The sequence below is a fragment of the Pseudorca crassidens genome, chromosome X (assembly GCF_039906515.1).
Source record: "Pseudorca crassidens isolate mPseCra1 chromosome X, mPseCra1.hap1, whole genome shotgun sequence".
In the NCBI taxonomy this organism is placed as follows: Eukaryota; Metazoa; Chordata; class Mammalia; order Artiodactyla; family Delphinidae; genus Pseudorca; species Pseudorca crassidens.
In genome coordinates, this window is record NC_090317.1 from 4020823 (window position 1) to 4309180 (window position 288358).

Here is a 288358-nt window from a genome sequence, read left to right on the forward strand (position 1 = left end):
CCCACGCACCGCGATGAAGAGTGGCCCCCACTTGCCGCAACTAGAGAAAGCCCTTGCACAGAAACGAAGACCCAACACAGCCAAAATAAATAAATAAATAAATTTTAAAAAATTTTCATAGTTTTATTTTACATTTCTATCATGCTCAATTTTTCCCACTTTCTTTCACCATTCTCCTTTTCTTTACCGTGAATTATCTGTATGTTCTCATTTTTTGGCTGCAATCTTCCTTTTTTTCTCCTTGATGAACATATGCCCTTTGTACGTATTTCCACTCTCGCTTGCCTTTTATTGTTGCATATCTTCTTGTTGTCCCTTTGTGATTCTATTTCTTTTAAACATAGAAAACCTCATCCATCCAGGGATCAGAAAGATATTTCATACATTGTTTTCTTAGGTTTTTTTTTTATGGCTTTATAGTTTCAGGAAAAAAATAAATTTCCCAGGCCTTTGCTGTGGAGGTTTCTTCTCCCTGTAATGTCCACCAGCCCCCCTTTTCCAACCGGTGACACTCATTTGGAGCTGAGATCCAGTAGAGGCCTGCACCTGGACTCCCCTTCTAGCTAGAAAGGGTCTTGTCATCGTTGTTACCTCCACTCAACAAACTACTACATGCTTCCATTAGAGCATCTCCACGTCTTCCACTTTTTTTTTCAATATACATCTAATGCTTGTCCACCCTGTTTCCTGGGCTCTGGAGAGAGTGGGAAATCAGCCTTGAGCCCACTCTATGATACTTGCAGTTCAGAAGCAGGGGCAGAAGGCAAATAGTTATTTATTCAATATGTTTAAGTCCATTGATTCACTTATTTATTCAATAAAATAATATCTAAGTACACATGGATCTAATTAGTGCTGTTAGGAGCATTTATGAGAGGGGAGAGGATTATAGTTAAAATAATATAGTAACATTAGAACAAGAAACAAGAGGCATACATATGGAAAACGATACATGGCAAAGGTGCATCATTAAGAGCAAATTCTATGATTGCTTGCTTGGAAAGCTAAAGATGATTAACTAAGAAATCTTTTTAGCAAGGCGGATGGTTACAAGACAGTTTTACCCAAAACACCCAACTTTTTTATTAATCAGCAATAACCAGCTAGAAAATATAATGGAAACAGATCCCACTCACAGTTGCAACTTCCGCTTTGAGGAGGAGCTATTTAAACTGAGACCTAAAGGGAGAGGTGGAGTGAGCCACGTAAGGGGGTATTAGCTGATAAGCATTTCTGGCAAGTGCTTGATGTTCAAGGGCCATAAGGGAGGCTGGTGTGGTTGGGGCCTGGTGAGCAAGGGTGGGGCAGAGACAGGAGAGGAGTTCAAAGAGAGGGCAGGGACCCTAGAGGAATTTGCAAGCGGCTCACAATCTCTCTAAGTACAATGGAATGCATTGGAGGGTTTGAAGTAAGCAAGTGATGTGATCAGCTTTACATTATATAAAGACCACTCTGGAAGTGGTGTAGGGAATGGACTGTAAGAAGCAAGAATGGAAGTAAGGAGACCAGTGAGGAAGTCTTAGCAGTGAGGCACGGGAGAGACGGTGGTGGGCAGTTCGCAGGTGAGGAGGAGCAGATGGATTTTGGCAGTCGAGCCAACAAGACGTGGCTATTGAGTGGATATAGAGAGTTTAGAAAACGAAAGTAGTTAAGGCTGATCCCAAGAGCATTAGTACCAGGCTTGCGGGGCTTAAACAATAGGCATCTATTTTCTCATGGTTCCGGAGGTTGGGAAGTCCAAGATCAAGGTGCTGTGGCAAATCTGGTTCTTGCTGAGAGCCCTCTTCCTTACTTGCAGATGGTAACCTTTTCCCTGTGTCCTCACATGGCCTTTCCTCTGTGTGAGCGCAGTGAGAGAGGAATCTCTGGTGTCCTTTCCTCTCCCTCTAAGGATACCAGGCTTATTGGATTAGTCCCCCACCCTTACAACCTCATTTAACCTTAATTACTTCCCTAAAGACCTCCTCTCCAAAAAGAGTCCCATTGCGGGTTGGGGCTTCAACATATGGATTTGGAGGGGGGGGTACATAATTCAGTCCACAACAGTGGTTTAAATAAGAAATGTATTGTCTCCCAGTTCTGGGAGCTGGAGTCCAAGATCAAGGTGTGGGCAGGGTTGGTTCCTTCTAAGGGCCATGAGGGAGAACGTGTTCCAGGCCTCTCTCCCAGCTTCTAATTGCTTACCGGCCATCTTGAGTGTTCCTGGGCTTGTAGAAACATCACCCTGATCTCTGCCTTCATCTTCACATGTTCTCTCTCTGTATGTCTGTGCTCTAATTTCCTCTTTGTATAAGGACACAGTCATAGTTGATGAGGGCCTGCCTACCCCAGTACGACCTCAGCTTAACTAATTACATCTGCAATGACCTTATTTCCAAATAAGGTCACATTCTGAGGTCCTGGCGGTCAGAGCTTCAACATATGAATATTTGGAGGACACAGCTCAGCCCATAACATCAGATTGCTGCCTTATAGAACTGGGGGAACGAGGGGTTCCAGCTACTGAAAGAGGGAAGACTATGGGGCAGTTGCATATATGAGTCTGGTTCGGTGAAGAAATGTGGTGTGGTGTGGTGTGTGTGTGTGTGTGTGTGTGTGTGTGTGTGGTGTGTGTGTGATTTAAAGTTATGGGACTGGATGTGATCACGTAGTGTGTGAAAGGAGGTAGGGAAAAATCCAAGACCCAAGTTTAGGAGTCGGGAGGAAGAACCAGCAAAGGAGAGTGAGAAGGAAGAGCCAGTGAGGTAGTAGGTGGGGTAAACAGAAGTGAGGTGTCCTAGAATCTTAGAGAAGGGAGTGTTTAACAGGAAATGTTGTCCAGTGAATCAACACTGCTGAGAGCCAGAGTAACACTAGGGCAGAGAAATGAAGGGTGAACTTGGCAACATGGAGTTCATAGGTGACCATGGTAAGAGAAATTTCAGTGGAGTGGGGGCAGCTGAGGCTGAATTCAAGTGTGTTGATGACTACACTGGGAAGAGAGAGGAATTGAAGACAGTACCTGCAGACAAGTGCCTGTAAAGGAAGGAAAAAAATGTGGCACCTTCTGGGGAAGGAGGTGGGAGTCGAGAGATGATTTTTTTTTTTTTTAAGACAGGAACGATGACAGCACGTTTGCATGGTGAGGGGACTAGTTGAGTAGAGAGAGGGAATCCAGTGATGCTGGACAGAGTGGCAAGTGGGAGGGGATGGGATCTAGAGTACAGAGAAGGCATCAGCCTTAGAAAAGAGAAGGGAGATGTCCACTGTTTTAGCTCGAGGAGAGGAGGAAATGTTGGTTATAGAGGAAGGCAGGTTAATATGCTTGGTGATGGTATGGTGAGAGAATTTCCATTCCATATGTTCTCATTTCTAAATTGAATATGGACAAGGCAAGCAGGAGGGAAGTGGAAAGACATGGGGACTTGGAGGAGAGAGCAAATCACCATTCTGAGAATGGACTGGAAAAACACAAAACACAGAAGTCCTTCTGCACAGTGAGGTGTGCCCGGGTGAGGCTGGAGACCATAAATCTATAGGGCTGTACAACCCGCCAGCTTGTGTGATTCTCTCTAGCAGCACAGAGATGCTTAAGTGCAGGCGCACAGAGTACAAATAGTTGGGTTCATCCAAGGTTGGGGATTTGCCAGTCAATTGGGAAAGAGGGAAAGAGGGGACAGGGAGTGCTGATATGATGGATCATGGCTCCGAGGGCGTTTGGAGAGTACAGAAGCGAGATATACCAGGGAGCTGACCAAGGGCTGGACTGAAATCTTGAGAGTAGCATTCTGTCCAGCGTAGAGCCTGGCCCAATGTAGGTGCTCAGGAAATATTAATTGAATTGGTCACAAGGGAGCCCACTGGGGAGCGGCAATACTGCGACCATACGCCAGGGGGCAAGAGACGACAAGAAATGAGTCTGACCAAGCCCCGCCTAAAGTTTGGGGGCTGGGTGGCCAGAGGTCCAGGGGCCCTCCTGCCTGCTCTATGCCTCCCAAGGCCCTGGAGGTAAATGATGCTGCCTACCCAAGCTGGAGTCTACTGTAGGCACCACCAGGTGGCTGGTGGTGGAGTGTGTGGGGCAGGAACTGAAGAAACCATGAGCCCTAAGACAGAGATAAAGGAACCTCCTTCGTGCGTTCCTGTCCTGCGCTCCTGGTTCATGTCTGGGCTCTGGGAAATGCAATCACATACTAGGTGTTCTTGGGCACCCTAAGGTACAGAAAACTGGTACCAAGAAGCCCAACCTATGTGTTGGCCCTGTGGAGCCATCCCACCTTCCCTCTGAGACTAGTACCATGGGATATAGCCTCACATGCTGCCCCTGACCTAGAGGGACCCTAGAAGGACCCTAGAGCTACGTACCCAGAACCTGGAAAGGTGTTTTGCTGAAGCGGGGGCCTGGGAAGTTTCTGGAGGAGAGGAGAAGCCCATTGCTCAATACATCTTCCCTGATGCCTCCTGTGTGCCCAGCTCATGTTGGGAACACAAGACAACGTCAACTATCCAGTCATCTGTTCATCCATTCACTCCCTCATTCATTCACACTTTCCCTGCCCCCTACTGTGCGTTAGTGGCACCAATGTCTGACTCCTGGCGTGGGTAACTGAGAGGATGGATGTGCCTGTCCCTGAGAGGGGAGCTGTTTTCCGGAGATGCTGAAGAGCCGGTTTTTGGCTGCATTGACATTGAGGTGCCCAGGAGACATCCACAGGGAGACGTCCCATATGCAGTTGGATCGAAGGGTTCAGTGGCCAGCGGGGAAAACAGGGTGGGGTACTGGGGTTTGGGAGCCATGGTCATTTCCCAAGTGGGGGCTAGGAGCTGGGGAGGGGGAAGTGCAGTAGTCGAGGTGGAGGTGGGCCTCAAGGGTGGCTGCCAGGGAGCTGCTGTCCTTTCCGGGTGCCCTGCTGTCCATAGACGCCCCTCTATGCACGAAGTCTGGCTTTTCTGGTGGACCACGTGCTCCAAGGTTCTGGGTGTAAATCTCCCCGTGAGCCCAGCTCTTTCCCGGAGACGTGCACCCTGTTATCAGCTGAAATCACACCCCAGTTCAGCTGAACTTCCAGCCCCTCTCCCACCTGCCCTCCCCCCAGGCTGGCAGGCTAACCTCTAAATAGATTGCACAAACACTTGCATGCGCAGTACTTAATACTACAATTTGTCTGTCCTGTCTGTTGACCTTTGCCTCCATGCCTTTGACATGTTTTGATTCTCCAGGGGTGTGGGTTTTGTTTCATCAACAAGGTGACTGTGTGGTTAATTACCCTTTGACCTTTGGGGTCAGGGCCTCCATCTGGGCAGGAAACATCCACGGCTCCGGGAGTTTCTTGGCATTTAGTTGTCACTGCCACCCCACCCTGCACTCCTCTCCGCGCCCCCCCCCCCCCCATCTCCCTGCAGTATTCCTGCCTCGCCTGGGCCACAAAGGGACGTGCCAACTCAGGGCAATGCTTCGCGCTTCACGACTTCCTCCCGGCTCTCTCATCCACCAAGCCCTCCGCTGAGTCCCATTGGAAAATGGTGATTCAGGGGCCAAGACTGTGGCCCCACGGCAGGTTCTGCCCGCCCTCATCTCTGAGTCCCTGCCTGAGGACGAAGCCTGAGGAAGGGCGGCAAGCTGGCAGGCTAATGTTCAGGAGCTTAAGAAAACTTACACCTGAGCTCAGTAGAAGGTGGGCTGCCTTTTGGCCCCAGGGACGGCCTGCTGGGAGTTTGCCCGAGAAGGCTCGTGGGCCTCACCAGCGTGGCTTGTCACTCGAAGATCCTGCCTCAAGCAGCTGCTTTTCTTTGTGAAACGTTCTCCAGGTAACTGAAAGGACCTTGGCTGAAGATACTCACTGGAACACGTGTAGAGAGAAGGCTCGGTCCGCCAGGTATTGTGCTCTGGGGGCCCCAGCTTCTCTGCCCGCTGAGCAGGGACAGGAGGACAGGGGAGCAGAGAGAGCCTTCCGGCCAGGCTCTGCCTCACGGGCAAAGCTCGGAAATGCAGAGACGGGAGGGGAGCGCGTTCCAGGTGTAGAGAAGAGAGACGAATCCATGAGGGCAGGAAAGCCCTGGCTTGTGTCCAACCCAGCGGTTCCACGAGGCCAGGGGCAGTGTGTGACGGGCAGAGGGTCGTGCAGTTGTGGAGGAAGGGTGAGGCCGGGCCACGCCAGGCTGAGAACTCGGGCTTTATTTGATAAGCAATGGAGAGCCATTCAACACTGTCTTGCTTAGTCGTGAAAACAAAACAGGCCAATGATTTCCCATGCCCTATGGAACATTTAATTGGGTCCTAGCTACAAACTGGAGTCTTTGTTATGTTTGTCGGGGCCCGTTTTGAGAGATGGGGATGGAATTTGCGGCCCCAGGCCCACCTCAGCCCCTTCTCTTCTGCCTGACCTTTCTCCCTCAATCTTTCCTTCCCAGGGATTTTGGCCGAAGTGGACAACACTCACAGCCCAGAACGTTCAGAGGCCGCCTTCACTTTCATTGCCTTCAAAGTACTTGGAACACTCGAGACACTATGGAGGGCCTTGGCCGGTGCTGTGCTGTGTCCTGCCGATGCAGGCAAGGAAGAGCATGGCTCAGGGCTGGCGTTTCAATGACTCTTCCTTCTTTATTACCAAAGTCGTTTGGGAATAGGAACATTTATAAATATTTGATGACATAGAAACCACATGAATATTCAGCCGTTAAAGTCTGTGCTTGGAATATTACTCAGTGAGGACCTTGTGCTGCCCACCTGGGGGAGAGCTGATGGGGGCGGGGGTCATGGCAGCTGTGTCTGGAAGGTCTGCCACGTGTGGCAGCAGGGGCAGCTCTGTCGTGTTCCTCCAACTTCCTCCGCCCTATCAACCCCCAGAGAAATGCAACCCCCATAATTTTGCAGACAGGGGATGCCAATTCGGCTTCGTGCTAGAGGGGTAAAGAAATCCTCAGCAAGCCACCTTGAGGTCCTGTGGGGTAACGGTAAGGCAATGATGCTCTGGGTCAGGGTCCACCTTGCTGACCTCCTTGCGAGGGGCTGCCCACTTTGCAACTTGGGGCTGCTGGTGCCAGTGTCGAGGGAAGGCAGGCTAAGTTCTGGGATCCTGGACTGTGTCTGGGCCCACTTCTGCTGTAGGAGCCCCGTGCCCACAAGATCGTGATGCTCTGGGCACTCTGTCTCTCCGCCCTCCCTCCCCCAAGGACGAAGCTGGTGTGGGCCAGGCAGCTGGGGTGAGGGCAAGGCTGTCCAGCAGACGCATGCAGCAAGGCCAGGAAACTCTGGGGATAGCAGCCCTCGTGTCCCAGGCCACGTGCCCAGCCATCGAGTGCTATGTGGGTCACGGTGCTCAGGGCCTGCGGCTGAACGCTGCTGCCTCTCTGAGGCCACCGAGGAAGGGGACCCGGGTGGCCGAGGCTGGGGTGCTAGGAGTGGGCGTCCCCTTCCTGGGGATCTGCTTGCTCTAGGGCTGCTGGAAGGGTCTGGTCTCATTCATCTGCAGAGTCTGAGAGTAAAGGCGAGGTGGCTGTGTGAGCTGTGCACCGTGTGCGTGTGGCCCGTGGGACCAGGAGGGAGCGTGATGGACAGAAAACGTTTGTCCTGAGTAGCTCCGGGTGTAGCGTCCACTTGTGGTTTGGGCTGCAGAGTCCCCAGAACCTCCTGGAGCAGTTTAGCACAGACCATGGGGACAGCCACAGCTATTCCGGATGGAACTGTGGCCTTGGAAGCTTGTCCCATGACCAGTCTTCTTGACACAAGTCATGCCCAGACTTCTCTCCTGCCCTGGGCAAGGCTGGGACAGAACCCACCCCTCACTCAGTTCATGATCTGGAGTGCGTGCAAGTGTCACCAGTTTCTCATTTCTTTGTTGCTAAAGCCACCCCTGACCCTCTTGAGGACACTGGCATCTCTTGGCCTGGTCAGCCCTGCTTCTCCCAGAGCCTGAGGGCTGACAACTTTCTTCCGGGCTACAATCATCAGGAGACACTCTAGGGCTGTGCCTGGGAAGATACGCGAAAAGAAAGTACAGACTGATCCCAGTTAAAGGCACTGGTCTGCCCAGGCAGCCAAGTCTAAGGTCTCGGCCAGGAGTACCAAGAATGCCTCGGAGCAGGGGCTGGGCCCGGAACTGACTGAGAGAACACACTCACCACGCTTTGACTTCAGTCGTATCCAAACTCACGATGGGACTTGCCAGCACATGAGCACTGGTTCTGGGCTTTTAGCCCCTGTGCCCTCAACTTTCCCCATTCTGAGATGGGGCAGCCTCGTAGTTACTCCTGTGGGGATCCTTGGAAAACCGCAGAACTGGGCAGCTGGCCCCTCTGACCCTCTGGCAACCTGGCTTGGGGGCTGAGCCGGGAGTTAAGCTGGTGATTGAGGGAGAGCCTTGTCTGAAATCCAGAGGGTGGTGAAGCCTGGAATTCAAACAGTAACCCCAACTGAATGCATCCCGCCTAGTCAGCTTTTATAGTGCCTCTCCTGAAGGCTCTACAAAGCCATTGATCATCATCTCCTCCAGGAGCTACGTAGGAAAGGCACTGTCTCCACCTCTCTCCTTTTTTTCTGATGGAGAAACAAAGGCCAGAGAGCTTCAGCGACTTGTCCACGGTAGAAAGTGGCATCAGCTGTGTGTCTCGGGACTGCACTACTCTAGGGCCTGCCTGACCGCCTCTCCTTTCCATGTAAAGGGAAAAAACAGAGCAGGACCAAATCCTTCTGTTAGAAACACCAGATCTGGCTAGGGAGACTACTGACGCTGCAGAGTCAGCCTGTGAGCTGCCCCCGAGCTGTCCCCAAGGTTGGAATGCTACCAGCTGAGTAGCTGCAAGGAGCCTGCCTGCCCGAATGCCCCGCCCCACCACCCCACGGTCTAGAGGTAGTTCTTGACCCCGAGCCTGGGCCACTCTGCATGCCAGCAAAGCAGTGCCTCTTGCTGCCTTGTGATCTCTCATCACTCTCTTTAACAAGCGTGGCGTGGCCATGTACATATGTGGTCCTTCCTGTAGTGTCGGGCAGGAGGGGGTATGGTGGTCCCATGGCCTCCCGAGACAAGGAGGCGACAGAGTCCCTGCCAACATCCCAGAACACCAGCCACTTCCACCTCTACCCATCCAAAGTCAAAGAGGGTACCAAGAATGACCCTAACCTTTGCTTCCATCTCTGTGGGGCAGCCCAAGAGAACTGGTTCTTGGAAATGCTCTGCACGTGCTGACACAATGGGAGATGTACCTGAACGTACCAAGGAGGCACTCTGACAAGTGACTGGGCCTGCAGCTGCTTCTTCCCAATGGCTGCGAAGCTTAGGCTGCCACAACAAAATACTACAGCCGGGGGGTGGGGGTGGCTTCAGCAGCAGATTTTTATTTCTCACAGTTCTAGAGGCTGTCAAGGTGACCAAGATCAAGGTGATAGCAAGGTAGGTTTTATTCTGAGACCTCTTCTATTGGCTCGTAGGTAGCCACCATCTTGCTGTGAGCTGATGTGACTGCCTCTTTGTGCATACAAGGTGAGAGAGGGAGCAAGCTCTCTGTGTCTCTTCTTCTAAGAGCACTAATTCCACTATAAGGGCACCACCCCCACGACCTCATCTAAAGCTAATCACCTCCCAAAGGCCCCACCTCCAAATACCGTCCTATTGGCGGTAGAGCTTTAACATGTGAATTGAGGGGGACCCATTCAGTCCACAGCACCCTGGTAGAGATCAGGCTACCTGGGGGGTGTCAAGCTTCTCCTGTGGGTATGTGGCCTCACTGTCCCCTTTATTGTAACTTGCCACTGGGGACTGGGGCTTCCTTTGCCTTCTTCCTGCAATGGTTCATTACTTTAAGACTTGACATTCAAGGCACATGATGACTTCAGGCTAGGTTATCCAAGCCCCCCCCCCCCACCCCTGCTTCCCCGCCTCTGTGCAGACAGCTGGGAAGATGCTCTCCTTGGTGCTTGACGGAGAGCAAATCACTCTTCCTCCAGGAAGTACTCCTGCCAGAAAGAAGAGAAGGAACCTGCACGCAAAGCAAATGGGCACTGTGCCCTCGAGCAACCAGGCTCACCTCTCACGGGCTGTATTAGGCATTGGCACAGTCAACACAGAGTGGGTAGCCCCAGGCCAACTGTGTTGGGCCTCAGCTACCCAGAAGACTTGGGCACACAGCCACTCAGGAAGGCAGGTACCATTTCTAGGTTCCAAAAGTCAGTTATAAGTTCACAGAGAGTTGTAGTAAAACACAATTTTTATTAAGCAGCAAAGCCGTGAGTACTTTAGCATAAAACTTTTGACCTGGTTTCAGCTTTTTCCACAGTTGGATTGCTGTTCTCCATGCATTTCCCCAGCTTGACTGTGGAGGAAGTGCCGACCTTGATCGTCAAGGCCAAGGCCTCGGAATTTTCACAGCCTGATACGGAACAGCTCCAACTAGATTGCAAACCATGCTGGAAAATACTTCTTGTCATCAAAAGGCTCTTCTACCCTGAGCAGACTCCGCAGCCTGCCTGCCCATGGTAGAATCGGTGTCTGCGAGGCTGGGCAGCACACGCTAGGGATCACAGGCTGCCTCTGTAGCATGATTTCAAAGAACAGGTTGTGCTCAAGTAACAATTACAAAAAGAACTTGTCAGAAAAGAAAATAAAGGATCCACCCCACCCCCTACCCCTTACTCCAGGGGACTCTGTGCGCCTTGGAGGTCCCCTTGTCATGCAGGCCTCAGCATCTTGTCTCCCCTTCTTCTCTCGAGGCTAGAGAGGAAAGTACATGTGGCGCTGCTACTCGTACGAGTTGGACGGCGCTGCAGACATGAAGTAGCAGATCTGGCCTGGCCCGTGTTCCGTGTCGTCTTGGATAATCTGTAGACCTGAAGAGGCCTGGACTTCTGTCTCAGGGGTTGGTACCTGCCGGGAAAAAGGGGGACAAAGTGGAGTCCTTTGCTAGAGTGCCTGGGCCCATTTTGCAGCGGTGGGAGAATCCCTTTAGTCCGAGTCAGCAAGCCAGTGAGAAGCAGGTCTTTGGAACACAAGCCTGCAAGGTGCCGGCAGAAGTTGGAGCTAAGGAAATGGGATCACCCCTGTTTCTCTCTCCCAATGGCATCTTGCCTTAAAGACCAGCAGAAGCAGTCCTGGGCTCTCCCAAACTTGTCTGAATGCCTAAGGCTACTGGGCCCCGTGTCTGGCCCTCCCGGTCCAGTTCCCTACCAGCCATGGCCAGCCGAGGCCTTAGAAGGTCTCTCCCTGCCCCTACCTTTGGCCCTCACCATTCTGCTCAGGCTAGGTGACTTCCACACTGAGCCTGACTGGCAGCTACCAGGCTCACTTGAGCAATGAGACAGGGAGAGGTAACAACCCACTCTGGGCTGTGGACAGGGCAGGCGGGACAGACACACAGATGGTGTTCCAAGGAGTGGGCTGTGCGAATCTTTTCTGCTGGAGAAAGAGGGACCCCTTGGGCTGGGTTTTGAAGGTGATATAAGATTTCAACAAGTGGAATTCAAGAGGGTGGAGGAGAAGGTAGAGGAGACAGAAAGAGCAGGGCTGCGCTAGGGGCAGAAAGCCAAAGGTGTCTGGGGACCCGGGGAGAGGGAGGGTCCAGAGCTTGGAGAAGACGAACCCGAGCAGGGTGTGGGGAGCCCCTGAAGTCTCGTGGACAGGGGGCCTCCAACACAGTCCTACCTTTGGCTGGTCCACTGCATTCTCCCATCTGTGCAACCTTGCGGGGTCCTCCCTTCCCCACTTCCCTGGGACATCTGCTCAGCCTGCTCTGCCTCTCAGGGCCCGTCCAGAGGGTAAGGGCCTTGAGAGCAGGCATGAGGAAGGCTCTCACCAGAGCCTGGCTTGCTAACTGAACCACAGGACCCACTGACCATCTGATGTCTTCGTGTGGGCAGTCCCTCTAATGGACCAACTTTCTGGAGGGCTGGTGGCCCAGCTGGTCAAGAGGTCTATGTGAAGTTAATCATAGCCATTTAAAATATCCAATCCCCTTCATTCTGCCTTAGTTTACTGTTTTTTTTCCTTGTTGTTAGGTTTTTTTAAGAGGTTAAGTTCTATTAAGATCTCTAAAGCCAGAATCCCGACAAACACCCTTTGTAAATGCTGTTAGTCAGATGGAGAGTCTGTGGTCCCCAAGGGGCCTGCTGGGAGTGTCCCCGGGAAGTAAAACCTGCTATGTGACTGCCATCTGGACCAGCTCCCGCCACTGCCCTAGCAACACAGCCAAGACAGATGGTCCCCAAGGTGGGGTCTGCCCTGCCAAATACGGGGCGCCCCATGGATGGATACCTTGCACATCCACTCAGGATTTTGTAGCACAACGAAAGATCCGGAAGTTCAGAAAGGGGTCTGGGCTGGGGCATTGAGCTCAGCCTATGGCAGGACTCATTTTGCCCAGGAAACATATTTGTGAGAGGTTTCCAAATCAGATTGCCTTTAATATCGCCGAGGACAGCTCACTTTTCCATGGAAGCCTAGAGAATCTTTTTGCTCAGCCGTGACTGCCACCCCATGTGGGTACCCACCCTCAGATTTCTTTGAGCTTTGAAGTGTGGATTTCACACACGGAACATATGGGGAAGGGTCCAGCCTCGGTGCAGAACTTCCTGACCTGGGCCGGGGGGCAGAGGAGAAGGGGGTGTATACCTGAACCCAAGTAACTTGGTCCTGCAGGGAGGCCTGCTCACTGGAAGGCCAAGTTTCAACTTGGAAGTAAAGGTGATGCTGTGGGTCTTCTGGCTGTTGACAAAGTTGGTTGGAATCCTCTGGGATCTGCAGCATGACTAAGTTTGAGTCAGAACTTATCTGACACTGAGGGATGACGGTAGAAGAAATCATCTCAGAGCTTGGGTTATGTGCCAGGAGCAATGGACTCAGGCAGGGCCCCTGCTGGTCCTCAAGAAGAAAACTGTAAGAGAAGAAACATGTTACAGTGACACGGGTCTAGGAACGATGGCCCAGGAGACACTGTCTTGCTCATCACTAGGTGCTCAAGGAACATGCTTCGAGTGGCTGAATCAGGATTCATTTGCTTGGACTCTCACTTTGGCCCGAATAAGTCTCAATTTGCCAAAGTAAAGCGAATGTAAATATTAAGAAAAATCAGTCATTTATATCAAGTGGTTTTATTTCTATTACTTGGACAGTCCTGGTTCTTCCACGATGGTAACTTCTGTGGCCTTGTGTCGCTTCACCTACCCCGAATTCAGGAACGTGCCCTTCGTCACTGAAGGAGCTCATGGCCGAGAGGAGCTTGCAAGGCCTGTTTTCCTTCTCTAAGTCTGGGGCTCCCTCTATCACCCTAAACCTGGAGGTCGTGTGATAAACAGAGATTTTTGAGCATCATCCAAAACTCTGAATCTGTACTGTTAACAACCTCTTCAGGTTGATTCGGATGATCAGGCCAGTGGGAAACATGGCACTAACGCACCCCACGTGTCAGGGACACTGATCCTAAAGGAACGCAGAAGAAAATCCAGAGGGCTCTGGAAGACCTGCTCAGAGAACTGGCATTCATTCAAAACTAGTTATTGGGTGCCAAGAATGTGCTACACAACCCTTCACTGTTGAGCAGAACCTTCTTTCTCTGGCATTTGGAGCCAAAAATTTTATCCCTGAGCAGAAAATGTGTTCGTGTGCTCAGACTGCCTCCCAGGACTTGGTCCTTCTGTGTTCTTGGCTCTTTAGGCATCCAATGGCAATCTAGCAACTCTTTCACACTTGCTTCCCCCATAGAGATCGTCAGTGCCCTGGAGACCCCTTCACCTGGTCTACTGTGACCACCGGATCCCAGGGAAGTGGAAGAAGGAAGCTAGGAGCCAGGAGTCATTCACCTGGGGACACTCAAGACTTTACTATAGACACCCTGTGCTGTGAGGCTGGGCTTGGGTGCGTGAAGTCAAGTGATTTCAAGAGTGGCATGCTCATTCCCTAGCTTGGAGACGTCCTGATCTAGTCCTTTTATTTTCATGGAGATGCCTCTGTTCCATCAAGGCGTGCTCGGCTATGCGCCACGCCTGTGGAGGCGGGGTTCAGTGGCCGCAGAGCAGGATGAGGGGGAGCACACTGCTTGGGATGAGGGGACTTTGGGTGCCCGTGGGCAAGTCGCCCATGGTTTCAGGTATGGTGTCCAGCCACGAGGGGAGAGCAGTGACCTCAGCCCTTATTACCACTCCATGCACTTCTTACCTATGACTCCTGCCTTCCTGGCCCCCAGGGTTTTCACCATGATAGCTGCTGGAGGGCTGTTGCTCAGCTTCTAATTGGACAGGAACCGTGATGTGCTGCATCGACGTAAACATATGGGTGTTATCGAGGGGCAAGGAGACGTTAGGTTGGCTTGGCACGAGTATTTGCAGCACACGGTTTTCCACAGTAACATTATGCTGCTGTGACTGCTCCTGCAGCCCCGCCTGCTGTGGGAGGTATTGCACCAGCTCCTGAGCGGGCTGCTGTGTCAAAAGAAAAGAGATAACAGAGCCTCTCAGAAATGGAACACAAACACTCCATTCTCCCAAGGGTGGAAGACAACAGCAATGCCGCCTCTCGGGTGACTGTCTGCTTGTTTGGGCACGAGCTGCAGTCGTGCTCCCGGCTGTGAGAATCTGCGGTGCAGCACATATGTACACGCACATGTGCGTGTGTGTCCAGGTCTGGCTGGCCAGGATATATTTTTATCTCAGGCAAACGAATTGCAGCCAACTGGGTAGCCACTGGCCCCTCAAGGAGAAACAGCTGAGCCCACATTTTCATGAAAATGAAATCCCCTTTCAGCTACACAGATGAAACAGGCTTTCCATACCTGGGAAGAGGCGTCACAGGGCTGCTGAAGCTCCTCAGGGAATCGGAAGGAGTAGGATGAACAGGAACCACAGAAATGCCTGGCCCCCTTGCAGTCTGGGAGGGACCTATGCATCGGCCCAATGCATTGTTTCTTGGGCACTGGCTCCAAAGGCTGGGGCTCAGGACTGCGAATGTGGCGTGAGGTAGATGGCTGAATCTGTAAGGACACAGTACCACAAAGGTCTTATTCAGAGGCCACAGCTTTCCTTAGGGCACAAGACATGCTGGTCATGGAGCAAGACTGCCTACAGGCCAGCCCACAGGAAGCCTTGGCTGTACATGAGCCACATCTGCCACTGCCAGGGCCTGGCTGGGCCCATCCCAGCTCTTGCAGCCAAGAGAAAAGGAGCAAAGCCGTAAGTCCCTGCTGAAGATCATTCCAGATGTCCCATGCTGCCCTGGAGGCAGCAGCTGTTGCTATTAGCAGGCCCTATTGACTAACTCCTTGAAGACTGTCAAGGTCCCTTTCTCCTCTCCCTTCCGCCACTTACATAGAACTGGCCTCTGACCTGCAACTTGGAATCCTGCATTGACTGGAGCTGCTCCTTCAACATTTCCAGCGCGTGGTTCTGGTTCCAGATCTCACCCCGCAGCATCTGCGTCCTCTCCTCCAGCTGCTCCCGGAACCTCTTCATCAGCTCCTCCTCCCGTCTGTTGACGTACCATATGACGGACGGCGGTGGGTGTAGTGACTGTGTGAAGGAATCACTTATGGTTCATACACAGGGCCATTGGGTTCTCCAAATTCTACCATATTGTTTTATTTCCAAGTTTTGAAAGACTGAGAATGAGAAAAGTGACACTCCAACCCTGATTTCATTCACTACTAGAAAGTTTAAAGAAATGGTTAGGGAATCCAGAAATTCTATATCAGAAGTGGATTACGGGGATCATTTAGTCTAATTTTCCCCCTAAACATAAAGCTGTGGAATTGGCCCAGAGACATGAAGTAACCTTCCCAAAGTCCTTAGTGAAAGAGTCAGAGTGAAGCAGGTCAGCTCACAAATGAGACACGGGGAAACACTTATCGATGCCTCTGCTAGCAATGCAGGAAGAAGAAGGATGCTCAACTGGCACTTCCTTTATTCCAGGCACTCGTCTAAGCACTGTACAGAATTCACAGATCCGATTTTCACAGTCCCCGATCAAGTAGGTACTGTCCATACACAACCATAGTACTTGGTGGAATACTTTCTGCTTGGCCCTAGAAATCTAATTTTAACTTGAGTACCAGCCTCAGATCTGGAAATAAACAAATGTAAAGCTTGATAAAATTAGAGAATGTGTTGGGGGACAAACTAATGCTTCGGATTGGCTGGAAAGGAGGGATGAGGCAAATCACACGTGGAAGGGAAGCCAGGAAAAGAGCATTGTGCAAACCATACACATTTAGGTGGCCGGGGAACTTGAATTTTATTCATCAGCCACCTTGCACTGCTGCCAGGAGGAGTGTTCTAAAACACAAATCTGATTGGGGAAGTAACATGCTCACATCAGTGTTGTACAACATGCCTTCTGGCAGCTGTGTGGAAGATGAACTGACAGGAGGAAGTAAGTTTAGAGTCAGAGAGAAGCTAGTTAGGAGGCTGTAGAGGTAATTCAAGGTAGAGATAACAGGGGCCTAAAACAGATCAGAAACAGGAAACAGAAAGGAAGGGTCAGGGGAGTGTCCAAGATGGCAGAGTAGGAAGACACTGAGCTCAACTGTTGATCAGAAGACTTGAAGACCAGCAGAAAAGATCTTCTACAGCTACATATATAAAGAAGTAACCATAAAGAGATGGGTGGCAGGGATGGAGTCACAGGATAGTCAAGACCCATACCCCAAGGGTGGGTGACCCACAGACAGGAGGATAATTACAACTGCAGAGGTTCTCCCCAAGGAGTGAGAGGTCTGAGCCCCACATCAGACTCCCCAGGCTGGGGGTCCTGCCCTGGGAAGATGAGCTCCCAGAAGATTTTGCTTTGAAGGACAGTGGGGCTTACTTTCAGGAGAGCCAGGGGGCATAGGAAATAGGGATTCCACTCTTAAAGGATGCACACAAACTCTCACACACTCTGATACCCAGGGCAGAAGCAGTAATTGGATAGGAGCCTGGGTCAGACCCACTTGCTGATCTTGGAGAATCTCCCAGAGAGGCAGCAGGCAAATGTAGGTCACTCTTGGGACACAGAAACTGGTGGCAGCCATGGGGTTCTGGCACAAGGACACTGGTGCTGGCAAGAGCCATTTTGGAGGCCTCCCTCTAGCTTATTAGCCCCAGGACCCAGCCTAGCCCTGGCCCAACAGTCTATAGGTGCCACTTCTGGGACGCCTCAGGCCAAACCAATAGCCAGATAGGGACTCAGACCCCAACCACCAGCAGGCTTGCTGCCTTAGGACCACCTGAGCTCCCAGCTACCCCAAGACCTGACCCCATCCACCAGAGGGCTCAGAACATGGACCTGTCCACCAGGAGCTGGCACTGGCCTCAAGACCCCCTGGGCCCCAGCCCTGCCCACTGGCAGGCAGACACCAGCTCCAGGACCACCGTAGCCCCATAGATTTCCCTGTCAGGACCTAGTCTAAAGACATCACCAAAAAACTACCAGAACTTATAAATGAATTCGGTAAAGTTGAGGGTACGAAATTAATATACAGAAATCTGTTGCATTTGTATACATTAACAACAAACTATCAGAAAGAGAAATTAATGAAATAATCCCATTTACAACTGCATCAAAAAGAATAAAATACCTAGGAATAAACCTAAGGAGGTTAAAGACCTATATGCTGAAAACTATAGGATACTGGTGAAAAAAACTGAAGATGCCATGAATAGATGGAAAGCTATACTGTACCCATGGATAGGAAGAATTAATGTTGTTAAAATGACCATATTACCCAAGGCAATGTACAGATTCAATGTAATCTCTATCAAAATACCAATGGCATTTTCACAGAACTAGAATAATTCTAAAATTTGTATGAAAACACGAAAGATGCTGAAGAGCCAAGATAATCTTGAGAAATAAGAACAAAGCTGGAGGTATCATGCTCCCTGACTTCAGACTACACTACAAAGCTACTGTAATCAAAACAGAATAGTACTGGCACAAAAACAGACATATAGATCAATGGAACAGAATACAGAGCTCTGAAATGGACCCACACTCATATGGGCAATTAATCTACAACAAAGTTGGCAGGAATATACAACAGAGAGAAAACATTCTCTTCAATAAATGGTGTTGGGAAAACTGTACAGCAACATGCCAAAGAATATCACAACTTGTATAAAAATAAATTCAAAATGGATTAAAGAGTTAAATGTAAGGCCTGAAACCATAAAACTTCTAGAAGAAAACATAGGCAGTATGCTCTTTGACATCAGTCTTTAGTAATTTTTTTTTTTGGATATGTCTCCCCAGGCAAGGGAAACAAAAGGAAAAGTAAACCAATGGGACTACATCCAACTAAAAAGCCTTTGCAATGCAAAGGAAACTATCAACAAAATGAAAAGGCCACCAACCAAACGGGAGAAAAATATTTGCAAAAGATATATCTGGTAAGGGGTTAATATCCAAAATATACGAAGAACTGATACAATTCAACATCAAAAAATCTACAAACAATAAATGCTGGAGAAGGTGTGGAGAAAAGGGAACCCTCCTGCACTGTTGGTGGGAATGTAAATTGATACAGTCCCTATGGAAGTTCCTTAAAAAACTGAAAATAGAACTAGCATATGACCCAGCAATCCCACTACTGGGCATAATCCCTGAGAAAACCATAATTCAAAAAGAGACATGTACCACAATGTTCATTGCAGCTCTATTTACAAGAGCCAGGACATGGAAGCAACCTAAGTGTCCATCAACAGATGAATGGATAAAGAAGATGTGGCACGTATATACAATGGAATATTACTTAGCCATAAAGAGAAACGAAATTGAGTTATTTGTAGTGAGGTGGATGGACCTAGAGTCTGTCATACAGAGTGAAGTAAGTCAGAAAGAGAAAGACAAATACCGTATGCTAACACATATATATGGAATCTTAAAAAAAAATGGTTCTGAAGAACCTAGGGGCAGGACAGGAATAAAGACGCAGATGTAGAGAATGGAATTGAGGACACGGGGAGGAGGAAGGGTAATCTGGGACGAAGTGAGAGAGTGGCATGTACATATATACACTACCAAATGTTAAACAGATAGCTAGTGGGAAGCAGCCGCATAGCACAGGGAGATTGGCTTGGTGCTTTGTGACCACCTAGAGGGGTGCGATAGGGATGGTGGGAGGGAGACATAAGAGGGAGGAGATATGGGGATATATGTATATGTATAGCTGATTCACTTTGTTATACAGCAGAAACTGACACACCATTATACAGCAATTATACTCCAATAAAGATGTTAAAAAAAAACCAGCAAACAAACAACCCCCAAATGGGCAGAGGATATGAATAGATATTTTTCCAAAGAAAACATACAGATCGCCAACAGGCACATGAAAATATGCTCAGCATCACTAATTTTCAGGGAAATGCAAATCAAAACCACAATGAGCTACCACCTCACACCTGTGAGAATGGCTATCATCAAAAAGACAACAAATAGTCAAAGTGTTGGTGAGGGTGTGGAGAGAAGGGAACCCTCCTGCACTGTTGGTGGGAATGTATACTGGTGCAGCCACTACAGAAAACAGTATGGAGATTCCTCAAAAAATTAAAAATGAAACTACCATAAGATCCAGAAATTCCATTCCTGGGTATTTATCCGAAAGAAAGAAACACAGTAATTAGAAAAGATATAGGTACCTCTATGTTCATTGCAGCATTATTTCCAATAGCCAAGATATGGAAGCAACCTAAGTGCCCATTGATAGATAAATGAATAAAGATGCAGCATATATACAACTGGAATATTACTCAGCCTTAAAAAAGAATGAAATTTTGCCATTTGCAGCAACATGGATGGGCCTACAGTGTATAAAGCTAAGTTAAATAAGTCAGGACAGAGAGACACCAATACATTGATTTCACTAAATGTGGAATCTAAAAAACAAAACAAATGAACAAATAAAGACAAAACTGAAACAGAGTCATAGATACAGAAAACAAACAGTTGGTTGCCAGAGGGGAGGGGAGTGGGGGATTAGAGGAGAAGGTGAGGAGACTAAGAAGTACAAACTTCCACCTGCAAAATACATGAGTCACGGGTATGAAAAGTACAGTGTGGGGAACACAGTCAATAATTATATATTTCTATGGTGACAGATGGTAACTAGACTTATCGTGGTGATCATTTTGAAATGTAGAGAAATATCAAATCACTGTGTTGTGTACCAGGAACTAACATAGTGTTGTAGGTCTATTACACTTCAAAAACAAACAAAGAAACAAACTCGTAGAAAAAGAAAACAGATCTGTGGTTATCACAGGTGGGTAAGGGGGTGGGTGGGGAAACTGGATGAAGGCAGTCAAAAGATACAAACTCCAAGTCAAAGATAAATAAGTTCTAAGATGGAATGTACAACATGATGAATATAATGAACACTGCTGTCTGTTATATATGAAAACTGTTAGGAGAGTAAATCCTAAGGCCTCTTATTACAAGGAAAAAGTTTTTTTCTATTTCCTTAATTGTGTATCTATGTGAGATGATGGATGTTCACTACATTTATTGTGGTAATTATTTCATGATGTATGTAAGTCAACTCATGCTGCACACAAACTTTTACAGTGCTGAATGCCAACTGCATCTCAATAAAACTGGAAGTAAAAAAAAAGAAAATTTAAAAGTCCAAATGCAGGGACACATTTTAGAGAAATTAAGGAAGCGGATAGGACTTCTCAACTGACTGGCTGAGGGAGACAGCAAAGAGGTGAGATTCTTGGAAAAGAGCTGTCAGAGCTGTAAGTAGGACCTAGAAACAACTGTTGCTTGCCTTGATCTGTGCTAGACACTGTGTGTATAACAAGACGAGAGAGTCACAGTGCCAATCCACAATCCCCATATTAATGATGAGAAAAAGGTACACCCACATGGCAATCACTAAAGACAAAAAGAAGATATACTGTGGTCCTTCAACCTATTTATGGTTAGTGGAAACATATAGCTGAGTTATTAAAGAGAGAGAGAAAAAAAAACATTCAAGTTGTTTTTTTCTCATTTGGAGTAAAAAATTATATGTTATTTTTAATCCATTGAAAATTGCCCAATTGTCCTTCTTTCACAATATAGTGCATATCTTCCTCTAAGAAAGCAGGCATTCATTAGACAAAAGAAAATCTCTTAACTCAGGACTGGAAGAGACAAACGTTACAGGTCATCACATCTACCCTCACTTCTCCAGGTAGGAATCTTTTCTCTGCTGTCCCTGGCAGACTAGCTACCAAGCCTTGGCTCAAACCTTTCCATTGAAGGGGAGGCGGTTCACCACCTGGGGGGGGAACCTAACCCATCTAGAAGGACTTCCTTGAAGGGAGCAAGAAAGTTGCCCACCCTGAGCTGCTCGCTCTTTGCCATAGTTTGATCCATTGGAGACATATCTTCCACTTAAGGAGCAGGACGGCCCTGCAGCTATTTGGATGAAGCTGTCCTGTCCGTCCCAGTCTCCCTTCTCCAGTGCTTTCCACTAAAGACAATGTGACATTTTCCAGCCCCTCTCCACCCTGCTCTCAATCTTCTGGGTACACTCCAGTCTGTCAACCCATGGCACCCAGAAACAAGCCTATTACACTATCACGTGCAGAGCCAGGCTACACACACGCATTGCTGGTTATTTTGACTATTTTAAAGTAAAGTTATATTTAAAGTTTAAATATAAATTAATTCGAAGGAGAAGAGAAACCTATCAACAGTGAAAGGGGAACCACAACTTTTTAGCATGATAGAGACATAAAGACAAATGTATTTCTACAGAAATTTTCTTTTAAATAGTTCAAAGAATTTTCATAGCAGTCTAAAAATCCCTTCAAGGCAAGCAGACCATTTCAAGTTGGAGAAACTGAGGCTCAGGGATGTGCCAAGGTCACAGTACTGGGGCCAAACTCAAACAACTATTTTCCAGCCCTCATTTCTTCTCATTAGAAAAGGATGCCTTTGGCATTAGGAATGAAGAGCCTCGTCTAAGGCTTGGTAATTAATGCATACAATTCCACATAACAGACCATAAACTCATTATCTTGGCTGCCAATCCTGATTATAATAATCCTGTCTAATATAAAAGATGATCACCCAAATTTGTGATTATGTACACAAATTTGGGGGTAGAAGAGCAACAGAATAGTTAATCCAACTGTTTTGATTTGGCCTTGAACCATACATTGGTGCTGACAGTTGGAGGTTGGATATATCTAACATTCTGAAAGGGATGCTTCTAACCTAATAACAATTCCATTGTGGAAACCTAGCTCGTGGTGGGGAAGTGTTGGTATGGGTAGGCAGTGCTGGTATGGGTAGGCAGGAAAGTCATCCTCCCATGGGATAGTTAGCATCCCCTCACGGGTGACGAGCACAGCTCTTAAAAATAGTGCCCTTTCTTAGTATTTAAGCTTCCTATTTGGCTCGAACTTTCTCTCAAGCACAAAGTGTCTCTGCATATTTCACATTAAGAGGAGAACAGGATTTGGTCTTAGAGAACCTCCAATCTCCCTGTTGGCTACAGCCCATTGGATTCTCAGCTGCATCAGAAAATCCAGTACAACAGAAACGGTGATACAGTTTAAAAAAACAAAGAGCATGCTTTTTGCAAAGTGAAATTGAGCACAAGAGTGGAAATTCGGGGCTTTGCAGGTTAGTGGTACAGACGAATATGTGGAGCAAGGCTCCCAGAGATACCTGATTTCCGACGTCAGCAGTGACACTGGGGAACGAGATGGTCTCCCGGTCCTCCTGGGGTACCTGGTCCACCTTGTCCACCTCTTTCTCCTCATCCACCTGCTCCATCTCACCCATGTGGTCCATCTGCTCCACATGTTCCACCTCAGTTTTGACTTCAAAGCTCGGCAAAGATAATGGTGCTGAGGAAGAAAAGACAGTGGAATTCATGATGAAAAAAGCAAAAGTACTAACACTATCAAACAGATTACACAAATTTCTCTGTTTATTTCCTGTTATAAATTATAAAAACAGGAAAGTCCAGTTTTATTCCATATTAATGATTAGGTGTGCCAGGTACCAGGAGTAATACAGAACACTACTTAAAAATCTGTTCACATTTGAGGGACTTTTCTGGTGGCGCAGTGGTTAAGAATCCGCCTGCCAATGCAGGGGACATGGGTTCGAGCCCTGGTCCAGGAAGATCCCACATGCCATGGAGCAACTAAGCCTGTGTGCCGCAACGACTGAGCCAGCGCTCTAGAGCCCGCGAGCCACAACTACTGGGCCTGTGTGCCACAACTAATGAGCCCACGTGCTGCAACTACTGAAGTCTGTGCACGTAGAGCCTGTGCTCCATCCACACAAGAGAAGCCACTGCAATGAGAAGCCCGTGCACAACAAAGAGCGGCCCCTGCTCGCCACAACTAGAGAAAGCCCACGTGCAGCAACGAAGACCCAGCACAGCCAAAATTAAATTAATTAATTAATTAATTTTTAAAAAATTGTTTAAAAAATCTGTTCGTATTTGAAAATTAAGTAAAAGAAGGGAATGTCTCACTTTACCTCCATCCATCCAAGCATAAGCAGGCACCCAACCCATTCGTGTTAAGTGTCTTTTCTTTATAAAAGTTCTTTTGGCTCTGCCTCTGGAATTTGGTACCTTCCAACTGATAAAACCAGATCAAACCTAGTCATAAATCACTTCTATAAAACTAGGTTCCCCAGAATGTGGGATCTTGGGAGTGCCTGAAGGCGCTCTTGGAGGTGTTGTGACATGACTTTCCTTCGGCAGCCACAAAAAGCAAAGTGGAGAACATTATTTGAATAATGCAAAATTATAGAGTCATTTCAGAAAAGAGTTTGGCAGTTCTCTTCACACGCACTTCCCATATGACCCAGTAGTCCCACTCCCAGGAATTTACCCAAATGAATTAAAAATATATAGGCACACAAAAATCCTCTATGCAAATGTTTACAGTAGCTTTATTTATAATCACCAAAAACTTGGAAACAACCCAGATGTCCTTCTTCAGATGAATGAGTTAAAAAAAAAAACCACACACACAGAAAACACTGTAGTGCATTCATAAGATTAAGTACTACTCAGCAAGAAAAAAGGAATGAACCATTGACTCACACATGTATGAATCTGAAATTTATTTTTTTTAACAAAGCCAGACCAAAAAAGGCTAGACATTGTATGATTCCATTTACATGACATTCTGATAAAAGGAAAGCAGAGATAGAATGCAGATCAATAGTTGCCAGAGGATGGGGGACAGAGTTTGAGTTCAAAGAGGCGGAACAAAGGAATTTGGGGGGGTGACATAACTGTTCTGTTTGGTACTGTGGTGATGGATGTATGACTCTTTGCCTTTGTCAAGAACTGCACACCCCAAAGAGTGGATTTTACTGTGCGTAAAGTAAATTGCTCTTATACATTTTTGAAATCACAATAATGGGTTCATGGACTTTGTCCCCGTTTTGTTTTGAAAGGATTTTTTAAACAAAGCTTTGAGATTGACAGCAATAATGGAAGAACTGTTAACTAGAATATTTCAAAAATAGAAGCATTACTTCTATATGTGGACATTCCACAATACAAGTATGATAAGGTCAGCTAATTGGAGGACATGATTTGCATTATGTATCCACCACTGCTTTAAGTTTCGTATTTTTTATACAATTATATTTATGAAATGTCTTTAATATTGAAACTCCTGTAGTAAGTATCATTGTTTTTGAGAGACTATCACTTCGCCCTTTACTAAGAATTCTTTTTATAGTACAGTTTTTAAAAAACAAGAGGTTTCCTTGGACTGCAACTACTATACCATAGCAGAAGAGGCTGCACAAGTATGAGAAGATAAGATGCTACTCCTCCTAGGACTGAGATCTAGCACCAATCTATAGATTAAAATTAAACGGGAGATTTACAATGTTTTGTTAGTTTCAGGTGTAAAGCAAAGTGACTCAGTTACTTATATATATATATATATATATATATAATTTATATGTATATAATATATATATACATATGTATATGTATATATACAGATTCTTTTCCATTATAGGTTATTGCAAGATACTGAGTATAGTTCTCTATGCTATATAGTAGGTCCTTGTTATCTATCTATTTTATATATAGTGGTGTCTTATCAGTTAATCCCATACTCCTAATTTCTCTCTCCCCCCAGTCCCCTTTGGTAATCATAAGTTTGTTTTCTATGTCTGTGAGTCTATTTCTGTTTTGTAAATAAGTTAATTTGTATCATTTTTTTAGATTCCACATATTATATTTCAATAAAAACTTTAAAAAATTAAGTGGGAGAGAATAATACCATTCCGAAGCACTTGAACCATTGATAAGATATTCATTTTCACTGCTCTCAAATCATCATCTCAAAAAATTTACAGAAGATGAAGAAAGTTAGAAATCACTCTTGCAATTTCACACCATTATAAATAGAACATTATCTTCATTTGAAAAACTGTAACTACTCTGTAGGCCACTATTTTTCTTCTGAGAGTCCCCATCCAAATGTCCAAATGTACCCACCTGGTGGTTCAGGTATGGTTTCCAAGGTGGATGTGCTGGAGTCATAATATGTAAAAGACTTTCTTTTAATGACACGAGCAGATTCTTGTGATCCATACTGGTCAACCATTACAACATTAACTCGACCCTAGGAATTTCCAAAAGGGATGGAGAAGATGACATTTCAATTTGGTGACAAAGATATATAAAACAACAAGAAACTGGCAGAACACAAACTTTGATGCGTTTCACTTCATTTCTAAGATTGTTTCAATAAATTGAATACCTAACACAAAACCATCATGAAACACGTACTTGAAAAAAATTGCTGGAAGATAACAACAAAAAAAGATTATGGGTGCCACATGCTATCCAACGTCAAAACTCAGAAGAGAAATACAGTATAGATGTGCTAAAAGCACAAGCATAAGAAAACTGTGTGCCAACCAAAGGCCGTGGCTATATATATATATATATGCACTGCAGAGGTGCTGGTAGCATGCCGGTTCAGAGAAGTGGGAAGGCTGTAGGAGAACTACCCCCACTGATGGGGCCATTTTTCTAGAGGTCCTGCATGTACAGGCTAGGCTTAGAGAAAGGAGAGGATGATTGGGGGGCTGTTTAACCACTTCATGTTTTTTACACAAATTAAAGTTGAAAGTATTAGTAGCAAAAGTACCTTTAATATATAGTAGCAGAGAGATGGAAGTGGCCCTGGGGAGCTTCTAGTGCAACTTCCCCATTTGATAGTGTCAAAGAGGAGAAGGTCATACAGCAAGTTAGGAGCAGAGTGAGTGATATAATCCAGTGACTTCAAATTCAGCACCACTCTCCCTAACCCTAGTACCTCACTTTAAGCCATTTTTTACTTTAAACCATATACATTATATTCCCATTTAGTGATGCACTTCCATTTCCGTAACAACTGGATCCTTTCTGAATAGGCTGGGGCTCACTGCTCATATGAAATTTAAGTAACTGGTTTATCAGTGAAATCTTGTACATCTCTGCCAAAAAATTGTTTGTTTGTGTGTTTGTTTGTTTGGGACTGGATTAAGACATAGACTCATGCTCATTTTTCCTTAAGGAAGCTGTTTGTTGGAGCACTTTCATCCAGATCAAATCCCAGCATTTGAACTTCAGGAAATTGTGCAACTTCACTGTTCAAGTACATTGTGTTTTGTACTCTTCAAGATAAGCAATATGTTTCTGGGGATGTGGCAATCTTTTCATTATTTAGAAAGATATTCTGCTGGGGTGGTATTCATTGAGATAGGATATGACCTCTCTTTCTGTGTCTTCTTGCTTCTGCTCTTTATCATAGCCATATGTCAATTTAATCACTAGCTCCTTGCTTCCTGGATGATTTTCAATAGAAATGTATATACTTGGGTGTTAAGATGTCCATTTTTGTGCATTCATAATTTTTAGCCCATCAATATAAATGCAGTGAGCTTAAATGATCTCAACTGATGGAATCATGTGCAGTAATAGAAAATGGCTTGGGAAAAAACAACGCAAAGAAACTATTTTGAAAGCTAAAAGATTCCAGTTTAAAATACAATTTAGGACGAAGGCCTGAAGATAGTCTTTCAAGAGAGGCAGCTAGAAGCTAAAAAGAAAGATGAAATGAACATGCATACATGGGGGCAGGAAGGCAATCGATAAGCTTTTACAAGTTCAAGAGGAGTTTTGGATTCACTTTTACTCCATAACAGTTTCCATGAACAATACACTAAAGGATTTTAAAGAGAAGCATGGCCTTTGAGGCTAGACACAGAGCAGGCTTCCAAGGCAGCCTCCAATACCTGATGCTCTTGTGACCTAGAAGGGAGTGTACATTGTGGGGGTGGCACTCCAGAAGTATGTCCCCCAATTTTCACATTTTCCCCTTGATTAGCTTAATGTCAAAATTTTTAAGAGATGCTTGCATTTTACTTTTTGGAAAAAAAAAGTGCCATAGGGCTTCCAGTCAAGATGACAGATTGAATAGCCATGGGGAAAACCCTAGGTAACATAGAATAGAATTTTACAAATGCACTCCTTTAAAAAAAAAGGACAGAAATAAATTAAAAGTCATAGGAATGATCAAAAGCACGATGAATAAGCTCTAGAGAGTAGAGGTCTACTGGACAACATTGTACCTATAGTCAACAATAATGTATACTTAAAATTTGTTAAGAGGGTATATCTCATGTTATGACTCTTACGGCAATAAAATAAAGTTTCTTTAAAAATAGGGTAAAAAAAATTCTCTCTGGAGAATTCCCTGGTGGTCCAGTGGTTAGGACCCGATGCTTTCACTGCCAAGGGCCTGGGATCGATTCCTGGTCGGGGAACTAGGATCCCACAGGCCACACAGTGTGGCAAAATAAATAAATACATAAAATAAAACTAAGCCAAAGCAAGATAAAAATAAATTTTAAAAATTCTCTCTGGATCCCACCACTTCTCCACCTACTGCTCTGTTTATGTGATTCCCTTGAGAGCAAAACTTCTCAAAGGGAAGTCCTCAACATCTCCAATTCCACTATCTTCTCTTAAACCTACTCAATCAGATGTTATCTCCCTGCCCCCATCTATACTCCATCAAAACTTTTCTCCGAGTCAGCAATGGCTTCCAGGTCCTAAATCTAATGGTCACTTCTGAGTCATCAACCTACCTAATCTATCAGCAGTGTTTGGCACTGTCATCATTCCCTCCTCCTGGAAATACTTTCTTCACTTGGCTTACCTCTTACCTCACTGGTCTCTCCCTCTCAAGTCTCAAGGCTGAGTCCTTCTCTTCTCTCTGATCTCTTAACGTTGGGGGTGCTCCAAGCTTAGTCCTTCGTCCTTATCTATATCTTTACTTCCTCCCTTGGTCACTTCATCCAAGTTTTTAGCTTTAAGACCCATCCATGTTGATGATTCCCATATCCTTATCTCCAGGCCAGCTCTGCATTTCCAATTAACTATGTAGTAGGCTTCTCAAACATTTTCAAAACTGAGACCCTGTATTACACCTCCCAACAAACACTCCTAAGCCTGCAAATTCTTCCCACTGTTTTCAAAGTTAATGCAATACCATCCTCCCAGTTGCTCAGGTCAAGCACCTTAAAGTCATCCCTAACTTCTCTCTCTCTCACACACATTTCATCCGATGTCAGCAAATCCAAGGGCTCTATCTTCAAAATATATCTACAAAGAGACCACTTCTCACAATTTCCACTGTTACTACCCTGGTGCAAGCCATCATCATCATCTCTCACTTGGACTGCTGAGACAACCTCCTAACTAGGCTCCCAGTTTCCACTCTTGCCTCTGCTCCCCACAGCCTATTCTCAACATAGTGACTCTTTTTAATAAACCAAACATATCACATCATTCTGCTCATAACTCTCCAATGGCTCCCGATTTCATTTAGAGTAAAATCCAAAATCCATACAATGGCTTCCAAGGCCCTACTTGACCCAACTGCCATGACATCTCTGACTTCATCCGTACCTACTCTCACTTTTGCTCACTCTGCTCCAGCTATTCCTCTAAATACCAGGCACGCTTCCACCTCAAGGCCTTGCACTGGTTTTCCCTCTTCTTGAATTTTCCCCCAGATATCTTCATGGCTAGCTTTCTCACCTCCTTCAATCTTTGCTCATACTTAACACTGCACTCCCCCATCTGTTGCATTTCCAATCCTTTGCTTCCTACTCTACTTTCTTCAATAGCTCTTCTCACCTTCTAATATATGATTTGTTTATTTACTATACTTATCTTGTTTATCTAAGTCTATCTCCTCCTGTTGGAATGTAAGCTCCTCTAGAACAGGAATTTTTCAGTTTTGTTAACTGATGTATCTACTCCCCTCACCTAAAACAGTGTATGTTACAAAGTAGGTGTTGAATAAATATTTGGTCAATGAATTAATAAATGAATCTAAAATGGCCTTTAAAACTAGGTATGTTTAAAATGCTCAAAAATATAAAGAAAAGGAAGTCATGAAACAAAGAATAGGACAATATGAGAAAACAAAGAGCTTTGATTTGAAGGCAGATGCTTCACTGTGTAGGAAGAGCATAGATATTGGGACCAGACAGGCCTTGGTTTTAATCTGGGCTCTGCCACTTATTATGTAACTTTGGGCAAGTTTTTCAATAGCAAGAATCCAAGATTCACCATCTGTAAAACTGGAATAATAACGCCTTGTAGAGTTACTGTGGGGGTCAAGCACCTAGTCCAATGCTTGACACGTAAGTCCTCAATAAAACTTAATCCTAAGTACCATGTCACGCCCCCCACTCCGGACACCCCTAGATTGAGTTAGGGCTGACCTTCTTAGACCACTTTCTGGATACAATAAGTATCTGTTGAATGAACACATGATTAAGTGCTCAGCACACAGTAGGTGTAAAATCAATGGCAGATGCTTTCATGATTGCTCCCTAACTCAGGTTTGTCCTGTCCTCCTCATTAACACATAATCAGCTTGGGCAGAGTGCTTCTGAGTCTGATATATACTATGGCTCTCCTGCCCCACCCAGCCCCTGGTACATGCTCAAAGCCAGCTCCTTCTAAAGAACAGTCTACCAGCTCCAGGCACAATGGATTTGAGTGAAAAAGCAACCTGATAATGTACAAGCTCCAATTTTGCCACAATGCCTGCGTAGTGCAACACCGTCCAGGAACAACAGATCTCTAGGGATGGATGACAGAATGTCAGAAGCTGGCAACACAAGTCACCTAAACTCATCATTTAAAATAAAGTATTTGGGACAGAGTCAATTAGGAAGAATTTGCTTTGGATTGGCATTGATGCTACTACTTAAAGCCACTGCTGTTCAAATGGTGAGGTGGTGGTTTTGTGGAAAGAACTTTGTTCTCAATACATCGCCTTGTTCTCAACTCCTTGCCAGTTAACAGCTGTTCTCAACAGAACATGCCTTTTTTGAATACAGCATTGTCCATAGTAACAGCTGACAGATCAAAATATGATGATCCCTGGCAGGGGCCAGTGTATGCTTTGTGTGGTTTTCCTCATGTTTCTTTTGCTTAGGTTTAGTTGAGATCCTTGAATCTCTGGATTTATAGCTTTTATCAAACATGGACAATTCTCTGGCCATTATTATTTCAAATATTTCTGTACTTCCCTCTACACTTCGGAGACTCCATTTACACATATATTTGGCCACTTGAAGAGTTTCTAACAGCTAATTGATGCTCTTTTCTTTTTTCTTGTTCTTTTAAAACTTTTTTCTCTTTGTGTTTAATTTTGGAGAATTTCTATTGCTTTGTCTTTAAATCCTCCAATCTACTAAATCTGCAATGTTTAATCTGCCATCAGTCCCATCTGGTGTTGTTTTCATTGCTCAAATTTCAACTTGAGATTTTTCCCCATCTTCCACGTCCCTACTTAAAATTCTGAACATACGTAACACATATGTTAATATTCCTGTCCACTAATTCTAAAACCTGTGTTTGATCTGCGTGAGTTCCTATCGATTGGGCTTTCTCTTCAAGAAGAGTTACATATTACTATTGCTTTTTTTGAATGCCTGGTAATCTTTGACTGAATGCCAAATATTGTTAATTTTACCTTCTGGGGGTATTGGATAATTTTGCATCCTATAAACATTCTTCATCTTTGTTCTGGAATGTAGTTAAATTACTTGATTTGATCCCTTTGGTCTTGCCTTAATGATGTGATAGATAGTCAGAACCAGAGCAATAGTTAGCCTAGGGCTAATTTTTCCCTATAACTAAGGCAAGACCTTTCGTTTCCCATCTCTTAAGAGTCCCTGTCCTTTATTGCCTGATGTCCATTATCTTGAAAACTGTTATTTCATATATTTTTGTCTTTTATTTTTGGCTGTTTTGGGCAGGAAAGTCAATCTAGTCCTGTCACTCCATCTTGATTGGAAACAGAAGTCCTTCAATTCCATAGTATATTGTACAGTTACTGAAATGATTAAATTTGGGACTGTACATAGGTAGAATTTAGTGATAAGTGAAAGCCAAAGGGAATGGAGTATTAGGCAAGCTATCATTATAACTAAGTAAAAAACAGATGTGATGGTAGACTGATACTGAATGGAAATTAGCAAAATTAAATAGCAACTATGCCATTGTGATAAGATTATGAATTTTTTTTTAAAAAACTTACCTTTCAATGTTAAAATTACTTAGGTTTTATAAATTTTATAAAGTGAGAATTTTTTTAATCCAACTTTCCTCAGAACATTAAGTTGAAGGAATGGATTCTTCACACATAGCACACTACAGATCCTGGGTAAATATTTGTTGACTGACTGATGAAGTCCGGCTGTCAGCTGTGTAGATGTCAGATTGATGGCCAGAGCTATATGGATGCCTTGGCCTTTTTTCCTAGCATAGCTGAAAATTAGTTTGTGTGTAAACAGAGCACTGCTCTATTTAAATTAACCTTCTTCTACCTCATTTCCTCACTGTTTCCTACTGTCTTGAACAGAATGCTAGGTTAAGCAGAGGTACATCTCCAGAAGGGAGAAAGTTTTATCTACACAGAAGTAGCTTGTTGAATGAGCAAGAGTTGGAAAATACAATAGAAAAATCAGCACTTCATATTGAAAATATGTGTTCACAGCATCTCCATGTTACAGAAGAACTTAAATACCTGCATAGTCCACGGAACATGAAAATCCTTTCAAGCAAAATCACATGGAAGCCTGAAAACCAAAGTGAGAGTCTACACATCCAACCTGTTGATACTGTTCTTGAAATCCCTTTACCAGACATTTAAAGAGTGCTATAAAAATAATAGAGTGCTTTAACATACAGTATTCATTTGTGCATCTAATATTTATTATGAGCACCTACTATGTGTGGCCAGCCCTGTTCAAGGTATTTGGCGATATGCTGATGAACAAGAGTACCCTTGCTCTCACAGAAGTTTCATTCTATTGCATGAATACAGACAATATATTAACAAACGAGGTTCCTTTGAGCATTATCATATATCTTTATGAGGTAGCCTGGCAGAGATTATTACCACTCCCATTTTACAGATAATGAAACTGAGGCTCCCCATGGTAAAATAACATTCCCCCAGTCACATAATTGGTAAATGGCTGAATCAGGAATTGAACCCTTATCTTCTGATGTCTAGGTCGTCTTTTCTCTCTGTAGTACTGTCACCACCGCAGCGAACCAGCCTAGCAGATATGTTACATGCACCCATGGAGTGACAGGTAAGGTGAGACTATCCATTGGGAAGGTTTCCTAGGATGCTTTTTCTGTTCTTCTATATCTGTTTTTCTTGCAGTTTGATCTTATCTCCCAGACTAGAATTTAGATCATTGAGGGCAGAACCAGGTGTCATATTTCTATTAATGTGTATCCCTATAGGATTCTCTAGATGAACGTCTGGTGAATGGATAATTGGATGATACACTGAAAGGCTTAAGAAAAAGATGGAGGCAGGACTTCCCTGGTGGTGCAGTGGTTAAGAATACGCCTGCCAATGCAGGGGATACGGGTTTGAGCCCTGGTCCAGGAAGATCCCACGTCGCGGAGCAACTAGGCCCATGCGCCACAATTACTGAGCCTGCGCTCTAGAGCCCGCGAGCCACAACTACTGAGCCCACGTGCCACAACTACTGAAGCTCGCGTGCCTAGAGCCCGTGCTCCACAACAGGAGAAGCCACTGCAGTGAGAAGCCCGAGCACAACCACAAAGAGTAGCCTTGGCTCGCCACAACTAGAGAAAGCCCGTGCACAGCAACGAAGACCCAACACAGCCAAAAATAAATAAATAGATAAGTTTATAAAAAAGAAAAGGAAAGGATGGAGGACAATCCAGATTAATTAGGAATTGGGTTCTGCCCATAATGGGCAGATGACTCTGCCATCTCATGATTCTACTCATATAGCCTACAGTAGCAGGCAGGTCACTAACCTCTCATTTCGAAATGCACTCACAAGTCAAAAAGACCTTGAACAATGTCTGACATAGAGCACAGCTTAATTCTTTTTAAAGCTACTACAGGGATCATTCTAAGCATGGCCATTACTGGCTCCCAATAAGAAATGGCTACAAAAAGGCAACTGTGTAACACTGCTCAAGTGCTATGCCCATATGGGATATTTCTTGAAATTAAAACCTATGTAGGACAAGGGAAGCTGAATTTGCCACCCCAAATTATGCCTCCTTGGCATAAGGATTATTTTGAGCTGGTTATGTTTAAGAAACAGCAGACAGAGGAGAAGCTCTGAAAACCAACAGAAGTTACTCTACTGTAAGAGATACTTCCATTTGTAAGTGTGTCTTCCTCTTTGCACCGGGAAGAAAGGGATGAGTTGAAATTTCTAGGAGCTCTTATCAATGCAGAAAGCCAGGACTCAAATCTGCATAACAAGCTTCCCCACAACTGACTCCCCGCCCCCAACATCTTCTTTTATTTTTAGCTGAAAATGGCCTTTAAGCTGGTAGCTTGAGCCATTTTGGAGAGTTATGCAGTATTCTGGGGTCTCTCCCACGTATACAAGGAGATGTACATGTTATTAAACATCTGTTTGTTTTTCTCCTGTTAATCCTGTCTTTTTATTACAGGGGCATCTCAGCCAAGAACCTAGAAGTGTAGAGGGAAATTTGTTTTCTTCCCCCACCTTGGCAACACACATTAACAAAAGAATCAACATTATGGGAATAAGGGTCCAAGCGTTTACTCTATGTACTCAGTGCACGTACTTCTGAGGCAGGAGCATCAGGTTCAGCATGCAGAAGTTCCATTCCAGAGCTGCTTCTTTGGCCTTGAACACTTCTATAAATAAGTGAAAAGACAGATGGTAAACACATCTCACTTGCCATTTAAATCTAAATTCTCTATAATACAATAAAAATGAGGGTCTGTTAAAGAGAAAAACCATAGGCCCCAAATGGCATCGCTTGCGCTAAAGTCCATGATACCAAACCCAGATTTAATACCTACCTAACTTTAGTTTCAACCTTTACCACAAATGTAATCTTAATTACAGTCTGGAATTTCCTGGTCAGCACCAATTAAGTAATCTGTCACATGGGTCCTCTCTATCCCCCAAGGGAAGAAGAGGCAACCTGCAGGATTAAACCCTTGACATTACTCTTCTCCCCCAAAAGATGTCCTGGCCTAAAAATAATCCTTTCTTTTCTTTTGCTAATAACTCCCTGGCCCCACCCCTCTTCCTATAAAAACCTTCCATTCTGTACAACCCCTTGGAGCACTCTTCCCGTTGCTAGATGGGACGCTGCCCAATTCATGAATCGCCTAATAAAGCCAATTCGATTTTCAAATTTACTCAGTTAAATTTTGGTTTTTAACAGTTCAAATAAGAAAAAAAAATCTATTTTTCTTAATACATAACATCATCAATCTTTGACGTGTCACTTTTCCTACAGAGAAAGTTGTTCTGCACCGTATCTATAATAAAGTAAATCATCTGGACCCTCATTAGAATGAAGTTTTCTTTTTTGAAGTTTTGAACTTTATTTCTTTATTTTTTATACAGCAGGTTCTTCTTAGTTATCTATTTTATACATATTAGTGTATATATGTCAATCCCAATCTCCCAATTCATCCCACCACCAACCCCCCAGCCACCTTCCCCCCTTGGTGTCCATACGTTTGTTCTCTACATCTGTGTCTCTATTTCTGCCTTGCAAACCAGTTCATCTGTACCGTTTTTCTACATTCCACATATATGTGTTAATATACAATATTTTTCTCTTTCTGACTTACTTCACTCTGTATGACAGACTCTAGCTCCATCCACCTCACTGCAAATAACTCAATTTCGTTCCTTTTCATGGCTGAGTAATATTCCATTGTATACATGTACCACATCTTCTTTATCCATTCATCCTATGATGGACACTTAGGTTGCTTCCATGTCCTGGCTATTGTAAATAGAGCTGCAATGAACATTTTGGTACATGACTCTTTTTGAATTATGGTTTTGTCAGGGTATATGCCCAGTAGTGGGATTGCTGGGTCGTATGGTAGTTATCTTTGACTTTTCCCTCTTTCTCAACTCTCTTCTGATTTGTATGAAAGTTTGTTATTACTTTCTGTCTGCCTTTTCTACCTGGTGTATTTCTTGAAGGTGGTGTGCTTCCTTTGAACCTCTTGTATCCCCAGCACCTACCACAGTGAAGAGCATTTACTAGGTGTTTTCATGAATATCTGCTGAGTGCATAAAGGAATAAACAAACTGACCAGTTAGTTCATTAAAATATTTGCACATTCCTCATCCCAGGCCTGCGCAGCTTGACACAATTATTTTCAAGGACCAGCTGAGGCTTCCATCTGTTCCTTAAGAGCAATTAAATGACTCCATATTGACTTCTAAATACTAAATATCTTTATGCCTGAGATAAACAGCATGTGAATGAATGTCTAATATGGTATCCACTAACTACATGTGGCTAAATTAAAATCAAAATTAAATAAAATTTAAAATTTAGTTTTTCAGTCACAGCAGACATATTTTAAGTGCTCCATAGCTACATGTGGCCAGTGGCTACTGTATTAAACAGAACAGATTAAAGAGCATTTCTGTCATCAAAAAATGTTCTATTGAACAGTGTTATATCAAAGGATGCAGTGGGTGTTACTGGACAAGACGCTAACTTTGACAAGAAAACATTATGAAGCAATTAGGTTTTGCTTTAAATCCACTGGCTTGAATACTGAAAATATAAAATAAAGAAAAGCAAAGTTTTCCAAATTCTTCCATGAATTTACATTTCATACTCCTCTATATGTCAATATAGACGGCAAATATTTGACTTAAAATCAGAATGTACAAATAACCAATAAACACATACATTGTTAATGAAAAGTATTGAGGAGTCTTTCATACCTAACCAGTCTATGCATGTATAAAATAGAGGGTTTGCAGTCACATCCATTGCTGGTCTTTGGTTAGGAATGGATACAAACAGAACTTTCCTTTTACAAATTGCATCAGTTAATTTTCAAAAAGAAAGAAAACGATCAAAGAACACTTTCCTAGCTATATTTACATGAAAAGAACAGTTTCTAATTTTACGAAGAAAAGTACCTCTGTCTCATTATGTAAAATCTCAAAATGTTACTCTTAAATTGGGCCCTTAATGTTTTTTACTCTTTTTGAATCTTTCCCCAAGGTTTGATATTCATTGGTTAAGTAGTCAACGCTGCTGAATTACTTTAATGGAAGGTTGTTCTTGGCTCAGAAAAGCATCTACTTCTACTTGCTATATAAATGAAACTGTAAATATGAAAAAGACGCCCCAATGAATACTGTCCTTTCATACGTCAATGAGGCACAAACTAAGGTGTGTTTTGAACAGTTGTGGCACAGAGTCAGGAAACTGATGACAGTAAAAATATAATCCTAAATGTCTCTGCTTGTTTAATTTACAGCCGAGATGATCTAATCTGAAGCGATGGAAGAAAGGAAAACCAGATTTCCATTTCTTGGTTACAGGCTGTGACCAAAGTTTAAGGAGCTAATTTTTAAGATAATTCTAACCAAAGCTACTCCATAGGCTCACAGAGGAAACCCACTACCACCCCATGTCTGAAATGTGACATCTTGAGTCATGTTGTAGGTATCCTTTTTTCCTTCAGGCCCAACTGCATCTCAGCCATCTCTGGCAACTGCATTAGTACTAGCATCTCCGGAGCCTACCTGTCCCCAAGAGTCACTATGCACTTAAGTGGTTCCTTAGGGATCATGCCTGAAATGGCCTCCTGTTTTCCCCAGCCCCCACCATTGTGCCTAGTATGTCAGAGTTGCCATGGAAGATGGAGAGAATTTGGGGGTCACACACACTTGGGCTCAAACTTCAGCTCTGACACTTCCTAGCTGTGAGACCTAGAGCAAGCCTCAACTTCCCTGAGCCCCAGTTTCCCAGTGCTTAAAGTGAGACTCATAATACACACCTTGTAGGTGTCTTGTAAAGATAAAATAGTGTTTGGAAAAAAGTGCTTGGTAATCTGTACCGTCCAACATGAGCCTCTCAAACGCCCTCATTAGCCATTCTCCCTTTGATCGCTCCATTCCTCTAAGTTTCTTCTCCACTTAAATATATGATTTAAGACGTATAAGACTGTAATTTGCTTCAAAATGTTTCTTTTACGATTTTAATTCTCTTCTCGAGAAAATGTGTTCCTCAGAGATGAATTCTGCATGTGCTATCATTTATTCCTTCAGAGCCAAGAAGCAGACTCTCCAGTGCTCATGTAAGCAGACTGGGATCAAGAGTTGATATTGCTATCCACCACCTAGACCAGTACTCTCCTTTGGGCAGGGATGGAGGGATGAAGAGGGGTGTTTTATGGCTACAGGGCTCTGCATACAATTCATTCTTGTCAATAACCCCTGAATGAATGTACAAACTGATCCCCCCTATTGAAAAATAACTACTCTGCTTTTTAAATATTTCTTCTCTTTCAATATAGCTTCTTTCAGTAAAGAAATCATTGGAAAATGTCATCTTAATAGACTTAGATGATCTGAAGACTGAACTAGTTTATTTCAGGAACCTTATCCAAAGGCAGATAGGCAAAGGAGATGATTTTGATCAGTTCAGAAAATCAGTAACTTGAAGTGAGTGCTCATCCATCACCTTCAGTTATCGTAAGGTAACTGTTAACTAACCCTGCTCCTTACCCACCACCAATCTCACCTCTGACTGGCAGGGGAGATACCATCATTTACTGAGTTCCTATCATGTGGTAGGTATCTTACACATATTATCTTTTTGGATCCTAAAGTAAGTCAGTGGTATGTGTTTTGTTTTAATTCCCACTTTACAGATGAGGAAAATAAAGCTCCATAAGGTGAATAATGTATAAGGTCTGTAAAAAATTAATAAACAGAAAGGTCATTTAGGTAGAGTTGGGAGACAAGAAGGGGGCGCACTCACACCCTGTGACAACAACAGAGCACAACAGGAAGAAGAAAGACTCCTTTTATTTCCTGGCAAGGACTCAACCAAAGAAAAGCCATGGACTCTTTGTTTACTGTAGCCCCCCCCAACTCCCTTTTCCCCTCTATAAAAGGGTTCTCCTTCCCTTGCCGTGCAGGGGTTTCTAAGTGGCTAGCCATAGTTGCAGACTCCAAATTGCAGTTCTCTGCTGATCCCAAACAAATGCATCTTTGCTGGAGAAACATCTGGCTGTCTAGTTGTCTCAGGTCAACACTTTGCTTGCCCTTGCAGGGACCAGAGAATACTCACAACGGCTCCAGGACTGGTGAGCAAGCCGGTGTGGTACCTACACTGAGCCCATCGTTGTTCACTGTTTTTCTCACCAACCCTGGAGTTTGAAGGTATGTCTTTCTCCTGGATCTGGGTTCACACCCTCTTTGCGTCTGAAGCTCTCCAGGCTTTATTCGGTATCGATATTAAGGTTTCATTTTTCTGGTAAAGGCCTTGTTCTGTATACGGGTATTCATTTGGCACTTAGGTCTGATCTTGAGATCAGATCGCTTCAACCAGAGCTGGCTGAAAATGCTTTTGGCCCAATTCCATCAGGAAGGGGCTGCTTCAAATAAAACTGTGCCAGTTCAGCCTTCAGCCTACTCCTTTGAAAGGGCTGTCTTCTGGAGACTGGCTTTTAAAAGAACCTTCAGCGTGGCTCCTGCAAAACCAAGCTATTTCCTTAAGATTGGCTGGGATTCGCTTGCAAGCTGTATGCATTGAGCCATTTGTGCTGTAAGCTGTTTAAGCTGTTTGAAAACTGTTCTTTACAGGAAAAACCTCTAGGAAATGGGTCCCAGTTATCTAAGTATTTTGTGGGCACCCCCCGCCGACAGGGACTCTGGCCCGTTTTATGTTGAAAAACATTTGGTCCTTCCTCATGCACATTTCTAACTAAATGCACTGACCTGACCAAAGGCAATTTAGAATATCCATGGCCATGACGGGGAACTTTTGAAATCCCCACACTTAATTTCCTTAAAACTGAATTGGACTATAGTAGCTCAAAACTTTTCCAGGACTGAGTGGAATGCTGACTTCGATTGGTATTTTGAGGCTTCCCAATATTATTAGGAGTCTAAAATTGCCTCTCTGCAAAATAAGATTTTAAGATTAACTGAGGCAAACAAAGGATTATGGACAGATCAAATGGCTCCCTAAACCTCAGACTCTTCTTCCTTGGCTTCTTTGTCTTAGGTTCTGCCTTGGCACCATCTTGTCTCTCTCCCTCACTTCCTCATAGCCTCACTTCCAGCACCATCTTCCTCCTTCCCTTCTACGCCACCTATGCCTCCTCTACACCTTCAAATCTCCCATACGAATTCTCCCACCAAACTTTCCCTTTTCTCTGAAACTCTCTCCACTCTCTTCTCCTCTGAACTTGTCAGGACCTGTCCCTTTGAAGTTAAGCCTTCTGAGGATACAAAGGCTTAAACCATTTATTTCTCATATTCCTTGGACTAAAGCGGAACTGCAAGCCATAGTCAAAGGCTTTCCCAAAGTAACCAAAGATCCTCACAGATTTTCTGAAGAATTTAATATAGTCATTCAAACTTATCAACGTGGTTTCTCTGCTTACATGAGCTAGTTCATATGTTTGTCTGTGAAGGCCAGGCCCAGCACTAGATGAAAACCACTAATGGGGAAAATCCTGAAAGGTCTCTAGAATTACAATGGGGAGACCAACCCACTGACTTATTATATGATCAGGCTCAGGCAATCACTAGGCAACTTTGTGAGCAATTCCCAGGGCTTTGCTAAAGCCTGTTTATTGGAACAAAATTCAGGCTTGAACACAAAAATACAACAAACCTGTTCATGAATATTATAACTGACTTCAGATTATTAAAAACAAATTCTGGTCTTCCTTCAGATGTCGATTCCACCTGGGTAGCTTTTAATTCTATGTTTATCAATGGACTGAACTGAGACATTTTCCTTCTAGTAAGAAGGACCAGGATGGAATGCAAAACTATGTCCACTCCAGATTTAATTAATCTGGCAAACCAGCTCTCTCACACTCTAGATAAGTCACCTAAAAGGAAGGCCACCAAAATTCTTAATCTTCAACTCAAGTAAATAAAGGCCGCTAAATGAAACCAAAACCCTCCCAGTTTCTGCTATTACTGCAAAGGGCCAGGACATTGGAAAACAGATTGTTACAAATTTAAGCATTTTAGGCACCTTTAGCCCTCTAACCAGCCTTTTCAATGCTCTCCTAACCCCCAGTGATGGGCTCTGAGGAACTACAGGGGCTCTTCCTAATCCCATTAAGAGGGAGGCCTTTGGGACTGCCCTGGTGGCGCAGTGGTTGAGAGTTTGCCTGCCGATGCAGGGGACACGGGTTTGTGCCCCAGTCCGGGAGGATCCCACGTGCCGCGGAGCGGCTGGGCCCGTGAGCCATGGCCGCTGAGCCTGCGCATCCAGAGCCTGTGCTCTGCAACGGGAGAGGCCACAACAGTGAGAGGCCCACGTACTGCACAAAAAAAAAAAAAAAAAAGGGAGGCCTTTCAATCATCTTTGAGAACTATTTCTCCAGATGTGGAGTGAATCTCTTCCAGTCCTAATTGACACTGGAGCCACACTGTCAGTGCTCAACTCCACTGCTGTAAAACAGCCCCTGCTTCAGAGTACTAAAACAATTCAAATAGGGGCATCTCTAATGAACCTCAAGAGGTTCCTGTCTCTGAATTTATTCCCTTTTGTTTAGGCCCTTTGAGAGATGTATACTCTTTTCTCCTGAGTTCCTCTGCTCCTGTCCATTTACTAGGCTGAGACTTCTTAGGGAAGTATCATGCTAGAATTTCTGTCTCACAAAAGGGGGAAATAATTCTAGAAATTGACAGCAGTCATCAAAGTAAGTCACCAGATGAATTACGTGACCCTTTGGCATCTTTTATTTTTCATCTCTGATGATAATAAAATAGATTCTGGAAACACTGATCATTTATCCCACTTTCTTTATGGGTAAAATCTCCACCTGATGTTAGCAAAATGCACAGCACACCTCCCATCAAAATTAATTAATTAATTCTCAGAATTAACCAATATCCTATAAGTAAAGAATTCCACGAAGGCATAGAGACCATAATAGAAGCTTACAAGGCTCAAGGCCTCATTATTATCCCTTGTTCTAGCCCCTGGAACACTCCCATTTTACCAGTGAGAAAACTTAAGGGCTGAGGGTGGAGGTTTGTCCAGGATCTCCCAGCAATAAACTACACTGTTATCCCTTGACACCCTGTTGTTCCTAAGCCTCATACATTACTAACATACATTCCTACCAGAAGTAAATTCTTTACTATAATCGATTTATGCAGTGCATTCTTTAGTGTTCCAGTTGATGAAGCTAGCCGATACCTTTTTGCCTTCACTGGGAAAGAGAAACAATTCACCCGGACAGTAACACCTCAGGGTTTCACTGAGAGTCCTTATGTCTCACAGATCCTGAAGGCTGACCTGGATGATATGAATTTCCTTAGAGGATCTACTTCATTGCACTACGTGGATGATTTGCTTCTTTATTCTCCTTCTCAAGCCTCCTCACAGGAAGACGCCATCCACTTGTAAAGCTTTTAGCCTTAAAGGTACATAAGGTGCCAGAGAAAAATTACAGTTTGCCCAGTTTGATATTTAGGCCATCTCATATCAGAACAAGGGTCACACCTAGATCCAGCTAGACTTCATGGTGTCCTAAGCTTCCTCAAACCCCAAACTAAGCACCAACTGTGAGGTTTTCACAGGCTGGTCGGTTATTGCCGAAATTGAATTCCAGATTTCTCTCTTACGGTCAAACCTCTGGATGTTTTACTAAACAGTAACAACCCCGACACAATTTTATGGCATGAACTGGATGGCACAGCCTTCAAAGCCTTAGAGTCTGATGAATCCACCTGCCCTTGGGCATCCCAATTACCAGACCCCCTTTTTTCCTTGTTTTACATGAAAAGGAAGGGAATGCCCTTGGGGAACTCACCCCCAAAACATGGGATGACCATTAACCCACAGCAAGTGGACCCTGAGTCACAGGGATACACCCCTTGCCTTAGAGCCATCACAGTCACTGCAATACTTTTACCTGTCAGTTTAGCTATTATTAAGATTCCGGGGCTTTTTCTGAACTTGACTCTCTGGAAGCTAAGAGAAATCAGCTTGCTGATATTTCTGCAAGGACTGCTGCCGTTCAAGGGACCAACAGCAGCCAAACCTCTGTCATGGTTCAAAGGGATATTTTCCCAAATGATAATTTAGAAAAACTGGCTAGAGAAGCCCCAAAATTGGCCTCAGAAAAGGAAAGACAAGATTGGAAATTCAACAGTTGTTGGTTTGATAAAAAGAGAAAGCTCTGGGTTTGGACCAAATAATGACCCAGTCCTACTGGAGACTCTAAAATTCCCACTTCTCACCACTGTACATGGATTAAATAACTGGTCTAATAACAAAATGATAAGTCTTCATGCACCAATATTGGTGGAGAAACATCAATAAGGTCACAAAAAGTGCCTACACCTCACTTATCCCACTTGTTCTAAGTCCAACCCAGGGAAGTCTGTTCGTACTGCTCCTGGACATTTTAAACTGCCTAACGGACCATTCGAGGTCTGGCAAATGGATTTCACACAACTTTCTCCATCTGATGGATATAAACATGTTTTAGGCATGGTCTGTATGTTTTCACACTGGACTAAAGCCTTCCCTTGAAGATAGGCTACTCCTATCTCGGTGGTGTATGTTCTTTTGGAAAAGATTATCCTTACCTGGAAAACTCCTCTTGAACTTCATAGTGATTGGAGAACCCATTTTACTGGCCAGGTGCTTTGACAAGTCTGTGCTGTTTGGCTGGTTTTACAACACTTTCACTGTGCTTACCACCTTCCATCTTTTGGTTTAGTCCAATGCACTAATAGCATTATTAAGACTCAATTGGCAAAATATGCAGAGGCTCTCTAAATACCTTGGCCACAAGCACTGCTGCTGGTCTTTCTAAATCTCACATCCATCCCTTTTGGAAATATAAACTCTCACCCTTTGAGATAGTCACAGGACACCCAATGCACTTGGCTCTTGCTTCTTCTAACTCACAATGGATAAAAGGAGAGAGATTCCAAAATTGCAAAGGCCTAGTTGTTTCCATTAAAAATATCCATGTTTTGTTCAAGCAATCGTTTTACCATGCACCTTTGGGAAATGAAGATCTTAAGCGTTATACTTTGCAATGTGGAGATTTTATCTATTAGAAAAGACAACTCCAGAAGAACTTTCTTCAGCCTTGCTGGAAAGGCCTCTATGAAGTACTGCTAACCAACCCTTGTGCCACCAGACTGAAAGGAACAGACTCTTGGATTCACGTGACACACCTAAAGAAAACATCAAACCCTGACTGAACGTGCACATCATCTGGTGACCTGAAAGTAAAGATTTACCAGAACTGAAGTATACAACATCTGATGTCACAGCTTTCCCAAGATATCCAGACCAGGCCTGTTGGAAATTTGTTGCCAAACCTTTGATGATGGCATAAGGCTTTGGATGATCTTCAATATCTATGATCTTGATAACATATGGACTTCAGATAAAAAGCGTCTGAGAGTTCTCCCTCTCACCCATCTTTATTACTCAAATGTTAATAGGTTTAACATTACTAATAAATTAATGTGTCCACTCTGTGCACTTTCCCTCTGACGTGAGACACTACACCCAGGAAAGGTCCTTCCTGACGTTGAGGGACAAAAAGTAGCTGAAACTAAAAAAAATGACTCTTGATCAGCAATGCTTTCAGAGAATGTAAAAACTTAATAAACAGAAGTCTCAGTTAAATAGAACTGGGAGACCAGAAAGGAGACCTGTCATGCCCTGTGACAATAACAGAGCCTAACAGGAAGAGAAAGGCTCCTGGCACGGACTCAGCCAATGAGAAGCCATGGACTATGTTTACTATGGCCTCCCAACTTCCTTTTCCTCTCTAGAAATGTGCTCCCCTTTCCTTGATATGCAGGGACTTGCATGTGGCTAGTCATGGTTGCAGACCCTGAATTGCAATTCAGTGCTGATCCCAAATAAACACATCTTTGCTGGAGAAGCATCTGGCAGTCTATTTGTTTTAGATCAACACAAGGATATAGTCATTGAATATACTCAATAATGTAGTCATTGCATATAATTGAGAATAACATTCATATGAAAAAATACAAATTATTTGAATATATAAGGGCCCAGCCTGTGAGCCAAAACTGGCAGCAGCTTGGTTTTGTACGAGGTAAGAATGATGTTTACTTTTTTAAAAGGTTGTAAAACAAACAAAGAATATGCTATAGAGACTTTATGTAGTCTATAAAGCCTAAAATATTTACTATCTGGTCCCTTTCAGAAAAATGTTTTCAATCTTTGAAATACAATCTGGAAGAGTATTTCTTAAGACATGCTTTTTGATGAATCAATAAATTTGGGTAAATTTTTTACATTGGTCATTCTATGGATTATTTTTGGATAAATTAATTTTTGGCAATTTGGCCACTGGACAAATTGACCATTTAGCAGAAAGCTTTTTAAGAACGTGTTTTTGACGAATTCACCTGGAGCTGGTCATGACTTCTCCCAAATGAAAGACACTGAATAAACATATCACAATTTCAAAAAACACAAGTAGGTAAAAGATTTCTTTCCCCCCCAATGACTATGGAAGCCAGTGAAAAACTCAAGAGTCCCATCAAAGAAGCCCCGTCTATTCTCACTTGGGAAAGATCTTGAAGGATCTGAAATTGTTAAAGATTATAGTTTCCTGCTAACAAACAGACAACAAATCTACCCTCCCTTTAAAAAAAAAAACATTTTAGCATTTGAATATATAAACACTTTCTGAGTGGCTGCTTCCGGAAATATTTTTAGATTAAATGATCATTTTCAGTCTCAAAAAGTTTTTCTTTCTTTCTTTTTTTGATGGGAGGGGCAAAATATGATATTTTATTCAGATATTCTGAATAGAAGGAGTGTATTATCTGAATCTACCAGACTCTTCTTCAGTAGAGAAATTCATACTGTTCACTATCAGATATTAAAGGCTCTGGCAGCTTTTAGGTTCAAGCTCTGGCAAAAAGAATATGCATTTTCTGACCCATTACTCCAGGGTCAAAAAGGGTAGAGCAGGAGAATGTTTGGGGTGTGTGTGTGTGTGTGTGTGTGTGTGTGTGTGTGTGTGTGTGTGTGTGTGTGTGTGTGTTGGGGGATAGGCAGAAAATGAAATAAGATGGCTTGGGAAATACTCGGCTCTTCTCTCAGACTCCCTACTATGAGCACCACATCCCTCACTGCTCCCTGACCAAAAAGTGCAGAGAGGATTGGTGCCCATTAGAGGATGACATCAGGTCTGCAAGCCAAATGTACTTTACCAATAGCACCTTCTATTCTTCCTGCTCAAGCCATGGACATAGATTCCTGAGGCTTTAAAAATCGTACTGTTTGTGTGTGCTGATACATATCTGATCCGAAGCTAATATATCTAAGCTGATATATAACTGAACTTATATAGAATAGTCCAGATGGTTTTACATATTAGATTATGAAGATTTAAAACAAAATGCTGAGTTTAAACTATTTAAAATATGGAGCCGCTTTTAAAATTATCTGGTAGGTAATTACTTTTATCACACAGCTAAGAAAACTCAATCCCTGTCTCAGTTATATGTTAATAGACTTGCTTTAAAACACTACTCATACACAACTAAAAAGGAACAAAACTCAAATGCTCCAACCCTCATATATTTCGATGTTTTACAAAGGATGGAGTCCAAATGGGAAAGTTTCCACCCGAGGCTTACTCCATCCATTTCATAGAAAACATCCCTCTCTAAAGGGCCAGTTTGAACTTCTTTAATGTGCTTTTTTGGTTACGCCAGTTTTCCACAAACACATCAAAAGAGGAAAAACATCTAATGGCACTCAGTGGTATTTCCTCACCAGAATGGAAAAACAAGAAATGCATAACATTCATAACACTTTGAAAGTAATACAAATCATCAACACGGTAAGAATCCTAGTCTCATGTCCCCTGTACCTCAAAGGGCAAGTAATCTATGATGGGAAGTGTTCTGATGCCAAAGAATCAAGAGAAAACAGACAAACACCAATCAAACAAAAACCCTATTGCTATGAAAATAATGGTAGGCCATCAATTACCAAAATATTTTTTTGCAAGATTGTATCATCTTGAAAAGAATATTGCTGTTATTGGCCTCTTCTGAACAGTGTAGAAATATTAAGCAAATAAGAAGGCACCTTTGGAATCTGATTAGTGTTCTGTGGTCTGCTCCTCTTTCAAATGTAGAGAAGGTGACATAGTGTTGGTTGGTGAGTCACTGGAGCATGCCTGGAACCCAGCCTGGATGCCAGCTGCTAACACTAAAGACATTCATAGGCAGAATGAATGTCAAGGCTACACAGTTCTCCATCATATATTTGTGGAAAATTCATTCCAGGAGAAATTCATAAATCAGACTAGAGACTATACTAAGCACTGTGTGGTAAGATATAAAGAGAGTTTGCTCTGTTCCCACTAACTAATAAGCCTTTTAGGCCAAGCCTTTCAGTAGAGGACAGAGCGTTCTATACGGATGCATCTCCTACTCCAAGAGACCAAAGTATTTGAAAGACTAGAACTGACAGCTCAGATGTGTTTTTATAGCTCATCTGCTACCATATTTACTTGCAGATGTCATTATTTTCATATTATCAAATATTTGATGATCAAAAATTTTGATCTACTATCAAATATTTCTTCCAGCGTGAAATGTTCTAAAAACTTTTTTAGAAATTGAAGTTCATCGGGGCTTCCCTGGTGGCGCAGTGGTTAAGAATCCGCCTGGCAGTGCAGAGGACGTGGGTTCGAGCCCTGATCCGGGAAGATCCCACATGCCGTGGAGCAATTAAGCCTGTGTGCCACAACTACCGAGCCTGCGCTCTAGAGCCCGCGAGCCACAACGACTGAGCCCACGTGCCACAACTACTGAGCCCACGTGCCACAACTACTGAGGCTCACACACCTAGAGCCTGTGCTCTGCAACAAGAGAAGCCACCGCAGTGAGAAGCCCACGCACCACACCGAAGAGTAGCCCCCGCTCGCCGCAACTAGAGAAAGCCCACGTGCAGCAACGAAGACCCAACACAGTCAAAAATAAATTAATTAATTAAAAAAAATTGAAGTTCATCACTGTTCAGTCAAGATGACTCCCTTGACACAGCACTTCAAAGGAAGGAAACGCACATAACATTTCTACATCTCAAAACAGAGCAGGACCAACTTCTTTTTAATACAGCCAGTGGCTCCAGAGGGCCGGGCCTGGGGACATATGTTCATGGTAAGGTTTTGCCAAACAGCCTTGTTTTATTTGGCATCCCAATCTTCCTACTTTAAAATCCACTCTCTCAGTCATTTCTCAAAGGTGACCTTCCGTGTGTTTCTTCTGTCACTTTTATAGGACTAGTACTGAGCCGGTTGTGGAAATAAAGCAACAGAAATCAGTCAAGTCCCGACACACGTTAAAGAAAAAAAACTTTTTATGTGTCTTTGCTGCTTATTAAAGCACTGGTGGCCTAAGTGTTGGTTGTGTAGATATGAGATACGACTTTAAATTGGGCCTTCTTTTCCTTTTTCATCCTGCAAATTAGACCCCTTAGCTTCTAGTGGCCAGGTGGACACACAGCCTACCACACGCTTGTCTCCTAGAAATCAGAAAGTGAGTTAACTGGAGAAGATGACCTATTCTCTGAACTGAGGGAGACACAAGCTGAATGTAATTTGGATACTTCCCTCTTGGAGCTTTTGATTCTCTAGAAGAAGAGCTAAGCCAGTCCCTGTGATTGCAAGGCAAAGTGGAGAGTGTCAGTAGGAAAGTAGAAAGTAGAGAGGGGAGAGCTCTTCCAACCTGGGTGGCAGGAAGGACTTCTGAGAGGAGGAATGAACTGGTTCCTGAATGGTGAGGAGGGTGTGAGCATACAAAACACAGAGGGAAAAGACATTTTAGTCCATGCAGAAAACAAGAACGGAGGTATAGTGAAAGGGGTTCGATGGCATTTCCATGGAACGGTGACTTTATTATCGTTTCTGGTTTACTTGTCCATCTCCACACCTGGCAGTAAGTTTTGAGGGCAGGCACAGTGCTGGACACTGAGAATGCAGCCTTGTGGAGTTTATAGTTTCATGGGGAATCCAGACAATGAACGAATAGTCCAAAGATAACTATACATTTACAAATTGCAAGAAGCATGACGAAGTAAAAGGGCAGGGTGCCATGGGAAGAGAACTCAAGATGGACCTAGGAGAGCATCATGCCAACCACGTGACAGCAGAGTTGAAGAGTGTTTCAGGTTGAGGACCTAAGCATGTGCACAGGCACTGCATTGGAAAAGAGCTTGGAGAATTCAGAGGACAAGAGGCCAGTGCATCTGGAGCACGATAGATAAGAGGGAGTGTGGCACAAAATGAGATCTGAGGACTAGACAGGCATGAGAGCAGCATATCTTACAGATCATACAAAAGGACTGTGGATTTTCTTCTAAGAGCGAGGGGAAACCATTGAAAGTTTCTGAGTAGAAGAGGGACAAGATCGTATTTCAACAAATGGTTTTGGAACAATCGGACATCCATATGCTAAAAAATATGAACTTCAACCTAAAACTCACACTTTATAAAAATATGAATGCAAAATGGATCATAGACCCAAATATAAAACTACAAAACTTTTAGAAAAAAAAGGAGAAAATCTATGTGACCTTCGCTTTGGCAGTTAATTCTTAGACATGGCACCATGACATGGCAGAATCCATCCCCTTCAAAATTAAAAACTTTGGTTGTGCAAAAGAACACAGTTAATAGAATGAAAAAAGAAGCTACAGACCAGAGAAAGTACTCGCACATTAAATATCTGACAAAAGACTTGTATCCAGAATACGCAAAGAATTCTCAAAACTCAATAATAAGAAAACAAACAACATAATTTTGAAAATAGGCAAGACATTTGAACATTCAAATGATGAAAAGATACTCAACATCTTTAGTCATTAGTGGAATGCGAGTTAGTGTTTTTGTTTCTTTGTTTGTCTGTTTGGCCACTCCGTGTGGCATACAATATCTTAATTCCCCGACCAGGGATCAAACCCGTGCCCCCTGCAGTGGAAGCGTGGAGTCTTAACCACTGGACTGCCAGGGAAGTCCTGGAATGCAAGTTAAAAGCATAATTCAATACCCTGAAAAAGTGAAATAAAAACGTACATCTACACCAAAAACTCGTCCACGAATGTTTACAGCAGCTTTATTAATAAATGCCAAAACCCATCAACAACTCTCATGTCCCTCAACAGGTGAATGACTAAACTGTGAGACATCCATACAACAAAATGCCACTCAACAATACACAGTTATTGATGCAACAACTCAGACGAATCTCAAAGGAATTATGCTAAGGGAAAGAAGCCAATCTTGAAAGATTATATACTGTATGACTCTATATGATATTCTCAAAAAGACAAAACTATAGGGCTGCAGAATAAATTAGTGGTTGACAGGGGTTAAGGGTGAGGTGAGATAGGACTGACTATAAAGGGACAGCACGAGGAACTTTTGGAGGTGTGATGGAACTGGTCCTTATCTTGACTACGTTCATGGTTACACAAATCGATGCATGTGTTAGAAAACATAGAACTGTACACCAAGAGAAAACAGATCAATTTTACTGTACAATTGAACAAATGTGTTTAATAACTTAAAAATGAAAATATGTGTCCACAAACATACTTGTAAAAGAATGTTCATTACAGCTTTATTCACGGTAACCACAAACTAGACATAAATGTTCATTGAAAGAAAAATGCCTAACAAATTGTAGTCTATCCATAGAATAGAATATTCCTCAGCAACAAAAGGGAATGAACTACTGATACATGTGACATGATGCATCTCAGGGACATTATGCCGAGTTTAAAAGGGCAGACTCAACAGACTATATATTATATGGTTCCATTTTTATGACGTTCTAGTAAAGGAAAATTTAATCTATGGTTAAAAACATCAGAACAGGAGTTGCCTCTAAGTGCGGGGATAACAGGGAAGGGGTACAAAACAGCTATCTAGTGTGTTGAAAATACCGTATGTCTTGATAGGAATGTGGGTCCCATGGGTTCATGCATTTGTCAAATATACTTAAGATCTGTGCCTTTCATTATGTGTAAATTTCACCTTAAAAAATGTAAGTAATATGAACTTAATTGAGGAGGTTTGCTTTTCACAATGACATGACATGGCAACCCTACAATTACTCTCTGTGCATTCCTGATTTGAGCAAATAAGTAAATATATGGAGGATAATGAGCCCAGGCCTCTCTGACTAGTGGAGAAGAGTGTTGCAAAAGTGGAAACGGGAAGACTGGAATGAGCCTTGTAGTGTTGGCTCAGGATTGGAGGTATCGGTATGAAGTCATGGCGTGTTATTATTTGATACAGACACATACACAAAGGTATACATACATACAGATGGGTAGATGTGGAAATAAATATAGATATGGATCTTTATGCCTATGTATACAGTATGTGTATTGTGTGTGTATTTGTTTCCCAGTTCAAAAAGCACCTATAAGCAGTAGCAAATCAGTAACAATGAGTACAAGTAGCACCGAGAGTTTCTAAATAGCTGCCCTTAAGGAAGCCAGGATTCCCCTTCGACTAAGTCTTAGAGAACAAGCTGATTTCATGGCTGAGGTGGAGATAGTACAAAACGAACCTGGAACATCACATAGTGCCAGAAAGGAAGGAATGCTCCAAGAATGGTGTGGAGTATCAAAATGACACAAGAGCCAGACTGAAGGGGCTGTCACTGGTCGATGCTAGGACAATCAGAGCATTGAAATAAATAATAATAGCAAAAGATTAAAATCCACTGAATAGACAAATGAATAAATAATGAATGAATGAATCAGGCAGAGGGGAGGAGAGAGAGAAAGAAGAGAAGGGAGAAAGGTGAGGGGAGGAGAGGAGACGGGAGAGACAGGAAAGGGAGGGCAGAAGTGGGACAGAGGGGGAAGAGAAGGAGAGAATAATGATAAAGCAAATGGGACAAAATGTAAACAGTTGTGAGTAAAGGAGGATGCATATGGTAGTTCCTGTCAGATTCAAATAAAAAGTTAAAAAAAATATTTAATGGAGCTAAAGCAAAAGAATATCCTGGGATTTAAAAAAAGGTAACGCATTAGGAGTTTGAGTAATATATACACACTACTGTATAGAAAATATATAACCAACAAGGACCTACTGTATAGCAGAGGGAACTCTACTCAGTATACTGTAATAACCTATAATGAAAAAGAAGCTGAAAAAGAATATATACCTATATATGCATAACTGAATCACTTTGCTGTACACCTGAAACTAACACAACCTTGTAAATCAACTATACTTCAATTTAAAAAAAAGGTAAAGCAAAAAGTATTAAGTTGAAAGAGAGCAGGATCCTATCTCACTTCTTCAGGTACCTAATACACAGCCTGACATCTTCATTACAGGATGACAAATGCATACCATCAGGAAAACATATATTACATTGTTAATTGTATGAGTAGAACAAGCAGCTGCCAGCCTATTTCTCCAGAACTACTTTTCCTAAATAGGCTAATACTCAGATAATTCAACCCAGGTTTCTCTAAACTTTGGTATTTATTAGACTTCTTTTCATTAGGGTCTAAACCCTCACTGATTTCAGGGTTGCTTCCATGAGTTTGGAGCACAAAACTTACTTTGAGCTTTTCAAAAAATACTAAGATTGAGGGACTTACCTGGTGGCACAGTGGTTAATAATCCGCCTGCCGATGCAGGGGACACGGGTTCGCGCCCTGGTCTGGGAAGATCCCACATGCCGCAGAGCGGCTGGGCCCGTGTGCCACAACTACTGAGCCTGCGCTCTAGAGCCCATGAGCCACAACTACTGAGCCTGCGTGCCTAGAGCCTGTGCTCTGCAACAAGAGAAGCCACCGCAATGAGAAGCCCGCGCACCGCAACGAAGAGTAGTCCCCGCTCGCCGCAACTACAGAAAGCCCACGCGCAGCAACGAAGACCCAACGCAGCCAAAAATAAATAAATAAATGAATAAATAAGTAAAAATATTAACATTGAAACTGCTCTTATCAATCATAAATCTAATAAGACTGTCTAATGATTTTATGCTTTTAGATGATCAAAATAATTTGTTATGTAGTTGAAGATGGGATACCAGTTGGCTAGAGGTCAGAGAAACACGATGAAATCTAAAACCCAGAATCCTGAGACTGCACCCCTTCTTCTGTCTTTTGTTTTATGTCTGCCCTTCTTAAGGACCAGACCCTGAACATAACAATAGGACAAGTTAAATAGCTTAGGGGCTATTTCCTTTGACACCAGGCTGCTGGAAAGCCCCAACTCCTTTCCTTATCTGTTAGCCTGCCTCCCAGGTGGGTGTGAGGGCCCAGAATCATCTGACTGCATGCGGCCTCCAAGCTGAGAATTCCATCACCTTTAGACTGGGTCACACCTCCTCCACCCAGAGAGGAGGCATAGACACTTTTCATGGAACAATTTGGGTGTTAATAAATACAGAACCGTCTCATAAGGATGGAGGTTTAAAGATGCTGGCTTGAAACAGAAAAGGAGAACAACCTTAAATTAACAGAAAAGTAGTAAGAGTATTGAAGAAATCACCAAACATAGACTTCAAATCATGTCCGTAAGCCGGGTTTACAGGTAGCCCTTTGCACTTAATAATGTCTTTATAGCTCAGTAAGGATTAAGTAGTTTTTTTGGTTTTTTGTTTGTTTGCTTTTTTTTTTGGCCACACGGCTTATGGGATCTTAGTTCTCCGCCCAGGGATTGAACCCGGGCCCTTGGCAGTGAAAACATGGAGTCCTAACCACTGGACCACCAGGGAATTCCCAGGATTGAGTACAGTTTTAAATTTTAACTATTCAAACAAGAACTGTAACTATTCTATAATTTGGAAGTACTTCCTAACTGATAATAACTTGACGTTGTATAGTATTTTACAAAGCATATGGTTTTCATTTACTTATCAAAACAGATAGATCTCATTAGACTTAATGAGGCTTCTCTAAGATCACACAGCCTGTAATTGGCCAAGCTAAGAAAAAAACAAAAACAAATATTGTAGCTTTAAAAATTTTTGGTTAATGGTGGATGACTAACAAGGCTGTCTCCGGGCTGCTCCACCAGTGCAGGGGCGAGCTGGTGTGCTCCCAGTTCCTCCCGGAAAGCAGCTCTCACCGGCTTGGCTGGAGTCCTCTCCAAGTTCTGTGGGTTCTAATCCTCCAATCCTCTCTGCCCCCCTCTCCTACTAGTCGTCCACTGCTGAGCCTGCTCCAGCCACACTGGCTTCTCAAACATACCCAATGTGCTCCTGCCTCAGGGACTTTGCATCTGCTCTTCCTTCTGTCTGGAATATTTCCTCCCAAATCCACAAGGCTTGCTCCTCCACTCCTTTCAGGTGTTAACTAAAAAGTCACCTTCTTGTCGAGGCCTTAGCTGGCCACCCTATCTATTATGTTGACCATTGGAAATTGCCAATGTCATACCATCTCTTAAACAAAAAAAAAGTCAATTGCATATGGCAAAACCTAATACAATTTAATTTCCCCTACAACCTTCCCTATCTCTCTTCAATGTTTAATATTTTCCTTCGGTCCTCCTCACCATCTAACCTATTTTGGTCTATTGATTGATTTTCTTTCTCCTCCACTAGAATATAAGCTTCCCAGGAAGATAAGGATTTTTGTTCACTGCTGTATCCTCAGAGCCTAGAACAGAAACTCCCACATAGTAGGTGCTAAATATTTGCTGTATGAATAAGTTTCATTGGGCTGGAGTGATGAGACTGGGCAAGCTAAATATCTAGTGCTAGAGAAACCAAACCAAATGGCGTGTGATACAATGAGATACAGGGCCCTCCCCCTGGTCGAGATGACGCAGACATACGGGATGAAGTCAGTACAGAATAGTACCAAGGATCCGTACAACAAAACCTTACTAATGAGGACCACTGTGCATCTTTGCAAAATTCTCCTCACACTTTTGTACAGATAACTCTTCTCTGAAACAAGCTGAAAGGGGAATTAGCCAGGAACATTCTTTGCAGTGCAGTTGCGGATAGGTGGAGACTACCCCCGGGGGACCAACTCTGTAGCAGTTTCTAAAGACTGCAAACAAAGGTAAGAGCTACTAGAACTGTCGGAAATACCTGCCATTTGATTTTCCAGTATTGTCTGCTCTACCTTTGGGTGAAAAGATACTATCTTTGTAAAAAGTGTTAGGGCTAATCAGTGTGATCGCCTTTCCTACTAATTCTTCTCTCTCCCTACATTTAAGATGAAATTAAAGAAAAAAAAGTTTTCTCACAGTAACATCCCCAATCAAGTACTTCCCAAAGACTTCTTGAGTTTTCTCCTTGGAATCCCATACCAGCCACAGCTCCTGAAACTGATGTCCTAAGAGAAACGAGCCCAGGATAATCTGGGTCCCAATTCCAGCTCTACTGCTTAACCAACTGCATGACTTTGGGAAAATCATACATCCTCTGCGACTGCACTTTCTCATCTTTACAATGGGTCTAAAATCTATGTTGTTGATTTGTGGAGAGTAAGTCAATAAACATGAAATCGCATCATGAAGAATAAAGTACAGGATGCATTTCTATTAAGATGATGCTATGACAGAACTCTGGGTCTCACTTACACATACAAACTAAGAGTAGCTCGCTGCTTCCTCTAACTCTAGCAGTAGGAAGATGGGAAAGGACTCCATAGTATTCAATTCTGTGCCTGCCCGTCACCAACTCTGAAGTGTTCCTTACTTCTTTCTATGTTCAAGCAAGACCTGCTACTCCAGTGCATCTGCAGCTCTAATGGAAAATCCAGCTGCTGAGTCCCTCTCCTGAAATGAAAGGTTCTTTAGCCTCAAATCTGAAACATGCAAGGACAGGACATCCTACATGGAAACAGACCCTTTCTTTTAAACATTTTAACTTCCCCTCTTTGTGTTTCTTTCATAGGCACAGACAAAGCTTTCAAGCCTCTTAGCAGGATGCTTCTTCCCTTTCAAAGAACATTGAGAATTACCAAGGAAATTTCCAGAAGCATCTGGGGAGCTCTAGGTCCCTATGACCTTTGTGCCTGATTACTTTTTTAACCATCCCTCAGACTGTAAAATGGGAGCCAGGTTATCAATGACTGCTCAGGGTGCCTACAAACTAATGTCCAACATGCCACAATCTCTTCTTCTTGTTATCTGAAAATATCCTGAAGACAAAGAGTAAGTCTATGAAAAAAAATAATGCAATACTGGTTTGCACTGAGCTAGAACAATACTGCACTATGTTTGCGAGGTCTCATGGCATGGAATGGATTACCATTTTGATAGGATCAATCAATCAGTCCCTGAGCAGATGTTCATTTCTGCCTGCTCAATGTCAAGGTCTGTGCTAGACAGGGATGAGGCTGACGGGCCCTCCTTTATAGACCTCAGACAGCGGCCATGGTGTTGAGGAGAGCAGAGGGATATAAGAGGGAAGAGAAGGGAGCTGGAATTAAACAGAATTTTCTTCATCAAATCCATCAGTTGTTTCCTAAGTGTCATTTTTCCATGTTACTGTCTACATGATAAACAATCCATTGCCTAATACTTGAAGAAACTAGGACTATTTTATGAAAGTACTAAAATATATAAAACTGTAGTGCATTCACCCAATAATGATAATTTCTTACTATATTAGAAAGGATATGATTTTAAGCCTTAAGAAAACACTTTTCTTGTACTGTGTGAAGACCAAGTGGCACAGATGTAGTAACTGGCTCTTTTCTGCATCAGAATATTTTTCATCCAATTAAGTTCTACTTAAAAATAAAATGTAGGTCTCCTCTGTCTCTGAACTCTCACTCTCTGAAGATTTGCCATAATTACCTGCTAATTTACACAAAATTCACTACACAAACCTACTAAACAAATCTGTTTTAGGTTGCATGCAAGAATATGTTTAAGTCGTGTACTCCTGGGTGAAAAGGATATGGTAGGCTGCTATTGTACCTCAGGTATTCTCACAGAATAGTGCCTAGAGTTCACGCTGCTTAAACACGTTATGTTTTATAGATGTCTCTCTCTCACCTTATTCAGTAAAAGGTCTTCTAATAAAGTAGAGGAACTAATAAGGGAAATGGGTAAGCCTAAGAGGCCCAAAGAAGCGCACACACTACAAGAACCATTGGGAATGATAAAGCACATTAAGAGAGTTGAATGGCTATTAGTCTTAAGCTTGGTGGTGCACATGTCCCTAACTCCTATGAACCACAAATACAATGGTGAATATTTACAAGAAATTGCGATTCTGCATAAAACATCTCGCTGGGGCAAGTGAGTGTGATGGTGGCACGAGCAGACATGTGACACTCAACACACAATTAACAAACTCGGTCTCGTGTTAGCAAGAGCTGTAGAGCACCCAGCAAAGGGAATGCAAACAGACTGCCACCTCAAGCTCTGTTTTGCATCCCATGGCTCTGTGTGTAGCTTCAGACAACGGTTCTTAGCCAAACACCTCTGAGCTCTCCTGCCAGGAAGGGAAGATTCTCCCCTGTTCCTCAGATCCAAACACAGATGAACCTCAGACATTTCCTGTTTAACTCATTTCTTCACCAGCTCTTTCTTCCTTACCTCATCCCCCCACCAAAGAGTAACAGACAGCACAGCCTCCAGCTTCCTCCTCCCACCAGACCTCACACAAACACGCCTTCAATCAGAAGAAGCCTCTCAAAACATCATCTAGTTTATTTTATTTTGCTAAGTATTACTGGCATCTAGTGCTCATCTTTAATGTACTGTTTTGTTATTTATTTACATATCCATGTACACTGTAATATAGAAGGAAAATGTAATCCATTCTCAATATTCTACACTGAGCAGTGTCTACTATTATGGCTTACTACATACAAAATACCTACTAATGAGTTTATCAAATATGCAATGACTAGATAGTACTACAAGTAATTTCTATTCTGTAGAAATTCTTGGTAGATTATTAAATAGTTGTATTAAGGGGTTTTAGTGATACCTAGCAAGTTGGCATTTTCCTGTGGGTTAGGAATGCATTTTTGTTTTTCCCACTCAAAATAATGGAATTACTCACTTTGTTCTGTGAAAATTTGTTAACAAACAAATGTTAAAGAATAGATTAGATTCACAAAAAAGAGGGACACCTGCATAATAGCAGTTACCACAATGCTTATTTGTTCTTCTACCATTTAAAGTGTTTCAAGAAAAGGAAGCAATCAAGTCTGTTTGTAAACGTATTGTCTTAATTTGAAAGTAATTAAATGTCTGCATCAATTAAGGTTGCTCTATTTATTGCTTTATTTCTTTTATAGAAAGCCAATCACTTGAATTTATATTCAGTTAGAAAAATATGAATTATACTAGCTGGGAAAGGAAATTCAAACTAGTAGATTGCTCATCTGGATTCAGTTGTTTGTTTTTTTAATTTTCATTTTGGTGGAAAAATATTCATAGTGATTTGTCTTGTTTCAGTTTTGTTTGATGAAACTGTGCCGCAGGTCTCCATTACTCATGGCAACATTAGCCTCTCACCTGTGGTCCACAGGTAGATGTTCCTCTTCCGAATCTGGGGCCAGCAGAACATCTTCACCAGACTCCTGTACAGTGAAAAGGTCCTGCAGAAAAAGTGGCATTTTAGATAATTGAAATGTACTTATAGAGTAAAAATAGCTGACATATTTGTGTAGGATGTAGTAAATTTGAAAATCCAACTCATCTGTATACCAGTGTGAGAAAGGCACTTGATTTTACAGATGTGAAAACTGAGGATTCTAGAGATAGAATGATTTGGTCAAGCACGTACAGCTAGTACATGCAGGATCAAAGTAGGTCCATTTCAAAGTTGAACTCTTGAGTTCACTTCCCTTCCACTGTTACACAGCCACCCTGTGAACAAAACCTTCCTCCAAAAAGCCCTCTTTTCTCACAAGATTTGTTCTCTAAAATGACCACTAGTATAGAACAAATATCCCAGAAACTCAGAGAAAAACTGGCATAGATCACAAATAGAGATCCCTGTGCTAAGAGGGGGCCTAGGGTGAGGGTGGTGTGTCAAATGAGATTTTTCTTTCTCAGAGGAGGAAGATTTGGGGGGTGACCCTCTAGATGGGATATCTGCCTTCTCATGGCAGATATGAGAGCTCAAATCCCAGAGAGCTGCCGGAGAGGGATACTGAGTGGGGCCATCAGACCCAGCAACTTCCTTCAGTTGCTTTTCTCTCGACCAATTTTCTCACTGTCTTAAATTTGGAAAAATGATGACATAGATCACTATTCTACAATTGAATGTAAAGGGGTCCTTCACAGCTTCTGAAATGTGGTCAGTTAAAGCCCAGATTTTAAACTTGAGAGGAAAAGTAAAGCAGGTCTTTTGCCCTCTCTGGATCGTAATGATAACAATAATAATGATAATAATGACAATGATCATGACTGTAAGGGCTCATATTTACTGAGTGCTTACCTGATAAGAGGATAAGAGGTGCTGTCTTATTTGTACTTCACAACGACCCTCAAGGAGGTGCTATTATCGCCACTTATAGAAAAAGAAACTGAGGCTAAAAGATGTAAGTGACTTAGGTAAGGTCCTGTAGCTAGTAAGGAAGGATGTGAAACCTGGATCCAGAGGCCTCTCTTGTAAGGCAGTTGAATGCGTTGTATGTTACAACATCATCACAATATTAACATGGCTCAAACAGACCTTTTGATTTTGTCCCCATGCCCTCCACCTCATCTGCCCAATCCACACTGTCCCAGTCTTGTTCAAGTCAGTCGGTGGCACTTCCATCCACTGAGCTACTCGGGCCTAAAAGCTGAGTCATCCTTGAGTCATTTCTCTGTCTTCTCCCATCCACTTCCAATGCATCGGCAAGGACTTAGGGCTCTACCTCCAAAATGTCACCCAAATCGGTGAGCTTCTATCTGTGTTACTGCAGTCCTAGTCCAATCCCTATCAATCACCTCTCACACAGCTCCACCTGCTTCCATTCTTGTTCCCCTGTACTCCATTCCCAGCCAGGAGCCAACCTGATCTTTTAAAAACAAATCAGATCATGCCATCCTCCTACTTTCCACTCAAAGCTGTACATAATCTGGCCCCTGCCTACCTCTTGTATCTTATTTTCTACTACTCCTTCCCTCTTTCACCTTTTTCTAGTCACATGATGGTCCTTGTTTCCTGGAACTCTCCAAGCTAGTTACTACCTCATGACTTTTACAGCTGCTGAACCCTCTACCTGAATTGCCTTCCTGTCTTCACTGGGTTGGCACCTTATCATCATTCGTGGTCTCTGTTCAAAAGACAGGTCATCAGAGAGAGACCTTCCCTGACCACTCTGCTGAACTCCCTACCCACACCAGTCATTAGCACAAGATTCTGTTTTAACATCTCCATGACACTTATCAATATTACTTGTCTATTGCCTGTTTCCCCAGCACCTAGCACAGTACCTGGCACATAGTAGGTGCTTACTAAGTATGTTACTTAGTGAATAATTCATTAGCCTGAATTGATCAGATGAATTCCAAGGACTGATTTTTCTTTTTAGAGACAGAAACTGTGAGTTCTCTATTAGGAAGATACTAAGTGAGCATTGGACGAGCAGGAGAGCTGCCTCAAAACTCACCTGGTGAGAGAAGCCTTTCTTTATCCACCTGCCAAAATGGTCACTTCTCTTACTATGTCCCAACCCCCAGCCCCTGTATACCTGTTTAATATTATATCAAAACAATTTGTCAATGAGTGTGCATCTCTTCTGGGTATGTCCAGATCTCCACTCAGATGTTCAACTTCTGAAACACAGGAGCTGATCTTTTCTCATTCACGTATCCTAACACAACCCTCTGCACACATCAGGTGCTTTAGCAGTGCTGTGCAGTGGCTGAGAGACCAAAGGGGACATGTCCCTTTAAAGGAAGCCCACATGGCCACAATGGGGGAAGCACACACACAACATACTCACCATTAGAATTTGAATCCTGAGAACACAAGCGGTCCCCACCAGACAAAACCGATCCTCCAAAGAAAGATTTCTGGCAGACAACTCACCAGACAGGCTGGGGAAGAAGCTACGGAAGAACACCACAGGCTCTAAGGGAGACAGAGACACACACGTGACAATCTAATAGAAAAGTGGGGCGATTACACAAGAGGATGGGCACCTGCCGTATCAGTGAGCCGTTTGCCAACCCACTGACAATTTTCAGAATTCCGAACCACCAATTTTTTCTGTCTTCCTTCCCAGTCACCCTCCCCACCCTGATCTCCACCAAAACATGAAGTAATTACTGAGAAATAATTATGAGTTCAGGGTGACCGTCAGTCTTCTGTTCTTACCCTGTGAATGGACATTTTAGTCTCCAAAATAGTTCAGCTCCCCTTCTTTACATAGACCATGTGGGTATCAAAAATGTGTGTATAATTTGTGTGTGCACGTAGTCAAGTTTTTTTAAAGGTATTTGACCTTTGGTTTCCAAAGGCACGTGACAAAGATATCAGAGGACCATGTGTGAGCTAACTTTCATTATTTATTTACCCATTCATTCATTTGTTATATCTTTAGACCTCAGTGGCAAAGAACTGAGTTAATTATATTCTTAGTTCATGGCATATTATGAACACAGATAAAATTCCCACTCTTGTTTTTACTTTTTTCTTTTCTCTGTCCCTTTCCCACCCACAGGTGCCCACTGTCATCTACCACATTTAATATATAACTTTGTAAAATGTGTAGTCTGGTTCTATGTACTATATGCTTTTACAATTTACAAAAGTGCATTGTGCTATAGATCTCATTCTGTTTGTCAATCAACAATACGGTTTTAAGGTCTAACCATGTTGTACTATGTATATCTACAGTTCATTGCTTTTGACTACTACAAAGTTTTCCATATTGTGTATTTCCCCAGATTTTACTTGTCCATTTCCCTAATGATGCACACCTAGGCTGTGCATCATTCCTCCCTCCTACCATGAACAACACTATGACATACATAGAACATGTCCCCTTAGACACAGATCTCTCTGAGACTTCGCCTCTGCGATATTTCCACCCAGCGATAGGATTGCTGAGTTACAAGATAATTGACTTCAGTTCACTCTGTTTTCCAGGATGGCTTCATGAGTTTACATTCCTCTCGACACCGTATTAGTGTTTTCATTTCTCACATCCTCACCAATATTTGGTATTATTCACACTCCTAATTGTTTACATTTTGATGCGTGTACAGTGCTACTCATTGGTCTCTGAATTTTTCATTCTTTGCTTACTAGTGAGTTGGAGCATCTTTTCACATATTTGCTGGGCTATTTACCTTTGATTCAAGCCCTAGATCTTTTAATGGCCCCAAATCAGTGTTTATGTTAATTTATCAGCTTGTGGTTCCTGAAGCCTTAAAAATTACAAATTCAGATCCCATATCCACATGTAAGACACACAGATTTGGGTTTTGATTTCCTGTAAATGACACATTTTTTTTCCATTCAAACTCTGAGAGAGATAACAAGCTTACTCTTCCTCTAGGCCAGTGGACAGAATTTTACTGATCATTTTAAGTCTCTAGGTTTTATGTGTTGGTCCTTGAATGAGTGTTAGAACTCCAGATCCCAGCCAATGGAGCCAATGTATGACTTAAGACTCACTTAGGCCCAGCACAAAATCAGCTCCCTCTTATCACTAGGTCTCATACTTTATCCTTTAATTTCTAGCACCCATGGATTTCCCTTTCTTTTAAGATTGGCTATGCAATAAACTTCTTAGATTATGTTTTAACAATAATTTCCTTGTTTTTGTAGAAGGAAAGAGCCATCCTTATCAGATCAGTCCACCATGTTACCATATGACCCCACCTTGTAAATTTTGCTATTAATTTTTTAAAAGTCTAATTAATGTCTGTGGTCCATCAAAACCTGTGATCATAGGGGTAGGAGAGAGTATGAGAGTACCAACAGTAGAAAGGCATTTATATTACCAATGAAGGGCTGCATAATTCATGAACTTCATCTAGATAAGATTAAAAACTGTTTTTCTTACCATTAGAAATAAATTTTACACTCAGGATGAATTTCACACATTCATAAGCAGGGCTGCTATCATGTTCAGCACCTCCTCTTTTTAAATGACAGCAAAAATCAATATGTTTTTCTGCTAAAAGAAAACAGATACAAAACATGCTTACATTTGTACTTATCTATATTCTGTAGGATTCTTTCATATGATTATTGTCTTATTTAGACTAAATTTTACAAAAATATTATTTTCTTTTCATGAACATTACCACTTGCACAGTTATCTATGTTGTATCTGTAGAGTGGGGTATCAGCTAGAACATAATTTATAGAACACTAATACAATTATACAAAAGCTGAAATAATCAGGGTTCATGATTAAGAACAAGATTTAATAGAGGGGAGATTTTTTAATACTAGAAATATAATTTGTGAAATGTCTATATTATTCCTCTAAGTGATTGTTATCTGTCTCTTAAAATCTAAGAACTTACTATTTGAAACAAATAGTCTGTACCTGAGCTTGACAAAGGAAGTTTGACAGAAATCTTTTGGTAGACTTCATGTTTCTCTTCATCAGGCAGAAGGCTTAATAAATTTTTACCCATGATGTCATCCTGAAGAAGGAAAGAGGGAATAAATTTTGTTATTTGTACTACTATATTTACTTCCTCTGTCTCCTTACTTAAGCTTATCATCTGGGAGGGAGATGCAAGAGGGAAGAGATATGGGAACATATGTATATGTATAGCTGATTCACTTTGTTATAAAGCAGAAACTAACACACCATTGTAAAGCAATTATACTCCAATCAAGATGTAAAAAAAAAAGACTATGTATTATATGATTCCATTTACAGAAAATGTCCAGAATAGGCAAATCCATACAGACAGAAAGTTGATGTTAAAAAAAGTAATAAATAAATAATAAAATAAAATAAAATAAAAAGCTTATCATCTGCCCCACGTCAGCCATCTTACAGTCAGACCTGTTAGACTTCTAAAGTCTAAAGTCCCAATTCACATTACCCCGTTCTATGACCATCACCACCTACCTTTCCAGTGCACTCATGCAAGTACCCCACCTCTCCAACAATTATCCCACCCACTGAGACCTCCAGTCCATTCACATCCCATTTTCACTGAACATTATCTCCTTCAAATTGTCACATCCCTCGTTACCCAGTTCAGATGCCATAGTCGATCATTCTAATCACTGCCATGAGCTCTTATTTGCCTGGGAAAGTCCCAACTCTGCTTAATTTCAACTCTTCAGCTACCCTGTACCTTCCCCCAAGCAACTGAATGTGTATGGAGAAAACCCCACACCCATACTGTGTATTATTTTAAATGGGCACTCAGCTCTGCCTAGAAATCATTCCACATTTCCCTAGATAATTCACTCTTCTACTCTTCAATATGACTATTTCTTGCCTTCTCCTCCTTCAAACCTGCGAAACCGTCCCCTCCGCTGCCACCCTCCTCATATTCAGCTGGGATCTCATTTCTTATTTCAATTAAAAACAAAGGGAGAAGGAAATGTCAATATCTCCCTGCACCAAATCTTACCGACCTATCTGCTCCTGTGGCCAGAGACCTGCTTTCTCTCCTATTGCACCAAATAAGCTCCTACCTAAGTCTACTGCACTGTCCTTCATCCTCTCTTGACTATTCAAGGACATCATTTCAGAAATTCTCCCCCTATCCCCCACATCTTCAAGCTTTCCCTTTCTGCTGGGTCTTTCCCTTAGCACACAAATGCTAAATCAGAGATGTTATAATGTCTGTCATCTTAAAAACAGAAACAACACAAAAATCTAAAATCTTCCTTGACACTACATCCTCTCCTCCATCTCTAACTAACTTCTCTGGTCCACTTTAGAACAAAAATCATTGAAAGGAACTATACTTGATGTCTCTCATTTCTTCACCTCTCACTCTCCCTTAAAACCACACTAATCAGATTTTTATCCTAACCACTCCACTTTTCTGGTTACCAGTGATGTCCATATCACCAAATTCAATAGTCAATTTCAACCCTCATCTTGCCTAACATCTCAGCATTTGATACAACTGACCTCTCCTTCATGCTTGAAATACTTTGTTTACTTGGCTTCCAGGATACCATACACATATGGATATCCTTTTTCTTCAAAGGCTACTGCTTCACAGTTTCTTTGCTAGATCTTTCTCCTCTTCCTGGCCACTTGGCACAAGAATGCTCAGGGTCTGGTCATTGGACCTCTTCTCTTACTATCCTGTCTCTTGTGGGCTCTTCCAGTTCCACCTCATCAAATACCATCTAACTGTTAATGACTACCAACTTCTCACCTCCAGTCCAGACTTCTCCCTGAACTCAGCTTGATAACTAAACTTGGATGTCTTATAGGATTTCAATTTTAAGACATCCAAAATAGGGTTTCCCTGCTGGCACAGTGGTTAAGAGTCCGCCTGACAATGCAGGGGACACGGGTTCAATCCCTGGTCTGGGAAGATCCCACATGCTGCGGAGCAACTAAGCCCGTGCACCACAACTACTGAGCCTGAGCTCTAGAGCCTGTGAGCCACAACTACTGAGCCTGCGTGCCACAACTACTGAAGCCCACGTGCCTAGAGCCTGTGCTCTGCAACAAGAGAAGCCACCGCTATGAGAAGCCCATGCACCGCAACGAAGAGTAGCCCCCGTTCGCCGCCACTAGAGAAAGCTTGCGCACAGCAACAAAGATCCAATGCAGCCAAAAATAAAATAAATTTTTAAAAAATAAAATAAAAATACATCCAAAACAAGTGCACCAGATATTTTCCCCTCACAAACATGCTCTTCTCTCAGTCTTCCCCAATTCAGTAAATGGCACCACCATTTACCCACATGCTTGTCCTTTACTCGCCTTTTTTCTCTCAAGCCCCAAATCCAGTCCATCAGCAAACTCTGTTGGCTCTACCTTCAAAATACATATAGAATCGGTCCACTTCTCAGCACTTGGTTTAAGCCATCATTTTTATCCTGGATCCTGCAATAGCCTTCAGTGGTCTCCCTGCATCTATCTTTGCCACACCCTTGCTCCCACTCCATTCTCCACAGAGCAGCTGGAGTCATCAATTTAAAACATAAGTCAGATCAAGTTATTCCTCTGCTCAACATTTTCCACTGGCTACCCAAGTGATTCAGAGTGAAAGCCAAAGTATACTTCCAACGTCCTTGACAGCTCTATGTTCTGGCTCTTTGCTGCCTATTGACCTTAGCCTCTCCTACCCTCCCTCTTGCTCACTGCATTCTAAGTACACTGAACTCCTTGCTCATGTTCAAATACAGCAAGCAAACAGTCATCTTGGGGCCCTTAAGCTTGGTCTTCATTCAATGTGAAACACTCTTTCCCAGATATCTGCAATGACTTTCTCCCTTACTTCATTGAAGTCTCTACTCAAAAGTATTTTAAATAGCATCAATCCCCTGACATTCTCTTCCTGCCTTTTTTTTCATACCACTTATCATTACCTGACATCATAGTCACATGTATATGTTTATCTATTTATTATGTCTCCCACAATAAAATGTAAGTTGCATTAGAACAGAGACTTTGGTCGTCTTATTCACTGCTACATCCCCAACACCTAGAACACAGCTTGGCACAAGTGAGCACCCAATAAACATTAGTTGAATGAGTGAAAAATACTGTACCACGTAGTTGAAGTATGGTGACACATGAATAAACTGAATATCAGCCTTTAAGTAATGAGTTTTTAATGTGATAGGAACAAAATAATAAACAAAGTACTCTTTGTAGCTTAATTATGGCTTTGGTTGATGAACAACAAATTCAAATGATTTTTAATTTTTAATATTAATAATCTACAGTCAAAATTCAGAAATATATTTTTATGGCCCATTTGTAGAAGTCAGCCTACGAGTTGGCCAATGCTCAAATTAGCAGATGGATCCTGTCTCAATCAAGAAAAGTCTTGGCTCAATTCAGGGCAGAAATGTAACACTAATTTAGCAAAGAAAATATGAAATTAACAGGCAATAGATTTCTTTTTCTTGGCCACACCACGCAGCATGTGGGATCTTAGTTCCCCGACCAGGGATTGAACCCTTGTCCCCTGTAGTGGAAGCGTGGAGTCTTAACCACTGGACCGCCAGAGAAGTGCCAGGCAACAGATTTTGACAATGAAAGTCACATAGTAAGAAACTGACTTCCCCAAAGAAAAAGATATTTTTCATTCAACTTAACTTTTTCAATAAAAATGCTTTTATTGATTTAGTTATAAAATACACTTTAGGTACCAAACCAAGTTACCTCTGGTCAGTAGAGACCACTCATTTATTCCTTCACCTAACACTTGATTAACAACTGCTTCATGCCAGAACATTATGCTAGGTATGTTCACACGAACCAGCTCACCTAAACTCCTGTGAGAGGAAGAATTCTCCTCTATTGAATTCATGATGAAACGAAGGCTTGTCCGATTATTGAGAGGTCACAAGTTCAGAGATGAGATTCACACCCAGCTCCATCTAATTCCATATCCATTGTTCCTTCCACTACAACATAGCTACCTTGAGTCCAATCTGCACCAAGAGCAGCCAATTTGCTACTGGGCCAGGTTCTGCATTTTGGACATTCTACATGAATTAATTTATTATTTTTTTGCTGAAACTTATAAGAGTTTAAAAAAATGAACCTGACATGTTCATTCTAATTTCAATGAACGCATAGTTCAAGAGGGCAGACAACATATGCACAGACAATTCTGATGCAAAGTATAAAATAATACCTTAACAAGAGGTACAAAATGCTAAGGCTCACCAGTTCTTTCATTGGCAGAAGGAAGTATAGCATTGTCACCTAAAAGAATTCCAAGTGAGCAGTCTTTTGATGGTGCACATTCCTTGGATGGAAATAGTGGCAATAAGTTTCTTATTAACTAACTACATTCTTTAAGGAAGGTGACAGTGACAATTAATGCCTTATAACTGACCACCAACTACAAATAGTGGACGTAATGATCATCCCAGTGACCCTGCTATATATTAGATAAAGGGCAGAGATCTGAAAGCATTATCAACACCATGTTACTTTCGTAAATCTTTGGCATTTGCTCTTCTTATTACACAAGGCAGAAAGATCAAGGTACTTAGAGCTTAATGAAGCAAGGATAAATACCAGTGAAAAATTAAGGCTTTTTAAAAGCCAAGTTTGAAAATAACCATTAGTTGTCCTAAAAATATTAGTAAGTTGAGTCTCAGTCATGGCAAAAAAAGAATAAAGGAATTTACTCCACTCCTTGACATTTACTGAGAATCCAGGCAAGCAGCATCGTTTTGCTGGCAGAGACATCCACATTAAACATGCATTAGAAAACTGTTCAACTGTATAGGGCACCAGGAAGGATAAGAGCTTCTGTACGAGGTTCAGACTGCACCCTGAATCAAACAAGACTCATTGCTAGTGATTCTCTACTACACTGTAAACTTCGCAGGGAGAAGCAAAACTCATCACAATTATCACCAAATAGCCATATACCTATGTCTAAAATTTGCTAAAGACTCTTAAAAACTCAATCCTGAGAAACTCTTTCCATGATGAAATCTGTATTTTAAATTTTTATTTTGGTTAAAAATTATAAAAGAGAACAATTATATGTTTTTTTGAGGAGGTGATGAAGTAGAGTGACTAGGAAAGCAGGCTGCTAAGACAGAGGGTAGTGAATACAAGTAACTACACATTACTACTACCAGTGACTACAAGTTTTTCCAAAGGAAAAACCATCAATGACATCAGTGATTGGGAAAATGTGGTGCCAGATTTCAGACATAAGTTTAATACCACGATGATGATAACAGCCATCATTTCAGTCATGGTGTGTTTTATAACATCATAACTTGGACTCCTCCCATCTTTTTGTCACACCCCTATCCAATCCATCTGCAAAACTTATTTCACCTACAAAACACTGACTACTTCCACATCCACCTTAATGCAGTCCATCACCATCTATTGCCTGGACTATTGTAACAGCTTTCCAAGTGACTCCCCACTTCCATGCCTACCCCTATAGCCTATTCTTAATACAAGACCCAGAGTGATCCTGATAAAACAAGTTCAGATCATTTCTTGCATCTGCTCCAAATAGCGTCCTCCCATCTCAGAGGAAAAGGCAAATGGCCCTAAACAAGGTGGACCTCTGTTACTGCTCTGACCCCATCACCTCCTACCACTTTACCTTTTACTCACAGCACTCCCGTCCCAGTGGCCTCTTTACCATAGCTTTTCACACCAAGTATACTCCTACCTTAGGGACTTCTCACTTGCGTTTGTTTCTACTTGAAACACACTTATCTGCATGACTCACATACTCACTCCATTCAAGTATCTGTCTAAATGTCACCTGATCAGTGATACTAACCACACCATTTGTAATATCCCACCTCCGGTCACTCTCTAAGTAATACTGTCCCCTATCGACAGATGAGAAACTAAAGCTCATGTCGTTAGTGAGTGAGAGTTAAATTTTAATCTCCAGATTATTTGACTCCAAAGACCAAGTTCTTTCCACCTCACAGACAGTTGCCCAACAGACAGAGGTTCCTTGATTTTTAATGAAATTGTAGATTCCTGGAGCCAGGCAGATACTCTAGAAATGGCTTGGTTTCCATATAAATATAAGATGAGTGACTTATAAAATGAAATTTTTAATCAAAGCCTGGGAAAAATTGCATGTTGTTAAAAATTACAAGTTAGGATTTAATGAGGAAAAGTGTGAAATTGTGCCTCAGGTATAGTCCTTTTCAAGCCTGTTTTAAAAGAATATATAAACTCATTCCCACTTAACGTTTATGTACAGATGAATCAATAACAGTTATAGCTTTATTTTTAAGTACACCAGTCTCAGATTATCAAGTCCATGGTTTAAGATTAACAGTTCAAACCCATGTCCCAGACAGCTCTACCTTAGGGTGACTATGTGTGTGTGTGTGTGTGTGTGTGTATGTGTGTCTGTGTGTTACTTCAAATGTTGAAGGGTGAAAGAGTCTCTTAAGAGTGAAAACTCTGAACCAAAATACATAAGGAATCAAGGAAAATTATATAACTAACACCATTGCTGTGAAAAATCTTCATGTGAGGATCCTCAGGGAAAAGTCTCCAGTCTCAGTCAATGGCAAATTTGGTTTAAGTAATGTCAAATACCTCAAGAATTTGGGTAGTTTTCTGGTCTTCACTATAACAAAATTTAATGTGTAATGGATTATACTCCTACATTCTTTCTTTTAATGTGCATTTAATAAGACCATTCTCCTATGATATAACTCCTCTGAGGTCCAATGCAATGAATATCTCTAATATTTGCATTTTATTCAGCTGTTCTGTTATTCTATAAATATAAGCTGAATTTCGAAATCCAAACTGCTTTCTAAAAGAAAGGTAAGAGAATGAGAAATAAAGAAATGGACCTTAGTACCTTTAAATAAAAAGAAAAGAGCAGAAAAGCTCTCTGAGTTTCCAAGTGGGCCGTAGAACATGCCGGCTGGAACAGCATAACTAGCGGGATAAGCTCCTAATCTTCTTCTAACTTAACTAAATAATAATTTAACAAAACTTCTATTCATTTATGTGTTTCAAACTTGAGTGCTATAGATCTGTGGGTCAAGTTCTTAAGACAACTCTGTGGAGTGAGAAATATGCAATGAAAGCAACAATCCAGATGTGTTTAACACAACCAGCCAAGTGACAGATTCAGGAGTGGTGGTGGTGGATGTACTCTACACAGCCCCTCTTCACACACAGGCATGCATGCAATATGAAGGTATGCAGTACTTTCATGTTTAAGTGATATATCTGGTAGGTGTCCAGCCTGAAGATCCAGAAAAATTTTAGGAAGTCATATATTCTAAGTCAATGGTGCTAGGAAGATATAGAAAGCTTTCCTGAGAGGGATATAGTGACACCAAAGGGCTCAGGAATGAGTGACTAATTTGAACATCAGAGACTCTGACTATAACTCATGTGTAGGTCTCTCCAGCAATATTTACAACATTTCTAAATTAGGCAATCATTTCTAATTTTTTTTCCAAATGAGATCAGGATTTGCTCTTCAATATAAAGAAACAAAAAGCAAATCAGACCTGGAAATGGATGCCATGAGCCAGCATGACCAAAGCATGACATTCATTGTTTAATCAGTATGTGGTGGACTCAAGAAATGTACAAAATCAGACACATCCATCTTGTGAGGGCTGTCTTGCAAAGTAGTCACCTTGGGGATTATCCCCTGAGTCTTCTTTGGAGCTCTCCTTCAGGGGCAGTTTAAAAACCATACACCAACGCACACACACCGTTTCATTACCTTATATCAGAGTTTGTTTTCATAGCTTTAAAACTGAAACCAATGGAGAGGACAGTAAAACAGGTGCGCGTTTTGACAACATTGAGAATGTCTTCTCTGATGAGTTATACGCTGCTGAAAACAAATAATAAACCCCTAAACGACAAAGCAAATGATCCTTTCCCAAAAGCTGGGAGAACTTACTGGTAAATGGCCAAGGAGAGAAGAGATGTTGTCAGTCACGAAAATTATCACTCCATCTGTGCTCACTATTATCATAAAGCCATCTAATGACTAATGAAGAGAGAATAATAATGTAATTAAATAGTGGAACAATAATAAAATGATAGCTTTATTTCTAAATGCATGATTATAATCACACACTGAAAGTGTATCGTGGTCCTTAAATATCAATAAAGCAGGCACAGACTTAATTAAAATTCCATTATTCTGCCTCCTACACAGAATCTACTTAACCTTAAGCATGAGACGTTTATCAAATGATGTGTCACTTAGACAAACAAATTTCAATGTATACCCAATTAACACAAAACTCTCCAACACAAGCTACGAAGATTCATTTCCGTGTGTAGGTTGTTTCATATTCAATTCAAAATTAATTTTAAAAACTGTAAGAATATCTTGGAGGGCATTTTCGTTTGTGGTTAGTTTAGTCATCTATTTATAAATATGGGTATTGCCATCACTTCCCTGCTATATAATGGATTAGATACCCAGACAAATGCCTCCTGGTAGAGAATACCTAAAATGATGATTAAAATATATTAAAACTTTTATTTCAAAACAGGGCCAAGCTTCTGGTAAAGTAAGGGAAACGATCTGACATCAGAAATGACTAGAACATGAGAATTCAGAGGTAAGGGGATAACGGAGCTTGCATATGCCTTGGGAATATCTACACAACACTGATGGCATAGAGCTGGGAGGACAGAAAGCAAAGCCTGGGCCCGCACAAGGTCGGGGGTGAAATCAGAGACTCCTGCATAAAGCCAGGTCTCCCAAAGGGTAACTCTCTTGGCAGACAAAATAGAAAGATCTTATCCAGCAAAGGAAGCCAGGGGATTCACAACCTGCCCATCCTGCCTCAGCTTCCACTCAGACTAGAAAAGGAAAAGAAAAACGAGTGTCATCTGGGAATTACAAACAGAAGCCTACACTCGCACAGATTCGGAGCTGGAATTCAGAACTACCTGTGTAGCCCTCAACACTCCAAGCCTATTATTTACTTTCACATGGTCCTGACCCCAGATATCTAGTAAAAAGAAGTTGAAATCATCTCTAGAGAATGATTTTAAAGCCCTCAAAGAATTCATGCAGATAAATTCCCAAATAACATGAGATTGTAATGAATGATTAACAAACAGGAAAAAATGAAACATCATGAACAAGAGGCAGTATAAATAATAAAATGCAAATCAGATTTTAAATGCACAGATACTGGAAATATCAGGGATAGACTATAAAATAAGCATGCTTAATATGCTTAAATAAATTTTAAAAGGGTATTGAAAACATAATGAAGGAGCAAGAGACTCATAACTGACTAGGCAGATGTGAAAAATAATCAAACAAAATGTCTAGAAATAATATCATCAAAATAAAAACTCAATATGTAGGTTAAATAGCAAGTTAGAACATAGCTGGAAAGACAATTTTTGAACTGGAAGACAGAGCTGAAGAAGTGACTCAGACTGCAACACAAGGAGACAAAGGGATGGAAAATAAGAGAAATTAAATGACACAAAGAAGAGAGTGAAAAAGTGAACTAGACATTTCACACATGTTCACTTTATTCTCATAACAACTCTGTGAAACAGAGATATTTTACAGAGAAAGAAATCAAAGCTCAGAGATAGTAATTCTTTCAAGGATGCATAACGAGTAAGTGACAAAGGCACAATTCATATCTCTGTCTGTCTGACTCAAAAGAAAGACCATGGTCATTCGGGCTTTAGTTTGTGGCCTTTGAACTCAGTGAAACTTACCAGTTCCATTGGCGATAGAAACCATGAACATGTTTCCTCATGTCACTGAGGAAAAAATAAGGACTTAAAAGCCTTATTCAGTAGAGTCTAGCAACCTGTGCTGAATGACTCTACCAGATAATTACTTAACTTGACACTAAACTATAGAAAGAGTTGTTCATTTTTGTTGTCACTCAAGATCAGTGGGTTCACTTGGCATAAGAAGCATCTGGGCAGCATGTTAGACATGAAGGCTCCTGGTCTTACCAGGATTGAGATTCCGATTCAGACAGTTTAAGGTGGGTCCCAGGAACCTGTATTTTTACCAAGCTCCCTAGGTAATTCTGAATGCATGGTCTCCTAGCCACACTTTGAAAAACCACTATTCTTTATCTTCTATTGCACGTATTCTACATATGAAGTAATCAAAGAACAAACTCCCTCTTACTTGTAGTATCATCTGGTTGAGATCTTCATAGCTATGACGTGATGGAATCCAATTAGATTTCTCTCTAGAGGCTTCTGGATTGACTTTGCCTTTTTAGAAAAAGGAAGAAAGAAAAAAAAATGATTAGCTTATGGGTATTAGATTTTTCAAAGTTATAATTTTATGAAAAAGACTCTCATGAGAAAATGCTGAGTGCTAATGAAGGATCTGAAGTAGACTAACTAATTGCTTATAAATTATCATAAACAAAGAAGTGTTCAGAATTGAAAAAGACCTTGAAGATCATCCACCTGAATTTCTACTGATCTACATGATGACCTTTCTAACACCATTATGATTTTCAACCCCCAATTCTTTCCTTTTCTTGACTTCTTTAAGTCTTCTGAATTCTATCAAAACCCAGTATTCATAATATACCAGATAAGGTACAGGCTGTGTCGAATGCTCTAGGTGTATTCAGACGTCTAAAATCTCCTCAATCCCTGGGTAAAATAAGGAATTCCATGATTTAGTTTCATCGAATTAAGCTTTAGCAAGGGCCCTTAACTAGAAAATCTTTAAGTCATATCTTGTAACTCTCCAAAGCTGCTGACACTGTTCTATCTCTCACACATTCTTCAATGTTTTCTGGTTTTCCCATTGAGCAGTGTTCCGGCTCCTGTGCTCATTCAGAGACTTTGCTATCAACATCTGCCCCTCTCCACCTCCCTCAATCCCACCCACACCCCTAACTTCAGTAACTCAGGGACCTCACTAACACAGCCCTCCAGTCTCCAGTTATTTTACTGTATGTCAATAAACGTTCGTTTCTTCTCCTCACAAAAGTGTTAGAGACCCATAAAACTTTGCTCCCTATTCAAAATGTTAAATCCTTTGACAAGGACAGCTCTGACAGCAGACTTGCTTTCTTGGTGGGTAGGAGTCTCATATCCTTTTCTATGAGTAGATGTGGATAACAAGGGAGCCAAGCATGAGTAGAACAGCTCCAGAACCCTCACTCAAGAGGGAATGAGAAGAGGGTGTATAACTACATGGGGAGTAGAAATAACATGAAAAATAAACCATGCCAATTGCACAACTGCCTCAAAATCAGTCTTCCTGACCACTGCCCCAGCCTGGAAACTCAATTCTGGTCACAACTTCTCAAATTCGGGAAACAACCCATGTCACTCTCCCATGGCTGATTTCTGAGGTCATTTCCCCATTGACTTTCAGCTCCACCTAGTGACTTTCATCTCCTGTACTCCCTACAAAGAAATAAAAAAGACAGAAGAGAGTCCATATATTGCCAGAAAATAAAGCCAATGTATTTTATAAAGCAACCATAAAATGCTTTTCTACCTTACTATTACCCATGAACATGTTCTTGTTTCGTTTCTAGGGTGGGCACCATACCCAATTCTTCACTAAAACCCCAGTGTACAGCATAGTACTTAACTCACAATAGGGACTTGGTAATTCTCATTATGCTGAACCTCATTCATTCATTTATTTAACTAACATTTACTGGGCTCCTACTATGTATCTTTTAGAGGCTGATGATAGAGCACAAACAAGACAAATAAGGTGACTGTGCTTTTGTATCTTACAGACTAGTGGGGGAGACAGATAACCAACACAGAGACCATGGAACTGATCATTTCATATATCTTTAAGCACAGTAATTTCGACAGGGTGCTCAGGGAAGGCCTTGCTGCGAAGGTGAGTAATGACAGGAAGAGAGCCATGTGAAAACCTGGGAGCAAAGAAAGCATCTCAGGCAGAGGAAGCAGTTAAGTACAAAGGGAGACAGGAGGTCAAAGGGGCTACTGTAGGGTGACCAAGGGATAGAGCAGTAGGAAATGAAGTCTGAGAGACGGGTAGGACCAGATTATGTAGGGTACATGGTAAGGAGTTGGCAATATTCTGAGTGGAACAGGACGTGCTTTTAAGCAGGAGAGTGATGTATGTTTTTAAAAGATCACTATGGTTGTTTGTGAAAGATAGGTCAAACTGGGGAACAAGAGTAGAAGCAAGGGAGTCTCGCTGGAAAGCTTCTCTGAAAGGAACAGATGATGATGGCCTGGATTAGGGTGGTACACCAAGGCTATGGAAGTGGGCAGAGTGAATGGATTTGAGATATATTTTAGAGGTAAAGCCAAAAGGATTTGCTGATGGATTGGTTGAGGGGGTGGAGGACACAAGAATGACATCTAGATTTTTATCTTGAGCAGCTAGAAGAATGGTGGTACCTGTTACTGAAATTGGGAGAACCAAGGCTGGGGGTGTGAGAGGCAATTGAGTGGAGAGGAATCAAGAGGTCCTGAATAGCCATGTTAACTTTCCTGTTAGATATCCAAGCAAAGAAGTCACAGAGGAAACTCTCTTGCTGATTTAATAATGAGTATGATTCTCAAGTATGGAGCTCAGGGAGGAGGTCAGCGCTGTAGATAGATTTAAAAAGTCGGGGGCATTGACATCCAGGTAGCCCTTCGAATTAAGGGGCTGGAAAATGAGTGTAGATATTGAAGAGAAAAGGTCCTAGGACTGAGCCCTGGGGCACATCAATGATTAGAAGTTGAAGAGGGAAACAGGGAATGCAAAAGAGAGAGAGAGAGAGAGAGAGAGAAGGAATGGCCAATGAGTTAGGAGAGAAACCAGAATCAAGTTATGCAGTTATCCTGGAAGCCAAGAGAAAAATGCTTCAAGAAGGAGGGAGTGGTCACCTGTCCAATGTTTTTGAAATATCAGGAAAGATGAGGACAGTTAAGGGACCAAAGAATTCAGCAATGTGGAGGCCACTGCTATTCCCGACAAAAGTAGTTGTCCTGGATTGGTGGGAGCTCCAGCCTCAGTGAAGTGGGTTGAGGAAAGAATGGGGCATGAGGAAGTGGACACAGGGTCTATACAATCACTTCAAGAAGCTTTGCTGTGAAGAGGGCACAGAAATAAGGCAACAGCTGAAGGTATCATCTGGTCAAGAAAATTTTTTTTAGGTAAGAGCTCTTTACAGCACGGTTACATGCTATGGGTATAACCTGCTCAGATGTTTTGAGTTAAATCTACTTAAATATTACAGGTACCGTTTGACACCCTTGGGGCTCTGTTTGCCTTAGCAAAATTTATCATATGCCTTCAAGTGCCTAAGATACAGAAATTGGCATTGTTATTGCCCAGAATACTTCTACTAATTCTCATTTCCTTTTTCTACTTTTGCATGAACCTCAATAATATTTTCAGCATTGACTATAACAAACTTATGAATGGAGAGAAAATAAATAGCCATGTATCAGAAGGTGCCTCAGGAGATCATCTCGTCATTAATCCCTCCCAGAGATGTTTGAGGTAAAGGGAGAGACCCAGCTGTCCCACCCACAGCTATAAGGATGGGTCGGGGTGCTCAGTTCCAACCTCCATTCTTCTGTGAAAGGGCAGCAGCACCCTGCGATGTTTTAGCTTTGCGTCCTTTCGTAGGATAACCGTGACTTTGCAGCAGAGCACGCAGTTCTGTGAAGAAGTTCCTGACGCGGTCCTTCGGTTTGTTTTCAGATGCATCAGGTGCATCCCTAATTGACAAAAAACAATCAAGGTTATTAATAATAAGGGTAGGGCTGGGAATTCAGAAGATGGATAATGGATAGGGAGAAATAAGAAGAGAGAAAGGGAGATGTTAATGTCAACATCTGAGCAAAAATCTGGTCCCTTGATAACTCATAGAGCAACAAAAACTGTGAATATTAAAATAAGGAAATGAAAGCCAATCTCATCTCCCTCAGACTGTGAGGCCCTTGAGGGTATCTGTCTCCATGTCTCCCATACCAAAGCCCACACAGTGTCTGGCACAGTGGCCTATGAATTATATAAAATAAATCCAAAATAATTTGAATGTAATGGTGGGTCTTTGTTCCACCATATATTCTTACTTGCTTTTTCAAGAGTACTTCTGATTAAATACAATTGTTTCTAAATGATCTATAATTATTCAAGAGGCTCTCTAAAAGCCAATGTTCCTTCTCAGAGAGAAGGCTGAGCAATGAAATGCTAATTGAGATTTTATTTTTTACCTTTAAAAAAACACAGACCATTCTGAAAAATCCTGACCAAAACTTTTTGAGTAGACTGGAATTTACTTTAGATTCTCAAACTGGAAAAATACGGTAATTTATCTTCTCAAATGTAAATGAATTTCAACTCTAGGCAAGCCAAGGCCTCCAAACAGGTTTCTCAACCGATCAGGAACTATAAAACCATTTATTCAGTGTCAGCTCTGGGCAGCCACTATGCAAGGCATGGAGGACACAGTTTGATGAGGGAGGCTGTCAGGACATAGGTAGTGTACACAGTATTATAATAGAGTTGGGGCTGGGGTTATGGAACACCCACCAGAGAGATCACATTTCCCTTTGTGAGTCAGGTTTCCCCGAGGAAGGAGAATTTTGCTAGATGTGAAATAAGAACGGAGGGCAGGGGAGAGGGCTTTGACGGAAATATCAGTTAGGAATTCATACCTCTTCTTTCTCTTTTTCCCGTCCTCATCCATTATTCAGTGCTGTAACAAAAAATTCTGAAATCAAGGTGGAGCCACATTTTACTAAGAAATCAGTCTATGATGAATCACATAAAGCAATAAGACTAATCAAAGTTCTCAATTGCATAGCACTTTTCCCTCAAGGAATGCCTACTTCTTTTAAAGATAGAATTTCACTAAATACCAATAACCTTCTCATACGTTATGTAGATGCTGAAGACTTGCTTTATTGTGTGATCCCCGATGAATGTCTGTCACAATAACATTACAAATGAATATATTTGAAAAAGTTACAAAAACACTCTGTGAAGCTACATAACTTAATCCCAAAGTCAAGTATTTGTAGGTTTAATTGCATACCCTTAGATTCCTTTAACTTCCACTGATTTCAAGAACACAGTGAAACAAAGACAGATGTACGTTGAAAGCTTCAGATCTAGCTACAATATCATGTCACAATAGACAAAAATCTGTATTTATCGTTGATATCACAGAAATCCTCGGCATATAAAAATGACCTTGAAATCACCACAGTCCTCTCCTTTGGACTGTATAATTAGACTCGCACATCACCTCAAGGTCAAAACCTCAAGATAGAAGCCAATGACATTCAAATACATGTGTGTTAAATAAGAAGGAACTCTTAAAATATGGCAAACATCTTTAAATGCTCTCAAGGAAGTAAAAGAAAGCTCAGGAGTCAAACACTGGGAAGATCCTGAGAACAAGCTGGTTAGTACACCAACCTGTGATGCTGTGGGGATGGGGAAGCATAGCTATGCAACAAGGGAGCTTGGGCATTAAATGCCCTCTTTGGTGAAGGAGAGTCCAAGCAGGGAATTGAAACTAAAATTTACTGCCCCGTCCCTAGGTATAGCCCAGACTCCCAGGGGCTACAATTTCATTTAAAGAATTGTCCCACCAACAAAGGAAGAAAACAAGAAAGTTTGTCTGTCTCAGCATATTCTCAGGGTGGGAAAAAAATGGGGTGTTATTAGACTGGGTAAACCTCAGGGTTCCAGGAGAAGCAAAGACAAACCCATTCTGAGAGAGACTGTCTAAAGCCAGGTTCCACAGAATTTCCACAGATAAGGCACCAGTTGAAGATGAGCTCACCATCCAAAATTAGAAAATACATAAGAAAACAATCTACCAAGGGAGAAATTAGGAGTTTGGGATTAACATATATGCATTACTATATATAAAATAGATAGCCAAAAGGGACCTACTATATAGCACAGGGAACTGTACTCAATATTTTGGAATAACCTATAAGGAAAATGAATCTGAGAAGAATATATATATACACACATATATATAAACTGAGTCACTTTGTTGTACACCTGAAACTAACACAACATTGTAAATCAACCATATTTCAATAAAAAATAAAAGAAAAGAAAGAAAGAAACCAATCTACCATATGCTAGAATTAGGACACACACATATACCCCCTTCCCCTCCAGCAGTATGAGATCTCCAAGAACTTCAGATAATTAAAATATCTGAAAGCCATAATAAAATAATTGTTTAAAATATTTAAAACAAAATAGATGGTACTGAAAATATGGGAAAAGACCAGGTAATGTAAAAAAGAATAAAAGAGAAATTCTGTAAAGACATGTTCAATGAATTTAATTTCAAAAGAATGGATTAAGCAATATATTAAGACAAACCAGATGAGAAAATTAGTCAGTGAAATACAGATATGAGGAAATTTACCATATTGCCTTAACAGAGAGATAATGAAATGGAAAATATGAAACAAGAGGTTATGGAACATGAAGGACAGAATAGAAAGGCCTAATATATCTAATAGGAGTTCCATATGAAAAGACTAGCAAGAATGGGAGACAGGCAGTAAAGAGCCAATAGCTGAAATTTTTCCAGAATGTAAAATGCAACCCAATTTGGATAAACTAAAATAAAACCACATTTAGAAATATCATAGCAAAATTTCAGAACACAAAAGACAGACAGCTAGGCCATTCTAGGCAATAAAACAGATCAATACCAAAGAATAGTATCATACAGACCATCTGCTCTGGCCCTAATACAACTGCATTAGACATCAAGAATAAAAAGATAATATAAAATGCTCTACACTTGAATACTTAAAACGATAGCAACGACAACAACATTTCCTAAATAGCTTTAGAAATCAGAAAATATTCAGAACTGAGGATCTGCAAGAATACTACATATTAAAATGCACCTAAAGCAGTACTGAGGAATTTATACGCATAAATGCTTATCAGAAAATAAAAATAAAAGTAAATGAGCTAAACACTCATCAAAACAAATTGTAAAAATAAGGGTAAAGCTAAAGAAAGGAGAAGCAAGGAAATAATAAACATAGGACCAAAAACATGATGCAATAAAAAATAAAGATATAATAGACTTTTAAAATCTGTTTCTAAAATAAAATTTTCCAAAAACATTGTTATAACCAGATCAAGAAATAAGGGAGAAGATACATTTTGGAATGAAAAATGCATACCTATGAATAAAAGAGATGGTAAAAGCAGTATTATCAACTCTGTGCCCACACATTTGGAAACAGAGACAGAATGGAGTTTTTCCTAGAAAAAAATGTATTTTACCCAAACCTATTTAATAATACAAGGAAAATTTGAATAAATCCTATAAATGTAAAGAAATTTAGTAATTAAACATGTATCCACAGAATAACAACCTAACCAAACTCAAACAAAAAAGCCCCAATGTTTTCACAGATGGATGCTTCCAAATATTTAAATAACAGGTATCTCCTATTACATGCAAATTATGCCAGAAAACAGATAAAGAGGGAAACTACCCACCCAACTCATTTTATAATGCTAGTATATTCTTTATACCAAACCAGAAAAGGGAAACTGGGAAGGGAAAATGGGAAAAAGGGAAAATGTTATAAGCCAATTTTATTTGTGATTCATATTCAAAATTCTAAATAAAATTATCAAACCCAAATCAGCATAGTATTTAAAAATTTGGACTAATTCCAGAAATACCAGGATAATTTCACATTAGAAAAAATATAATTCAACATATCAGACAAAAAGAGAAAAAGAATGTGATCACCTCAGTAGATGCAGAAAATGCATTTGATATAATTCAACATACATATATGACTTTAAAAATTTTTCTTAACAGATTAGGTATAGACAGGAACTTTCTTAACCCAGTAAAGGGAATCAACTAAAAACATACTTAAAGGTGGAACATTAAAGATTTCTTTACATTCAGGGGAAAAAAACAAGAGTGGTTGCTAAAATATTTAATATATAGTGCTGAAGGTACAAACGAATGCATTAATATAAAAAAATAAAGTGAATTACTCTTGGAAAGGAAAAATAAAACTGTCCTCAGTCATGAATACTATAATTATCTACATAGAAAATCCAAGAGATTCTGCAATTTACTAGAAATAATAGTTCAGCAAGGTTACTGTATACAAGAAAAATATTTAAAAATTAATTTTGTTTCTATATACTGGCAACCAAAATTAGAAAATATTTTTAAAGATACAATAGCAACCAAAATTTATAGGGACTACTGCTTATGGCCACAAAATAACTGATATGGGACTAGTCTTCTTACCATGAACAACTAGGAAACTGGACAAATCATAGGAAATACCTATTTGGATACACTGTACAGTAGGCAGCTCAAGACTGTGATCACTGAGATAAGAACAAAAATGAGAGCAGCCCTACCTAAAGTTACATCCAGACCATGGTTCAGGGAGCAGAATCCTAAGCAGAGCACAGCAGTCTCACTAAAATTAGGAGACAGAAATAAGAGTTCAGGAAGGCCAAGATGGAGGGAATTTGTGGAGCAGAACACCAGAAAGAAAGAACCTGTGGGGATCAGGGTGGGGTAGAATCCTCCAGAAATCTGAATACACATTCTCTTGAATCTTTGGCTGAATACTAAGCTTGCCTGTGCAAGGTGACACTCTACAAGACCAGTCAAAGAATAACTACCAGGAACAAATACCATAAATTCAAAACTAAATAACAATCACAGCTTACACATGGCTGGAAGTCATTTGAGTTTCATCCAGCAGAGTGTAGGAAAAAGACTGAAAAAATTAACAGAGCTTTGGTATGGGGTAATATCAGGCAATCTAAAATATATGTAACTAGATTCCCAGAAGGGGCAAGAAAAATAGTATTTGAATAATGGCCAATCTTTTTCCTATACTGGATGAAAAATATAAACTCATATATTCAAGCTCAATGAAACCAAGAAAATAAACACAATGAAAAACTTGCCAAGGCACATCATAAACAAATTGCTGGAAATCAATTACAAAGAGAAAATCTTAAAAGCAAACAGAAATAAAAGATACATTTAATACAGAGTAGGGAAGAATGTCCTCTGTCTGACTTCTCATCAGAATAATCCAAGCCAAAAGAAAATTAAACATCTTTAAAGTTCTGGGGGCAGAGATCAACCCAGAATTCTATATCCAGCAAAAATATACCCTTCAAAGAAATTGAAGGTAAAATAAAGACATCTTCAGATGAATAAAACCTGGAAGAAGTCAAGGCCAGCATACTAGCACTACCAGAAATGTTAAGGAAGGACTTCGGGTAGAAGGAAAAGGATGTCAGATAGAAACTCAGATCTATATAAAGAAATGAAAAGCACTGGAAATAATATATATGGGAATAAAAATAAAATTTTTTATCTTTAATTTCTTTAAAAGATAACTGAAATAAAAGCAAAGAACTCTAAGCTTTATAATACATGTAGACATCAAACCTATGACAATAATAACATAGAAAACAGGAGGGTGGAAAACAAAAATCTGTTGCACGGTTCTTACATTATACATGAAGTGGCACAATATTAATTCACAGAGACAGTAATAAATTAAAGATGTATACTATAAACTGCCTAGAGCAACAAATAAAACTCACCTGAGATATAGATTATAAATCAAAAGAGATAAAATGAAATACTAATTACTCACTACATCCAAAAGAAAGCAGAAAAAGACAAAGAAAACAAAGATCAAATGACACAAACAGAAAACATATAGCAAGATGGTAGATTTAAATCTCACCGTATTAATAATTATATTAACTGTCAGTGGACTAAAAGCACAAATGTAAAGCCTAGGATTGTTAAAACTGGGTATAAAAGTAAGACCAAACTATCTTGTCTACAGGATACTCACTTTAATTATAAAGACCCAGATAGCTTGCAAGTAAAAGAATAGAAACATATATACCATGTAACCCTAATGATGTAAAGCTTGAGTGGCTAATTAGTATCAAAGACTCCAGGTAAGGAATGGTCCTAGAGAAAAAGATTGACCTGACTCCTTTATCATTTTCATAATGATAAAGAAGTCAATCAAGAAGACAAAACAATCCCAAATAGGTATACACCTAATTATAAAGTTTCCAAATGAAGTAAGAACTGAAAGAAGAAATAAACAAACCCACAATTACAGCTGATGAGTTCACTCTCTTCTGTCAGTAATCAGTAGAACAAGTAAACAGAAAATAAGTAAGGATATTGAAGACTTACTATAGTGCCAACAAACTTGGCCCCATTTGTTGACAGAATACTACACCCAGCAACTGTAAAACACACATTTACCATTCAATTTGTAACAGAAATAGTGATTCAAAATGTGCTGAGCCATAAGACCAGTTTTAGTAAATTTAAAGTATTAAAATCATACAGATTATGTTCTCTAATGAAAACAATTAATTACAAATCAATAGTAGGGCTTCCCTGGTGGAGCAGTGGTTGAAAATCCGTCTGCCAATGTAGGGGACACAGGTTTGATCCCCGGTCTGGGAAGATCCCACATGTCGCGGAGCAACTAAGCCCATGTGCCACAATACTGAGCCTGTGCTCTAGAGCCTGCGAGCCACAACTACTGAGCCCGCGTGCTGCAACTACTGAAGCCCATGCCCCTAGACCCTGCGCTCCACAACAGAAGCCACCACAGTAAGAAGCCCGTGCACCACAATGAAGAGTAGCCCCCGTTCACCACAACTAAAGAAAGCCCACATGCAGCAACAAAGACCCAGTGCAGCAAAAAATAAATAAATAAATTTATAAAAACAAACAAAAAAAGGAAATCAATAATAAATAAATAAATCTCTGGAAAACCCCCAAATATTTGGAAATTAAACAATATACTTCTAAATCATTTCTGAGTCAAAGAAGAAACCTTTGGAAAAGCTTTAAACAAAGAAAATTAGACAATATTTCTAACTGAATGATAATATTAACTTTTAATTCCCCAAACTTCAATAATCTAATTGTAATGTATTAAAATTGCATTATGCATATTTATGGTGTCATATATTTCCATCAAGAAAAGTCAACTCGAGGTTTCCGGGAAGATGGCGGAGGAGTAGGACGTGGAGATCACCTTCCTCCCCACAGAAATACATTTACACGTGGAGCAACTCCTGCAGAACACCTACTGAAGGCTGGCAGAAGACCTCAGGCCTCCCAAAAGGCAAGAAACTCCCCACGTACCTGGGTAGGGCAAAAGAAAAAAAGAAAAAACAGAGACAAAAGAATAGGGATGGCACCTGCACCAGTGGGAGGGAGCTGTGAAGGAGGAAAGGTTTCCACACACTGGAAGCCCCTTCGCGGGCGGAGACTGCAGGTGGCGGAGGGGAGCCACGGAGGAGAGAGCAGCAACAGAGGTGTGGGGGGGCAAAGCAGAGAGGTTCCCGCACAGAGGATCGGTGCCAACCAGCACTCACCAGCCCGAGAGGCTTGTCCACTCACCCGCCGGGGCGGGCGGGGCTGGGAGCTGAGGCTCGGGCTTCAGTCAGAGCGCTGGGAGAGGACTGGGATTGGCGGCGTGAACTGCAGGGGCTAGTGCACCATGGCTGGCCGGGAGGGAGTCCGGGGAAAAGTCTGGACCTGCCAAAGAGGCAAGAGACTTTTTCTTCCCTCTTTGTTTCCTGGTGCGCGAGGAGAGGGGATTAAGAGCGCTGCTTAAAGAAGCTCCAGAGACGGGCGTGAGCCGCAGCTAAAAGCGCGGACCCCAGAGATGGGCATGAGACGCTAAGGCTGCTGCTGCCGCCACCAAGAAGCCTGTGTGCGAGCACAGGTCACTATCCACACCCCCCTTCCGGGGAGTCTGTGCTGCCCGCCACTGCCAGGGTCCCGGGATCCAGGGACAACTCCCCCAGGCTAACGCACAGCGCGCCTCAGGCTGGTGCAACGTCACACCGGCCTCTGCCGCTGCAGGCCCACCCCGCACTCCGTGCCCCTCCCTCCCCCCCGGCCTGAGTGAGCCAGAGCCCCCTAATCAGCAGCTCCTTTAACCCCGTCCTGTCTGAGCGAAGAACAGACACCCTCTGGAGGTCTACACGCAGAGGTGGGGCCAAATCCAAAGCTGAGCCCCTGGGAACTGTGAGAACAAAGAAGAGAAAGGGAGATCTCTCCCAGCAGCCTCAGAAGCAGCGGATTAAAGCTCCACAATCAACCTGATGTACCCTGCATCTGTGGAATACATGAATAGACAACGAATCATCCCAAATTGAGGAGGTGGACTTTGAGAGCAAGATTTATGATTTTTTCCCCTTTTCCTCTTTTTGTGAGTGTGTATGTGTATGCCTCTGTGTGAGATTTTGTCTGTATAGCTTTGCTTCCACCATTTGTCCTAGGGTTCTATCTGTCCGTTTTTTTTTTTGTTTTGTTTTGTTTTTAATTTTTTTCTTAATAATTACTTTTTATTTTAATAACTTTATTTTCTTTTACTTTATCTTTGTTCTTTCTTTCCTTCCTTCCCACCTTTAGACAACGAATCATCCCAAATTGAGGAGGTAGACTTTGAGAGCAAGATTTATGATTTTTTACACTTTTTCTCTTTTTTGAGTGTGTATGTGTATGCTTCTGTGAGATTTTGTCTGTATAGCTTTGCTTCCACCATTTGTCCTAGGGTTCTATCCATCTGTTTTTTATTCTCTTAAACATTATTTTTTTATTTTAATAACTTTATTATATTTTATCTTATTTTATTTTACTTTATCTTCTTTCTTTTTTTCCTTCCTTCCCTCCTTCCTTCCTTCCCCCTTCCCTCCTTCCCTCCGTCCCTACTTTCTTTCCTTCTTTCTTTCTTTCTCTCTACTTCTACTAATTCTTTCTTTCCACTTTTTCTCCCTTTTATTCAGAGCCGTGTGGATGAAAGGCTCTTGGTGCTGCAGCCAGGAGTCAGTGCTGTGCCTCTGAGGTGGGAGAGCCAACTTCAGCACACTGGTCCACAAGAGACCTCCCAGCTCCACATAATATCAAATGGTGAAAATCTCCCAGAGATCTGCAACTCAACACCAGCACCCAGCTTCACTCAACGACCAGCAAGCTACAGTGCTGGACATCCTGTGCCAAACAACTAGCAAGACAGGAACACAAGCCCACCCATTAACAGAGAGGCTGCCTAAAATCATAATAAGTCCACAGACACCCCAAAACACACCACCAGACGTGGACCTGCCCACCAGAAAGACAAGATCCAACCTCATCCACCTAAACACGGGCACTAGTCCCCTCCACCAGGAAGCCTACACAACCCACTGAACCAACCTAAGCCACTGGGGACAGACACCAAAGAAAAAGGGAACTATGAACCTGCAGCCTGCAAAAAGGAGACCCCAAACACAGTAATATAAGCAAAATGAGACGACAGAAAAACACACAGCAGATGAAGGAGCAAGATAGAAACCCACCAGACCTAACAAATGAAGAGGAAATAGGCAGTCTACCTGAAAAAGAATTCAGAATAATGATAGTAAAGATGATCCAAAGTCTTGGAAATAAAATCGAGAAAATGCAAGAAACATTTAACAAGGACCTAGAAGAACTAAAGATGAAACAAACAATGATGAACAATAAATGAAATGAAAAATACTCTAGATGGGATCAATAGCACAATAACAGGGGCAGAAGAACGGATAAGTGACCTGGAAGATAAAATAGTGGAAATAACTACTGCAGAGCAGAATAAAGAAAAAAGAATGAAAAGAACTGAGGAGAGTCTCAGAGACCTCTGGGACAACATTAAATGCACCAACATTCGAATTATAGGGGTCCCAGAAGAAGAAGAGAAAAAGAAAGGGACTGAGAAAATATTTGAAGAGATTATAGTTGAAAACTTCCCTAATATGGGAAAGGAAATAGTTAATTAAGTTTAGGAAGCACAGAGAGTCCCATACAGGATAAATCCAAGGAGAAACATGCCAAGACACATATTAATCAAACTGTCAAAAATTAAATACAAAGAAAACATATTAAAAGCAGCAAGGGAAAAACAACAAATAACACACAAGGGAATCCCCATAAGGTTAACAGCTGATCTTTCAGCAGAAACTCTGCAAGCCAGAAGGGACTGGCAGGACATATTTAAAGCGAAGAAGGAGAAAAACCTGCAACCAAGATTAATCTAACCAGCAAGGATCTCATTCAGATTTGATGGAGAAATTAAAATCCTTACAGACAAGCAAAAGCTGAAAGAGTTCAGCACCACCAAACCAGCTCTACAACAACTGCTAAAGGAACTTCTCTAGGCAAGAAACACAAGAGAAGGAGAAGATCTACAATAACGAACCCAAAACAATTAAGAAAATGGGAATAGGAACATACATATCGATAATTACTTTAAATGTGAATGGACTAAATGCTCCCACCAAAAGACACAGATTGGCTGAATAGATACAAAAACAAGACCCATATATTTGCTGTCTACAAGAGACCCACTTCAGACCTAGAGACACATACAGACCGAAAGTAAGGGGATGGAAAAAGATATTTCATGCAAATGAAAACCAAAAGAAAGCTGGAGTAGCAATTCTCCTATCAGACAAAATAGACTTTAAAATAAAGACTATTAGAAGAGACAAAGAAGGACACTACATAATGATCAAGGGATCGATCCAAGAAGAAGATATAACAATTGTAAATATTTATGCACCCAACACAGGAGCACCTCAATACATAAGGCAAATACTAACAGCCATAAAAGGGGAAATCAACAGTAACACATTCATAGTAGGGGACTTTAACACCCCACTTTCACCAATGGACAGATCATCCAAAATGAAAATAAATAAGGAAACACAAGCTTTAAATGATACATTAAACAAGAGGGACTTAATTGATATTTATAGGACATTCCATCCAAAAACAACAGAATACACATTTTTCTCAAGTGCTCATGGAACATTCTCCAGGATAGATCATATCTTGGGTCACAAATCAAGCCTTGGTAAATTTAAGAAAATTGAAATTGTATCAAGTATCTTTTCCGACCACAGCGCTATGAGACTAGGTATCAATTACAGGAAGAGATCTGTAAAAAATACAAACACATGGAGGCTAAACAATACACTACTTAATAACGAAGTGATCACTGAAGAAATCAAAGAGGAAATCAAAAAATACCTAGAAACAAATGACAATGGAGACACGACGACCCAAAATCTATGGGATGCAGCAAAAGCAGTTCTAAGAGGGAAGTTTAGAGCAATACAATCCAACCTTAAGAAACAGGAAACATCTCGAATAAACAAACTAACCTTACACCTAAAGCAATTAGAGAACGAAGAACAAAAATGCCCAAAGGTAGCAGAAGGAAGGAATCATAAAAATCAGATCAGAAAAAAAGGAAAAAGAAATGAAGGAAACAATAGCAAAGATCAAGAAAACTAAAAGCTGGTTCTTTGAGAAGATAAACAAAATTGATAAACCATTAGCCAGACTCATCAAGAAAAAAAGGGAGAAGACCCAAATCAATAGAATCAGAAATGAAAAAGGAGAAGTAACAACTGACACTGCAGAAATACACAGGATCATGAGAGATTACTACAAGCAACTCTATGCCAATAAAATGGACAACCTGGAAGAAATGGACAAATTCTTAGAAATGCACAACCTGCCAAGACTGAATCAGGAAGAAATAGAAAATATGAACAGACCAATCACAAGCACTGAAATTGAAACTGTGATTAAAAATCTTCCAACAAAGAAAAGCCCAGGACCAGATGGCTTCACAGGCGAATTCTATCAAACATTTAGAGAAGCCCTAACACCTATCCTTCTCAAACTCTTCCAAAATACAGCAGAGGGAGGAACACTCCCAAACTCATTCTACAAGGCCACCATCACCCTGATACCAAAACCAGACAAGGATGTCACAAAGAAAGAAAACTACAGGCCAATATCACTGATGAACATACATGCAAAAATCCTCAACAAAGTACTAGCAAACAGAATCCAACAGCACATTAAACGGATCATACACCATGATCAAGTGGGGTTTATTCCAGGAATGCAAGAATTCTTCAATATATGCAAACCAATCAACGTGATACACCATATTAACAAATTGAAGGAGAAAAACCATATGAGCATCTCAATAGATGCAGAGAAAGCTTCCGACAAAATTCAACATCCATTTATGATAAAATCCCTGCAGAAAGTAGGCATACAGGGAACTTTCCTCAACATAATAAAGGCCATATATGACAAACCCACAGCCAACATCATCCTCAATGGTGAAAAACTGAAAGCATTTCCACTAAGATCAGGAACAAGACAAGGTTGCCCACTATCACCACTCTTATTCAACATAGTTTTGGAAGTTTTAGCCACAGCAATCAGAGAAGAAAAGGAAATAAAAAGAATCCAAATCAGAAAAGAAGAAGTAAAGCTGTCACTGTTTGCAGATGACATGATACTATACATAGAGAATCCTAAAGATGCTACTAGAAAACTACTAGAGCTAATCAATGAATTTGGTAAAGTAGCAGGATACAAAATTAATGCACAGAAATCTCTGGCATTCCTATACACTAACGATGAAAGATCTGAAAGTGAAATCAAGAAAACACTCCCATTTACCATTGCAACAAAAAGGATAAAATATCTAGGAATAAGCCTACCTAAGGAGACAAAAGACCTGTATGCAGATAATTATAAGACACTGTTGAAAGAAATTAAAGATGATAGAAATAGATGGAGAGATATACCATGTTCTTGGATTGGAAGAATCAACATTGTGAAAATGACTCTACTACCCAAAGCAATCTACATATTCAATGCAATCCCTATCAAACTACCACTGGCATTTTTCACAGAAGTAGAACAAAAAATTTCACAATTTGTGTGGAAACACAGAAGACTCCGAATAGCCAAAGCAATCTTGAGAACAAAAAACAGCTGGAGGAATCAGGCTCCCTGTCTTCAGACTATACTACAAAGCTACAGTAATCAAGACAGTATGGTACTGGCACAAAAACAGATCAAAGCAGATAGAAAGCCCAGAGATATACCCACGCACATATGGTCACCTTATCTTTGATAAAGGGGGCAGGAATGTACAGTGGAGAAAGGACAGCCTCTTCAATAAGTGGTTCTGGGAAAACGGGACAGGTACATGTAAAAGTATGAGATTAGATCACTCCCTAACACCATACACAAAAATAAGCTCAAAATGGATTAAAGACCTAAATGTAAGGCCAGAAACTATCAAACTCTTAGTGGAAAACATACGCAGAACACTCTATGACATAAATCACAGCAAGATCCTTTTTGACCCACCTCCTAGAGAAAAGGAAATAAAAACAAAAATAAACAAATGGGACCTAATGAAACTTCAAAGCTATTGCACAGCAAAGGAAACCATAAACAAGACCAAAAGACAACCCTCTGAATGGGAGAAAATGTTTGCAAATGAAGCAACTGACAAAGGATTAATCTCCAAAATTTATCAGCAGCTCACGCAGCTTAATAACAAAAAAAAACCCAATCCAAAAATGGGCAGAAGACCTAAATAGACATTTCTCCAAAGAAGATATACAGACTGCCAACAAGCACATGAAAGAATGCTCAACATCACTAATCATTAGTGAAATGAAATCAAAACTACAATGAGATATCATCTCACACCTGTCAGAATGGCCATCATCAAAAAATCTAAAACCAATAAATGCTGGAGAGGCTGTGGAGTAAAGGGAACCCTCTTGCACTGTTTGTGGGAATATAAATTGATACAGCCACTGTGGAGAACAGCATGGAGGTTCCTTAAAAAACTACAAATAGAACTACCATATGACCCAGCAATCCCACTACTGGGCATATACCCTGAGAAAACCGTAATTCAAAAAGAGTCATGTACCAAAATGTTCATTGCAGCTCTATTTACAATAGCCCGGAGATGGAAACAACCTAAGTGTCTATCATCGGATGAATGGATAAAGAAGATGTGGCACATATATACAATGGAATATTACTCAGCCATAAAAACAAATGAAATTGAGCTATTTGTAATGAGGTGGATAGACCTAGAGTCTGTCATACAGAGTGAAGTAAGTCAGAAAGAGTGACAAATACCGTATGCTAACACATATATACGGAATTTAAGGAAAAAAAATGTCATGAAGAACCTAGGGGTAAGATAGGAATAAAGACACAGACCTACTAGAGAATGGACTTGAGGATATGGGGAGGGGGAAGGGTAAGCTGTGACAAAGCGAGAGAGAGGCATGGACATATATACACTACCAAACGTAAGGTAGTTAGCTAGTGGGAAGCAGTCGCATAGCACAGGGAGATCAGCTGGGTGCTTTGTGACCGCCTGGAGGGGTGGGATAGGGAGGGTGGGAGGGAGGGAGACACAAGAGGGAAGAGATATGGGAACATATGTATATGTATAACTGATTCACTTTGTTATAAAGCAGAAACTAACACACCATTGTAAAGCAATTATACTCCAATAAAGATGTTAAAAAAGTAAAAATAAAAAAATAAAGTACAAAAAAACGTCAAATCTATATAATTGCTCAAATCACTTTTTCATGTTCTAAAATTACATTTATGTTTCTTCATATAGAAAAGAAACTATATAGTGCTTAGTAGTTAATTTAACAAAAATGAGCAAAATTATTTCACAGAAAATAATGTCTTTACTGATGAATATAAAAAAAGTTCTAAATGAATGGAAAGGTAGGTCATATCCCTGGACAGAAGTACCAATATTGTAACTTTATCACATCTCCCCAACTAATCTACAAATTAACGTAACTGATCAAAACTCAGTAGATATTTTGATTTGGGTTTGGTTTTCTATATAACTTCAAAAGTTAATTACAAAATTCCCATGGAAAGCAAAAAGTCAGAAATATCCAGAATAATTTTGAAGAACAACAATGTACAAGGATGTTCTCTACTAGACATCAAGGATTCTTGTAAAGCTATATAGTGCTTAGGTAAATGGATAACGGTGCAAAGCATAAGTAGAGAAAAACGGGACAGAAGAGACCCATTAGGAACAGATCGGTGCATAAACTGAAATTTGATTTGTGACAAAAGAAGCATTATAATTTTGAAATTTCTACATGGAGTGTGTGTGTGTGTGTGTGTGTGTGTGTGTTTTAATATAGTCCTTTCTGTATACTGAGGCAACAAAATTTGTTTGCAAGCTATTTAAATACAAGCATCATGCCTTATATGTCTTTGCTATTTCCAACAGCACCCAGCTCTACACAGAGAAGACAGTCAAAACACACCATTAAATTCACCTGCCAGAATCTCCAAATAAATTCTCAGATTATATAAAGTATAAGGGGCAGGATTTGATACTGGCTCCACCATTGATTAGGCAAGTTAAACTAAGTTTCAATCTCCTTGTTTGGAAAACGGGGATAATAATGGTACCCACTTTCATAGGCTTGTTGTAAAGGTTAAATGAGTATGTAAATTACTTTGGCATAGTGGTAAATGCTGAGTACTAAATAAATGTTCATCATTATTTTGAAAAAGCTCACACCACTAAATATCTGACGACTTTCCTTATCCATTGGACAGGGTCAGCACAGACACCTGTTAATTACTGGCCTGTTCCACTCAGTAATTCATTCTAAAACAAAGACTTAAAAACTTACACGGGGTAGGGGGGGCGGGAGGGGGAGAACATACAAAGACTGAAAAAAGAATATAGTTAATTAAAAGTTCTCAGGCCAAAAGCAGCCAGCCTTCCTATGCAAAGTAACAATTATTTCATTCAGAATAGCAGAGTGTGAGTGCCTTTTTCCAAAAACAATGGGAAATAACCTAAAATCTCATCAAATTTTATTACTAAAGTATAATATAAAGGTCAAAATTCAAGCAGGTCATGCTTGCAAAGATTTCTTCTTTTGGGAAGGCAAGGCACTTTCAATTTTCTGGTGTGTGTGTGTGTGTGTGTGTGCGTGTACACACATATTTTTAGTTCACAAGAAAGCACACTGAATAGACGGGTTACGATTAGCTCTCTGTGGTTGAGAATCACTTATGCAGATACTTTCTAGTGTGACAATTATGATGGCATAGGTTATCAATGTTCTGTTCGGATAAAATTCACAGTCAAAGGAATCTTCACTCAGTTTCTCAGTCTCATACCTGCCAGAACCAAATAAATTAGCATACTCACAGTTCAGACCCCGTGGCAGTATTCACCTCTGGATGATCAAATCTGGGCTTCTGCTGCTAATGCTCTTGAAAACATATTGCAGGGGCCATGTCTGGGGCCTATGTGACACACATAACATGTGCCATCGTCTTCCAGTACAAATAATTCAGGACTAAATGACACTAAAAGTTTAATCCTGAATTAGAATCAAAGTGAACACATCCTGAGAACTATTGCAGGACTCAGCTAGTCCCCGTGTGTGTTCAATCTTCGATCATCCCTGGACTGCTTTCAAGAGTCTCAGAGTTGCTACACTCTGCAGTTGCCAAAGCAGAGAAAACAGGCTAACGAGCAACAGAGTAGCAAGAGCATGACTTTCTCTGGGTGCAAACCTAGGGCAGCAGAAAGCCTTGGAACAAAGACTGCAACACTGTAATGTAAGGAATTTACTTACATATCTCAGGGCTGATGACCTTTCCAACAAATTCTCCCCCAATTCAGATAGATACAGGAACTCAGCCACCTTTGCCTGTTCTGCTTGAGGATTTATACATTTGAATTTTAATGAAGTTCCATGTGAATATCTACAATTGTTGCATTCTGCAATTTGAAATAGAGTAACATTTTCCCAGGACAAGGAGTCCAAGCTTTCTTTATCCTTCTCCTCCCAAGATTACATTCCTTATTTCACGGCAATTTTGTGACACTCCCCAGTAGATTTTTCATATTTTTTAACCAATGCAGAGTCCACTGGAAAGCAAGTTTGTGAAGAATCAGTATTATGAAAAAATAATTGTTATAGTATAGCTTGAAAAGATAACAATATTGTATATACTATATCAGCCCAATCATTTAAAGCATGATATATGAATGAAGAAATAAAATACCGTGTATAAACGGGACTAGGGGGCAAAAACATTCAGAGGTGTCTTTGGGTGATGGAACTTTGGAAGGTTAAAACTTTTTTTGCATGTTTAAAGTTTGCTCTAATTAGTATGTGTGGCATTCAAAATTAAGAAACACCTCTCAAAAATAATATGAGAGTGAGTGTTGAACAGTGAAGAGTCTGGGCTTTGGAATCAACTGGACCTGGGTTCAAATTCCAATTCTACCTCTTTATAATTGTGTGACCTTTGGTGAGTTCCTTAACCTTTATGAGTCTCGAGTATCTCAACAGTAAAATTTGGATTACAATACTTACATGTCAAGGTTTTTATAAGAATTAAGTTGACATATATATAAAGTGGCACATGGTAGCCACTCAATAAGCTGTAGCTTTAATCAGCAGCAGGATAAAATCTACAGGACTGGGACTTCCCTGGTGGTCCAGTGGCTAAGACTTCCACTACAGGGGGCACGGGTTCAATCCTGGTCGGGGAAAAAAAAGAAAGAAAGAAATCTAAAGGACTGTGAAGTTCCATTCTTCTCAGAGAGGGAAGCAATGGCAAAAAATTGGCAATACAGGGAGGTTTCTTGTTGCCACTTGTTGGGGCAAGAAGGAGAGAACCTTGAGATCAAGCTGGGTAAATCTAACATGGCATGGACAAGTGGTGTCTCAGGTCTGGGTATAGTCAGGGCATCAGGACACCTAATGGATGTCCTCATCATCAGCAACGTGAGGTGGAAGAGCCTGACTCTGTAGTGGTACCGAGCTGCACAGAAGCCTCATTTCCTCCTGCAGCGTGCAGCTGCCCATCTTTAGGTACGGAGGCGGGGATGAACAGATTGACCCTTGGTTGGAGTTTTTCTGGGCACCAAGGAGGACAAGAGGCACTAAAGATATAGGCCAGAAAAAGTACTGGAAGTCTTGGACCATAATGTAAAGATTAACTAAGTAAAGAAGTTGTGGGCAGGGATGGGGGAGGTTCCCTGAGGAAAAAGGACAGCAGTCAAGTGGCTGGAATGAATTAGAAGAGGGAGATGAGCAAGGGTACTAAACGTATCACAGAAAGGGCAATGGAAGAAGAGGAGGTTAGGGGCATCACTGGGGAGAATTAGCGGAAAATGTCACCAGCGGTTCTGGTAATACCAAATGCAATCATGAAAAATATTGTTTTTCACAGAGAGAGAGAGAGAGAGAGAGAGCGAGCGAGAGAGAGCGACCACATCTTTACCTTTCCACATCCCCAAAGGGGCTGAAGTTAACTAGGAAGTGCCCTATCACCAAGGAAAAACTGCCCTCTCTGCGGGGCTGCCTGAATTCCAGGCAGTCGCTGGGAGGCCTCGTGAGCTAGTCAAGCAGATTTAGTCCTATTTCAGCAGCAGCCAGAACTGTGCTGAGCTTCCTCCACCCAGCCCCCTGCCAGTCTGTCAGTCAGCTCAGCCAGCCTGACAGAGACAAGGAAGCCCCTGTGGCCTCCTCCACACAATAATGGCAAGAAAGTGTTTGGCTTGAGTAAACATCATTTTAAATATTTATATGGAATTTTAAAGAAAACCAGAGAGGGTCTGAAGAAAAGCAGAATATAGGGGTGAATGCATCTTTGACTATTACTGTGGTTAGAACATTTGTTTATTTTCAAGTAAAAAACTCAAAGTATTTAAAATGACATTGTAGAAGACAATCACGCCACGTATTTGGAGTTATAAAATTTGCTGTGCATCATCAGGGATCAACTCTGTCTTTATACAGAGAGACACACACGTTTTTCTATAAACAATTGCTCAAGAAAAGGGGTCTTTAAAATCTCAGTAGGATGCTGGCTTATTTTTTTTTAAGTTGATAGGAAAAAATGCATGATGGCATGCTTCATCAATTTGAAGTCATCTACTCTCACTCATATAAGGTTGATTAAAGATATTTAATCAGCAAGGAAGGGTGAAATATTTACAATTCTTATGTAGACAGTAATGATGTTAAATGTGTATGGCATAAATATATCAAGTAAGTCAGTGGGATTTTCCAATGTACTTTCAATCAAGACTTTCTTCAAAAATAACAACTCTGGAGGAGCTTCAAGATGGCAAAAGAGTAAGACGTGGAGATCACCTTCCTCTCCACAAATACATCAGAAATACATCTACATGTGGAACAGCTCTTACAGAACACCTACTGAACACTGGCAGAAGACCTCAGACCCCCCAAAAGGCAAGAAACTCCCCACGTACCTGGGTAGGGCAAAAGAAAAAAGAAAAAACAGAGACAAAAGAATAGGGATGGGACCTGCACCAGTGGGAGGGAGCTGTGAAGGAGGGAAGGTTTCCACACACTAGAAGCCCCTTCGCGGGCAGAGACTGCGGGTGGCGGAGGGGGGAGCTTCGAAGCCACGGAGGAGAGCGCAGCAACAGGGCTGTGGAGGGCAAAGCGGAGAGATTCCCGCACAGAGGATCAGTGCCGACCGGCACTCACCAGCCCAAGAGGCTTATCTGCTCACCCACCAGGGCGGGCGGGGGCTGGGAGCTGAGGCTCAGGCTTTGGAGGTCAGACCCCAGGGAGAGGACTGCGGTTGGCTGCGTGAACACAGTCTGAAGGGACCAGTGCGCCACAGCTAGCCGGGAGGGAGTCCGGGAAAATGTCTGGAACTGCCAAAGAGGCAACAGACTTTTTCTTGCCTCTTTGTTTCCTGGTGCGCGAGGGGAGGGGATTAAGAGCGCTGCTTAAAGGAGCTCCAGAGACGGGCGTGAGCCGCGGCTAAAAGCGCGAACCCCAGAGACGGGCATGAGACGCTAAGGCTGCTGCTGCCGCCACCAAGAAGCCTGTGTGCGAGCACAGGTCACTCTCCACACCCCCCTTCCAGGGAGCCTGTGCAGCCAACCACGGCCAGGGTCCCGGGATCCAGGGACAACTCCCCTAGGGAGAATGCACGGTGCGTCTCAGGCTGGTACAACGTCACGCCGGCCTCTGCTGCCGCAGGTCCGCCCCGCACTCTGTGCCCCTCCCTCATCCCCGGCCTGAGTGAGCCAGAGCCCCCTAATCAGCCGCTCCTTTAACCCCGTCCTGTCTGACACAAGAACAGATGCCCGAAGCCAACCTACACGCAGAGGCGGGGCCAAGTCCAAAGCTGAACCCCGGGAGCTGTGCGAACAAAGAAGAGAAAGGGAAATCTCTCCCAGCAGCCTCAGGGGCAGCGGATTAAAGCTCCACAATCAACTTGATGTACCTGCATCTGTGGAATACCTGAATAGACAACGAATCATCCCAAAATGAGGAAGTGGACTTTGAGAGCAAGATTTATGATTTTTTCTCCTTTTCCTCTTTTTGTGAGTGTGTATGTGTATGCTTCTGTGTGAGATTTTTTCTCTATAGCTTTGCTTTTACCATTTGGCCTAGGATTCTGTCTGTCCATTTTTTGTTTGTTTGTTTTGGTTTGGTTTGGTTTTTGGTTTTTTTAGTATAGTTTATAGCGCTCGTTATCATTTGTGGATTTGTTTTGTGGTTTGGATGTTGTCTTCTTTCTTTCATTTTCTAATTAGTTTAAAAAATTTTTTAATAATTACTTTTTATTTTAATAACTTTATTTTATTTTATTGTATCTTCTTCATTCATTCTTTCTTTTTTTTTTTCTCCCTTTTATTCTAAGCTGTGTGGATGACAGGCTCTAGGTGCTCCAGCCAGGTGTCAGGGCTGTGCCTCTGAGGTGGGAGAGCCAAGTTCAGGACACTGGCCCACAAGAGAACTCCCAGCTCCAGGTAATATCAAATGGCGAAAGTCTTCCAGAGATCTCAATGCCGAGACCCAGCTCCACTCAACGACCATCAAGCTACAGTGCAGGACACCCTATGCCAAACAACTAGCAAGACAGGAACACAACCATAATCATTAGCAGAGAGGCTGCCTAAAATCATAGTAAGGCCACAGACACCCCAAAAAACACCACCACACGTGGACGTGCCCACCAGAAAGACAAGATCCAGCCTAATCCACCAGAACAAAGGTACTAGTCCCCTCCATCAGGAAGCCTACACAATCCGCTGAAACAACCTTAGCCACTGGGGGCAGACACCAAAAACAATGGGAACTACGAACCTGCAGCCTGCGAAAAGGAGACCCCAAACACAGTAAGTTAAGCAAAATGAGAAGACAGAGAAACACACAGCAGATGAAGGAGCAAGGCAAAAACCCACCAGACCAAACAAATGAAGAGGAAATAGGCAGTCTACCTGAAAAAGAATTCAGAGTAATGAGAGTAAAGATGATCCAAAATCTTGGAAGTAGAATAGAGAAAATATAAGAAACATTTAACAAGGACCTAGAAGAACTAAAGACAAACGAACAGTAATGAACAACACAATAAATGAAATTAAAAATTCTCTAGAAGGGAACAATAGCAGAATAACTGAGGCAGAAGAATGGATAAGTGACCTGGAAGATAAAATAGTGGAAATAACTACTGCAGAGCAGAATAAAGAAAAAAAATGAAAAGAATTGAGGACACTCTCAGAGACCTCTGGGACAACATTAAATGCACCAATATTCAAATTATAGGGTTCCCAGAAGAAGAGAAAAAGAAAGGGACTGAGAAAATATATGAAGAGATTATAGTTGAAAACTTCTCTAATATGGGAAAGGAAATAATCAAGTCCAGGAAGCACAGAGTCCCATACAGGATAAATCCAAGGAGATATACGCCAAGGAGAAATACGCCAAGACACATATTAATCAAACTGTCAAAAATTAAATACAAAGAAAACATATTAAAAGCAGCAAGGGAAAAACAACAAATAACACACAAGGGAATCCCCATAAGGTTAACAGCTGATCTTTCAGCAGAAACTCTGCAATCCAGAAGGGAGTGGCAGGACATATTTAAAGTGATGAAGGAGAAAAACCTACAACCAAGATTACTCTACCCAGCAAGGATCTCATTCAGATTTGACGGAGAAATTGAAACATTTACACACAAGCTAAAACTAAGAGAATTCAGCACCACCAAACCAGCTTTACAAAATGCTAAAGGAACGACTCTAGGCAGGAAACACAAGAGAAGGAAAAGACCTACAATAACAAATCCAAAACAATTAAGAAAATGGCAATAGGAACATACATATTGATAATTACCTTAAATGTAAACGGATTAAATGCTCCAACCAAAAGACATAGACTGGCTGAATGGATACAAAAACAAGACCTGTATATATGCTGTCTAGAAGAGACCCACTTCAGACCTAGGGACACATACAGACAGAAAGTGAGGGGATGGAAAAAGATATTTCATGCAAATGGAAACCAAAAGAAAGCTGGAGTAGCAATTCTCATATCAGACAAAATAGACTTTAAAATAAAGTCTATTACAAGAGACAAAGAAGGACACTACATAATGATGAAGGGATCGATCCAAGAAGAAGATATAACAATTGTAAATATTTATGCACCCAACATAGGAGCACCTCAATACATAAGGCAAATACTAACAGCCATAAAAGGGGAAATTGATAGTAACACAATCATAGTAGGGGACTTTAACACCCCACTTTCACCAATGGACAGATCATCCAAAAGAACAATAAATAAGGTAATACAAGCTTAAAATGATACATTAAACAAAATGGACTTAATTGATATTTATAAGACATTCCTTCATAAGCCAGCAATGAAGGAAATGATCCCAATAGCACAGGCACACACACATCTACACAGGTCACACGTCCACTCTTTCCCAGACGGAAGCTGAGGCTCATTCTCTGCATATTTTTTGGCCTCTTCTGAGGACAGGGCCAGGTCAACTGTGTCCATTGTTGTATTTCCAGGTACCCTGCACTGTTCCTAGCAGAAAATGCATGCTGCATATATATTTGTTGAATGAATAAATGAATGAAAAAGCACCGAGTCCTAACTGCCAAAATGCGGATGAGCAGCCAAACGTTGCTGAACACCTCTCACCCAGCTAATCCTGTTCCTAAAAGACAGATGAGTTAAACAAAAAATAAGAAACAAACAAACAATGGCAAACCCAGATCTGTAGAGAAACAAAGTCAGATCTAAAAGTGTATCTCGGGACTTCCCTGGTGGTGCAGTGGATGAGAATCCACCTGCCAATGCAGGGGACATGGGTTCGAGCCCTGGTCCCGGAAGATCCCACATGCCGCGGAGCAACTAAGCCCATGTGCCACACTACTGAGCCTGCGCTCTAGAGCCCGCAAACCACAACTACTAAAGCCCACGTGCCACAACTACTGAGCCCCTGTGCCACAGCTACTGAAGCCCATGCGCCTAGAGCCCATGCTCCACAACAAGGGAAGCCACTGCGATGAGAAGCCCGCACACTGCAACAAAGAGTAGCCCCCGCTTGCTACAACCAGAGAAAGCCCGTGCACAGCAACGAAGACCCAACGCAGCCAAAAGTAAATAAATAAAAGTGTATCTCTTATTGGTTTTGTACTTTGGGGAATTCTGCCTGGCATGTTCTCTTAGCCTGAGGCAATAAGGAAAACTAAAAGGCAAAATGTTCTTACATCCTTCACCACTCTGGCAGAATAGTTCAAGTTTCTATGTGGGGTAGTAAAAACTGAACCTGATTCCTAATCCTGGTCTTATTCCAATTATGTCTCTGGATCTTCTACAAACCCCTCCCATGGTCTGGCCAGTTCTGAAATGTCAGCAATTCATTTAATCCTCGTCCCCACTCTTCCTTGGAAGCACAGAGACTTTTGGGTAATCTACGTAAATCCACTGATTCAAGGCAAGGGAATAAACACTGCTGAACTAAAAGCTTCCCAGAAGGCGGTACCAGAAATTACTGTGTAATGGACACAGAAGCCTTCAACCAGTGGATGGAAAGAACATCACAGGCAGAAAACAGAGCCTGAGTAAGGGCACCAACGTGAAATGTCATGTTTACAACAAATGGTCCTTACTGCTTCCTAGCATGTGAACTTGGGCAACTTATTTAACCTTTCTGAGCCTCTGTGTCCTCATCTATAAAATGAGAACAATAATAGCACCACTTCACAGGGCGCTTGTAAAGATTCACTGATATAATGGATATCAAAGTGCCTACCCTAGTGCCAGATATAGAGTAAGGACACAATAAATGCTTGTAAACAAAGTGTGATAAGAGACAGAAAGTAGAATAGTGGTTACCAGGGGCTGGGGGCAGGGGGAAATGAGGATACAGTTTAATGGGGACAGGGTTTCAGTTTGGGATGATGAAAACCTGGAAATGAAGAGCGACGATGGTTTCACAGCAATGTGAATGTATTTAATGCCACTCGATTGTAGGCTTAAAAAATGTTAAAATAGTAAATTTTATGTTACGTATATTTTACTACCACAATAAAAAATGCAAACAAAACAAAACAAAAGTAAAGCGAAAGGCCTACCCGGCAAAGCATCACAGTGTGACTGAAATCGAGACTACTTAGGAAGGGAGGTGGGAGCCAGAACGTCAGGCTGAGGAGAAATGTGAACTTGATCTACCAAGTGCCCTGTGGGAACACTTGGAAGTGCTATGACTTGAACTTGTATTTTAAAAAGGTGTAACTGATATTGCCATTTTATAAATATCACCCTGGAGTGGATTAGATGGCTAGAAAGAAGTTGAGGCTGAAAGAAGGATGTCAGACTTCTGCTGTTTAAAATGTGGTCTCCAGCTCGGCAGAATGGGTCCTACCTGAAATCATAGTCTCAGGCTGCTCCAGAACTGCCAAATCAGAATCATCATGGTGCAAAGATCTCCAAGTAGCACCTATGCACAGTAACCTTTGGGAAGCACTGGGCTAGAAGACCTGAGGAGTTCGGCTGGGAGAGGCTGAGGACTCGAAGCAGGGTGGAGCCACAACGGCCGATGTTTATGGGGTTTACTACACACGTAGCTAGGTGTGAGTATTTCACGAACCATCATTCAATCCTCGCAACAGTCCTGTGCATAAGGTGTTATTACTCTCACTTCCCACATGGAATACTATTCAGCCATAACACAGAAGGAAATCCTGCCATTTGCGACAACATGGATGGATCTTGAGTGCGTTAGGCTAAGCGAAGTAAGTCAGACGGAGAAAAACAAATACTGTATGATCTCACTCATATGTGGAATCTAAAAACAAACAAAGAAGCAAACAAACCTCACAGAAACAGAAAACAGACCAGTGGTTTCCACAGGCAGGGCATGGAGGGGGGATGGAGGGAAATAGATGACTGAAGTCAAAAGGCACAAACTTGCAGTTATAAAGTAAATAAGTTCTGGGGAGGTGATGTACAGCGTGGTGACTATAGTTAAAAATACTGCATTGTATGTTTGAAAGGTGCTCAGAGAGTAGATCTTAAAAGTTCTCATCATAAGGAAAAGATTTTAACTATGTGAGGTGATGGATAGTAACTAAATTTATTGCAGTCATCATTTCACAATATATAATACATATATCAAATAATTATGTTGTATACCTTAAACTTATACAATGTTATGTGTCAATTATATCTAAATAAAACTGGGAAAAAAGTTTTAAAATTGCAGTTGAAATAATTGGTCTGAGGTTACACAGCTAGTACCTGACAGAAGTGGGATTTGAATGAGTCTGTGTACATTTGCTTCATCATCTCCACTGTACTGCTTTTCAAACCTCAGGGAAAATGAGCTCTCCTTGTCTTGCTACAGTACCCACTTTCTTTCTTTTATTAAACCCTGAGATGATTACTCTGAAAGCTCTCTAAACTATTTTGGAAGCCCACTGTTGTAGAAGACAACATACGAATAGATGGGACACGTCTGAGCTTTCCGGCCACCCACCACTCAGATGCAGTCTTCTACATCCTGTCTCCCAGCCTTTGCCTGGGTTGTACATGAAATCCCTAAGTAATCTCAATAAGTAATCTGTAATTTGTCCATGGTCAAACTGACTGTCTCTTCAACAACCCTGTCCTCCCAAATACCAAGGCTACCTAGGAATCCGGTTGATCAACAGCAGGGAGGTAATCTAATGTTTGTTCCTGTCCCTTCCTCATTTATCAACAGACTCAATATTTCCTTCCCTTGGTTGCAACTACAGGAGTTCTCCAGAATTAAATTTCCACATGCATTGTACAGTAATTCTCTAAAAGGAGTAGAAAGTCAAATTCTTCACCTTTACCAAGATAGTAGCAGAGAAAAATCCCAGTTGTAGGACCAAAGTCCTAAGCATGAGCATCGTCAATCTAGTCCTACACACGAAGGTTGCCAAGCTACCTTCCGTAACTCTCTTCTTTCTCTGCCCCTATTTGGGCCCGTCTGATCAGCATCCACCTCTGTACTAATCCTGTTCCTCCTCCTAAAGCCCTCCCCTGGGTCCTCTGCTATCCCAGACTGATGGAGAGGCCCTGATCTCTGCAGTAAGCAACTTATTTGATTCTCACAACATTTCTATGAGGTCTGCTTTAATGTTATCATCTCAGTTTCTCAGGAAAACGAGGCACAGGAAGGAAGCCCAAGATCACCCAGCTAGTAAAGGGTACATCAGAGGTTTGAATCCAGAGAGACAGGCCTTGGCGTTAAAAACTACACTTGACCACCTTCCATCCTTATGTCACTGTTTCTAAGAAGTATTCCCAGATCTCCCCTAAGTCTTTCCTTTGAAGACCCCTACACAAACTGTGTCCTGTGTGTAAGCTTCCTCAGGGCAGTTGGACTCTTACCCTGCTTTCTATATCCTAAACTACCTAGAACTGTTCTCCATACACACAAAGCACTGGGTATTTGTTTAATCCAATTAAATGTACATAAGTACAAAATACGATATAGAGAACTTCGTTACCTCTCGTGAGAGTGTTGACACAAACTATTTGACCTTACCAGCTCTCCCTTTTCTTTGCAAAGTTTGCAGTGACTGAGTATGGTCCCATACACCCAGATGACAGAAGAGAAGAAATGGGAATTTAGAATGCCAAAAATCAAAGGGATGTGGTCTCTAGGAGTCCCAGGACTTTAGAGAATAAATACTTTCTGAAAAAATCCAACCTATTCAATGTCCAAAGTGAATTCTGTGTGAGGCTTACCAACCCTAGCATGTCTTAAACTGTTTCAAAGGGTTAGAGGATGTGTAATGGCCTATGGAAGCATTTACAAGATAAATGGATTCCAAGTTTCTAGCATTTTTAAACTGCTGCTCCAAACTATCTTAAACTGTCCAGGGCTACCTCCATTTCCGAAACGCAACAGGAAGTGCAGCCTCGGTTTGATTTCCGCTAAAAGAACGAGGCATCTCTGAGGACTTCACTTCCTGGAAAAGCAGAATTGATCCCAAGTCTCTGCTGCTCTGATGTGCATGGTATGTTTGCTAGTTACTATAGCTGGACAATGAAAATACTAGCAAATGAGCCCTATAGATATCCAGGTGACAAACAAGATTTTTAACATTTTAAGTAGAATTCAATCAGCCTGTATAACTTAATGTTTTTCATTATTCCCAAAGCATGTCCTAGTATTAAACCTACATACCAATCCTTAGAGAAGCCCTAACCCCTGAGATGGAGAAAAGGAGCTTTAATGATAGAAGATTCATGGGGATAATATTTCTGTTTTGCTTCTGGATGGCCTGTCTGGTACTATCCTTCCCTGACCCATCCTTCAACCTCTATTATCAGGGCTAGACTTCACTTCGCAATTAGAGTGATCTACTGTGGGGTTTGGAGGGGAGTTGTAATTTTTCCAGAAATAAATTTCTATTTTTTCTTTACTGTGGTATAATTGACAAATAAAACTGTATATATTTAAATGTACAATGTGATGATTTTATATATGTATAGGCTATGAAATGATTACCACAGTCAAGTTAATTAACACATCCATCACCTCACATAATTATCTTTGGGGTGTGGGGGGGCGGTGAGAACACAAAATCTACTCTCTTAGCAAACTTCAAGTACGGCATTATTACCTGTAGTCACACTGCTGTACATTAGATCTCCAGAACTTATTCTGGGAAGTTTGTACTCAAAAATATTTTTTGTGGTCCCTACATTTATAGCTATGGCACTGTATATTAACCTTGATTTTCTATTAATCCATGAAATTTGTAATTGACATTTTAAAAATCTAGCTGAGAATGAATATAAAGCATCAGTATATTTTTGTCATAGCTCTTTTATATCTTCTTTTGATTTCCCCTAGACTTCATCTGAATTCTCTTAGGACTAGGACATATGGAAAGCACCATCACTTGAAAAGCTAAAGGACTGCATTTATTCAAAATGCATTCACAGAGTGCCTACATTATGCCTGGCTTGGCAATACCAAGCATGGGAATCCAGAGATGAGGGTGACATAGTCTCTGCTCTTGGAAAGTTCATAGTCGATAAAGGGAAGCATTTAAACCACTAATTATAACCCCTCTATTAAAAAGGATTTCATCAAGTTAAAACAGTCTGTGAATTCCAAAAAACACAAAAACAAAAACAGCAGCAAGAAAAAAACATGTAAAACTGAAAAATACTGCAAACTTTTCAATTTAATTACCGAGAGTATATTGCTATCCTTCCTCTTTGAAATCACAAAGAAACTAGGGTGGGACTTGCTAGCAAGTTGTCTTCAGGCCCCTTGCTATAGGAGATCCTTGGAGATGAAAACATTCTCATTATGTTATTCTTGTATTTAAGCAATAACCTCCCTTGGGATAGGGCTCGGATTCAACCATATTTACTGAATTTAGCTTTATAACTGTAGGAAGATAGAAGACTTTTCAGAAAAGTTAAACATAGGAATAACATTAGGTGACATTTGTTAAGCACTTACTACATCCCAGGCCCTATTATTATCTTGCCCATTTTATATATGAGGAAAATGGGGTCCAGAGAGGTTAGCTAACTTTCTCAGGGCCACCCTGAGAGTCAGTGGCAGTGCCTGAGCATTCTCTCACTAGCATATGGCCTCTCCATGACTTAGCACTGGCCCTCTTTCAACACTTTACCCATCTGCAAATGTCACGTGTCGTCTCCCATCTACTCTCCTCGCACCCTCCCCTCCATTCTCCATCTGTGAGCTTCCCACTGACTAGGAATAAGCACGAACATCTCATGTTTCTCCCAATTCTGGTTCCCTAGCCTATCAACAAATTACTTTGAAGTTCTGTAGCAATCACATTTACGTCCAATAGCCTTTCTGCAATTGATCATGTCCTTGAAATTCACCAAAAATCATAAATATGCTGACAAACTGTCTAAACACATCAATGCCCTTTGCTGAAAAACAGAGGAGTTTGGTTTCTATCCTGGTGAGAGCCCAGTCCCTTGACAGTGATTTGTGAGACACAAGATTTGAGTATTTGAGAATCTCTGGTCTATAGCAAAGAGTGACAGTCCAGTGTACTTCAAGACTCTAGACATCATTGAGGCTGAAGCACAGCAGCACTTGGGCTTTGTAGGTGGTAAGAATCTTGAAGCGCATTCCATCAATTCCCTCCCACCTCTCCTTCCTCCAGTGCTTGGAGATGATGGGTCCCAAGCCCCTGCTACACCTCTCTCCCTGCTACACCTCTCTCCCACCTAAGAGATCTCCCAGAGCCCTTTTGAGTGTTTGTTGCTGCCATTATCCAAGTGGACCATGGCATCAAACTAAGGCTAAGACTCTTAGACTCATTCAAGATCCAAGGACACATTGTTGAGAATAGTTCCTGACGTCTCCTAGAGTCAGATATTGAAATAGAAAAATGTCCTTATCTACCCTTGACACATCACAACTCTGCCCCATTTCAGCTACTCACTGATACTGTGCAAAATTGAGCTAACAAAGCTGGTTGTGCGTTGCCTCTCTTTCTAGGCATAGTCATGGACACTTTTCTCTTCTACCCTATTATTTTTCTCTCCCCCCTTTCACCATTTAGTCCCCATGTTCCAATATTGGTTCATCTCTAAAAGAATCAACCCAGGAATTTACCAAAAATTAAGAATGAGAAACTCAAAAAGCATAATAGATAGCTCATCTGTAAGAAATAGTGTAGAGAGAACATGTTAAAGGGAAAAGGTCCACAGGAGAAAATTCTACCTCCTAATATGCTGGTTCTCTTTACCAGATAGCTCTTATGTAAAAAGTAGACACAATTTTGGAAGTAAATATAAGTTTCCCCTCATCAGATAACACATCTTTCCTGCGGAGTTGTGTGTAAGTGAAATCCTATTTATTCATCTGACATTTGATAGAAGTTTTCTAAGTGTGAACTCTATGGCAGACTCTGGGGTATAAAGAGATGAAGCTGAGAGATCAGACTTGTAAATAGATAACTACAAGGTCGAAAGCGGCAAGATTTAAATTCATATAAAATGCTCTGGAAGCTGAGAGGAGGGAATAGAGACAAGGAGCACAGAGGAAACACAGGACTAAATAGAGACACAGAAGCTGGAATCAGATGTTACAGGTAGCAAGAGTGCACCTGGGCGAAAGTAACTATACATTTCCTTAAATGCAACCCCCTGAACTCTGCCACTGTGAAGCTCAGGGTTCCCTGACTATTAGAAAGCTCAGGCTGCCAGTCTTAGAACCACAGAGAAAGTAGACTAAACTGCGATAGAGGAGAGGAGAGCAAACCATTATCAAAGAAAAACTATTTTGATCCACTGTATTTCAACAGAACTTCGATTTCAATCCGTCGAGGAAAACCAATGTGCATAATGTTGTCTAACAATAAAAATAATGTAAAGCACTAAAGTACAGCCTCCAAAATTCCAGGAGAAGAGAAGCTCTTTTTTTTTTGCTGTGTAGGGAACCGCTGACCCCAAGAAGATGGGCTGTTGGCTGTGAGTGGCCCCTGTCCACACAGGCCTAGAGGTCCGCGATGCCTGAAGACCAGCATGCAGGAGTCTGAACTGCGCAGGTGCATGCTGCATGACTCAGCTTCCAAGCTCCCCAGAATTGGTTCCCCGGGTCTGGAGCCTGTAGGGATAGGCTGGGCCTCGGGCAGGGACTTCCGGGGCCGACTCCAGGCTGCCAGGGTCCATCCTGCTCCTAAAGTGAGTTGCTAATAAAGAAGCTCTTTCTTGCCTGCCCACCTGCCTTGGACCTCCCCTCCTCACTTTGGCCCAAAAATTGTTTTTGGATGAGTGAATAAATGAAGTAATCATGCTTTAATATTGGTTAAAGCATTGGAATTTGAAAATGATTACATAAATAATTAGTTGAATCAAGATTATCCCCATGTTACTTTCACGTCGATATCTGTATGCCTCCTTCCCTAAAATGTCTAGGGCTTTTAGATTTCCTACATAGTAATTCCTCTGCCCCTTACAAAAGCTGAGTAATAACTTATCCTTTGACTTGGATTCTATAGATCTGCATAACACTTTAAAACTCTTCCATTATTACTCGTGGGGGTACAAGTTTACTGCACATTATATTAGAATTTATAGAAACTAAAGGTTATTCTAGTCACTCATCTAATTCAAAGATTTGATAAAAATGACCAAGATACACCACAACTAAATAAAAGGCTTATGTTAAACTTTCAAGTTTTTTATTTACGAGCTTTTACTGGCTCATAAGATAAACATTTGGTATAAAACTGTCCACATTAGATCTACCTTATATGCAACATAAACAGACGCTGACTTTTAAAAACTCTGTATTAAATAGAATGCAAATCATATTCATTGAAAAGAAAACTCACTGAAACTTGAAGCCAAGTATTTCAAAATTTTGCAGTATGAGAAAATTACTTTTTACTGTTTCCTTAAAAAAAAAAGTTAATTTGTCCAACCTTAGGCAAACTCACTTTTCCACAGTGGAAAAAGATGGGTTCTCAGAAACATGGAATTGAATTTGTTCTGTGGCTCAGCAAAGGATTCTTTAAAAAAAAATCAAGTAATTCTTGATATTCTGAAACTCTCTTCTTTAACTCTTGTCCGAAGCAACACACTTTCCAGGCTTCATTGGAAGAGGGGGATCCTCTTTGTTTGTCACAGGTGTGATGCTGGTCCCCCTGAACCTCCTCTCCAAAGACATGGACTCAGTTACCAAAGCCTGTCCTCTCAAAACCACTAAGTGGAGAGGGGGGAGGGGAGAGATCTCTGGCGAATCGCATCCCTGAGCAGCAGCATCTAAGAACAGAGGGGACCATGTCAACAAATCTCATTCTCGGTTTGGGGGGTTGGGTCGTTTTCTGTCCTCATCTCAGCAGCAGAAAAAGTGCTAAGCCTAGAAAGACAGTTTCTGAACCGATTGGAGCTAGCCCAGCAGTTTTTGCTACCTCCAAACCTGCCAGAGCCTAAATCAATGCAAACATTCATGGTCTGTTTTCCTAAGAGTTGCGATTAACTGCTGGTCTTCTTCTTGCTCAGAAAGGGCTGGCAAATCTTATTCCTGGGGATTTCCAGAATACTAAGGCCAGATGCCATTGCTCACATATATGAAATAGCCTAGTACAAGTAACCCAAGGCTTTCCTAGAGGTCATTACTCCCACAGAGCACTAGCACCAAACGGTGTTAAAAGGTGTGCAGCAAAAGTAAAAGTGAAGTGTTCCTTGGTTGGGTACGTTTGGAAAATGATGAGTTAAATATAGTGAAGCAGATTTCTTGATTACAAGACATCTCAGGGCTTTTCATAGGTTTAGGATCACTGGGAACATGTCTTTGTTTTGATTTATCTCCCATCCTCAAGCACCTTCGATGGCCAAAGACATTTTAACTTAGGAATGACACAAAGGAAAATCTGAAAACCTAACAATAAATATTTAATGAGCTCTGGGATAAAAATGCTAGTCTGGGAGCCCCCCAAAGTTTATAAAGGGTCCAGGGAAAGATGAATGTGGTAACTACATAGGCCACTTTTAACTAGTTTACTGGTCTCAGTCCCAGGTACTCCCAAAAAAGTGCCCAGCATAGCCTGCACTATGGATAAAGGACTCTCACTTAAACTTCTCTTTTAAAGAACTATTACAAGGAGTGCTTGCTTCAGCTGCACATATTCCAAAATTGGAATGATACAGAGAAGATTAGCATGGCACTTTGAAAGGATGACGGACAAATTTGTGAAGCATTCCATATTTTTTCCATGTTCATTATGCTTCAATAAATCTGGAATTTAAAAAAGAGAAAACAGGAAAGACTTTCTTCCAACATAAAAAAGAGCAATTGCAATGACTGTGCATTACATATGTTTCTCTTTCAGAATTATCTATGTAAGGTAATGTTCTCCTTTTTGCAAACAGTATGAACCATAAATTAATATGACCTTAATCTCTGACGTCTAAATAACTTCGAAGCCAGGAACAAGGTAAAAGCTGTCCATCAGGTGTATCACCACATTGGAATTCCTATACTAAGGAAATATTCCCAGTATGGAATTTCAAGGGTGCACAAGGACAACTTGTGTATCTATTGAGATGATTTTATAAAATGAGCAACTTGGCATGAGACACATCTAAGTCCCATGCAATTTTTGAAAATGCAATTATTTATGGAACTCACCAGTTGAATACTTGGGAAAATGCCCCCTTTGGAAGAAATGGGTGACATTGAGTATAACTGTTACATCCTAAGATTTATAAATTTATTTTTCATATTTATTTTCATTACAGAAGTATCAAAGTTCCCAGGGTACCTAAACACCATATTACATTAATTGCAATAAATATATGTTACGTTTTATTTTATACATCACAGTTCAAAGGAAATATGTACGTTGATTTTCTTTTTTGACATCTTTATTGGAGTATAATTGCTTTAAAATGGTGTGTTACTTTCTGCTTTATAACAAAGTGAATCAGTTATACATATACATATGTTCCCGTATCTCTTCCCTCTTGCATCTGCCTCCCTCCCACCCTCCCTATCCCACCCCTCTAGGTGGTCACAAAGCACCCAGCTGATCTCCCTGTGCTATGCGGCTGCTTCCCACTAGCTATGTATTTTACGTTTGGTAGTGCATATATGTCCATGCCACTCTCTCGCTTCGTCACAGCTTACCCTTCCCCCTCCCCATATCCTCAAGTCCATTCTCTAGTAGGTCTCTGTCTTTATTCCCGTCTTACCCCTAGGTTCTTCATGACCTTTTTTTTTTCCTTAGATTCCATATATATGTGTTAGCATACGGTATTTATTTTTCTCTTTCTGACTTACTTCACTCTGTATGACAGACTCTAGGTCCATCCACCTCACTACAAATAACTCAATTTCATTTCTTTTTATGGCTGAGTAATATTCCATGGTATATATGTGCCACATCTTCTTTATCCATTCATCCGATGATGGACACTTAGGTTGCCTCCATGTCCTGGCTATTGTAAATAGAGCTGCAATGAACATTTTGGTACATGAGTCTTTTTGAATTATGGTTTTCTCAGGGTATATGCCCAGTAGTGGGATTGCTGGGTCATATGGTAGTTCTATTTGTAGTTTTTTAAGGAACCTCCATACTGTTCTCCATAGTGGCTGTATCAATTTACATTCCCACCAACAGTGCAAGAGGGTTCCCTTTTCTCCACACCCTCTCCAGCATTTATTGTTTGTAGATTTTTTGATGATGGCCATTCTGACCGGTGTGAGATGATATCTCATTGTAGTTTTGATTTGCATTTCTCTAATGATTAATGATGTTGACCATTCATTCATGTGTTTGTTGGCAATCTGTATATCTTCTTTGGAGAAATGTCTATTTAGGTCTTCTGCCCATTTTTGGATTGGGTTGTTTGTTTTTTTGTTATTGAGCTGCATGAGCTGCTTGTAAATTTCGGAGACTAATCCTTTGTCAGTTGCTTCATTTGCAAATATTTTCTCCCATTCTGAGGGTTGTCTTTTGGTCTTGTTTATGGTTTCCTTTGCTGTGCAAAAGCTTTGAAGTTTCATTAGGTCCCATTTGTTTATTTTTGTTTTTATTTCCATTTCTCTAGGAGGTGGGTCATAAAGGATCTTGCTGTGATTTATGTCATAGAGTGTTCTGCCTATGTTTTCCTCTAAGAGTTTGATAGTGTCTGGCATTACATTTAGGTCTTTAATGCATTTTGAGTTTATTTTTGTGTATGCTGTTAGGGAGTGTTCTAATTTCATAGTTTTACATGTACCTGCCCAGTTTTCCCAGCACCACTTATTTAAGAGGCTGTCTTTTCTCCACTGTATATTCTTGCCTCCTTTATCAAAGATATGGTGACCATATGTGCGTGGATTTATCTCTGGGCTTTCTATCCTGTTCCATTGATCTATCTTTCTGTTTTTGTGCCAGTACCATACTGTCTTGATTACTGTAGCTTTGTAGTATAGTCTGAAGTCAGGTCCAACAGCACATTAAAAGGATCATACAGCATGATCAAGTGGGGTTTATTCCAGGAATGCAAGGATTCTTCAATATATGCGAATGAATCAACGTGATACATTATATTAACAAATTGAAGGAGAAAAACTATATGATCATCTCAATAGATGCAGAGAAAGCTTTTGACAAAATTCAACACCCATTTATGATAAAAACCCTGCAGAACGTAGGCATAGAGGGAACTTTCCTCAACATAATAAAGGCCATATATGACAAACCCACAGCCAACATCGTCCTCAATGGTGAAAAACTGAAACCATTCCCACTAAGGTCAGGAACAAGACAAGCTTGCCCACTCTCACTGCTATTATTCAACATAGTTTTGGAAGTTTTAGCCACGGCAATCAGAGAAGAAAAAGAAATAAAAGGAATCCAAATTGGAAAATTAGAAGTAAAGCTGTCACTTTTGCAGATGACATGATACTATACATAGAGTATCCTAAAGATGCTACTAGAAAACTACTAGAGCTAATCAATGAATTTGGTAAAGGAGCAGGATACAAAATTAATGCACAGAAATCTCTGGCATTCCTATACACTAATGATGAAAAATCTGAAAGTGAAATTAAGGAAACACTCCCATTTACCACTGCAACAAAAAGAATAAAATATCTAGGAATAAACCTACCTAAGGAGACAAAAGACCTGTATGCAGAAAATTATAAGACACTGATGAAAGAAATTAAAGATGATACAAATAGATGGAGAGATATACCATGTTCTTGGATTGGAAGAATCAACATTGTGAAAATGACTATACTACCCAAAGCAATCTACAGATTCAATGCAATCCCTATCAAACTACCACTGGCATTTTTCACAGAACTAGAACAAAAAATTTCACAATTTGTATGGAAACACAAAAGATCCCGAATAGCCAAAGCAGTCTTGAGAATGAAAAGTGGAGCTGGCGGAATCAGGCTCCCTGATTTCAGGTTGATTTTTCATTTATGAGAATATATCATCATATACACACCTATATAAATATAATATTAGATGCAAAAAATTTGCATTCAAGTTCAGTTCTCTTTTCATTTGTTCTACAATTGAGTTTACATGCATGTATACATACACACACACACACACACACACACACATCATTGATCTAAAATCTCCAATTTACCAAAACCAAGACATCTTTTCTTTCCTGCATTTGATTTTATAATTCTCTAAGGGAAATGGGTAGAGTGCTACCTTTAGAGTGTCTAAGTAGAATAAGATACGGTTTGCATTTTAAATCTGTAGCTGGTAAAAATCAATGACATCTCTAAACAGATATTTTTATTATTTGTTTACACAAATAATATTTGCTACACAATTTCACATGTATTCAATTCACCAGTGTTAAGAGTTGATTGTGACTAGTCGAACGATGTTACATCTTGACCTGTGCTTTAACTGAGCACATCTTGATTGTATGAATTATTGACTAATTCAGGTGTTATTATTTTAAAATGCAGTTCATTACTTAGATTTACCCCCAATCACTTACAACTTGGCAATCAGTTTCAAAACACAGAGGACTCTTACTTCCATTAGATTACAAACACACAGTACAATATAAAAAGTAAGTATAAAGCAAAAATCTAAAAGATGAAAGGCATTTTCTTACCCAAGAACGAGAATTGAAGAAACTGGTGAGTGCTGTCTGTGGACACTGGATAGTCTATTCAGTTCACCTTTGAAGAAAGAGATGTTTCTAGATCAAAAATAGCCTTTCTAGCCACACAAGGGAAGTCAACAATCATGTAACTGTACATTTCAAATAAAGATAAGAGAACCTGTTTTCAACTACCAAGACTTCCCAGGTTAGAACTGACTGTGGCACACAGTGCTATGATTCTCATAGCAATGCTATGGGCTGGAGAAACTGGGATTGCTCCTCACCCAAGAATGCTCTTAAACTGCTGCCAGCTTCTCCACGAAGTCAAATTTCTTTAGTCTCTCCCTAATTTCAGCTCCCCATCAATCACAATGGCAGCCTACTTGACCGAAGGCACTAAGCTTTCTCATGCTAACTTGTCCAGTCACCTTGATACAAGCCTAGAGATGATGTTAAGATCTGCCACTATACAAACTCTCCTTTATGTGTAATTAGAAAAAAAGTTTACTTGAATCCTTTACATGGTTTTTAGATATGGAACTGATGTTATGTTCACAAATTTCTTCTACCAAGTGTTATGGATTTTCTTTGCATTAAACAGGGAGTGTCTCCACCTTCTCTGAGAAACATATAATCCTTGTACTATCTGGATGGTACTAATGCTGAAGCCAAATAGCATGGTCTCCAAATAAAAATCTGTTTCTGATGTTTGCCAAACATACTCCACAGCATCTATGAGGCCTGAAGGGATCTGGGGATCTGGATATATGAATGTGTCCAAAAAGATACCATTTTTCTCAAGATTTTCCAGAATCATGCACATGCTCTCCCCAGATTCCTCTTCCCTCAGCCCTCTAGAGCTCAGTGTCTACTTATCTTTCAGGGCACTTGCTACTTTCTAGGATGTCTGATCACTGTTCGAGCCTTTGTCACTGGAGTGTGAGCACAAGGCCAGAATCTGGTCTCGTGACTGCTTGTCCCCAGCACCTGGCACAGAGTGGCAGCTCAAGAGGCATCCACTGAAGGGAACTGGGGCCGCTTCTCAACATGTGACCTCAGTTCACATTGGCCAAAGGGCATCTGCAAGAAGCCGACTGGGTGCCTGTGGTGGCATTCACACCCAATGCTTACTCCACTGGCGACTGGCATCCAGAACTATTGGCTTGGCACAGCTCTGACCTAGAGGAAGAGCCTCTGACAAAATTTGTCATCTGAAACCCCTGTGAAGCAAGCAAGAGCAGTGATGTGGATCCCGGGGCCCACCTAGTTAGGTAGGTTTGGGTTTGGCTTCGTTTACTAGGCTGATTCCATCTCACCTCATTGCAGATAAGATCACGTTACTAAAGGGAGAACACAAGGGGTTCCATATGTTTGTTAATATGCGAATGTGCATATCATATCATGGTTACATGTGTTCTCTTTGCAGCTTTTAAACATCCCTCATAGTCAAACTGTCTCAGCTTGTCACCCAAGGCCCTCTACAATATGACCCAACTCACCTCTTCAGCCACACCATAGCTTACGTCTTCTGAATTCCAGGAAGTATGCACCATCACTCAGTCACACACACTCTTCCATCCACCCACCCAGGCTTCGCTCAGGACAGTCTCCCTGCCTAGAAGGCCCTTCTCCACATCTTTACTAATTGAAGCCATATCTATCCTTCAAGGCACATTCTCCAAAGCACCTTCTCCAAGAAGCACTTTCTGATCCCCTCTCCTGTAGTCCTGATGGCACCTGCCCTATCTGGCCCTGTATGAAAGTCACATGTTGTCAGTTTCTCCCCTCAGTGCAGGGAATAAGATTAGTTCCTCCCTACAATACATGGCTGTCTGAACCTAGCCTGCAAAACTGTGAAGAATAAATTGCATTCAGCTCGTTGAGGACTGTGACAAGAGTTTTCTCTTTCTCCAGAGACCCTAAGATTCAGGAAAAGAATAATCTAAGGTATAGAAAAAGATGTAGGAAAAAATGTAGGAGAGATGACAATATGTAGATAGCCATCTCTCGTTACATAAAGGTATATTTTAAGTGAACCACTGAAAGAGATCTTAGTGAATCATTTAATTAAGAATCTGGGGACTTCCCTGGTCGTCCAGTGGTTACGACTCTGCACTTCCACTGCATGGGGCATGGGTTCGATCCCTGGTCGAGGAACTAAAACCCTGCATGCCGTGTGGTGCAGCCAAAAAAAAAGGAATCTAATAGGTAAGTTTTCTCTGTTTTCAGTTCATTTTCAGATTAAAATCTGAGAATCAACTATTGAAACAAACTGAAGAAAATTATACAGGAACTCTTCATAGCAGAACTTTCTAAACAGGAAGAATCACATATACAAACTCACAGAAATACTGAATTTGAGTCAAGAACCTGAAAGTATTACATATTACACTGGAGTATTTTAGGCCACTCTTGGTCCATATTTATTAAGCTTCACTCTACTTGACTCCATAGGAAGTTACCAAGGAAGCAAGAATTCTGTTTTCAGGACATTGAGTCCTATGCTTCTGGTTTCTGGACAAATTGAGGTGTCTTCAGCAATTTCAAGTGCTTCCATGGATTTAGTTATTTGTTCATGTCCCAAATAGTTATCGACTATGTGCGAGGCACTGTGCCAGCTTGTTTTTGTTGCTGTTGTTAGCACTTAAAGCTAGAAGACCAGGCTTCCCTGGTGGCGCAGTGGTTGAGAGTCCGCCTGCCAATGCAGGGGACACGGGTTCGTGCCCCGGTCCGGGAAGATCCCACATGCCGTGGAGCGGCTGGGCCCGTGAGCCATGGCCGTTGAGCCTGCGCGTCCGGAGCCTGTGCTCCACAACAGGAGAGGCCACAACAGTGAGAGGCCCGCGTACCGCAAAAAAAAAAAAAAAAAAAAAAAAAAAGCTAGAAGACCTACAGAGAAACAATAATTATTTCAAAGACCTACGTAACTGTCAAAATAATTCTTTAAAAATTGAGAAGGGGGGACTTCCCTGGTGATGCAGTGGTTAAGAATCCTCCTGCCAATGCAGGGGACGTGGGCTCGAGCCCTGGTGCAGGAGGATCCCACATGCCGCGGAGCAACTAAGCCCACGCGCCACAACTACTGAACCTGCGCTCTGGAGCCCGTGAGCCACAACTACTGAAGCCCGTGTGCCACAACTACTGAAGCCTGTGCACCTAGAGCCCGTGCTCCGCAACAAGAGAAGCCACTGCAATGAGAAGCCCGTGCACCGCAACGAAGAGTAGCCCCCGCTCGCCGCAACTAGAGAAAGCCCGCCAGCAGCAACAAAGACCCAACACAGCCAAAAATAAATGAAAATAAAAAATTGAGAAGGTGGAATATTGAAAAGTAAAAGAACCAAATGGGGAAACTGATGTGGTCAGACAGGCTGGGTTCTCTAACTGAAGATGTTAACATTTTAATTTAATTTGTAAGCTAGTTGGGCACTACAGCAAATTTCTGAGAAGGGACTATACGATCAAAGCAACTTTAAGAGAGATGATACCACGGGCTGAAGCAGACAGGCTGAAGAAAGCCGTGAGTTTAGCAGGTCTACTGAAGGAACAGAAGAAAGTTGCGAGAGAGGACAGATTTCAGACATGGCATAAAGGAGGCAGACAAAAATGAGAAGAGACAAAGAATGGGTTACAAGGCAGATGTGATACTGCCGTTATGGGCCTGGGGGCAGCGGGGGCTCAAGAGGCTGAAGGTCACAAGGTCAAAGGTGTCCTTTACTAGAGGGAAACTGGGTTACAGAAGAGTCTGGAGAGAAAATTCACCAGCTGTGGGTTCTCTTGCTTGTTTAGGCATCAATGAAACATGTAGGAAAACCCATCCTCTATTTGATAAGAATTATCGATTCGACCAATAGATAAGAACAATAGTTGGACACATGACTTGGCGATCTCTTCTAGTTTATTCTATAAGACGCACACAAAGAATATTTGAAATTCGACTCATCACTATAGTGCCCCAAGGGACTGACCTGAGGAGGGGAATATAAGACCTTGGAAATATTCAATGAGAAGGATAGAGGGAGTGAGCGGCAGCCGGGAGAGAGAAGAGAGCCCAAGCAAGCGAGGAGCACAGACCAAGCAGCTTCTCCACCCCGGAAAATTATGAGGAAGTCCAGGATCAGGAAAGAAACCAGGAGAGAACTGGAAACAACAGACACATTCAATTTATTAGTACTAGCATTTTACAAAACCAGTTCTATCTGCTTTTCTTCCTGGAAACACCTAACCTGGGTGATCTCCCTCCCAGCCCTGCACAAAGCCCATCTGCCCAGAAAGGCTTAGCTGGTCTCTGTCACGGGGGCCTTTGGACAAAGAAGAGGGATTTGCATAAAGGTGGTCTGCTGAGTACAGCCCCTATTTGAGGCCTTGCAGCGTTGAAAGAGCCATTCTCCAACCTGGCAGTGTAATCCTAATGGAGAGCTTTTGTCCCCCAGGCTGTGGTGGGCCGCTTTATTCAGCTGACAATCCACAGTGAAAGAGTGAATGAACCATCTCCTCTTGGTAACACTCAGGCAGCTGGCAGTCCACAGGCCGAGGGCTTACCCAATACGAGGCAGGACAATTGTCAGCCTCAGACGCAAAAGGTGCTCCACGAGGGAGTGCCTACTTGTAGTGCTCCTGGCTGCATGCTGGGCACTCACCACTCAAGACCAAGGTCCTGGGGCCCGACCTCCGCAGAGGAAAGGGGCTGAGGGAGCTGGGAGCTCCAGCAAAGCCATTCCCTACAATACTTGCTAAAGAGATCAAAAACCTTTCAGCACCTTGAAGGCCCTTCGACAGTTTTGTAGAACTCTATAATCATTTCTTATTAGAACGCTGGGAAAGAGCCAGGTTTCTGGTTTCTTTTGTGATTTCATTTTTTTTAAAGAAATTGATTTTTGTTTTCTTCCTTTTGAGAGTGTTAAATTTACAAAACAGAATGGAGACTCAACGCAAACAATTCTACCACTCAGAGGCACATGCTGCCGTTTCAGATGATTTCTTTCCAGTCTTTTTAATGGAGCTCTGAAAATTCTGTAAATACAGTTTGTTCTCGGGCAAGTCTAACTGATCCCTATTTTTCAACTAACAAATAAGCCCTTTCAAATTGAAGTGGTTTCTCCTAAGTTATCTTAACCCCCTTACCTTAAGGTAATTCCCCAGTTTTCCTGAATTCTGTTCCATTCTTCTGTGTACCCTAGGCTGCCTTACCCAATAAAGCAGGGAAATTGTCTCCCAGAAGCTGCTGAACATTTTCTTTAAAAGGGGCCATATTCAATAATGAAAACCCATATAAAACAAAAATAATTTAAGATCTATATATGAATTATGTGCCAATATCACATAAAAGATTAAAAAATATACATACCACTTTACTAAAAATGTTCTCAATTTATTAGCTACACAGTTCTCAACTTAGAAAGAGGGGCCAAAGAAACCTTCCATTTCCTGAATGAAAAACTGTGGACCTCCTCACTTAAAATGATCTCCCTCATTGTTGCTGACTCTTGGCTGCGCCCACGCCGAACACCCTCTTCCCGGTTCCACTCTCGCACAATTCCTTTTCTCCGAATTGATGGTTAAGACACAGTCACGTTAAAGGGAAGCTCTGCGAACGCCCTCACTGACAGCTGCAATATCCTCCCTGCGCAGTACAGTTCAAATACCTTCTGTGACCACATATGCTGGAACTTTACACAAGAGGTTCCCACTTGTTTCCTGTGGAATGCACAGAAAAATGAAACAGCTCGCACTGAGAGTTTCCAGATTCTTCATGTTGATTGACTTTGTTTGTGAACTTCACCTCAAAGTACAATCCTTTCCTGCAGACAGACCCTTCAACTTCCCAGTCAAACTCTTGCCTGTGACTTTAAAGCTTCCTCATTTCAAAGCGCTGTGTGGTCCATGCTATACAGCAGAGCTCGCTCCTAGGTTTCCTGAGAAGATCAGCAAACAGAGCCGATACTAGAGAAGGCAAAGAATAAACAGCCTTGACTAAGTTCTGTCTGCATGGTACCCAGGAATGCTTCAAAGTGGTCTTGACCCAGCCTGGGAAGCACAGTGAAGCTTTCACAACTTATGCCTAGACTAAGTGATATATTTATTGCTTTCAATGAAGAAGCAACTGACTTACAAGTTCATTCCCCCAAATGGGAGACCTGAAGTTAGATTATAGCAAGCCAAAAAAAAAAAAAACTTGCTTTAATCCACACTTTAAAAATTATTACTCAAGTGGCTTAACAAGGTTGCAAAACTAGTGGAAATCAGACAGGAGGAAGATGGTGGAGTAGGAGGATGTGGATTGGAGCTCACCTCCCTTCACAAACACATCAAAGTTACATCTACATGAAAAGCAATCCTCACTGAAAACAAACAGGAGACTGGCAGAAAGACCCTTCTACAACTAAGGCTACAAATATCCACACAAAGTCAGGTAGGAAGGGAAGAGAAGCGAGCAGGTCAGGACCCACTCCCCTACGAGGGGACACAGGAGAAGAGGGGCATATCATGGGCTCAGAGATGCCCCCTGGTGAGCGAGCAGTTAGTTCAAAGACCTCTTAGCTAGTATGAAAACCAGTGGCACTTACAAGAGGGCTGTAGGAAACCTAGACTCCACTCATGAAGAGTGTGCACACACACTTGCTCACTCCTGCACCTGGAGGGTATTATGCTTAGGGACATAAGTTAGACAGAGAAAGACAAATACTGTATGATATCACTTACATGTGGAATCTAAAAAAACACAACAAACTAGTGAAGATAACAATACAGAAACAGACTCAAAGTACAGGGAACAAACTAGTAGCTAGCAGTGGGGAGGGGCAAAAAAGGGGTAGGGAATTAAGAGGTACAAACTACTATGTATAAAATAAATAAGCGGCTTCCGTGAAGATGGGGGAAGAGTAAGATGCGGAGATCACCTTCCGCCCCACAGATACACCAGAAATACATCTACACGTGGAACAACTCCTACAGAACACCTACTGAATGCTGGCAGAAGACCTCAGACCTCCCAAAAGGCAAGAAACCCCCCACGTACCTGGGTAGGGCAAAAGAAAAAAGAATAAACAGAGACAAAAGGATAGGGATGGGACCTGCACCACTGGGAAGGAGCCATGGAGGAGGAAAGGTTCCACACACTAGAAGCCCCTTCGTGGGCGGAGACTGCGGGTGGCGGAGGGGGGAAGCTTCGGTACCGCGGAGGAGAGCGCAGCCACAGGGGTGCGGAGGGCAAAGCGGGGAGAGATTCCCGCAGGGAGGGTCGGTGCCGACCAGCACTCACCAGGCCGAGAGGCTTGTCTGCTCACCCGCCGGGGCGGGCGGGGCTGGGAGCTGAGGCTCGGGCTTCGGTCGGACCGCAGGGAGAGGACCGGGGTTGGCGGCGTGAACACAGCCTGCAGGGTGTTAGTGCGCCACGGCTGGCCGGGAGGGAGTCCAGGGAAAAGTCTGAACCTGCCAAAGAGGCAAGAGACTTTTTCTTCCCTCTTTGTTTCCTGGTGCGCGAGGAGAGGGGATTAAGAGCGCCGCTTAAAGGAGCTCCAGAGACGGGCGCGAGCCGCGGCTAAAAGCGCGGACCCCAGAGACGGGCGGGAAACACTAAGGCTGCTGCTGCCGCCACCAAGAAGCCTGTGAGCGAACACAGGTCACTATCCACACCCCCATTTTGGGGAGCCTGTGCCGCCCGCCACTGCCAGGGTCCCGGGATCCAGGGACAACTCACCCGGGAGAACGCACGGAGCACCTTAGGCTGGTGCAACATCACAGTGTCCTCTGCCGCCGCAGGCCCGCCCCGCACTCCACGCCCCTCCCTCCCCCTCGGCCTGAGTGAGCCAGAGCCCCCGAATCAGCGGCTCCTTTAAGCCCGTCCTGTTCTGAGCGGAAAAACATACACCCTCCGGCGACCTACACGCAGAGGCGGGGCCAAATTCAAAGCTGAACCCCGGGAGCTATTGGAACAAAGAAGAGAAAGGGAAATCTCTCCCAGCAACCCTCAGGAGCAGCGGATTAAAGCTCCACAATCAACTTGATGCACCCTGAATCTGTGCAATACATGAATAGACAACAAATCATCCCAAATTACGGAGCTGTGTGGATGAAAGGCTCTTGATGCTGCAGCCAGGAGTCAGTGCTGTGCCTCTGAGGTGGGAGAGCCAACTTCAGGACACTGGTCCACAAGAGACCTCCCAGCTCCACATAATATCAAACGGTGAAAATCTCCCAGAGATCTCCATCTCAACACCAGCACCCAGCTTCACTCAACGACCAGCAAGCTACAGTGTTGGACATCCTATGCCAAACAACTAGCCAGTCAGGAACACAACCCCACCCATTAGCAGAGAGGCTGCCTAAAATCATAATAAGTCCACAGACACCCCAAAACACACCACCAGACGTGGACCTGCCCACCAGAAAGACAAGATCCAACCTCATCCACCAGAACACAGGCACTAGTCCCCTCCACCAAGACGCCTACGCAACCCACTGAACCAACCTTAGCCACTGGGGACAGAACCAAAAACAACGGGAACTACGAAGCTGCAGCCTGCAAAAAGGAGACGCCAAACACAGTAATATAAGCAAAATGAGACGACAGAAAAACACACAGCAGATGAAGGAGCAAGATAGAAACCCACCAGACCTAACAAATGAAGAGGAAATAGGCAGTCTACCTGAAAAAGAATTCAGAATAATGATAGTAAAGATGATCCAAAGTCTTGGAAATAAAATCGAGAAAATGCAAGAAACATTTAACAAGGACCTAGAAGAACTAAAGATGAAACAAACAACGATGAACAATAAATGAAATGAAAAATACTCTAGATGGGATCAATAGCACAATAACAGGGGCAGAAGAACGGATAAGTGACCTGGAAGATAAAATAGTGGAAATAACTACTGCAGAGCAGAATAAAGAAAAAAGAATGAAAAGAACTGAGGACAGTCTCAGAGACCTCTGGGACAACATTAAATGCACCAACATTCGAATTATAGGGGTCCCAGAAGAAGAAGAGAAAAAGAAAGGAACTGAGAAAATATTTGAAGAGATTAGAGTTGAAAACTTCCCTAATATGGGAAAGGAAATAGTTAATCAAGTTTAGGAAGCACAGAGAGTCCCATACAGGATAAATCCAAGGAGAAACACGCCAAGACACATATTAATCAAACTGTCAAAAATTAAATACAAAGAAAACATATTAAAAGCAGCAAGGGAAAAACAGCAAATAACACACAAGGGAATCCCCATAAGGTTAACAGCTGATCTTTCAGCAGAAACTCTACAAGCCAGAAGAGACCGGCAGGACATATTTAAAGTGATGAAGGAGAAAAACCTGCAACCAAGATTACTCTACCCAGCAAGGATCACATTCAGATTTGATGGAGAAATTAAAACCTTTACAGACAAGCAAAAGCTGAAAGAGTTCAGCAACACCAAACCAGCTCTACAACAACTGCTAAAGGAACTTCTCTAGGCAAGAAACACAAGAGAAGGAAAAGACCTACAATAACAAATCCAAAACAATTAAGAAAATGGGAATAGGAACATACATATTGATAATTACCTTAAATGTGAATGGACTAAATGCTCCCACCAAATGACACAGATTGGCTGAATGGATACAAAAACAAGACCCTTATATATGCTGTCTACAAGAGACCCACTTCAGACCTAGAGACACATACAGACTGAAAGTAAGGGGATGGAAAAAGATATTTCATGCAAATGGAAACCAAAAGAAAGCTGGAGTAGCAATTCTCATATCAGACAAAATAGACTTTAAAATAAAGACTATTAGAAGAGACAAAGAAGGACACTACATAATGATCAAGGGATCGATCCAAAAAGAAGATATAACAATTGTAAATATTTATGCACCCAACATAGGAGCACCTCAATACATAAGGCAAATACTAACAGCCATAAAAGGGGAAATCGACAGTAACACATTCATAGTAGGGGACTTTAACACCCCACTATCACCAATGGACAGATCATCCAAAATGAAAATAAATAAGGAAACACAAGCTTTAAATGATACATTAAACAAGATGGACTTAAATGATATTTACAGCACATTCCATCCAAAACAACAGAATACACATTTTTCTCAAGTGCTCATGGAACATCTCCAGGATAGATCATATCTTGGGTCACAAATCAAGCCTTGGTAAATTTAAGAAAATTGAAATTGTATCAAGTATCTTTTCCGACCACAACGCTATGAGACTAGATATCAGTTACAGGAAAAGATCTGTAAAAAATACAAACACATGGAGGCTAAACAATACACTACTTAATAACGAAGTGATCACTGAAGAAATCAAAGAGGAAATCAAAAAATACCTAGAAACAAATGACAATGGAGACACGACGACCCAAAATCTATGGGATGCAGCAAAAACAGTTCTAAGAGGGAAGTTTATAGCAATACAATCCTACCTTAAGAAACAGGAAACACTCGAATAAACAACTTAACCTTGCATCTAAAGCAATTAGAGAAAGAAGAACAAAAAAACCCCAAAGTTAGCAGACGAAAAGAAATCATAAAAATCAGATCGGAAATAAAGGAAAAAGAAATGAAGGAAATGATAGCAATGATCAATAAAACTAAAAGCTGGTTCTTTGAGAAGATAAACAAAATTGATAAACCATTAGCCAGACTCATCAAGAAAAAAAGGGAGAAAACTCAAATCAATAGAATTAGAAATGAAAAAGAAGTAACAACTGACACTGCAGAAATACACAGGATCATGAGAGATTACTACAAGCAACTCTATGCCAATAAAATGGACAACCTGGAAGAAATGGACAAATTCTTAGAAAAGAACAATGTTCCAAGACTGAACCAGGAAGAAACAGAAAATATGAACAGACCAATCACAAGCACTGAAATTGAAACTGTGATTAAAAATCTTCCAACAAACAAAAGCCCAGGACCAGATGGCTTCACAGGCGAATTCTATCAAACATTTAGAGAAGAGCTAACACCTATCCTTCTCAAACTCTTCCAAAATATAGCAGAGGGAGGAACACTCCCAAACTCCTTCTACGAGGCCACCATCACCTTGATACCAAAATTCAAAGAGAGTCGTGTATCAAAATGTTCATTGCAGCTTTATTTACAATAGCCCGGAGATGGAAACAACCTAAGTGTCCATCATTGGATGAATGGATAAAGAAGACGTGGCACATATATACAAAAGAATATTACTCAGCCATAAAAAGAAATGAAATTGAGCTATTTGTAATGAGGTGGGTAGACCTAGAGTCTGTCATACAGAGTGAAGTAAGTCATAAAGAGAGAGATAAATACCGTGTGCTAACACATATATATGGAATTTAAGAAAAAAAAATGTCATGAAGAACCTAGGGGTAAGACGGGAATAAAGACACAGACCTACTAGAGAATGGACTTGAGGATATGGGGAGGGGGAAGGGTGAGCTGTGACAAAGCGAGAGAGTGGCATGGACATATATACACTACCAAACGTAAGGTAGATAGCTAGTGGGAAGCAGCCGCATAGCACAGGGAGATCAGCTGGGTGCTCTGTGACCGCCTGGAGGGGTGGGATAGGGAGGGTGGGAGGGAGGGAGAAGCAAGAGGGAAGAGATATGGGAACATATGTATATATATAACTGATTCATTTTGTTGTAAAGCAGAAACTAACACACCATTGTAAAGCAATTATACTCCAATAAAGATTAAAAAAAAAAGTTTTGCTTTTCACATCTAGCTATTTAAGCCACTTGGTATCTGAACTTAGTTTGGGGCGTGAGGTGGAGACCTCATTTCTACTTCCCCACTGAGAGAACGCTGTCCCAGAAAATAAGTAAATAAATAAGTAAATAAATAAATAAGCTACAAGGTACAGCACAGGGAATATAGCCAATATTTTATAATAACATTAAATGGAGTATAATCAATAAAAATGTTGAATCACTCTGTTGTCACCCAAAACTTACAGAATATTGTAAATCACCTATGCTTCAATAAAAAGTAGAAAAAAAAGTGGAAATCAACATTCTTGAAGTCAGAATGCTTAGAATCCAGTCCCAGTTCTGCAGTAGCTGTGTGTCCTTAGGCAAGTCACCTGGCCTCTCTGAGCACCTGTAAAATGGTGCTAAGCCCTAATACCACGAACCCATAAGGTCTCTCTCAGTAGCATCAGATACCATAAAGGAGGGGCAGCTCCATGGAAAGTCTAAGGTTTACATTAATAAGGGGACAAGCAACAAGAAGACACACTAGGAGTTCAAAATCTCTTGGTTTTGTCCTGAAAAACAACAGCCTTCACAAATTTAACAAATACTGTAGGAAGTAAAACATACATTGCCAAGACATAAAAACAGAAAGGAAAAATCTTGGAACATTGGTGCATGCATATATTATGGTTAAATATATAATGCAGAGAGAAGAATGCTAATCAAATTCATGAATTTATGCTTTAATTTCCAAAGCTAAATATTATGGCTTGATTGAGTACTATCTAGTATGCCTTGATCTCAGGTATTAGCATATGAAAGGCTGACTGCCCTTGGCTCTCTGCCCTCCCAAAGGAACCACTTGTATATTTAAATATGGGGCACATTTATTAGTGGTCATGCACACTGTATAATTAAAGAACAACCTGTTACTTAAATAGTGCACTTAATAGTTAGAAATAGAATCAGACGAAAAACTCATCAACCTCCAAAGCATCCTTCCCGAGTGGGACATTAGCTAGACTCAAGTCAAGACACATACCCAAAAATATATATCAAACCACAAGAACAATATTCTGTTTCTCATAAACAATATTTGTAAGTCAGTTTAATATTTATGTGGTGTTTAGGAAAAGTCTGCCAGAGATCTTAAGCTCTTGATAAAGGACAAAGGGAAAATGTAAAGTTTCTTTGCAGGGCCTAAACAGGGAGGCCAACTTCAAAGGAGGTTTATGTGCTCTATTACAAAACCTGACAATTATTTGCCTCTTGTCTTTCAAGAGACTGATGTTCCGGGATTATCACCTTGAAAACCCAGTGGGAACCTTTGCCACACGTAGCTTGCAGCTATCAACATTCAGACATAGCATAAGTGACCAGGGCATGACAGACAGAGCAGTTTTTATGGGTAGAGCAGGTAGACATGACTCAGTTTTCCCACACCAGAGCCATCAAGAGATGCCAAGAGTCCACAGAAACCTCGACGACTCTGGGTCTTATTTCCAGCTCAGCCTGCTCTTGGCAGATGGAAGGGTCCAGTTCCCTCCTCTCCCCGCAAGTGCCAGGCCCATGCTCAGAGGCAGGTATCTCCCTGTGTACTGACTGACTGATGAGAGGGTTGGTACCCAGGCCTTCTCATCACTAAGCCCAGAGGCCTCTCCCACCTGCCCACACTGGCCCAAGTACTTTCAAAGTCATGGGTCAAATGTTTTCCAACTATTCCCTGAAATTTCATGGAAAGGATCCTTTTTGGATGCCTTGGTGTAGCCACACCTCAATCCTCCCTTTTCTTCTAGAACAGGCAGAGAAATAACCAAAACAAAACTAGGTACTTCAGACACAACTGGACTGTTTTCTAGAGCAAGCACTTCTGTTGACAGTATTTATTTCTAAATGTGATCACTGTTCATGCCTTCCAGAGTAATTAAAATAAACTGGATATCTGAGTGCAGAATTGCTTTATTTTATAAAGCAGGAGGAATGTGTGATTACTCAGGAAATGACATTTTCTCCTTTGTACAGCTGCAGCCCTGGGTTAGAAAAGACCTACTAAGAGGTCTTGCCATTGTCTGGGATGGACTTGCAGCCTGAGAATTCCCTCTGCCATGATATTCAGTTAAGCAATTAATTTCAAAATAAGGGAGAATAAGTAGGATCAAAGCAGGTGTTTGTTCCATTAAGATCCTATGAAGATATACTGTACATGAAAATCGTTCATAGCACTGTTTAAAAATGCAGTTTCCTGATAGAAATAGCAACATCCACAAGGTAAGGACCCAAAAGAGAATCATTTAGTGGTAAAATAACCAGCCACGATGAGAAAAGCCGACTGTCCCTCCTTGGGTCATCACACCACCCCCACTGGCCTCACCCACCAGCCAAGGTCCTCCGCAGGGAACACCTCAAGCTACTGAGCTATACAAGCAAAGGGCCATCTTCATTTTAATTCAGTTACACATAAAGTAACCCCAGTTGCCCCATCCAGACCCCTGGATGATTCACTGGCCTGCCTGCCCACACTGCTCCCTCGATATCAAGCAATTACAGCTCTGGGGTTCCCCATCCGCCATTTTAAATTAAAAAAGGAAAAATCATCCTTTTTTGAGGGGTTAGTCATTATGTGAAAAGTTGATCCTCTTATTTCATTTTGTTTAAAGAAATAGGTTGAAAAATCACGATGCAAAATTTCTCTATGATAATTATTCTTGCTTTCAAATTCCTTATTCATGTTTGGGGTCAGAGAAGTTAGCAATCTACTGCTCAGTAAGCCCCAGAAAAACAGCAGGGAAACTATACAGACCTTGCCCTCTACTTTTTCTCTCTTCTTTTCTTTTTCTCTCCCAGCCTTGCCAGATTCCTCAGCTATCTATCTATTCTCTTCTCTTTCGGGTTTTGCTTCCACCTGAGAAAGAGCAGAATTCCTTGAAATCTTAAAAATCCTAGCTTCTCCTACTTGCTTACAACCTCCAAATCACTTGGTACCTTTAAGGAAACACTTCCCTAGTTTGCTAGCCACTAACCTCGCCACTGCCACCTCCACAGCCAACATCAGCACAGGCTGCGCGGGTATCTAGGCATCCGTTTTAAAATATTTATGACCTGATCACATTTCATGGAGATTTTTTTGGATATTCCCATTTTCAAACCCCTAGCACATAGCTTCATGGTAGTTTGACTTTCAGAGTTGTAAACGATGTCACTATTTACAAGCAGAATTTGAATTTATAGAACGAAGCCGGTAAGTGTTTGCCAGTAACAAAGTGAAATCAGGAAAATAATTAATTAAGTGACTCTACCTATATATTGAGCTCATCTGGTCCCATTATTAAGTAAAAACTCCATTTTTAAAATTCACAGAAGAGTTAAAAGCCACAGTCTCCGCTCTCCCCACACAAGGAGGTCCAGAACATGCCATTCTACAGAAAACGAATTCAAAACTTCAAGAGTTCCTTTCCTCTCTGAACCAATTTGACTACATTCCTCAAAGAAAGAACAGTTTTAGAAACATCAATTTAAACACAATAAAGCCATTTTAACGTAAGTTGTTCTACCAACCATAAAAGCTTTTCCTCAGACTGAGTTGTTCACTTAGTTTTTGTTGACTTTCTTTACTTTGGGGAGTCCTATTTACTTATTGCTCTAGGGGCATTTGTTTATATTTATTTAGGCTTCAGTCACACATACTACAGCTTTTTAAGTACATAGATGTGGCTTCAGCTTGTATGTTTTACTGCATTTTACAAGAAGGGATTTTCTGGTGTAGCCAGGTATTCTGTGCTCTGAGTCCTGATGCACTCACACACATATCCGAATGCCAGTGCATTTGAAAAATGAAAAACAAAAGTATCCACTAATATAAAATGATACTTGCACCCCAATGTTCATAGCAGCATTACTTACAATAGCCAAGACACGGAAGCAGCCTAAGTGTCCATCGACAGAGGAATGGATAAAGAAGATGCAGTACATATATACAATAGAATACTACTCAGCCACTGAAAAGAATGAAATAATGTCATTCGCAGCAACATGGATGGACCTCGAGGTTACCATACTCAGCAAAGTAAGTTAGACAAAGACAAGTCTCATATCACCTATGTGTGGAATCTAAAAAATGATACAAATGAACTTATTTAAAAAACAGAAACAGACTCACAGAGCCAGAATAACAAACTAGAGGTTACCAAAGGGGAAAGAGGAGGGTAGAGGGGCAAATTAGAGGTATGGGATTAACAGATGAAAACTCCTAGGTATAAAATAGATAAGCAACGAGGATGTACTGTATAGGACAGCAAATTATACCCATTATCTTGCAATAACCTATGAAGGAATATAATCTGCAAAAATAGTGAATTACTACACTGTAAACATGAAACTAATGCAATATTATAAATTAACTGTACTTCAATTTCTAAAAAAACACTGAAATGATGCAATAGTTAAAATTTTAATATTAAAAAACTCACAAAAACAAACAAAACCCTCAAGTGGATCCTTTGAAAAGCTACCCTTGCAAAGCGGCCCTCAGAATCAGAAAGTGTGAAGCCTCCCAGCAGACCAACTGCTTGGGCTACTAAAGCAGGCTGGTCTCTTGCTTTCCACTGTGCTAATGGAGGCCCACCGGGTCCACGTGCCCAGGAGAGCCTCTGGCTTTGTTCCTTGCTCACCTGCCTCAATCTGTTTCTGAAGTTTAGGTTGATGCTGGGAACTTCCTCGAAGTTTCTGAAGAGGAGTCAAAGAGTGCCTCCTGCCAGGACACCTGTAATGGCTGCCACACGGAGGCCTCAAAATGCCTGGCTTCACACCGAGGCACCCCGTGGGCCTCCCAACCAGCCCTCCCTGCCGGGGTGCTCAGGAAGACGAAGGCCCAGGGGAAACGTCTCTCCAAGAGGTTCACACAGCACGGGGCAAAATGGCTTCCCGCCACTCAAGGCCCATTGCGTCAGAGTGGCCCTCACCTGCAAGGCCCCAGCCCACCGCACTCACCCTGTCCGAAGTCTCCACCATGAGCAGGGAGCTGAGGGCCAGGGCTTTACGTAAGAGGTGGGCACAGTGAGCCCTCGAAGCTCCTCCGTGGCCTCCAGTCGTCACTGAAGGTGCGGAAGGTCCTGAAATGAGACTCCCAGGGTGCAAAGCAGGGGCGTCTCCACTCACACTGTTAGGTGCTGGGGCTCCCGAAGCCTTTTCGCAACCTGAGGTTGGGAAAGCTCCTTCCGCGCCAGGCACTCCGCCCTTCCTCGATCCCCGAATTCCCGTCAAGTAGCGCCGGATGAGGGGTGTGGAGCCGGAAGATGGAGCCCTTTCGGGTCCAATCTGGGCTCCAATGTGGTTAGTTCCACATCTCTCCTGATCAAAAGGGCTGCTGTAGCTGGAGAGGAACCAAAATCTCGGCCATACCGAAGTGTCGAATATTCAGTCCTGTCAGGTGACGCCACTCGCCGTTCACTGCTCGCCTCTCGCTGCTCGCTGCTCTGCAGGGTGGGCTGAGCTGTGCCTGGAACCTCCAGAGATCAAAGGGAGAGCAACTAAAGAATGTTGCACTTCACCTGCCAAAAGCATGGCCATCCAAAGGGCAAGGCAGTTACTTTCACCCTTCCCCATCTGCCCTCGTTTCCTGCCTTTCCCTGGAGAGACACCCACCAGAGCTTTGCACGGTTGCCCTGCATTACATGATCTGATGTCCCAAGTCTGTTTCTGAAGACTCTTTAGGGAAGACAATTCCACAACCTCCCTCAGTCAGTCCCTCCAGAATCAAATAATCCTTCCTGAGGAAAGATTTAACACTACATGTTTTCTCAAGCTGGCCAATTTTGTGAAAAGGACCTTCAATGAGTTGAAAGATGGGTACCCAACTTTAATTCAGATCCAGCATGCAGTGCACGATGAACAAAGGAAGTATGAATTTAACACCACTAATATTAAACTTAATTCATAATAGTGACAACTCTTGCCCCTCAGACAAGGAGGATATGCCACAAAAAGTTCTCCAGAACTTTCTATCTCCAGTGCAATCCTTCTGATTTCAAAACTGAATCACTGAAGGGAATTCCCTGGCAGGCCAGTAGTTAGGACCCTGTGCTTTCACCGCCAAGGCCCGGGTTCGATCCCTGGTTAGGGAACAAAGATCCCACAAGCCAAGCAGGGTGCAGCAAAAAAGCCCACAAACAAACAAAGAAACAAAAAACTGGATCACTCAATCATTTCACAATGTATACACATATCAAAACATCACGTGGTACACCTTAAATATGTATTTTTAATTTGTCAATCATATCTCATTAAAACTCGGGGAGGTGGGATGCACCACTCTGTGGAGTAGTCTTTTCTCCATGCTAAAATTAAAGATAAAAATCCTAAACGTTCATGGAGTTTAGAAAGAAGCTCCTGAACTCAGTTCCAGGAGGGACTGATTTTGAAACAACATGAGTCCTCCCGAAGTGTATTTTAAGTAGATCATTCTGATTTGTAGCTGTATTACACCTTTCAAGCACTACAAACTCTAATTATTAAGTTTAAAAGCTTCAGCATGGCATGACATCTGCAACAACCAGGAAACAATAGAGCAAAAAGATGTTTAGTGAGGCAGGCATTTAGGTAACACTTCCCAAATGCCAAAGCACAATGTTGCAAGGGGGGCAGAAAAGTCAGGTCCCATCTTCACCAACTTTCATGTTCTTTTTATCCTTAAATAAATGGATTCTTTCAGTGCCAGACTGCATGCAAGTGGGTAATGATAGCATATAGGTATGTAATGCTTGTCATTTGTAGAGCACATCATTAGCATTAATTAACTTTAATTATGCAATTAGTGCTGAGTTGTCAGAGACAACATTCAAAACAGAGGGATTATTAAATGCATTAATCCTAATAACCATCAGCCAGGCTTCCTTGGAAACGAGGCATAACTCGCCCCCCAAAACAGAGAGATTAGCAGTAGCAGAGCAGGAAGACCTTGGGCTTGAGTAGAAATCCTGGCCGGTCCTGGAGAAGATAATTAACATCTCTGAAGCCATGGCAGGCCCAATAATAAATAATACCTGCCTCATAGAGTTGGGAGGATTTGATGGGACGATGCATGCAGAGTGCCTGGCACTGGGCCTAGGAGGAAGGAGGCCCTGGTCAGTGGGGCTGTAATTACCATCAGTATTCACAATAGAATACTCACCAAACCAGGGAGGGCTTCCATCCCCCTGGACACAGCAGACAGGATTTGAGGAGCTTCCACTGGTCTTGCTTAGAGGCACCACCTTATCTCTGGTCTTTCTCACAGGGGACCAGCTGATATCGGACATTAGGTAAGCACTCCTCTGCAAAGAAAGGACAGCCATGAGTAGCCTCTATAGCAAGCCCCCAAATTCCATGGACGTCTCCAAAGAAATTCCCTGGAAGACAAAAAAAAAAGTGATGTAAGGTTTTATCTCTGTGTGACCATCAAACTGCTGGTTCTTTGCTTCGTCCCCAAAGGAGATAAGTATCTCATTTTCACATCACTTAAGGGAAAAGAGAACGCGCTTGCACAAAACCAACATCAAGTCACTCCTGGCTTGTAAGGACACCCACACACTCGTCCATCTCCAGTTCATTCAGAGGCCATTTTGTGGAGCTGTGGTAATATTTCTACTACATCTGAAATACACTGATCAGTGTGTGATTTGAGGTTCCATTAAAAGTCCCCCATTTTTCCTCGTATGATATGAATATATAGTAGTATACCTTAATGAATTATGGTCTATTTTACTTTTCGGAAAATTCAATGATATACACGAGAGGAACTTAAGAACTGTTATTTTAATTCATTTTGAAGTTTTAAAAATCCATTAATGAATTCTGGAAGGATCTTCTCTTAATGTCCTTATGCTTTTCCATTCTATCCATCAAATAGAAAGTGGATGGCCGCTATTTTGTTATGTACTACATTCTCCATTAAGCCAGGAGTATGTGCCTGAGAAAAGATCTGCTTCTAGATGCCAGGCCCCTCCGATAGGGCATGGTTGTTGCTCCAGGCAACAACCGTGCAAAAATTCCAAAAACAGAGTCATACTTTCTGGTGCTAAAAATGCTCTTTAGGCGAAAAAGGTGTGTGAACTGTCCTCCCCCATCACTAGCCCTGTTTAAGTCCACGACGGCATCAGCTCTAACCTGCACTCTTGACTAGAGTCCTCACTACCCACACTCTCGGCCCCTCCAAACTGTTCTCTCCCCAGCAGCCAGAATGGCCTCTAAAAGTGCTCATGTCACATCATTCCCATGGCGGGGATGCTGTTGGCTTCCCTCATTCCTGGCTATTGGGGAAGGCCCAATCCCATTCTCACCTCCTCTAATACCATCCCAATTTTAATGGTTACTTTTCTGTCCTCACTCCACAACAGTTAGAAGATATATATATAATCTTATTATATACATAAATATAGGTGATATTTACACGATATTTACACTATATACACGATATTTATTATATATATTATATATATATATCTTATTTTATATACATATAACTTTGCTATAACTTTTACTAAATATTTTGATGTGACAAACTATGGAAAGACATGTTCTGACATTGGAACCCTGAAAAAAAATAATCTCTCCTTCTGGGAGATCATTAACTAAAAAGAAAAAAAAAAGATGTTAAAATATGTTCTCAGAGAGCTCAAACAAACATGCTTTCTTCTTCCTCTACTCCCAACTTAAAGAATCAGTTTAGAACATTGATATTACCTGTGTTCCTCCAACAGAGGATGAACGGGCTTCTAAAGCTCTTCCTAAATCCCCAACAAATAGAAAGATAGACTTAAACAGAAGCATATCAATAATTACATTAAATGAAAATAGTCTAAAAACCTCAATTAAAAGATAAGGATTGTCAGACTGGAGAAATAAATCGAGGCTGACCTCTACTCTTTTCTACAGGAGAGATATTTAGGTACAATGATGAAGAGAAGTTTAAAGTTAAAGGATGAAAAACTAGATACCATGCAAATTCTAGTCATAAGAAAAATGGAGTGGCTATATTCATATTAGACAATGTAGACTGCAGAGCAAGTAATACTACCAGAGATAAAGAGTAACATTTCATAATAATAAGAGTCAATTTAAGAAGACATAACAGAAAACAATTCCATTTACAACAGCATCAAAAAGAATAAAATACTTAGAAATAAACTTAACCAAGGAGGTCCCCCTTCCCACATACCTGTCCTATGTATCCCTTCCATCTGGCTGTTCCTGAATTATATCCTTTTATAATAAACTGATAACAAGAGAAAGAATAGAAGGGCATGTTTCTGGGACATCTGCAACAGGGAACACTCTGGTTCAAGGTGACCAGCGAGTCCCCGGCTCTGTGCCACTGACACCATCTTTTCCTCTTATCGGAATCTAAGAGGACTCTCATATGGGTACGTGGTGTGTGCATGCCCATGTATGTGGGCATGGGATTTGGGGGAGTTCACAGGTGGCCTGGACTTCACATGGCAGGATGAGTCGCTATCCCAATTTCCTAAGATCAACCTTTCTTTTTAAAAAATAAAGATGCCAAAAATAAAAGCAAACAAGTTTTGTTCATTTGTTTGTTTGTCTTTGTTTGTTTTTTACAAAAAAAAAAAGGAAAGAAAAGAAAGGGGTCTCTGGCAAAAGCTGCCTTCCAAACTATACGCAGTTCTTCAGGAAGTTCTTTGGTAAGGAAATAATAGAGTGGGCACAAGACATCTCCCATTCCAGTGCATTCAAGTCAGTTTCAGCTGAGGATCTTGGTCATTGCTCTGGACCCCTAGTGTAGACCTTGGTGCTAGACCATGACAATGGTTCTTTAGCTGTCCTGGTTTTCTCTGGCCTCTCTAGCCACCCAAACCAGTGGCTGGGGCTTGCGGAGAGTCCAGTATTTGTTTGACAAATACTGGACTTGATAGATGTTAGTTTGTCTTTGCCTCCCCAATCTAGCCCAAGGCCTCCTTTCCAGCTTCCTGGTTCCTGCAGTGGTACTACCTCTGTGCTAGCCGTGCCGCATTGTTCACCTGCCCAAAGCTTCTCAACTCTGATGCTCTTCCACTCCACCACAACCGCCTGCAACTCCAGAGACCAGAGATCCCATGGGGGTTGACAGCATCAAGCCCATGTGTGGTAGAGGAACAGGACAGGGCAGGGTGTGGGGGTGAATTTAATTTGTGATTTCATGTTAGGTAGGTCAGATAAATTTCTCCTCTGAGCAGCCTCAGCATCCCACCTTTCATATTTCCAAACAGCCCATGTAGTCTTCCACAACCCTGAGACTGAATGCCTCCTTAAATTTTGTGCCCTAGGCACCTCCCTTGCTCACCCTAGTTCCAGCCTTTTTGCTCATTTCTCTTTTTATGGGAGACCTCAGGAAGGTTGGGCCATCACTGACCTCTTCCATCTTTTTAAGGTGGCTGGTAAAGACCCTAGAGCTGACTTCCCCACCCCAAGTAAAGAGCCCTGGGACTCTATTCCTCTCTGTTCTGAAGTAGTTACTACTGCCTGAGCCATCCTGGGGCAGCTGAAACCAAAAGCACAGGCTTCTGGCGCAGAACCTAAGACGACTTCATAGGAGAAAACGTCCTCACTTAAAGACTGTGAGCAAGGCAAGCTTTTGCCCTCTGGTCTTTTTTTTTTTTTTTTTTCAGCATTCGTGTAATTATTTGTGGCTTCCATTGCTATGGAAAGAAAACACCACTTACCGTGACAACTGTAGCCGCAAGGTGCGCAGCTCATCTCAGGCCATGAAGCTTAAAAAATACTGAAATGTGTAGGGGTTTCATGTCCCTCCTTTTTAAAACATCAACCAAATGTTCTTCTCTCCAGAAAAGCCACCCGAGTATTCACCACTTTCTCTGTGTTACCTGTCATGAAAAACCAGCAGACCTCAACAAGAAATACCCAAGGGCTGAAATCAAAGGAAATTTTAGTACACATTCAATTTTTAAAAGATTTTAACATTCAATAAAAAAACAAATAAATGGAGATTTACTGTGTACCTATTCTGCACCAGATGTGTGTAGATTCTTTCACATACATTTCATGTAAGTGTGATTTGACCTCTTTTTACAGAAGAGAGAAACAGACCCTGGCAAGTTAAATAACTAGTCCCAAGAGATAGAACTGGCATTCAAACCCAGAGTGGACTCTGGCTCCACCCAGCCTACCACGAGCAGTCCAATCACCTGTCAAAAACTAAGGGTTCAGAATGAGCTTTAAAAAAAATAGAAAACAAACAGTTCTTGTTTAAAAAATTTTTTTGATCCAATTACTGGCCTTCTTGTCAGTATACCTTGGGAACAGCTATAGTCCCCTCTCATCTGGCTCCCTCTGCCCTGGGTTGGATCAGAAAGTATGAGGGTGGGTGGTGGGTGAGGAAGTATTGTCAAGGATGTGGAGAAATTGGAACCTTCATGCCCTGCTGGTGGGAATGTCAATATAGCCACATTGGAAAACAGTCTGGCAGTTCCTCAAAAGGTTAAACATAGAGTTACTATAGGACCCAGCAGTTCAACTCCTAGGTATATGCCCAGGAGAATTGAAAACGTATGTCCATACAAAAACTTGTACAGGAATGCTCATACAGCATTATTCAGAAGAGCCAAAAAACTGGAAACAACCCAAATGTCAGTCAATTGATGAATGGATAAACAAAATATGCAATATCCATAAAATGGAATATTATTGGGCCATAAAAATGAGCGAAGTACTAATTGATGATACAAAATGGATGAAGCTTGAAGGCATTATGCTAAGTGAAATAAGCTGTTCCCAAAATAGCATATACTGTATAACTCCACTTATATGAGGTACCTAGAGTAGTCAAATTTATATAGACAGAAAGTAGAATGAATGGTGGGCTGGTAGCCAGAGGTTAGAGAAAAGAGGAAATGGAAAATTGTCATTTATGGGTATAGAGCTTAGGTTTTGCAAGATTTAAACAGTCCTAGAGATTGGTTATGCAACAATATGAATGTACTTGACATTAATGAACTGTACATTTAAAAATGGTTAAGATAGAAATTTTACGTTATGTGCATTTAACCACAATAAAAATAGATTCCATTTATAATGAATGAACTGTCCAGAATAGGCAGACCCATAGAGACAGAAAATAGATTACTGGTGCCAGGATCTGGGGGGAAGGAGAATGGGGAATGACTACTAATGGGTAAGGGGTTTCCTGGGGAGTTGACAAAAATGTTCTAGAATTACATAATGGTGATGTTTGCACAGCCTTTTGAACACTCTGAAAAACCACTAAAGTGTACTCTTCTAAAGGGTATATTTTAGGATCAGTGAATCATATACCGATTACAAATTTTATATGATAAAATAGAAGTCTAGGAGTGGGAGCTGGTGTGTATGGCAGACATGAAACTGAGAAGAAGGGTAGGAAGTTGATGATGATGCCCGGCTACAAAGATCTCATCGTATTCTGCTCGCACACAATCATGAACCACAGTTGGCTCAAACCAAGGGTGGGCTTCATCTGGAGATCAAATGTTTGAGCAAAATATATATACATCCTTATGATTATTTTAAACATGACACAAGATCACTGTAAAACACAGTTGATACTAGTCATAATGGCTAACTAGAGGATTCAAAAATAAGTATAACATAAATATATACTAATACTCTATTTGAAACCGCCTGAAGGTAATTATATACCCTAACCCCATGTCTTTCAAATAAGACCCACCTCATTCTCACTATTTATGTTGGATAATAAAAATCTCTGTGGACAGCTAATGGGATGCTAGGGTAAATTAACAATAAGCATCATTTAGTTAAACTATTTGAGAAAGTCTTGTTCCTACTGGATTACTCAGAACAGCATCAAAGTTCTTGATTTATAGCAGTTTATAACACAAGTTCCTGGCTGCCTCATGGGGCAAGGAATTGCCACAAATCTTTTAGAATGAAGAACAGTGAGGAAGTTCTTGGAAACCGAACTGAGCCTTCAACTCTACAAGGAGCCCTTCCTTGGAACTAATGGCACACTGGAGTGGATATTCTTCACAGTGTACCTAATTCTTCCCCAAAGGGGTTGTTACACTGAATTCAGCAGCTGAGCCTCTTCTCAGGTTTGTCTTCCAAACTTGGCTTTCTTTCTTTTCTTTTTTTGAGGAAAGTTATGATTTTCCTAGCACTGAAGAAAATTACCAAGGTGAATGCAAATGGAGCCAAGCTAGAACTACCATGTGACCCAGAAATCCCACTACTGGGCATATATATACCCAGAGAAAACCATAACTCAAGAAGACACATGCACCCCAATGTTCACTGCAGAACTATTTACAACAGCCAGGACATGAAAGCAACCTAAGTGTCCATCAACAGATGAATGGATAAAGAAGATGTGGCACATATATACCATGGAATATTACTCAGCCATATGCATATGTATATGTATAACTGATTCACTTTGTTATAAAGCAGAAACTAACACACCATTGTAAAGCAATTATACTCCAATAAAAATGTTTTAAAAAAAAACAATGTTGTGTTGGTTTTAGGCGTACAGCAAGGTGATTCAATTATATATATATATACATGTATCTTTTCTTTTTCAAATTATTTTCCCATTTAGGTTATTATAGAATATTGAGCACTGGGAACTCTGCTCAATATTCTGTAAACTTTGGTCTTATTTATTACTATTAGACTTTACTATTCCCATTGATAGTGAATTTTTGATAATGTGGGTGGAAACTTTTTGTCCATTGGTGGTATATATTAATAATGTAAAGAAGGTATAGATACTGCATCTTCATTACAGTAATGTTTAGTGCAGCAGGTTTCTGACTTCTTGAGATAATCTTCACTTTTATTTTTTTTTTCTAAGAACCACATTTTATCACATTTGTTAAGAACAATTGACTTACACTAATGATGGGTATAATATCAGGCAGGAAGTCTTACATTTTGGAAACCAAATGCTGAAAGGGGGAGGGAAATGTGGTTTTTGACAGATGCCAAGGAGACATTGTAGATTTTAGGACAATTTGAGAAAGTTATTTTATAATATCTTTTGATCCTACTGACTATCCAAAAAATATCTAGACAGTAAAAAATTATCAGTAGGTTGTATTTTAAGGCCTACTTGCAAGTCAATTATTTTGGATTTGGCACATCCTCAGAGAAATCTTTTTATATGGAGGTTCTAGTTTCCAAGACAGCCCACAAAAATCTACTAATTTGTAGCATGAATGATCAACCATGCGAGTACAGTATTTTGCAGGTGGTATCAGCTGCTATATTCACGGACATCTATTAGTTCTGTAAGAATTTTTAACTCTTGTGTTTTCATTTTGATGAAGATATGAAAAATTAATATAGCCATATTCTGGATCATCTAAATAAACACCGTATTACATGGTTCTCGAAAAAAAGAAAAAATGGGCAGAAGATCTAAATAGACATTTCTCCAAAGAAGATATACAGATTGCCAACAAACACATGAAAGGATGCTCAACATCATTAATCATTAGAGAAATGCAAATCAAAACTACAATGAGATATCATCTCACACCAGTCAGAATGGCCATAATCAAAAAATCTACAAACAATAAATGCTGGAGAGGGTGTGGAGAAAAGAGAACCCTCTTGCAGTGTTGGTGGGAATGTAAATTGATACAGCCACTATGGAGAACAGTATGGAGGTTCCTTAAAAAACTAAAAATAGAACTACCATACAACCCAGCAATCCCACTACTGGGCATATACCCTGAGAAAACCATAATTCAAAAAGAATCATGTACCAAAATGTTCATTGCAGCTCTATTTACAATAGCCAGGACATGGAAGCAACATAAGTGTCCATCAACAGATGAATGGATAAAGAAGATGTGGCACATATATACCATGGAATATTACTCAGCCATAAAAAGAAACGAAATTGAGTTATTTGTAGTGAGGTGGATGGACCTAGAGTCCGTCATACAGAGTGAAGTAAGTCAGAAAGAGAAAAACAAATACCATATGCTAACACATATATATGGAATCTAAAAAACAAAAAAATGGTTATGAAGAACCTAGGGGCAAGACGGGAATAAAGACACAGACCTACTAGAGAATGGACTTGAGGATATGGGGAGGGGGAAGGGTAAGCTGGGACAAAGTGAGAGAGTGGCATGGACATATATACACTACCAAACGTAAAATACATGGCTAGTGGGAAGCAGCCGCATAGCACAGGGAGATCAGCTGGGTGCTTTGTGACCACCTGGAGGGGTGGGATAGGGAGGGTGGGAGGGAGGGAGATGCAGGAGGGAAGAGATATGGGGACCTATGCATATCTATAACTGATTCACTTTATTATAAAGCAGAAACTAACATACCAAAAAAAAAAAAAAAAGACAGATGGTAGTCTGGGAGAAAATATTTGCAATATTTAAAACCAACAAAGACTAATATTTTAAAAGCATTACAAAAATATTTTAAAAGCATTACAAAAAAGATAGGAAGCTTAATAGAAAATGGGCAAAGGATAAAGGACCAGGACATTTATAAAAGAAGCGACTCTAAAAGCAAACATATAAGAAGATGTTCCTACTCATTGATTAATGCAAATTAAAACATCTATGTGATATCACCCATTGGCCCAGAAAAATTAGAAAGCTAAAGGTTACCAAGTGTTGACAAAGCTGAGATATTGTTGAAATCCTCATGCTTTGCTGTGGGAATACAGAACAGGGCCAGCCATTTGGAGAGCAGTCAAGCTTTACTCAGTTAAAAAGTATACCCAATGGCCCAGCAATTTTCCTTTCATAGGTATGTTTTTATGTATTTATATGTATATATGTGTGCATACATATATATAAAATCTCAACTTGCACACACATGTTCATAACAGCATTATTCATAATAGCCAGTCTAAATCTAAATGTCCGTCAATTGTTGAATGAATTTTTAAAATGTGCCTTATCCATACAATGTAATATTATTTAACCATAAAAATGAAGTATTGATTCATGCTAAGCCAGACATAAAAGGACAAATATTGTATGATTCCATTTAAATGAGATACCTAGCATAGGCATATCAACAGAGACAGAAAGTAAATTATTGGTTGCCAGGTGCTAGAGGTGGGGGGAGAAGGAACTTGACTGATAATGGGTATGGAATTTCTTTTTTGGGTGACAAAAATGTTCTAAACTTAGATTGTAGTGATGGTTACACAACTCTGTAATATACTAAAACCATGGAATTGTACACTTTAAATGGATGAATTTGTGGTATGTGAATTATATTACAATAAATCTGTTATTTAAAAAAGGAATGCATGGGGAATTCCCTGGTGGTCCAGTGGTTTGGACTCGGCCCTTTCACTGCCAGGGCCCGGGTTTGATCCCTGGTTATGGAACTAAGATCCTGCAAACCGCATGGTGTGGCCAAAAAGAATAAAAAATAAATTAAAAAAAAAAAAAAAGGAATGCATGAATGAATGCATGAATACATGATATAGATAAGTAAATAAAAATGTAAGCAGGGCTTTTCATAGACTTATGATGAGAATGTGCCCAGAAGAGTGTTATTAATCCAGCCCTTTGCTCTGGTTGTTACTTGCTTCTTTTTTTCTGATTGCTAATATTCCTGAATACTGTAAGATCTTTTGAACATATTATCTTCTCCTTTGACTTGCTCCAGCTCACTCTGTCCCAGGTCCTTAGCTCCTATTCACATGCTGAGCCTGGGTTGGGCCTTGGTCTGAACCACACTGCAGATGCTGTAGGCCAATCAGAGCCCCCTGCAGATAAAGGATATGGTAGGCAACTTCTGACCCCCACTTGCTAGTATTCATGACCTGTGTAATCCTCTCCCCAGTAAGTGTGGGCTGGATCTAGTAACTTGTTTCTATCTAATAGAATATGGCAAAAATAATGGGATGACGCTTCTATGATTAGATTGCAAAAGACTGTGATTTGTGAATTTCATCTCACTAGCTCTCTCTTTTTCTCTTTCTCATTGTCACTGTCTCCTCCTCTTGCTTGTTAGCTGCCATGTTGTGAGATGCCCTATGGAGAGGTACACATGGCAAGGAACCAAGAGATGCCTCCAGTCAACGGGTCATGAGGAACTCAGGCCTCATTCCAACGACCTATAAATAACTGAATTTTGCTACCTACCCATGTGAGTGATCTTGGAAGCAGATCTTTCCTAGGATGAGCCTTCAGATAAGACTACAGCCCCAGTTAACACTGTGATGGTAGCCTTGTTAGAGACTCTATAGCAGAGACTGCATCTAAGCCATGCCTGGATACCTGACCCACAGAAACCATGAGATAATAAACATGTGTTAAGCCACTAGGTTTGGGGGTCATTTGTTATGCCACAGTAGAGCAGTTGTTAATTAATCCAGAAGATAAGTCGTGTTAAACATGCTCCTTTTCTGTCACCAGAACTTTAGGACCAAGCCTCCCTTGCAGTTGGGTGAGGTCAAGTGTCTGGCCCCATAAAAAGTTCTCTGTTTGGTGATTTGTTTGTACAGTTCAAAACTCTCCCTTGACTTCCCAGGACCCTCAGGGTAAAATCCAAAATAAGTGCTTACTGTAGCCTACAAAATCCTCTGATCTGGAGGACTTCTGGACTCATCTTACTCTTCCCCTCACCCTCTTTGCTCAAACCACACTGGTGTTCTTAGTGGTCACTGAACCATACATGTTTTCACTCTGGGGGCTTCACCCTTTGCTTTCTACATTTAGAAAGCTCTTCCCACAAGATATCTGCATGACTCACTACCTCACCTCCTTCTGGTCTCTGATCAAATATCACCTCTTCAAAGAATTCTTTCCCAACAACCACTAAAATAGACCTCAATCCCCAATCTCTAGTCCATTCTCCTACTTTATTGTTTTATGACAGGATTTATCACAACCTAAAATCGTGTGCATTTACTTGTATATTTATCTTGTCTCCCCACTCTAGAAAGTCAGTTCCATGAGGGCAGGGACTTTGCTTTGTTCACTGCTGTAACTCCAGTGCTTAGAACAGTGCCTGCTGCCTACAGCCAGATCAGGAAAATGGGTATTAGAAGAGATGACAAGTCACTTCCCAGAGACTTCTGTAATTTGAAGCAGAAAGTGGGGGGGTGGTTTCAGCAGGCAGAGATAAACAGGAGGGCATTCAGAGACCCCCAAACCTGTCCTGGGTCCCCAGAAATTCCTGGGGGAAGCCAGGACATACAGCATAAAGGGAAAGAGTTTCTAGCAAATCTCTCCCCTTAACTGCAAAACTAGTTTCATAAAAAGGCATTTCAGATGGCTACTCAACACTGATCTTCCTATATGGCTAGAAAATATTTTCTTCATGAGGGCTACCTTTTCTAAGTTTTCTCTATTTGCATTTTGTCCTTTCATGCCCAATTATCATGCGTGATTTAACTGCATGATGTAATTAATTGCCAAATTGCAAAGTGCAAAATTTTATGTATAAATAATTAGTGACACAGGTAAACTCTTGTTACTTTAGAATGAACAGCCGGTAGCTAATTGTGCTCACAATTACCTAATTGTAGGTTTAGCAACTTCTGGACTTGTTTTATATTCAAACTAGATTACATCTTTTTTAATTAAAAAATTCTGCTCTAAATTTAAAAAAAGAGAACACATAAGCGAAAGGTTATAATATGATTTTGTAAAACACGCAGAGGAATACTATGTGGAATAAAATCTAATTAGAACACTAATTAATGTACGTTTGAGAGTAGATGGGATGGAATTTAGGACTGTGTTTATTGTCGCAGTGAACAGAGTCCATAAGATTGACAAAATCCAATGGGAGAAGATGTGAAAACATTCACAGAAAGTGAAAAAACAAAACAGGAAAAACAATGTGAAGTAGATGAACGCATGCCTGATGTTTCTATATATGCTGGGGGCCCAAATGAGAAAGAACCAAAACAAAAACAGGTAAGGAAAGGGAGCCAAAAAAACTGCATAACTCGAGTAAGGATTTGGAAGCCCCGTTTATGCAAAGTTGGGGCAAATAAAATATATCTTGCATCTCTGTGTTGTAGCTAACCATTGGGTGACTCATTCTGCTAGTAAGTCCGGCAATCCTCAGAAAACAATATGGTGGCATGTATGACACAGTCATCACCTTCCTGATCATAATTTCCAAAAGAACACAAATGTAGACATAAAGCTACTCATTATAGCTTTACACACTATATGAATGACTCCAGGACTAAATAAAGTAAAATGAGTATACAAAATAAATAGATGAAGTTATGAAGATTTTAATAAATAAGGAAAATTAAAAGGCTGCCTGAATGAGGTATCATGTTTGAGGTATTTTCAGAGAGCAGTTAAAGTCAATTTGAATGTTTGTGTCATTTCTCGTACTGAATCTTCTACTTTGACATAAAGAGGAACAAGAGTTAATGAACATCTTGGTTAGAGGCAAGACGTATTTTTGGCAATTTTTTTGTTCCGGTGACTTGACTTTTCATGGTCACTACACTTCCTAATCAGCATTAACTCCTAATTCAACTATGCAGTTTCAAATATTTTGAATGAAATCGAACCAAACATATTTGAAAATGTTTGATTTTTAAGACTAGCATGCAGATTATTCTTTTAAATCCTGCTGTGTTTTAGACAAACTATATATTTGGGGCACAGTTTACCTGCCAAATAAGGGTATGAATTTTTTTAAAAAATCTATATATACATTATCTTCATCTATATCTTTTATTAACTGAAAAGCAAAAACTCTACCCTAATTAATAAATCCATGCCTAGTATTATTTACTGAATATTTCTGAAGCTGAGTCCGTTTTTTCTCCACTAATTTGTTCATAACCATACAAATTAAGCTAGTGGCTTTAATTCTCAATTCAGCTAAATTTTATAAATACATATTGACTACTATACACAAAGCAACATATTTTATTAGGAATATTTCATCAGAAATATCTCAGCAGCAACATTTCAGAGCCATTTCCTCGGGGAAATACGCAGCCTGAGAACATTTGAATTGCTACTTTACATACAATGGTGTTCAGGTTGGGGGAATTGTTATTTACATATTAATCAAGTGAAATGCCCCATTATTCAACTTCTCCCCACACCCCCGCCCCACTTTCCAGTTTCTAGTCAAAAGAAACTATTTTTAAATCAGAAGGAGCATCATTTTTCCAATGCTTGATATAACTGTTCATTTTGTGTCCACATTCTCAACTTCCTTTAAATTCACTTGCTTCACCTGTTTAATTAAACCCCCCAACCATTTAGTCTAGCACTGATTTTTGCTCTTCTCTGACTTTTTTTTTAAATTGAAGTATAGTTGAGTTAAAATGTGTTAATTTCTTCTGTACAGCAAAGTGATTCAGTTATACATATACATACATTCTTTGTTATATTCTTTTCCATTACAGTTTATCATAGGATATTGAATATAGGTCCCTTCTTCTGACTTTTAATATCGATCGTCTGTCATACATATGTTTTTGTATTGAATTACCGATTTCTAATCATAAACATTCTCGAAGACTTACTTCTCCACCCAGATGGTAATTGTGCAGGAAATGGGGACCAGGCCTGCTAGTTCAATGCTTTTTACTGTTGGGCAGACCACGAGAACACAAAAAGTAAATGTGTATTGATTAACCCTTTAGTAAATCTGCAAAGAAATTACTGAAAGCAATTGATATACATATTAACTCTCTAAAAATCTGGAAAAGCCATAAAAGTCATTCAGAAACGCAGTCAAGTCTCAGGAATCCTAGCAGAGGCTGGGAGTTGCCCTAAAACATTCAAAAGTTGAGCTTAAAGAATATTTTAAAAGACAGGTAATTTTCTGATTTCTGTGTTCACCAGCAACACACATGAAGGTGAGAAAACAATTACCAGGAGTCTGCACCGAGAAAAAGATAGGAATGCTATGCAAACAAGATGCTACTCCCTTGGAACTGGATGATTTTAAATTTACTTTAAGACTTACTTCACTTAAGATGTATTCCTTAGTTGTGTTCACCTCTGTCCCTTCCCTACCATCCCCCACTCTGCAAATACATGCACACACATTACTTAGCAAAGGTCACCCTGAGAGCTACCAAATAGGAAACTTCAGTCTTTCTTGCCTCGATTTATCATAAATTCAGAATTTGTAACGTTTGACTGTAAAGGAAACTCACGTCCAGTCAAGTCAAAAATGTCTCCTGGGGAGCTTAGCTTAGTGTCTTTCCCCTCAAGGAAAATGATCAAGTCCTGCCTAATATCAGCCCCAGGGAAAGATTTCAGAACCAGGAAGGATTTACAAATTCTTAAAATTGCCCTCTGTTTATACTTTACTTTCGAAGACTCAACAATTCCTTTAAATTCTGCTCAATACTTTAACTAGAGTGTTTCCATATTGAAAGAATTAAGTGGAATAGCTTCTGGCTGGAAAAATACAAACAAGTTTCAGTTATCTCCATCACCAGGAACCAAAGAACAAGGCCCACCCTGCCTGACAAACAAGCAATTAGCTTCTTCTTGGATTTACGCAGCTAGTTGAAAATTGTTAATGAACTTGCTAGTATTCACTGCCTGTTGAGGAATGAGCTGATCACCCAGACCCACAGATACATCAGGAGCGGTGGAAACTCGCACTCAGCTTGTTTTAGCACCCTGCATCCCACTGTTTTAAAAAAAATCACTTAACGGTCTGTGAGAGAGAGAACACTCAAAACTAACAAGCATCTGAAAAGACATAAGCTGCCCAGCGCGTCCAAACAATAGGGCCCTTCAAAACAACGCCTTAACCAAAATGTTCAAGTCTCCTTTGGGGACAGATTCCCTTACACTTCATGGCTTTACGTTCCATAGGATCCAATCAGCTTAGCCTTACAGGACTCTAAGCTTTATGCTTCTGTTAAATGAATTAACTATTTATTCACACCTAATACTTGAAAACGGATTCACGTGCAACATTGGACCGGGTGACTGGATAATGTTCTGTGTCAGGCAAAAGAGCGGAAAATGATTCCCTTTGACTGTTTTCAAATTGTATGCTTCCTTACTGCTGTGGTCAAATAAGCTCTAATTTAGAGGCCCTTCTGGATAATGTTGCCTGTTGGTTTGTTGCTGAACATTCACGTATCTCTTTTCAATTCTAATTCTTTGTTTATTTGAACTAGTCTTAGCTATGGTCGGTGGTGACATGCAAAGGGCTAATATCAGCAGATGTCTGAGTCTCTAGACAGGACCCCTGTGGAGGATGAGGGGGAAGGAGCTGGAGGTCAGGGTCATAGGTAAACCGGCGTCAGCTTCCAAAGGAGTGAAAGCAGAATCAAACCAGAGACAGGCCAGGGTCTGGTCCTGAATTGAGAAAGAAAGATGTCACCCTGGGAGTTAGAAGGTTGGAATAGAACACAGACAGAAGAGGTGATGCAGGGGGGTGAGGGCAAACAGGCGCTAAAACAACAACTAAGTGTACGGATGGGCAGAGATCAGGGCCAGATCAAGCTTGATGGTTAGTTGGTTGGTACCTTCTATGACAATAAGGTACAAGAAGTGGGACTTGTGTACTATTTCCCTGGGAACGGTCACTACCCAAACACTGTCAACTTACTATTTTGGAAATGCACCTGCTTGAACCAAAACCAAGTTGAGAAGAGAATGTGCAGGCTGAACGCGCCTCCATCCATCCACACGGCTGGACAAACAGAACATACTGCCTTTGAGGCAGCAGCACCTTGGCGCATGAAGGGCCCTTACAGCATCCATTTCCAGACTCATCTACTCTGCAACAGCTCAGAAAGGACCCTTGCCCCTTTGTTCACTTCAAAATAGATTGATCTGCATCTGAGAGATGTATCTATCAAATGGGGACAGATGCTCTATCAGCTGATTCGTGATCTATTAAGGCAGTTAGGGCCACAGAAATACGAAGAGGATCCAAATGAAGGTAACCTTTCTATGCGAAAAGGTCCCCTTGCCAGTTAAAACTTGTGAAAGTTGTCTTTGTCCCCTGGTGGAGTAGCCTGGTCATTAAATAGGTACCATTCCATTGTGTTGAACTTTAAGTTGAATATTTAAAATATTTACATAATACCTCTTCAAACGAAATTGAAATTTTCAAAAATATATATATTTAAATTACGCTCTCATTGTGTGAAATTAGAGGACATAAACAAAATGTTATTTTTGTTAGAGAGTGAGTGACCTTATCATGTCGTAATTTCAAAGGGTCACCTAATCAACAGAGAGATCTCTGGGGTTATCATTTGTGCTTTTTATCAGTATTACCCCGATATTGTATTGGCAACTGCGTGAAGAGTTTACATTGTGCTTTTTGAAGACAGGGACTAATAGGAATTGTTTTCCCTATAAATAATGCATCAGAAAGAAAACATGGCCCTTTTCACTATCATTGTGAAGTACATTATTCCAATTATTTTGAAACAATTGAACATACATCGTCTTTGTCTCTTTTTATGATTATAAAAGCAATGCTTGTCTTTGTAGAAAAATGAAAAGTTTGAAGAACAAGTTTAAAAAACAGTCTCATCAGGCAGAAGCAATCATGATTCTATCTTGGTACATTTCCTTTCATTTATGTTTCCTTTACATAATTGAGACCATGTTGCACATACAATTTTATATTCTGCTTTTAGAAATTAATATTACAATAAGTTTCTTCCTCACGTAATTAAATAAAAGTCTACAACCTGACTTTAATGGCTGCATAATAACATATCATATGGAGATACCATAGTTTATTTAAACGTACACCTATTATTGGACATTTAGGTTGTTTCTACTTTTCCCTATTATAATGTGGTTATCATCTTTGTGTATGAGATGATTGCTTTAGAATAATGTCAAAGAAATGATGTGCATGAAATTATTTCTTTAGAATAGAGTCAAAGAAATGATGTGCATGAAATTATTTCTTTAGAGTAGAGTCAAAGAAATGGAATTAATTGTAAGGTCGAGAAAAGTCTTATGGCTCTTGATACAAATTGTCAAATTGTTTAAAGATGACTAAAAACTATTTTTCATGACTAAATTCTTCAGTCAGATTTTTCTCTGGCCAGTTCCGAAGTAGAATAGAATTTGAATGACTTTAAAAGGGGGCATATTTACTTACAGCTGAGCTTTGTTTTTCTCTTTCACTCCTGAACTTTCTGCTATCAAATAACAAATAGCTTAATACATATGAAAATATTGCTAGACTTCTGAATGGTCAGAGCTTGGAGGCATCTTGGTGAGCATCTCGTTTCAACTCATTTTACAGAAGGGGATTTGACTAGCAAAGAGGGCATGGGACATGCCCCAGGTGACACAGGGAATCTTGACACAGCTGAGACTAAGCTGTAATTCTCCCCAGTCTCAACCCAGCGTTCTTCTCATAGCACTGTACTGGATGGCAGGGGATTTTTTAATATTAAAAATGCCTACAATTTTAAACTTTGACCACCCAGTCCATTTCACTCTATTTCGATAACAACAAGCTCGATACTCTTATTACTATTAACCAAAGATTTCATAGAGCAAGGGGTCTGGAATGGATATTACATGATTGCTCACTTTCTGAAACTTTGCTGATCTGTTCTTTATGGTTTGTGCACTCTTCTCTAAGTATGTTATACTGAACACATTTAAAAATCATATATTATATAGAGGCAAGAAATCTCCAACTCAGTAAGTCAGGTATAGGACAAAAAATATTCTTTCATTTGCAGGCAAGGAAAACTGTCTATACACTCACTGGAAGACAAAATATTACAAGTTTTTATATTTTAATTAAGAAGTAATTGCATCCACCTGAAAATTGAAGGAATAAGAAGGGCTTACAACAATTAGGTCAAATAGGCAGTAAATTATAGATTGTACAAGAATGAGAACCAATACACTTAATATTAAATCTATGAAATGTATGTGAAGAAGTATTCAGAGGTAAATAGATGCCTTTTAATATTTTTAAAAATTTTACTGAATTTATTTACAATGTTGTGTTTAATTTCTGCTGTACAGCAAAATTGGTTTGTGACTTGGTTATCATTTAAGAAGTGAAAATAAAATAAAAATTAATTTTTTAATTTTAAAAAGAAAATAGGGGAGTTCCCTGGTGGCCTAGTGGTTAGGATTCTGGGTTTTCACTGCCGTGACCTAGGTTCAATCCCTGGTCGGGGAACTGAGATCCTGCAAGCCACATGGTACAGCCAAATAAAATAAATAAATAAAATAAATTTTTAAAAAAATGAAATAGCAAAATTTTGGAAAGGAAACATTAAATCAGAAGGGCCACTGTTGGACATGGTGGGATAACAAAAGCACTTTCGGAAAATGAGGCAGTATGATATATGTTATAAACTTGGGCCATAGAATCAGGTGGCCTGAATCCAGATTTCAACGCTATCACACTCACAGCACTATGAGTTGGGCAGGTTATTGAACTTCTCGGAAATTTAATTTTCTGCTCTGAAAAAATATCAGGTTACCAAACATTTTCTATAAAGGGCCAGAGAGTAAATATTTTAGACTTTGAGGGCTGCATATAGTCTCTGTCTCTGTCTCAACCACTCCTCTCTGCCATTGTAGCACAAAAGCAGGATAGGCAATATGTAATAACGAGTGTAGCCACGTCGTATGCGTCTCACTAAAACCTTATTTACAAAACAGGCAACTTGAGGCCAGATTTAGTCCCGGAAAACCCCGAACATTTTGTCCAACCCAATATAATAAAATCTGTGAAGTACTCTACAGAGAAAATTAGAGTAGTGTAGAAAATACACAGATATATGTGCATATATATATATATATATATATATATCTCACGGTGTGTGTGTATATCAACATTGCATTGCATTCCCAGTCTAAATCCCACTTGATCGTTGAATATAATCATTTTTATATGTTGCTGGATTCAGTTTGCTACCATTTTGTTGAGGTTTTTTGCATTAATATTCACAAAGAATGTTGGTCTGTAGTTTTCTTATTATGTATTTGTCTGGTTTGGGTATCAGGGTAATACTAAGCTTATAAAATGCATTGGGAAGCATTCCCTCATCTTTTATTTTTTGGAGGTTTAAGAAGGATTGGTGTTAATTCTCCTTTAAACATTTGGTAGAATTCAGCCCCATGAAGCCGTATAGGCCTGGTTTATTCACTGTGGGAAATTATTTGAATTATGAAATTCAATCTATTTACTTTTTATAGGTCTATTTAGCTCTCCTATTTCTTCTTGAATCAGTTTTCACATTTTGTGTCTTTCTAGGAATGTTTCCATCTCATCTTGGCTATCTAACTTGTTGGCATAGTACTCCTTTATAATCATTTTTTATTTCTGTCAGATCAGTAGTGATGGTCCCTCTTTCATTCCTGATTTTAGTAATTTGAGTCTTCTTACATTTTCCTTGGTCTACTTATCTAAATGTTTGTCAATTTTATTGATGTTTTCAGAGAACCAGCTTCTTTGAATAGTCCCCTCCCCTCCCCTGAGCTCCAAATCTCTACAACATGGAGCTGGATAAGAAATGCTGACAGCCTGCCTCCCCTGGGGAGAAATATTAGCCCTGGCCTGGAAGCTGGGGGTATAGGGACTGCACTGGTCCTGAGCTGCAGCTGGGAGAATTTGAGCTTCCAACATAACGAGCTGGGGGTTACATAAGGGAGCATGTCACTGTTCTTACTGAGGTTTAGTAGATTTTTAAAAAGAAACGTTTCCCTATTTGTTGAACACTCTGAATTTCCAGACACCTTAAATGGTTGTGTCCTTTTGATACCCAGATGAATCTCTTCCATTTTAAATGAGCCCCCTTTCTTGTACTGGTCCTCCCTGAACTTGTCCAGCTCTCTGTACTCTCTTTGCCTCAGTGTGTCATGGAGGCATGGGCCAGGAGAGCACCTGGCTTGTTCCTGTCAGCTTGATTTTGGTTCCAATTTGGTTCCCTTTCCTTCTGTCTTCACTAGGCTGTGTGCCTTTCACTTCCATTCTTCTTGCAGCTGCTGCCCATGTACTTTCTAAGGTGGCATCTGCCATGCTCCAGAAGGCACCCACTGGGCATGACAAGCCAGTTGGGGAGGGAGTGATGTAAGGTTCAACTTCTTGCCAGCTAAGGACATATAAAAGATGTCCAGTTCCCATATACTTAATCAACACTGTTTCAAAAAAAGATGGGTATTTATTATCAGGAAAGTAGGAAAATTCAAACTCTTGCAGTAAAACATTTTGAATACATTTTACTAATGAAAAAGTCTTCACATTGTCCTGTGGTACACAGTCACACAGCAAGCACTGGACCATGGGTGGGCATTTTGGAAGCACTCACCTAAAGAACACATCTGACCGAACCCTTAACTCCCACCCTCACCCCATTCCACTCCAGCAACTGCACCACGACTCTCCTAACAGCTCCTCCTCCCTGCTCTCTGGCACTTTTTTTTTTTTTTTTATTTTGTGGTACGCGGGCCTCTTACCGCTGTGGCCTCTCCGGTTGCGGAGCACAGGCTCCGGACGCGCAGGCTCAGCGGCCATGGCTCACGGGCCCAGCCGCTCCGCGGCATGTGGGATCTTCCCGGACCGGGGCACGAACCCGTGTTCCCTGCATCGGCAGGCGGACTCTCTACCACTGCGCCACCAGGGAAACCCTGGCACATTCTTCTAATCAGATGTTTATTGATGAGTTGGACTGCCTTTCATGACAGATGCCTTCCCATCTTCCTCATCTCTGCATGCCTAGCCAGGAGCAGGTGCAGGGGCTGGCAGAAAAGTAGAGTCTTTATAAATGTTTGCTGAATGAGTAAACTGATAAGTGAATGAATTGTTGCACATTGCCAGAATCATAAAATCCAAACTTCTTAGCCAGTATCGGGGCTCTCCTGATCTGGCTGCTGCACCCTGTCCTACAAAGTTTATCACCTTAAATTCTCCTTCCCAACGTAGACTCCATTCCAGCCCAAACGGTTTGCTCCCTGATCCTCGAAAGTGTCCTGCATCATCTCATCTGCTCACTGGGGCTGTGCTCTCGCCCACAGCTCTGCTTATTTCAATGTTCTTCCTCCCTTACTCAAGGTCACTCTTGAACCTGCCAATACCTTTGCACAGAAGTAGATATCTCCTCAGAGCAGACCAGGTCTACTTCCACGAGGGCAGGTAGAGAACCTTCCAATGTCGTGGGCTGGTTCGTATGTCTTCACCTACGGTGTTAACAGAAATAGTGACTAGAACAATGACAGAGACGATCTTGTGGCACGTGTTCCTCCACTCTAAGAGCAAGTTTTTAATCAGCTCACTTTGGGAACAGATGTCCTACCAGCCTTCAAAATTACCCAGTCTTTAATTTCTGGAATTTGCTTCTCTTTGTTTATGGAAAATCAGAGTAAATTGCTTCTTTCAAGTGTCACTCTATGATTCTGCAAAGAAATTTGTTTTTTGTTTAACAAATATTTAAATGACCACCATAAGCCAAACAGGTGCTGCTGTTACAAATAGTATGTTCGTTATTCCATCGAAAAATTCCTCAGGCCTAGGGGATGGATTGCGTCTGGGCAAAGGGGCTTTGATCCTCGAAAACTGCTAGGTGTTCTTTAATCTTTGTCTCCTTAAGCCTGGGCTGCAAATCCCTCTTTACTGTGTGGCATAGTCGAGTGTAGCCCTTCTTGGATTAGATGTCTCCTGGAGTCTCTGTTGTGTGTAACAAATGAACACCCAGTCCCCTTGTGACGTGACCCATCCTCGGAATTTGACCACTGCCCACTTTCTGCGTATCATGGATGAGCTGTTAGTCCGTCCAGGCCATCCCTGGGTCCATTCTAAGCATGCTGCCACAGGAAGAGTGAGATGTGGCTTCAAAATGTCCCATCCTCCATTAAATTGCTATGATCTAGCATTTCAGGAAAGAAGAACAGTGTGACCTACTCCAGAAGGCTGGGTTGGGCTGGTACATGTGCTTTCTCTAACAAGCAACTCCTTTGGCTGCACCGGAAGCAACCGACTCGCTCCAGAGTCCCAAAGCATTGCACAGTGCTTGGTGTTGAAGAGTTTTGAGGAAATCTTTGATGGCAATAACGGTAACAATTGAGCTGAAATATTAATAGCGGTAGCCCTCTTTCATATACAAGTGTATCATTATTTACAAAGCGCCATAGGATATCTTTTTTTTTTTTTTTTTTTTTTTTTTTTTTGCGGCACACGGGCCTCTCACTGCTGTGGCCTCTCCCGTTGCGGAGCACAGGCTCCGGACGCGCAGGCTCAGCGGCCATGGCTCACGGGCCCAGCCGCTCGGCGGCATGTGGGATCTTCCCGGACCGGGGCACGAACCCGTGTCCCCTGCATCGGCAGGTGGACTCTCAACCACCGCACCACCAGGGAAGCCCGTCATAGGATATCTTATCTCACTTGGTAATCACCCCAGTAATGTGAGGTAAGCAGGACAAGAATTACTATTCCCATTTATCATAGAAGGAAACTGAGGCCCAAGGAGGCAAAAGGCTTGTTTAGGATCACAGAACTAGTAAGTAGAAGAGCTGGAAGAAGAATCTAGGATTTTTGACCTCTGAGCCAGAGTTCAGAGGGAGAAAGTCTTCCTGGTGTTACCGAACTCAGGTCCAGCCACTCGCCACTGGAAAATCAACACCTGAGAGGCAGTTGTTGGTAGAAAAGAAAGTTGCTTTTAATCAGAATGCCAGCAATCTGGGGAGAGGGCGGACTCATGTCCCCCCAAAACCAACTCTGAAGATTCTGCTCAGCCATGGAAGTTTTTAAAGGGAAACAGGGAAGTAATGTTAGTTAATCATTGGGATAGGAGGTCAGTCGTTGCCGTCCCCCACTGCGTGCAGGCTTCTCAGCTCCTCATGATTTTTCTTTGGATGCTACCTTGTTCACACAGTTTGTTCACACAGTTTGTTTGAGAGATTACTGAAGGGGAAGCTAGGGAAGAAATCTGGTCATCTCATCTGTTAGTTACTTATTCTTCATTTCTACTTCTTTGAGCTAAGGAAAGAACCAATAGGTTAAGCAAGGTATTGTGTGATCAAAAGATTTGAAAAGTGTGCTAGGGCCAGAGAGGACACCTGATTTAAACGTTACAGTGTAGCTTTGCTTAACAAGAAAAGGGGTTTCCTGCTGAGGGTAGTTTCCTACAAAGAGCTGCTTACATTGTGATCGGCAGCCTTCTGGCTGAAATGGAACTACAAGAGCCCTGAGTACCTAGGGTGCCTGGGTAATGTAGGGGTAAATACAAATAGTTGCTCTTGGGTTACCTACCTACAGGACTGACATTTTTTCCTGAATTGCAAGTACAGCAGAAAATAAAACCAAACACAGTTGCTGACTTCCTAGAGCTTATAGCCTAGTGGAGGAGAGATCCGTTGAACAGAAAATTACTAAAATAATTATAAATTGTAAGAGGTGTTATGAAGGAAGAGTTTAGGGTGCTATGAAAGAGAATAAAAAGGGAACCTGATCGGGCTTCCCTGGTGGCGCAGTGGTTGAGAGTCCGCCTGCCGATGCAGGGGACACGGGTTCGTGCCCCGGTCCGGGAAGATCCCACGTGTCGCGGAGCGGCTGGGCCCGTGAGCCATGGCCGCTGAACCTGCGCGTCCGGAGCCTGTGCTCCGCAACGGGAGAGGCCACAACAGTGAGAGGACCGCGTACCGCAAAAAAAAAAAAAAAAAGGGAACCTGATCCAGTTTGGGAAGGTCAGAGAAAGCCTCTCAGACAGAAGCATATTTAAGAAGTTAAAATCTAAAAGATAGAGTAGGAGTCACCCAAAGAGTTGATTGAGGATGGTCAGGTAGCAGGGGTGAGGGGTGAACAGAGCAAATGGAACAACAGGAGTGAAGGCCCTAAGACAGGACCAAGCTTGGTGCACTAGAGGAAGAAAGAAAAGAAGCACGTGGCCAGAATGGAATGAGTGAAGAGCAATTGGAGAAAGATGAGCCTGGAAAGTGAACAGAGGCCAGATCATGAAGGCCAGGGACAACCTCCTTTGAATGTACTTGTCTGAGACCTAGATTCCCGAGGACCCTGTGAATACTCAGGGATTTATTATTCAGGTCCCATCCCCTTCATCTTAGATGCTCTGGGGCCACCTAGAGGCAAAACACAGTGACCAGTGGGGCAGTTAAGGCTAAGAAAGGCAGAGGGTGTTCCCTGCTATGGAGACAGGGGGTCAGGGGTTACATGGAGCACTGGCCTTTGCTGGCAGCTTCCTGGCAGTCAAGACATAAAGGGAAGCTTATTGGGTTTCATGGTGTTTGTTTTCTGGCAGCAAAAAATCAAAGTGAAAGCCATCTGAGCAATTTCCAAGGCCAATGAGTCTTGAACCTCAGTTACACAGAGAAGTCTTCACCTGGGACCTGAATAAGAGTGTACTATGGGGCTTCCCTGGTGGCGCAGTGGTTGAGAGTCTGCCTGCTGATTCAGGGGACGCGGGTTCGTGCCCCGGTCCGGGAAGATCCCACATGCCGCCGAGCGGCTGGGCCCGTGAGCCATGGCCACTGAGCCTGCGCGTCCGGAGCCTGTGCTCCGCAGCGGGAGAGGCCACAACAGTGAGAGGTCCGCGTACCGCAAAAAAAAAAAAAAAAAAAAAAAGTGTACTATGTCTTCAGCAAGTTGCCCAAATGCATGGCGACTCTGCTCATGCCTGTGGGTCCATCAAGCCTGGGAAAATGGTTTGCGCCCTGCAGGAAGAAGGGAATGGAAACATTTCTGCAAGCTGGGGAGATAACAAGGTTCAGATATTCTCTTCTCTGGGAACCCAAACCACTTGGGGAATAGATGAGCCCAATATTTTCATCCCTGTATGATGAAAATCTTCTTTTTACCCTCCAGAAATTGGTAGTGGAGCTTCTTTGAGGTGGCAATTTCAAACTCTGGACCAAGTCAGCTGGATTTCCACAAAAATGGAAATCTTAAATCCTTGTTAGAAAAGGTTCTGGGAGACTGGGGAGCCCTGACTAAAATGGTACACATTGCTTGCAGAGGATTAAAGATGATGTTACAAAAGCCAAGTGCCATATGGACAGACGTGTGTCCGAAGGTATCTGTGCCTAAGTGGCTAAAAGTTCCACCCAAGGCAGGATGGCTGCTCCTGGTGGGAACTGGGGTCTGAGAACAGACATATCATGCTTGGTGATGAATAGGACTCCTTCCCAATGGCGTACCTATATTCTTGGAAAGGTGGGGGTAGGCAGAAAGCAGGCAGGAGGTGGGCAGGGCGAGGCGGACATGTTTCAGGTTGGCTGGCATCAGGGGCTCAAGGGGTGCTTATTGATAAAATTATAAGGAAGGAGCTCCAACATCTTCCTCAAGGAATGAGCTGACTTTGGCCAAGAGATGACTGCACATGGGACCAAAGGCCCAGGATCTGGGAGATAACCTAGAATCTTAGAATTGTAAGTGCCCTTCAGGCTCTAAGATATAATAGATGGTATAAAGTTTAAAGAATTTGAGGATAAAAGCAAGCTAAATAAAGGTCTGGAGAAGAGCCTGAGCAAACAGAATTATAGCCTGTCCTAAAAAGACATTGCCTAGCACCACCCTCTTTTTGGACAGACAGGGCCTGGAAGCCAAGAGAGGGGCAAGGGACATACTGAAGTCTCACGACCACTGAATGGCAGAGCCAGGGCTGAAATCAATTTATTCTGCTTCTTAGGCTACCACTTGGAGCACAGGTTCAAATATTCTCAGGATAAATAGTGCTCAATTAGTCAAAGTCTAAAAAGAAGTCTGGGGGGTAAACATGGCGAATTATTTGGCCTGGCTCAGACAGGACAGTGTATGAATACCAGGAAGAATGGTGGGCAGGAGCCTAGGCATGCCATAATTTAAAGGGCAGGCCAATTCTGAGGGTTGTCTTTTCATCTTGTTTATGGTTTCCTTTGCTGTGCAAAAGCTTTTAAGTTTCATTAGGTCACATTTGTTTATCTTTGTCATTATTTTCATTACTCTTGGAGGTGGGTCAAAACAACAGCCAAGACATGGAAGCAACCTAAATGTCCATCAACAGATGAATGGATAAAGAAGATGTGGCACATATATACAATGGAATATGACTCAGCCATAAAAAGGAACGAAATTGGGTCATTTGTAGAGACATGGATGGACCTAGAGCCTGTCATACAGAGTGAAGGAAGCCAAAAAGAGAAAAGAAATCATATATTAATGAATATATGTGGAATCTAGAAAAATGGTACAGATGAACCTATTTCCAGGTCAGGAATAGAGACGCAGATGTAGAGAAGGGACATGTGGACACAGTGGGGGAAGGGGAGGGTGGGATGAATTGGGAGATTAGGACTGACATATATACACTACGAAGCATAAAATAGATGGCTAGTGGGAACCTGCTATAAAGCACAGGAAGCTCAGCTTGGTGCTCTGTGATGACCTAGACGGGTGGGGTGGGAGGGAGGTCCAAGAGGGAGGGGATATAGGTATACATATAGCTGATTCACTTCATTGTACAGCAGAAACTAACACAACACTGTAAAGCAATTATACTCCAATAAAAAAAGAAAAGAAAAGAAAAGAGGAAAAATAAATAAATAAAGGGCAGGCCAAGGAAGAGTTCACTAGACCATACAGTCCTCGGGGCACAAATTAGCTCTTACTTAATATTGCATCCTCAACACCTAGTATGACACCTTACACGTAGTAGGTTCTCAAGAAGTAGTTATTGGATGGACAAAGAGGAGGTCTACAAAGAAGATTGGGGAAAAGACACAGAAATGTGAAGAGAATCCGGATGGTGCAGTGTCCCAGAACTTAAGAGAGTGGAGGGTATCAAAAGGGAGGCAGAGGTCAACTGTCAAATGCAACTAAGGGCCAAATCAGGACAGGAACATGTTGCATACACCGGTGATATACTTCCAAGCTGATGGGCTCCCAAATCTTGATCTCTAGTCCAGACCTTTCCCCCTGAGCCCCAAGCCTGAACATCCAAGCCACTGCTGACCGTCTCTACCTTGACATCCATACACAGATAGAACTTGTTCTGCCATGTCCTTTGTCCCCAGATGAACATAGTATCCTTCCTCCAATTCTTGGCCTTCCTCTTCTGCTCTCTATTTTATAAATGGCAATACTGACTGGTTAACAAACTATAAACCTAGGAGTCATTCTAGACTCATCGCACTCCCACTGCCACATGATTACTCAATCACCATGCACTGTTTATTCCACCTCCTTAAAGCTCTCAAATCTGTCCACTCTGATCCAATTCTTCTGTCAATACCCTGGCCCAGTACACCTGTATCTTTCAGTGGAGAATTGAAATAACTTAGAGAACTGGTCTACTCACATCTGCCCTTGCTCCCTCACAAACTTTTACCCATAAAACGCCTGGAGGGATTTTTTTCCAGTTTATAATTTTTAAAATTAAAAACTTTCTAATTTACATTCAGAAAAATCCATTCTTCTGGTGTACAGTTTGATGAGTTTGACAGCCACAAGCACAGAGTCATGCCACACTACCATAGCCAAGACAGAGAACGGCTCCATAACTACCCCCCAAAAGCTCTCTTATGCTACCCCATCACAATCAAAGCTTCTGTCCCACCCACATAACCCCTGGCAACCACTGACCTGTTCTCCATCCCTATTGTTATGCCATTTCCAGGATGTCATAGGAATGAAGTCCTAGAGTATGTAGCCTTTTCACACAGGCTTCTTTCACCCAGCATAACGCATTTGAGATTCACCCATGTTGTCGTGACTGTCAATCGTTTGTTCTTTTTATTACTAAGTAGTATTCCACTGAATGGATGTGTCACAGTTTATTTATTCATTCCCCAGTTGAGGGATGTTTGAGTGTTTCTGGTTTTTGTTTGACAATTATGAATAAAGTTGCTATAAACATTCATGTACAGGTTTTTGTATGAACATGGGTTTTCATTTCACTTGGGTAAATACCTAGGAGTAAGGTTGCTGGGTCATATGAGAAGAGTATGTTTAACTTTAAAAAAAAAAAAAAACTGCCAAAATGTCTTCCAAAGTAGCAGTACCATTTTGTCTTCCCACTAGCATTGTATGAGGCTTCTAGTAGTCTTACAACTTCACCAGCACTTGGGTTGTCAGTTTTTTCTTTTTTATATATCTTTGAATGCTAGTCATTCTAATAGATGTGTAGTGGTTCTAACTGTGGCTTTAAATTGCATTTCCAAACCAACTAATGATGCTGAGCACCTTTTCATGTACTTATTTGTCTATATCTCCTTTGGTGGCATGTCTCTTCAAATCTTTTCCCCATTTTTATTGGGTTGTTTGATCTTACTTTTGACTTTTGAGAGTTCTTATTAAATTCTAGATACAAGTCCTTTGTCAGATATGTGATTAGCAAATATTTTCTGCCAGCCTGTGGCTTATATTTTCATTCTTTTTACAGTGTCTTTTGCAGAGGAAATGTTTTTAATTTATATAAAGTACAATTTATTATTTTTTATTTTATGGATCATGCTTTTGGTATTGTATCTAAAAACTTTTTGTCTAACCTAAGGTCACACAGATTTTTTTTCTTATTTTCATCTAGAAGTCCTATAGTTTAAAACTTTTCATTTAGGTATATGATCCATTTTGAGCTAATTTATGTATGAGATTTGTGGTATAAATCAAGGTTTAAGGTTTCTTTTTTTTTTTGCTTTTTACATGGGTATGCAATTGTACAGGCACCATTTTTCTTTTTTTCTTTTTCTTTTTTTTTTTTTTTGCAGTATGCGGGCCTCTCACTGTTGTGGCCTCTCCTGTTGCGGAGCACAGGCTCTGGACGCACAGGCTCAGCAGCCATGGCTCACGGGCCCAGCTGCTCTGCAGCATGTGGGATCTTCCCGGACCGGGGCATGAACCCGTGTCCCCTGCATCGGCAGGCGGACTCTCAACCACTGCGCCACCAGGGAAGCCCCAGGCACCACTTTTTGAAAAAGCTATTCTTTCTCTATTGAATTACCATTGTAGTCTTTGTCAAAAATCAATTGGCCATATTTGTGTAGGTCAATTTCTAACTTCTAAAGTCTTTTCCCATTGATCTATGTATCTATCTCCCTACCAGTATCACACTGGTTTGTTTACTATAACTTACTCTTAAAATCAGGTAGGGTGAGTCCTCCAACTTTGTTCTTTTCCAAAACTTTTTCTCTTCTATTTCAAAAGCCTTTCCACATAAATTTTAGAAAAAGTTTGTTTATGTCTACAAAAAAAAATTGCCGTGATTTTTCATGGGGACATCACCCATATATCAATTTGTAAATAATTGACATTTTAACAGTATTGAGTCTTCCAATTTACGAACACATTATGACTTTCTATTTATTTAGATCCTATTTTTTTCACAAGTATTTTGTAGTTTTCAGCATACAGGTCCTGCACATAATTTTTTAGATTTATACCTAAATATTCCATTATTTTGGGCTACTGTAAAGGATGGTTCTTCTTTACATTATGCTAAGTGAAATAAGCCAGTCACAGAAGAACAAATACTGCATGATTCCATTTGTGTGAAATATTTAGAATAGCCAAGCTCAAAGAAGCAGAGACTAGAATGGTGGTTGTCAGGAGCTGGGGGAAGAGTAAATGGGGAGATTTTATTCAATGAGTTATAAAGTTTCAATTATTCAAGATGAATACATTCTAGAGCTCTGCTATACAACATTGTGCCTATAGTTAACAATACCCTATTGTACACTCAAAAGATTGTGAGGGTAGATATGTTAAGTGTTTTTACCACACACATAGAAAAAACCACAAAAAACAAAAATGAAAGAACACAGAGAAACTTTGGGAAGTGTTGAATGTATCTATTCCTTTGATTATGTTGATGGTATCATGGGTGTATGCATATGTCCACATTCATCAAATGGTATATATTAAACACATGCAGGCAAAATCAGACATATAGATCAATGGAACCCAGAATAGAGCCCAGCAATAAACCCATACACCTACAGTCAATTAATCTACAACAAAGGAGGTAAGAATATACAACAGAGAAAAGACAGTCTCTTCAGCAAGTGGTGTTGGGAAAGCTGGACAGCCACATGTAAATCAATGAACTTAGAACACTCCCTCACACCATACACAAAAATAAACTTGAAATGGTTTAAAGACCTAAATATAAGTCATGACACCATAAAACTCCTAGAAGAGAATGTAGGCAAAACATTCTCAGACATAAATTGTAGCAGTTTTTTCTTTGATCAGTCTCCCAAGGCAAAATAAATAAAAGCAAAAATAAACAAATGGGACATAATCAAACTTGAAAACTTTTGCACGGCAAAGGAAACCATCAACAAAATGAAACTCCAATACAGTTGTTTAAAAAAAAAAGACAATCTACAGGATGGGAGAAAGAATTTGTAAATGATGCAACTGACAAGGGATTAATTTCCAATATATACTAATGACAGCTCATACAGCTCAATATAAAAAAAAACCCTAAGTTTGTTTCCTATGTCTGTGAGTCTGTGAACTTATTTACAAAATGAAAATAGACTCACAGACATAGAAAACAAACTTATGGTTACCAGAGGGGATGCAGGGGGAGGAGATAAAATTAGGAGTTTGGGATTAGCATACACACACTACTAAATATAAAATAAACAACAAGGACCTGCTATATAGCACAAGGAACTATATTCAATACCTTGTAATAACGTATAATGGAAAAGAATCTGAAACGGAATATATATGTATATATTGTGTGTGTATATATATATATATATATAACTGAATTGCTTTACTGTATGCCTGAAACTAACACAACATTGTAAATCAACTATACTTCAATTTAAAAAAAATGGTTACAAACAAATAAATGAAACAAACCAACAACAACAAAAAAAAGATAAAATACCTTGTGAGTTCATCTTATTTCTATTTCAGTTCAGGACTACAGGGTTTTTACTCAACAACTTCTATGTGATATATGTATCTCCATGTCAAGAATCCTGATTTTCAAGGACACAGGGGAGGAGAGGAGAGAAATAAAATATTTCAGAATTACTCATTTGTTTTATCGCATATTACACATACAGCATCTATATATAAAATGCTATCACAACTGGTTATGATCACTGAAAACATTACAAAAAATTTTGCATATGCTAAAAAAAACAACAACAACCCAATCAAAAAATGAGCAGAAGAACCAAATAGACATGTCTCCAAAGAAAACATACAGCTGGCCATCAGGCACATGAAAAGCTGCTCAACATCACTAATTATTAGAGAAATGCAAATAAAAATCACAATGAGGTACCACCTCATACTGGTCAGAGTGGCCATCATCAGAAATCTACAAATAAATGCTGGAGAGGGTGTGGGGAAAAGGGAGTCCTTCCACACTGTTGGTGGGAATATAAATTGCTGCAACCGCCATGGAAAACAGTATGGAGTTTCCTTAAAAAACTAGAAATAGAGCTACCATATGATCCAGCAATCCCACTCCTGGGCATATATCCAGAAAAGATGAAAACTCTGATTTGAAAAGAGACATGCACCACAATGTTCATAGCAACACTATTTACAGTAGCCAAGACATGGAAGCAACATAAATGTCCATCCACAGATGAATAAAGAACATGTAGTATGTATTTATATACAATGGAATATTACTCAACCATAAAAAAGAAAAGTTTTGGCAGCAGCACCATGTTCCTTATCAGGACCTCCTGTTGTGAGACAGCTCATGCAAGTGGTTATCATCCTGCCTGGCCAAAGAAGGTGGTGTCATTCGGTCAACGGTTCCCTGACAACTGGAACAGGATGACTAGAATGCACTGGAGTTGGGTATTTCCTTTTTCCCACATGGAAAGCTAGAGCTTACTGGAGTTGAGTATTTTCTTTCCCCTAGGTCAGTTAGGCTCTGGTTAACTAGGTTCTGCTGAGAGCAGGCCTTGTTAATAACAGAGTGCTCTGGTGTATTTTAAAATGGTTCCTTTTCCCCTCCCCCTACCAGAAGCACAAGGGAATTTTTCTCTGATATTTACTGTGGAACTGATTGAGGTCCTGGAGGTAGATCTCACATTATTGCCCTCCCTCCTCTCCCCCTCCACCCTGTGACTGGGTCTCCCTGGAGTTAATCCTTAGAGTTGCCTGAACTGAGCCTCCAGCAATGCAGCAATTACAGTTCTATCTTTCCTACCCTGCACTGGTTCCCATGGCAGTTTCAGTTACTGGTTCTCTCTCCTAGTAAGCTGAAACTCCCTGTATTTGCCTGTCTGTCTCTCCAATCTTAAGGACAGTGGTTTGCCCTGGATTCTCTCCTCTCTTAAGAATCCAAGAAGGATTGACTTTTCAGTTTGTTCAGCTTTTTACTTGCTAGGACAATGTGGTGACTTCCAAGATCCTTACATGTCAACCAGAAACCTGAAGTCCAGCTTTTATTTTTTTAATGGTGGCTCTAGAGATTATAATGTATACATGTAATCTTTTATAGTGTGCTTAAAGTTAGTGTCACATGACTTCAAGTAAAATGTAGAAGCCACACAATTGTATAGGCCTCTTTGTACTTTCTAACGGTGTAGTTATGATATGGATTGTATTATATGAATTGTATACAATGAAATCCTCCAGATATAATTTTTGCTTCAACTGACATTCATATTTTAAAGAGCTTCATCTTGAGAAATCCCTCCAAGCATGTCATTCAGAGCAGGTCTGTGGGCAATGAGATATCTTAGTTTTCCTTCATCTATTAATGCCTTTATTTCACATTCATTCCCAGAGAATATTTCCACTGGGGATAGCATTTAGGGTTGACCATTCTTTTATATCAGCTATTTAAAGATTTTGCTCCACTCTATATCTTGGCCTCCATGGTTCCTGATGAGAAATTCAGTCATTCAAATGATTGTTTCCCTATAAGTAATATGTCACTCTTCTCAGGCTATTTTCAAGACTTTTTCTTTGCCTTTAATTTTTTTTCAGTTTGATTACAATTTGTTTAGGCACAGTTTTCTTTGGGTTTATATTGTTTGGATTCATTGGGATTCTTGAATCTGTAAATGTATGTTTTCACAAAATTTGGGAAGTTTTCAGTCATTATTTCTTCAATAGTGTACCACATTAATGTAAGATGTTAATAATATGGGAAACTGGGGGGCAAGGAGGGGAGTATGTGGGATACCTACGTACTATGTATTCAATTTTCTATAAATCCAAAACTGTTATAAAAAAATAAAGTCTAATAATTGAAAAACTAAACATGCAACTATCACACAACCCAGCAGTTAGATTCCTGTGCAGTTACCTGAGAGAAATGAAAACTTTTGTTCACTCCAAAACCTGTATATGAATGTTCATAACAGCTTTTTTTTTTTTAATTTTTTTTTGGCCATGCCATGTGGCTTGCAAGATATTAGTTTCCCAACCAGGGATCAAACCTGGCCCTGACAATGAAATCCCCAAATCCCAACCACTGGACCACCAGGGAATTCCCGTAGCAGCTTCATTCACCATAATCAAACACTTGAAACATCCCAGATGTCCTTTAATGAGGTAATGACAAACAAACTGTGGTATATCCATGCCATGGAATACTACTCAACAATAAAAAATGAACTGTTGGTACACACAACAACCTGGATAAATCTTCAGACAATTATGCTAAGTGAAAAAAAAATCCCCAATGCTTACATACTGTATTATTCCATTTATATAGTATTCTTGAAATGATGAAATTATAAATTGGAGAACAGATTCGTGGTTGCCAGGGGGTAAGGAAGAGGAAGTGGGTATGGGAGATGTATTGGTTAGCTCAATCTGCTATAACAAAATACCACAGACTGGATGGCTTAACAGAAATTTATTTCTCATAGATCTGGAGGCTAGGAAATTCAAATTCATGGTGACAGCAGATTTGGCTCATGGTGAGGGCTCTCTTCAAGGTTTGAAGACAGATGCCTTCTTGCTGTATTCTCACATGGCAGACAGAGCAAGCTTGAGTCTCCTCATCCGCTTATAAAGGCACCAATTCCATTATGGGGTCTTCACCCCATGACCTGATCCAAACTCAATTACCTCCCAAAGACCCCACCTCCAAGCACCATCACATTGGGGATTTAAGGCTTCAATATGTGAATTTTAGGGGGACACAAAACTCCAATTCATAACAGGAGAGAAGTGAATGTCTATAAAATGGCAACATGAGGCTTCATTTGGAGGAAATGTTCTGTATGTTAACTGCATCAACGTCAAAATCCTGCTTGTGACATTGTACTATAGTTTTAGAAGGAAGATGCTACCATTGTGGAAAATTGGCTAAAGGGTACATAAGATCTATCTATATTATTTCTTACAACTGCATGTGAATTTATAATTATCTACAAATAAAAAGTTTAATTAAAAAATTGTGTGCAGGGCTTCCCTGGTGGCGCAGTGGTTGGAAGTCCGCCTGCCGATGCAGGGGACACGGGTTCGTGCCCCGGTCCGGGAAGATCCCACATGCCGTGGAGCGGCTGGGCCCGTGAGCCATGCCCGCTGAGCCTGCGTGTTCAGAGCCTGTGCTCCACAATGGGAGAGACCACAACAGTGAGAGGCCCATGTACAGCAAAAAAAAAAAAAATTGTCTGCAGACTACGACCCCCTTTATTGCCTGCACCAGGGAGGAATCATTCCCACTGCCCCACCCTTGGTAGCCAACTGTTCCATCCCAAGTATTCTTAACAAGTGGCCTAATCAGTGTTGGGTTTGTAACCTCCAAACACTATTCGTTTCTTGGGGGTGTTGTCAATGACTTTTAGTAGGGTGAGGCTTTTGGTCCTTTTGGAGGCCTTTAGCTGCTTACAGCACAGGGTAGGATGCAACAAACACAAGTAAGTGGTAGGTGGCCTAGAGGTGATTATTTGATGTATCTTTCTGCCTTTGGGGGTCGGGGGGTGGTACACTTCACCTAACATAGGTTCTTGCAATCTCCACCATGATGTGATGTGGCTACTGTCCAACCCCTTGCAAGCACATGCAGAAACACCAGGCCATATCCCCTTGCCTGGGGGATAGTGTTGAGAAATTTGTCTTAAGTTCTCAGACCTCACCTGGTTCTTATTCTCAATTTCTGGCTAATTGTAGACCTTCTGGTCTATCCCCCAACCTCACAGAACCCCACCTGTCTCTCACACACTTACCTCTTCCCTTCTTCCCTCCCAACCATCAGAGAACTTAAGAGACACACACAGATTTTCACAACAGGTTTTTATTTTATTCATCACCATGTGTGTACCCTGTTAGTGCATAGTTTGGTCTCTTAGTAGTTAGCCATTTCTCATTGGCTAGATGTTAGAGACTTCTCAGGTATTTCTGAGGACTCTGGGCTCGCTTCTAAATTCTGGCTGCCCTGGTCATCACTGGAAATGGCTTCTCCACACTCTCTTGATTTTGCTCTGGCTGTTTGATTTTGATTCAGTGTCTCATTCACCCTGTGATAATGGCCGAATAGTCTAGTTTTCTTAGACTTAATTGAAGGAGTGTGAGTTTTTAGAGAGGCTTTTCTTCTTGAACTCCATTGAAGGCATCTTTTTACCTGCATGATTCTCTTGGCCGCCTGGGAGGACAACAGGGTGAGCACAGAGGGGCACTGGTTTGGGGGAAAGAGTGTGGGAGATGGACAGGAACAGGGGCTTCAGGACAAGGAGTGTGGGCTGAGGTTGTGGTGTGTGCCAGGCAAGGACAGGGGAGTGTTGTAACACTTGTGGGAGTGTTAATTGATTGTATTGATGGTTTCAAAACTGTGACTATACTATCAACACTGAATCACACATTTCAAAAGGGTAGATTTTATGGTATGTGAATTATGTCTCAATTTTTTAAATGAATCTCCATTTAGCATATGAGGAAACTGGGGTTAAGAGAAGTTAACTGTCTCGGGCTTCCCTGGTGGCACAGTGGTTAAGAATCTGCCTACCAATGCAGGGGACACAGGTTCTATCCCTGGTCCAGGAAGATCCCACATGCCGCAGAGCAACTAAGCCCGTGCACCACAACTACTGAGCCTGCACTCTAGAACCCACGAGCCACAACTACTGAGCCCGTGTGTGACAACTACTGAGCCTGCACTGTAGAGCCCACGAGCCACAACTACTGAGCCCGTGTGCGACAACTACTGAGCCTGTGTGTCACAACAACCAAAGCTCGTGTGCCTAGAGCCCGTGCCCTGCAACAAGAGAAGCCACTGCAATGAGAAGCCCACGCACCACAATGAAGAGTAGCCCCCGTTCGCTGCAACTAGAGAAAGCCTGTGCACAGCAACGAAGACCCAACACAGCCAAAAATAAATAAATAAATAAAAAGTTTTAAAAAAAGAGAAGTTAACTGTCTTGCCCAGATTTCCTGCCTCCAGCTTTGTGAGTTATTCTGAACCTCAAAGTGTTCAGAGAAAACTTGGGTTAAATTCTCCTTTCCACCTATTATTTAATATATATTTAAATATATATATATATATATGTATAACTGAATCATTGTGCTGTACACCTGAAACTAACACAACATTGTAAATCAACTATAGTTCAATAAAAAAAGAAATGCATTCTATCAAGGAGTGCTTAAACATGAACTGATCAAGGTGAGAAGAGGTGCATACATTTCAGAAATCATATAAACTCTTTGTGTTATAAATCATGTTTTTGTGGCCCATGTGTTAGTACTTTTTCTACCTATACATGAAAGATGAATAATTGAAAAACAGCAGCAGATCATCTACTATATCTTAGTGTGAGTTTATTGTTAGACTACCACTGTTTTGGGTGAGAATATTTAATTTAAAAAGGTTACATTTATGTAACCATCATTATGAAAACACTTTAATGTAAATAATATATCATATTGTATAAAATAATGAAAATATGGTATCTTATCCTTATTCAGATTATACTACTTGAATATAATGTATTTGGATTACATTAATTGCTTCCCTGAGCCTTCAAATAGTAATGTCTATCATTTTTAACTAGTTGGTGGAAGAAAATGTGTTTTTTTGACCTATATTTATTTATGGCTCCCCCTTATCTTTCATCTCTATGTAAACTTTTCTTTTTGGCCTCGCTGCGTGGCTTGCGGGATCTTAATTCCCCGACCAGGGATGGAACCTGGGCCCTCGGCAGTGAAAGCAGCATCCTAACCACTGGACCACCAGGGAATTCCCAAGAAAATGTTTTATGAAGAATGCTTTTGCAATTTGTTTAAAACTTCTAATAAGATAGCACCCCGAATGTTATTTCTGTCATTTATATGATAGTTTATACAAAGAATTTATAGAAGTGTAGTATTTAATATTGGGAGGAGCTTAGTAGAAATAACATATCTCAACTGGTCTGTTTCCTTTCATTAGACAATATTATGTAATCGTTTATATTTTTCATTTTCCTTTGGCAGCCAGGAACCAAAAAGTCACATGCATGGAATGATTAATGGTAATAATTATTTTATCTTGGCTCTAAGACAATTACTGTATTTGGTTTTCTAAAATTTAAATTCTTTTAATTATCCAAGCAGTACATGTACAAAATACCCTGTTAATATTTTTTAAATCATAGATAAAAGTAAAGATTCTCCTTAAAGCTTACACTAATCCCAGACGGTGACCAAAGTTATCTCTTTAGTTATTGTTCCAGAATTTACCTCTTGGTGCATTTGTACTATACTTTAGATTCTGAAATATGAAATCAAATATTTTAAATGCCAACGAGTGCTTCCAGATTGCCTTCAGAGTGACTACAATTTATCCATCCATTCATTAATTCATCAAAAATTTATATAAATAATTTTTTTAAAAAAAGAAATTGAGGCTCAGAAAACTTAAGAGACTTGTTCAAGGTCACACATTAGTAAGAGGTAAAGAACCTAGATTTGAGTCTAGGTCTGAGTCTAGGCTCATTGCCAATGTCATTGCATTACGCCTCTTCTTATCTCTCCACTGCCTCCACACATAAAATGCCGTTCCCTTTCTTACATGTATCCAGAGCATATGCACCCTTTCCCTAAGAACTATTTCGGTTTCCCAACTGTAATTGGAGGACCAGATACCAGTGGCAATGGTAGAGGCACGAGATAATTAGATGTCCAAATTTTTCTAAAAAATCAGCTGGATTTATTTTGACATTCCAATTCGTATCGTGAAAGAAAAGGGAGAAAACAGTTTTGCTAGTATAGGATGCACCTCTGAAATGAGAACTCTTAAAACATACTGTTTTTCTGGAGAGCAAATTGCTGCCCCCATTTAAAGGACTGCCCTGGCTCTCCACCTGTTTCACAGCAGCCCTAAGGAGAGTCTGATGCAGGAAGTCTGCAGTTTTTCAAAAGCTGCCCAGCAGATTCTAAGTAGTGGTTTGGGTCACATTTCACTAAGACCCCTAGTGCAAGGGAGCAGAGTGACGCCTTTCTTGAACCCAACTTGTAGAAGTTAGCTCCTCACTCCTTTGAATTCCCTTCCATGCCTCCCCAAATGATGCAGTTCTACTACCATACGTAGGACACTGCTGAGTATTTTTCCACATCGTGCTCACCTTTCTCCACAAGGCCCTCGAGGGCAGAGACTGTGCCTCGCTTGACTTTGTATCCCTTCCTGTGGCTGATCCAATGCCCAGCACATAGTAGGTCTTTATTACATTTGTTATTGCACACTGAATTTTAGATCAAACAAAAAAGAAATCAGATCTTTTTCGGCTTAAAAAAATTCTTATCACTTTAAAATGATCAATTTTACTTTGCAAAGTTTATGGAGACAATGGTATTGGAACAGGGAGGGAAAGGAGGAACTTTGCTCTGACATTGCCTACCTGAGGGATGACTGCTTTAGAATGGGAGGTGGTTGGCAGCAGAGTCACCATGTGGGGCTCATGAATCTGTGGGTATCTGGGGAGCTGGTGAGGCATTTTGCCCCTGACACCTGAAGGCCAGCACAAGAGGAAAAGGCAGGCAGACAAAGGCTGGTCCTGAAAGGCGAGGGAGAGACCAGCAGCCAGACCAACTAGCAGCTGAGCATGCTGAGATCCTGACCTGACGTTGCTCCTCTTCCTGAGTAACAGGTTGGGTCCCAGCATCTGGGAAGCAGTATCTTCAACTGGGAGTAGAGGAAGACTGTTCTCCAGGCAGAATAGAATTCAGCACTGTCACTGAGGTCCCTGACTCTTCACCCATATACCACTGCATTTAATCATCATGGCAACACTGGAACTGAGGTGTTATTATCCCTATTTTACTGGCACTCAAACAGGTGAAACAACCTGTCCATGGTTCACCCAAAGGTCTGTCTGACTGCAAAGCGCAGGCCCATTTGTTCCCCTACACCTCAGTAGAGGCTGCCTGAACATTTGTTGGGGATGTTGGAGAGAAGATTCAGTCATCACATGGAAGGTGGCTGTAGATAATCTCCCAGGTAATCCAAACCAGAGAGTGTCTGAGCCTTTAAAAGGGCAAAAAGGTGAGAAGATCAGCTGATGGAGATGCTCAAATGCCAAGGATGGTGAGAGTTAGAAATCAAAGTGATGAACACCAAGGACTTACAGCAGCTCTTGACTAGAACAGAGACCTATGTAACCTCTTCATTCCAAGAATGGTTTTGAGTAGTCATATACTTTATTTTAAAATTTTTTATTGAAATATAATTGATTTATAATGTGTTAGTTTCCAGTGTACAGCAGTGATTCATTTATATATATATATACACATATATATGTATATATATACATATATACACACAAATATGTATATATATACACATATATATGTGTATATATATATACATATATATATTCTTTTTCAGATTCTTTTCCCTTATAGGTTATTACAAAATATTAAGTATAGTTCCCCATGGTATACAGTAGGTCCTTGTTGGCTATCTATTTTATATATAGTAATGTATATATGACTACACTACCCAAGGCAATCTACAGATTCAATGCAATCCCTATCAAACTACCACTGGCATTCTTCACATGATTAGAACAAAAAATTTTACAATTTGTATGGAAACACAAAAGACCCCGTATAGCCAAAGCAATCTTGAGAAAGAAAAATGGAGCTAGAGGAATCAGGCTCCTTGGCTTCAGACTATACTACAAAGCTACAGTAATCAAGACAGTATAGTACTGGCACAAAAAGAGAAATATAGATCAATGGAACAGGATAGAAAGCCCAGAAATAAACCCACACACCTATGGTCATATATTTTAAATGCACGTCTTTTTTACCTGAGACATGTTTCTGAAGACGAGGGTTTAGTGTGCATTTCTGTTAAATTGGATTCGATTTTAAATGTTATGGGAGACTATATTATTGAAAAAAGCTTACAGCAACTCATTGTGAGAAGGCTCTTTCCATAACTGATCCACACAAGAAATATTAATTGTGCATCTACTAAGCGCCACGTGCTACCCGAGGCACTGGAGAACACCGAAGTGAAGAGGACAGACATGAATGGATCTGGCGTTCCTTACAGAATCAAACCATGTGCATGTTCCTTCAGTGGGTAGGTTCTCTCAGAGTGTATTGTACAAGCCCTCTTGAGGGGTTTCTTGGGATTTGCCATTTAATAAGTATGTTCCACTTTCCAGAATCAATCTTGCCCTTTGCTCTGTATACCTGAGGTTCACAGAGCCAACCTGCCTTTTAAGGCTGACATAGTGGCAGACCACTGAAAACACACAAGGTGCCTGATATCTGGCTAATGATACAAATATTTGTTGAATTCAATGAAAACAGTAATAGCACCAATAGTAGTATCACTTTGCATTCACATTTTTCAAAGTCAAAAAAAGTCAAGATGGTTTGAGCCTCAGATTGTACCAAGAATAGAAGAAAAGTAATTCGATTTTTTTTTTTTTTTGGTCATGCTGCACGGCTTGAAGATAAACCCAGGCCCCTGGCAGTAGAAGCCCAGAATCCTAACCACTGGACCACTAGGGATTTCCCAAATTTGTAAAGTAAGTTATAAAGTTCAAAACAGAATGAAGTTCAAATAAGGTTCTGACATGAAAGTAGATAATATTTTGGATTTTGTTTAATAAAAAGAATAATCAGACCACTACTTCACTAAGTAATTTCAGTTGTACTGACAAAAATAACTATCACTGATTTCTGAAATGGCTGGTATCAACTTTCTGAGTGTTTTTGTATCAGACACTAAGTTTCCTTATCATGAGTATCTCTTTTAAAATGGAGAAGGTGGAAAATATTCCTTCATTTCCTTTAATAATTTTATTAACTGTTCTTCAAAGAATAGCATTGATTTTTTTTAAAAAAAAAAGATATTAGGGGGAAGCCCAGCTAAAATTTCAAACTGCAAAAATGTAACTCCAAAGAAAATATTCATCATCACCAGTGTCGACATAATTCCAGGAAATAAGAAAATTTCATTGCTTATTTTTGCAGTCAAAATTTCTCATATTGTCAGTGTAAACTTGACTACTTTACAGAGCAGTGACCAGATTTTTTTAAAAAAATCATTTCATCTCCACCTCCCTTCTTGAAGCAGATGAGAATGCCCCTGATATTCTATAAATATGATAGTGCAAACGTTTAGGGAGGGAGATGGAGAGGTACGTCTTTGAACAGCAAGGCTAACTCATCAGACATGAGATTTCTGTTTCTGCAGGCCATGTGTACTGAGATTCCTGCTCAACACCCTTAGTCCCTCAGAAGGAAACTGTCTCTAGACAGGCAATCAGTGAAGAGCAACAAAATGGGCCCTTCCAGTTGAATACACCCCACTGTAATAAGGCCCAGTACGTGAAGTCAAAATATCTGGATAAAAGATAGATAATTTCCTAGTCCCACCGAGCAGGCCACTCTTGGCTGGGTCCCAACACATGAGAGTGTCATATGTTATGTCAAGGCCCACAAACAGAACTCTGTAGGCATCCATGGCTGGGGTAGTGCACACATATTGGTGTAATGGCCAGATGCTGAGTGCTAGCAACCCAATTTCCCAGTATGCTTTGATGCCTGCAGTTTCTGGACCCTTCCCTGCCACAAATGAAGAAGTTAAGCTAAGGGACTGTGCTTTAAATACAACACTTTCAGTGAGGTTTCTCCACAGTAACAAATGCAAGGGAGGAAACTGACAGAAGTTTGACATTTTCTTGATTGACTTTAACACTCATCACAATGATGAGAAGGTTAATGCATCCAGAAAGATGAAACGCCAAAGACATTTAAAAAATATTGACACCATGTCAGTCTCTTAAGTTGTTATCATACTTAAAAACTATAAGGTGTGGTTGCAAATGGACTAAATAATGAACAATAGCATAAAACAGAAGGAGAGCTGCAACTTAACGAACTTCGCGTCATTGCCTAAGGTTCATTGATAGAAAATACCAGCATAATTCAATTACCTCTAGACGTGGAAACCAAGGCCCCGGGAGGAGAAGGGACTTGCCCAAGTTGGTAGCAGAGACAAGACTGGAACCCAGACATTCCTGGGTGTTAAGCCAGTGCCTTGTGAGCCCTGCTGCATCTATAAGTCAGCAAGGTACACCTTTTCTTATTAAGGGTGCACGAATTCTAGCACATGGCTCAGAATTTATAGAGCCATCAATGTCTGCAATAAAAAGCTCAGCTAGATTTCCTTTTTAATGAAAGGATTAAAGATACCATTTGAGAGAACATTGTTTATATGCAATATCTTCTCCTGTTAAGCTTGATTTAGTGTTTAAGCAGAGAAATCTAATCTCATACAAATCTCAACAGTAAATATTCAGGTTTCAAATCAGACAAGGTATGAATTCTACCTCCATATTTGTGTTCCTCTCTCTAATTGACAATGCAGCCTTTTGCTGCCATTTATACAGGGAATTGTGTGTCTCACCTGTAATCAGATGAACTCTTTGAATTAAATACTGCTCAGTTCCCTTCTGCTTTGAAGTTTTCTTTAAACAATCAGAATCTACAAGTTTCTTAAATTCAAGCAGACATTCATTTTTGTTTGCTGAGGTGTTATTTTTTTCTGATTTCTATGTGGAGGTAGAAGAAATCTATGGAGTTTTGAAGTCTTAATTATAGCTGAGTTTATATACTGCAATTCTAAACACTTAAAGACAATGTTAGATATTTGCATGTTGGGTGGTATACACTCAAAACTTGTCTGATTTCCCAGGGGCTAATGCAGAGGGCAGAATCTCAATCATTTGCTCATCCTGACTTCTGGTTTTTCACGTCAGCAAACATTTCCTGATTGTGCATTCTGAACAGGGCTCTGTGGCAGACCCAGAGATGAGATGGAGAGGAGAGGGTGGAGGAAGGAGAGAGGTGAAGAGGTACAGGGATGACTAAGCCCTGTATTTATCCTCCCATCACTTGTGGTCTAGAAGGAGTATTAAGACAGGGACATACGTATCACTCAGGAGGGTCAATGGAGGGAGGAAGTGTTCCAGGGCAGAGTTTCGGGAAGGCCTCCAAGAGGAGAGGGGATGGGAACTTGGCTTTAAAGAATGGGAGAATTTCAACAGGCATACCTGGGAGGGCTGGGAACAAGAGAGTAGGTGGAGGGAAGAGCAAGAGCAATGGTACAGAGGTGGGAAAGGGCAGATGAGACTGGGGACTGAATGGAAACAAGCGCATAAACTTTGATTGACTGTGTTTGGTAGAGCTCATGAATGCAGCAAAGCCATATGGCTGGCTAATTAGAGGCAGTCATTTCAATGCTCTTGTGGCATTAAGATAAGCTACAGGCAGCTCACAGTCCAAGGCTTATTTTTGTGACCGTAATCCATCTAATGGCAATGGCTTATGGACTATTGTCTAGCCAGGCCCCACCGGAAGTTTCTATCAAAGCTAATAATGAGAACTGGGACAGATGTAGAGCCTTCCTCTGTGCCTGACAAGGTACCATAATTCTTGTGTTTGCTTGGAACTTTGTAAATTCAAGACAGAGCAGGGGAGTGGAGGCCAAGGCAGGCTGTTTCTTTTTGGTGGGTCCCATAAGCGCTCTGAGGGAATCCTCAAGCAGCAAGCCTCTGAAATAACATTGACTGATTTCAGAATGTGCAAAGATAGAATCTGTAAGTCTGAGGCTGGGAGCTGTAATTCTCTACAGCTGCTCTCTAAACAAAAACCCACAGATGCAAACTGGAGCAAACAATTTAGAAAAAAATCAAGAAAAGTCTGTTTGTATAATAGGCAAATTTTAAAAATACCTTCCAGAAATTTCCATTTTCCGTTCGCATTGCGACACAGCTCAAACCTGCCCTCTGAAACATATGAAACAGCTACAATCCCCATAGCAGGAAAGAAAAGACCCAAGAAACATTCATCATACCTACACTGCCAAATGCTTTGTGTGAATGCTTTAATCCACATGCTCTTGCCTTACTAAGACCATCAGAATCTATGATGGTCATACATTGTGCGTTTGACAGTAGTGGCCACGACTGGTCCCCCTTTTCGGGCACTAGCACTTGGAATCAAAATAAAGAGTCTTCACTACTTTATAAACTTAATGCACAAAAGGTGATTGCTTTTCCCTACTACAAACACTGTCTCATGTTCATTGATTCATTTATTTTCATTCAACCAATATGTGTTCTACCCTAGCAATTTGAAGAATGGGCTACATAATATTTTAACTTAGATTTATTAAAGTATAATTTACATACAATAAAATTCACCCTTTTTAGTATATAGTTTTATGAGATTTGCCAAACACGTAGAGTTAGTATAACTATCACTACAATCAAGACATAGAACAGTTCCAGTACCCCTAAAACTTCTCTTGTGCCCCTGAGTAGTCAGCTCTTTCTGACATTTCCATTTCTTGACAAATGTTGATCTTTTTTCTGTGCCTTTAGTTTTGCTTCTTGCAGAATGTTATATAAATAGAATTTTACAGTATGTAGCCATTTGAGTCTGGCTTCTTTCACTTAGGTTAATGCATCTGAGACTCATCAATGTGGTTGTGTGTATCCCTAGTTTATTCCTTTTATTGCTGTCTAGTATGCCATTGCATGGATGTACCACAGTGTGCTTATCCTTTCATCTGCTGAAGGCCATCTGAGTTGTCTGCAGTTTTGAAAGTTATGAATAAAACCTTTACAAACAATCACATACAGGGCTTTGTGTGAACATAAGATATCTCAAACTCAACATGTGAAAAACTAAATTATTGACTCTACCTTCAGAATATATTCAGAATCCCACCAGTTTTTACTACCTCCACTGCTACCACCCTGGTTCAATCCACCCTTATCTCATATCTAGTTACTGCCTTAGCATTCTAAATGGTCTTCCCTTGACCCCTACAGTGTATTCTCAATACAGCAGCCAAAGAAATCCTTCTAACGTGTTAAGTCAGAGCATGTCACTCCTTTGTTCCCCATTTCACTCAAAGGGAAAATTCCAAGTCCTTACAAATGTCCTGTAAGGCCCTGTACTATCAGGTCCCTTTTCTTGTTACCTGTCTGATCTTCTTCTGCCACTCACCTTGCTCTCTCTGTTTCAGCCACACTTGTCTCCTTACTGTTCCTCAAACATGTGTCTCACTCCTGCCTCAGGGCCTTTGCATTGATGGTTCCCTTTTTCTAGAATGCTGTTTCCCCAGAATTTCATAAGGTTAATTTCCTCACCTTGTTCAAGTCTTTGGTTAAATATCACTTTCTCAATGAGGTCTATTCAAACCACCTTCTAATATATCATCCTGCCCCAACCTCACCATGCCCCCCCACATATACATTGTACTTTCAATCCACCTTACCCTGTTCTACTTTTTCATTTTCATAAACATTTATTACCTTCCAGTATACTGTCATAAAATTCATATATGGATCATGTTTACCATCTGTCTTTTCCTGCTTACGTGTAAGTTCCATGAGGGAAGAAACTTTGCTTTATTCACTGATGTATTTCAATCACCTAGCACACTGCCCAGAATAAAATTGGCACTCAACAAATATTTGCTGAACGACTGAAAGAACTCCCGCAAGAACAATATTCTGTGTGCAGCTTCCTAATACTCAGTTCCAAGCTGGTCTTTATAAAGGTCTTCATGAGCTACAGCAGCCCGAGTGTCATGTGAAGAGGAACTGTAAATTTGGAGAGTCAGGAAAATGCACTGCCAAGAATCAACTGCTGCCAAGCCTCTAAGGGAACATCAGGTCTCTGAGTGTCATAGTGCCAGGCCCTGGGACATCTGGCTGATCTACATCGAAGTCTGGCCTCCATAGACTGCAACATCAAATGTGTTCCAAGTAGTCATTGTAAAAGAGGAAAACCCCTCAGTATGTACAGTGCCTCCAAGGGGACAAAGGAAATACCACACTGTGCCAGTGATCCCAGAACTCAAAAATAACCAAATAACCATTTGGGTTGGGCTAATCCCTCTGATATCCTAGTTAAGATGGCAAAAATATGAGGGGATTTTCACCATACTGAATGAACCCTCCTGACCATCTGCCAGTTAATATAAAAGTGTTCTTCTCAAGAAAAAATTGACTCATGCTTTCTGGTAACTTCTAGGATATTCTTGAAGTTGTCTGCTGACCCAAAAGCACAGATGAACACATAGTCCATTAGCATTGGTTGAGTGAACAAATGAAACTGTGGGGTCATGGAATTTAGTATATGAAGTAGAAATAGCATTGGATTTAGGGAAACGAAGTCTGAATTTGAGTCCAAATACTCCTATTTATTAGTCTTATGATACCACATCTTTGAGACTCAGTTTCCTCACTTGTAAAATAGCACAATGATTCTTTCCCTGACTACCACACAGAGGAGGAATAAATGAGAAAATGGATATGAGAGTTATTTGTAAATTGTGAAGCATGGAACACATATGTGTTGTTATGCATTATAGAGCTGAAGAGTCATCTAAAGCAAGCCTCTTGTTAAATAGAGAGATCCTGAGTTCTCATAGAGGTGGCAGATACATGATCAAAGTCACACAATGAGGCAACGGTACGGCAGACTCTAGAAACCAGGCCTCTTGACTCACAACCAGTTCACTTTTCATTACACCACAACTGTTTTGTGTTTCCCTGAAAATAAGGAGGGATTCTGAGAGTCGGAGGAGACCAAAGCACCTAGAGTTAGCTAGGACAGAGTACAAAAGAAGAAAAACCTGCCCAGAGAGAAAATGAAGGACGTTCACAGAGGATCCCGCTCAAGGATTTGGCAGAGTACTAATCAGCACATGCATATGAGAAAACTAGCCAAGGCTAGAGAAAGAACTTTCCTCCAAATTCAGGGAATCTATGCTTGGACTTCTCATAGAGCTGGGAATAGAGCCAGTTCCCACCAGCCACACTGGAAATCTCATGATTCACAGGGTATAGTATAGAGTATTCGGAAGCGTCTTGCCTCTGTGGTAGGAAATAACTAAGTATAGAACAGATGCTGCTGTTTCCTCCTAAAGCTTTAAAGAAAACAAGAAAAGATAAAACTATTCCAAGTAACCTAATTGCAAAGCAGAAAAAAAAGTTAAAGAAGAATGTGAAAATATCCAACACAAGGAACAAAATGCAGGCAAACTGAATCCAGCAACATATACATATACATATATACATATACAATGATCAAGTGGGATTTATCCCAGGAATACAAAGTTGGTTCAACATCTGAAAATCAATTAATGTAACATAATATCAATAGAATAAAAAACAAAAATCACATGGTAATCTCTATAGATGTAGAAAAGCATTTGACAAGATCCAACACCCTTTCCTGATAAAAACTCAACAAACTAGGAATAGAAAGGAAATTCTTCAACCTGATAAAGGGCATCTACAAAAAAACCCATAGCTGACAAGACAAGACACAGACTAGGAGAAAATCTTTACAAATGAAATATCTGATAAAGAACTGTTATCCAAGATATACCAAAAACACTTAAAACTCAGCAATAAGAAAACAAAAGACCCTATTAAAAAATGTACCAAAGACCTTAACAGATACCCTACCAAAGATATATAGATGGCAAATAAGCATATGAAAAGATGCTCCACATCATATGTCACTAGGGAGTTACACATTAAAACAACAATGAGATACTGCTACACACATATTAGAGAGGCCAGGGTTCAAAACACTGACACCACCAAATGCTGGCAAGGACATGGAGCAACAGGAACTCTCATTCGTTGTTGGTGGGAATGTAAAATGGTGCAGCCACTTTGGAAGACAGTTGGGCAGTTTTTTACAAAACTAACCCTACTCTTACCATACAATCCAGCAACCGCACTCCTTAATGTTTATCTAAAGGAGTTAAAAACTTATGGCCACACAAAAACCTGCACATGGATGTTTATAGCAGCTTTATGCATAATTGCCAAAACATGGAAGCAACCCAGATGCCCTTCAGTTGATGAATGGATAAACAAAGAGTAGTACATTCAAATAGTGGTACAATGCAATATTATTCCGTGCTAAAAAGAAATGAGCTATCAAGCTATGAAAAGACATGGAGGAAACTTCAATGTATATTGCTAAGTGAAAGAAGCCAATTTGAAAAAACCCACATATTGGAAAAGGCAAAACAGTGGAGACAGTTAAAGGGTTAGAGGTTGCCAGAGATTCATGGGGGAGGGAGGAAGGAATTACTAGGTGGAGCACAGGGGGGGTTTAGGGCAGTGAAACTATTCTGTGTGATAGTGTAATGGTGAATACAAATCATTACACATTTGTCAAAACTCAGAATGTACAACACAAAGAGTGAACCTTAATGTAAATTCTGGTCTTTAATTAATAATAATGTTTCAATATTGTCTCATCAATCATAACAAATGTACCATACTAATGCAAGATGCTAATAATAGACAAAACTGTATGAGGTGGGTGTTAGGGCACATATGGGAACTCTCTGTACTTTCCACTCAGTTTTTCAATAAACCTAAATCTCTCTAAAACATAAAGTCTATTAAGTTAAAAATATAATTTATAGTGTCAAAAAATAAGAAAACTCTTAGCAATAAACCTAACAAATTATGTGCAAGCCCTTTCTGGAGAAAACTGTAAAATTTTTTTGAAAATTCTTTTAAAATACATAAATAAATGGAGAAATATATAGTGATGTTGGATAGGAAGATTCAATATTTTAAAAATATCAATTCTCTCCCAAATCGATCTATATATTACATGCAGTACCAATATAATTCCCAAGGTTGTGTGTGTGTGTGTGTGTAATTCAAAAAGCTAATTCTAAAATTTATGCTGAAAAACAAAGGCCCAAACATAGAGTCGAGAAATAAATGCACATGTACACAGTATCCTAATAGATGACAAAGAAAGAACTGCAAATCATTGAGGAGGATGGACTACAAATACAAATGGTTCTGAGAGAACAGTTTAACTATACACAAAAAAAATGAAAAGAAAGGAAAAGAAAAGAAATGTCAGCATCACACCACATGGAAATCACTTAGAATTCTATTAAAGACTTAAATGTAAAATACAAAACTATAATATATTCAGAAGATCGTACAAGCGTACAACTTTATGATCTTGGGTTAGAGAAACAAGCACAAACCAATAAGGAAAATGATCAACTCGACTACGTTAAAATTAAGAACTTCTGTTCATTAAAAGAACCCCTAAGGAAAGTAGCAGAGACAAGCTACATGCTGGAATAACATATTTAAGTATATAAAGCTGATAAAGAACTTCTAAAAATCAATAAGAAAATTATAACCTAATAGAAAAACTAGACAAAAGACACATTTTGAAGGAAATAAACTGCATGGGGTCCATAAACATACAAACATGTGCTTAAGACCATATTAATCAAGAAAATGAAAATTAAAACAAAAATGATATATTTCATACCTACCAAATTGACAAAGGTAAAACAGAGAGTATTCATAGACAAGATGTGGGGCAACAGGAACTTGCACCCACTGCTGGTAGTAATATAACAACTACTTTGGAAAAGTTTGACATTACCTGCTGAAATTGGCATCCCCTTACCCTATAACCCAGCAATTATATTCCTTGGTTTGGAGAAATTGTTTCATATGGGCATCTGGAGGCATATAAAAGAATAGTCATTGTAGTGTTGTTTGAAATGTGCATAAGCCTGAAACAATTACCCAAGTGTCTACTAATAGTAGAATACATAGTGATACGTTCACACAATGGCATACTATGCAGCAGTAAAAGTGAATAAATTATAGTTACATGCACCTCACAAAGCTGAATCTTAGGAACATAATGAGGGAAGGGAGCAAGTCACAAGAGAAAACAAGGAGAAAATACATGATATGGTTCCATTTATATTAGGAACAGGCAACACTAAACAATATGTAGTAGGGGTACATACAGTAAAACTATAAAAAAAAAAAAGCAGGCGAATGATTAACCCAACACTAACGACAGCGTTTACCTGTAGCCTTTGGGGGATGAAGAATGATGTGATTGGGTAGAGGTTTAAAGGGACTTCCAAGGTGCTAGTTAGGTGTTCATTTTATAATTTAAACTCTACGTGAACAATTTATATATTCTTTTGTATGTACAGTTGACCCTTGAACAACGCGGATATTTTTCAATAGTAAATACTGCAGCACTACACAATCTGCAATGGGTTGAAATCTGTGGATGTGGAATCATGGATACAGAGGAACTGTGGATATGGAGGGCCGACTATAAATTATACTCAGATTTTAGACTGTGTGGAGGGCCAGCGCCCCTAACCCCCGCCTTGTTCAAGGGTCAACTGTATTATGTATCTCATTAAAAGCTTTTAATAGTAAATGATTAACAAAATAACAAAGGAATAACAAAATAACAAGGAATAAAAAAAATATTTTGCAGAAGAAAAACAAAGTGAGGGAACTCAAACTAATGGAACAAAATAGAAAATCTGGAAACAGCTCGCCACATGTAAGGAAATAAGCGGGGGAAATGATGGTGCATTTACTATATAATCCTAGGACAACTGGTTATTTTTATATAAAATATGAAAATAAAAAAGTATATCTTGGGAGTTCCCTGGAGGCCCAGTTGTTAGGATTCTGCACTTTCATTGCCAAGGGCTCAGGTTCAATCCCTGGTCAGGGAACTAAGGTCCTGAAATCCATGTGGCATGGCAAAAAAAAAAAAAAAAAAAAAGTATATCTTTACTTAACAACATACCAAAAACCTGTCAATCTTCAGGCAGATTAAATATCTAAATGTGAAAATAAGGTCATTAAAATTCTTAGAAGAAAAAAATTAAGAAGATATTTATATCTTCTGGGTAAGGAAGAATTAAATAAGTAAGACTCCAAAAGTATAGCCTGTGGAAAAAAAGTATAGCCTGTGATTTTGATTATATTGAGATAAAAAATTTCTGTGCATCAAAAATAAATGTCAAGCAATGGCATGGAAGTATTTAGAACACTTATTCCTGACAAGGGAGTAGAATATATAAAGAATATACTAAAAACTCTTATTAATCAAAGCTGAATAAACAAATGCATTAAAAATTGAACAAAAAAATAGTATCAGGGAATTCACAGAAGACAGCACCTGAATAAACTCATGAAAATATGTTCAACCTCACTAGTAACCAGGGAAATGCAAATTTAAAACATACCCCTCATGACTGGTAAAATTTTAAAATTCTGATAATACCAAATTTTGACTCAGATGTGAGAAACTGGAACTCCCAAACACTGCTTCTGATGGTATAAACTGTCATAACCACTTTGGAGAGAAATTTGGAAATATTTAGTAAGGTTAAAAATGTGCATAACCTATTGCCCAGAAATTGCCTTGGTGGATATATACCATAGAGCAATGGTTCCCCAGACTGCTTGGGGTTCCTGAGAGCCTTTCAGGGGATCTACTAGATCAAGAATCTTTTCATAATAATACTAAGGCATTACTTGTTTATTTTTTTCCTCATGAGTATACAGGGGAGTCTTCAAGAGGCTACATGACGTATAATATCACAATATATTGGAGGTAGGAAAATCCAGCTCTCTTCTATTAAACCAGATGTTAAAGAGATTTGCAAAGAACAAACAATGCCACTCTTCTAACTTTTCTTGTTTTGGAAAACAGGTTTTTTTCCATTAAAATGTTATTTCTAAATGAACAAAGAAAATATTTACATTTTTCACCTTTAATTTCTATTATGTTGACATAAGCAAAAGCTCTTCGAGGTCCTCAATTATCCATGAGTCTCCAATTGGACTCATTCACCAAATGTTTGCTAAGCACATTCTCGGTGCCAGGCCTTGGATTGGGTTCTTTATGGCACAAGGGAGCACTCACTTCATAAGTGACACAACACACCCCAGCTCCTCTGCTCTGAGACGCTGGACCTGGTTGATTCCTCCATAGGCAGGTGACCCCACAGAAGACTCAGGCTATTTTGTTTATAGCACTGAAAGTCTTGGCTACTTTCCTCCCTCCCAACCATGAGATGTTGGAATTCCCTAGTTGTTCCACCATCATGTTACCACTGTGGTCATCTACCAACCTCAGGGCACAGAGCCTGGGAAGATTCCAATTAGTTCCAGTGGCATCTGTGCTCCTAGCTTCAGTCCAATAAGTTGCCAAGTAATAGGAGAAAAATGGAAACAGACCACATCTGTGTCCATATTTAATTTCCAGCCAAGTTCAACTAGTTACCACTGTAGAACCTTTGATTTGAATGCTGTTTCCTCTTAGCCATATTCCCAATTCATTTGAGGTCCTTAAATGTGCCCCTAGAGAGCTGTAGCTATTAAGATTATGGGACTCTTCACAAACACTAATATAATACCGCTATTCAACTCATCTGAGCACATGGGCTTTACTAGCCACTGAGAGGACTGCTTGATGCACTTATGGCTTTTTAAAAATTCATTCCACAAATGTTTGGTTCACCACACTTTTCTGCAGGTCTCCTGTGTGCCAGACTGGGAGATGTACTCTACCCAAACATATGCAAATACATCAGTGGTATTTTCTTCACCTAATCCTTATAATAGCCCTAACAGTTAACAAAATCATCTTTGTACAGACCCAGGACATAGACGGATTTCAGTGCTAATGCTAATGCTGCTTGCTTGTTGTTCCATTTCAAAAATGGAGGATGGGGGTAACAATGACAGGACGGGCCTGATCTCATGGACTTTGTGGGCTGCCCATTAATAGAGAGGGATCTCTCTCCATGGGTTCCCTACCTGTCCATCACCTCTCTCTCTCTCTATCATCTATCCACATACTTAATAATCTATAAATGTTTTGATGGAGCACACATATATGTATATATACACGTACGTATATGCATGTTGTTCCCTCATTTAATAATCCCAAGAATGGATATTACACACATCTTATAGATAAGAGGGGGCTCAAAAGCAAAAACTTTGATTAAGCCACTTGTCTGAAATCATAAAACATCTAAGTGGTGGGTTATGGCTTCCTGCCCAGTCCTGCCTGATTTCCATGACAATGGCGACAATTCCTGCCCTATGTGGCCTTCACTGGATTGTTATGCAGTTTTAATGAGAGAGTAACTGTCAAAATTCAGTGTGACCAGCTGGACAGGGAAATATCAGTCACACTTCAAATTTCCCCTGTAAGTGTTTTGATAAAAGCCAAACAATGGAATCTTCCTAGAAGAATACAGAGAGGAGATAATAATTGAAGCCAACACTTGATTTAAGGGTAGGTTTCAATTTGGTCACAATCACAAATGATGCACTTACCTTGTGTGCCCAGAACCAGAGGAGGCTGCCCACAACCCCAACCAGCCTTGATGGCTCCTGGAAGGGCCAGGTCTCTCCACTGTTGACTGCTCAGTGGCAAACGGTGGAAACATGCTTGGTGGATAGAAAACAACACAGTCTCCCACGGAGAGGAGGGTGGCATCATCCAGCCTGGTCCTCCTCCTTCTGAGCCAGGTTTCCTCATTTCTTACCCCATGTAGTCTTTGCAGAATCCCTGGGGGAACAGGCTGTCAGTCCCTGGCTCAAGCAGCTGGGTGATTCCTAAAATGTCATCTCTTCTCACTAAAGCCTAGGGACTACAAAGAGCAGAATTGGCTAGGTTGACAAGATTGTCTTTGCTGTATGACTCATTCCTTTCACCGGGAGACTTGCAAGTAAATTACCACAGGAGGAATCTTTTTATGGATGTTCCTCTAGGCCCACGCAGCCAAAGCCAACTGGAAGTGAAAGAGTTTGAGGGACTTTGAGAGCCCTGGCAGCCAGTTGGCCAGGTAGATGGGGAGATGTACAGGCAGGTGGGTAGCTGGGCCAGCAGATGAGGGCTCTGGCTTGGTACCCAGGGACCTGCTGGGAATGGGAAGGAGACATAATCTACCTGAACTCAATCATTTGTTCACAATGAGATTGGAGTCCTGTCTAGATATTTGCAGTTGCTGAAGATCTTCAGAAATTTCAAAGAGTAAATGGAGTACTAGGTGTCATGCTTCTCTTCCTTCTCATGTCTTAAGAGCTAGAAGAGGTAGAACTTTGGACTGCTGAGCCTGGACCATGGGTAAGCCTACTCAGTAGACCTCTTCCCAATGACACTGACCAGTCAGACTCCACATCATTCCCTGTTTTCCAAGCTCTAGCCAAAAAACATCTCAAGCTCTTCAAAATATCAGCAAGAGCCACCTCTCCTGACCATAAGCTCCTGAGGACCACACTCCCCCATGCCCAAATCACATCCAAGCTTTCAGGATGATAGTGGCTCTTACATTTTTTCCATTGTTTGGGCCCTGGTTGTGTTATGTAAAGCTGCTACTGATGGTACCTAAGGATTGTCTCCAGTGCCTCCCAGATCATCATTGCCAACAATCTCATGACAGTCCCTCAAAACTCAATGTCTCTAACGAAGTTCATTATCTTCACTTACAGACTTACCTACTCCCCCAACAGCTTCTTTCTATCTCAGTGGACTGCTGATGAGTGCTGAGCACGATGTTTCTAGAACCCCAAGCCAGAAACTTTAGGAGCCTAGATATCATCATTGATAAAAAGCCAATAACGGCTACCATTTATTGAGCATTTACCTTGTGCTTGAGCCAGTGCTAAGTAGTTTATGTACATTCTGATTACCTGGTCCTATTGGTCTGATCCTCTTAGTACCACACGAAACCTGTCACTGCATAGTTCAGTCTTGCAACATCTCTTGTCTGGACACTTGCAGTAAATTCATTCATTCATTTATTCAACCAATTTTTATTGAGGGTCTGCCATGAGCTAGGTACTGTGCTGAGGATTCAGTGGTAAGCAAAACATATCCAGTCCCTCCTCCCATGGAGCTTACATTCTAGAAGAGACAAGGGTTAAGCCAGTTGTTGAATCCATTCTCACACCATAGCCAGCTTGCTCTTTCTAAAACACAGATCTGACCTTTCAGAGCACTACCATTCAACCCTCAGGATAAGGTCCAAGCTTCGTAACGTGGCATTCAAGTCTTCACAAGCCCTTCCCAATTTACCTTTCCAAACTCAGTATCCAGCCCCCTCCCTAAGAGAGATGGGGACACACATATATACACTCACATCCCTCCTTTCTGCTCCTAACATCCCATCAAACAGTCAGACTAGACTGAATCCGTGTTCTCCTAACATTTCATGCAGCAACACACCTGCACAGCTTTAGAGTTCCTCTCTGAAAACTAGTCCCTGAGGGCTCTCCACACTCCAAAGGCTGGTGTCCCATGAAACCAGATTGCCCATAATGCAGCTGAATGTTGGAAGAAAGTCTTGGCACACCCTACTTCCTCTGCCTGTAATACCTTTCCCCCCTTCACCTGCCTAACTCCTATCTATGCTTCAGATCCCAGCTTGGATGGCTCTTCCTGGTGGAGGCCTTCAATGCCCCCCTCATTGCCTTCCCCTGCAGCCCCTACTGGATGATGTACCAACGCTTTGTGTGTCCCTCCTGATCACACCGTCCTTGTTTACTGTCTGTCTCCCCCTAAAGGCCAAGCTCTCATCTGCCTTATTCACCGCTCTAACCCCAGTGTGTCACAGGGTTGACACTGAACAAATGAATTGTAGAATGGATAAATTAATGAATGACTACATCTTTGAAGAAAGAAAGAAATGAAAGAAGTCCAAACTGAATGGATTGATATACCATGTCAGCAGCTTGAAAGACAATATTGTTAAGAAGTCAAATCTCACCAAATTGATCTATAGATTCAAAGCAATCACAATAAAAATCCCAGAAAACTTTTTAGTAGATATAGATGACAAAAAATTCTAAAATTTATGTAGATTGATAAAAGAACAAGAATAGCAAAAAAAAAGAAAAAAAGTTTGAGAAAGAGAACAAAGTCAGAGGACTAATATTATCTGATTTCAAGGGCCCAAGGACCATATACCAGATAGACTATACCTTATCTTTTGCCAGAAAACAAACTTCAACACATTTAAAATAATTGAAATTTACAGTGTATTCTCTGACCAAAAAGGAATCAAAATAGATATCTATAATAAAAGATAATGGAGAAATCTATGAACACACAGAAGCTAAGTAACATACTTCTAAATAATCCATGGGTCAAAGAGGACATCTCAGGGAATTTTAAAAAATACAGTGAACTGAATGGAAATGAAAATACAACATACCAACATTTGTAGGACACAGCTGAATCAGTGCTGAGAGGGAAATTTATAGCACTAAATGCATACAAAAAAAAAAGAAAAGTCTCAAATAAATAATCTAAGTTCCAACCTCAAGAACCTAGAAAAATAAGAGTGAAGTAAACCCCCAAGCAAGCAGAAGGAAGGAAATAATAAAGATCAGAGAAGATATTGATGAAATTGAAAACAGAAAAAAATAGAAAAATCAATTTAAAAAATTGGTTCTTTGCAAAGATGAATAAAATTGACAGACTTCTAGCAAGACTGACCACCCAAAAAGGACACAAAACACAAATAACCACTATCAGGAATGAAACAGAAGATATCATAACAGATGCTGCAGATATCAAAATGACAACAGGGCATACAGTGAACAACTTTACACACATACATTTGATAATTCAGACAAAATAGACCGGTTCTCTGAAAAACACACACAAAAAACAACAATCCAAACACAGTCCATTCAATATGAAATATATAATTTGAATGGTCCTATAGCTATTAAATAAATTAAATTTATAATTTTTAATGTCCCAAAAAAGAAATGTCCAGGCCCAGATAGTTTCACTGGAAAATTTTACCAACATTTAAAGAAGAATTAACATGAATTCTACACAATCTCTTCCAGAAAATGGAAGAAGAACACTTTTTGATTAACTTTATGAAGCTAGAGATACCATGATTTTTAAAAAAAAAAAAAGACATTTCAGGAAAAGTACAGACCAATATCCTTCATGAGCAGAAACACAAAAGTCCTCAACAACATAATAGCAGATTGAATCCAGCAAACATATTAGAAGAATAATACAAAGTGGCTAAGTGGGAAGACAGTGAACCTGCAAAAGAGACAGGGAAGGAGAGAAAGAGATAGGAAAAAAATGACAGAAGAACACCATGTCTTGTAAGCCAAGGGAAAAGCCTCAGGAGAAGGGGTATTAATCAAGTTCATTGACTGTTGCAGAGAAGTCAAGGAAGATGAGAAAGGAAACATTGCTTAGTGACAAGGATGTCGTTGATAACTTTGGTAAGCCCAGTATACGAGAAGTGTTGGGGACAGAAGGCAGATGGCAGTAGGAGGGGGGTGAGTGAGAGGTGAGGAAGTAGAGACATTGAGTGTAGACAACTCCTTACAGACGAATGGCTATGAGAGCAGGAGAGAGATAGCTCATGAGCTTGAGAGGTAGCTGAGATGAAGATAGGAGGAGGGATTTTTAATGCAGAAAGATTTGGGGATATATTTATGTTTAATTGCTGGGGCAAAAGAGACAGCCCAGAATAAGAAGTTATTTTCATCGATGACAGGGAATAACTGATGAAGAGTCAGTTCCCCAAGAAGAAGAAAGAGATGGGATCCATAGGACAAGTGGAGAGGTTGGCCTTAGCCTGGAAAAGGAGCCCTGATTCCCTTATAAGTACGACATGAGTTGAAGTACTGGAAAATATTGTAACTTTGGGCAAGTTATATAACTTCTTTAAATTTCAGCTTCCCCATCTGTAAAGTGCTAATAAATATAAGTAACTTCTGTTTCTCCTTCTGCTTGTCAAAATTCTACCCTCAGTCCTGCTGGATTAAGATCCTACCTCACATATGAAGCCCAGACCAAAGAGAGCTCCTCTGACCACCTGAATTCTGCCCTCTGACATCCATTGATGTAATGTGGTCATTAAAGAGCCACCAAGAATGTGACCTTAGGGCTTTCCTGGTGGCAGAGTGGTTAAGAATCTGTCTGCCAATACAGGGGACACGGGTTCAAGCCCTGGTCCAGGAAGATCCCACATGCCGCGGAGCAACTAAGCCCGTGCGCCACAACTACTGAGTCTGTGCTCTAGAGCCCACGAGCCACAACTACTGAGCCTGCATGCCATAACTACTGAAGCCCACACACCTAGAGCCTGTGCTCTGCAACAAGAGAAGCCACCGCAATGAGAAGCCTGTGCACCAAAACAAAGAGTAGCCCCTGCTCACCACAACTAGAGAAAGCCTGTGCGCAGCAACAAAGACACAATGCAGCCAAAAATAAATTAATTAATTAAATTTAATTTAAAAAGAAAAAGAATGTGACCTTGGACAAGCTACTTAACCTCTCAAAGCCTTAGTTTCCACATCTGTAAAATGGGGATGATATTGGCTCACCTCACAAGGTTACTGTGAGGATTAAAGGAGTCAAACATGTAAAGTGCTCAGCATAGCAGCTCAGCTATTGTAAGTGCTTGATAAAGTGCAGTTTTTCATGTCCAAAGAGCTAAGTGATTGTCTAAGGTCACACAGTGGGTTCGAGACAGAGCTGGGACTAGATGCCTGGACTACTGTCTTCCAGTCTAGAGAGGGCTATTTTCTAGTACATTACACTGTGCAGGTGACATGCACTCAAAATTTCTAAGAACACAACTACTGCATAGGGCAACATAACTATAAATAAGTGAAGGCCCACTTAGTAGATACAATAAAAAGAGACATTTAGTTTCATTAGCTGGCAGAACCTCTGAGCCAGTCCACTCCCATCTGCTGTTTTCTCTTCTAACATTTCTATGATCTAACAGCTTTGAAGTTTCCCCACTTAGTCTCTTAAAGTAAAAAAGAAAAGTGTATCTTTATACTTTTAAGTTCTGATTCACCTCACGATTCTCTGTGGCTTCAGGCTAATTTAATTGTTAGAATTAGCCCCTTGAAGAGTTGAGCCTAACAATAATCAAGTTAAATTCATACTGTATGATCAGGGCTTAATTAGATATTGTTGCAAAATCTTTTTAAATTACAATATGCGTATCATTACAAAATGATGATTCACTTTTTACATATCTCAGAGGAAATTAAGGCAATGCATGATGTGACACGGAACCGTTAAAGCCCTGAAAAGTTCAGAAAACCAAGGAGGTGCACACAAATATGACCAATTGATTTTGGCAAATGTGCCAAATGAGAACAGTAGGCAGGTTCCGTAAAAAACTACAAATAGAACTACCATATGACCCAGCAATCCCACTACTGGGCATATACCCTGAGAAAACCATAATTCAGAAAGAGTCATGTACCAAAATGTTCATTGCAGCTCTATTTACAATAGCCAGGACATGGAAGCAACCTAAGTGTCCATCGACAGATGAATGGATAAAGAAGATGTGGCACGTATATACAATGGAATATTACTCAGCCATAAAGAGAAATGAAATTGAGTTATTTGTAGTGAGGTGGATGGACCTAGAGTCTGTCATACAGAGTGAAGTAAGTCAGAAAGAGAAAAATACCGTATGCTAACACATATATATGGAATCTAAGAAAAAAAAAAAACGGTCATGAAGAACCTAGGGGTAAGATGGGAATAAAGACACAGACCTACTAGAGAATGGACTTGAGGATATGGGGAGGGGGAAGGGTAAGCTGTGACAAAGTGAGAGAGTGGCATGGACATATATACACTACCAAACGTAAGGTAGATAGCTAGTGGGAAGCAGCCGCATAGCACAGGGAGATCAGCTTGGTGCTTTGTGGCCTCCTGAAGGGGTGGGATAGGGAGGGTGGGAGGGAGGGAGATGCAGGAGGAAGGAGATATGGGGATGTATGTATATTTGTCGCTGATTCACTGTGTTGTAAAGCAGAAGCTAGCACACCATTGCAGAGCAATTATACTCCAATAAAGATGTTAAAAAATTTTGTTGAAAATAAAAGAATAGAGAAAGGCATGGGAATGAAAACCACTAAATACAAAAGAGCAATTACCTTGGGCAGGAGGCAGGAGAATGAAATCAGGGTGGGGTAGACAAGGGACTTCAATTGCATTTTGTACTGTTTAATTACTTAAGCTGAATGGTGGGCATATAAGCACTGGTTGTATTACTCTGTTTGTTTTTTTTTTTTTTTTTTGCTTTTTTGTATGTCTGATACATTTTACACTAAAAAATTAATCCAAAGGACTGGTAAATCATCAGGTGGAATAGAAAAGAGAAGAACTGTACAGAAGCTCTGAGTTTAGCAGCAAGTGAGTGGGAGCAACACACCATCCTTGCTCTCTACCCAAGTGGGGACACTGCCAATGTGCTTGACCACCAGCATGTATAGAAAATGACTATACCAGATGAATGCTGAGCTCTTGGGGCTGGCGTTTCATTAGTGACTTGAACAGGAGTAAGCTCAGATGACAGCCCAGATCCTTTGATCACACTCTAGAGACAAACTCCTCCTTGTTGGTATTCTCTTGGGGTAGAACTGAGACTAAAACAGACATCCCCGGGAATAAGGTCAATCTATGTGAATACCATCATCATTAACCACAAACATTTCTGTAGTACAACCAAAGTCTGGGATAGGAGTAAGAAAAAGAAAAGTGATATCTCTTATCCTTTGAATAAGAACCAGCCCCTGCTAGAGCAGTGAGTAATCAGACTTTTGCTATGACCGTTCTTGGGTGTAATCACACTGCTGACTTCCATTGTCTAGCTGATGTGACTTACCATCCCACGAAGGTACTGGGTGCCCAGGGGACTTCAGAAGAGAATAAAGAAAGGAAGGTGGGAGGCACTAAAGACAAACCCATCTACTTCCTAATTTAGACTCAGGCTCAGTCCTGGCTCCCACCTTTTCCCCCAGATAGCATGGGAAATGCCTCTCAAGGAAGAAGGGTGTACTTTGGCCCCTTCTCCATCCTCCCCTCATGGAGTTTCAGGGTCTGGGGGTGGAGAGGTAGAGTGTGCTAATACCATCCATCCTGCTTCCATGCCACATAGCAGAGCTTCTCCCCTTCCCCTTGCTACAGACCTCCCCTCGAGAAAGGGAAACCCATTCCTGATCTGCTGCCAGCACAGGCTTCATGGGGACGCTCACTTACAGAAACTTGAGGAGACCCATGCATGAATGGGGCCATGATGAGAATCCTCCACAGCAAATTTGGATCCCAGATGGGTATCTTCTTGTTCAGAGAACAACACTAAATTACTGGAGAGACAGCGAGGATGGAGAGGATAGAAGAGGTTTAGAAGACTGAGTTAACAGGGTTTGGCTACTGATATGGGGGTGAAAAGGGCAAGTCATTGAGGATGGCAGTTGAAGGAGGAGTTGCAGAGCCTGGCAAATCAGTAGTTGCCATCTCCTGAGATGCTGGGTATTGAAGGGGAAACAAATTTGGTTGGGATGAGATGATGGTGATTTTCATTTTTCACTTGCTGTACAGGATGAGTTTAAGGAGTTTAGGGTGTAACTGAGTGGAGGTGTCCAAGGTGCAGTTGGTTCTCCAGGTCTGGAATTCAGAGGAGAGATCTGGGTTAGAGGAATGTGCTGCTTCCCTGTAAGTTCTTTGCGGGAAAAAGGTAGAAACCTTTGTGGAAAAATGCCAGGATCCCCGTAGAAAATCAACACATTTGATTTAATATCCAGTACGACAATATTGCTACCACAACTGCTGCACATTTTGCACCAATTGAGGCAGTGAAACTTACTGGAGAGAAATTAAACCAGAAAGGATTTGTGAGGAAGACAGTGTACTTTGATGAAATGAAGTTTGTTCTCTAAACCACTTTGAACAGCTCTTCATCTCATTTTTCAAAACCGATCTTTTTAGACAAAAACTTGTTTTGTCTGAGTCTTTAGACACTGGATTGGAAAAGAGCCCTTAACTGATGGGGCTGGACAGAATAATCAGACAGCAATTTGCTCAGTCCTGGTTGAAAAATCGTGATGAGCTGAGTGGAAGTGCTTTGACCAAGTATGCACAGAGCATAATTTTATGTCTAAGCTGCAGATGACAGTACATATTTCCCATAATAGGCACTCTAACTGCACTAAATAATGAACTGAGAAGAGGTAAGAGGCTGTTAATGGACTTACTAAATAAAACCTTAGCAATATCCCAGTGATACTGATTAGGGAGCATTGAGAGTCCGTATGACTAAGTCCTTAGCATTCTAAATTCCTTAGAATAACCCCTCCATCTCAGCATGGAATTTTACTTCCTTTTGTAAGTGACAAGACTATATTAAGAGGGGGGTTGTGTAAATCAGAAAAGTGATCCTCTCCCAGGTAGGCTCTGGTGATGAGTCATTGAGCTGAGAACACTTGATGCGGCCCCTGTTCCAAGTAAGGTGCTTAAAGCCCTTTGATCAAGAAGTCCTTCATCATCAGCCTTCTCTCGCTCTCCTTCCACTTCTAGAAGCTGCCCATTAGGAAGAGACAGGAACGATCAGTGAGATGAAGGCCTCTTCTGCAGAGTGACTCACTCTCCCTGGAGCCCAATAACACAACATGTCTCTAATGCCTGCTGGTGGGGGCACCCTGAGAGGTGAGGTGAAAGGAATTCTCAGGGGGACTACAGTAAATATGAACAGCCATATGTCACATTGTCAGCATCGAATGAAGGGAATGTGGGGAAAATATGCTTTATCTGCTGTATTAGTTTTCTAGGGCTACTGTTAAAAGTAAATACTGCAACCTAGAAGGTTTAAACATTGGAAAAGTTTTGTCTCGGTTCCGCAGGCTGGAAGTCTGAGATCAAGGTATGGGCAGAGTTGGTTCCTTCTGAGGGCTATGTGTTCCAGGCCTTGCTCCTGGGCTTGTCGATGGCTGTCTGCTCCCTGTGTCTCCTTGTATGCTTGTCTGTGTCTCTGTTCAATTTTCCCCTTTTATTAGATTAGGGCACACACTAATGAATTCATTTTAACTTCATTATGTCTATAAAAATACTACCTCCAAATAAGGTCACATTCTGAGGTATTAGGGGTTTGGATTTCAACATATCATTTTGGGGGGATGGGGGGAGACACAATTCAACCCATAAAACCTGTCAAGCCTGTAATCTGGTCCCTGAGGGAAAGGACTGTTCCCACATTGCAGGGTCTATTGCTGGTAAGAGACTTTGAGGCTTGGACCCACGGACAGGGCTACAAGGTATCCCTAGAAACCATACCAAATTCATAAGTTAGTGGCTCAGTTGAGGCCACAACTCAGTTTTTAGAAAGCACCAGAAGCCTTGGGCAGGTCCTGGGAAGACAACAAAAGGAGTGCCCTTTCCCAAGGACTAACCCACAGGGTGGAAGGCTGCCCAAAGTCTTGCCGTGATGGCAGGTGAGTGGCACTCCCGGCCACTTCACTCAGTGATTTTCTGCCTCTCCCATGGCCTTCTCCCAGCCCTCATCCCTTCCTGGTGTCCATGAGGCCTGACAGTGAGCTCAACTGAAATGGGTTCTTTCACCGACCCAAGTACATTTTAAATCCATTTCCAGACTATAAGAGAGAAGACAGAAGGAGGAAATAGAGAGAGGTGACTCAGCTCATTACAAAATGGGACTGAAAATTACAGTAACTTGGACATACGCTAAGCTTTCTCTTTTAATAATAAAAGGAAGAATCAAATTGATTGTTCAACCGTCATGCAGTTTTCTCTTTCTGAGGTCTACAGACCATCTGTTACCCTTGTGTTTTTTATTTCTTTTCTTAAAAAATTGTGGTAACATATACGTAACATAAAATTTACCATTGTTAAGTGTGCAGTTCAGTGGCATTAAGTGCATTCACACTGTTGGGCAGCCATCAGCACATTCCATCTCCATGAATGTTTTCATCTTTCCAAACTGAAAATCCACACCAGTTGAACAGCCCCCCATTTCCCTTCCCTACATCCCCTGGCACCCACCATCCTACTTTCTGTGTCTGAATTTACTACTCCAGGTCCCTCACGTAAGAGGAATCATCCAATACTTGTCCTTTTTGACTGGCTTATTTCACTGAGCATAGCATCCTCAGGGTTCATCTATGTTTTAGCAAGTGTCAGAATCTCCTTCCTTTTACTTCTTTTAGGAGAGAGGTCTACCTTTGGAAACTTAGCCACTGGATCGTTTTCAATTGAGAGAGGCCACTAGGACCAAGTGTAACTGCAACTAGTGATTATGGCTGGATAACCAACAAGGTCCTACTGTATAGCACAGGGAACTATATTCAATATCTTGTGATAAACCACAATGGAAAAGAATATGAAAAAGAATACATATATGTATAACTGAGTCACTTTGCTGTACAGCAAAAATTAAACACAACACTGCAAATGAACTATACTTCAAAAATTTTGAAAAAAAGTGATTATGTTTGGAGGTGAATCCTGAGCTCAGTGAGCAAGATTTGGAGAAACAGATAAAGGAGAACATAGAAATGCTGAGCTCAGTGCACAAGCTCAGACCTGCAGGTCAGGGCCTTTAGCCAGTAGCTTTATATATTCAATCCAACTCAACATATATTTATTGAGTACTGACACACAAAGCATTATGGGCCACGCAGAGAGAACTTCAGTGGCTTAGAGCAGGCCAGTGCAAAGAGCTCACCTACAGAAGGCAGGAAAGTGAGGGGAGGGCACCGAACACATCCGTCCACTTGGCCTTTGCTCCTTGTGTACAGGCGGCCCCCTCTCCCCAGTCCCTGGCACTATACCTCAGGAACCAGTGCCAAGCGTAGGGAATTCACTGCTTGAAGTCTTATTCGCTCACCCGCTGCCTCATTCCAAAAAGGACTTAAGGGGGCTAGTGCAGTGAACTTTTAAGTTCTCTATACCAGAACTTCCCAACCAGTGGGCTACAAACTAGTCACAGGCTCACATGGTTGACCCCCTCAGTCTTTCTGTTGGCTGACAGAGGCTGGGGCAGGGGCTCCACCTGTGGGAAGGACATCTCGAGCTGTGAATAGCCTCATTTGTCTAATTCCAGTCTGCCATACAATAGTATCATTTTCTAAGTGGGATTTTATGTGCAAAGTCATTGGGAAGCCACGGACTATGTGTTGTCCTTGCTTCCTCTAACCATGACAACCTTATCTGTTCCCACCTCCTCTGTGCATTTCTCCTCCGTCATTTCCAGCCCAGCACTCAGGCCACATGAGTGCTGGATTTCCCCCTTCTCAGGGTTCAGGTGAAAAGATACCCGTGAATTGCCTTATTCTGAATGTTGGTACTATACCATGTACAGAGGTGAACAGGAGAAGGGAAATAAGCGACACTTAGTGCATGCTAAGTGCACAGACTTTACATACAGACTCTTACATCATGCTCACCATAGTGGCCACCATTATTAACCCCAACTGACAAATGAGAAAACCAAGGCTCAGAAAAGTTAGACTAAATTACCCAGGTTTATGACTATGACATGGTAGCAGCAGGATTTGAACTCAGGGAGCTCTTGCTCCAAAGCCCACGCTCTCTTCAACTCACACCTGACCGCAGATCTAGTCATGTCTTCTGGTTCATCTCCTCCTTCCAGACTGAGCATCAGTCCCACATTGTCTAATAGCGCCAGGGCACATAGCAGGCACTTCCAGAGTGCTTCTTGACTGACCTCCTTCCTCGGGTCTGAAGGGTGCCGTATTGTTTGCCACATGACACCATCAAGATTCAACAGTAGCCCAGGTTCATCACTAACATCAGTGGATCAATGTGACCCAGTTCAGTCAAGTCTGTACTTATCTCATTGGCTTTGATGTCTTCCAAGTGCAAACAAAGAGTTTCAAAGACTAACAACTGAAAAACTAACCTACTTGAAAAGTTGAAATTTAGTGCACCATAATTAGATGTGTACAAGCAATTTTAGCCCATTTAGTCTTGTGGATCAGTAATCACTTTCAAGTTACTATAATGACTTTATTTTCTAATCCATTTTTTGCATACTTTTAAATGGTTTCTACTTTGCTGAAAATCTGTTGATCCATTAGGAGCTTTTAAACTTCCCACGACAGCGCAGCACATGAGTGCAGCCCTATGTTCTACGGGCACTGGAAGTAATACACTGATTTCAAAATACCACCTTGGCAGAAATTGACTGACAAGGCTTAAATCAAAACCTCTCATGAAGCATATTGTAGATGATTAGAGCACTTACCCTCTAAAATAAATACTTCAACTCCGTGTGAAATTAGAAAACAGTGAGCCCGTTTTGGAGATCATTGATATTTGAAAAATTCTTCTCTGAGTACTTCACTAATTCCCCTGAAAAAACTATTGCCGGGAGCCTTCATCATAATAGTCTTATTGACACTGCTCAAGAGGAGGCAGGATGGGGCTGTGGGTAGGACTCCCTGGGTAACACAGCATAAGGTTACCTCCCAGTCTACAAAATGAGAGGACAGTGGACAAGTCAATCCCAGATTCTATTAGGCTCCAAAAATTGTTATTTTTAAATTATTATTACGTTCAAGAATATTGTAATCAAGACAAGTGGTCCTCTAATTTTTGTGTTCATAGCCTACATTTGATTATTACAGTTTTTGTGGCACATCCTAGGGGATTAAAAGGCTCAACACAATACCAAACAAGCAAGCAGAAATTACAACACACCAAACCTCAGTGTAGGAGTGCCTCTCTCTGTCTATAAAAGAATCCCCAGTCATCACTCTACACAGTGGGTGGCCCTTCATCCCTGAGTCACGGCGAGGAGAATTGTTGGGTACCTTGCCCAGAGTCCATATACTTAGAAAGCAAAGTTCTTGCAAACAGAAAAGACTCTGTTTCCCTTTGGGTCATGTCTGCTCTTACGCTACACATGCCTGACCTTTCCTTTGAAGCAAATTGTATCCCCTCTTCCTATGCTGCTCATTGAGTGCAAGGGGGAGAGAGTAGAAGAGGGAATCAGAGAGGTAGCAGGAGGGGGAGGTAGGGTGACTGAGAGGAAGATTATATAGGACCTTTGGGTTTACTCTAACTGAGAGTTTTGAGCATAAAAGGGACATGATTTTTTTTTAATTTTATTGGCATATAGTTGATTTAAAAGGTTGTGTTAGTTTTAGATGTACAGCAAAGTGATTCAGTTATACATATACATATATGTATTCTTTTCCAGATTCTTTTCCCATATAGGTTATTACAGAACATTGAGTTCCCTGTGCTATACAGTAGGTCCTTGCTGTTTACCTATTTTATATATAGTACTGTGCGCATGTTAATCCCAAACTCCTAATTTATCCCACCCCCGCTGTTTCCACTTTGGTGACCATAAGTTTATTTTCTATGTCTGTCAGTCTGTTTCTGTTTCATAGATAAGTTCATTTGTGTCATTTTTTAGATTCCACATATAAGTTATATCATGTGACATTTATCTTTCTCTGTTTGACTTACTTCACTCAGTATGATAATCTCTAGGTCCATGATGCTGCAGATGGCAATATTTCATTCTTTTTTATGGCTGAGTAGTATTCCATTGTAGATATACCACATCTTCTTTATCCATTCTTCTGTTGATGGACATTTATGTTGCTTCCATGACGGACATGATTCAGATTTTACTTTTAGAACGTCAGTCTGGCAATGGGGCAGAGAACAGATCAAATGGGATGAGGGTACGGGCAGGAAGAGCAGACAGGAGGCTACTGTAGTGATGCTGGCAAGAGATGCTGCTGCTGAGTGGGACTTGGGTGGAAGCAGCAGCGAGAGTGAGCAGTGGCTATGCTTAGAAGGAAAAAGGGACAGAATTTGCTGAGGGATGAGGCATGGGGTAGGAGAAAGTGATAACAAGTTAAACTCCAAGGTTTTGGCCTGAGCAACTTCTCTTTACTGAGATGCGGAAGTTGGCAAGAGGAGTGAGTTGAGGGAAGAAGACTAGGGGTTTGATTTGAGGTATCTATGGCACACCCCAATGGCTATGCAAAGTTCACAGTCCAGTGTACAAGTCTGGGGGTCAAGGGAGAGGCCTGGACTGGAAAGGTCAATTTGGGAGGAGCACTTGTATGGTTTTTAAAGCCATGATTTTGAATAAGATCAGAAAGGCAATGAGTGCTGGGGAGGGAAGTGAGGACGCCTGCGGAATGAGCCTTATGGCCCTCTGACCTTGAGATTAGATGAGAAGGAGCTGTCAAAAGAGAGGGAGAAGTAGCAGTCGGTGTAGTAAGATGAAACAGGCTCAGACTACTGAGTCCTCGAAGCGGAGGAAGAAAATACAGCCTGATTATTTCAAAGGTCTGCCTGATATATGCTGCCATAACAGAAGACATGACTCCACTGTAGGAAAAAGTCTTTCACGGTGAACGAACTTTGGTGGCACTACTAGTGATCCATGTGTTCTAAGAAGATCAGCTCTCCTGCCCAACTACAACCCTGCCTGCCACGATCCCAGCTAGAGCGGCTGCCGCCCTGGCTCTTTCTCACCTCTGAGTGCCCACGGAAGCACCGAGAAGGTGGGCAGGGATTTTAGAGTCAGCCATACCTTGACCCAAGCCTCAGCTCAGCCACATACTGGCTGTGTGGCCTTGGACAAGCTGCTTGACTTCTTCTCTGACCTTGAATTTCTTCATTTTTAAAATAGGGTATACCTCCCAAGGTCTTGAGAGAGTATCTATGCACATATCGCTGGGCACAGAGTGAAACCTCAGAGTATCTTATCTTATTAGCTGCTCTCTCACGAGAAAGAATAAAATTTAGTCTATTATCTGAGAAATCAGTCAGGCCACCTTGATATTACCGAAACTCAGAGAAAAATAAACGTTAAGCTACCTCCTTGGATTCTAAGATACATGGAAACTCCCATCAGCCAGCCCCACCTGCTTCTCTGCCAACCCTCCCCCACCTCTACAACCTAGGCACACGCTGTGCATGCTGGTCTCTCTCCCATTCGGCCCTCTAACCCTAACCACCACTGAATGCAGAGGAATGGCCAATTTCTACCCCACATCCTAAGCAGTCTCTCTAAATCCTTGCTATTCAAGATGTGTTGCCCAGATCAGCAGCAGCAGATCACCTGGGAACTTCAGGCGTACTGAATTGGCATTTGGAGCAGATTTTCAGGCGATTCTTATGAACACTCAGTGCGAGCAGCACTGCTCTAGTTTCCCGGCACTCCTCCCTCCCTCATTATTCTCCTCTATCTCCTGTGACTTCTCCACATGTCCCTGCAATCTCCTGTCCTCTCCCTATCATCCAATCTCGCCTGGTGCCTTTACGCCTCATCTCAGGAAAATAAACACTGAGGGAAAAGAAGATCTTAAAATCAATGGAAAAACCAAAAAGACCAACACCCTAAAAATATGGCATAAACTAGAGAAGGAAAATAAAGTGGTCAATAGACATTTGAAAAAGATGTAAACCTCACTAAAACTCAAAGAAAAAATACAGCAAAAGTGATATATTGCATTAGTTATCTATTGTTGTATAACATATTACTCCCAAACTGACTGGCTTACAGAAACAATAAATATTGATTATCTCACAGTTTCCGTGGGTCAGGAATTTGACAGTGGCTCACCTGGGTGGTTCCGGCTCAGGGTCTCTGGGGCTGCAGTGACCTTAAAGCTTAAATGGAACTGAAGGACCTGCTTTCAAGGTGATTTGCTCACATGGCTGGCAAGTCGGGCTGCTTGAGTGTCCTCATGATGTGGTGTTGGCTTCCCTAGAACAATTAACTCAAGAGAGCAAGGCAGAAGCGGCAATGCTGCTTATGACCTAGTCTCAGAAGTACCTATGTTATATATACAAAGGAATATTATGCAGCCTGGAAGAAGGAAATCCTGCCATTTGTGAGAGCATGAATGAAACTGGAGGGCATTATGCTAAGTGAAATAAGCCAAACAGAGAAAGACAAATACTGCACAATCTCACTTAAATGTAGAGTCTGAAATAGCTTAATTTACAGAAGCAGAAAGTAGAATGGTGATTGCCAGGGACTGGGGGTTTGCAGAAATGGGGAGACGTTGGTCAAAGCGTACAAGGTTTCATTTATACAGGATAAACAAGTTCTATAGATCTAATGTACAGCAATGTGACTATAGTTAACAATACTATTGATATATTGTATATTTGAAGTTTGCTAAGAGGGTAGATCTTAAGTGATCTCATCACACACACATACATACACACATACAAGGTAACTATGTGAGGCAATAGAGGTGTTAATGAGCTTGATGGTGATGATCATACAACAATACACACAGTGTAAACACATATCAAAACATCAAATTGCACACCTTAAGTATATGCAATTTTTATGCATTAATTATACCTGAATACAGCTAGGAAAAAAGAAAACAATATTCAAAAATTAATTAAATTAAATCAAAATAAAGAAGTACTACATACCTGTCATTTCTGCAATATCCCACTGGTCTCACAGGACAACCCTATTTATGAGAGGGGACCGCACAAAGGTGTGAAAATCAGGCAGTGAGGACAATTGAGGCTGTCTTGGAAGCTGGCTACTAGAGATATTTTTACCTGGTTAATACTTCGAAGTGACTTGGCATCAGCAAGCGTGGGAGAAAATGGAAACTCTCACACACTGCTGGTTGGTATTTAGCCTTAAAATGTGCAGAACCCCTGACCCAACACTTTACATTCTAGGAATCTGTCCTAAGGAAATAATTATAGACGTGCAAAAAGACTTAAGTGTAAGGATATTCATCTTAGTTAATAATATGAGAATGTTGCAATAATTTAAATTTCCATAATAGAGAATTGGTTAAGTCAATTAGGGCACCTCATACAACGAAGTATTATGTGGAAGAGTATTTAATGACATGAAAAAATATTCATTGTGTATTGTTAGGTTTTCTTAGAGGAAGCAACAAATCAGTCACTCACTCTATGAGCACATTGTTAAAGCATTTGTGTAACATACGTAGGTAGATGATAGAAAGACTAAACTTCAGGTATGTTTTAAATGTAAGCAGTGGTTATCTCTGGTGGTGGTTTTGCTCTATATATGTATATATATTGCTTTTTGGAAATAGTAACTTTCTACAATGAATATACATCCTCTGATAATAAGAAACAAATGATATATTTTAAATTTTACAAAAGACTCAGCGCAGGCATCACTGCCTCCCAGATGCTCCCCTTAATCTCTGGTTTTGCTGCCCTTGCCCTCCAGCCTGAGTTAGCCGCTTCCTTCTCATGGGCCCAAAGCACCCTGTCCATGCCTCCTTTGGTGCACTTTCCACGTAGTACTGGCCTGCTTGTCACTACGTTCAGATGGTACCATGTCTTACCCATCTCAATACTGATGTTGCCATGTACAGGGCCTGGTAAACCACAGGCACTCGGTGTGGTTGGCCCAGTGGAAGTGCATGGCATTGCTCGCCTACAGCCAAGCCAGCTGGTGTGTATGGGTTGGGTTCCATTACTCCTGGGAGGAGTAAGGGCGTCGTGGATGGTGTGGGCTGAGTCAGCTGTGCTTCTGGCCCAGACCCTGGCACCTTTCTTTGGAATGGCTCCAGAATTGAGGAGCAGCTGTGGCACAGTACCTATTTAGTGGTTCTCTAGTGAGAGAACTGAACTGGTGAGATGTTATTAATCATGCTGTTTGGTTTCAAGACAGTAGACTGACCAACAAATTGAATTTGAACTTTGTTTTGCTAGCCTTTAGTTCTGTCCCAGGTTTCCGCAATTAATCGATGGCAGGCCAAGTTGAAGCAGAGATGAACTGAATTCAATTAATAACGTCTCAGAAATGCACTAAAAATAGCACATGATCCAGTACCTAAGTTGGCTCCTTTACCATCACCCATTCAAACAGATCAGATAATGCTATATATACAGGCACTGAAATATGACTGCCCAAGTCCACCAAGGCTTCTACATTTCAAACAGTTATGAACAATTTAATCGAGATGACAAGCATTTGGGACAAGAACACATGGCAAAGTTGAGTTATAAATGTTCTTTCCTTACTGAAAACATTGGGGACATTTTAATTGGGTCTTGAATGATGTTTATATTACCAAAAGGGAAAATTTATTATTTTTTAAATTATTTATTTATTTCTTTATTTATTGGTTGCATTCCGTCTTCATTGCTGCACGTGGGCTTTCTCTAGTTGTGGCGAGGGGGGCGCTATTCTTCACTGCAGTGCGTGGGCTTCTCATTGCGGTGGCTTGCCTTGTTGCGGAGCACGGGCTCTAGGCACGTGGGCTTAGTAGTTGTGGCTCACAGGCTCTAGAGTGCAGGCTCAGTAGCTGTGGCACATGGGCTTAGTTGCTCTGCGGCATGTGGGATCTTCCCGGACCAGGGTTCGAACCCGTGTCCCCTGCATTGGCAGGCGGATTCTTAACCACTGTGCCACCAGGGAAGTCCAGAAAATTTATTATTAATGAGGAAGGCTGTTTCAAGCTTCTAAACTTCCTTTCTATAATAAATGTCACGAAATTAATCAAGGACAAAAGGACCACAGATGACTCGTGCCTAAGACTCAATTCCGACGGGATCCACATTAACGGCAGAGCTGGGAAGTTTCTTAACATCTGAAATGTGGAGCCGGCTAATGATAGCAATACCCTTTGGTGGCAAACTTTCCTCAGAGGGGCCAAGAAAAAAGGTGAGTGTGGGGAGAGATGCACAGCTCAGCTCAGGAGCCCTGCGTGGGGTGCGTGCGCCTGGCCTGAAGGGTTGGCTCTGCTGTGGCTCTGGTTTGCCTGGGTGATCTCAGGCCTGTCCTGAGCCAGCTCTGAGACTCTGAGTCTGCCATCACCAGAGGACTTCAGAATGGATTGAATTTTTTTCCCAAGCTCTTCAAGGCCATGAGCTTCCTGGAAAGTTTCTCAGGGGCTGCAGGTGGGTGTAGTGGGTATGGGTGGAGAGAACATTCCTCAGCTCCCCAATACACACACACACACACACACACACATACACGTGTGTGCACTTCAGCCAGGGTAGTTTTGCTCACAAAACTTTCCCATAATGACATTAAATTTTGGTAGGAAAAGATGTTCTGTTTAAAAAAAAAAAAGGAAGACTGTTAAGAAACTTCTGGATTCTTCAAGCTCTAAGATTCTATGATCTCTACGGAAGCTTTGTTGGTTCCATACTTCGATAAGAAGTCAGTGAAAATATTGTTTTTTGTTTTTTATTTTGATTTTTGGTCTTGTTTGTTTATCTTCATGTTTCTATTCCCAATTGTCAGTTGCCTTCCAGCCTCCTTGTACAGAACCAAAACAAACTGCTCAGGTAAGTGACAGCCTGACATTTTCGGATTTCTGATTCATTTGATGTTAGTCACATTTTTCCCCACTGGGAAGATCCATATTTTCATGACAAGCACTTCATATTAATTTTCAAAGTGGATTCAGTGATGTCATAATTCCTCATTTTGTTCAGTCCTGAAGCAAATAAGTCATTCCCTGTAGAGAAGGGGGATGCATTCCACCAGAAAATTACTGTTGTTTATTATGGAAGCAGAAAGAGCAATAATATCTTCTTTTCTAGCATATTCCCCTAATTCATAATAAGGAGATTAATAAAAGATTAAGGAATAATGAGGGGATCGTTATTCTATTACGAATTATTCTTTTATTTACTGTTCATAGGTACTTGGTAAGAAAAAATGTTGGACTTTGAAAAATAAGAAGGTCTTTCTGAAACTTTTGTAGCTAATTCCTAATATTCGGTGGCAGTTATGTAATCTGACTTGGTCCGAGGTGGCAGTGAGGTTCACTCGGGAAAAAATGTTTTCTGTAGATACAGAAAATGTTAGGTTTCTTTTAGAGCTCGCTTGAGCAGTGACCATTGGAAATGATAAAAGCAAGGTTTCTGCTCACCATCTAAGTGTCAGCCTGGTAAAGTATTCTGACCTGGATGTGTCTGTCTGTCCCCAGGCCTGCAGTTAATTAATGCTGCTAGCAAACAGCTCAGGAGGTAATTGTGCTGTGGCTGGAAGGGTAGTGAAATAGGTGCAGACTCCAAGGTGGTTCTATTAGAGGCTCATATTTTTAAATTGCAGTTATTTTCTGCAGAATGTAGCCTTTGAGGGACATTTGTGAGTTCACAGAGTGGACCATGCTAGCCACAGGAGTGGATTTTCATTTTGTTTGGGTACATTTTCCAAAATCAATTTCAAAATAAGCACCATTAATCAGCAACTAGGAGTAATAATCTCAATAAGGGCACATTGAATTCACCACCCCACCCCCTGCAGCATGCTCACCCATGAGGACATTAAGACACAGGGTGATTATGGGAATTAGCCAAAAGTGTCCCCCGAAACTTGTGATACACTTTCCCTAATGTTATTGCTTGTCCATGAGACATGCCTCTTAAAAATGGAAAAAACAAACGTGGGCCCAAATCATCTCCATCAAGTCTCAGTTCCTGGGTGCTACCCACCCTTGTATTTCTGAAAATCAAGGAAAAATAGTCTCTAAGTAGAAGGTTGGACAGTCTCCTGATGCCCACTGCCACCAGAAGAAGCACCAGGTTAAATGCCCAGTTGGCCCGTCACTCAAAGAACACAGGCTTGTAGCAAAGCCACAATGTTCATATAGAATGCAGCCTCCAAGTTCCCCTTAGTTCAAAGCCAGCCTTCAAAAGTCCACATAAAAGCATCCCGAATCCCTCCCACTGCTCTGCAGTCCACCATGCTCTATTAAGCGCTAGCTCATTCATTCTGTCATTCCTCCTCCCTAATCCCTGTAGGGGGGCATTCAGCAAACATTCATTACATGTCTGTCGTGTGCTAGGTGCTATGTTTCCAAATGCTGAAAAGTTTCTAAATAAAATAAAAAGTGATTTTGTCAAAAGCATTTTCTTCTTCAGGATATTGTTTCAACTCAAGATATCCCATCATCCTGCCACACCTTACTACCCAGACTTACCTTGCCCTCGTCTCCCAAGGTTCAGATTGGCTGGGCTCCCTCCTATTCCTTCAATATGCCAAGTCCATGCACTGTTAACTAAAAAATCCTATACCCACCCCACCACCACCGCCACCAGGCAGCCATGATTACATCCATGTTTCAAGAAGCTCACTGGCACCAAAGCCAAATGGTACCAACACTGGGCATCTCAGTGGATCAGAAAATGTCTCCTCATATTGGGCCAAAGTCTACCTTCCCTGGCCCATTTACACAGCCCGGGACACGGAGATGCTGGTTATCAATACTGTTACCAGGAAAACTTGTCAAAGAGGTAAGCAAGGGAAAGTTTTCTTTGTGTGTTCATTTTCCTTGTTCTTTCTTTTCCTTTCTATATAACTCACATTTAAATTACTTGCTGGGGGAGGAATATCAATGAGACTCAGTCGGACCTCATGAGTCATCGTTTCAGTGGGACACAAAGCAGCCTTGCTTCAAAAAGCAATTTAATTAATTTTGTTATGTGCTGTGGAAATAAGGTTTTAGAGATGATTCAAAACACGTGAAATTGTCTAAAAATAAGTGAATAACGCAATTACTGTCTCTTTTTTTGGTGTGGGAGTATTAAAATAATAGGAAGATATTTTAAAGTGTAAAATAACAAAGTTTTCATGTAATATTAAAAGAGGAAAAACCCAAAGTGGATTCTTAGCTGGGTGCATGTCAAAGGTAAACAAAAGCAAACATGTCATCCATGAAAGACAAGGCTCAGTTTTTTTTTTTTTGTATTTTATCTTTTTTTTTAACATCTTTATTGGGGTATAATTGCTTTACAATGGTGTGTTAGTTTCTGCTTTATAACGAAGTGAATCAGTTATACATATACATATGTTCCCATATCTCTTCCCTCTTGTGTCTCCCTCCCTCCCACCCTCCCTATCCCACCCCTCCAGGCGGTCACAAAGCACCGAGCCGGTATCCCTGTGCCATGCGGCTGCTTCCCACTAGCTATCTACCTTATGTTTGTTAGTGTGTATATGTCCATGACTCTCTCTCGCCCTGTCACAGCTCACCCTTCCCCCTCCCCATAACCTCAAGTCCGTTCTCTAGGAGGTCTGCGTCTTTATTCCTGCTTTACCCCTAAGTTCTTCATGACATTTTTTTTTCTTCTTAAATTCCATATATATGTGTTAGCATATGGTATTTGTCTTTTTCTTTCTGACTTACTTCACTCTGTATGACAGACTCTATGTCTATCCATCTCATTACAAATAGCTCAATTTCGTTTCTTTTTATGGCTGAGTAATATTCCATTGTATATATGTGCCACATCTTCTTTATCCATTCATCCGATGATGGGCACTTAGGTTGTTTCCATCTCCGGGCTATTGTAAATAGAGCTGCAATGAACATTTTCGTACATGACTCTTTTTCAATTTTGGTTTTCTCAGGGTATATGCCCAGTAGTGGGATTGCTGGGTCATATGGTAGTTCTATTTGTAGTTTTTTAAGGAACCTCCATACTGTTCTCCATAGTGGCTGAACCAATTCACATTCCCACCAGCAGTGCAAGAGTGTTCCCTTTTCTCCACACCCTCTCCAGCATTTATTGTTTGTAGATTTTTTGATGATGGCCATTCTGACTGGTGTGAGGTGATTCCTCATTGTAGTTTTGATTTGCATTTCTCTAATGATTAATGATGTTGAGCATTCTTTCATGTGTTTGTTGGCAGTCTGTGTATCTTCTTTGGAGAAATGTCTATTTAGGTCTTCTGCCCATTTTTGGATTGGGTTGTTTGTTTTTTTGTTATTGAAGGCTCAGTTTTAACAGCCCTGTTCTGACCTAGGAAGAGAGGACACACCTCCTATTCCAGCCTTTGGACTTCCCCCTCTCTGCATCCCAGTTTCCTCTCCTGGAAAATGAGGATGAATCCTGTCGTACCAACTTCCAGAGTTGAGAGTCAGACGGAAAAGTGGATATGAAAGCACTTTGTAAACTGCAGAATGCTGGACCCGTATATGACATTGTTCCACTTACTCATGAATGACTCTGAACCTGTGGGTAATCGTTGGTCAAATCCGTTTCACTTGCCTTCACTAATCAAGGTCGTTTTGTTGCTACAAAAGATTTGCAGGTCCTCCAACTGGCAGGGAGCCTAAACAATAAGATGTTTGCTCAAGTTGTTTTCCAGGAACTTGGAGTCAACTGTGTCTAGTTGGAGCTGAGCGGGTTAAGACTGGGCAGGACCACTGACCCTCCAGCTGGGAACTTTTGTCGCCAGAGGGCTGAAAATTCTACCCTTAGACCCTAGGAAGCGCCTCCATTTTTGAACATGCAGAGGCCTGGAGCTTAGTTACACCTGCCCAGAAGGACAATTTCTACACTTTCTTTCCAATCACCTTTCCCCTTGCTCCCCATGCCTCAGACCACCCTGCTTCTTTATTCTGCAACCCAGAAATACCCCAAGCCCCTTGCCTTCAGGGAGGTGGATCTGACACTTGCTCTCCCATCTCCTCGCTTGGCTTCCTTGCGAATAAACCCTGCCTTTGCTGCAAACCTCGGTGTCAGCGTTTTGACTTGCTGCGTGTCTGGGCAAAATGAACCTGTTTTGGTTAACAGCTCTATTTCTTCCGAGTAGAAAAATATCACTCTGAGTTATAGCTCTTTTAAGCAAAAACACTGCCTCTGCTTTATTTTCTCACCTCTATTACGTGAAAATATGGTGAAACAGGACATTGAGACTGGCTCCTCACATCTACATCAAAACTGCATCTGCCCCATCTCCTGGAATGACACCCGGTTGTCCCAGCCAGAAACCTGGGGGTCCTGCTTAATTCAATTATTTCCCCCAATATCCAGTCCATTGGCTTGTCCTTCAAGTTATATCCAGAATCCAACCACCTTCATTCTGTGAAAGGTCCCTGGGTCCGAGGCCCCATCATTTTATCATTTCTCTCCTGGACGATGGCACTGGCCACTGGCCTCCTAAGTGGTCTCCCCACATCCCCTCTTGCCCCTTCCAATCCAATCTTTTCATTTTTAACTTTATACTTGGAGCAGGTACTGTTGCCTGTTTGCTGCTCTATCCCTTCCCCCCTCCTAACTGAAGCCTTCTCTACACTCAGAAGATCTGACTGCTTCTTCCCTCAGCCCCAGGATAGCCATGTGACCCACTTCTGACCAGTGGGATTTAAGGTGGAATCTGCTAGAAAGTTTCTGGGAAAGAATATCCTCCCTGTTAAAAAAGTGAGAGACACATGAGGCAATACCGCCACCCCTCCCAACCAACCCACCTCAACCTTTGGACATTGTCATGTGATACGTGATGTTTGGACCATTTCAGTAAATGGCAGGGGTCAGCAAACTCTTAAAGGGCCAGACAGTAGATAGTTTAGGCTTTGCAGTCTATCTCTGTCTCAACTCAGCTCTGCCCTTGGTATGCAAGCGCAGCCATAACCAATACGTAAATGAAAGGGCATGGCTGTGTGCCAATGAAACTTTATTAATAGACATTGAAGTTGGAATTTCATACAATTTTCACACAACCCGGAAATTCTTCTTTTGAATTTTTTCAACCACTTAAAAAGGTAAAAAATATTCTCAGCTCGTGGGTCATATAAAAACAAGAGCAGGGACTTCCCTGGTGGCGCAGTTGTTAAGAATCTGTCTGCTGGGCTTCCCTGGTGGCACAGTGGTTGAGAGTCTGCCTGCCGATGCAGGGGACACGGGTTCGTGCCCCGGTCCGGGAAGATCCCAAATGCCGCGGAGTGGCTAGGCCCGTGAGCCATGGCTGCTGAGCCTGCGCGTCCGGAGCCTGTGCTCCGCAACGGGAGAGGCCACGACAGTGAGAGGCCCGCATACCTCAAAAAAAAAATTAATTAATTAATTAAAAGAATCTGTCTGCAAATGCAGGGGACACAGGTTCAAGCCCTGATCCGGGAAGATCCCATATGCCGTGGAGCAACTAAGCCCGTGAGCCACAACTCCTGAGCCTGCACACCACAACTACTGAAGCCTGTGCGCCTAGAGCCTGTGCTCTGCAACAAGAGAAGCCACCACAATGAGAAGACCTCGCACCGCAACAGAGTAGCCCCCGCTCACTGCAACTAGAGAAAGCCCGCATGCAGCAACGAAGACCAATGCAGCCAAAAATTAATTAATTAACTTTTTTTTAAAAAAGTGATGATATCATTAGATGTTTAAAAAAAAAAAAATAGCAGGCCAGATTTGGCCCACAGCAGGCTGTAGTTTGTCAACGCTTAATGGGATAATTAAAAATCTATTCTTAGGTCTCTTTCTTATTCTCTTACTTGCAGCCAAGGGTACAATAGTTGATACAATAGTATTTTTCTTTTCTTTGTTCTACTATAAATTTGAATTTTGAAATATTTCAAACACAGAAAATAATACAACAGACACCTATGTCCCCATTACCCAGATTTCACTGATGTTAACATTTTACTTTTTATTTTTATTTATTTATTTTTATAATTTTTTGTTATTATCTAACTTTAACAAAAATTTTATTGGAGTATAGTTGATTTACAATGTTGTGTTAGTTTCTGCTGCACAGCAAAGTGAATCAGTTATACATATACATATATCCACATTTTTTTTAGATTCTTTTCCCATATAGGTCATTACAGAGTATTGAGTAGAGTTCCCTGTGCTATACAGCAGGTCCTTACTAGTTATCTATTTTATATATAGTAGTGTGTATATGGCAAATATCATATGATATCGTTTATATGTGGAATCTAAAAAAATGGTATAAATGAACTTACTTACAAGACGTATAGAGTCACAGACATAGAAAACAAACTTATGGTTGCCAAGAGGGAAAGGGGGGGAGGGCTAAATTAGGAAATTAGGATTGACATATACTTTTTTTAAAATAAATAAAGCCTTACCAAACAGCTGAAGGCCAAACCCTGCTCCCTTCCCCTCTCACTACAGGGGCACCCAATAGCTGAGGTAGGTGTGTGCTCTTCTATTCACCCCATGCACTTGCTTATCCACAAACAATGTGCCTTATTGTGTGTTTTTAAACTTCACATAAGTGGTATTGCACTGCACGTAGCCTATTTTCAACTTCCCTTCTCCCCCTCGATACTATCCACATTGATACATGTGCAGTTGGTTCATTCAGTTTTGCCATTCTATGAATAAGTCACAATTCATCCAGTGGTTCCCCAGCTTGGGGGGAAGTTGGTCATTTGCCTATGATTTTCCTTGCACTCAAGGAGACTTATATGGGGGTGTTCACTGCAGCAGAGTTGTATCAGCAAAATAATGGAAACTAGCAAAGTATCCCGACACTTCTCCCCACTGTTGGTAAGGGAGCTTTCTAACAGCACGGGTTTGATCATGTCCTTCTCCTGCCAAAAAACCTTTCGCTGGTTCCCTGTTGCCCAATCTCATGACCCTTAGACCTGTGCTTCTGCCCCTACTCTCTGCCCTTGAAGAGCTGCAGCTCTGTTCCAGTCATATTGAACTCCCTTCCACCCCTGGGCCTTGGCACATGCTTTTCCTTTGGGCAAGCATGGCGCTCACAAGGCCCTCTGTGTCCTGAGCCTGCCACCTCCCCAAACCCCATACCCTCTTCCCCCTTCCCACCCTGATACGCCACCTCCTGCTCTGCACTGTCCCTGACATGCCCTCCTCCCAGCACCTCTAAACATGGAGTATCCCTACTTCCTTGCCACTTCCCCTCTCCAGTCTGGGAGCTACTTGCATTCAGGAACCATGTCCTTCATGCCTCTCTGGACCTCACCCCTGATTTGGCAAATGGAAGTTACTCACTAAATATATTTGATGAATTAATATCTGAATGAATGAATAAAAAGTCTGATCTCTATGGCATTAGCCCCCAGAAAAATGAATTCAAGAATTACACAGACTAGGATGTGTGTGACAGAGTCCAATCTAACTGACTCTTCCCCATGGATATTTGAAACCAGTAAATACTGCTATTTATAGCCCTTGAAGCTTCGCTTTGCTTGATGATTCAACCAATTACTGAATTGCCTAAGTTTTCTTAAAATTCATTTAAAACGATTTGGAAACATAAACAATCGACTCAGTTATCTACTTTCAGTTCAGGCAGGCTTCTTGTGAAAGTATGTAAATTTTTAGGAAGAAGAAAATCCGTATCTACTAGGAAGCGAATTTAGAAAAAGGATGACCAGAGACTAACTAGTAACCTAACCCAGGGATAAAAGAGTTAATATAGCCTCCAAAAGGTGATAATCGGCCCCTTATTCACCAGAAGGATCTGTTCCAATGACTACACATTAGTGATTTTATTTCCACTACTTTGAGGAAAAGATTTTCTTAGTACCTTATGCCAAAGCCGAAGTCTATACATGGTGTTCCGTGAAGTTATGACTCTAAATTTCTTGTGTCTCTTGTGGAAATCAATCTTACTGACTTACAAGCACATCATGAATCTAAAAGCATCTTGCTTACTAGAGACCAAGAGGCAACACAGAAAGGAATTTTTAAAATATCTTAATTTACCCTCTTTGAATCCCAGACCTTATATGCTGGGACCACTTGGAAAAGCAATTACCCCCAGGGGCTCCGATTCAGAGGGGCTACTGAGATACCAAGGGGCTGGCCTGGGAGCTGGAGAATTAAAGTGTTGCCTCAGCTTTTCCATGGCTTGCTGTGTGACCTTCAGCAAGCTACTTCCCCTTTCTGGGCCTCAAATGCACATGAAGAGTGAGACTAGATGATCGATCGTGAGATAGTTGCTTCCAGTTGTGTGAGGTATTTATCAAATTTTCAAGTACGTGCAATTTTCTGTTAGTATTTTACAAGAGGAATATAAGTAGGCTAGAGAAGTTTGGATTAAATTAAGCACAAATGATAATCATTATACTTATTAAATATTGCCTTGACATATAATTGAATAAGACCAGGGTATGTTGAAATAATAAGCAAACTGTGTCTAATGACAAGGCCTTATTTTTAATACCCAAACTCCTGATGTGCTCATTTCGTAAGTGGAAAACAATAATTTCAACACTCTTGCCATCGAGTATCCACTTCTACAAGTGCAGACACACAAATAACATACATGCGTAAAGGGCTTTGCATCCACCAACTATGTATGAAAACTAGTCCAGAGTGCAAAACAAGCCCCCTAAGACCCTTCCAATTACAGAGGCAATGACAATTAACAACTGATTCGGTGAAAAATTATCTCGTGCATTCAAAGCCTAAATTACAGACAGAAGGGGAAAACATCAACAAAATAATATGGTTGGGCTAGATGGAATCCACGGGACATATTATACAAGAGGCCCTTAACCAGCTGGGCAAGGGATGGGCTTTCTCACCTGATGAAGTTAATAAAAGACCCTTTGACCAAGATTTCCATGACAAAGCTCTGCTAATTTTCTCAAGAAGAATCTGCTCCAGTGGTGAGTCACTGCCCTTTTACTGGCATTATTCTAATGACATGAAGTAGAAGAAAAGGTCGCAATTTAGATCAATGCCATCTTTGGATGACAAAGTGGGTGAGTCATCAAATGAAATTAATGCTGAAGCGTGGTTACCATTTTTGCTGTATATACTCTCCCCTGATACACTCTAGGTACGACACATTCAATGAGGCATTTCAGGAGAGCTGGTTGCTAGGTTTCAGCCTCATTCAAAGCTCTTCATTTCAGCACAGAACAGAAATATGGAAAATTTTCAAGATGATAATATAAAATTTACCATGAGGCAATCAAGGGGCTCACATGTCTCTATACTGACAGGGGCCATTATAGTGACTGACTTAAAATACAAAAGAAAAAGAAAGCCGTAGTTGAATCTTAGACATCACCCTTACTTTATAGAAGACACTGAGATTCAGAAAGGGAAGTGACTTGCCTCAATTGAAACATTTGGTGGCAAGACGGAACCAGAACTCAGATCTTCTGTCTCCTTGACCAATGCACCTCCCCCAAATCGGACATTCTTAATTTACACAGTTGACCCTTGAACGACGCACGTTTGAACTGCACAGGTCCACTTACACACAAATATTCTTCAATAGTAGATATTACATTACTGCATGGTCCATGGGTTAACCCTCACGTTGTTCAAGAGTCAACTGTATATATTTAGTTAGTAGACTTTAGATTTTACAAACTGTTTCTTACTACTGGTAATGTGAAGCAACAGTGACACGAACAAGATGACTTTAAAAAAAAGGGTTTGAAAAGTTTGTCAGGTTTTTTATCTTTATTAAAGCATTTGTTATAAAGATGTGCTTTAACACCTCACTAAAGAAGATATACAAGCAGAAAACAAACACATGGAAAGCTCGATATCATACATCATTAGGGAATTGCAAACTAAAACAACAACGAGATACCACTGCACGCTTATTAGAAGGGCCAAAATCTGAAACACGGACACCACCAAATGCTAGGGAGGCTGTGAGGGAACAGGAATTCTCATTCATTGCTGGTGGAAGTGCAAAATGGTACAGCCACTCTGGAAGACAGTTTCTTACAAAACTAAACATACTCTTACCATACAATCCAGCAATCACACACGTTTGTATTTACCCAAAGGCGCTGAAAACTGAACTCCACAAAAAACATGCACACACGTTTATAGCAGCCTTATTCATAATTGGCAAAACTTGGAAGCAACCAAGATGTCCTTCAATGGGTGAATGCACAAACTGTGGTCCATCCAGACAATGGAATATTATTTAGCATTAAAAAAAATGAGTTTTCAAGCCATGAAAAGACATGCAGTACCCTTCAATGCATATTGCTAAGTGAAAGAAGCCAATTTGAAAAGGCTATATAATGTATCATTCCAACTATATAACATTCTGGAAAAGGCAAAACTATGCAGATAGTTAAAAGATCAGTGGTTGCCAGGGGTTGGGGTGGGGGGGGGGCAGAGGGAGGAAGGATGAATAGGTAGAGTACAGGGGCAGTTTTAAGGCAGTGAAACTATTCTGTATGATAATAGTGGATCCTCGTCATTATACGTTTGTCCAAAACGATAGAATGTACAACACCAAGAGTGAACCCTAATGTAAACTACGGACTTTGGGTGTGGGATCATTGCTTTATACCGAGTGTACCATTGGGGCAGTTTACAAGGGACAGTCACATGGATTCTCAGAAACTTCACTAAACGTTCTTTGGAACATGAAAGATCATGACTTTACCCCAAAGAAGTTGATATTTAGTACAGAGAGAAGATCTCTTTAAGCATCAACAACCACATGGCATATTCATAATGAAAATAATTAAAGATTCAACATACCAATGCTTATTTTGTTAAAACAATTAAATACATTTTAACGTGTGATCAGGATTCAGGAAGCTTGTCCCTTGAGCTGAATGTGATGATTAAAACATCTGTCATTTCTGGTTAGAGGGGTCATGCTGAAACAGCTACCCTAGCAGTCTATGCTAAGCCTGTTGGATTGGACATAATCATCAAGTTACCTGAAGGTTATTATAAGGAGGAGACTAACTACTATTAGTAAAACCAAAGCTTAATGAAACAGATGAGAACACAAAAATTATCACTTATTATTATGGAACTGCCACAAATTAAACTTTTTAAACCCACTGCGTTAACAGAAAGAACACACACCTTCTAGAATGAAAACTACATCTATCTCTGACATACGAAGAACCATGTGTTTGAACGATGTCAAATATGAATAATGTGCGTTCTGTAGCAAACACTGTGTTGAGGGCAGATATGAGGCCTAATTCTTCGCAGGGCTGCACCTGCCCCCAGGACTCCCCCTCCATGGCAGATCCAGCTGCCTCAGGGACTCAAGGAAACGGGAAGCATATATAAATGTCAAACTCACTAGAAAGAATTCTTACAAGGCACATGATACGGAATAACATTCATTCACCCAACATACGCACTGGACAACTATTCTGTGTCAGGCACAGGGCAGGGCACTGGGCAAACAGAGTGTGAGCAAAATTGGTTGCTGTGGTATCTGCCCGCGTGGAAATGTATGGAACACTAGAGCTCGCCCAGGCAGACACTGGGGGTGGGAGTCAGGCCCGTTGAGAAGCAAATAGTGAAGCTCCCCTTGAACTCTCTTAAACTCGCCACTGGGCGGTTGGTGTTTTGAGAAGCCTCTTCCAGCTTCTGGTGGCTGCAGGCTTCCTTGGCTTGTGGCCACATCACTCCAGTCTCTGCCTCTGTCTTCACGTGGCTTTCTCCCCTGTGTGGGTCTGTTTCAAACACCCTCTGCCTCCCTCTTATAAGGATACATGAGACTGCATTTAGGTTATCAGGGATTAGCAAAGATTATCCCACCAGGATAATCCAGATAAACTCCCCCTCTCAAGATCCTAAATTTAATCACATCTTTCCCCATACAAGGTAAGATCCACTCTTTTGCCATTCACAGATTCTAGGAATTAGTAAGTGAATATATCTTTGGGGTGCCTGTGTGATAACACTGGGCCCACCCAGGTAATCCACGATACTCTCCCCCTCTTAAGGTCAGCTAAATAGCAACCTTCGTTTCATCTTCACCTTCAACCCCCCATTGCCAGGTCTGGTAACATACTCACAGGTTCCAGGGATTAACACGTGAACATTTCGGGGGAGTCATTATTCTGCCCACCACATATACAGCATAATTGTTACGGGCTGAAATGTGTTCCCCCGAAATTCAAATGTTGAAGTCTTAACCCCCAGTACCTCAGAATGTGACTGTGTTTGGAGATAGGGTTTTTAAAGAGATAATTGAGTTAAAATGAGGTCAATAGGACAGGCTCTAACCCAATATGGCTGGTGTCCTTGTAAGCAGAGACAGGGACACAGACACCCACCGAGGGAAGACCATGTGAAGACAGCCATCTATAAGTCAAGGAGAGAGATCTCAGAAGGAACCAACCCTCTTAACACCTGGATCTCTGCCTTCTAGCTTCCAGAACTGTGAAAAGATACATTTCCAATTGTTTAAGCTGCACAGTCTGTGGTACCTGGTTATGGTAGCGTGAGCAAACTAATACAGTAACCAAATCAAGGGAGCTACTCTCCCAACATATTCACAGGTTTCATCCATATTCAAGGGGAAGGGACTGTACAAGCATGTATATAGGGAATGGGGCTCTTGGGGGTATCTTACAATTCTGCCTTCCACAGGGGGCCTTACCCACCAGCCCTTTTTGCCAAGTCAGTCAGAAGAACTCATTTAACTTCTCTTTGCTCGTTCCATTTTACCGAGCTTTCTATTCCTTTCCCACTCACCTTTTTTGTTAAAATTTATTTTCTTGATCACTCAGCTTACTAATCTTAAATTCTAGTTGGTTCAAGGTGGGCTGGGAGGGAAGAGTGAGCAAAGAGTGGAGGATGAGAACTGTGTCTCTAGCTAACAGCAGCAGAAATACTAGGAAAAAAGGCACAGTGCTCTCAATCTGTCCTACATCCAATTTTTTTCGGAAAGAAATGGAATATAGAAATGTGAACAGACTTCATTTTTCACAGTCCCAAAACATTTTCATTTTCTATTGTGAGTCTTTTTAAAATAACAAAGTCTGGCTATGCCACATACGTTTTTCTTTAAAATACATATTTGTATAGTTTGCACATAGCTGAGAAAATCAGATTCTGTTTCTACTCTCATTCTTTCTGCTTTTGTGCATGTTAACAGGCCAGAGCTGAACTTGATGATGTTACCGATAATTGCAGAATCACATAGTAGAGCACTGGAGAGTATTCCTGGACCGGGATGTCTGGCCGCCTCTTGCCACTGTTGTCTTTGGGACATGTCTTCAGCGGGACCCCAGCTGAAACACAGATGCAGTGCTGAAGGGTGGGAGTGGGGAGCGATTGAGAAAGAGAGTGTGTTTTAGGCCTTCAGAGCAGAGTGCACACCCTGGGAACAGAGAGCCACAGATGCCGATGGGAGAAAGAATTTGATGACCCTCCAACTGTTTCAGCCTTCTTCCCGAGGCAGAGCTGACCAAATTTCGTAGAGGGACTGTATTGGTATCTTGCCACCTACTAGGGCCAAGCCCTCATGCAGCTGTAAAGTCCTCTGGAAGATGGTCCCGCCCCAGGCCCTGCCCTGTCCTGACCCCCAAATGCATGCCTCTCACACCTCCATTCCATATCTACGTGTATGTCCATATCCACGCCCGCAGCCATATCCGAATCTATTGTACATATACGTGTATACACTGCACGTTGCCTCATCCAGTTAACAAATCAGTTGAGCCCTGCAGCAAACATTGCTGGGAGCCTCACCAGCATCTAACCCCTCCTCCAGGGGTGGGCATTGAGTGGCCTGAGTTAACCAGTATAACCCCCAAGTGATTGGTTTGGGACTGGGCACTTGTCCAGGCATAAACCCACCAATGCTTGGCACTGCGTGGCCAAAGTGATTGTTTCACTGGTGGGCACATAAACTGAGTTACTCCGGAGTAAAAAGCCCAGGGGGGCTGTTCGGTGGTTGGATGACTGTCTGTGGTGTGCTGATGAAGCCCAGGAATGGCCGCAGTCATTTTGTCCTCATGAGGGAAGGAAGCCTGAGGATGTTACCAACACACTGAGAAGGACATGCAGAAAGAATCGCAGAGAAATGGAGCAGGCACCCTAATTAACTGTGCCAATGGCTTAGTCCCATCTCTGGCCTTTTGCATCGTTTGAACAGCATTTTCTGTTACTTGCAGTTAACCAAGAACATCCTTATTAAAACCAGTGCTAGGCCCTGGGGATTCAGTGGTGAATAAGACAGTGCCTACTCTCCTGAGCTTATGCTTTCATGGAGGGAGGCAGATAATAAACAAATAAGATCATTTCAATCAATGTTCTGTGAGAGTGATGTGGGACTTGCGACTTTCGATTAGGAGGCCTCTCTGGGGAGGTGACTTGAGAGTTGAGACCTGAAGGCTGAGAAGGAGCCAGGGGAGAGGGAAGATCTAAGGGATAGGGAAGAGCCGATGCAAAGCTGTGCGGTGGGAGTGGTCATGGGAGATCTGCGGAAGGGAAAGCAGGCTGCCCAATGCTGAGCAAGGGGGAGCGAATGAAACAAAGGGAGGAGGCCTGGCTTGTAGGCTGTGCATGGAGCCGGGATATCGCTCTGAGGGAGACTGGGAGCTATTTGGAGGATTTTGAGCAGAGGTATGGCATGCCCGATCGATCGAAGATTTTGCGGTACGCGGGCCTCTCACTGTTGTGGCCTCTCCCTCTGCGGAGCACAGGGTCCGGACGCGCAGGCTCCGCGGCCATGGCTCACGGGCCCAGCCGCTCGGCGGCACGTGGGATCTTCCCGGACCGGGGCACGAACCCGTGTCCCTTGCATCGGCAGGCGGACTCTCAACCAGTGCGCCATCAGGGAAGCCCTCGATCGAATATTTTTAAAGGAAGAAACCTTCTAGCTGCTTTGTGGCGAAATGACTACAGTTGGAGGAGTGAAGCTGGTCCAGACCCAGGCGGTAGCAGGGAAGATGGTGAGAAGCAGAAAGATACAGGGACTTTCATCTCTAGCATGCATTCCCTCAGGGTAGCCCGATGCTCCTTTGAAGGGACGCTATCAAGTGAGTCGCCAGGATGTGAGCTGCTCTCCACCCAAGTCCTGTATTTTCTAAGAGGATTAACCTAAACGTATCTTTAATGGGCAAAACAGCGGGGTGTGCGTGAAATGAAGTGGAAAGATGGCAGCAATGCGAGGAAAAATATTCGGGGGCAGGGGAGTCATACTATTAATGGAGTAGATATGCCTAGGAAACCCTTCTGGTTTTCTCCACTACTTCCTTTACTGTTCAGACCAAATTCACTTGAACTCCTGGGTTAGGTTTCGCCTCTCTCCGAAGACCACAGCGGTGAGGATTCCAAATAAGGTGAAGGCATCAGAGGAGCAGCAGTGGCCATTTCTTGGCACACCTAAGCTGTCTCCAAGTGGGCTGTTTCCTGTACTACAGTTTTCAGTTAACATAATTCATTAATAGTGAAGCAAAGTCAATATGGATGGTCAAGGAGCCCGTAAATTCTGATTTTAAACTAAACCTTCAATATAGCATTACACAGGATTCTACCTTTGCCTAATAAAGTGCCTGCCATTTCAGGCCTGCTTTATACAAACATCTTCAAGTCCAGCATTAAAAATATCCATGTATAATTCTCCATCTCTAGCAGTGGTTCTCAAACCGGCTGCATCAGAGCACAGCCTGTTATAAATATGTATTTCCAGGCCCCACCGCCCCGAGGTTCTGACTCAGGTTTGGGTTAGGTCTGGGCACTAAATCCCACAAGGTGACTCCAGTGGTTTCTGCATTGTCATTACCTGTCTCCTGAGTTCCCTGGACATTTTACAATCTGTACTTTTGTATATAAATACAATTGTACGTAACCTGTACATTTTGATACTAAGATGTCTCAAATCTTTTTTTGGAGTGGATATTTATTAATGAGAACTAGCTGGAACCCTCCAAAGTGCAGCAGGGAGCTGGAATGAGTACAGCTGACCCTTGAACCAGCGGGGATTAGGGACACCGACCCTCCCCACAGTGGGAACTCCTCCAACTCCACACTCCCCATCTGCGGTTCCCCATCTGCAGCTTCAACTGACCGGATTGTGTAGCACTGTAGTATTCACTACTGAGAAAAGCCGCGAATAAGTGGACCCATGCAGTTCAAACCCGTGTTGTTCAAGGGTCAACTGTACAATCCACAAGTGGCCTAGAGGACAGAGGAAACAGGGCACTGGCATGAGGGAGTGGTGTGCTGGACATTGCCAGGAACTGACTATCCCTGTCTTTAATTAGCCACAGGTATTCCCCACCGTCACTCCTTCAGTGGTATTTGAAGCCCATTCGCCCCCAAATGATTTTTTTTTAAGGCACAAGGCAAGGAGCTGCTTTCTTTTCCCCACTGCTACCTACACCAATTCTGACAGGCCCAGCACAGCCCTTCCAGTCTCAGCATCCCTCACAGCCCCCACCCATTTGAGCATCTCTGGCCTACATTTACTGCATAAAAGCTTACCCTTGACAGCTCTATTCATATTCTATACAGTATAAACAGAGAGGCAAACAAATGTAAAAAAAAATGAAGAGGTTAATAAACTTAACTATTAATTTAATCAGGAGACATCTAAGTGTAATTACGAACACTTTTTTAATGACAACAGACGGTAAATTTATACAAGTTACAGGTTAGAATATAATGAATACAAAATCCATCCAGATAAGTTAGAAAAACATCACTCACAAAAGTAAATCTGATTCAAGTGGGTAAAGAACTCAAGCCCCCCATTTGGATAATCACACGCAGCTTTCAAGGTAGCGCATCTAAAATCTGCCCCTTGTCAGGGCGCTATTCAAGACTACAGCATATTCAGTGACTCTAGCGACTTCAAAGATTCTAACACTTTTAGCATCAAGGTCAAGAGAAATCTCATAACAGGTTCACTATGCAAAAAAAACGAGAAAATGTGAACGTTTTCTGCAAACTGTAAGGTGCTGTGCAGATGTTAGCTATTGCTATTATTACTGTTCAGTGAGATTTCACTGAACTTGAGAAAAAGGAAGACTAGTCTGTAACTGACAAATATGACCTACAGAACATCTTCAAAGGAACGCAGATATTACTTTCAAGCACACGTAGCAACAAAACAGGCAAGGAAAGTGTGGCCAGGAGTGATGTTAGGTTGAGGAATTCCAGAGTACTTTAATGAATATATAAAGGCTTAATCTGTTCACAGGTTACACGTAATATTTATCGTTAGGTTCCCAAAGTCCCTGAAAATAATTTATTTTCTCAGGTGACCCTTCCCCCTACAAAAAGGAAAAAGAAATCTTGTCAAGTTGTTGAGTGTGCTGCTTCAGGCCAGCTCTTGCAAACGCTATCTTAAATGGAAGAGCAGAGGCTGCGTGAATCAACTTGTACCATAGGCAAACCATTTATAAAATGGCCTACCAACAATGTACAACTTCACTTGAGCATAAATAAAACAATAAACATGAACTTGTCTGGAGACAAGACATATACGCTAGATGCATTTAAAACAGGATATAAATTCTTTGTCTCATGTACCTTCAGCTTTCATCTTTCCTTGGGTACACCCTATCTGTTTAACTGTTTTTACTGGTCTCCTTGGGTACTCTAGCTGTATATATAAAATTTATACGAAAACAGAAAATAAACACCAAACAAGTCAAGCAGTTGCTTTTTGGGCAAAGCTGATGAGACCTTTATGATGAAAATAATCTTACAGTATATTTCTGTTATATTCCCATGAAACGCAGGTTGTTGTTTTTTTTCTTTTTTATGGAGGGTTTAAATTTCTTCAGCAATTCAAAACTGAATTCTGCTGTCATATGTAAAATGGTATCCACTTGAAGAGCTAATGACATCAGATGCATTCTACAGCAGACTTCATTTTTTAGCACAATGAGAATAAAGATTATATTCTGGGGGGCAACATGGGAGGTGAGGTGAATAAGGTCATGTGTTAAATCAGTAGCCTGTACTGACACTTCAAGTTACACTCCCTAATTGAGGTTATTCTTACAATCAGTTTTCAAACAATAGTGAACATATTCCTCCCTTATAACATTGATATAAGGGCTCAATTGTAGCTTTCCTTTCTATACATCCGGAAGTATATACATTGTACAAGAGGAAATCACTGAGACATCTTGAAAAATAAATCTACTTGTCAAATACCATGTTATTTCAACAGCAGCAAACTACTCACTTAACAGTTAAAACCCTAAGAAAACATTAACTGGTGTGAAAACAAGTCTATATTGTAATAACCCCAAACATCAACCTTAGCATCCGATTCTAACTTTCAAATGCTGGGTACCTTTTCCAAGAGGAAATTACATCTGCTTTTGCATGAATCCCCGGTTTAAATACTTGCAGAAACACACCCATGTTATCTACTCAGCAAATGTCTTGAAATCAAGCAAAACAATCCAACACAGGACATTAACGTTTTACAAATAGCATAAGATCCCAAAAGTACAAGAAAAACCTTGACATTATAGAAAAAGAAATTAGGTGGACAAATTTTAGTACAACAAGGCATCTAAAGAGGGGACCATCTAGAAATCTACCATACAGTACACTAGACTCAATCTGGAGTATCCTACAATTCCATATTAAATTTGTAGAATTTTATACCAAAACTGTAGTCTTTTTAAGAAAACATTTTACATTTAGAATAACTACTTAAGACATTTAAACTGTAGATAACATTTAACTATAAGCAAGAATAAAAAAGAGTCCTACAATAATCTTTTATTTCTTCTCAACAATTAAATAAACACAAATGCCTTCTTTGCTTTTATGCCTAACTACCTCTCTACTCCTTTAGTCCAGTTCCACAACATCAAAAGTAGGGGTGAACAAACAAAATCAGTAATGGCAAACACTCACAGCAAGGGCCATTGTATTAGGGATTATCAATGACAGGAAATTTGTACAATGAAATATCTAGTTAAAAGAATAACCTACTAGAGAATGGACTTGAGGATACGGGGAGGGGGAAGGGTAAGCTGGGACAAAGTGAGAGAGTGGCATGGACATATATACACTACCAAACATAAAATAGATAGGTAGTGGGAAGCAGCCGCATAGCACAGGGAGCTCAGCTCTGTGCTTTGTGACCACCTAGAGGGGTGGGATAGGGAGGGAGGGAGGGAGGGAGACACAAGAGGCAGGAGATATGGGAACATATGTATAACTGATTCACTTTGTTGTAAAGCAGAAACTAACACACCATTGTAAAGCAATTATACTCCAATAAAGATGTTAAAAAAAAGACTCAATAAATGAAAGCTATTACTATTTAAAAAAAAAAGTAAAGGTAGAATGTGCTTTTTAAGAAAACGGCCAATAATCACTCATCTGAAAAAATGCAAATAGCCGCCAGGTAAAATGGGCAGAATTTGAACTTAAACCAAAGTTTTAGTGTGTAACAAACTAGCATTAAGAAATGAGCACAGGATGTAAACCAAAATAGTGGTTATCTCCAGGTGGCAACATTACAGGGAATTTAAATTTTCTTCCTGTTTTAATATGCACTTTTTTGGGGTGTGTTTTTAGATTGCACACAAGTAGTACCAAGTGGCTAGAAAGAACACAGAGCAAGGAAACGAAAGTAAAACCACAGGGTCTTTTTCTACCAGAAAGGACCTCAAGGATTATCTAACTTAGATACATTATCTATTGATGTATCTGGGATATAATGGCACTGATTTAAAAGACTAGAGTAGAAATTCCAAGAATACTTCCTGGATGATAAAAATAACCTATTTTCAGGATTGTTTACACTCCCTAAGTATGCAAAAATGAACACATTTAAATGTAAATTCACTCATATACATTATTAAAAAGTAGGAAAAACAAATTTAAAGGGAGTTCACACAACCTTGTAATTAAAGAGTAAGTTCATTGTTGAATGACCAGAGCAAAGCAGATCGTTACAGAGTTTGTCTGAAAGCAGGAGGCTGGCCTGAAAGGGGCCTTTAGGGAGTAGGCTGGGTGCCTAGGCAGGTAGCTCTCTCTGCTTTGCTGTCTGCATTCTTCAATAAGCCCAGTCCTTTTACATGAATGGGTGTGATTCAACCTAGTTTCCCCATGAAATAATGTAATGAAAGATTTCTATTGACGAGGGATTACACTTTATGCAAAATTTCTCAGTGACATTCAGATTAATTCCAGTGTCCACCATTTAAGCAATTTCCAATACGCATTTACAACCCAAAACCCAATGACGTGGTATTTTCATGATAGTTAGGAAAAGTGTTCCAGCGAAAAATAAAGTTTAGATTTGCTCCACTATGTACATCTGAATATATCCAGAGGAGTAAAACTCAAAGCCAACCAAAAGACGAAACGCTATAAAATATTGTTTTGTTGTAAGATAATCAAATTCCTCCCAGAATAATGTGTAACTAATTTCACATACTTATTTGTAACCAATTTAACTTTTCCAAATTCTCATTTGCAAATGAGAGGCTCATACAGTTAAAACTGATGATACAAACCACTGTTTTAGAAGGATCAAAATTTACACTAGTCAAACGTGATTCCATAAGATTGATGTTCTTTCAATTTATTAAAATCATTTACCACTTACCATAAAATCATTTACTCCAGACACATTTACCATTTAAAAAAAATCAATTTAATGCTATCAAAAGGTGATGTTCACTTTAATCCTGTTTGCCTTCACGCCACTGCCTTGAGCCTTCATTCCAGGCCACGTAAACAAAGAGGGCGAGCACCACGTGGACAGCGACCACTGCAACAATAGCAGCATAAAAATAGCTGTCCCTATTGGACATCCCAAAGGCGCCTATCGAGAGAAAAAAAGTTTCCATTTTATTCCAAAATGTATCAAAATGCAAAAAACAAAGCATACTAATTTTTAGTAGCTATATATTTAACTAGTCAGACAATTAAAAAGGAATGATTTGCATGGTGATAAATCAAGTATTCACTTAAAGATCTGAATACATTCTACACAAGAAGAACATTATGTTGAATGAAAACCACAACTGATCACTTCATCTAAGGACTCCGACATTAAAAAAGGGAGCTTTATTTTCTCTTCCTTCCAATGTCTTCCACCAAAGGTACATTCCCCCAAATTCCTCCTCCCATGTCAGGCAACTCTTGCTCTCAAAGGGCTGTTAAAAGAAAGGATCTGCAAGCTATTCCACAGAAAACCATAAGCAAGTATGATGTCAAACTGAAATAACCAAGTGATGAAAAAGTTCATTTCATGCAACGTGATTTTTGAAAAGCAAAACAGAAGAAGCAAAATTAAGAATACCCAGTTTAAAGATATAAAGAAGTCATAAAAGCACAGAATCTCAAATATAGTTAAGGGGGAAAATGTCTTGTTTTATGGTCTAGGATTACCTTCAAAAACATAAGATTTAGTCGTGAAATATAACCCAATAGGTACAGTGATCATTAAAGCTGTGAAGAACAGGAGTGTCTTCAGAGTGGATGCTAGTGAACTTTCATTTCTGGAATAAAGTAAACAAAGAGAAAATCAGAGCCTGCACAGCCATTTCCAACTATTCTTGTGTCCATAAATGCTATAAATACCCACAGAAAAGATGCTGGGAACACTGCTCCTGCCTTGAAAGCAGTGGCGAGAGGAAGAAGGGGCAGTGCCAGGGACTCAAAATTAGAAGATCCTAGAAATCCAGCAGCAGATCCAGTGTGAAAGGAAGTATAAAGTACAAAAAAGTGGTTTGTAATCTCCCAAGTGCTATGCAAATGTACACGATTTACAGAATTCACAATGGAGGTAGCAAGGGAGAAGATACACCGAAAACAACTAATGAACGTCCCTTCACAAAGCATCCTATCAGTGGCTAGCTGAATACAGTACAGACAAGGTTTGAGAATCTCCAAAGAAACAGGAGCCTAGAACAATCTGAATGCAGCTGAAGGAAACGTACTCAAATTTCTTTGTAATTAAGTAGCTAGAGTACAACTTAGACGGCCTTCACACATGGATGCATTAAAAGTTTGATATCGAGACACTTTTTGTTCAGTGAATTCTATTCTTCCAGACTATTTTAAAATCAATGGAAATATTGCAATGGGAAGTTTTGTTCCACAATACAATAAAATGATTCTGAAGAATGCAATTAAGCTTTTAAAATTATATGCTTAAAGAAAAACAAGTCAGATAAACTGTTACTTAAAACATTAGCAATGTAAAGATTATAGCCACACCCGCTTGTCTGTGCATCACCTAAGACTTCATGGAGCTAAGAGGCAGAGCTTAGTGGTGGCGCCAGACCACGTGGCCCTCAAAACCTAAAATATTTACTATCTGGCCCTTTCCAGAAAAACTTCGCCAACCCCTGACGTATACTATTCCAATTATGTTAAAAATGTGTGCACATGAAAAAGGACTCCAGATTAATACACAATAATAAAGTTATTTCCCCACTTTCAAATATTCCTTAAGTTGTTTTACTGATAAGTAGATATACGTCAGCATTTGTCCTAATGCACTGTCACAAATGAGCAACTACTGACAGTGAAGCGTAGTAAGCTTCCAGCAACCCTGGACACACACATACCTCATACATACCACCTCATACGTTACGTTTAAAAGCAGTAGGCCCTACAGCTTTTACCCTTTAGATAAAGTCTTTTTTTTCCTTAAATCTAACCATCCTCACACTACCTTGTCAGAGAGGAAGAAATTTTCCTCTACCCTCCTGGGTTCTTCCGGCTGTTCTAAGAATTAAATTGACATGAGACATATTAACAGGAGAAATATCAAACAAAGTTGAGTAACATGTATACGTGGAAGAGACCCAGGAGAACTGAGTAACTCGCCAAAATGGCCGAAACCCTTGCCTTAAATACCATCTTCAGCTAAAGACAAGAGGATGTTGCGGGTAGGGGTTGGGGACTTCAAAGGGGAAGGCGGCAATTCACATGAAGATGGCAAAGCAAATGTTTGGTAAACAAGTGCTTGCTGGGCCATGCAGAGTCTATGGGACACAAAGTGGACACCGGTCTCTATGCCCCATTTCCCCACACCTGGCCCATACTCTTTGCAGGTATCTCTGGTGATAGCTCTCTTCCAGGAACAGGCCCTCTATCTAAATTTTTTTAGGCAATTAAGGGGAAGGTCAAAGTTTCTTCCTGAGTCTTTTGGGCCTTGACTGTTTTCAGTGTGAAATAATCTGCATAGCAAAGAGACATTTCGGGGTGGCAAGTGTCGCTCCCCTACAACCTGAACACACGTCCAACTTTATGCTCAGAGTCAACACTTGAACTTAATTCTTTCTGGTAATACTCAGCAAGAGGTCCCAGTTTTTATCTATATCTCTAGGAAGAATACAGCCCAGCCTTCAAGGTCCCCCCAGGATAACCTCTCTTCTAGGCACCTTTCCTGATAATGCCAGCTGGAACGGTTCATCGCTCTGGGATCCAACCACACTTAGTTCATGCCTGTTGTTACAGCACTTAACATGACAGCTTGTGTCCTAGGCAGTCCTGCACGTTCGTCTGTACCCCTAGACAATCCAGGCAAAGGAGTTCTTATAATTGTGTATACCACTACAGGAGAGGCTTCTGGCAGGCCACAAAGGAAGGGAACATTTCACGTTTATACCAGTGGTATACAAACTCTTTTGACTGTGCAATTCATCATTAAATAAAAGTTTTGAGCACATACCCCCATACAGGCATAATGGTTTTTAAAATAAATTATCTATACACATATTACTCATGCATTATTTAAAATGTAAAACACATGCAAAAACAGACACTAAAAGGGATAAGGTTAAAAAATTTTTAATTTATGTAGAAATTCTACTATTTTCTTTCCATACTTCAGTGAATCATCTTTTAATACATACCACTTCGGTGATCACTCAGCTATACATTCTCATCTAACATACATAAGCTCCCTTACACTGTTTCCTAACAGAAAAATTTTAGAAAAATTTATTGCATAATCTTTATGAATAATATGAGTGTCTGCAGGAGTTCTATATAAAAAATACAAAAAGTCACATCCAAAGAAAACAAAAACACTAATTTGAAAAGATACTTGCACCCCAATGTTCGCAGCAGCATTATTTACAATTACCAAGATACAGAAGCAACCTAAGTATCCATCAACAGATGAATGGACAAAGGAGATACGATATATATATCTATACACACAGACACAAACATATCAATACATACATATAATGGAACACTACTCAGCCATAAAGAACAAAATTTTGCCACTTGCAGCAACATGGATGGACTTGGAAGGCATTATGCTAAGTGAAATAAGTCAGAGACTGTATGATATCACTTACACATGGAATCTAAACACTACAACACACTAGTGAAAATAACTAGTGGAAAAAAGCAGCAGATTCACAGATATACAAAACAAACTAGTGGTTACCAGTGGGGAGGGTGGGAGGTGCAATACAGGGGAAGGGGAGTGGGAGGTACAAACTATTGTGTAGACAGGCTACAAGGATGTATTGTACAACACGGGGAATGTAGCCAATATTTTGTAATAACTATGTATGGAGTGTAACCCTTTAAAAATTGTATAAAAAATTAACACATACATAAATACATAAAGTCGGTATTTGGCCAATTCTTTTGTGGACCCCAACAAAAAACTTGACCTTCATGGTGTTTCTTTGGGGAGTTAAAGTATGTGTTTTTCGTATGGATGCCAAGGGGGGAAAACCACGGTGGGGTGGGGATGGTGGTGTGCGGATGGTGGTGTGCTGAATTGGGCAATTGGGATTGACATATATACACTGATGTGTATAAAACTGATGACTAATAAGAACCTGCAGTATATAAAAAAAAACAAACAATACTAAACTTTCTTTGGGTTATTTGTACAGAAATATGTTAATATAAATGTTTCAGACATTACATGAAATTTCTAAAAATCTTGTATGTTCTTCTATAATGTTATAAGTCATAATTCTAGTTATTACTTTAAAATGTATATCTCAAAGGTAACTAAATTTCCTTGTCAATTGCATTATTATGAACTTTCATCAAATCTTTAACCGTGGTCATTTTTAAGTCTTTTGTCATTACAGACAGTTCTGGGTGTACTCTGATGCTTTTGCAAAAATGTTCCTATAAAAGGGTTTCATCTTCAAGGAATTCATGGAAAAGACTGACAAGTACAGGTTTCTGGTAACTGACTATACTGCTGAACTGAATGAATAAGCATTTTCAGAACTCTAATGGAAAACTGATGAATTCATAAAAGTGCCAACAAAAGATCAAGATGAAAAAAAATTAATTATATGGGACTGAGTGAACTGATGAGGATGATTATAATTTTTGTGACTTTCTGTTTGAATAAAAAAAAAATCCCACAAGGACTCAGAGGCAAAAAATATACAAATCAATTTTCACTGCAAAGTAAAGGAGCTGTTACAGTGGAGGATTCCTGGACTGAATGTCAATATTATGACATAGTGTGAGTGTGTTTCGTGTTTGGTAATTGCAATCATTGTTGCTTTTGTTGTGGTCACCCATTTATAATGCTTGGTGTTAGTTTATTTATCTCTTGTAAAAATAAAATACAGTGTGTGTGTGTGTGTGTGTGTGTGTGTGTGTGTGTGAGAAAAATAAATAAATAAATAAAATAAAGTATGTGTTTTTGGTGTGCAAAATTCAGATCATCTAACCTGATAAAGAAACAAAGCTTGAGAATCTAGAGAAAGGGAAGGTTAACCGGTTCTCCTGTTCTTTAGATCATCTCTTGAATATCTATTATCTGGCCTGGCTTTGAGAAAAGTTTACTATTGAAAAGATGATATAATACCATAAAAATGTTTTAAAGCACACAAAATCACTTATGATCCCACCACACAAACAGAATCTTTTCTGCATGTTAATTTCTAGCCCCACGCACTCTACACATAGCATATCTTAACAATTTGTAGCTTATCTCCAACTCCTTCTCACCTCTCTCTTTACCTTAAGCTCCAAAAATTTGACTTTCAGTCTCACAAATATAGGACTAAGTACAAAGTTAAGCATACAAACTTCTGAGAACTAGTTTTTCAAACTTCCTCTAGTGTTTATAGGACATTTTCTCCTTGCCAGCTTGGGTATAACAGGTGATTTATTCTAAAACAAAGCTACTGATGTCATTCAACTGATTTCTCCTATGTGTCTCTGATCGGGTGTTACTGAGACTTGTTAGAAATGAATGAGAACATTCAGAATTAGAACTGGCCTCACACAAAACAAATAATTCAGGATGAACCTTACTGTGTCCCCACTCTTAAAACCATCTAGAGTTTACCCACTTCATATAAACTTCTGCAGCAAACACTAAGCAGATAGAGCTTACCATGTTCCCTTTTATGGCAAGCAAGACTTCCACTGCAAGTAGATTTCACTGCAAATTCCATTAGGAAACACTAGAATCTGTCTAGGAGGGCTATACCGTATTCTAAGTGTACTTAATAAAAATACCTGTTGGTAGCGTCACTACTAAACAGTAATAAAAAAAATAAACACCTACATTGCCATTGTGAGAGTGAAAAAGATCACGGGGCTCCAAAAATCACGGGCTTTGGAGTCAGTGGGCTTGGACAACTGCCAGCTTCAACACCTATTGTGTGACCTAACCGTGTGATCTTGGGCAAGTCACTTATTCTGAGTCAACTTCATCATTTTTAAAAATCAGGAAACTAAGCACTTTCTTAATTCTGATAATGTATGTATAACAAAGCACCTAAGCTGAGCCTGGCACACACTGAATGGCGGCTAAACCCCTCCCCATCCTCTTGCCTCGTGAGATATCAAGAACCACCCACTCTCCTCAGGTTCCCTCTACTCGGCCACCAGCCCCCATCCGACTGACTCCCCAAGTGAAGAAGGCTCAAATCAGGGAGAGCCCTTTCTCCCTTCCATTTGTTCATGCGTACAGCAAACATTTATTAAGCCCCGACGATGCAGGCCCTGTGGGGGACACGGAGACGGAGAAGGCCAGGTTCCTGTCCTCAGGGAGCTCACCCTGCAGTGGGGAAAAAGACTGCAGACAGCAAGATCGCAATATAGACAACAGCGAGAAGTGGTGCTAGGCCAGAAACAGGAGCTGAAAGCCTCCCTACCTATCCCCCAAGACCCCGGGCCCCTTGCTCCCGAGCGAAGGGTAGGGGCCGGGCGTGCAAACACTGCAGGTCCCAACCTACTTCCCCTCTCTCCTCTAGCCCGCAGCTCCGGCCCCGAGGGTCCAGACCTCACGCCCACCCACCGCAGGTCAGCCCGGTCGGCCCAGGCCTTCCCTCCTGCCCCGCTCCCAGCCAGGGACGGTCCGCCTCGTGCTTGAGGCCCCCGCCCGACCCCACCCCTGCTCCGGACTACCTGAAGTCGCACGGCTGCAGCGCGTTCAGAGCCGCTTTATCAAAACGCTCCATGGCGTCGCCACGCCCGCAGCAGGCGCTCAGAAGCGAGCTGGGCTCGGCGTCCGCGCTTAATCGGCTCCGCGGGAGACCGGTCGAAGCAGACCGCGCCGGAAGTGCCGGCGAGCGCCGGGCGTTGGGCCGCAGCGCGCAGGCGCGGCGCGCCGTTGTGACGCCGGGCGCAGGCGCAGGCGCGGTCGCGAGCGTTCACGTGACTTACCGGCAGGGGCTGCGGGGCGTGCGCCCTGCCAAGAGAGGCCTGCGCTCCAGGAGCAGGCCGGGCGAGTACCCCAGCCACTCCACGTTGAGCCGGGACTTGCCTCGCAGCATGGTCCTCCGGAGAGGGCGGTGCTGCGGCCGCCCCCTGAGCGCGCGCGAGCACTCCTCGTCCCCGTTCCGGCCCCTATCGCCGAGCTGTGGTTGCGAGGCGACTGGAACAGATGATCTGCGACCAAGGAAGACCAGGCAGACGACTGGGGTGCTAGGCAACCAAGCAGTTTCCGACGACAACAACACAAAAAAGTAGTGCACATTATTCCCCAGTCCTTGAGTAAATGCCTCATTAATTATTGCCCCCAGTGAAAGTCCAGCCGTGGCAAGCTGGGAGGAGTTAGTTTAACACTCACCGAGTCCGTAAAGCTAGGGAATGTCAGAGCTGAAAGAGCCCTTGCTGAGAGAGACCGTTCCAGGCCAGACGCTGGTGATCCCAGCTTCCACTTAAAGTTAAAAACATTTTGCAGCTGCTCAGAAAGCTGCCAATGAGACAACAGGGACTCAAATAGTAAGGGACAGATGGGCCTCCCGGGCTGCGCAACCCGAGAGATATATAAACGAAAAGGGTGCGTAAGCCTAGGGTCAGGCTTGACAGAATTAGGTTGCCACTGGCTGCTAATAAGAGGACAGCCCTTACATGGTCAACGCCTGGAAAGGGCCGCTGACTGCACATCTATTTTCTGCACCACATGGATACAAAGACCACATCTGAAATCATGACTAAACCAGCAGCTTAGAGCGGTGTTAGGGGCCTCGGACCGGAGAGCAGGAAGCCCGGGTCTGAGTTCAAATTACTAAATTTGTAATCCCTCACCGGTCCTCACCTAGACCCTTGGGGGTATAAGAACCACCTAATGCCAGAACTAGAGCAGAATTAGAATCTAAGCTCATGGGTCAGCAAACTGTGGCCAGACGGCCAAATATCTACAGCCTGCCTGCCACCTGTTTTTCTACAGCACATGCGTTAAGAAAGGTCTTTCCGTTTTCAAATGGTTTAAAAAAATCAAAAGAAGAATAACATTTTGTCACACGAGAAAACTACATGAAATTCAGATTTCAGTGTCCATAAATAAAATTTTATTGGAACTCAGCCATGCTCATTCTTTGTATGGCCTATGGCTCCTTTCATGCTACAATGGCAGCATTGTGTAGGTGTTTGTGACAGAGACTGTATGGGCCACAAAGCCTAAAGTATTTACTATCTGGCCCTTACCAGGAAATTTTGAGGACCCCTGCTCTAGCTAATCACCTTGTGATGAGGCCCTTGAACCCCTAGGGATCCATAAATGTAGTAAAGGGGGTTCTGACAATTTTTAATATTTTTAGAAACCTAATGAATTGAATGTATTTACTTGCCATAAGGGATCAACAGCTACTTAAAAACATCACCTTCGTTTGATTTTTGGCACTAATTATATCACACTGATGAGGTAATCCTGGCTATCTCATGAGAAAATACCCAAATTATTACTAAACTAAAATAAACTCTACTATACTTGGCCAACTAAATGTTTTAAAACATAGAATGAACACAAGAGGGACGGATCTTTGCTTTTTGACTTTGTGTATCTCCAATGACTAGAGAAGAGCCTGGCATATAGTAGGTACTCAATAAATATCTGTTAAATAAATGGAGTTCACAAAAGGACAAAGAGCAAAGGGATTCTTGGTAGTGAAAAGATGGGGAACCACTGATGTAGTTGTATTAGCTTGCTAGGGCTGCCATAACAACATACCACAAAGTGAGCGGCTTAAACAACAGACATTTATTGTCACATAGTTCTGGAGGATAGAAGTCTGAGATCAAGGTGGCAGCAAGTGTGGTTCTTTCTGAGGGTGATGAAGGCGAATCTGTTCTGTGCCTCTCCCCCAGCTTCTGGTGGTTTACTGGCAATGTTTGGTGAGCCTTGTTTTGTAGGCGCATCCCCCTGATGTCTGTGTTTCTCTTCACATGGCGTTCTCCCTGTGTCTGTATCTGTATCCAAAGTTTTCCTTTTTATAAGGACACCAGTCATATTGGATTAGGGACCCCCCAACCTACTCCAGTGTGACCTTATCTTAACCAATTACAACTACAATGACCCTATTTTCAAGTAAGGTCACATTCTGAGGTACTGGGGGTTAGGAATTTGACACATGAACTTGGGATGGAGGGGGGCACACGATTCAGCCCATAGCAGTATTCTAAACTCTTCCTTGTACGGATGAGGAAACGGGTCTGGAAGGGACTTTTCAGGAGTCACACATATATCTAGTAGCTCAAGTCTTGCCTCCTAGGATGGCACCTTAGCAGCCTCTGGGGCAGTTGTGTGATAACTCAATCAAGAACCATTCATAAATGAGATTTGAGGGGGGACAAAATGCCTGGCTGATATTATTTGCACATCAGTGTTTCATATAAACTAAACCTCTGTACCTCTTTTTCTTGCTGAGTTCTACACTCTACCAGGATTTACTGTGAGCTCACCTCACCGTAAATGGAGAGAGAACTTTCAGCATAAACTCAGAAACTGTAAGAGAAAGACAGAAATTAGCCAGTCCTGTGGCCCTGAACAAAGTCCTGAAACCTCGGACCTGCAGCAGCTGCTAAAGAGCTAGAGGCCAGTGGAGCCCAAACAGAGCTGTTGCCATGGGAATGAAATGGCATGTCAGGGGGCGTGGTCATTACGGAGGCATCCGGAACTAGCACCTCCGGTCTTCCCCCTGTGAATCAGAAAATGATTCTCAACTGAAAGAGCGCCAGTCAGGCCCTTTCATTTGAGTTGAGAAAAGTGAGAGCTAAAGTTGGGAAATGACTTGCTTCAAATCCACTGGATCAGTGATGGGATTAGAGAATTCATAGTTCCTAATTCTTCTAATAATTATTTTCCACTGTATCGTTTTATACTCTGTAGTATAAACCCAGTGACATGGAAAGTGTACACCCAAAGTACAATTTTTTTGTTTGTTTTATTTTGTTTTTTGCCGCACTGCGCGGCTTTGGGGATCTTAGTTCCCCCACCAGGGATGGAACCCCCATGTGGCAGTGAAAGCACGGAGTCCTAACCACTGGACCGCCAGGGAATTCCCGCAAAGTTCAATTTGACAACAATCCCCAATTTGCTTTACTGACTCGAAACCATAACATCCTCTCCCCCTCAAGTCCCCCTTTGGGTGGCCCGCGATAGGTTTGCAGAGGAACAGTCATACTTGAAACACCAACCCATGCTTTCTGAAGGGATCTCTGCACAGCGTGGCGTCTGAAGAACTAAGCCGTGAAGAAAACAGAAATGAGCTCCACCCTACAGTTAACAAAACTCATTAAAAACATTTATATAGAATACGTTTGCTGGCTTCTTCGGCTCCCAGGTCAGGGCTGGCCCCACGTGGCCCCAAGATACCCACCTCTCTAGTGTGCTCTCCCCTCACCCCAACACAAACACCTTGGACCACTTTGTAGGATATTCAAAACAGGCCAGTCATGGATCGGAAGCTTCCATGTCCCCACCGGAAGTGACACTGCCCCCATTTCTGCCACCTCCCAAGTGCCATCTCTCCTTTCAGTATCCCCTGTAGCACTTCAGGCCTACGTGGTAGTTTGCGATCTTACTGTGGACAAGAAAATGCTGCCGGCCATCAAGCCATCAGCTGCCGTAGCCACCCCCACCTGTGAGTCCTAAGGGGCATTCAGGATGGAGAAAAACAGGACACTGGTCCTAGATAGTTAGGATGCATCTCCAAGGACTAATTTCAACGAGCCTAGACTCTTGCATCTTCCCATACACAGAAAAGCACTAAATCCATTAACTTGAGATGTCTGGGTTTTGTGATTAACAGTAATCTTTTGATGTTCAACTACACTATTTTTTTTTTAGCAAAAATTCCTACATATCCTGGCTCCTCCCTTACCTCATCTCTCTACTGCCTTGAACATGTGCCCTCAGTCAGAGCTGCACTGAGAATCCTGCTAGGCCCACCTCTCTGGCTTCCCCCCTCCCACCTCTATCTGCTTCCCTGCTCCCTAAACTCTGCTCTGAGAATATTAAAGCCAGAAGAATAAGAACTTACAAGATCTGTTCCCAAAACAATTCCACTAAGAATCCTTAGAGTACAGAGCTGACCCGGAGCACTTGAAATATTTCAGGGCCAAGCTTCTTGCCTCCCCACGTGGCCTCCCACCCTCCAGGCTCTGAGCAATTCATTGTGTTAATCCCCAGGGAATCTAGGTTTTCTTGCGAGGAATTATGTCCAGCACCCCCTTGTGGGGGACAAGTTGGTACTTCAAGCCTGAGGAAGTCAGAGGGGGTGAGAGAGGAACCAGCTTCCTGGAGAGGCCTGTCCAGGTGGGTCCATCCCTGGCCCTGTCAACCAAGAAGGCCAAAATTTGCACCACATAGCTGCGGCTCTTTTGGAAATCCTGATTTGGAGAAGCTGTATGCTCAGTCCTCTGATTCCAGGTCAGGCTGAGATCTCACCGCAGGAGAATGATAGTTAAAAGAACTTTTGCCTGGAAAGTTCTGCACTAAGAAGGCAGCCTGGCAGCAACCCACCACCCAATTTCCTTTAGGAGCGCCACCTTGACATTGGTGTCACATACTTTATCTGGACACATGGCACTGGCATCTGGCTTTCCACCTGTCCTAGAGCCTGGCCAAGACAGCCACCATCCCTATCTTTCCTCTCAAAAAGGCCCTGAGCCCCACGAGACAAGTTAGAGCAAACATTGCCTCTGGGAATGTGTGAGGCATTGGAGGCTCACACCACCACAAAAGAAATCCTTCCTAGAACTGTCGCCAAGTGGCCATTCCACCTCTATTTCCCCTTCCAGAAACGAGGAGCTCAGTGCCTCCCAAGACGGCCAAAATTTTTTTCTTGCCTCCATAGGTAGCCTGTGGATGGTGGCCTCCTATTAACCTTGCCAACACTTGTTGCTGACCACATTTCACTGCTGAAACACATTCATCTCACTGTCAACAAGGGCCTCAAATCATCTCCCTGCAGGTCTTCTCTGTCCTGTCCCAGGTGGATTTTTAGAGCCAAATGTGTGTCCTCACATTGGTCACTGTGGCATCTCACCTCTGTGTCCACAAGGCCAACACACAAGAGCCAGTGGGGGAAACAACTGGGTTACGGTGGCAAGGACTAGACTTGACGCCAAGGACCTGGACTTGAATCTGGGTTCCTCTGTCACTTCCTTACTGTGGGACCACCCACAAGTCGATATCCCTTTCTGGGCATTCGTTTACTTCATCTGGAGACGGTTTGTTATGAGGATCTGATGACCAAGCAGGTGTAGTAGTCACTGGATAAACTGCAAAGCCCTGATGTGGCACAGGAGACAGAGAACTGGGCTGGGGGCAAAAAGAGCTGGGGGCCACGTGTGACTCTGTCTGCAACTCCTGTGTGCCCTTGAGCAAGTCTCTTCACTTTCCCATCGGTCAATGTCTGAACTGGATCTGGGTGGGACCAAAGGCATGTCCAGTTAGCTTTCCAGGATACGTGAAGAAAGGTGGCAGTTGGAGATTCATCTGTTTTTTGAGAGCGTACGTTCTTTTCTAAGAGCCAAGGCATCTCTTTGTTCCACGGACAGTTTTGTGATCTGCCGCAAGAGAAAGAGTCCCAGGATGAAACACCGGACGCTGCTTCAGAGGAATGAGAGCAGAGAGTCAGTACAGTGGGTGGTAAGCCTCTGGCACACTGGCGTCACCTGAGGAATGGCTGCAGGAACAGGCCATGTAGCCTGAGGAAGAAAAGGACGGGAAGAGCTCTGTCTTCAGGTGTTTGAAGGGCTTTCACAGGGAAGGGAGATGAAATGAGTAGGGAGTACAGAGCGGAGCAGGTAGAGAAGTTGATCCAAGGGCAGAAGCCACGGGGAGTTTGCTTCCTCTCATTCTCAAGAATCACTTTCTACCTGTCAGACTATTAGAGCTTCTGCACGCAAGCATCTGCCCCCTTGGTCGGCTCGTCCCCTGGGGTGGAGGTGGAAGCGGACGGTGGATGCTCTTAGGTGACGAGTCCCTTCCTCCCCAGATCGGATGATTTTGTGTTGTCTGAGCCCTTGGTGAGATCAGGCCTATTTTTTATAGCACCTACTACAGATTTGTGTACACAGTTGGGCTTAGCTGAATGAGTGAATGAATCTTTCTTTCTTCATATAACAGGGAAGGCCTGTAATGGGGTGTTATCCTTGGCCCCTGACATTGGAGTAATGATGGCGTCCCACAGTAAAACATTTTTGTGTGTAAATATCACTTAGGTCTGCACAGTGGTTGTCAAACAGTGAGGCCCTGACAGAAGCCAGTGCACCGACCTGGAAACATTTTTATGGTAATCATTTCCCTACAGAACTCGGAGCTTCAAAAGGAGGGCATTCAAATACTCCCCTAGAAGGTTGCAGCTGGAAGGAACTTTCAAGATCACAGAATCCAACCCTTTCATTTCCCAGATGGTGAAGCCAAGGCACTGGCCACGGGGCTGAGGGGAGGGGAATGGCTTCCCTGGCCCAAGGCCTGGCACATAGTTGGAATCTACCAGAGGCCTGCTGCTTGCCTGCTTGCCCACAAGCCCAGCAAGGCGAGGGCAGAGTGGGTCCAGAGATCAGTCTTCGCCACCACCCAGGCAAGGCAGTGGGGCCCAGATGAGATGCAGAGGTGGCTGCAGGTAAGATGGTGATATACACAGGAACTGGAAATGAGATTGCGTGGACAGATGGGAGAAAGCAGGAAAGGAGGCATAAAAGAAAGGAGGAGGGAGGCCCTGTTGCGGAAGGTCACCCTATGGGTCCCTGTGATGTGACAGGACCAGGAACACGAGCCCGTACCTCCCTCAGGTGTGACTTGGAAGCTCAAGGAAAGACGTCATCCCTGTGGAGGAGGGGTGTCAGCCAACACTGAACAGGTCCCTCTGTTCCTCAACTCGGGGCAGACCCTGGGCACCCCTTCCCTCGCTGACAAGCACGGCTTACAAAGCCTAGTCTCTCTCTCTCCCACCCCACCGCCCTCGGTGGAAGGTGGAACGCTCTGTCCCCAATTTACAATTCCAACAGCCTTGGGGGCTCGGAATGCACTTCTCACTGATAATCTTGAAGTCCCACCCATCTTTAATAGTTCAGCCCAAATGCCACCTCTTCAGTAAAGCAGTTTTCAATGTCAACGCCTCATTCTTCATCCCCACCATCTGAGATGTCCCCTCCTTCGGCACTCATCTCGATCTGCTTTGCATCAGTCTGCTCCTGGATCAGCGCTGGTGTACTGGGTATCGCGTCTCTCTCCCTCACTCAGACATGTACATGTACTGAGCACAGAGGAAAGGAGGGGATGCTGAGATGGAGGGATGGAAGGAGAGCTGTTGAGAAAACACATAGGCTTTCATTGTCCTGAGAGCTTCCTGGGGAGAGACATGCGTGATGGTGGCGGTGGTGGAATGGAAGACCAGATTTGCCACACGAGGGGGAACACTTCACAGTTCCATTCATTGATTCAATCATTCATTCACTTATGGAGTGCCTGCTTCGTACAAGGCGCTGTTTGGTTTCGTTCTTTGGGGGTGCACCCTAGCGGTTATGAGTAAGCCTGGGTTCAAATACCAATTCTGTCACTTACTAGCTGTGTGACCTTGGCCAAGTTACTTAACTTCTCTGTTCCTCAGTTGCTTAATCAGTAAAATGGGGAACATATCAGCACCTTCCTCATAGGTTCTTGTGAGGAGTATAAATGATTTAATTGATACTGAGTGCTTAAAACCTGGCTTGGTGCATAGAAAGTTCTATTTAAGCAGTAGCAATTATTTTAGGCGCTGTGAGTATATACATCAGTGAACAAAACCGATGAAAATCTTTGCCCTTATTGAACTTAAATCCTAGTAGAGGGAGATGAACAATTAACAGCAACAACAACAAAGGAAATTGCATTAGGAAGTGATAAATGATGTACAATAAATAATGATAAATAATAAACATCAGGTAAGGGAAGTTGGGAGTAGGCAGGTAGGGATTGCAATTTTAGAGACGATGGTCATTATGGGCCTCGTGGAGAGACTTGTGTAGTAACTGCATCACCTTGAACCTGCAGCTTGGGGCTGGCCATCTCGTAGTTTTTCTAACCCTCACTAAGGGCCCCAGGGTTGCTTGCGCCCAGAAGCATCTTTTGGGGAGGCGATCCTTCGAGAGAGAACTCTTAGAGACCAAGTGCCTTGAGTTGCTGCTGAGTTAGAGAAGGCACAGAAGCAGGCAAGGAACCGGGGCCACGGCCAGCACAGCAGGGTAAACACTTGTGGCCAAGCCTGGCAGCTGCTGGGCCTCTGTGGAGCAAACATGACCCTGGCAGCTGGCACAGAGGCGGCTGGCGGAGCCAAAGCCCTTCAGCATCTTAGCTAATGAGGACCTGCAGTAGGAAGCTTGGCCGCAGCCTTGCCACTCCCATGGGACTGCATCACTTTTTTCTTGAGCTGGGCTTCCTCTTACCTGGGAAGGCTGGTGGAACAGACTGGGCGAGTCCTGAATTTTTAGTGATGCATGAACTACAGAAGTTTTGGATGTGGAGGATTCAGAGAGTATTTTCTGTGTTTCTTGGAGGAATGACTCCTGAAAGAGTTGTAAGATCAAGGCATATTCTGAGGGCAGGATTTATCACAAGCGTCCTCCTCGTTGGCATCCCCACACCTCAGACACACAAAAGCTATCCTCAAAAGTCACTTTGCCAATTCCAAGTCCCCTCTTTGCTTCTTGACTCAACTCTTCCCCCTCCTTCTGTTTCAGTGCTGCTCATGGTGACTCCGGTGGTAGCCGTTTCACTTTTGGATTGTGTCCCTGCAACTGGATTGTAAGTTCCTTAAGAGCGTGAACATTTTGGAGGAGGTGACAGATTTTAGAAGGATCCCTCGGAAGATGTAGTCAGCCAACTAGTCAGTAAGTGTTTATTGAGCACCTACTACGTGCCTGCATTGTTCTCAGTGCTTGGGAAACAGCAGTGAAGAAAACAAACAAGTTCTTTCTTCACAGAGCTCATATTCTAGCACAGCAGTCCCCAACTTTTTGTCAGCAGGGACCGGTTTCGTGGAAGACAGTTTTTCCATGGACCGGGGTAGGGGGGATGGTTTGGGGATGAGTCAAGCACATTACATTTATTGTGCACTTTATTTCTATTATTATCACATTGTAATAGATAATGAAATAATTATATAACTCACCATAATGCAGAATCAGTGGGAGCCCTGAGCGTATTTTCACTTGCCACTCACTGACAGTGTTTTGATATGAGTCTGCAAGCAATTGATTTATGATGGTCTCTGTGCAGTCAAGCCCCTCTGCTAATGATAATGTGTATTTTCAGCCGCTCCCCAGAGCTAGCATCACTGCCTCAGCTTCACCTCGGATCATCAGGCATTAGATTCTCATGAGGAGGGTGCAACCTAGATCCCTCACACGCGCAGTTCACAGTAGGCTTCGTGCTTCTATGAGAATCTAATGCGGCTGCTGATCTGACTTGAGACGGAGCTCAGGCAGTAATGCGAATGATGGGGAGAGGCTGTAAATACAGATGAAACTTCACTCTCTCACCCACCACTCACCTCTTGCTGTGTGACCCGGTTCCTAACAGGTCATGGACTGCAAAGACCCCCATCACTCTCAGTGTCCTTACTCTGTTTTATATCTTCTTCATGGCACGTATCACTGCCCAACATTGTCTTATATACATATTATGCTTATTGTCTGTTTGTCCTGCTAGAACAGGAGTCCCCAACCCCCAGGCCATGGACCTGTACCAGCTGTAAATAAAGATGAAGCTTCAGTCTCTTGCTCGCTCGCTTGCCCACCGCTCGTCTCCTGCTGTGTGGCTATGAGCCAAGCCATGTCCCAGGCAAAGGGAACAGTGAGGGAAGAATAGCAAGTACAAAGGCCCTGAGACAGAAATATGTTAGTACAGTTCTGTCACCTTGCTAATGAAAAAATTAAGGGCAAAAGAGGGAAAATGTCTTTTCCAAGGCCACATGTCACAGAGGGAGTGAATGAATGAGAGATCCTAACACCCATGGATGACCACGATAAATATTTTTATGTATTTTCTTCCAGATACATAAATATATGCACATGTGTATGTACGGGTGGATGGGTGTATGTAACCACACACGTCATTTTTTCATTAATTTCTATTTTGCAAACGTTTTTTCCCACTTAAACATATTCAGGGACAATTTCCAATGTCCATAACCATTGATCTACATTGTGATTTTTTTCAACATAGTGCTTGTACCAATTTTCAGATTGTCTTTTTGTTTACTGAAATATAATTTACTTACAGTAAAATTCATCCTTTTAAAGTGTACATTTCTATGCATTTTTATAAATGTATACAGTCATGTAATTATCATCATAATCAAGAGAGTGAATTTTTCCATTATCCCAAATAGTCCTCTCATGGCCCTTTGTAGGATCAGATCCCTGGCAACCAATGATGTGGTTTCTATCCCAGCAGTTTTCATTTTTCCAGAATATCATATAAATGGAATAACAGAGTACACAGAATTTTGGTCTAGCTTAGTTCACTTAGAACAGTGTTCTCTGTGATCCATTCACATTGTTATATATCAAGAATTATTTTTATTGCTAATTAGTATTCCATTGTATGGCTGTACCTCAATTTGTTTATCCATTCACTGGTTGAGGGACACTTGGGTTGCTTCCAGCTTTTAGTAATCATGAATAAAGCTATTATGAATATTCATGTACAGCTTTCTTTAATGGGCATGTCTTTATTTCTCTTGATTATATACTTAAGAGTGGGATTGCTGGGTTTATGGTAAAGGTATGTTTAACTTTATAAGAAACTGTTGTCCAAAATGTCTGTACCGTTTTGTATTCCCACCACCAAACCATGAGAAGTCTAGTTGCCCCACATGGTCATTTCTTTTTTAAATTTTAGCCACTCTGTTAGGTATGTAGTGATATCTCATTGTTGTTTTAATTTGCTTTTTCTCTAATGACTAATGATGTCGAGCATGTTTTCATGTGCGTATTTGCCATTCTTTGGTGAAGTGTCAGTTCAAGTTTTGCCCATTTTCTAATTAGGCTGTCTGCTCACTGCTGAGCTATTTTAATTTCTTAGGGCTGCTGTAGCAAATTGCTACACACTTAATGGCTCAAAACAACAGAAATAAATTCTTTTTAATTTTTTTAAATTTTATCAATAATTTTTATTGAAGTCTAGTTGATGTACAATGTTGTGTTTATTTCTGCTGTACAGCAAAGTGAATCAGTTATACATATATATACATTCTTTTTTAAAATATTCTTTTCCATTATGGTTTTATCATAGGATATTGGATATAGTTCTCTGTGCTATACAGTAGGACCTTGTCGTTTATCCATCCTATGTATAAAAGCTTACAACAACAGAAATAAATTTTCATATCGTTCTGGAAGCCAGAAGTCCAAACTGAGTCTTCTGGAGTGTCAATCAAAGTGTCAATCAAAGTATCAGCAGGGTGAGTTCCTTCTGAAGGCTCTGGGGGGGAATCCATTCCTTGCCTCTCCCAGCTTCTGGTAGCTGCCTGTATTCCATGGCTTGTGGCTACAACACTCCATTCTCTACCTCCCCGGACACATTGTGTTCTCCTTTTCTGTAGTCAAACTTCCTCCTGCCTCTCTCTTACTAGGACACTCGTGATTACATTTAGGGCCCATCCAGATAATCCAGGGAAATCTCTCCATCTCAAGGCCCTTAATTTAGTCACATCTGCAAAGTTCTTTTTTGTCATATAAGGTGACATTCATAGATTCCAGGAGTTAGGCCCTGGATAACTTTGGGGGACATTATTCAGCCTACCACATGAGCTTAGAGAGTTCTTCATGATTTTGATTCACTGTCCTCTATCAGATATGTGCTTTGCAAATATCTTCTCCCTATCTGTGGCTTACCTTTTCACCTTCTCAACATTATCTCTCGAAGAGCACAATTTTTAAAACTTTATTTTGATGAAGTCCAATTTATAAATTATATCAGTTTTTTTCTATTGTGGTTTGTCTTTCGTGTGTCCTATCTAAATGATCTTTGCATAAGCCAAGGTTACAAAGATTTTCTCCTATATTTACTTCCAGATATTTTATAGTTTTGGGTTTTACATTTAAGACTATAAGAATTTTGGGTTAATTTTTGTAAGTGGTGCAAGATATGGGTCCAAGTTCATTACTTTGCATGTGGATGGCCAATTATTGTTCCAGCACCACTTGTACTGGTTTTTACCTTTGTACCTGGTCAAAAACCAGTTGACTGTATCTAGTTATTTCTGAACTCTGTTGCATTCAGTTGCTTACCATTGCTTTATAGTAAGTCTTAAAATTTGATGGTGTGAATACTCCAATTTGGTTCTTCTTTTTTTAAATTGATACTTCTGTTATTTTTTATTGTATTTGTCTTCTATTTTACAGAAATACAATTGACTTTTTGTATATTGGCTTTATATCCTGTTCTAGAAGCTTTTTTGTACATTCCTTGGGATTTTCTACATAGACAATCGTGTTGCCTGTGAATATAGACAGCTTTATTTTTTCCATTCCAATCTGAAGGCTTCTATACATTTTCCTTGACTTATTGCATTGACTAAGACCTCAGGTATGATGTTGAATAGGAGTGATGAGAGTGAACATCCTTATCGGGCTCCCAATCTTCGAGGGGAAGCATTCAGTCTTTTATAATTAATTATAATGTTAGGAGCATCTTGTTGTTGTTATTGTTTGTTTGTTTGTTTTGTAAATGCCCTTTTCAAGAAGAGAAAGTTCCCTTTTATTTCTGATTTGCTGAGAGTTTTATTACGAATGAATGTGTGATCACGTGATTTTGCTTCTTTAGACTCTTAATATGATGCATAACACTGATTTGTTTTTGAATGTTGAGACAACTTTGCATTGCCAGAATAAACATCACTTAGTTTCTTTACATATTACTTGATCAATTTGCTAATATTCTGTTGAACATTTTTTGCCCTGTGTTCATGAGGAATATTGGGTTTTAGTTTAGGGTTGTTTTTTTTTTAACATACTGTTTTGTCTGGATTTGGTGTCAGGGTAATGCTGGCTGGCATTATAAAATAATTTAAGAAGTATCCCCTCATTTTCTATTTTCTCAGAGAGTTCTTGTAGAATTGGTATTACATATCCCTTAAACTTTTGATAAAAGTTGAAAATGAATTCATGTGCCTTTAATTTGTGGGAAGATTTTCAAGTCAGAATTCCATTCAATTCATTTTAATAGATTCTGATTATCTGTTTCTTTTTGAGTAAATGTTGGTAGTTTGTGTCTTTCAAGGAATATGTCTATTTCATCTAAGTAGTGAAATTTATGGGCATAGTGTATTACTTATAGTCCTTATTATGCTGTTAATGTCTGTAGTATATTGTCATTTTTCTAGTTGCCTGATATTACATTATATAAAGTATCAAAATTTATTTCACCATTCTGTTATTGTTGAACTTTTAGGTTACTTTTGTTTTTTCACCGTTATGAGTATGATCAACACATATGTATATACAGCTTTGTAAGGATGTCTGACTTCTTTAGTTAAGTCCTAGAAAGGACTTTAGGTAAGTCCAGAGTTTATTTTGTATCTATTGCTCCATAAAAATTACCCCCAAACTCAGTGGTCTAAAGCAACAAACATTCCGTCTCCTCATTTCACTTCACATATATATAAGGTTCTCACTACCTGCCAGGTATTGTTTTACACTTTATATAAATGCTCATTTAAAGCTTACCATAACCCTGCGTTAGCCACGTTTTACACGCAAGGCCACTGAAGCACCGAGAGGTTAAGTTACTTGCCAAGGTCATGGCAGTATTTGGTGACAAAGTCAGAATTTGAACCCAGGCAGTCTTCTCCTTAACCATTTTGCTATACTGCTGATTGTTAATCACTATATAAAAGTTTGTGTTTCTAATTTAGTTGACTTAAAATATTTATTACATATTTATGTATGTCTAAATAATATACTCTTTAGTTTTGCTTGCTTTATTAGCTATATGAACAGAAGCTCTTACTAGTAGTATATTTTAAATTATTAGTCTTTTCCCTTATGGTTTGTACTTTTGTATCTTGCTTAAGAAATATTTCCCTACTCCAAGGTTATAAAGATTTCATTTTGTATTACTTTCTAAAACTTCTATAGCTTTGTCTTTCATTTTAGTGTTCTTTAAAGCTCTTACTTTGAGGTAATTTTAGACTCATAAAAATTGAAAAAAATAGTACAGAGAGTTCCTGTACTCTTCACTCAGCTTCCTCAAATGTTAATAGTTGTCTAACCATAGCGCAATTATTAAAACGGGGAAATTGACAGTGGTATGATATTATTATCTGAACTACAGACCTTATTAAATTTCACTACTTTTCACATGCAGGCTTTTTCATTTTGGTGTATAGTTCTATGAAATTTGACCCCATGTATAGATGTGTTTAACCACCATCACAGTCAGTGTACTACCTCCAACTACCCTCCCCTCACCCCAACCCCCAGCAACCATTGACATGATCTCCATCACTCTAGTTTTGTCCTTTCAAAAATGTTATATAAGCAGAATCATACAGTATGTAATCTTTTAAGACTAGCTTCTTTTTCACTCAGCGTAATGCTCTTGTGCTCCATCCAAGTTGTTGTGTGTGTCAATAGTTTGTTTCTTTTTATTGCTGAGTAGTGTCCCATTGTATGGATGTACCACATTTTCTTTTTCCATTCACCTACTGAGTGACATTTATGTTGTTTCCAAATTTTCACTATGACAAAAAAAAAAGCTACTATGAACATTCATGTCTAGGTTTATGTGTGAACATGAAGCTTCATTTCTCTGGGATGAATATACAAGAGTGGGATTGTTGGTCATATGGTAAAACTTTATAAGAAACTGCAATGAGTGAGTGATCCAGTTTCTCCATATTCTTACCAGCATTTAGTGTTATCTCAAAATTTTATTTACTTTTTATTTATGATTTTTATTTTAGCCACCTGATGGCTATGTACTGATGTTTCATTGTGATTTTGATTTGTGTTTTCCTAATGACTAATGATGTTGAACAACTTTTCATGTGCTTATTTACCAGCTATATTTCCTCTGCAGTGAAGTGTCAGTTTAACTCTCTTTGCCCAATTGAATTGTTCACTTTGTTTTGTTTTGTTTTGTTTTGTTTTTTAAATGCCAAGTTCAGAGAGTGTTTTATATTTTCTGGATACAAGTACTTTGTCAGATTTGTGATTTGCAAATATTTTCGCCTAGTCTATAGCTTGTCTTTTTATTCTCTTAACAGTGTCTTTCACAGAGCAAACATTTTAAATTTTGAAGTCCAATTTATCAACTCTTTAATGGTTACGTTTTTGGTGAAGTAGAGCAGGTTTTATCAGGAAGGTTCTGTCCTGCAGAGCTGCCCTCTTCCCATTCCTGAAGAGGACTGGCCAGAAGGAATAGGCTTTTCTTAGGACTGCTTTTGTCTGCATTTCTGGGTTGTGGCCTTTTCTAGCACCTAAGCTATGAGGCAAAACAAACAAACAAACATCTAGAGAACTCACTGCTCGGCCATCCCTTGAATCCTGAGACCCCTAGTCAGTCCTCCCTCCATTCTTTACCTCTCAGTCTTCTGATACTTATCCCTAATGTCCATGGCAATTAGTGGGAGGAGTAGGGTGGACTGCATTTAATCCATCTTTTCTGGACCTGGAGACGCACATTTAAGTCTTTAATTCCCAGGGAATTTATTTATTTATTTATTTATTTATTTTGCGGTACGCAGACCTCTCACTGTTGTGGCCTCTCCAGTTGTGGAGCACAGGCTCCGGATGCTCAGGCCCAGCGGCCATGGCTCACGGGCCCAGCCGCTCGGCGGCATGTGGGATCTTCCCGGACCGGGGCACGAACCCATGTCCCCTGCATTGGCAGGCGGACTCCCAACCATTGCGCCACCAGGGAAGCCCGTAGGGAATTTATTTTTGTGTGTGGTGAATGGCAGGGATCCAATTTCATTTTTTCAGAATCAGTTGTTTTGTGACCATTTTTGCAAATAGTCCACTTTCTGCACCCCAATGATCTATAAAGATGGCTCTGATATCTGGTAAGATCATGTCCCTCACCTCGTTCCCTTCTTCAGAATTGCCTCGCTTTTTTTCAATTTTTATATAAACATAGTTGATTTACAATGTTGTTTTAGTTTCAGGTATATAGCAAAGTGATTCAGTTATACATATATACATATATATATATATAATTTTTCAGATTCTTTTCCATTATAGGTTATTACAAGATACTGAGTAGAGTTCCCTGTGCTATACAGTAGGTCCTTGTTGATTATCTATTTTATATATAGTAGTGTGTATATCTGTTAATCCCAAACTCCTAATTTATCCCTCCCCCGCTTTCTCCTTTGGTAACCATATGTTTGTTTTCTATGTCTGTGAGTCTAGTTCTGTTTTGTAAATAAGTTCATTTATATCATGTTTTTAGATTCCACATATAACTGATATCATGTGATATTTGTCTTTCTCTGTCTGACTTACTTCACTTAGTATGACCATCTCTAAGTCCACCCATGTTGCTGCATTATTTCATCCTTTCTTATGGCAGAGTTAGATTCCATTTTATATATATATATATATATATATATATATGAGAAACATCCTATTTATATATATATAAAACATCTTTATCCATTTATCTGTCGATGGACATTTAGGTTGCTTCCATGTCCTGGCTATTGTGAATAGTGCTGCTATGAACATTGGGGTGCTTGTATCTTTTTGAATTATGGTTTTCTCCAGATATATGCCCAGGAGTGGGATTGCTGGGTCATAGGGTAGCTCTATTTTTAGTTTTTTGAGGAACCTCCATACTGTTCTCCATAGTGGCTGTACCAATTTACATTCCCACTGACAGTGTAGAAGGGTTCCCCTTTCTCCACACCCTCTCCAGCAAGAAATGCCTTGGTTTTTCTTGGCCATCTGTTCTCTCATCTAAAGTTTTGAATCTGCTTGTCAAATACCACAAGAAAAATACGTTGAAATTTTTATTAGAAATGTATTGAATCTGCAGGTTAACTTGGAAGAGAATCGTCATCTTAATGTATTTAGGCCTTCCTTAATACCCTTGCATATCTCTTGTCAAATTTATTCTTATTTACTTTAAATTTTTGACGCTAGGAAACTCTGAATAGTTTGGAAAATTGGAAGATTATTGGCACCAATGAAAGATTTCACCAAAGTGACTGGGCACAGACTAGATACGCAAAAAGCCAAAGCTTGCTTATAATGTGGCAATAATTAATTTGAACACATAATAGAAAAAAGCTCCTATTCACAAATGTAATATAAAATATACAAAATATCCAGGAACAAACCTAACCTGAGAAATATATTTGTCAGTAAACATTTGCAACAAACATTTTGGACCAAGGGATAATCCCCTTAACCTAAAACATTATCACTAGTCAACAAGAAAAATACTGATTCTTCCAGGAGGAAAGTGGGTAAAAGATTTCAATACCATGTGCCCACAAGAAATTACATAAATGAATAGCAAACATAAAAAATATCCAACCTCACTTGCAAAGAAAGAGATTAAAAACAATGATATATTTTTTCACCCATAAGTCTGGTAAACATTTCATTGGGTCTTCACAGTGTGAGGAGGGAAGGAAAACATCTGTTTCCTATGCTGCTGATGGGAGTATAAATGTGCATGTTTCTGTAGGACACTTGGCCACATACATCGAACAGTTCTACTTCTAGACATTACTTCTAGGGAAGTCATCAGATTGGCATGCCTCACTTTCTTTATCTGCAAAACGGGGGTAATAGTGCCTTCCTCGTAGACTTGTTCTGAGCATTAATGAGACCATGCCCTTAGGGCTGCTAACCTGTATGATTCTTTGGGGAAATTCATAAAAGGTGTCCACACTCTGGGCATGAACTGCGTCTTTTCCACGCAGATGTCCAGGATACTGTGCCTGCCGAGTAAAGAGTGGGCTTGACGTAAGCACCTACTTTGTCCCCTGGCTGGCACCTTTGTTCCGTACACCTATATGATGACCCTAATGTCGTTTTTAGCAAAATGCCTAGCATTTAATGACCATGACATACCATCTATCACTATGTTCGAGGACGTTCAACTCAGTGATATTATAATGGTGAAAAAGTGACAACAAAATAAGTGTCCAACAACATGGGAATAGTTACATTAATTTGGCTCATTAATATAATGGAGCTGTTTTAATTCACATTTTTGAAGAATGTTGAATAATATTGGGAAATTCTCAATAAATATTAAAATATCAAGATCCAAGCTGGGTAATGAGTGATCCAAATTTGTAAAAATCCCAGTAAATTTATTTCTTTTTTATTTATTTACTTATTTATTTATACCAAAATGTTTACAATGGTTTACACTGGTTGGGAGGGTTAGGGCTGACTTTTGTTTCATATTTTACCCTTGCTCATGGTTTTACAACTTGTCTGGGATGTGTGGGAAAAGTCATTTAAGAGACCTCTTACCTGCCCGCCCCGCCTTCCCTGTCCGGCTGATGCTCCGCGAGGGCCCCGTCCGGTCTGGGGGAGCGGGGCGGGGGCTGCTTTGTCACCTGGCTGCGAACCCTCCTTAACCTCACCCAGTCTAAGGCCGACCGGGCCGCTCCGCACATTCCCACATCAGGAAGAGCGCTGTGCTTTTCGACAAGTCCCGGGACTACCAACTACTAGAGAAGCAGAAGTGAAGCGTCAGAGTCCGCCCGGCGTGGGAACCGGCTCCGGAAGGCGGCGAGGGGCGGGGCCACTCTGCAGGGCCCCTCCTCCCCTCTGGGTTCCTCCCAGGCCATAAAAAGGAAGAAAAACTAAATGGTAACCCAACTCTGCGAAGTGTACCGAGGAAAACGTGGACAGAATCCGTTCATGCAACAACAATCCCGTCCCAAGTCTCTATGAACAAAAGCAGGATACGCTTACTAGGATATAAGGGGAGACAGGTTTGGGGAAAATCAGATGAATGGACTGGGGCAGCTGCCCAGGAATGGTGGACCGAATCTAGGAGCAATTTCCCAACCATCGGTGCGTGGGCAGGAATAATGGTCCACCTCAAATAAGAGGATTCAAAACAGAAGCAGCTTCTTTATGGATTCATCAGAATAAAAAAGGTCTAGCCAGCAGGTAGAAGAACAAGGAGACTTGGAGGGAGAGGACATTCTGGAATCAGACCAGGTGGGTTCAGATCACCTCAAACTTGCTAGCTGTGTTCCTTGGGCAAGACACTTGACCTCTCTGTGCCTCTGCATTCTCATCTGTGAAATGAGCAGAATAATAGAGCCTACCAACCCCTGGAGTTGATATGAGAGTGGTCCGCACTCCTGCTCATGGTAAAGTGCTCGCACCGGCTCTGTCCTGGGGTATGGGGGCCCATCAGCGGGGTTGGCTTGCACTGGGGCAAAGTGCCCTCTTCCCCTGCTCTACCACCACCCATGGCCAGTTCCCAGGGCCTCGATCCCAGTGCTTCCCACTGGAAACCAAGCCCGGCTTTCTCATCTCACCTCTGAATCTGCTGAGAGGCAGACTCCTGGGTGCGGTAGAAAACCCAACGGTCTGGAGAGCCAAGCCCTGGGTTCCAGGTCCAGCCCTGCCACACTCTTCTCTTGATGTTGCTTTGGCAGTAATAGCTGCAATCTGCGTATCGCCCAAATGAGGCTAATCATCTTGCCCTTCATCCCTCATACGGCTGCTGTAAGGATCAAATGACATAACGGAAGGGAAATAATTTTGTAAAGGAGGGATGATTAGTCTACTAAACGCCCAGGGAATATTTTCGCATAATAATGGCCTCAATTTTGTATTCAAAGGGTGTGCTTTTCTGTATAATCTTTTCCAGAGTACTTATCTGGTTCTGAAGCACTGTAATACCTAGTCACATGGATTTGCAATCATTTGCAATTGGTCACCTCTCTTTTTTAATTGAAAAAAGCTGGGTTTTTTTTTTTTCAGAACCGGAGCTTTGTTGCATTCAGCCTGTATTTCTACCCTAAATCTTTCTGTCCTTGAAATTATCCTGTGTAGGGGATTTCATTTCTTGCCCTATCTCGTCTTCCACCAGAAACCCACTCAGTAAAACAAATGGAGGATCTAATCCCCACCCGTTGGGGACACTAATCCCCAGTGGACCCCACAGGTAAAGCTGATGCTCCTGCCTAGGTTGCCATAGGGATGAAGCAAGGTAATGGGTACAGGAGTGCCAGGCAGTGAGTGGAAAGTCAAGAACAACAGAATGCGGTCAGTGCAGCTACTCAACCTGGGTGCAGCGCTCTGTACACGTTCTCTAATTTGATCAAGTTGTCTTTGGGCCAGTATTTCAGTTTTGTCCTTTATGTTATGAATTTTAATGGTCATCTCCTTTAAACAAATTACTATGGACAGCTTCCTTTGAAGACATATTTCTTTAGTGAAATCCTGGGGCCAACAGTGTAAGCTTTCTTTGTGGGCCCCCTACTTTTCCCAAAGGGTCCCTTACTTTTACTGGGAATTATGTCTGACATCTTTCCCGTGTAAGTCAAGTGGATTTGCTATTATGAAACAGGAAGGGGGGCCACTCCCAGGGACCACCTGAGTGACCACCTGAGTGGCACAGATTCGTTGGGTTGGACTTTTCCAATAATCTGCACTTCCCAGGACAAACATACAGCCCCGAGCTATTTGGGCCTCTCTCCACAACAGAAGTGATGGCACGTGTTGGGACAGGAACTGCTTCCAGGCTATTCATTTTCTGGGCGGGGTTGTCACAGCACAGAGCCTGGCCCCAAGCCGCCGCTTTTCTGCTAGGAATCATCTTGCAACTGTTTCAACAAGCTTTCTAGTGTTTTAAATGAAACGACTGTGGGATTCTGGCTTGACAGTAAGCAAACAAATAGAACACTGCTCATTTTTTACAGAACTTGGTGTCTCAAATCTCAGGCATGTTGAATGGTGACACCTGTTTGAGGTAGCGACTTAGATATTGAGTTTAAGAAACAGAGTGCTTAATCTGAGCAGGAACTGCTCGGGGAGTTCTACAGCCATGAGGCACCCACTGTAACCTTCACTGATGAGAGGGGAGTGCCTGCCCCACCCACCAGCGAGCCCAGCCATATTTGGGCAATAATGACGACTTGATGAGGAAGCGTGAGGATCGGAGCGGGGAAGTCATCAGTGCTACAGCATCTGATTCCAGACTCCACGCTCTTAACCACCATCAAAGGACAGATCAGGCCCCAAGAGCGGCCACAGGGAAGCTTCACCTTGCCATCTACCAAGCCCCGCAAACGGTGCACATGTCTGCGTCCCACAGAGCTTGCCTATGGGAGGTGGCCAGTAAATGGCCGTGGCATGCAGGAGGGCCTTTGTTCTTTCCCTAGGCATGGAGGAATTTCGCAGCATAGAAGGTCCAAGCCGGAAGAGCCCGTGGAGATCATTTAATCCACTCTTGTCATTTACAGGTGGGAAGAGTGACGGAGGGACCTGCCTGTGGACACACTGCAACTCAGGGGCAGAACTCAGGCTGTCCTCACACGTGCTTAATCCAGGACTCATGGAGGGTACACGTGGCCTCGGTTCTGGGACTGGACAAAGACAGAGGCCAGCAATGGTGGACGAGAAACATTGGCAGCAGTTCAAGAGCCAGCCTGCGTTTTGTAATTACAGTGAACAGGCCATTTATCATCCAAACCGGGATACTTCTGAGCGCGGGCGGGGAAGCTGTTTCATAATTACGCTGGGACAGCAGCGCACATGGGCCTGTCCCTAGCAACCGGGACATATGCTCACCCTTATTAAAATGAATAAGAATGACGGCGATGGTAAGAGGATCAACCGCTGCAAAAATGCTAAATTCCGGCTCTGGGCTGCGCCCTTTGCATCCACTAGCTCCTTTCCTCCTCCCACAGACGCTCTTCACGCTTGAGGAAACTGAGGCTGCAAGACGTTGAGTCACCTGCTCAAGGTCACACAGGGAATGAGGGCTGAGCCTCGACGGGAATCCAGGTCTTGCCTGAGTCCAAAACTGATACTCGTCTCACACCCTTGGGTCACCTCCCTCTTTGTTCATCTTTTCTGCACATAAAACGTTTCCACACTGGCTCAATGTGGTGGGAAGGGGATCTGGAGACCTGCTGGGTGGTGGAACACCACTAACGTGGGAGTCCGGTGGGCCCGGCTCCGACTGGTGTCTTCTACTACCTCTCTTTGCAAGCTTGGGCAAGTCCCCGTCTCACTACGCCACACACCCACTCCCAGGCCTCAGCTTCCTTTTCTAGGCCTCTCATCCAAGGCCTTCTATAGGCAGAACCCTGGGGATCTTTCCAGCTTTATTTCTATCTCTACTTTCAGGCTCCCTGCTCTTCAGCTAAACTGGCCCCCGTGATGTTCCCCATGTACACTTTGGGCTCCCCCAACACTGTGCCTGGCCTCTTGTGCTGCCACGCCCTCCCCCACCTAACGCGCTGCAAAGCCAGCCCCCTCCTCCGTGAAGACTTCCCTGATTCCTCCGGGAAGATGGCGCCTCTCCCTTCTCTGAATTCTCATGGCCGCTCATGCACGTGTCCTTTGTACCTCGTCTCAGAGTCAGCCGTTTGCTTTCGCCCGTCTACATACTCCTGGAGGACAGTGTCCGTATCTGACTGATTTTTGTGTTGCCCCCCCATCCCCCGCCGCCAAAACCGCCCATCCCACCCTGCCCGCACCCCGCACAGTGTCTGATCCATCGTGGCATTCATCAATGTGCCTTGAATGGATCAATCAACGAATGAATGCTGTTTCCCCTCCGCGCCCCGACCCCCCCCCCGCCATGGCCCCCACCATGGGTTCTAGAGACAGGCAGTGGCATTCCCAGTAGCTGTCCCCACCTGTAAAACGGCATGCACTTTACAGTGTCACCGGGAGAAATGACTTAGTGCATGGAATAGCCTTACAACAGTACCTTGCACACAGTAAGGGCCTGTTCTTACAATCTTATTTCTTCTTTTTCCTTTTTTTTTTAATTTCTCACTCTTATAATCCTAGTCTCTCCACATGCCCATGGCCCATTCTTGATTTGCTTGACTTGGTCTGACCCGCCTACCCATGCTTTCCCCCAGTAAAGAGAAGCAGCTCTCGGAGATCCCAGTGGGACTCTCACAGGGGTGGGGAGCTCTTCCTTTACTGCAGATAAATGCTGTGTGGCTGCAGCTGTGACGCCTTCGCTTGGGGTCTTTTCTCTTCTGGAACTCAAAGCTACAGAACTCAGTCCAAGCACGAAGCAAGACTTGAGTGATACAGCAAACATGCCCAATGCTTCCATATTGCACCTGGGGCCAGAGTTGAGCCACAAACCTCTTGATAATCGTGTGCCATCCCTGAGATGAAATCTGGCCCTGGGGCTGCCGTGGAAATGATGCCAGACAAACACTGGCTGAGAGATGCCACCTCGACATACCGCAAGGCACCCCTGAGTGGAACCACAGGCGTGCAGGGACAGAGAGAAGGATGCCCACACCCAGACAGAGGCCTGCTTGGAAATAAGAAGAGCAGCTCTCAATGCACCCCAGATGGAAAGATGGCCAAAAGACAGATGACAGACAAGAGCCACAGAGAGACCCAGGAACGTTCTGCCACAGATAGGTGGTGGAATTGGGTCTTTTCCTTACTTCTGCTTTTATGTTTACTGTCCACATTTTACATAATTAGTATGTATACGTTTTATGATGGAAGTAGTCTCAGTAAATAGAAAAAGAAAAGGAAAAAAAGAGGGAAAGTTAAGGTATCAGTGAGTCAGGATCAGATTTGCTGGGTCTTAGGCTCATGTCTGCCACCAGCTCCCTGCTGGCCTTGGCCTTGGCCCTTTTCTTCTCCGGGCCTCCTTTCCTACCTCTGTAAAAGAAAGCAGGTGAACTGGGCCACCGTACAACAAGCTTATGGTCATCATACCCAGAGGGCACATCACTGGGGTGTAGGTGGACGGAGAGCTTTGTCCTGCGTCTTGGCAAGTGATCAAAAGGCAGTTTGTTTGCTGCCGTAACAGCTGTTATGATTGATTTCGTTTCTAGTTTGATTGTCGTCTTCTCTAAATGTCACTGGAGTCCCAGCTAGACCTTATGCTCTGACGCTGGCCTCCTCTCCAAGCCCACCAGAAATCCCAAAGTCCCTGGATCTCTTTTCTTTACTCATGGAGTAGGTGCATCTTTTCTTCTGGACCTCATCAAGCCCCGACAGCTCTCTAGAATCAAAGGTATCTCCCTAGTAGTAGGGAGCCCAAATGCATATGAAAGTGAAAGTGAATAAACAAAATTGTCTCCCTCTCTCCCTTCCTTTCTTGATCTTTTTTTTCCTATTTTTTTCAAGAAAACATTTTATTGTATTTCCATTACATGTGTAATACATACTCGTTGCAGAGCAATCAGAAAGCAAAGATTTGGATATATCTGTACATGATAATAATATGCAGCTGTCAAAAGGCATGCATTTTTTTTTAAGCCTAAGGAAGGTCTATATGTCTTGACGTGGAATGATGTTCACGACATATACTTTAGTGAAAAACACAAGTTACAGCACAGTGTATATATTGTGGTCCCATTTGTATTAAAATACACATATATCTGTTTATATGTACATACATAATGTCTGGAAAAACATATACCAACATGTCCACAGCAGTTCTGTCTGGGGAGTGTAGAGGTGAGAGGAAAAGCCTCTGTATACTTCTGTCTGGTTTGAATTTTTAAGATAAGGAAAAAAAATGTCATGAAGAGCCTAGGGGTAGGACAGGGATAAAGACACAGACCTACTAGAGAGTGGACTTGAGGATATGGGGAGGGGGAGGGATAGGCTGTGACGGAGCGAGGGAGTGGCATGGACATATGTACACTACCAAACGTAAAATAGATGGCTGGTGGGAAGCAGCCAGCCACATGGCACAGGGAGATCAGCTCGATGCTTTGTGACCGCCTGGAGGGGTGGGATAGGGAGGGTGGGAGGGAGACACAAGAGGGAGGGGATATGAGGATATATGTATATGTATAGCTGATTCACTTTGTTATAAAGCAGAAACTAACACACCATTGTAAAGCAATTATACTCCAATAAAGATGTAAAAAAAAAAAACAAGCCTGTATTACTCTTGTAATTCAAAACAAAAATCTAAGAAAGTAAAAGAAAAATAAAGGCCAGAGAAGAGCTAGTATGGATATTTCTACATTGAAATAGAAAGAAAATTATATCAAAAGCCAAAAGGAAAAACGTCATGTATAATTCTTACTTCCCCACCTGGAGGCAATCAATATTAATATTTTCTTGCATAGCTTAATCTATTCTTCATTCATATTATACACACAGTACTTTTATTTACATAAAAGAGATTATATTATGCATACTATTCCCTTTTAATCTGCTTTTCTCACCTAATAATATAGCATGGACATCTTTCTAAGTTGAAAAAAATATATCTCTTTTCATTTTCATTGGTTGTTATACTTAGGTTGTACCATTTTTATGCCTCTATTTTTTTTTTTTTTTTGTGGTACGCGGGCCTCTCACTGTTGTGGCCTCTCCCGCCACGGAGCACAGGCTCCGGACGCGCAGGTTCAGCGGCCATGGCTCACGGGCCCAGCCGCTCCGCGGCATGTGGGATCCTCCCGGACCGGGGCACGAACCCGTGTCCCCTGAATCAGCAGGCGGACTCTCAACCACTGCAACACCAGGAAAGCCCTATGCCTCTATTTTTAAAAAGGCTACTGTCAGCACCCCTGGGCAGTTAAATTTTTGCATGCATCTAGTATTATGTCCTTAGGATAAATTCCTAAAAATGAAACTGCTGGGTACAAGGATGTGTAAAGCTTGTCAAGGATTTTAATCTATGACAACAAATTGCTTTCCAGAAAAGCCTTGCCGTTGCTCCATCCCTCAGCAGCATGTGGGCCAGCCTGGTCTCCACATAATCTTTCCCCTCCACGAGTTAGTTCCACTCTTTGAAATTTTTGTTCATTTGGTAGTTGAAAAAAAATCTGTGTCGTTTTAATGATCATTCCCTGATTACTCCTAGGGCTGGCCATTTCTTAATGTTTCTAAGTCATCTGTTTGTCTTTTGATGAGTTGCTTATCATGTATTTTTCCAATTTTCCCACTGGGGTGTTTGTCTTTTTTCCTTGATTTATAAAAGCTCCTTATATATTAAGGATATTCATCACTGTTTTTCATATATGTCATTATTTCCAAGTACATTCTTATGGTTTTTAACTTTATCTATGATTTTTTTAATACACAGAAGTTTTTAAACTTTGAATTAAATGTATCAGTCTTTGCCTTTATAGTTTCTGTGTTTGGTGTCATATTTAGAAAGTCCTCCCACTCCAAGTCTTTACAAACATTTACCAATGATTTCTTCTACAGTGACATTAAACTCTTCAATCCGTTTGGATGTTATTTGAAAGCATGGTGTGTGGTGGAGGTTCAAATGGCCTTTTTTGAAATGGCTACATAACTGTCCCAACACCCAAACTGGCTGTCCCTCCACTTCGGTTCCTGGCAATGCTATCTTTATCTCATCTTCTGAACAACTCCTGCATGGGGGTGACTTGCAGGACGTGTTTTCCTGTTTCTACTATTTGGTGAAGACTAGAGGTTTGGGGGTGGCTCCTGGCTGTCTCCTGAGCTTTCTATGTCATGGTGGCCATAAGAGGATGCATTGGGGGTGGGGTGACAGCTACAGGAGGCAGGCTCTGAGAGGACTGAATGTACAACCACACACCCAGAAATGACCTTCTCCAAATATAGTTCAGCCAATCACACTTCCAAACCTCCAAAGCACCAGCTACTGCAATCCCCCAGAGTCCCCCATTCAGAGACAAAAGCTCTTTCCACCGACTGGCTCTGGCGGCCTCTGGGTGGCACTATGGAGCTGTTCTGTGTCGCCTGGAGGGTGCAGGCTGGAGGAAGATGCTCCCAGACTCTCTGGGCACCCTGGCCCCTGTGGGGCTCCAGGAGCCTGGGCAGTAGGATGCAGTGAAAGGCCGCTGCTCCCCAAGGCTACCAGCTTGGCTTCGCTGCTGTCCTTGGCACGGGACCCCGTGCTGCTTCTTTAAAAAGGCGGGCACGACTGAGGCTCCAGAGGCAAGGCCATTACAAGGCATAACAGCCAATGCCCTTTATAGATCACCCCAGCAGCAGCAGCAGTAGGGACAGCTCACTGCCTAGTGTACTGTCTCGAGGACCAGGCCAGATGGGGGAAGGGCAGGGACCAGAAAGGGGTGAGATTGGTAGGGATACCAACAGATGCTCAGTGAGATGCTCATGGCAACACCTACATCTTCACAGTTCTGCGTTACTTTACAGGGTCTTTCACAGCCAAGATCTCCTTTAGGGAAGGCAGCTCTAGGCTAAATCATCTCTGCTTTCTAAATATCTAAGGATAGGGCTTGGTATACAGCTAAAGAAAAAGTGTTAGAAGAACAAATGGAAAAACCCGTTTACGGGAACCTGAGCAAGTTCCTCTTCCTCTCTGATGGATTTAAAAACATTACGGTGCTGCCAGTTCATCAAGCTGAGATCCTGGGAAGAGCTTTCTAGATGGGAAGATCTGGCACGTTCTCGGGAGTGTTGGGAGAACTTATGTGTATCTAGGCACAGGTTACAACGTGGCTAGCGGTCTAGGGAGGAGAAGGCTGGAACGAGACCATGCTGGATGTGGGAGGTTCCCAGAAGTCAAAGGAGCAGATTAGTGCTGCTTTTGAAAAGTGCCTTAGAAAGTTCTGTCTGGCTGCAGCAGGGTGCCAGCTTTGGGAGGCACAGGAATGGATGAGTTGAGGGCTGCTAAGGGCTGTTGCAATTGTCCAGGCAGGAGAAAAGGCAGCTCCGCTGGGATTTGAGATATACTTTGGAAGTAACCCTAGGACTTATTGATGGATGGAATTTGTAGAGTGAGGAAAAGAGAAGACTCGAGGATGGTATCTAGGTTTTCTCTTGAATATGGCCTCCCCAGCAATACCTGGGGAGGAGTGGAGTTGGGAGTGTTATTGGAACAGTTGAGACAGATGAGACATTAAGGCACAGAGAATAATTTGCCAAAGTCATACAGTAAGTTAGCAGAGACAGGATATGAAACCAACTGATTTACTCCAGGTTCAGTGTTCTTGACTACCATGCTATGCTATCGCTCCATACTAAGGTGCTTGGGAATGAGGACTTGGGTTTTGGTCAGGTTAAATTTCAGATGCCTGTTAGACATCCAAGTGGAGAGGTCCAGAACACAGATAGATAACAGGATTACCTGAAGTGGTGGCTGTGATGGGTATGTATGTCTCCTGGAACCAAAAGAGGCCTCAGTAAATGTTTATTTTTCCTTTTTTATTGGATTTACAGTTGATTTACAATGTCGTATTAGTTTCAGGTGTACAGCAAAGGGATTCAGTTATACACACACACACACACACGCATATATATACATATATATATATATATATATATATATATATACATTCTTTTTCACATTCCTTTCCCTTATATGTTACTGCAAGATATTGAGTATAGTTCCCTGTGCTATACAGTAGGACCTTGTTGCTTCCATGTCTTGGCTATTGTAGATAGTACTGAAGTGAACATTGGGGTACACGTACCTTTTCGAATTATGGAGAAAAAGGAACCCTCCTACACTGTTGGTGGGAATGTAGATTGGTGCAGCCACTATGGAGAACAGTATGGAGGTTCCTTAAAAAGCTAAAAATAGAGGTACTAGAAGGTCACAGTCCTCTGGGGAGGATGGACTTTTGAATAGCCACTTTCCATGCATGCAGATGATATGTTCTGTGATCAGGGAAGTCCAGGGAGTTGTGGGAGCAGAATTCCAGCATGTGAAAAGGCACAATGGAGAGAGAGAACAAGGTAAGATCAGGGGGCATGTTGCACAAAGGATCAGTGGTGTCAGGTTGAGGAGGCCCGCAGGGCCAGGTTGTGCCCGTCCTTGTTGCCCTTGGTGATGAGTTTAGATCATATCCTCAGGACCACAGAAAGCCCACTAAAGAGTTTCAGACAGAGGGCAGATATGGTCACATTTTTATTTCTAAAAGGTTCATTCTAAAATAGGATAACCCCTATGGAAAAGAATTTGGCAATATTTAGCAAAATTGCATATTCCTTTACCCTTTGAGCCAACGATTTTACATCTATGATTCCATCACAAAAGTACACTGACAAAAATATGAAATTATATGTGCACAGGCTCTTTATTGCAGCACTGTTGGTAATATCAAATGTTTGGCAACAACCTAATGTCCATTAGTGGGGGATTGGTTGAATAAACTGAAGTCCATCTACATAAAGCTGTACTGAAAAAGAATAAGGAAGATCTTGATATACTGCTATAGAGATATCTATAGAGGATATGTAGCTGAGTAAAGAAAGCAAGGTGAAGAAGAATGTACATGGTATGAAATCTTTCATGTAAAGAAAATGAGGATCTGCAGATATATCTATATATCTTCAAAATATATCTCTCTATATCTCCATGTCTCTGTTATATATATATATATATGTATATATATGTATATATATACACACACATATACATATATATTTATATAGATAGTGATATATAGTATACAGTAATATATATACACACACACAGTAGTGAAAGCATACCCACACACAGACACACACAGTAGTGAAAGAATAAATGAAAAAGTAACAAAAAGTGGTTGCCTGTACGTGAAGAGAGAAATTGGGGAGAGGAGACAGTGATGAAAGTTACACCTCTCGAAATCTAACTTGCTTAATAGTGTTAGATTGAGAATCGTTTAATATTTCATATAATTTTAAAACAAAATTAAATCAAAGAGAAAAAATCAATCCCTTAAAATTGAAAACAAATTCAAATAAGTAAACCTATCTGTATATCAAGTTGATGGCATAATCATACAAAACAGAATAATTTGAAGATTCTGAAACACAGTATGCTGACTGCATATCCCTGGTGGAATACATATTGAAGGCAAATAAACGGAAAGAGGTATTCAATTGCATTCAGTCTTTTGTTAGTGGTTATGATGGTATTGTTATTTTAACACAGACATACATACTAAAATAAAACACATTATGTATATTTAAACAAATTATATATATGTATATAATACATACATATATAAAGCAAATAAGTAAAAATATTCATGTTATTAGGAACAATGATTTTCAGCATAAGAGAAAAGAGATCTTGTAAAATCAAAGATTTAAGTAAAATTCACTATAATCTTTCTCAGGTATTGAAATGATCAGTATGAACTCTTTAGTTTTGCTTTCGAAAAGGTGCATATTTCCTTACTCTATCCACTGAAAAGGCAAAGAAACAATGCAATCCAGTAGTAAAGAACATTCTTAATGTCCAGCTTATGGTCTTTAAATATTATTTCCCACTGAAACATGCCAGGGATCATTGGAAAAATGGTTGATTTCAGGGCTGTGGCAGAAAATATGCAAGATGAGCTGAAAACGTCTTGTGGTGCCTAAAATTATCAAAGGTTACTTAGAGTTGAGTCAAAAGGTCATAGGAGGAAATTCACTTCTGCTAATGCCAGATTAGCTTCTTGCAGACCAAACTTTCTGCAGAGAACAACTAGAATATTTGAACAAAATATGGAAAACAATTTCTTTGAAGACACTGGGGAACTACCATGCAGTGAGGATTTGAGAAACCACGATACCATAGAGAAGGGACACACACACAGGGGTGAGCCCAATATTGGGCACCACGTTTCCCCTCAAGGCATTTGCCAATTCCAAGCAGTGGCTAAGAGACTGGGGCGCTGAGTAGGATTCCCATAGTCTTTCGGGGCTGGAGGAACAAACATTGTCAGTCAGGGCCCCCCCAAGGAGGAGAGGTCTGGTAAACAGGCTCTAAGTTGGGATCCCCAAAGGGCTAAAATTAGGATTAGGAGTGAACAAGAAAGTTACCAATCCTCACAAATATTGAAGGCCAGCTTTGAGTTGGCTCAGTACCTCTCTAGGCTTAACTGATCTGCTCCTACACACACTACCTGCAGGAAGTCAAAGTAGACCTCTTTCCAGGAAGATGACATCATCCAGTTCCTCAGATTTTCTCTTTATATATTCATATATAATGTCTAGCATTCAATAAAAAATTATCAAGTATACAAGGAGATAAAAATCACCTGGCCAAGCGGAAAAAAATAAACAACAGATATTGATCCACAGAAGATACAGATTTCAGAACTACCAGATGTGGATTTTAAAATAACTGTGATTAATAGGTCCAAGAAATCACATGGTTAAATGTCATCACATGACTAAAGATTATCAACAGAGAACTGAGAATCATATAGAAGAATTAAATGGAAATTCTAGTACTAAAAAATACAATAATAAAAAATTAACTGTGCAATCCACAGGTGTAGCAGCAGATTAGATATAGCTGAAGGAAGGTCACTAAAATGGAAGGAAAATTAGAAGAAAAAAAATTAATACTGAAGCATACACAAAAAATGAAAGGGTGAAGAATACAGAAAAGTGTGTAAGAGAAATACAGGGCATGGTTAAAAGGCGCTATGCATTATTTTCCAGAAGGAGAGACACAATGGAACATAAAAAGTATTTGTAGAAATAATATCTAAGAATTTTCCAAAGCTGACAAAAATCATCAAGTTACAGATTCAAGAAGCACCACGGACCCCAGGAAAAATACAAAGAAAACCCTTCCTAAGCACATCATGATAAAACTTGAAACCAAGTTTTCTTTCTGTTGATTTTGTTGAAAGCCAAGGACAAACTGAAATATTAAAAATGATCAAAAAAGATGCATTGCCTCAAAGAAACAATCATAAGCCTCATAGTAGACTTCTCAACAGAAATACTGAAAGCCAGCAGAAAAGGGAACGACATCTTCAAAGCCTTGAAAGAAAAAACTGTCAACCTCAAATTTGATATAAAACAAAGTTTCCTTCAAAACTGAAGGTGGAAAAAAATGAAGGTGAAATGGAGACTTAAAAAAAAAACTGAGAACATTTATCACAAACAAAAATGCACTAAAGGAAAAACCTAAAGGAAATACTTTAGGCAGAAAAAAACTGAACACAGATGGAAACACGGAGATACAGAGCGACAGGAAAGGTAAATGTATGGGTAAATCAAAATTAAGATGGACTCTATAAAACAGTAATAGCAAAATCCTACAACATTTAAAACATGTACATAGTTGAAATATAGGACAGCAGTAGCACAAAAGGTGGGACAAGAGTAAATAAAATTAGTGTGTTCTAAGGTCATTATTTTATCCAGAATGTAGTACAAGTAGGCAATAATGCTAGTCTTTGATGTCTCAAAGTGATAGCTCAAGGGCAACCACTAAAAGAGTAGTGAGTTGTACAACAATGTGAATGTACTTAATGCCATTTAGCCGTACACTTAAAAACGGTGAAAATGGTAAACTTTTGTGATGTATACTTTACCACAATAAAAAAAGAGTAGTGAATGAACATCTACAAACTTCAGAGGGGGAAATGAACTAATAAAAATACACAGGGAGGGGGAGAGATGGGGAGGGAGAGAGAGAACAAGAGTGATAAAATAAATGTGATGAAATGTTAACAATTAGTTACTTTGGCTGAAGGGTATACAGGAATTCTTTGAACTATTCTTGTAATTTTTCTGTAAGTTTGAAATAATATAAAAATAAAAAGTTAAGGGGGAAAAAGTCTTCCTATATCAAGAATGCATAGATCAGCGTTTCCAAGACTTCAGAATTTCACAGGTAAGGAAAATTTCAAAAATGTATTGATATATACAGCAATGAAAATGAATAAACTGTGGCTACACAGAACAACATCACTGAGCTCACAAAATTTAACAAAAGAAGCTAGGCTGAGTGGTTATTAATTAATATATTTAAGGTTCGAATGTAGGCAAAACTGATCTATGATATTAGAAAATAGGATAGTGGTTACTTTGGGGGAGAAAGGAGGAGGTATGGTGATTAGGAGGGGTCATGAGAGCAGCTTCTGGTTTGCTGGTAAGTTTCTTTGGTCCTGGATGATAGCTACAAGGGTATGAAATGATAATTCATTAAGCTTATGGGCTGTAATCTTTTCTGTATGTAGGCTATGTTTTAATTAAAAACCTGTTTTATAAAAGGACAACACAAGAGACTAAAAAGCAGAACAAATAAAAATAAATAGTAATAGCAAGATTTAAACCTGAAAATATCAGCAATTACTTTAAATGTAATTTAGTTGGTCTACATACCCCAATTAAAATATGAAAGTTGTCAGAATGGGAGGAAAAAAAACTTGCTCACAAACGACACTTTAAAATGAAGGATATAGAAAGATTGAAAATAAAAGGGTGGAAAAAGAGACACTATGCAGAGCATAACACATAATTCTAAACTTGCATGTACCTATTAACGTAGCCTCAAATATATACAAAGCAAAAACTATAGAACTGTAAGGAGATATAGACAAATCCACAGTCATAGCGGGAGAATTTAATACATTTCTCAGCAACTAATGGAATAACAAAACAAAATAAAATCAGTAAAAGTATACTAGATTTGAATGACAGCATTAAAAACCTGCCATAATTGGCATCGGTGGAACAATTTACACAACTGCAGAATGCACTTTCTTTTCAGGTGCACGTGAAATATTTGCCAAAATATACCATGTGTAGAACCATAAAGCAAATCTCAAAAAATTTCAAAAGCTTGAAATAATATTGAATATGGTCTCTTACTATGATGGAATTAAGCCAGATATGAAAGAAAAAGAAGTCCCCATATGATTAAAAATTAAGAAACACAATTCTAAATAACCTGAATTTAAAAAAGAAATAATGAGGGAAATTAGAAAACATTTAAGTGAGTGACTATTAAAACTTGGCACATTACAACTTGTGGGATGCAGCTAAAGCCATGCTTAGAAGAAAATTGCAGCCTTAAATGCACATACTACAAAAGAAGTCTAGAAATTAAACATGCATCAGGGCCAGAAAATAAAGAGAAAAGAAGTGCAAAGAAAATAGAAGGAAGCAATAATAAAGTTAAGAAGAAATTAACGAAGCAGAAAAGAAACATACAGTGGACAGACTGAATAAAGACTGATCAAGAAAAAAAGAGAGAAGGCACAAATAACCTATATCAGGAATGAAAAAGGGAACATTATAAATTCTACAGACATCCAACTTGAAGAGGTTCCCATTGACCAAAACTAGGACGCTTTTAACATAAAAAAATTAATTACTTGCAATGGACTGAAACATAACTAATAAATAAAATCACAAATTTATGATAAAATCCCTTAAATACTCTTGAAAAAATAATGAATCCCAATTCTAATCATGCCTCTAGCTTTATCACTAATTTACAGGAAATAAGAAGAATAAACACCTTAAAATGCATGATCTACTGAATCCAGAAAGCAGGTAATTCTGTAAGATAAATGACCCAGTTTCTTAAATAAGTGAATAACATGAAAAAAGGACAGATAGCTATTATAGATTAAAAGAGACTTAAGAAGAATACCAGCTAAATGTAGTATAGTAGGATCCTGATTTGAACAAACCAGCTGTAAAAAAGACATTTAGACAATTGAGGAGAAATGAATATGAATGGAGTATTAGGTAATAATAAGGAATTATTGTTAATTTCATTGGTTGTGATCACAGGATTGTGGTTATGATTTTCAAAAATGTTCTTATCTATTAGAGAGACATCCTGAAGTACTTACAAGTGAAATGATATAATGTCTGAGATTTGCTTTAAAATACTGCAGCCAAGCAACAATAGCAATAATAACAAACCCGTGGATATGTGTGTGTGTGTGAGAGAGAGAGAGAGACAGAGAGAGAGACTCACACGCCAAAAGCGACAGACAGGCAGACACAGACAGACATGGAAACACAAAGAGAGAAAGGTGTCTGCAAACAAGAACAACAAGAAGTTAATAAATGTTGAAGCTGGGTAATGGATATATGAGGGTTCATTATGTGTTTGAAAACGTTCATCACAAAAAGTAAAATAAATAGGTAACTAAGTAGGTAAGTTGCTCTGGCTGCTGTGTTGTGAAGAGACTGATGGGGGCAAGGATGGAAGCAGGGAGACCAGTTAGGAGACCACTGTAATAATCAAGCTATAAAACACTGGCTAAAAGTCATGTTCATTATAACGATTTATTTAGGCCACTTATTATTTGTGCTCATAGTAAGTGGCCTCAGTAAGTGCTCATTAATCGCCGAATACATGCCACGTTAACTCTGTAAGTATCATGTAATTACAACAGGAAAACCTACGTATGAATGGTCAGTCTTCAGGGTTTGTTGATAATTAGAGATTTCTGCATAAAGTAGGTGTTTGGACAGCCAGGTTCTCAAACTTTTTTGACCCCAATTTTGGTAGCCACCTCCAAGATGGCCCCTAATAAGCCTCATCTGTTGGTATTCACACCCCTATATAGTTGCTTCCAACATTGTATCAATGTCGGTCTGTATTACCAGCCAAATATGGCAAAAATGATGGTATGTGATTTCTGAAGCTAAGTCATAAGACACATTGCCATTTCTTCCTTGCTGTCTTGGATTGCTTCTTCTGGGGTAAGCCAGCACCATATTGCAAGGGCACTAAAGCCACTCTATAGTAAGGACCACCCAGCAAAGAATGAGGCCGTCAGCCAATTAACCATCACCAACTTTCTAGCCATGTGAGTGAGCCATCTTGGAAGCAAATTCTCCAGTCCCAATCAAGTTTTCAGGTGATCACAGCCCTGGCTGACAACTTGACTGCAACCTCATGAGAGATCCTGAATGAGAACCATCTAAGCTCAGTTACCCCTAAATTTCTGACCCTCAGAAATGGTGAGATAACAAATGCTTGTTGAATTTTTATGCAGCAATAATAACTGATACACCACTCACTGTAAGAAATAAATTGTACATCATGACCCAATACACACATACATATATGTATGTAAAAATATAATAAATTCCATGAAACCGAATAACATCAATCTGATACTTTCATTATATTTTACTTTTTAAAAATTGCTGATCATCGCCCACTAAATTAATTTTACGATCCTTTAGTGGGTCATCACACAAAGTTTGAAAAACGCTGGAGTAGAGGACATTATCCCTGTAGTTCTGAAATTCTATGGCTTCATGTAGCAGGAGTATATGCTTATAACATGAATAAAATAGAACATTGGCTTCAAGGAGTAAAACATACAGGCATTTCAATAAGAGTCAGTGGAACAGGTGGCTGGATGGAGAGAGGTGCTTACCACTCACAGAGGCTGTTCTATTCTCTCTCTACTGTGTTTCCCATTGCTTCAATCTTTTGGACCTAAATCCCTCCATGTTAGTTTTAGATCCTTTCCTATGGAATAACTCGGACTTCTCATACAGGTGTGTCTTTCCTGCTTGGATGTATAATTCCTCATCTGCACCGCTGGAGAGATGTCAGTCATCTACTGGGTTTTTTGTCTCGTCCTTGACCTTTTATTGGCATATGTCAGGCAATGACAGCCTGAATTCACCCACCCCTCAGTCAATTAGGGGGAATTCCTTGAAGGATGCAAGACTCTCTTTCCCATGTACTATCTGAAAGGAAAACATGAAATTAAAATTGTAAACCAATTGTTGACATCCAAAGGAAATACTGATCTTCAGAGAAAGAAAGGGAGAGAGAGAGTAAAGGAGAGAGAGCAAGAGATGGGGTGGGAGGAGAGGAAGGGAAGAAACAAGCAAACCAATTTGCTACAGTATAGCATCCATCAACTGGAACATAGGAACAGAGGTATTTTAAGATTTGTACTATAACCAGGCAGAATCATACAGCTGCTGGGAGCTTGAAACCCTGCAATTTTTTAAAAAATATAGAACCACAAAGTGACAAAGCTGGAGGGAATATACCCAGTTTACAGATGGAAAACTTGTGGCACAGCTCTCCAATTTTCACTGTCAGACAGATCTTTCCTCTGGAAGAACTCCTGGGTAGGAGGCCAGCAGCATGGCCAAGAGATAGATGAGTTGCTGGGGAATCTGGGCCTCAAGAGACAGTTAATCCTAAAGCCAGCACCCAATTTTCTAATTTCCTGCTCCTGGGGGATGAACTGGCCCCCACTTGCTCCTATCTTCAGCCAAATAAAAAGGACACAAACAAGCACACAATATTAAAAAGAAAAGGCCCAAGAAGTGAGATCCCAAAGGATTTAAGGCCTAAGCCACACAAGAATTCCCCCATTTGTCTAATTGCTCCCAGAAGCCCTGTTTCAATCTGTGCCTGGACCTGAAATAAAACAGCTAATAACCATTTTACAGATGCTCTTCTTTAGAGGAGGAGATTTTCACAAGTGTGCAATTGATTGTTAGAAACTAATGCAGTCACATAATTGTACAGTCTTAGGTAAACAAAAGGTCATACCCTTCAGATGCTTGAGTCCCCTCCTAAGATTCCTACCATGTGGTTCACCAACCTGGGCTTGATCTCTTCAATGGCAGGGAGCTCACCACCCCCTGGAGTTAGCTAGCCAGATAACTCTAGCCTTTGGGGATCATTGATATGGAAAGAACTGTAGTCATTTGTTGTGTATTCATCCAACAGTGAAAGGACTAGTCTCTTCCTCTTGGAAAGAATGCCGTGGACTTTCTTGGCCTCTGTAGCTCATCTGTATGTGTAACAGCAATGTACCTCCAAAGCATTGTCAGGCTGTCTCATCAACCAACTGAACAGCAATCAGTTCCAGGCTGGTCCCAAGTCAGTTCTTTGCAAAATAGTAGATGGCTTAATGGAATTCAAACAATTAAAAATATTTGCACCTGGCTTATGCATTACCATTGTGCCTGGGACCATACGCATCACTGTAAAAGATAGGGCAGCTTTGGTACTTATTAGGTACATGGTAAACAACGGTAGTTTTCACTCAAGCAGTTTGTCCTTCACTTTATACATGAGGTTCATAGAAATACAACCCAATTTCCATACTTATTTCTTTTAAAGTGGGGTACTCACTTCAGCAAGGATTATTAAGTGCTATTCATGGATGGTATTGCACAGAAATGGGGACAAGGTCTTTCTATTAACCTCAATGTCATTAGACTAGGGAAGGGGGATGACAGTGTGGCCCATGAGGTCCTTAGACGATGAATTGTAGTTGGGGAAGAACTGGTTCATTCCAGTCTGGCCCCAGCCATCTCAGCATCAGTCTATGATTTTATGCAGCTTTCAAACATCTAGAGGTGGAGACAGTTATCAGGAGCTAGGTATTTGCCAAAGAGTGAAATAGAATATTAAGAAGGAAGATTTGGAGATACATAACCAAGCCTGGCTCCTTACTGTACACTGTGAAGCTTTCCTGCTTCTGCGCACTTGTCTTTCACTTGAATGATTTCCGTTTCCTCTCACCAAGTCTAAATCCAATCACATCCTTATCTGAAGTCTCAATTCATAAGCCACTTCCTCTTTGAGCTCTCACTTAATTGCCTCAGTAAAAAGCAAGGATTTAAAACAAAAAGACAACCTATGGGCTAAGGGGAAATATTCACAAATGACGTGATTGACAAGGGCTTAATTTCCAAAATACACAAACAGTTCATACAACTCAATATCAAAAAAAACAACAACAACAACCTAATCATAAAAGGGGCAGAAGACCTAAATAAATATTGCCCCAAAGAAAATATACAGATGGCCAAGAGACACATGTAAAGATGCCCAATATCACTAATTATCAGAGAAATGCAAATCAAAACTACAATGAGATATCACCTCACACCAGTCAGAATGGTCATCATCAAAAAGTCAAAAACAATAAACGCTGGAGAGGGTGTGGACAAAAGGGAACCCTCCTACACTGTCGGTTGCAATGTAAATTGGTTCAGCCACTATGGAGGACAGTATGGAGGTTCCTTTAAAAACTGGAAATAGACCTACCATAAGATCCTGCAATCCCACTCCTGGGCATATCCAGAAAAGACAAGAACTCTAATTTTAAAAGGTATATGCACCACAGTGTTCATAGCAGCACTCTTTACAGTAGCCAAGACATGGAAGCAACCTATGTGTCCATTGACAGATAAGTAGATAAATAAGATGTGGAATATACATACAAGGGAATAATGCCATTTGCAGCAACGTGGAAGGACCTGGAGAATACCATACTAAGTGAGGTAAGTCAGAGAAAGGCAAATATCATATGATATCACTTATATCTGGAATCTAAAAAAATGATACAAGGGAACTTATTTACAAAACAGAAACAGAACTACAGACATAGAAAACAATCTTATGGTAACCAAAGAGAAAAGTAGGGGAGGGATAAATTAGGAGTTTGGGATCAACAGATACACACTACTATATATAAGATAGATAAAAAACAAGGACCTACTGTATAACACAGGGAACTATATTCAATATCTTGTAATAACCTATAATGGAAAAGAATCTGAAAAATTATGTATAATTGAATCACTTTGCTGTATACCTGAAACATTGTAAATCAACTATACTTCAATTAAAAAAATTTTTTAAGTGAGGTTTCCCCTAGTGACTGAAAAGTCCTTAAGTAGGGCTTAGCTCTGAGCACAAGAGCTTGAGGTGCTTAAGGGACACATGAGTTAAGATGACCAGAAGACAGCTGAGTATATGGATCTGGGTTCTCAGAAGAGAGGTCTGGACTGAAAATACAGATCTGAGAGTCACTAGCATGAAGATGGTAGTTGAAACCCTGAGAGCAGATGAGAGAGATTGCCCAGGGAGAGTATGTAGACCAAGAAGAGGAGTGTGTGTCGTGAAGAAGTTGTATTCCAGTGCAAGAAAGGTCTGTTGGCTAGCTCTGAACAATGTGAGAATTGAATAAGTAAAAACTCAGGCAGCTGCACCCTGGATTGTGAATACTTCTAATAATGGTAACACTAGCTTGTGTACACTATGTATTAAGCACTCTGCTAAAGATTTTGCATGCGTATCTCAGAGAATTTTCCAATTACTGCCTAAGGTAGACACTAATACCCCCTCTTGATGGATGAGGAAAATGAGGCACAGAGAGGTCAAGTAACTTACCCAAGGTCACACAGCCAGCCAGGGATGAAGCTGGGATGTGATCCCAGGTCTGTGAGAGTCAGAAGTCTGGTGCCTTGACAGCTGCACCATATTGCTTCTCACCATGCCAGTTGCCTGCTGCCATGTTAATTATGTTATTATTGCATCTGATGGAGACAGGCGTCTGTCACTGAGATCCAATTCAGGGGTAAGACAATGACAAGAAAGCAAGAAATGCTATCTGACAGATGAGTAACAGAGAGAGAAATTCCATTCTCAAGATTATCCCTGTAACAAGGCTTCAACTACCCTGAGAGTCACTTCCAGGCTCCCCCAATCCCCACACATGGACCACTATGAAAATGTGGCTCTCAGGCTCCCTCAATTCTCACAGCTTAGCTGATCCCTGTGTGTAGGTTGGAATGAGTAGATGACAGCAGGAGATAAAGTGAAGAACAGTGTTCCACGAAAGCGACCCACAAAGGCTGTCTCAAATCAGGTACACTTTGTCATTTCTTCAAGACTTTGCTGAATCTTGGAATAAAATGTATGTCAACATCAAAAGAGAAAGCGGAAATGTGTTATGGGCTACAGACTTCCCATTTCCCCCTGGTAGGAATGAACCACTGCTTTCCCTGGGTTCCATGGCACATTGTTTGTTTGTGTCCCTATTAACGGCCCTTCCCACAGTCTGCCAGGGATCCAGTTATCTGTGTCCCTGGTGGTCTCCCTCAATAGCTTATGAGCCCCAAGAAGGAAGAACTCTGCCTTCTTCACCTTGACAGCTCCCACAAGCTTTCCCCAGTCACAGCATTACCATATCACATTCTCACTGTCTACTTACTTGTTTGTCTATCCTATAGACTAAAAGCAAATTAAGGGCAGGGACCCTGTCTGATCCACCTCTGTACCTCTAATACCTCGAACATGGTGCCTAATGAGTGTGTGATGAATGAATGAATCACAGGAAGAAAGGAAGGAAGGAGGGATGGGAGGACAGAGGGAGACAGGGAAGAAAAAAAAGAAAGGTGAAAGGAGGGAAAAAAAGATTACCTGAGGATTCTGTCATTTGGATTGGGACAAGGGTAGTGCCCATCCTTCCCCAAAACCGGGGAGCTAAAAAAAAGAAACTAGTTTAGGTGGGAGGAGGAAGAAGTGACCGATTTTTCTGCAAGAAGAAATACTCCTGAACTTTGTAAGAAAATGAAAGAGTGCCAGTTTACAAGTAGAAGTGACTGTGAATCCTTGATTATACAGTGGGAAAATCATACAGAATGGTTTGCTGCTCCATTAATGTAACACCTGGGATTCAACTTTATCCAATTTAGGGTCCCCAACTTAAGGAGAGATTTTTACCCACTCAGAGTACCTGGAATTGATCTAGAGTGTGTGGTGACACGTCTGTTACCACTTGTCTAATACTTCCTGCCACTTAACAATAAGTCAGTTTCTTCTTTTAGGAATGTGGAGTGTTAAGCATAGCGTGAGTATTTCAGAGATATTTAATGATTGATTGATTGATGTGCAGAAATTGCTCCAAGAAAGAACATGTCAAATCCTAAACGTAGAGAAAGATGACAAGGGGGAAGAGTGCCTTGGAAGTCAGTTTAAAAACAAAGTGCAGATATAAAGGGAAGAAAGTCAATGAGATAGCAAGAGAAACTGTCCGCTTGAGAGCATCAATGCTTCATTTTTCCTGCAATTGGATAGAAGGAGGATCCTGACCAAGGTGTTCCCTTTGTTAATGAAAAATCAAATAAGAGGAAATGAGCTTTCACTGAAGCAGTCCTCATTTTGATTAGACATAAAGGAGAACTTTCTCCAAGAACTCTAAAAAGTTCCCCTAAAGAGATCATGAATTCTTCAGCTATGAACATCTTCAAAACAGAAACAGTCCTTCACACATTCTTGCTGGTTCAGCCTGTCACTTTCCTGAAGTGTTGTTTAGGAGGGGGCACCTTAGTATAGGGACAGTGCTGAACTGTCCCCCACTGACTGGGGGAATCTAAAATGCCAGAGTCTAGGGCTTCCCTGGTGGCGCAGTGGTTGAGAGTCCGCCTGCCGATGCAGGGGATACGGGTTCGTGCCCCGGTCCGAGAAGATCCCACATGCCGCGGAGCGGCTGGGCCCGTGAGCCCTGGCCGCTGAGCCTGCGCATCCGGAGCCTGTGCTCCGCAACGGGAGAGGCCACAACAGTGAGAGGCCCGAGTACCGCAAAAATAAATTTAAAAAAAAAAAAAATGCCAGAGTCTAGGACAAAATCACCTACTTACAAATTCCATGTCCTTGACCAAATCCTATAACTTTGCTGTAATTCTGTTTATTCACCACAAAAATGAGGACTCTATACCTCACAGTGTTGCTGTGAGATCAAGTAAGAGACTGTGTATATAGCGCTTTGTAAACTCTAAAGCAATGTGTGTGTTCATTATTATTTTGAATTCTAGAGGTCAAAATATAACCACCCTTATCTCAAATTCACAAAAGCAGAGAGCCAAGACAATCTTTTCAGACTAAAGATTAAAGGGCAACTCCCTTGTCTTGACACAGAAAACACCCCATGGTATGGTCTCTTACTTCCTGTGCAGGCTTTTGTCTTCTCCTGACCCCACTATCATCAAACCTGGTGTTCCAGCTGTATCTAAATAACTTGTAGTTCCCTAAGTGTACTGAAGCATCAACTTCTTCATGAAGCCCTCACTGAATGTGCCTTTCCAGGTGCACAGACCCTCTTCTCCTACGGGCTCTCTATGTGTATGTAGAGATCTACCAGGGCACCTCCAATGGACTTCTCTGTTTACCTGTTTATTTCCTCTACTGGACCAGAATCCCTTTTTGGCCTTCCATCCTTGAATCTTCCCAATATTTTTCTGGACCTGCCCAATGTAGGATCCAATGTATGAGTGCAACACAATTCGTTTTCATTTGCTATTACTCTGCGTAGTCTGTACTTTTATACCAAAATATTTACCAGTTTCTTAGCTTATCATTGTTTCTTGAACTCCACCCTTTCTTCTTAAGCTTAATTTTCTTGCTGAAGTTCATATTTTAGTAGATCTTTGAGCAAAGATCTATGTCTTTGTCTTAATGTTTTGTGTCCACCGTGTAGAATACCCTGTCATGTAGTATGTTCTCAATAAGCAAAGAATGAACAGTAAACTCTCTCAGTCTTTATTTGTATGACTGTTCCAGGTACTTTACATTTCCATATATATTTTAGAATAAATTTGTTAAATTTTACCCAAAAAACCTGTCAAAATTTTTATTAGGATGGTGTTGGATCTATAGATCAATTTGAGGAGAAATAATATCTTAATAATACTAAGTGCTCCAATCCATGGACATAGTATATCTCTACATTTATTTAGATCTCTTTAATTTTTTTCTGTAATGCTTTATAGTTGCAACATGGAGGACTGGCATAGTTCTTTGTTAAATTTATTACTAAGTATTTTACGGTTTTTGATACTATTATAAAAGGTATTTTAAAAATTGTAGTTTTCCAATTGTTTGTTGCTAGTTTATTATGTATTGTCTGCTGCTACAATTTTGTATTTTGGTCTTGTATCTGTGAGTTTGCTAAATTCATTTATTAGTTCTAATAAGGTTTTTTAGATGCCTTAGAAATTTTTGTGTACACAATCTTCCTGCCTGTGGATAAAAAGAGTTTTGCTACTTTTCTATTCTTTTTGTTTTTTATTTTTCTCACCATTTTGCACTGCCTAAGACCTCCAGTGCAATATCAAGTAGAAATGGTTAGAATGGACATATTGGCCTTGTTTCTGATCTTAGGGGGAAAGCATTCAGTATTTTACCATTAAATGCAGTGTTTGTTGTTGGTTCTGAATATATAGGCTTTATCAGATTCTATGTTACCCTGGTTTGCTGAGTTGTTGTTGTTTTAAATAATGAATATGTGTTGGATTTTCCAAATGTTTTTTTAAAAAGTTATTTAGGTGATAATATTATTTTCCCTTTTATTTGGTTAATGTGGTGAATTACATTGATGGATTTTTGAATATTGAACCAGTCTTTCATTCCCGGAATAAACCCCACTTGGGCATAATATATTACCCTTTTGTATATAGAATTGATTTGCTAATTCTATTGAGGCTTGATTTGCTAATTAATGTTTTTATTTTTCTTCACTTCTGAATGATAATTTAGTTGAGTATGAAATTGAGTATGAAATAAGTTTGATATTTTTTCCCTGAAGATATTCACCTGCCTTTTGACATGTATTTGTGCTAATGAGAAGTGTATATTCAGTCTAATTGTCATTTCCTTGAGGGCAAGATTTATTTTTTTCTCTCTGGAAGCTTTTAAGATTTTTTCCTTCTCTTCGATGTCCTAAAATTTCACCATAATGTGTCTTGGGGTAAATTTGTTTTTGTTTATTCTGCTCAGGACTCAGTGTGATTCTTCCATCTGATGACTTGCATCTTATTTCAATTATTGGCCTTTATCACATCAACTTTTCTCAATAGATAGATAGATGATAGGTAATAGATAGATGGATGGGTAGGTAGATAGATAGATAGATAGATAGATAGTTAGATCTCCTTGTCTATGTCTTCTCCTCCTAGATCTCCCATTTGATATGTTGACCCTTCTTATTCTATTCTTTAAAGTTCTTAATGACATTTTCATATTTCCTATTTCTTTATATCTCTGTCTGGCATTCTGGGCAATTAGTTAAGTTTTTCTTTCTTCATCAGTGTCCCATCTGCTATCTCACACACTTAATTTAGTAATTATATTCTTCATTTCAAGAAGTTCTACCTGGTTCTTCTTCAACTTTTCTTTTACCGCATTGCCGTGTTCTTTCACTATGGCTTACTTTTCATCTCTGCAATTATTTTAAACACGCTTACTTTACCATTTCTTTCAGATTGTTCTAGTATTTCAAGATTTTAGAGTGATACTTTTATCTGTTATGTCTGCTGATTCTCCCTTATGAAGGTTTATTTTCTGGTGTAGTTTGTAATTTTCATTTTAGGGTAAAGCCATTATTTATTATGTTGGAGGATAATGTGTCCTGGTTTGTAAAAGAGTCACTGCAGACTGGCTTGGTGCTTTCTTTTGCCCAGGGCCCCAGGGGTTTCAATGGTTCCAGACCAAGTTTTATAATAATGTCTTGACTTGTGGTCCCTGTCCCATGCAAATAGTATAAATTCTGACCCCCATATCTATGAAAAGTGTGGAATTTGGAGTTTTGATTTTTCATGGGGAACAATTTTCCCCATCCAAAGCTTGGATGGACTTTAAGCTCCCTCACTTCTTCTCTGGAATGGTCATGTATTTTCTAGTCTGTGAAGAATAATGTTACTTCAAGACTCTGGGCTTTATGTAAAGGGCTCTGTTCTAACTCCCCTACCTAACATGGATGTGTCTTCTTCGCCATGTCTCTTCTCTATGTCTGGGACCCAATACTGAGCCCCTGGGACCTATATCATGTTCAAATTCTCTGAGAGCTACTCCAGGATTAGCTTATCCGTACTGCTCTGGGTTTAATATTTCTCTATATTTGGGGTGCCTGGAGATTTCCATGTATATTTTTTAGTTTGGCATATATTTCATTTGTTTTTTTTTTTTTTTTTTAGAAAAGTAGAGAGAATAGTATAATAAATACCCAAAGACCTACACCGTAGATTTAGTGTGTTTTTTTGGCCACGTTTACTTCATCTATTAGATTTCTGAACCTGTGCAAAATAAGTTGCAGTCATCATGGTATCTTCCTCTGAATTACTTCAGTTTGCATCTCCTAAAAATAAAGATGTTCTCCTACATAACCATAATACCATCATCATGCTTAAGAAAATCAACCTATTATCAAATAATATTTAAATTTCACAAATTGTTTCCAAACTACATTTTATACCTGGTTTTAAAAAAGAGTCAAGATTCTCTTATGCAATCCAGGTGTACCTTCCCCAGATGTGTAAATAAGTTTGAGATTTGTAAAAAAAAAATCAAGATCCTGTCAAGAATCACATATTATATTTTTGTTAAGTCTTGTTATTCTGTTTTAATCTGGAAGAAACCCTATAACACTGATTTTTGGAAGAAACCAGGCTAGTTGTGTTGTAGATTGTCTAGTATTCTGGCTTTGTCTGATTATTTCCTTGTGATTGTTTACCTTAATCCTCTGCTTCTTTATTTTCTATACATTGAAAGCCACGTTTAATGACTTGATTTTTGGCAAGAATATTTCATAGGGGATGCTGTATTCTTCCTGTTGCATCACATTAGAAGGAACGTAAGGTCTGATTGTCCCATTATTAGGGATCTACGTTAAGGTAATGTGAACCTGATACCTCTGTTGTAAAGTTACGTTTTTCCTCTTGTGACAAGCAAGTAATCTGTGAGGTGCTGACTATGTATTAAAAGCAGAATTTGGTTTTGTTTTATCCATGTTTCTCTGAATTTGTGGGAAGAGGAGGGATCCCATTAGCTTGGAAGTCCATGCTAGTGAGCTCCTGACCTGGGCAGGCACAAGGATGGGCACTTAGGGAATTTAGAGACAAGAAGGCACAATCCTCGTTAAAGGAGTTGACAGTCCAGTTGGGGAGATGGCCCAAGGACACACACAGATATTTCTATCCTCTGCTTCTCTGGGTGGAATGAATCACCTCCTTTCTTATGGAGAAAATCAAAGTGCTGCTCTTTCAGCAAAGCTTTCCTGAGACCCTTCTGTGTGCAGAGACTGTCTGGCCCTGGGAATGGGGATTTGAACAAAGCGTGCCCCTTGCCCTCTCAGGGCTCGAGGTCTAATTGAAGAGACAGACACATAAACAGACAATTGCAGTCCAGCTTGCTGAGCGCCCGAGCAGAGGAATAAACGATGGGCTGTGTGAGGTCAGAGGAGAGAGCAATTACCAAAGCCCCTTCTCCACGCAGCTGGCCGGGCCCCCAGCCCCACGACCCCAGGTGGAAGTGAGCACCCCTCCCTGAGTGCACCCAGCACTTTCTCTGGGCCTCCCTTGTACTATTCAGTATCACTATGCTGAATTCCTGTAACTCATGCACAAATTATGAGCTCTTTAGAAAGAAAGAAGGGTGGAAATCAACTTGGGGTTTCCCACAGAATCTTTCACCCTTTTTGACATGTTCAGAAACACTTTCTTGGACCTTTGCTGCATCTGGCTGCTCCCCACCCCAGAAGGGTGGCTCATAGCACACCCCACAATATTCCAAATGGCTTTTGGCCAGTGCAGAGGGTGCAGCCTTCCCCTGACTGGACACTCCGCATCATCAATACCAAGACAGCCAAAAAGTGCATCCACTCCAGGGTGACCACCTGGCCTTCTTGCTTCAGGTTAAATTGGCTGTGAACTGAGCCCCTTCAGTTGTGTTGCTGTTGTTGTTTGCATTTCAGACTGTGAATACCCCTCATTGTAGCGGCTCCAGCCTTTATCCCTGAACCTCTCGAGTGATTCAATCCATTTCTGATTAGGAATTAAACATTTTCTACTCTGGCCAAGCTCTGCTAATCCAGGGCAGTGTTTAGTTTATTGCCTTTCAGGCTTCATGTTTTTTTGAGTGACTCAGTGGGCAGACATGTCCATTCACTGTGGGGAATTTCCTGGAATTAGCAGTACAGTAAAGAAAAACCTTGGCATAAAAGCATTAAGGCAACTACAGCTAAAAAATAAATTTCAACCATGGTATAAAAGCAAATGGTTAATCCCAGTTTGCAACTAATTTCAGCTTCTAATCAATTCCTCCTGTGAGTAAAGCACATGAGAAATATGATCTCCAAACGATTAATTCATAGCAAAAGGTCAGTGCTTTGAGGTATGAGCAGTGTCTGGAATCTTTCCCTCCTTACGGGTCTCGACAGCGCTAACTTGAGCACGTCTTCCTCCTGCTACTTGCCCTGCTTTCCTGCTTAGCTCTCAACTTTAGTCAGGGAATCACAGTCTATTATTTATGCTTCACACAGAAGAAAAAGGAGTATAAATATATGAACCTGGTGTCACCCGTAGATCAATTAGGAAAATAAAAAACCTAATAGATTCCTTCAAGCTGAGTAGTCATCCTACAGTTTGTGCCAACTTCAACACAGCCCAAATATTGACTTAATAATAAAATGGGCACTTCTAGAAGAACCTCTTTGGCTAACTAGAAAGGTAGCACTTGAGTTATCATGTTCTGTACTAACTTGAGAATAAAACAGATGAAGCAAATGCTCTGATAACACCTCTGCTCTACCCATCTTCCTGGGGCATCTAATTCCAGGCACAGAGAGGGCAGAGAGAGGGAAAAGTGGAAAGGAAGAGTGGCCTCTGACACAGAAAGGTGCAGAAGCTGTGTGGCTCGTAGTACCCCCTTTCCACTTGGATGCCTTCCCGTCTAAGAGGAGCAATCTCTGGGCCATTTTCAGGACTCCATCTGGGGATAATGGCTGCACTTTTGAAGGTGGCCCTCACTGTGCTTGCTGTGAGGGTTGCTGCTGAGGTACTGCTGGGTGCCGAGAAGTTTGAGGTGGTTCCTGCACATGAGTCAGGCCCATTGTCCAGCCCTCCAGGCTGCTCACATTTGGAACCATCACTGCCCATCACGGGAGAGTATTTAGAGAATGTGCCACCCTCCTCCCCTGCCCCCCCGCCTCCACCACCAAACAGAAAAATGGAAAAATCTTCCCTCTAGTAGAAGTCACTTTTAGGATAGCTTCTGTTTTGAGAGTTGATGTGTGGATGGTTTTTGTTTGTTTCGTTTCATTCTGCAGAGTTAGGGTTAGAGTTAGGGTTAAGGTTAGGGTTAGGGTTAGGGAACGGAAGACAGGTGCTCTCCGTCTGTGCTTTAGTGTGTATGAGCGACGTCCTTTTTGTTGATAGGCAATTTAGGGGGCACCCATGAGTTCCCATTTTGCTGTTTGCCTGCCGTACCTCATAAGCTTTCAAGAAGCCTCCAGTTGAGGACCGAAGAGGAGCTGTTTCTGAAATGAGAATGTGCACTGTCCCCATGAAATTGGTGGCCTGCAGAGGGGATAAGTGCACATGACAGATCACAGACTGTTCTGCCGGAAATGGTGTTTTCCCTTAGACTTCATGCAGGAGAGACTTACAGATGGGACCATCAAAGGCTGAAAAAGCCAAAGAACCTGCTCAGGGCCTTACAACAAGCTAGCTGTGGATCTAGAATTGGAGCTCAGCCCTGCAGACTCCTGGTTTTGTGCTCCCTCATGCCCAGGGTTGCCAACGTCACCTCTCTCTTCTTGAGCATTCCAAAATCCTCTTCACGCAAATTCTTCCTACTCCCCCCTCTCCCACCCCCCAAAGAAAACATCCATCTTAGACATCCTGAAATGGGAGGAAGGTGGTACATTTCTCATAAACAGTTTTTTAAAAAAAAACTTCCCATTAATTTCCGGTGCAGACATCTCCATGGACTGTAGCAGGAGACAATGTCTTTGTTGGGAAACTTTAATTAAACTTTGCACAGGGATGTAGTGAAAACTCAGCCCTCTGCAACCTGAGACCACCAGCATGAAGACCAAAGCTGTTATATAATACAGAGTGGGACATTCATGACTAACCCAACTTTCTTTTACCTGGTTCCCCATAAGGGTGGCAGGGCCTCATCTCTGAGTACAGAACACAGTTGCCATGTCTTGACAAGAGTGAACTCTGAGGGGATGGCATGGGAGAGAAGGGAAGACTATATTCTACCCTGTTCTAGAACAACTGGGGTGAAAAAGCTTTCATTATGAATGTTATACAGATCTCTGTTCATATCACCAGGACGTTGGATTCAGTGGAGACTGGGGTTTGCTTAGTTTTGTGTATTTTTGTTCACGTGTTCTTAGGGATTCTGACATGCAGTCACTGACTGGTCTGTCAGCCTCCCCCAACTCAGCCGCTTGGGTCAGAGGTCAGGGAAGAAGAATGGATTTTGGGTGGGAGATGCCCTGAGCCTATGGGGCCGATGTGTCCAGGGGGTTGGGAGCTGCTGTCAAGTGGTGGAACTCCAAGAAAGGAGTCAGTCTCTCTCTAGCAGAGTAAGAGCAGAGACATGGCCACCTCAGAAGAGAGTGCCAGTCTCCTCCAGATGACACTCCATGTGCGTACAAAGGGCTTTCCAGGCCACTGGAAGAGTCGACATGGATTCGTATCACACATAGAAGAGTTATTATAGAAGCATCCCTAGGGTCATAGGATGCCAGAAGTGGGGAAACTGAGCCCCAGAGTGGGAGACAGCCTCGGCTCAAAGTCACACAGACAACAAGCAGCAGCGGCAGCTAAACTTGCTGCTCCCGGCAGGGGAACCTTGCACTGTGGCGCAGTTTAGGCTTGCGCAGTACACCCTCCTCCTAGCTCTTTCAGTCATTTATGCCACAGATGTTTATCAAGTACTTAGGAGAAGGTGAAGGCAGAGAGAGGAGTCAGAGTAGCCCTTATTGTCAGGGGACTCCCAGGTGACTAGAGGAGATGGCTGGGACACACACAGACACAGGGATGGGGCGCGGTCCACTGAAGTGAGTCATCACTCCGGCCTTACAGGAGACTGGAGTGAGTCTGGATGGGAGATGCCTTCCTCCCCAGAGTGAACTGAACGGCCCCATCACCACTATCCCCAACATCAGAGCTAAGCGTAAACTCTAAGTTCTACTTAAGATGGGGCACAGAGGTGCAGAGAGTGGAGACAATTGGCTCAAGGTTACACAGTACTGTAACCAGGACTCAATCTCAAATCGTCTCACTCGTGGGCAGTCTACTTCTCTCACTTCATTTCCACAGGGGTGGTGGATTCAAGAAGAAGAAATCATGCTGATAACAACTGAGCTGGGACTTAAAAGTCTGGATGAAAGAAAAGAGTTGTACTTCCTTGTATGAATTAAGTTTGTGTCCTTGACCAAGGGAACATTCATGTGACATACATATGTATGTATGTCTCAGATGGGCAGGAGCAGGGCAGGCAAGGTGTCTCCCTAGGCACGATGGTTACAGGTGCAGTCCTCCTGCTGAGTTGATCTATTCCTCTCTGCACAGCATGTGTCCAAAGCAGCCCCTTCTGATTGTTTCCTTTCAAAAATGGAAAACAATCAATGGGTGAGTTTCATCTTCAATGACTGAAGAATGAAAAGCAAGACAGACAGAAAACATCTGTGTTTCTACGGGATCTGTTCCCGCAGTGGAACAGTATCCTACAGTGGAGGTTGGGATATTTGCAGATACTTTAATAAGCTGTCTGATTATATCTAATTACACCAGTTTGCTCCACTTCCCACTTGCCCTGAGTTTTTCCTGAGAATTTCCACGTTTCTTTCCCACCTTCTCATCCCAAGGACAATAATGGTAATAATGGCACGTACTTATATAGAACTTACCATGGGCCAGACGTTGTTCTAAGCACCTTGCCAATACTAACTCATTTAATTCTCCTCACAACCTTATGGGGTGGGTACTGATATAAACCCCATTTTACACGTGAGAAAACAGAGGCAGAGAGAGGGTAAGTAACCTGCCTAAGGTCACACAGCTAGGAAGTAGTGGAGTTGAGATTTGAGCCCAGACAATTTGAGTCCAGAGTCTGTGCTCTTAATCACGATTAGGAGAGGCTCTCAGAGAGAAAAGAAAACAGGATGAAAAATTGGAAGAGAATCCTTCCCTTGCAAACAGATGTTGATGTTATCCTAAAACAAAGTCCTGAAACTGACGGCAAGATTATATGCTGGCCGAAGGAAAAAAAAAAAAAAAAGGGCAAACCTGACATCTTATTTGACTGACCCCCATTTTACATGAAGAATATGAAGAGTTCAGTGCTGCACCTGGTACAGCAGAAGCCTCCAGTTAATATTTACTAAATAAATATTAGATGAATAAATAAATGAACGAACATATGGGTAAGGTTTCCTCTCAGTTTACATGTGAAAAACTGCATCGTCCACACATTTGTCCTTGCCAACCCCGAGTCAAAGCTTATTTGGATCATGAGAAGAGCTTTCAGAAGCCTGAACACTTGGGCGTAAGCTCCCACACTTGTCACTTATAAGCTGTACACTTTGGATAAGTCATTCAACCTCTTTGATCCTTACTTTCCTCTTCTAGAAAGTGGAGATAATAATGAAAATAATCTCTTCCCTGTAGGATGCCTGCATAGATAAAATAATTGATTTGAAACCACTTTACAGAGAGCCAAAGGCTATCCAAGAGTCAGATCCCAGAAGCAGCTCTGTCCACATCAAATTGTGATACAGGCCAGGCCTCCTCCCAGTGGCACAACTCCAGGGGTCACTGTTCATACTATATTTGATGTGAATGGTGCCCCTGAGCCATGTACCTCAGAGGCCCTGCCGAGCGCCCTCCCTTTGAGGGTCATAGGACAGAGTGTTGTGATGAACCATTGACACAGTGATTCCCTAGTGGTGACCTTACCCTCTAATGATCCTGGTGGCCCTGTGAGTTGGTCAGGTAGCCAGGCCAGTTATGCCATGACCCTGATTCAGAGAAGAGAACTAAAGCTCACAGATGGGAAATGACTTGCCCAAGGTCCTGAAGCGGGTAAGTGGTGGGAGTTGATGTGGAACCCTGGTACCACTTTCTACTCATCCCAGAGCCCTCTGGATCTGTGGAAGAGAATGCACCCTCCACATGCAAAGGCCAAGGAGACTGCCAAGACAGCTTTAAAGAAAGACATTTTATGGTTTCCTTATATAGAAAATATCGACAGAATCTTGGTTCTCTCTCATCGATATTAATTGATGTAATTTGTAGGAGTTTGTAAAAGATAAATTTTGTTTCCCTCTTTGGTGACCATATATTAGTTACTTCCATTTGGAAAGAATACTCGCAAAAATAAGCCATGAGAAAACATCTATTTATTTTAAAAGAGATGAATGTAGTTCAGGTAAGCGGACATATAATTATAAACCATCTCTAGGAATTGGCTCCAGAAAGGTGCATGCATGTGCTATGTGTATGGGTGTGTGTGACAGTTTGGAGTGTGGCGAGGCCCATTGGATTCATGCACATGGCTCTTCTGTCCTCAGCCTCTCCTCTTTCCCTCCCAGAGGAAAGGTCCGATCATTGGCCCCAGGTCTCAGGAAGCAAGGCTATTGGAGTCCTGGGGCTGAAGCTTAAGGCGGCCCACTGTGGAGGCCGGTTTTTCATCCCAAATGAGTGTCACTTTGTCTGGGGGTCTAGAGTGGGGGAGTGGAGTGAGGTCAACAATTCCTGGTGTGGGAGATGTTGAAATTCACATCTTTGTTTAAATTCAGCTCGGTTTTGACCTGTGCAAAGCATTTTCTGCGGAAGCATCCACAATGGAGAAGAGCCTCAGCTGTGGAAAGGGCTTCAATTTGTCTAATTCTATTTTACCTTCAAAGAAACCAGAGCCAATGTGTATGTGTATACCTGATTCACTTTGTTATAAAGCAGAAACGAACACACCATTGTAAAGCAATTATACTCCAATAAAAATGTTTTTAAAAAAAGATGTGAATTTAAAAAACTAATTAGAGTATACCTTTGCCACATACTTCTAGTAATTTTCTGGATCAGGGGTTGGAGGAAGAGATTTAAGTTTAGAGGCTGAAATTTGTCAGTCCCAGAATAGTGAACAAACGGGCTAGTAGTCGTCAAGAATATCAGACCTTTAGCACTCACAGATTCAACATTTGAAATTTCATATATACTGCATGTAAGCCAAAGGTCCAGAGCACGTGATCATTTGTAATTTTGCTGCAGCACCATATAAACCACTCACACTGGGAAGTTCATGTGCAGGAATGACTTAGCTTGTCAAGGAGGCTTCAGAAAAGATCTCAGCATTTGCTGACAGATTTTGAAAGGATGTTTGTACTGCACCTCTCCCCTCCCTGGAGGATCTCAGGAAAGTAAGTGAGCAGTGTGGTCAGTGAGATACCCCCTGCCCCCCATCCACTCAGGCTTTTTATCTGTAGCAGCCACCTCCTGCCCTATTCAGACGTTGTCCCTTGTAGCAATCACTGCTTAAGGATATGTCTGTGAAAACATTTTTTATCATTTCTGTAGTACAAATCTCTTATGATTCCATCAGAGATATGGGCTTGCATTAACAGCTAAATGTCATTTCTTAACCTTGGGATCATAGTCAAGATTGGGGAGTTTGGAAAGCCTGAAATTTTGTGCAGAATTCTGTGTGTATATGCATAGGTATACCTGTATTGGGAAGGGAACCATTACTGTCATTAGTTTTGTAGGTGAGACTGTGATCAAAAAAAAAATTAAAAGCACTGCTTTAGATGGAAAAAAAAAAAAGGAAACTGGAGCCAGAGAGGGAAAGGGTTTTGGTCAAGTTCACATACCTTGGTAGTGACCCAGCGGGGACTAGAACCTAGATCTTCTGACTCCCAAGCCACAGCTCTTTGTACCGTATGTATTTGGTACAAGAAAATGAGAAAACACTCATTTAGTCATGAGTCAAGGAATGATTCTTCTTCCACAAGAAGACTGTAAAGCCATCTGAAAAGCATTCAACATGATTCACATCAGTTATAGCAAACATGCCAGCTACGGTATGATGAGACTGTCAGAGCTATGGTCCGGGAGAGACCTGTACTAGGAGGGAGCTTGAAGGGTTGAAGGTTGGAGGGGCAAATGTCTACCTTCCTTCGTCCCTTTCTTCAGTTCTTCATTCCATCTTCCACAAACGTTTTTTGATGCTT

The 288358-nt window shown here is 41.4% G+C and overlaps 2 protein-coding genes and 1 non-coding gene across 5 annotated transcripts; 1 reads left to right on the forward strand and 2 right to left on the reverse strand.

Annotated features, from left to right (window-relative positions):
- Positions 1–10239: 10239 nt before the first annotated feature.
- Positions 10240–198363, reverse strand: PASD1 (PAS domain containing repressor 1). The gene is made up of 13 exons (XM_067723970.1): positions 198200–198363; positions 130587–130968; positions 130268–130322; positions 76631–76785; positions 58013–58095; positions 34099–34171; positions 25420–25546; positions 22599–22780; positions 15284–15466; positions 14734–14931; positions 14121–14383; positions 12579–12840; positions 10240–10838 (listed from the first exon to the last, which is right to left on the reverse strand). The coding sequence occupies exons 1-13, from the start codon at positions 198361–198363 to the stop codon at positions 10713–10715; spliced, it is 2253 nt and encodes a 750-aa protein (XP_067580071.1). The 3' UTR covers positions 10240–10712.
- LOC137217648 (U6 spliceosomal RNA) lies at positions 109956–110061 on the forward strand. Its single transcript, XR_010940163.1, has one exon. It is a non-coding gene; the product is annotated as a U6 spliceosomal RNA (small nuclear RNA).
- Positions 198364–222591: 24228 nt separating the features above from the next.
- Positions 222592–234215, reverse strand: VMA21 (vacuolar ATPase assembly factor VMA21). Of its 3 annotated transcripts, none has more exons than XM_067724226.1 (4): positions 234049–234215; positions 233643–233867; positions 227409–227518; positions 222592–226839 (listed from the first exon to the last, which is right to left on the reverse strand). In XM_067724226.1, exons 2-4 carry the CDS (start codon positions 233750–233752, stop codon positions 226697–226699), a joined length of 363 nt encoding a protein of 120 aa, XP_067580327.1. In that variant the 5' UTR covers positions 233753–233867; positions 234049–234215; the 3' UTR covers positions 222592–226696. The 3 variants fall into 3 exon arrangements, with proteins under 3 accessions (XP_067580327.1, XP_067580326.1, XP_067580328.1); XM_067724225.1 differs by having other exon boundaries at positions 233643–233903; XM_067724227.1 differs by lacking the exons at positions 233643–233867; positions 234049–234215 and adding an exon at positions 233385–233563.
- Between the last annotated feature and the right edge of the window lie 54143 nt (positions 234216–288358).

Excerpts from the sequence above, each read along its gene's own strand:
- PASD1 (XM_067723970.1), bottom strand. The coding sequence starts at position 198,363 with ATGTGGCAAACAATACGGCACCCTTCAGACCCGAGGAAGGAGGTCAGT. Across the intron at positions 22,781-25,419 it reads AACCATACCTGAACCACCAG|CACCATTATCTTTGCCGAGC; the intron begins GTGGGTACATTT and ends TTTCTTCCTCAG. Across the intron at positions 14,932-15,283 it reads TGCAGGATTCCAAGTTGCAG|ATTCAGCCATCTACCTCACG; the intron begins GTCAGAGGCCAG and ends GTGTCCTTACAG.
- VMA21 (XM_067724226.1), bottom strand. The coding sequence starts at position 233,752 with ATGCTGCGAGGCAAGTCCCGGCTCAACGTGGAGTGGCTGGGGTACTCG. Across the intron at positions 227,519-233,642 it reads ACGCCCCGCAGCCCCTGCCG|AAATGAAAGTTCACTAGCAT; the intron begins GTAAGTCACGTG and ends ACTTTATTCCAG. Across the intron at positions 226,840-227,408 it reads TAAATCTTATGTTTTTGAAG|GCGCCTTTGGGATGTCCAAT; the intron begins GTAATCCTAGAC and ends TTCTCTCGATAG.